The sequence below is a fragment of the Nothoprocta perdicaria genome, unplaced genomic scaffold (assembly GCF_003342845.1).
Source record: "Nothoprocta perdicaria isolate Ctin4 unplaced genomic scaffold, notPer1 scaffold_61, whole genome shotgun sequence".
NCBI lineage: Eukaryota > Metazoa > Chordata > Aves > Tinamiformes > Tinamidae > Nothoprocta > Nothoprocta perdicaria.
In genome coordinates, this window is record NW_020455877.1 from 585,877 (window position 1) to 874,234 (window position 288,358).

General features: G+C 36.7%; 3 protein-coding genes across 3 annotated transcripts in view; 1 reads left to right on the forward strand and 2 right to left on the reverse strand.

Moving 5' to 3' along the window:
- The first annotated feature begins 4,376 nt into the window (after positions 1 to 4,376).
- On the forward strand, positions 4,377 to 68,720 carry ACSS3 (acyl-CoA synthetase short chain family member 3). The gene is made up of 15 exons (XM_026049717.1): positions 4,377 to 4,433; positions 13,528 to 13,721; positions 20,082 to 20,216; positions 20,476 to 20,616; positions 22,629 to 22,709; positions 22,807 to 22,902; positions 34,303 to 34,454; positions 40,123 to 40,226; positions 54,160 to 54,255; positions 57,340 to 57,403; positions 64,274 to 64,355; positions 65,305 to 65,427; positions 67,624 to 67,723; positions 67,806 to 67,981; positions 68,273 to 68,720. Exons 2-15 carry the CDS (start codon positions 13,554 to 13,556, stop codon positions 68,342 to 68,344), a joined length of 1,590 nt encoding a protein of 529 aa, XP_025905502.1. The 5' UTR covers positions 4,377 to 4,433; positions 13,528 to 13,553; the 3' UTR covers positions 68,345 to 68,720.
- Positions 68,721 to 73,194: 4,474 nt separating this feature from the next.
- Positions 73,195 to 191,126, reverse strand: PPFIA2 (PTPRF interacting protein alpha 2). The gene is made up of 30 exons (XM_026049711.1): positions 191,025 to 191,126; positions 185,058 to 185,222; positions 174,943 to 175,017; positions 149,662 to 149,778; positions 136,871 to 137,092; positions 135,400 to 135,546; positions 133,405 to 133,539; positions 126,653 to 126,739; positions 126,146 to 126,229; positions 125,681 to 125,812; positions 124,636 to 124,698; positions 121,106 to 121,197; positions 119,282 to 119,417; positions 118,573 to 118,793; positions 115,581 to 115,818; positions 112,807 to 112,836; positions 111,741 to 111,871; positions 111,093 to 111,247; positions 106,971 to 107,064; positions 93,722 to 93,803; positions 89,299 to 89,499; positions 87,057 to 87,119; positions 85,364 to 85,393; positions 83,753 to 83,928; positions 82,787 to 82,884; positions 80,571 to 80,746; positions 80,407 to 80,475; positions 79,327 to 79,486; positions 77,828 to 77,920; positions 73,195 to 74,631 (listed from the first exon to the last, which is right to left on the reverse strand). The coding sequence occupies exons 2-29, from the start codon at positions 185,166 to 185,168 to the stop codon at positions 77,862 to 77,864; spliced, it is 3,384 nt and encodes a 1,127-aa protein (XP_025905496.1). The 5' UTR covers positions 185,169 to 185,222; positions 191,025 to 191,126; the 3' UTR covers positions 73,195 to 74,631; positions 77,828 to 77,861.
- A 20,149-nt stretch (positions 191,127 to 211,275) lies between these two features.
- The window catches only part of LOC112956227 (liprin-alpha-2-like), a 154,888-nt gene continuing 77,805 nt past the window's right edge, over positions 211,276 to 288,358 (reverse strand). The window contains exons 3-4 of the mRNA XM_026049726.1: positions 217,705 to 217,795; positions 211,276 to 211,394 (exon numbers count right to left, since the gene is read on the reverse strand). Coding sequence (XP_025905511.1) covers positions 211,276 to 211,394; positions 217,705 to 217,795 — 210 coding nt within the window. The remainder of the gene's footprint in view (positions 211,395 to 217,704; positions 217,796 to 288,358) is intronic.

A 288,358-nucleotide genomic window follows, 5' to 3' on the forward strand; every position in this document is an offset into this window, starting at 1 on the left:
GACCTTCCYGAAGGCGACTTGGCTGCCAAGGTTTTGTGCTGAACCCTGGCACCCTCCTTTTGTCACCTGCACGCCAAGATTTCAGTGTATTACCAAGAGCAAGCCAATAGGAGGAAAACTCCAGGTAGACAGGGTTCATCTTTGCTGCATTGAGAGCCCGAGTGGTTTTCATATGTATTTTTTAAAATTTAAGAATACCAGTCTCAAAATACAGTGCAAAATCTGAGTTGTTCTCACACGTGCTGGAATGAAGAGCTACAGAGCCGGGATGGAGGAGGTGCCTTTGTTGGTGGTGGCCGGAGATGACTGCCCAGCGGCTCCAGCAGCTCCGTCGCCTTAAGCCGAACCTTAAAGATCATAAACCTGTCTAAGCCAGCGGCACTGTCAGGCATCTCTGTGGGGATCACTGAGACCACCCGTGGTCCACGGACCTTGACTTCCAACCTCATGGCGCTATTTAAGGAGGACTCCTAGGATGTTACCTTAAACAGCTAAGCCAGAGCAATACAAAGGTATCTAGGTATCTAGATACAAAGGTATCTTTCTTTTTTTTTTTTTCTTTTTTTTTTTTTTTTTGGCTAAACAGAGCTTGTCAAACAATGTTGTAATGTTAATAAACAATGTTGTTTCGTTAATAGAACACTAATCTAGAGCACCTAGTGTTTTCTGGCCTGAAAGTATACAAAGATGTAAGTCTCTAAAGTCTCATCATTAGGTCCTAATTATTGTTTCTGTTTCAAGTATCTGTTGCTCAGTTGTAGATAACAGAGCATTAAGTAGCTCAAATTCAATTAATCCTCTTTAAGGTTGTAATGAATAACTTTTTTTTAAGTCTAAATTTAATTTTAAATTCCTAGTGATGATGGTACCAATGTACCAGTATTGAATGCCGTTGAAATCAGAGCTGAAAGCAAGCATGTGCTAGGCAGGCCAAACCTATAGATAAACCCTTTGAGGAAAAGCCTAAGTACGAGACTGAGGGTATGAGAGGGTCTTTCAGATGACACAAAACGGCAGGGCCTGAGCACAGAACTGCAGACAAGCCCAGGCTGACAAATAAAGCAGAGTTCACTGGTGTGACCAGGTGTAGATGGGGCTCTGGGTCTGCTTCCAAAACTTTCCCTTGGAAGCCATTTCTGGAGACATTTAAAAATAYTGCTAATAAATTCAAGTATGTGCTGCTAGAGGTAGTGTAAGTCTCCTCAATCTTTCAGAGGTGTTTTGTTAATTGAGCAGTCATTGATTTTATCTATCTCTGGTCCTGGTTGCCAAACCTGGGAACATAAACTTTYCATGCATTTTTTTGATCCAATTTACTTCAGTTGAAGATGCCTAGAAAGGGGCAGGTAGCTTTTAGACATCAGGAAGAAAACTCCTTTTAATATTAAAAGTAGTGCTACAGTTTGAACAGATTGTTTGGGGATCTTGCAGAATTCCCATTAGAAAGGTTAGGAGATGGGAGAAATACCTTCCCTCCTGACTGATGCAGGAGAGGGCAGTTGTGCAAGAGCTGTTTTTCTGGGATTCTAAGACCTAGCATGATACAAAATCACCTTTGAACTTCTAGGAATGTTGCACTGGCTGCTATACAGGTGGTACCCAAACTTAGAAACATGTGGCTGGATCAGTTAGATTTAAATAGGTAATATTGCAGTGGCTTTGTCTAGCACTGTTTGGCTGTGTTTTTGCTGCAACAAGACAGGCTGAATAATGAGATGATTTCAGGGAGATTTGTACCTGGCCTGCCTGACATGGCAAGGGTCTCAAACGCCTTGCAGTTAAGATGGAATACTTTATTTTACTGCTTTGCTTGCTTCATTACTAGCAAGTGGGCTGTTGTCCCATCCCCCAAATTCTGGGTGTAGTAAATAAAAAAAAAATCCAAGTTGTAGGTGGCAAATGTTTATTCCTCCAGGGGGGAAAAAAAAAAACACACCAGAAGGATAGATAGAGTTCAGCAGAATATTGGTTTAAAACTCTGCTCTGGAGATAGTTACTTTGATATTATATCGATTTTTAAGTTCTACTGTGATTATGGCAGGAGGACCTGTGCTATTTTCTTCCACAACAGCATTAGTGAACAGTGATAGAGCTCTTTGCACAGTGCTACTGAACTGAATCCAGGTTTTCTTTTGTATTTAAATGCTATTGTTTTTTCTTTTTATTTTTTCCATGTGCTCTGTTTGTTGAGTGTTCTTGCCKTTTGATTTCTCAGCGTTAATGACATAGCCCGAAGCAGCAATCCTTAGACTTGGATTGAGTTCATAAGCCTCATTGAGATAAATATTTGGTTAGCAACAGATTAGCATTTTAAAGCCCTGCTTATTATGGCAAGATTTACTGGCGGCTCTTATAAACATCCTGCTGATCCACCTGTGATCTTTCTGCAGTCTGCCTGAGTATTTCTCTCTCAGCTCTAGATTGAAGGCCTCTGTTTTAAACAGGACTGTGTTCTTAGTGTCCTTATTCCAGCTGGCTCCTGGTTTCGGTGGTTTGATGTATTATTTTTCCTTTTTTTTTTTTTTTTTTTTTCCTGCTCCCCAAACTAGGGCTCATTCAAGCAAGTGGTGGTTCCTTACAGGTTTTTATCTCTTTAGGAGTTGCCAGATGAACTGAAATTTGTCGAATCATGTGAGAGCTCTGCAAAGCCAGAGAGCTTTTGTTTCCCAGTTGGAATGCGCTATTTTAGGCTCTCCTTGTGTAACAATGAGCAAGTGAATGTCTTGCAGTTGTAGGCCCAGTAGGTGTCTTCTACTTTCTCTGCCAGCTGCAGTCACACATTTTTCATGTACTTTTTGGCATGCAATCRTTAAAAATTGATTGGGTAATATCGATCTTATATAGGTCATTGGGAGAAGCCAATGTGTGGTATTTTGAAGGTCCTTAGGAATTCATGCCTAGTAACCTAGCTATGACCGTCCCCTATGGCTTTGTTTGTACTACTCCGTTATGTTCTGATGCAAAAATCAATGGATGCTTTTAATCCTGCACAGCTTTTACAACAGTAATGCAGAATTTCACATGAGTGGGTGAAACAACTCACGGTCCTTTATTATTCACATGGTTTTCCTCTACAGGGAAGGGTTTGTAATGCCAAGTGTGCTTGTTGCTTTCCCTGTCTCCACCTCTCCTTAAGAGTGGCAATATAGAAGATTTACAATAAAAGCCTGRTGCACCCTGATCCTCCTAGCTGTTTTGGCCATTCTTTGACCACAGAGCCTATGCTATTATATCTTTGTGTAAGGGCATATGAGTAATATCTCAAATTTCACAATTTGGAGTTGTTTTTTACTAGACAGGAAAGAGGAAGAAAGAAATCTTCCCACTAGCTAGGAATGCGTCACTTTAAAGCTGTCTGCCCTTGTTTCCAGTTACATTAAAACACTACATTATCATTGTGAGCACCCCACAGAGTGCTGGAAAAATCTCAGCTGTATTTTTTCGTGAACGTTGCTGTATTTTGCTCAGGTAGAAGAGAAAAACAGAGGCAAAGGAGGCTGCCGGTTCGAGGAGTGAACTTGAATGTTTAGATTGTGTCATCTCTGAGTTGACAGAATCTTCAATCTTCGTTGTATCTGGTGCTTTTGTGTTTTCTTGAGGATTATGTTATATAAGTACTTTTTCCACAAAAAAAAAAAAAAAAGCTACAATAAAAATGAAAACCAAGTGTGTGAAATCCTTTTTAATTGAAAGATGAGCGTTTTCCGTAAATATCTGGCTGGTGAGGAAACTATGACTCACAGTACACAGGAATTTTGAAACATGGATATGAACCGTGGTAATGTCAAATGTKTGATGAAAGTCAGACAAATTTATAAGGTTTTATAGCGATTTGGGTTGGTTTCACTTAGCTACAGATGATTGTTTGACTGTTGCTGCCGAGAAATGAATAAGAATGTTCTAAGCTCTGACCTTTTTCTTCCTAAAATATGTGTGCATGTCGATACAAAGTATTCTGATAATGTATTTTCTTCATGTGAGATTATTTTATGTGAATATGTATTTTATTCACTGAAATCTTAATCTTAAAATTAGAATAGTTGATGCAAAATAAGTTAAATCAAGACCAAGTTTAGCAGGTTTTTAGTCAAGTCGACTAAGCTGCAGGATTTTACTAGTTTTGCTAATAGTSTTATTGCTGGGTTATGGAATGAAAAATGACTTTCTGAACTGACTACACTATTTTATGGACTATATACTTCAAATGAATGCTCTCACTCTTTATGAAAACTAGTTTTCCTAGTTTGGAAAGCTTTCTGTTATATATCCCATCCTAATTCTTTTTTAGGTTTGTAGATGGTGAGCTGAATATTTGTTACAATGCTGTRGACCGTCATGTTGAGAATGGACAAGGGGAACACACTGCCATCATTTATGACAGCCCTGTAACAAATACCAAAGAGAAAATAACATATAAGGAACTTCTTGAACAGGTAGGTTTGRAAATAACCCTCCATATGCTGTGTACAAATAAATATTGGACTCAGACTCATATTCTGCTTTAATGTATTTCAGTGCGCAAGATGCATTGCAGTTCATGAAACACACTGATGCAAATATACACGTAGTGCCTGGGGTTACGTGGAAATGCTTAAAATTTGCAAAGGGGTTTACAATGCAGAGGCTCAGTGTGTGAGGTTTTCTTTCACTGTGGTAGGAAAAGAGAAATCAACAGCTACAAAACCTGCCACATTTCTACTCTGCTCTTTTATAAGAAATAGAGGAAAAGGATAAAACAAAAAATTACCTCTCTTTTTTTGTGAACTTAACAACTCCAAAAGAGAGCTGAAAAGGTTGACTACAATGTGGTGTGCTGGAGCCAGAACAACTTTAGTAAGGGCTGTAAGAAATTAATAAACACCAAAAGTACCCAAATAATCATGTAATTATATTTGTGTACATGTATGCATGCATACACACAAGCACATGTATGAAATATTTATTTTATTTTAAAGAAAACATCATTTTATGTTAAATTATCTTCAGTGCTGCAGTACTTTGTGCTCTGCAGAAATTTTCTCTAAAGATTATTTGAAATGCATCCCCCATTTTGCTGTTTAAATTTCTTATTCCTATAAAATCTTCCTTAGTTTGTGGCTGTTGTTATCATCAAATGTATTAAATACTTTGGGGAATGGAAGATTTATATATAATGAAGAAGTTTGTACTAGTTGACTTGTACATTCTTTTCCCCATCTTTCTTACTCTAGCAAATCAGACCCAGTGAGAGAATTCATTGAATTTGTCTGTGGATATTTAGCAAAATTCATTTGGAAATCATTATAACTTTGCTGATAGCTGAGTTCTATCTAAGTATTGTTTTTAAACAATATTTTAAGTTTGTTATTTTCTTTATATTCRAAACATGATTGTGAAAGGCGGGAGCTGAGATTAGTTTTGGTCTGTGGAGGTTTCCTAGTTTACTCGTGTGGGATATATTTAATTTAGTTTATCTTTTCACTCTTAGAGACCAGATAACAAGTGTCTTCACAAAGAGATTTGCTGACAATGGGAAGGATGTGGGCGATATATTTTGTGTCCTGGAGCTTGTAGGGACTGGGGGAGATCCTGGAAAAGGTCCACCAAGCTGCTAGGATGTAGGTGAGCAAGTCGTTGCTTGTCCCTGCCAGCTTGCTCAGGATAATAGTTCTGTAAGATCCTTTCCATGCTTTGCATGTTCCTTGGGTTGGTAAATGTAGATCAGACATGACCTGATGCTGATGATGAATAGCTTCAGTGGTACTCTGGAGGTTCAGGAAGCTTCTGGCTGTCTTTCCAGCATTGGCTTCGTGTTTTGACATGATCTGACATTTGTGTGCAGGATCTAGCTTGGACTCCACACGTCTAATGAAGGTTTCATAGTCTGTCTGGTCAAAAAAACAATATTTGGATGAGGATATCTGGTCAGAGAGGCTGTCCCTTCAAAATATCTATACAAGCAAGAGAGAAGCATTTCAAGTGGTGAAATCCTTTTGGGCTTTTGGCAATACAAGAGGAATTTGTAGCTGGAATCAGTAGTAGCTGGGTGGGATAACTGTGGGGCGCCACATGGGAACATATGGAATTTTGTGTCTCATCTGCTCCAGGATCGAGGAGGTTGGGGTGAGGCAAGAAGATGCAAGTCCTGGGCTGAACATAATATGACCCCTTAGGGGCGTAGGGTGGCTTGAACTGTGTACTCAGCAGTCTGTAATTTTTAAGTTATCTCTATCCTTTTTATCTTGTCCTGCACTCCTTCCCTGGCTGAAAAGAAGCTAGTACATTTGCAGGATATTTCAGAATATACACATATGGAAAGCTCATCTGTGTACATTAAGAAGACATAAAGAAACACAATTAAGGGCTCCTGYAACTGAAGTTAAAACAAGCAAACCAAAAAACAAGCAGTCTTTCATTTTCATTGATARTCTGGAAGAAAATAAACCACAGACAAAAAGAAGCAAGTGGAAGTTTGAGGAGTGGGTGCTAAAGTAATAAATGTATTTCTAGTAACACGTCAGGAGGCTCTGAGATGACAATAGGGTTTGGATTCTCAGGTTTTGTTGTGTTGGGAAGTTGACTAGTGAGTGTTACTTGATTAGATTTTAACATACAGAAATTTTAACGAGACTGGAAATCGTTCTTTAGTCCCTCAGATGTTGAGTCACTGCGTTAAGGTCTGGGTTYCCTGAAAATACCATGCTTTCTATTTATATCCCTTTTTCAGTATGTAATTTTATGCTGTGAATTATACTGATAAGATTTGCAGTGGTGGATTATACTTTGAAGACACATCTGTTGTAGAAATCAAATCACCCCTGCACTTTGATCTGTGATGGAAAAAACAATGAACCAATTTAAAACAAGAAGGAAGTTTCCCATGGCTGGATGAGCAGTACTTTATCACTTTGTTCCTTTGTTTTATTTTCTTGTTTTTTTTTCCAATTTTCTGTTATTGCATTTGTAGAGGAAAACATTCACTCTTACAAACATGTCAGGGAGATGTTTTCTTAGTTAATGAGCACATAAAGATCAGATGCAGGACAGCAACCGATAGGATAGTGAGAGAGGAGGGTGAACTGTAGGTAGAATCAGCTTTTCTGAAATTAAGAAAGATGTGGTAAGCTAAAGAGGATTTGGAGTTGATAAACATCTGAAAAAAGGTAAGAAGGAAGAGGCATTAAGTTAAACTACCCTAATATACGTCACTGGTTAGAACCCTGAATTTTGCCTAGTTAAGAATGAATTAGTCGGAAAAAATGAGGCAAAATAAAGAGACATAAGATGTCATCTACAGATGTGTTCTGTGTAGGAGTCTAGGAGGATATGAAATTATTAGGGTTTTTTTTTTTTTAGTTTGGTGAAAATGAAAAAAGTATCTTTGGAAGAGTTAGAGTCTGGTTATTTCAAAAAAAAAAAAAAAAAAGAGAACTGAGGAAAAATGGAGTAGATTTATTTGGGGTAGCCAAAGGTTGAAAAAGAATGAGATGTAAGATTGGCAGTAATGAAAAGCAAAAGATTTTGAATAATATTAGATCTGAGCCAAGGAACATTTAGACTAAACATAAGATGAAGACACTGAGCTTAGGAGGAATAGGGGAGTTAACAAATTGCATCCAAGCTGTAGGTCTGGGAAAGAAAAAGAAGGATTTGCAAGTAATTAGCGATATCTCTTTTAACAGGCTTATTATGGAGACTGGATACATGAAATCATAATAACATTAGCATTTATGGCTTCGTTTTGCATCTGAAAATGAGTCTCTCTGCATAAAATATCTTTGGTAATTTGTGGTTGCTACGCTCTCGTTTGGCTTTTAAATTCAAAGGGCAGTTGTGTTATTTGTCTCAGCGAGGAATTGCGTGTTTGCTTTGGAAAGCAGCTCCTCACACGCATGCAGCTTAGAGGGAGAGCTCTGCAGAAGCAGCACCGTTACCCTTCTAAGTTATTCAAAGTCTATCCCCCCTTCTCCCACTTTATTTGCTTTTAACTCGTGTTTTTAACCCGTGTAAGAAACTCCTCGGTTACGAGAGGTGCTGTGACAGCTGCTGCCACTGCTGGTTGCCAGGGCTGCTTTGATCTGGGACAAATCCCTTGGAAAAGAAACCCCAAGCTCCTGGCTGTGCTGCCAGTGCGGGTACAAGGTGAGCCCTGTGGCTCGGGGCAGGCCCTCTCTTCCTGTGCTCATATCTGACTGTTCAATAAACCCCATTAGTGCAAGAACTAATATTTTAATACTAATATAACCCGTGTGTTATAGTGAAATACAAAATTATTTGTAAAATTTTATCCTTCAAGAGAAGGAGTTACATAAGCACCAGTGAAAGCAGGCCTTGACCAGTACGGCCAAGGCAATGTACATAATGATGTTTACACTGTAGGCTCTGTACTTTTGTTTTGGCATGTGCCGGGTTCTCTAAAACTGTCAAATTCTTCCCCAAAGCTCTTTTCCCTCTGTTCTCTCTTGCTTTCTTCTGGAAATCTCATCCATTGTGACTGAATATTTGATTCTCTTGTCAGCAGCCTAAAGTAAACTAAGCAGTAGGAAAATAAACACTAAGAAAAGTATTTTACTTTTAGTATTTTTTAAGCATTGCACAGGTTTTCAGGTCCAAGAGCTAGAATGATGCTGCAATTTTAAAGTTAAGCATCACTAAACTCTGTAAGCAATTGAGAGAAAGAGTGAAAGCTTTTGGATGGTCACTGTTCAACCTGTAGGAGACTTTTTGTTGTTGTTTTGGTGGAACTGGAGTAGAGGGATTGCAAGGCAGTCAACTTGTTCCTTAGCTTAAAATTTAAGTCTAAAATTAAGCTAGATAAAATATACATTATAGAAATATGGATTAAATATGGTAACTAATCTAATAGTGTTGAAAATCAGTGGCTTTAAAAGGTGCCCAATGAAACGAAGGCACTAGTTGGATGGCCTTGGAATGATGCAAATATTTTTGAAGTTTTCTGCTAGGTTTGTGCTGAGCACGAGTGCCACTAGTTGAAAGAGAAGCTAAAAAGCAGGTCTGGAAGTTAGCAGAGCAAACTGAGATTTTCAGCAGCGCCCTAGTGATGTACAGAGCGGGAAGGTCAGTTCGTTTGGGTCTTTGTGCAACAGCAGTCTCTTCACAATTGGAAAGTCTCGAGACTGTTCCAGTTGCTCGTAATGAAGTTTTATGTAGTGCATAAAATTGCATTATAAATTCCTTAATTAAATGCTGTTACAGATGGAGGCCTGCAAATGCAAAAAGTAGGACTTTGACAATTTTAAAACAGGATAGTCTTCCAAAATGTATTAATTGGGTATTTTTTTTTCCCTTTACTGATGCTTTTTATGAGTATGTAAGTGAGAATTATGGTATTGAATTGTTGCCACTGAAATGGGAATGTGTAGGTGTAAGCTTTGTGTGTGCCTCAGGAAATACTCTTTAATTCTATTAGTGAGAAGGCAGGATAAGATAAAGAAGGTGCAATTCTATTACAGATACTATTCAATTTGTGTGACATTAGCTAAATACAAAGATACTCAGAAGAAATAGGGATCTGTGACTTCTGTTCATTAAAAACAGATTTCTGGGTGTATTGAAAACGAGCAGCATTTTCCATTTTAGCACAAAGGTTGTTAGATAGGCAAACAAACATCAGTTTCTCTAGTTTGCTTCACTTACTAAAAATATCTAAAGAATTAGAGTGTTGCCAGCGGTTGTTACCTCTTGATAGTTTTTATATAAAAAAGAAGGATTCTTTTCTGTGGTTCTTCTCAATATCAGTGCACAGCTAACGTGTCGAATTCAGTGCCATAATAAATAACTTACGTGTGCAGTAACTAGAGAGGATTATTTAAAAACAGCCTCAACACACTCTTGGGTAAGGACGTGCTTCACGTTATAAAGGATGGACTAAGATGTAACTTTTTATGTAGAAATGTTTTTTTTCCATGCTTAAAAGCATCTTCTTCTGTATTGGCCACTGTCAGCTTGTATTTATGTGCCTGTCCCTCTTGCTCTTACCTCACGTGTGTGACTGAGGATTCATCCAGACTCTTCTGTTTCTGGCTGTCTCCCTGATTCTCTGTGCTCTACTCCACCTCGTTTCTTTTCCTTCTGCCTTGAAAAATGACCAGTTGCTTTGTAGCTAGAGACAGTCATTTTCTTTTGATACTGTTTTTCATTCTTTCTCAGAATTACCTTAGAATCAAAACTCGATTGCAGATGGAAAATCCTACTGAGACTGACAACCCAACGACTTGTCTGATCAAGCAATTTTATTTTAATAAAACCATATACTAGACTTTATATTTAATGCTGTCAACACTTTATATTTAGTGTTGTATAAAGGATGAGGCTAATCAGGACTTTATACAGAATGATGTCTTGGGTTTTCAGATTCCATGCAAAAGACTTCTACATCATGCCTTAAAAGTTGCAAAAGCAGCTGGAATTTGATCTTCCCTGGCTGGAGATGGTTGCACTGCATTATGGCAGCAGCAGCAGTGGTTACTGTAGCACGTAACGTGGAGCAGTAGAAGCAGAGGAGTGAACGACACAGCGCTGAAATCACTGCTGAAGCTTCTCGCGCTTCTGCTGCCCCTCGCACCTGCCCCAGGTGCTGCCAAGGGGAAGGTTTGTCTGCACCCGCCTCGTCCGGGCAGTGGGTGCAGTGGCTTTAACTTCATGTTGGACTGAAACGGGGCCAGGCTCATAGGTGTGATGGAACTGCTGTCACGTCCCAAGCCCTGGGGTGGCTGTCCCCAAGCTAGGAAGGGAAAGGCCCAGCCCCTGTTCCCTTCCACTAAATCTCTAGCTCTTCCTGAATCCACAGAACTTGTTTGTATGTGAAAACTGTTAATCATTCAACCTGGTAGGGTTCAAAATACCTCTTTTGAGCATCTAGTGGAATTTCTGCTTTAGTGTCCTCTAAAGTTATTCTGGTGTGGACCAAAACTTCTTAGTAAACCATTGGGGTAACTGTGTGATTTGTTTTGAAACTCCCCCACTTCTCCAAACCTGAACTGCTAATGCAAAGCTTGTGTTTGGTGGCAGGCTGAAATGCAGCTTCGCTTACAAGGGACTTGTAACTTAAGACCAGAACTTCAAAATGAAAGCATACCTCAGTTTCCTCTAATATGCTTGGTCCAAGGTGATGTAATTATTGGCAAAGTAATTTAATTAAGTGGTAAATGTATTAAAGCAATAAAGGAATCCTAAATTTTCAAGAAGAAAAAAGAAATGCAAAAAAGCATCACAAATATCATGCTGCAGGGAGCAAGGCAACTGTGAAAGATGGAGTGATAAAGAATGCTGTCTTAATGTAAGCCATAAATGACAATAACCTTCACCAAACTGGAAGTGTTCATGACTTTTAATAGTTTAATGGAATGTCCCTTTTTCTCCTTCCAGAAAGGATGATTGCTTGGGCAAAGTAAACCTGCTTCCTGATGTTCCACAGTCTTTCAAAGGGCTCCACCTGGAGAGGGTGTTTTATTGTGTATCGTGTGGTGCATGCACTCCCTGGCTGTCAGGAGGAAGAGGGGAGGGACATGAGGAAAATTACAGATACCCTTTGATTGGGTTATTGCCTTTGGTAACATTAGACTCTTCTGACTGAGGAGGTTAAGTGCAGACAAGTAATCGGTGTGCATGCATGGAAGACATGTGGTTCCTGCCTGCAGCGTGTATTCTGATGCAAATCCCTGTCCTTGATAGGTTTCAATAAAAATCACTTCAGGACACACTATTCTCTTCACTGTCTCTCGTCTACTTAATGTTAATGTTGTGCAGCCAAGCACTCAAGTTTGTTGATTACACACAAGCACTGGGGAAAAGCTTCTATTACCGAATTTCTAATTTTCATCTTTAAACAATCCCTTTTCCTTCACCAGACAAATGCTGCCTTTTTTATCTTCAATAACAATCCGTGGTCCTTCGTTGTGGTTAACTTTTAATTGCTTGCTACCCACAGTGCTACTGGATAGTGATGCTCATTAGATGCTGTTCTGGCTTCCTCTGCTCTCCTGTCAACAGGCTGCTCGAAAGTCTCACAAGCATCAAAGACGAAGTTTAGTCCCCTGGGTCCCCTTGAGGGCGAGGCGGTGCCATCTCGGTGTCCAAATCAGTTTGCAGAGTTTGAATGCTTTCATAATAGCAAGTACATGCAGGGCTTTTGAAAGCTGTGTAACTGTCTTTATTTACAGTTATTTGCATCAATCCTATCCAGAAATGGCTGTAGATGCCTCTGATACAGCTATGAATTCTAGTTGTGTGCATGTACAAGTCCCGCTTATTTGTGATAGTCTTGATGCCTGTCAGACTTTCCGAGACTAGTGGTAGACATTAACAGGTTTACATTTAACAGTATTTTCTACTGTTTAGCCTTGAGGTTTGATACAGGAGATGTAGCAAACAATTCAGCTGTGTACCTTGATTTCTGTTGAGCTGGGAGCTCGGGGTGGTCATGACTCTGCCTTATTAACGTGCTGTCTGTCTTGCAGCTCTGTCATTAACCTCTGATGCAAGCATTCCTGCTTGGGGCCTGTATTTCTGTACTATTAAATCCCTGGGCAGAAGTAAAGAAATACACTTAGTTTGATTGTGGATGAGCTGTGTATTTAATGGAAACACGGGTCAGATGCATTTGGAGCTTGTGGATGTTGCTGGGTCAGGTTGCAGTTAAGTCTGGACGTGTGGTCCCACTCAAGAGAGCAGCAGTGAGGTAATGCTGTTTTTTCTTCTTGTGTATATGTATTTGATAGAATTTTAAGGTTTTGAATTAGAATTACTCCAACTTTTCTTCAATATGAGCATACAAGAAAGCACTGCATGAATTACTGACTCTGCTCTTACCTGTCCAATTTCTGGAATGCCAGTCCTTTGCTGCCATGTCTGTCTTAAGGCCTCTATGGATCAAGAAAACGGGTGAGGGGAAGCTAGAGGACAAAAAGTTTCCTTAAATATATGTACGCCTTAAGTAAATGTACTCCTGTGAATTTGTATTAGCATTTGGTTAGGGTGCGAGATTTCTTGTTAGATACCAAGAGGTCTACAACCTTGCAGGACAGGAATTTTGAAAACTTACCTTGTGCATGGCTTTGTGTTTCAAATTTAGTTAATTAGGACAGAATTATGCTATGAAATACTCTCTTTATGTAAATTTTTGAAAAGTTAAAACGGAGAAATATCATCATCTGGTTAAAAGAGTGAAAAGTGTGAATGGTTAAATTTTCAATTTTCAATCTATTTTGAAAAATAAATTATAACACCTTTTTGTTATAATATGTAAAACAACTATAATGTATTTTCACTTTACAAAAAGAGGTATGTTTCAAATTTTTGTTTGTGTTTGCTTTGTTTGCTTTGCTGTGTTTGTTTTTTTTTTCTTTTTTTGGCTTTGTTTTGTTTTTATAAAAAGGAAATGGTCCTAAATGTATGGAATTTGGATTGCCTCATTCATCACCTTTCTGCACCTTACTGACTTGTCTCTTCAATGAATTGGTTCTGTTAATTGTGTAAAAACTATTTTTGTGGGGAAAGACTTTTAATATGTTCTGACCATTTTGTCAGTACAGGTCTCCAAGTTAGCTGATGTCATGGTGAAACATGGGGTGAAGAAAGGAGACCGTGTGGTCATCTACATGCCCATGATTCCACAGACAGTGTACTGTATGCTGGCTTGTGCAAGAATCGGAGCCATCCATAGCCTTATTTTTGGTGGATTTGCATCTAAAGAGCTTTCTGTTCGCATTGATCATGCAAAGGTAACAAATATCCTGAACAATGAAAATCATTCCAGTGTTCATTCGTGTGAACTAATGTCAAAGGATTTTTTAATTTTTTTTTGTTTTATTTTATTTTTTGTTTATCATAGAATTGTTAAGGTTGGAAGGGACTTATAGAGATCACATAGTGCAACCTGCCCTGCTCTGGCAGGGACACCTAGAGCACGTGGCACAGGATTGTGTCCAAGCAGGTTTTGAAGATCTCTGAACAAGGAGACTCCACAGCCTCTCTGGGCAGCCTGTTCCAGGGCTCTGTCACCCTCACTGTCAAGAAATTTTTCCTTAAGTTCTTGTGGAACTTTTGGTGCTTCAGTTTGTGGCCGTTTCCTCTAGTCCTATCCCTGCCCACCACTGAAAAGAGGCTGCCCCCCTCCTCCCCACTGCCTCCCTTGAGGTATTTATACACACTGATCAGGTCCCCCCTCAGCCTCCTCTTCTCCAGGCTGAACAGGCCCAGCTCTCTCAGCCTTTGCTGATGTTCCAGGCAGATGTTCCAGGCCTCTGATCATCCTGGTAGCCCTGCGCTGGACTCTCTCCAGCAGCTCCACATCCCTCTTGTCCTGGGGGGCCCAAAACTGTACACAGTACTCCAGATGTGGCCTTACCAGGGCTGTGTATAGGGGGACGATCACCTCCCTCGACCTGCTGGAGACGCTTTTCTTAATGCACCCCAGGATCCCGCTGGCCTTCTTGGCCACCAGGGCACACTGCTGCCTCATGGTCATCTTGTCATCCACCATGACCCCGATGTCCCTCTCTGCGGGGCTGCTCTCCAGAAGGTCAGTCCCCAGCCTGTGCTGCTGTCTGGGGTTATTCCTCCCCAAATGCAGGGCCCTGCACTTGCCCTTGTTGAACTTCATGAGATTTCTAACTGCTCAGTTGTCCAGTCTGTCCAGGTCCCTCTGGATGGCAGCACAGCCCTCAGGGCTATCAGCTACTCCTCCCAGTTTGGCATCATCGGCAAACTTGCTGAGGAAGCACTCCAGCCCTTCATCCAGGTCATTAATGAATAAGTTGAACAGGACCGGACCGAGAACTGACCCCTGGGGGACACCGCTAACTACAGGTCTCCAACTGGACTCAGTGCCACTGACCACCACCCTGTGAGCTCTGCCGTCCAGCCAGTCCTCAATCCGCTCACAGTCCACTCATCTATCCCAAACTTGCGGAGCTTGTCCAAGTTTCTTTTAGGATTTTTTTCCAGTGAGGATAATACTTCTCTTTATGTGGGAAGCAGTCCCAATTTGACAACAGTGTCCACTGTTGAAGTGTGAACAAAGTGCTGTTTTTATGCTGACAGGTAGTATTTTATAGCAGCCATTGAGATACAACTTCGAGCTTTTTAAAGAAGCTTGACTTTATCATGCTGCCTTTTGCTTAGAACATAGTTTATTTTCCCGTTTGTCAACCCTTTGCTCTCAAACCTTACCTTAAAATTAGCTTTTCACTCAGCATTTTCCTCAAGAATACAAAAATCTACATGGTCTACTTTAAGTCTTTATGTTTGCTTTATGTTTTTGCAAATTAAGTAGTAAGTTGTTCAGCTAGAGATCTACTTCAGCTAATTCATACATCAATCAAGGCAGCTAGTGAACCAATCGTGTAAAATAACTAGCACTGTAGAGAACACTGGTGATAGTTAAAAGTTTCCAAGTGTGTTTGTGAAACATTATTTAAGTCTTTGAAATAATGTTGCTTAAATAATACACTTAATAGTTTAACTGTGCTATGTGTAATCTGTGTGTGCAGATCAGCTAACCGTGCTCCTACCAGAAGTTTCTGTCCTTGTTTCCTTGTTTCCCATTAAGACCATGTTTACAAGCAGAGCAGAAGTTCTTGTCATGTTGCTCAGTCACCTGGATCATTCAGGCCATCTGTAGCAGCAGATCTCATTGCATGGCCTTGGTTAGACATGTAAGCTAAAAGCGGGACACGGAATGAAGTCTGCAAGATTTGAGAAAATCTCACTAAGATTTTTGCATGTGGAAGCACTCTTTATGTTCCTAACACTTGAATTTTCTGAATAGCTGTAAAAAAACAGTCCTTTTAAAAAGCTGTCAGTTTGAATGGTGTTCCTTCACTCCCATTCCTCCCTCAATATATATTTTAACAGGAGAGAAGCCAACAAAATGTCTCAGATGGTTTGTGGAATTGTGACATTGTGTGGGGGAACACTAGCAACAGCCTCCAAGCTTTTTGCCTCTTACCCTTTCCCTCATTTTCTAAACAAAATATAGAAATCACTTTTAACTCTCAAAATGTTTTGAATAGGGAAAAATAATGTGGAAAAAAAGCTGCTAAACTTTAAAAAAGGAAAATTGTTGTGGTACAAATAATCTACTGTATTTTTAGAACACTTTCCACATATTAACTAATTAATTACAGTGGACTTTTCTCATAGGGACAAAGGGAAACAGCAAAGTAATCATAATCTTTGCTTCACCCATGAAAACAGATAAAGTGATTTTACCCAAGGTCACCTGGCAGGTGTTTTGCACTGTTAGCTATAGAATACTACCTACAAGCCAAGAATTAAGTTCTAATTTACATCGCCATTTTTGTTTTATTTTTTTTTCTGGATGATTTTTGATTAATTTGATGTATGATGAAGGTGTTGGAAAAGAGGACAGGTACATTCTCAATGTAAATTTCAAGACTTGCCTTAATTTTGTAGCATTGTAAAACTTTCTTGATGAGTGAATTAACCTTACTGAGGTTATTTTAAAGACACAAGTATAAGTGCCTGTGATGAATGACATTCTGCTGAACTCAAAATGTAATTGAAGCTCTTGAAAAGAAACAGCCTTTTATTAGGCTTTTATGGGAGTTGATTTAGATGCTGCAGTACAGGACCTAATGCTGATAAGATTAGCTAGAAAGAGTTAAAGACTTTGGAATGGGGAGCTGGCTCTGAGACGCACTCTAGAAGAAAGGTCAGACTTTAAATTTCATTGGAATATCTAAGTGAAGGAAATAAGGAGCACCTTTTTTTGTGAGTATAGCAAGGTATATGTACTGCACCAGCTTGCCTTAATTTATCTTGAATTTTAAATAGCTCTGGGAATGCTGCAAAGTCCTGCAGTTGATAATTGTTAGTCTTGTCAGGTATTGGCAGTGCTATAGACGCTATAAGGTGAATTGCGATGAAGTGATACAAGATGCAAGGCATTTCCTGGCATCTCTCCTTTTGCACCAATTTGAGAATATATAGTTTGCAATAGCAAAACAACAGGTAATTCTGCAAAGCATTAACTGCCTTTTGAGAAATGAACGACACCTGTTCAAACACTTTTTCTCACCACATTGAGAATACTGAAAAGGATCCTTCAAAAACAATATGGTTATATGCATGTTTAATAGATGCTATGCTTACAACAGCCAACCTATCTTGTCTCCTTTGAGCATTATATGGCAATTCTGGAGGGTTTTTTAGATTCTAAAAAGTCTAGATATTGAGAAATAAAAGTAATGGAGTTCTTCAGAGGGCTGACTTTTGGAAACACTTTGGATTAAAGCAGTATTATGATTTGCAAGTGAACAGCCGTTCTTTGAAATGGAAAATGCATGAAACACCACAGTTTTTCAAAGCCATCTGTGATTATCTTCCATGGAGGACAGAAATGCTGTATTCTCCTCTCCTTCACAGTTGACAGATTTTGAGGTTTCAGCAAGGCATCCCTGGGGGAAAAAAAAAAAAAAGAGCTAATATTCTGTGATAGTTTATTCTGAATCAGACATGGCTCCTGCATGCAGACAGGGCTACAAAAGGTTAACTCTGCTTCCCATCCCAAGGTGAGGAGCCCTCTGCGTGATGAGGCAGCAAGGCCAGCAGCTGCAGCAGGGCGGTCACCTCGTTGGCGTGGACGAGGTGCCCTTTGCTTGTGAGGGAGCAGCAGCTACCTGTTTCCTTGAGAAAAAGGCAGTGGTTTAATATTCAGTGTCAGATAGCACAGAGATTTAAGGAGGTTCGATGGCAAGATGTGCTCAGACAGTTACCACGTGGAGGAAGGGGTCAGACAAAATTGTCAAACTGTCAAGGACGCTCCTGTTCAGAGCGGGCAGCCTTGCTTAGCAGACTCCTCCTCGGAGGAATCTGGGAGCAGCCGGATGCAGCCGTAGCCCTGGCTTGGTTAGTGCTTGCTGTCTGATGGATCATGTGCACAGTTGATGCGTGATGCAACTCATCAAAGTGTGCAGAGCTCTGGTGTTTCATTAGGCACTGGCCAAGGACCTGTGATGGGTTGGGAATCTCTTGATCTTGGCCTCCTCTGGGCGCCTCAAAGGCATCGCTGCTCAAGGCGGGTTGCACCTGCAGCTGAGAGCTCAGGGGCTCGGGCTAACCCCTTTTTGCGGCGTAAGTTGGCTGATTTGCAGTCATTTTTGCATTCTGGCTGTATTTGGGTGGGCACATGCTTAGTTAGTCCCTGCCTATGTGCTGGTTAGAGGGAGGTCAGCTTGGAGGGGCTGGAGGAGGATCTCAACGTGAGGGAAGGGAAGCACATCCTCACCACAGCGAGGCAGCCCTCTCTTGCATCGTCTCTAAACACTAGTCTTTTTTTTTCGTAATACATGTTTAGCTTATATTTTGAAGATTAGAAGACAATAGTGTTCTTTTTTGTTTGTATGGTACAATTCAGGTCCATTTGTTCAGAGCACTGTGGTCTACCTCACAAATAAACACATGTGGTAATAGGACATGGTCACAGAACTGCACAAAGGAATGTGGGAGCAGAGATGGAAGCAATGTTAGGAGGCAGAGAGGAAAAACACTGGAAAACAGCAGTTAAAACTAAAAATGATCCAGTGGGTTGCACGGAGTAGTCCATGATGCTTCCAGACAGTAACTGCCATTCAGGAAAGATTTCATCTTGGCCACCTCAGAATCGGTGTTTTCAGTCTTCCTTACTGCGTGTGAAGGATTTGGTGAGCAGAAGTGGCACCACTTGCAAATGACTGTAAACTTGGCATTGACAGCAGTCTTTCATTGTAACAATTAAATACAACAGTGTTAATGTCTTACATTAATTACAGTGTAATTTCAAGATAGCCTCCAGATGCATTTTCAGTTAAAGGTGCTGTATTGTATATTCTTTCATTAAAATCACTGTAGCAAAAAAAAAAAAAAAAGATAACAAATGCTGAAGTTTTGAAGCTCATCTGAAAAGCTGATCTTTATTTTGTATGCAAAATAATTAGCAAACTTCCCTGAATGGGAGATTTAGACTGCAAGAAAACAATTTAATGTGCTTTCTGTACAAAGTTTAATGCAGCCTTAACTGTGGCACTGTGGTTTGTGCCTCCCTAATGAGATTTATGCTAATGTATACAATTAGTAAACTAACTTGATTAGACTGTGAGGTGCACAAGATAAATGCATTCTTTCCAAAACTCAAAAAGCAAGAGATTTAGGCCTTGTTCTTCAATAGGAATGTCTCCTAACAGTTTATTTGTTCCTACCATTTATTTCCTGAAGTATTGCAAACAAATAAATACTACCAGATTTCAGTTTGTGATCTTGGGACTTCAGTTAAAACATTTTATATGCAACAAAGAAAGGTTTCCTGCCTTAGATTAGGGAGTTTTATATAAAGCTTTATTTTATGAAAAAAATGCATCTGCTGAATCTACATTTGGATATTATTCTATTATTATAAGTTATTCAATAAGAAATGGAACTACGGAAGTTTGGATTTGCATCCTGATTGTGCAGCCTTCATTGGGAAGACTGTAGTTTTACTTTCTTCATGGATGTTATGACCTCAGCTTATTCCTTTCTGATATTTCAAGTTTCTTCTCTCTCTGTTTGCTATCTTATTCCTCTTTATTTTTACCTTTTACCTAACTTGCTGTGTTTAGTTACAAGCTGAGAAAAAAAACAGAAGTGCTACAGAGAGTTCTGCAAGATGCCACCAGGCACAGGAGACAGGAAGAAGACCAAACAGAGCAGCTAATTCTTGCACTTTCTGAGTACAGAATACTGAATTCTGAGTACAGCTTTTCCTTTGTTGTACTAATATGAAGATGCATTTTTCTGTCTGTTCGGTGTTTTTCAGAAACTTTATATTATTGAATTGTTACTCAAAGTAGTTGAAAATGACTGAGGGCATCAAAAGGTGCAAGTGTGCTGCTGAACAGCAACCAGACCTATGAGCAGCAAGATCACAGAAGATTTGTTTCCTTAGAAATTGGTTCATATCAGTTTTCTACTTAGCTGGAAATAGATTTTATACATTGTGCTACGTTAATTGAATAATTTCATGGAAAAAATAGATTATAAGGTTTTTACAATATATGTAAATGTTACTTACGTATGTTAACAACCTAACTCATTTATTTTAGCCTAAACTTATTGTAACAGCAAGTTTTGGAGTAGAACCAAAAAGGAAGGTGGAATATATATCCCTTATGGAAGGAGCACTGGCAAGAGTACAGAACAAACCTGAGAAAGTTCTCATCTACAGGAGGCCTAACCTGGTGAGTGTACGAGGATTGTGCCTTATATTAACTTTCATGTACATGGTTCATGTACTTTCAATTTTCTCTTTTACAAGGAAAATAGATTTTGGTGTATGTGTTGTAGCTTGTTACCTATATGAATTTTATATTCATAAGATTTAAATAGTAAATAGAACTAATGCAACCAAGAGATTACAGAAAAGTGCATGTCTTTTGAACCACTTCTGTTTTCTTCCACATGCTTTATCTGAACACTTCTATGTTTTCCAATGGGCAGGGCCATGTTCCTCTTGTCCCAGGTCGTGATCTCGACTGGGAGGAAGAGCTTGCAAAAGCACAACCTTATGAATGTGTCTCTGTTCCTTCAGACCATCCACTTTATATTCTGTATACATCCGGAACAACAGGATTGCCCAAGGTAAAGGACTCTCTGTGGTCTAAGTGTCTTTGAACAACCCATTTGCAATACTACTTGAGAAAATATTTGCTTTAAAAGATGGAAAATGTTTGCCAGAGGTCACTGCTGTAAGTGATAATCCGAGTCAGAAATACTGTAACCTCATATGCTCACATTTCACTGTTTACTTCATTGTCTGAGAGTAAATGATATTTGTTTGTTTGAAGTGTAGGGACATAAAAATAAACTCCATATACTTTGAAATGCTTATACAATATACATGTTGAAGGTCAGTGGAGCATCTTTCATCCATGTACAGCTACATATCTGTGTATTTTCACCACTTGAGATGCGCGCAATTCGATCATTCAGTGGCAAGATTGGTCAATGTATCACTGCTGTGATAGCATTTATTGCTAAGCAGTCTTTCCTTGTTATTTACCTATTAGCTAATCTTTCCCTAGATGAGATGCTATGATTGAAATTACAGATTGAATGGAATTTCATATGCTTTAAAGGCTTGGGTTGTTGAACAGTTTTGACAATGTAATTCACATGAAAATGAACGTTCAGACTGAGTAAGGCTAGAACACTAGCATGGGGCATGCTTTGGAAATGATTGCTTTCAAATGCCACTTAGTCTTCATAATCTCATTTTCAAAGAATCTCAGTAGGCTGCATACGTTCCCGTCCCCCAAGGCCTTTGTGGTGGTGGTGTACAGCTGATCTTGTACCTTTTTCTGGTGTTCATTGGCCTCTGCTTTGCTCTCTTATGTCAGGAAATTTATCCCGGAAAAAAGGAAAGAAGTTAAAATACGTAAGAAAGTGATGAAAAGTTACCATCTTATCTAGCTTTCTTGATTCCTTAGGAGTGAAAATATCAAATGTCTTTCTCTTTTACTCTACAACTGTCTTAGACCTAGATTCTGAGTGAGTTAATGAATAAAACTTTTTTTTTTTTCCCTTTCAAAAGGAACTTGAGCAGAGACTAAGTTTGTTTAGAAACTGAGACTAACAAAGGCCGTCTGCTTTCTGAAATTCATGGAGCGCCAGTTAACTGTTCTCTGCTGTGGTCGACTCTGTTTAATGACGCAAGGAGAGGGGAGCCTGGCTAGCTCAGACACAGAGTCTGTTTTATAGATGTCTGCGCTCTAGACAGGAGTTTGGTCTGATGAATCTCATTTGACTTTCAGTTCAGGACATGACTTTCTGTGTTTCTTCTTTGCAAAACTGTTCTAGAAGGTGGTGACGTATATAAGGAACATGAAGATATTACAAAATAATATTTTTTACCTTTTTTATAAATTACAAATATTTTTTACAAATTTACAAATTACAGATTTTTTTTTGTAAAACTTTTACAGTGGTGATGTTCTAGAACCAGTTTTGGGCTTGCCAGTCTGCAAGATGCTGCTGCTGAAAATGTGTTTATTAATGTGATATTTTCTTTTTTAGTTTTCAAATCCCTCTTCTAGAATTGCTGTGCTTCAGTTTGCTCTCAGATATGTACTTCAGACCAGATACTAAACCTTTCAAATAGAGACACCTGGTCTAAGATGGTGGTCTGACGTTTTAGTCACTGCAGAAAGAGGGAGTAATTTATCCTACTTATTTGAGGCATTGACAACTTCCCCAGGTGCTTCTCTTTCCCCATTTTAAATACATTGAGAGAAAACAGTGAGTTTAAGAGAGATGCCTGGTGTTTAGATGGCTGAAGTTTCAGTGATGTAAATATTTATTTATTTATTTCACTTAGTATTTGTATATTCAGTTTTAATGAGAGAATTCTAGAGTTTGGTAGCTATGTTCTGAAAACTATTGTCGTCTAGAATTTTTTTCTCCTTTTTTGCAATTTCTTCAGTGGGAATATTAGCACAGGCATGTACCTGCAGGAATGAATCCTTGTCTTAAATGAGAAGCATTGGAATTACACAATTTTAAGTTTTTTTTCTGTTAAAAATCCAGGAGTTCCTTGAAGAAGGAGTTTTGTTGCCTCCTTTAGAAGATCTGAAATATTCAATTTCCTCTTTTAGGGTGTTGTCAGACCAACAGGCGGCTATGCAGTTATGCTGCACTGGACAATGTCAGCTGTATATGGACTCAAACCTGGTGAGGTAATCCCGTTTAAAGATCATTAAACTTTTTGGATCTTCTTTAAAAAAAAAAACAAAACAAACATAACACTATTCTCGTGTTCTTGTTTGGTTTTAGGTGTGGTGGGCAGCATCTGATTTAGGCTGGGTCGTTGGTCATTCCTACATTTGCTATGGGCCTCTTCTTCATGGGAACACTACAGTTTTGTATGAGGTAAATGTTTCCTATCGGCTTTGACATTTTTTGCACTAAGTGTGGTGTGGAATTAGGGCACTGCTGTTTTTGTGTTTTGTTTTCACGTTATTTCAAAATAAATTTACTTAGGGTGATACGTTACATGTGGCCTCTTCTGTTCTTTGTTCATGGTCCAAATCTGTCTTCTAAGCTACTGCTCCATGAGCAGCCAGACTGGTGTGTGAGGGAGTTGGCGAGTGCAGCGAGGCCACTCTGTAGCTTCCCTCTGCTCTGAGGACTGCAAAGGGGAGCAAAAGCTTTCTGTCCTGGATGATAAAACATCCTCCTTGATCAAGAGGCAGATGGTTTGTTGGGTGTAGCTGTGCCTGGTGTGTGGGGTGTAGCTCTCCAGGCCTACTGGTTTGTTTCACTGTTGGTGTTGGGGGAGAGGGGACTGTAGCTCTAAGCCTGTGTGAGGGGAAGATGTCATTAGGCAGCAGCTCCTGAATGGGTCTGGCGTGGTGGTCTGTGTCACAGGCCTCGAGCTGACAAGTTCTTACTGCATCTGTGCTGGAGGTAGTCAGGACAATGTGGCTGGAGGCAGAACTCTGGGGATCTCCTCTTCCCTCAAGCTACACAAGGTACCTGAAGCCAGGACTCAGAGGACAAGCAGGGGCTTAGCTCTTTCACATGGGGTGGAGAGGAGATTGATCCAGCCTGAGTGGCCTGCTGCCTCCTGATTTTGATGCTCAGAAAAGCAGTCACGCTGCCTTACATGGTTATTCCTTCAGAAGTTTATGTTCATTTTGTTACCACTTGTACAGCATTGTCTGAACCATCTTTATCCTTCAAGGAGTGAATCCAGTATCTGTCGTGACAGTGAAAGATACCCTTTATGTAAAAGCACCCATGTTAGCTCTTAGGCATGCTGAGGCTTGGTTGCTTGCATTCAACCTGGCTTTAGGAGTTCTGTGTGTATTCCGAATTCTTAAACCCTGTGCAGAGTGAAGCCCACATAGCAATCGTCATGACTTCTTTAATGTTCCTAAAGGTGGAAGTTGTTCTAGCTCTGCCCTCGCTGGGTAAGCAGCAGTAGCAGTAATTAGAAACATGGCTCATTAAGGGAAATCCTATGGTGATTCATAGGAGAATATACAAAAAATACAAATGTATAGTGAGTATATTGGATGCTGGGAGCATAAAAGAGCCTGTGAAGCAGCCTTTGATAGCATTTTGAATACAGCAATTGTTAAAGCACCATCTGTGCTTCTGAGCAGGAGAGTCGGCATGCCATGGTGGAAACATACTGTTTTGCAGAAGATCATAGGTGCAGAAAGTAGTTATTTGGTTGAAATTGCTCCATCTTTCTGCTGCCACAGCATACGGGCAAGAGTGACCGCACTGGAACAGAAACGAATTGTTCGTGTTTTTGGGAACAAGTGTTGACAGAAAATTCCTTTGGTGTTTGCCCATCCAGTTAGGATGGTGTTGCTTGAGACGTGCCCTGCTGTTATGAACTCATGCACCACTTGCTGCTCAGAAGTAGCTGGCCAGAATTGTGCCCGAGTTTTCAGAAAATGTATTTCTGAGCCCTGGAACTGCTGGAGAAGCGCGGACAGCTTAAATTAAGGTGGCGGTGCCTCCACAAGTATTTGGGTGCCATTGCATCAAATACCTCACGGCCTTGCAGCATCCTCTTTTTGATGTTAATGAGGGTCCTTTCACTGTGTGAGTAGTAAACTACTTAGCAAGATTTTTGCAAGCAGCAGCACTTTTTGAAGCAGGGCAAGAGTCTGCAAGTCAAGGAAAGCAACAGTAATTAAGGGCACATATATGTGATACTTGGAATCGAAACAGTTGGGCAGTTTTGAAATAAGACCTTGCCTTCTGGGCAAGAAGTTTTCTTGACATGCTTTTGCAAACAGAGAATGCTGAAAGCTTCTGGGGCAGCTTCCTGGTGGTGCCAGTGGTGTCAGGCTGCTGTGCCCTGCTTGGAACAGGGGAGAGGGACAGCATGGACTTACCGGAGAGCCTTCAGTCCAGGGAAGAGTCTGTAAACTTTCCCTCAGACAGCAGCCTCTGTTATAGCACTGAGTGTATCCAGTGCACTTGGTTTTGGTTTGGTGATCCCAGCTAAGTCTAGTCTAAAGCAAAGCACAAATCACTTCTAATGGAGATGTAAAGAGTGTCAGTGTGAAGTCATTTCGTTTACAGATCTGCTCCAGTTCACCTCACTGCTTGCTATATACACAAAGTCTGGGGCACCATATGTGCTCATTCATGTTTCATGGTGCTACTTGACTTGGTACTAACTTTATTTTTACCAGCACATATATTAAGAAGAAATCTAGTAATGTCTAATAGAGCAGCAGATAATTCCTGTCTGGATCGTGTGCATGTTGCTTTATGTACGATTGTGTTTATCATTTTCATAATGCATTTAAGGCAAATATTAAATAAACACACTGAGATATTTAAAAGCAAATCAAATTTTGAAGTCTTAAAAATGTGCTTTGAATTTAGTCTTTGTGGTTTTAGTGTTCTTCTTCTGTTCATTGAAGTGCTGTGGGTGGTGTATCAAGCAGTTCTATGAAACAGAATGAGATGTGGCCAGGATTTTTCTCTTTCACATCCCTTTGTGATAAGGTCTGAGTCAAATAACTTTGTTTTTGAGTTGTTAAACATAGGTTTGCTTTTCAGTAATCTCTCAAGAAAGCAGGTTTTCATAACAAGTTTTTATTAGGTATTGAAGTACACAAAATTATAACAATCATATATAAGTGTTTTTCCTAAGAATGTAAGAACTAAGGAAGCTTGGATACCTTGATATTCTCTTTCCTGGGGAAAAAAACTTAAGCAAATGGTTATTATTAACTTGAAGCACAATTTATCTTTTGCCCAGACCAAGATTCCCTGCTTACAGTATCAGTACCCAGTTTGGTAGCTTGCAGGGAATGCGCTATCAAGATCTCCAGTGCCATGAATATCTACAGTGTAACTATGGCAATAAAAATTAGCCATTCATTGAGAGTGTCTGGGTGTATGCTTAGCTCTTTCCTGAAGAGCCTGTGATGTGTTAATGTGTTTGCCTCTGTGAGTTGTGAGTACAGCTCACCAGTGTGGAACTGAGAGCTTCTGAGCCAATGACGAGTGTCAGCTGGTAGCAGGAGATGCCCAGGGTTTCAAACACACGACACAACTGTGCTAGAGCACATGGCAAAGTGCTTCTGTTGAACATTAGAAGGTAACCTGAGGACACAGCGAATTAAAAGTAACAAGAACTATTTTTTTTTTAAATGGAGGAAGGACGTCAGCAGCAGAAAGGGCAAGAAAAGAAAAGGCAGAATTCAAGAGGAACAGATAAGTGAATGAACGTGTTAAGTGCATGAGGTAGCTTTTCTTGTGCTATATATTAGTAAGTATATCTTCACATGGAAATGGAGCTACAGTAGTTTGATTCATATGTACATGTATGAATATGTACACCTAGATTTGTATACACAAAAATATCCAGAGAAGCTACCACTGTCAGACTGTGTATATGCTTGAGGTACAGTGACAGATTCATGATTCTTTGTAGTAAATTTTGTTCAACCGTCTTTTTTTGCCCTTATGCTCATCTCAGAGCTCATGTGTATCAGATCCTTTCTGTGTGTGGTTCATTTACACAACACAAACATGGACACATCTGTGAGAACTCCTAAAAGTTCGCTGAATGACTCTAGGACTGATTTTTAACATTTTGAGATGAGGCGCTTAGGCTCAGTTCACTGCTTCTGAAAAGGAGGAGATTACTCCAACACTCTTCTGTTGCTAATAAGTAATATATAAAAAAAAGTGACCTAATTGTTTCTTTCTTTACTGGGAAAAATATCTTTTTTAACACCATTGTGGCGACAGAACACTCTGAAGAAAGCCTTGGCTCTGGAAAATTAACTAGATTATTTGTGTTTTTGGCTGTAAAGTAGAAAGAGTGATGAAGAATAGTCTGTTAAATACAGGTCCCACAAAGCTCTCTGTCCTGCCATACTGTTAAAGGCTACATCATCTGAAAATCTTGTGAAAATTTTGGAAGTGCAATATCCTTAAGCAAAAAGAAACAGAAGACAAACAAACTCATTTGAGCTTGTCCCACTGTCTGGAAGTAAAGGCTTAACGGGATTTGTGGATCTGTATTTAAGTGCTGCCATGCTTTCCATCCATCTTGAATCTACATTCCTAGGAACATAAATGGTCAATATGAGTAATTGTGGTTAAACACTGGAGGGAAAAAGAGGATACGTAGTCCTAGGTCCATTCAGGTGTTGGGAATCCCAATTTGTGCAGCATTGGTGCCGCCAGTCAGGGCACGACGTGCTGCACAGGTTCATCTGGAGAGGTTTGCTGTCATTATGGTCTTAATGGCTCCTGGAGGATCTTGTTAGAAGTAAACAGTTGTATTAATCTTTTCTGTTGTCAAGGAAAATGATGTTCACATGAGAAAATGCAGCTTTACTTCAAGATGAAGACAAGGACAGGCAGGTGGCAAAATCTCTAGCGACAAATGGGAGCTGCCTACAGGCTCCTTCGTTGTGATTAGGCTGCTAAATTTATCCAAGCCAAGGATCACAAACTCCTCGATGTGCGATAGGATAGGATCTCTCTGCTCTCACTTCCATTCTTTTTAAGTACAGTACATACAAAGTAGTAAATTATTGACTGTTTTGACTAGGAATTTTGTAGACTAAATTCTAATTTATCTGCTGTGGTTTATATGAGTGTGAGTTATATCGGCATATGCAAGTGCACCTTCATAAAAGAAGTCGAAATGCTGTATGTATGTATGTATACCTATTAGTATAGAAATTTGTCTTTTTTTCCCCTCATATATTTAAGAAAGTTCCTTGCATTTCTCTATTTATTTAATTGTTTGCAGTTTTTGAATGATTTATTCAACAATTACATCCACTAGGTGAGAAGTATTGTTTTGATTTTTGTGGGGGACTTTAGATTCCTACCCTATGAATAACAGCATCTCTTTTTTAGGCATTATTATTAAAGAGATGTTAGGGGCAGTGAAAATATATATATTCTGAATGTGCTGATACTAAGTTTGTGAGTCCAGATGAAATTTGAAGAAGAAATAATTTAATTTTTTTTTTTTTAGGCTGATTTTATAGCTTGCACAATTAATTTAATGTTGGGTACATTTCAAACCCCATCTTCATCTCAATTTAATTTCCACATGCTCATGTAATTCTGCTGTGCTATTTTTAGTGCTTCAGCGGCTTCAGCGTTTCTGCAGATAATTAGAGAACGCCAGTTACAAGTGACTTTCATTAGGAAAATGAAAAAGAAAATAGAAAGAAATATAGAAATGACTAGCTCATATTCCTTTTCAGGTTTAATTCTGTTGTAAAAGAATTCCATTTCTTATTTTGCCTGGAATAAAGCAGTGATTTCCCACTGGATTCACAGAATTTTAAGGCCGGCAGGGACCATTGCGGTTGACCCTTATGACATGCTGCATAATACAGAGGAAAACCTTCTCCCTGTAGCAGAAATATACATTTATAGAATCAAATATCACATTAGCCTAGATATTAAATTATTGTAGTCTAATTAATGTTTAAACACCTAATAGATGTTAATTAGATTCTTCATTCCAAAGGGATTCAGTCTCTTCACCTCCACTCTAGTTCAGTAGAAGAGGAGAATACTGTGGGAAAAACTGCACTTTCCCAGAGATAAATGAAGGAAAAGAAATTGATAGTTTTATAGTAGCTATTCTTGACTACTAGTAAAGCGGTCACATAGTAGTTGTTTGTATTTTGCCAGAAGTAAATAAATTGGTATTTTGCCAGAAGTAAATAAATTGCTTAAATTAGTACTGCCTTGAAGCAGGTTTCATTCTAGCAGGTACAGAGTAAGACAGAAAAAACAGAGAAGGTGAACGGATCCATCAGTCTCTGTTGCATAGTCATCTTACAGCAGAGTTTTATGTTTATGTGGATATTTGGGGATCAGTATGGATGTTGCCATTATGTAAAAGTAACTTTGAATTGAGAATGTGTTTTTCTGGAAAATAAAAAGGGTAAAAAAAAATCTTTAACAACACATATTAAAGAAAAAGCGGAGTTATTATCTGGTTGTCTTTCATGTTTGGCTTGTCGTTTTGCTCTCTGTGGGGCCGTTACTCATCCATAGCAGTACATTTCCCATTTTTCTCTGTTGAGCCTTCAGACAGTGCTTATGACATCAGGGACTTCTTTTGAAGATTAAAAATAGGAAATGAAGGAAGGGATCTATACGCAAAGGGAGAACAATAATGTTTATGAAGGATAGCATATAATTATTTCTGTGTTCAGAAAACTGTCTTAATAGTGACTTCATAAATTGTAGTCAGAGTTTCCCCTTAAGGCAGCCATAATAGCAACAGCTGTAAGGTTTTGAGCTAAGATGTGTAGGGAAAAAACACATCCCCTGTGCCCACTACTGAGTATGAATGGGACTGATTTCTTCCCACTTTCCTTAAAGTGGTCTGTTTATTTTTAAATTACTTAGTAGGTGATAACATGTCATTTTAACAATTGCTATGGAAACAACGTGCTTTCAGTTTGCTCCTGCTATAACACTCTTGTTGTGAATGTGAAAACAGTAATAAATTTCTTTAAATACAGCATTTTTTTCCACCAATTTGTCCTAGATTGTTTTTCTTCAAGGACCAACTTCAGAAATAAGTAAGCGTCTTGAAGTCCAACTCCAGGACTTCAGGAGCTCCGGGATGTTTCTGCTGATGGCGTCCCAAACTGTAAACAACAGGACATCATGAAGAGAAAATTTAGTTTCCAGCTCTGGTGACAGGAAAGAAAAAAAAAAAAAAAAGGCATGATTGTAGTTGCTGCAGTACTTGGGATTTTGGATGGGAGCTCAGGTGAGGAAGGAGCTGCCTGTGCTAGTGTAGGTGGAGAAGAGGATGCCCGAGTAGCTCTGTGTCATCTTGGTTCTTAGCAGAGCTTTGGCAGCAGGGCCAGCAGCCGCAGAATTAACCCCTAAAGGATATTTCCTCTTGAATCCTGGTATCTGTTGCGGTGCCAGGCATTTTTGGTGCGGTGAGTTCTGCTTATAATATTCAATGTGCAGAGAATTACCTCTTAATTTTTCACTTGAGATCTCTAATCAAATGGCTTCTTGTTGTCAGGAGGCAGATAAAAAGGAAATTACTGAGCTGTTATTGATGCCTAATTGCTTATTTTATCATAGCTCCTCTTACATGTCTTTTTCACCTGTAATCCGTCCCTCTGGCTTTTGACTTTCCCCATAAGAGGATTTTTCATACTGTTGGTCATCCTTGCTGCCTGACTGTGAATCTTCTTTCATGATTGTGCATCATCCCTCAGTACACCTTGCCTGGTGTAGGGTGTGTTTGTAGTTAGTAGGTGTTCGAAAAACGTCGTGTTCAATCAACCTGGCTACTTCCAGAAAGCTGTTCCTGTCAGTCTGTCTTTCTGAGAGTCTCTGGGAAGTTTTTAAAAGGAAGACACTCTTCTACTTGAATTCTGCTAGCTCATATGAAAAGTGGCTGTTCCTACATTTTTTTTCTTAGTTGGGAGAGAAAAGTCTCTCTCTTTCCAACTTCCTTACCCTTGTTTACATACTCCAAGTTCATGCCAACAACAGACACTGCCAGTAATCTTTTTTTGATATATTTCCATCTACATTATTAATGCAGATGTTGAGTAGTATCAGGTCTTGAACTGATCCCGGCAGAAATCCAGGGAAGCATCCCATTTGCTAATATTCCTCAATAGACTCAGCAGTCTGCCAGCCTATTCTGAATCCAATTACCGTGTGCTTTATTTTTTATCATGCTAACTTTGTAAAAATCAGAATTGCAGGCGGTAATAAATCTCATATGGCTTTTTGCAGTGCTACTTAAAATTTCCACATGATGAACGAGAGCTCTCTTTGGCATTTTCATTTATAATTTTGAGGGGGCTCTGAAATGAGCCTGCCTTGTCTCATATTTGTTTATCTCAGGTTTTGTTTATGCATTTGATAAAATGCAAACACTTGCCAAGCATGGGAGAGGTTTTGTGCAGGGTCAGTGACAATATTTTATAGATAGGCCTGATTGTTTGTTTTTTCCTATGTGAAAAGCTTATCCTTTGGGGGATTTATCTCCAAAGAATTGTCGGTGGGATTTGCTGTCAGTGGGATTTGCTGCTCTTTTCCTTAAACCATTTGCTCTATTTGTGCAGTAGGGAGGGGGTTTATTGGTGTATGTAGGGGGCAGGTAGGGCTGTGCCTCCCACACCTGGCCTTGCGCATGGGCAGCGAATGCCAACTCCGGAAATTCGCAGGTGATTAAAAGCCATGGGCCATGTCCTTATTGGCAGATAACTATTTTCAGATTACTCCACAGTCCGTTTTTTTTTTTTCTTCTTTTTTTCTTTTTTTTTTTGTTTCCCCTCCAAAATGATTGCAAATGGTTCCATTTGGCTATGTAATTGGTTAATGAGAATTTTAGGAGAATTTGGAGATTCTCGCATTCTGAGACTATTTGTTTTAAGCTAGCGATGCGATGCTGAGCTACCAGCCAGATGGTTGCAGATCTGCAGGTGCAGTGAGCAGCTAATAGAGATGACATAAAGTTGAAAGAGCAGCTTTTCCAAGGGCCAGGAAGGGCTGAGATTGGAATGCTTGGGTGAATTCACAAACGCTGCCATGAATGACTCTGTGCAAAAGAGTTTACAGCCAGAGGCTGATGAAAGAGCTTCCTTTGGAAACTGCATTCCATGAGGGGATCCTGAGTGGAATAAGGTGCCTCAGTCGCATATGGAAACCTCAGACACCTTTTCCTTCCCTGTGTACAGGTGGTTTCCCCCCGGCGGGCTCAGGGTTGTGGCAGGAGCCCTGATCCTGCACTTCCTGCAGGGAATGCTGGAGGCAGCTTTAAGGTTTTGGGAATCCCTTGGCAGGGCTCAGATGACTGCTCTTTAGGGACTGTGATGTTTAGTTCCCAGGCAGCAGCTGATTTTCCACTCTTTTTGTTAATCTCCACGTGAAAGACATTCCTCCTCCTGCTTGGCTGCAGCAAATGGTTGCTTTTGACTCCCAAGTCCCCTCTGGAAGGAAAGTAGTCCCTACTTCCATATGCAGCAGAGGATGTGCATAGTGCTTGGGCAGTGATATAGGAGGAGGGGTGTTGTACACATGCTGGTCTGTTGGCGTCTATATGTGCACCTGCATGGGCACACGTGGACATCCAGGGTTGTGTGGGTGGAGGGGAGTTAGGCTGGTGCTGGTGGTCGGCTGAGCGACCTCGTTGCAAAAAAATACCTTGTTTGCTTTAAAGCGACGTTCTGGCCTTCAGGTCGCCAGCGGAGTGTAGTGGATCCAGTAGCAGAAGAGCAATGAAACAGCACCTGTCCAGCACACTTGGCTGGTATGAATTTGCAGTGTAATTTATCATCTATTATGTGAATCTGTTATATATATAATCCTTCTTGCCTGAGGACAAAAACTATTTGCTAGTTGCTGAAGATGGGAAACAAACTTGATTAGTATGTGTTTTCATAACATTTACTGTTTCGCTAGTGCCTTGTTACTGGTATGAAAATATTGCATTTAGCAAATTTGTCAAGTTATTCTCATGTTCCTCTTCCTTTTGCATCTTGGCAATGGAAAAGAATTACACAGATTTATGTATATTTTTTTCCACTGAACTGATCTGTCTATTGTATTGTTTGTTTTATTGCAATTCTTGCCCTGTGTTAGAGGAAAAAGTATTTTTTGTTTATTGAAAATTATCAGCACACATAAAAATTGCCAGTTATGAATTATAAGTTGTGCCTACAACTCTTTTGAATGTGATGGAAGACATGAATGCGAATGAGGTTTGTTAGGAAAGCCGTGCTCCAACTTTGCATTTGCAAAAGGATGACAGAGATACAGAAGAGTTTTGTGACCAGCGTAGTGCTATAAAGATGTTGACATTCACAAGAGTGAAACTTTCCGTGTATCTGTGGCTTCTTGCATAAAGCACTAGCAAGTTGTGTCAGTGCTTTGAAGAGCGTATGTCTCTCCTCATTTAGCTGCAGGCTCTGTCAAAGTTCATCTTCCTAGTGGGGCCTTTCTGACGAAAAGGTTATGAAATACCTGCAGAGATGTTAAAGCTCTTCTGCTTTAACATCTCTGATGCAGAGATGTTAAGGCAGATGTTAAAGCAGAAGAACTTTAACATCTCTGCATCACTTAAAAATAAGCGTATGTGGAGCAGTTTGTTCACTGAAGTAATTACATACAATAAAGAGTGTGATTATATAACCTTGTGCTACCTGCTTTTCACATTTGCAGCACAGCAGAAGATTATTTTTGATTATTTTTGATTATTATTACTTACCTTTGGATGGTGTGTCACATCTAATTACTTCTGTTTGCAGTCTCCCTGACTATTCCCTGTAGCTCAAGGCAGTGTTTAGTTTTTAAAGAAATAGTGGTGTGGTAGCACACTAAAACAGAAGAGGGTTTTGGCTTTTCTCCAGTCTTTATGTGCTGTAGTGCCACAGGGGAGCCACAAAGCCTGTTGTAAGCAGCTAGCTGGGAATTATTCCAGAACTGGGAAGGAAGGACTGAGTGAGCTGGGCCTGTTTACCCTGGAGAAGACTGAGAGGGAGTCTGATCAATAGGTACAAATACCTGAGGGGAGAATGTAGGGAGGAAGGGGCCAAGCTCTTCCCAGTGACAGGACAAGGAGAAATGGGTATAAGTGGAAACACAGGCAGTTCCATCTCCATGTGAGGAAGAACTTCTTCCCTGTGAGGGTGACAGAGCCCTGGCACAGGCTGCCCAGGGAGGCTGTGGAGTCTCCTTCTCTGGAGATCTTCCCAACCCGCCTGGATGCCGCCCTGTGCCCCGTGCTCTGGGGTGTCCCTGCTGGAGCAGGGGGTTGGCCTGGGTGATCTCTAGAGGTCCCTTCCAACCTCAACCGTTCTGGGATTCTGTGGTTCTGTGAAATCCATAGCTTACAAAGAGCTGGCACTACCCTAGGCCTGTGCATAAGGTAGGTAGCTGAAGCGCCACTGCGTCACGAAGATCCCAGTTCAGTAGGACTCTAAATGCTTTGCAGTGTTTCAAGGTAAAAGCACACATAGCCTTCTTTGCTGCCAGTGCAGCAGCAGCTCCTTGGGGCTCACTTTCCATATATCTCTCCATTTATCCTATTCTTTTCAGTAGCAGTTAGTCTGTGGTGTGTTCATGTGAGAGTTTGTGCCCAAAGCCTGTGAATTTATTTCTGTAACAAGTGAATACACTCAAGGTAACAAAAGCTTCTCTTAAGTCTTACTTGAAATTACTTCTGTTGCTGTGCTGCTGCTACTGTTAGTGTTCGTGCCTTGAACTGTCAAGGAATTATGAAGTATTTTTATCCTGTGACATTTTAAATTACTCTCTCCGTAGGGGAAGCCTGTGGGAACGCCAGATGCTGGTGCCTATTTCCGAGTGCTAGCGGAGCATGGAGTAGCTGCCGCCTTTACTTCTCCGACCGCAATTAGAGCAATCCGTCAGCAGGACCCGGAGGCAGCTTTGGGAAAGCAGTACTCTCTGACAAGGTGAACTGAGGACACCCGGGAAGCAGCTCCTTACAGAAACAGGCGGGATGAGCTAAGAATAGCCGAGTGCGTGGGGCTAAGCCCACCGCTGCGGAGCGGAACACAGGCAAATTCTTGACTATTGAGGTGCATTTGTGTGTGTTTGTGAGCCTAACATTGATAGTATGGAGGAGATGCAAGCGTAAGAAGATTATAACTCTAAAGTTAGGAATTCTTAGTGGGTTAGGATTGCTTGCTCAACCTTAATTTTACTCCACGGAGCATATACCCTATCGTGTAGTTTGGATTACAAGATTTGAAACCGCTTTTCCACATGACCTCCCATTTCACTGAGTGTACGGGATCTTCAGCGCTTGTTTAATCAGCAGCTAGTCAATGTTTTCTTCATCTCTGTTCTGTTCTGTTCAGTTTCTGACCCCATAACTTACTACTCACAGTTTATTCAAATCGTGCTCTGAAGACAGAACCGTTTACTATCTCATACCGTTTTTAAGGACTTTATCACTATACTATCTGCATGCTTCAAAAACATCACTGAGTTCATCCTCACAAATCCTCTGAGAGATGAGAGACTGGTATTATCCGTATTTTACAGCTGGAAAGCCAAGGCACAGAGAGATTAAGGTCAAAGTCTTCTATTAATTTTGAACACCCAGTCTGAGCCACTTAAGCACCAGTATTTCAGAGTTCTTGGGAGTTATATAGCACTTTATGTGGTCAAAATGATTCCCCTGCTGACTTCAGCTGCATCTGTGAGTGTTTTGTATTTCTACCAATCAGTCTTCAGAATCTCATGGCAGGCACTCAGAAAATGAAAAAAAAATCCATAGTTTTGAACCATCTCTGGAATTTTGGGCTTGAATAATTTGCTCAACAACAAGCAAGGACTGTGTCAGACTGTAGGCAGAATTCAGTCATAAGACTGTTTTTTGATCACAGTTGTTAAAAGACAGGGAAGATGCAAAGCTGTGTAGCTTAAGTAGGTCACAACTTTCTTATTTGCTCGGGAAAGTTTTATTCATCCATAAGTACAATATATTCCTGGGGTGTTCTCTGCAAGTTCTTCATTATTCTCTTTCTTCTGTTTTGAGTGTTATTGTCAGTCCTTTCTCCTCTTTGAAATGTGAGGCTAGCCCTTTTGAGACTGCAAAGCACTACTTTTCTGTGATGTTTGGTGACAAGGAAGTGATTCTTTGGTGTATCAGATGCTAGAAAACGTGATGGTTTTTGCTGAGCATTTTGTGGGCAATTACAAAAATGACTTAGTCCATTGTGAGGAGTATTCATTAACTGGAGACTTTGCTAACAAACAGTACCTGTTCTGTAAGTTGCCCCATTTTCTGGCAAAAATATGATTTCAGATACATAAGAATCCTCTAACTGAAGGTTCTCCAGACATCAAAAAATATTTAATCATTCTCTATTTAGTGCCTAATTAAACAGCTCCTCCATGTATAAATATGTTTGCCTCTTAAATCATTCAGCTTTGGGCTGAGTCATTCCTTGGTATCTGACATCTCCTGACTACATCTAGTGCAAAATTCAGTCTCCAGCAATTCTTGGATGGGCTTGAGTGGGTTTTAGATAAAATACATAATCTTTTTTCATCTATGGGTTAAAAAAAAAAACATAGGCCACTGACTGTTCCCTGTGTACTGGTTGTAACTGACTGTTACAGTTCTGTAAGGAAGGAATTCCTCAATAATATGCTCATGTTTGGAATCCTCATTCATCGTTTGATTGACTTTTTTTTTTATGATCTGGTTAGGGTCTGCATTTCCAAATGACTGACAGCTGACAGTTGGGAATGAAATTGGGCCACAACAGGTTAAATTGGACCATAAGTAATAGTTACTAGTTCCTCTACCGTAACAGAGTTGGCTCTATAGATCAGTTGCCAACTTTTAGTTCGCAGCTTAGTCACAAAGCTGCTGCACCTGATCAGGTGTTTCTGCAGCCTCTCAGGTGCAGTGCCTTCAGGAGTGAAGGTTCCAGAAAAACCCACCACAATCTCAATTAGAAGGTGAAAATCACACTGACCTGGTGCAGACACTGGCTCCCTGTTGTTGATAGAGTGCTGCAGTTCTTGTTATAGCTCTTTCACATTGATTGGAAGATGCTGTTGCAAATTATGTTGAGGGTTATGCAGCCATAGAGTAATTGATTTGAAGTGCAGTTTTAAAATACAGCAGTTTATGTATCTGTGTAAAGATACTGTGCTTTGCACAGTCTTAAGAGCTATCCAGTAGCTGAGAATTGAAATTTAGGACTGCAGCACAGTCCCTGTACTGCACGGGAAACATTGAATAGTGCACACGTGTAACACATATCAGTGTGCTTATTCCAGAAAGAAATATGAGACTACATTAAAGATGTGCAGAAATAATGAGTATGAAATAGATTAGATACTTCTGTTTTCTACCCTATCGCCCAGGAACAGGAGGACATAAAATCAAAGTAGCAAATTCGAAACCGACAGAAAGAAATACTTTGTCACGTAATTTGTAATCTGTCTTGCACACACTGCTGGAGAATGGGACTGAGAGTCAAGATATGGGAAAACTGAAGTACATTTTTTGCAGTTACCTTGTGCTCTATGCTGCTGTAGGTTGTTTCTGGCCATTCCTGCTGGACTCCTGAGCAGAGATCCTGTCTGGAGCCCCCTTCACCCACAGGATGTGAGTGGTCTGTCACTGCTGGTGTGTTCTCCCCCTCTTGACTCTGTCACACAGCCCTCCAATGCTTGGATCCTCTTGACTAAGGCAAAATTAATTCAGGCAGGAGAACAAGCAAAGAAACCAAAGAAAGAAAATTACTTAAAACATTTAAGATTTTTTTAAGGCTATTTTTCAAGTTTTAATATCCACAGTCTCTAGCTGCATTAAGAATTAATAAGAATTCCTTACCTTCAATTTATACTAAGAAGTACAAGTGAACTTTCCTCTTTGTTCTTTCAGAAACTAGCGTGAGGCAGACACAGCTTTTCTTGGTCAGGAAAAGCTGGCATGTGCATTCTAGAATTCAATTTTTTTTTAAAATAGTTTTATATTTGCTGAGATGGATCTGGCTGTGGTAGAGCATGGCAGAGCACATAATGGTGATCGTAACAAGGAATTTTGGAGAAATATTTTTAATCCCAGGGCCTGTTGCTGGGTGACTTTGAGCTTTATTCCTTAACTGGACATTCTGTCATCAAGGAAGCCTTTAGGGTTGACACAGTGCTGTGTTGGTTGAGTGTTTCTCTGTGGCTTGTCACTCAAAGAAGAAAGATTATTTCCTGGTGAACAGTCTTTCAGATATGGAACCTGGCTATGGGTTTCGTTATCACCTTCCCTTTACTCTCGGCCCTTTTGAGGTTTTAAATTGCCTGCCTGGGTGGAAGGGCAGTGCTGTCTGCAGGGTGTCATGTGCTGAGCAGGGAGGGCCTGGCAGAGGAGGGCTTGAGCACATCCTGGGGGTGCTGCCGAGGGAAGCGGGTTCTGCGCTCCGCAGTGATGGGGCATGTGTGCATGTGAGCTATGCAGTTACAGTTCAGATTATTCTTGGTGACAGGGTAGCCCCCGTTGGTTAAAAATAGGCATTGGTGCCACTTGTTGTGATGTGTTTCAGATTTCTGTGCCAGTCTTTCTAGGAAGAAGGTGCAATTTTCCACTCTGATTTTATTAAATGTAGAGGTTCGTATCGTTGACAATCAAAAATAGATTTTATGTCTTAATTTGCCCTTATAATTAAATTTAATTTTCCCAATGATGATTTTATGCTTTAAAATCTTGCTTAAATAGAAACACATGTATATGTTCAGAAAATAAGAAAGTCTCAAACTTTTATTCCTGATTTCCTTTTTCTGACATGCAGGATTGTCCCTTTCAAGTTGTTTCACAGTAAGTTCATCACTGTGTCTATAACTATCTTTTCAAAAGTAACTTCACGAATTCGAAGTATTGTAGTAGTCTTGGTATTTGTTGTTGCTGTAAGATCTTGAGTTTTGTGTTGTTTTCCTGCCTTTCCATACTATCGAAATGAGCCTATTTGGACTCTTAAAGGTAAAATACTCTCAAGTTACCTCTTGGTCTTTGAGCACCATAGAAGCCTAGGGAACTCATTCAGAGCAGATATTTTTTCTGGTAGTAGGGAGATGAATACCGTGTTTTGCTGCCTGTAGGAACGATGCAATCATAACACAGATCCTGAAGGTAGTGGCAGAGTATTGAATATCAATCCAGTGGTGCATCTGCACACAGCTGGTCATTTATTTTTATCTGTTCTTAGTGAATCAGAGTTTAAAGTTCTCAGATTCTACTTGAAAAGAATTTTTTATTTCTTTATTGGAGATATGTGGGCAAGATGGTAAATGATTCCTTCCCTGAATACCTTCTTGTTTGGTGAGGATGTCTGACCTGTGTCATGAGTATCCATGAATTTATATACAATAAAACAGGGTTTAAGTTACTCCTTAGAAAATTAGAAGTGCAAAAAGATCTACTGCAGATATGAGCTAAGGTAGAGTATGAGTGTGAGAAGATCAGAACCTTAGCAGTAACATAAAGTAAGTCTGGTTTCTAAATACTATTTAGATAATAAATAATATAGATAATACACAAGAATGCTGCAGTTTACATAAAAGACCAAAAATCCTAAACAGGGTGTAAAGTGAATTTTCAGTGTTTAATGAAGGATGATAAAGCATGACAAACATCTGATATATGTTGATGATATTAAAGACTGTGTGTGGGTTTAATACCCAGTTATAAGAGCACTATGTAATTTAATGGCACAAAAATCCAGATCGCATCTGTCAGTACTGCCAGAAGGTGCATCTTTTTCTGCCAAAATTGACTGCAGATTATCCAGGCGGTGTCGTCAGGGACCTGTAGTTGCTTAATGTTGTTCTGTTATCAATGGTATCTAATAGGTTTACAAGAAATCTCTCAGAATATGAAATATTCTGAAGAATTTCAGCTACTGTGTGTATGCTTTTGCTTGGCTTTCTCTGTAGATTGTACATTGTGTTTTGCTATATATATATATGTATAGACAAATGTGTGTATGTGTATGCATGCAAGTGTGTGTATGTGTGTATATATATATGCATGAATATATTTGTGTATGTATTTTTTCATATAGGTTCTACGTAGGAAAAAACTTCAGTCTTTGTTACTTGTTCACAAATTTCCAATTGTCTGTAAAAAAGATAACTAACGATTAGAAAAAATACTAACGTAAGTTTAAGGGAGTGTTATTGGCAGCTTCTTAGCTAGTTATACTGCAGGCATTTCCATAAAAAAGTTTTCTTATTTGTTTATTTCTTTATTGATCTTTTTTTTTCCTGTGATATCTCTTTCTGATGCCTTCTTTGATATTTGATACTAATACTCCGCTTAACTGATGTTCCTGTTCTTTTGTACAAGCTATTTAACTATTCTTTGCTTCTGCTGGCAAGAGAAAACTTCTATTACATGATGATTTAAGAAACCTCAATCAGGATTGCTAAGACTTTAACTGCTCCTCAGTAGGATGGGTAAGTACAAGGAGCAAGAGTCCTTCCGTCTCTTTTCTCTCCGTCTCATCTGGGACACAGAGCACAAAAGTTCACTGAGTTTGTTTTTTTCATGATGTTTTCCTTTTCTGATTCGGATCAAGATGTATACTTTTTTGTTGTCATTTAAAGGTTCAGAACATTATTTGTAGCTGGTGAGCACTGTGACGTGGACACACTAGAATGGTCAAAAAAAATCTTCAAGGTCCCTGTCTTAGACCACTGGTGGCAGACTGGTGAGTATTTGAAAATATGTTTGTGAAATGGGGTTAATGGGAAATGTTTTTCAGACCTCTATCCTGAATATGTGGGTAGTAGTGGTAGTTTAACGTGAAGTTCATTTAATTAGACAGGACTTTACTTAGATTGCAATGGAGAAAGCAAAGTACCAATTTATGTGTAATTGTGTCAAACATCCTATCTGAATTTGGTAATAAGGCTTGAGCAAATGTGTCTCCGTATATCTGCTAATTAGTTGACAGGTAGAGACCATACCTTCATCATGTCCACTTCCCTATGATCCCAAAGTCAGAAGGCAAGAACAGGTCTCAGTGATATGTACAGAAATGCGTTGTTAATGCAAAGTTAATGTGTTTATTCAGACCAGTCTGAAGTGTCAGGCAGGACTAAAGAAGCACCTGTGTGCAGCTGGATTCAGTCTGTGCCTTGAGAGACCTCTGAGAGCAGATGAGGAGCCCAGCTCTGGGGGCAGTGTGTTTTATATTCTTGATTTTATATTCGTGGCATACTCTTCGGCTAGACTATAGCAGGACTTAATGAGCTAGGGCTATTTCACAGGCAGTGTTAAGGGAGGTGATGATTTGATGAGAAGAATGACCCATTTTTATTTTTGAGCCTTTATTCTAGAAACGCCTATTATGCAGCATAAGCAAGGTGTTCGGTCTTGAGTTAAAAAAAAAATAAAAAATTAAAAGTACTGGAATCAAAGTCCCTACCAGGGAGACTGAATTTTAGGTGATGAAGAGGACAAGGGAAGGAAGAAGTGATTGTTTTAGTACAATACAAGCTAATCCACATTTAGAGTTTTAAAACTTTTTAAAAAGCTGCAGAGGAAAAAACTTCAGTCAGAAATAGAGAATGTGGAAAGCGAAAATAACACAGCTGAAATAAAGAAAGCACCATCCTAAAAGACAGAAGTCAGACACTGCTAATTGTAAATCGCTCTTAGGCTCCCTTGGTTTTCTACAAAAATTTACTAGTGAGGAGGCTCCTACCCCTTCAAACAACCACTGGAGCTGCTGGCTCCGTTTTGGTGTTAGCAGCTGTTAGGTAGATGGTGTTGAACTACAGAAATGATGCTATTGAATCATAAAAACATGTTGTAGTCTACCTCTCTCTGAAAGCAGGGCTGTTGTCAACAGTGAAATCTTTATGTGAGTGAGTGTGGAAATCCTCTACCAAATCCACAACTCCACTGAGTAACCTGTCCTAGTAACTGTGCTAGTACGAGAGTTTCTCCTGAAGTTCCATCTGAACCTCCCAAGTTGCAGGTTTTGGATGTTGTCTCTTGTTGGTCACATACCACCACCAAGGAGAGTCTGGCCCTCTTTGTAATGGTTCGTTGTTAGAAGGAAGTGACAAATAGAGATGCCCTTTTCACTGCTGGAGACAGCCCCTCTTTCCTTTGTTAGGAATAAATATGGAGAAGGTAGGATTTGCTAATATGCTGTTTGGTCCTTTAGGAAGCTTTTTGGAGATAAAATGGGAGATGGAGATAAGAAAGAGCATGTATTAGGTCAAAACTGTAAAGTGTTAAGTGTAGAATATCTTACAAAATAGATAACTGCATTTATCACTTCATATTAGAGATATTCATGGTTAGTGAGTGATGGCAGAGTAGAGGAGCCTGAGGCTCAGAAAGAAAAAGGGTTTCAACTGTTTCCAAAATAAAAAGTCACAGCTGAAAGCACAAACAAGACCGCTAGTCACATCTAACAAGACAGTCTGAGACAGTTATTTTGTGACATGTCATGTAGAGCTAATAAGTTTTTAAATGATTTTTTATAGCCAGTTCTAATTCAAAATAAAAATAGTGTATTTTAGGAAGTGTCTTTTATTGTAATTAAATTTTATCTGAGGCTCTAAACTGGTGTTTTGTTGTGCCCAAGATTCAAAGATACTGATTTACTTCTATATATAAATGTTTTTGACCTTTAGTTAATCTGGAAAGCTGTTCCTGTTCCCAGATTTCCTACTGGTATGTATTCTTCCAAAGCAGGAGCCCTGTAAAACTGAGGAACGATGACATTTAAATTTACCTGAATGCTGTAGGTCTTGTATAATTATGTCTTAGTCATTACTTCTTTCAGCTGAGGCTAAAACAATAGATGGAGGAGGGAAATCTAGTATCTGGGTAATTAGTATTTGCTGGGATGATTTCTATGGCCTTACATGTAACTGAGAGGAGGGAAGAGATCAGCTTTGTAGAGCTGAGGAACAACTGTGTTATTGTTTGCAGGCAGAAATGAGTATGAGGAAATAAAACACTGCAATGAAAAAGGATGATGCAAAAGAGAAAAGCAGAACGTAAAGCACTTTTTCGGGTTTCATAAGGTATATTCAAAGCTCTAGGTCCTTTTGCCTTATATTAAAACTTACACCTGGAAAACCTCCTAGATCACAACTTTGATTTCTGTCAATCTTCCTTCATAAGTAATGCACTTTTGTTTATTTATGTAGCAAACAGAGTAAGCATGTCTTGCAAGATGTGAGGATGTGGCCACAAGGTCAGTAAATGTCAAGCAGGAGTTGAGGACGTAAGGGCTGATAGGCACCTGCTGTCTTCGTCTTCTTCAGAGATGTGGCAGGAGATGAAGGAAGGACTTTCAAGTCTTGCTCACATGTATGCACAGGCAGGGGATAATCTTGTTTTGATTTTATGCAGGCGTTCACTTTTTCCATATTTATAGGAAAATGACACTTAGCCTTTAAATGGCAATTTTCATCTTCAAAGCGGTTGTGCAAATACAATCAATTTAATTCTTTTGATAACCCTGTGAAGCAAGTAAAGTGTATTCCAGTCCTGCAGATATTAAATTGAGGAAGAGAAGTGTCTGCCCCAAGCCATCCAGGAAGCTATTGCAAATTCATTGTTAGAAGACAGAGCTTTTCTTGCTCAGAGATGAGCCTTCTTGTCATACTTACATATGTTTTCTGATATTTTGTCTGGAGGGAAACAGAAAAGCACATTTTGAACCTTGTTCTATGTCCTTGTGCATAGGTGTGTTTTAAAGGAATGAAAATGTAGTTCTGTTTAAGTGTTCCAACTGAACATGTTACGGGGCACTCTGCCAAATGTATTTGAAATAACCTGAGCGACACTCAGGTCAGACCTGCTGTGTCAGATCCTTTGAAGAGGCCCCAGTCCACCAAGAGATGTGAGTTGGGGTTACTCTGTTTTGGATCTAGCTTTAGATTTTAGAAGAAAAAACATTAGCTACAGCAGTGAGGGCGCAAAGGGGTAATTGAAGCAAGAAGGCTGTGAAAGCCTGTGTTAAACATCCTCCTCTGCAATCATGTTACCTGCTCAGGATTTGGTAGTACAAAGAAGTAAAATGAAACTCTCCCACGTCTTTTCTGACAATTTTGAAAATTTAACAAATAACACTTCCGTTTCTTCATATTAAATATAAGAAACAATTTTTTTCTCTTGGTATTTCTAAAGAGAAATGTTTTTGAACTCGCTCTCTTAAGATTTAAGAAAATTCAACAGAGTTTTCAGAAACATCTGAAACTGCAAATTCAGTGAATGAAATATGAAGTGCAAAAAATACTAGTCAAAATACATTTTTCTGTGCAGTTTTGTGGCTGTGTCCTCTTTAAGCTGTAGGAATCTAAGTTTGGAGCCTGTGAGGGTGTAATTTCAGTTAGGGCTAATAACTGTGTTACTTCATTCCAAGTGTTGGGATAGAGCTACAAGCAGATTGTGCTCCTTTCCCGAGCTCCTGGAAACAAGCTCTCATTCCAGTTAGTTTCCAGTTAAAGATTCTCTGTCTGCAATAGGCGTTGGGATGAAGAATCACATTCTGCTTGGTAAGTTACAGCTGCTAAAAAAGTGGTTGTAGCGTGCGGAGTGCAGTCGGATCTTGTGCACTCTGTCACCGTGTGGTGAAATTCCCTGCTAGGAATTCCCGCAGCTCTGCAGCAGCATTAATTTACACTGTCACTTTAAAACTGTTCTTTTTTTCTCCGTATCTGTGTCTGATCCATGAACATGCGAATGCTATTTTGGGGTTATTTTTATTAGTACATGTCACTGGCATAATGCTGAATGGTAATCTCCCATTGGAGCCCTGGATATACAAGTGTGTTATTAGGATTGTAGAAACAAAAGACTCATCTCGGAGAATGCAGGGCAAAAAACGTGACTCTCAGTTAGGCAAAATCCCCGTTTTTCAGTGAGCCGAAATCCCCGATATTTCAATGAGCTCCTTCCTCCCACGCTCCCTTATGGGAAGAGTTTACGGACGCGGTCTCCATGCAGCAGCGTGATCTGCTCCCTGATCCTCGCTTCCGTTGCGTTGTCTTGGCAACGTTGCGCGGGATCTTGTGGGAGCGGCAGGGAGCCGGTCACTGCGGGGGGATTGGGTCGGCATCCTCTGGGGGGCGCCCTCCGCGGGGCGGCTCCCTACGGGAATTGCCTCCTCGGTGGCGGCTTCCGTCTCCCACCCGGCTGGATTCTGTGTTTGAGTCTCCGCACATCTGCTTTGCCCCCTTGGAAATGCCGCAGCCTGTGCGTGCTTAATCCATGGGCTCCTTCACAGGGTGAAAGTTGCGGAGCAAGAGACAGCAGAGCATGTAAACTAACCAAAGAGTAGCCATGTCATGATCAAAGAATCAATTCATGGAGATATATATGTATATTATTGTGTGTGTATGTATATGTGTGTGTGTATGTGCGTGTAAGATGCCAGAAATGCCCTTCTGGAATGTGGGAACTGGAATGGAAGAGCTGGAAGAGATGTAGAGGAAAAGGAGAGAAGTGGTCGCTGCCACGTCCCTGCCCAGGGGACCCCGCTCTGTCGGGTCAGGATGTGAACAAAGAGATGGCTGTAGCCAAAGTCTGAGGCTTTGTGATCAGGCCGGTCTGGACCTCAACAGCAAGTCAGTAGCACTGCATACGTTCATTCACTTTCAAGACCGAACACGACTTCAGACAGTGTTTTGCTTGTCACTGGAGGAGGGAGGTGGAAACAGATACAGAGATTTTTCTTATAGAGGCCACAGACAGAGATTGACCTCTCAGTGGCGTGTGGTTGTCCCATGCCAGTTGCTTCAGAGAAAAGAAGAACCAGTCTCGCCTGTGTTGTGCAGCCCATCTGTCTGGTCAACCTTTGTCAAAGTCGGAGAGCTCTTCCTGGTTCCTTCTGCTGGTGACTTTTGCTCTTTAGGTTGGCAGATTGCAATTTCTGCCTTTTAGAGGAGCCAGGCAGTTTCTTGAATGGAGCAAATGATGCCTCTGTCTCCCAATGCTTCAGTAATGTTAACCACTCAGATGTGGGGAAGGAGTTGGGAAACCCATCTCTCATCATCACAGGGGACCTAAATCCATATACATCCCAGAAGTGTTTTGCACTCTCAGCAACTTCACTCTCTGGGTACTCTGGGCGTTTCTATGGGCTGGTGAATATCAAAGCTAGGGAATTTTCCTAAATGAGAATTTATTCAGAAGTGTGATAAAACTGTACGCTTTGGAAAGCCCAGCTTGGAGCATGCAGCTACTAGGGAGGTAGCAAAGAGAATTAAGAATTGGAGACCATCAGTACTTAGAACAAGTCCTTTTATTTTGGTGCAGTGCTATTTCACAGAATGGTGGGAATCTTTATCAGTGCTTTCGCTAGCCAAGTTTAGCATCTCCGTTATATGTAATTCAAAAATGAGCCACTTTGCTTCCTTGATGGCCTTGCCCTCCTTAGTCTTTCAGGTTCATAGTCATCTATAGTCATCTTCCAAACCAGATTTTTGTGGGATTTCTTAAGCCTGCCTCCATGCGTAAGGGATTGTTATCCAGAAATTCAGGCTGCATCTGCTTAGCTGAGAAATGCTTTCTTACAGAAATTTCCTGTTTATCATTATATAATGCCTGATTGTTTGATAGACATCTAAAAATGTTTGCTTGGCTTATATATATACTCCACAAGATTTTTCTACTTGGAATGAATCATTAAAGTGTAAGTTTATGTTCTTTGGTGCTATTCAGCATCTGCCCCATTTCACCATCCCACCAGGCATGCCATATATTTTCTCCTCCAAAAATGTTTATTCCTTTAGGGTGATATCAGATGCACATTTCACGTGGCTACCAGTTCCCCAGAGCGTTTGGGGAAATGCCGCAGGCTGCAAAGATCTCACTAATTCAGTGATGGAAGAAGTGTTGTAGCTTGGAAAAAATAATGAATTGGATTTGTTTTTGGAAATGATTACAGTTTGAAAGAAAACACTTCTGCTGCTTAAGCTGTGGGGAAAATTCTCTCTGCCTCCTGGCTATTCTGTCCTTTTTCCACATACTGGTAAACACTTCGTCTGTGTTGATACCAATTCAGTACCAACTGTGCTGCAGCCATCCTGCCTCATTTATACCATCATTTTCTAACCTAGAGTTGATAGAAAGCATGCATTAAGCTTTTCTGCTCCCATTTGGCTTCAGCTTCTCAGTGCTTATTAATCTTAATCACTTTTGATTTTTCTTTCCACATGCAGCCAAGGGACACTCATTAATATGAATGAAGTATTGTAAGTGTTTTTCTCCGTTTTAAATTTTCATGTATGCAGTTTCGATGATTGAAAACAAAAGCACTGTAGAGCAACCTGAAGTTCTGGAGCCCATCCGTGGGCTGTTCTGGAGCCCATCCGTGGGCCGGAGAAGCAGGGAGAGCCCTTCCCGACCTGGCGTGCCCGGCACGCGCCGGGCAGCCTCAGCCGTGCCCAGGAGAGGGGCTGTGGCAGCAGCTCCTCTTGGGATGTGTGCGAACATGTTGCAGGTGGCTCATCCCCTTCTGGTTGCGTGGCAACTGCTTTCCCTGCGGCTCGCAGGATGAAGTCCTCGTTAGTGTAAAATAGATGGGTTTTCCTGATGGAAACCATTACTGATGGCTTGAGAACAGGAGGGCTAATGCTAAGCTGTATGGGGCTAGTGCATGCAAGCAGTAATCTCCTGCAAGGTTTAAGGCTGCCCGGTGAGGGTAGATGCAGGGAACAGGAGCTGCTAAAATGTTTAATCCTGATTCAGATACATTTTATTTGAGTTGTTCAGCAGTAATCTTACCTGTCTTTTCCATCTTGGCTGTATTAGGCTGCGTACAATATAAAACGATTCCCCCAAATGATTAAACAGTAAGTGGTTACCAGTGAGATGTGTAATTACTTTTTATAATCTCCATTTGTGTCTTGCTATCCGTTGTATGTCAGTTATGATGTTACGGTAGGAAGAAAATAAAAATCTGGAATGCGGTTGCAGCCTGAAAATATATTATAATTCAGTGCCTTGCTCAGCTTCATGCATCTTTAAATATGCCATCTGAAATCTTCAAAATATGACCAAAAAACATTCCTTCTCGTCCCTGATTATCTTGGTTGTCATTTTGCTAAAAGCAACTTACAGAATGTACATTATAAATTACCACTTGGAGGCAGAGGAGCCTGAATGCGTAAACCTCTGCTCTGTGAGTAGCCTGCCTTACTCAATGACTAAACTAATTTCCTTCCTTGTTACTGAAAGTGCACCACCCTTTAAGTAAACCAATTAGAGCTTTATTACAGTTATAGTTCTTTTGTTTATTGCGTAGATCTTATTTGGATGTGCTTTGAAGTCTTCAGAGACCTGGAGTGCATGTGTGCTTTAACACCACAAACACAGCACAGTTTGCAAATACCTTCCGTGTTTGGATAGGATTGTGAAAGGGAGATTTGGGGCGATCTTTATTTGTTGTGTTTGATTTAAATTTTATTCATTTAATCAATGGACTGAATTTTGCAATGGAGCTATTACACAACAACTATGTGGTCTTCACAGGTGAAAGGTTGATTCGTGGTAACAGATCTATTATGATTGCAAGTGCTTTGAAACAATAAGAAAATACTAAAATAATTGCTTGTATCTCATACAGTTTCAAAAAAAAGAGAATTTCTAAATACTTTAAGAAAATACATTATACACAAAATGGATTTTATTTTGAGAAACAAGCTTCGTATTTTCTGATATCTATGGTTTATCCTATGATTTTCCAATGATTCTGTACATTAATAAGAAAAAATAAAAATTCTGCTTCTGGGTAGCTTTATGCAGCTGTTGTTACATTAAAGTAACCAACCCATGTGTGGGAGGAAATACTTGTGACACTCTTCTAAATGAAACATACTGAGATTGACAGTGTATCTGGATGAAGTTTGGTGACCTGTCAGAGCTTATCTAAGTGCAGTCACTGCTGAGTGCTCAGCCTTCATCTCCCCCTCTCTGGGGCCCATCCTAGTAAATGCATGGGACGGCCAGGCGAGCAAGATCAGGGGATTAATTTGGACAAAAACTAAAAAATTCTTTTGGTAAAAGAATTAAATGGAATTTTCTGGCTAAATCAATTCCATGCAATCCCATGTAAAAGCATGGGCATCTTCATGCTGGGGAAAAGAAAGCTAGGAGCTCAGAGCCAAGGTGTGGAGTGATAATGAAGCCCTCCCTTTTTGGCAGCGATCTGCACAGATCTGCACTCTAATCAGACTGAGTCAACCATGAAACAACAGCCCGAGCTTCCAATTGTGCATTTTAATTACAATAACAGCCTTCTTCATATGATGAATAATGAAAATCAACATGGCTGTCCAGTATTTGCCCCTTTTGGCTGTTTTCTGTGGTATCTGATTTCAGAGCCTTAAGTACTTAATGTTTTTAATGTTTAATATAACAGAGGGATATATTAAGAATAGAGACAGGTGGAAGAAATGGTAATTACCATCACTGTTCACAAATTTGGCCACTATATCTAACCAATTCCTCAGAAAAACGAGCTGAAATGAAACCCAAAATGATATATGACAGTTTTCAAGGTTTCACTGTTAGCCAGCAAGGCCTTTTGGAATTTAGGGTGACAGGTTGTCTTTAATCTAATTGTGCTTAATGTGTGAATTGGATTTAATTTCACACTTGCTTTCTGACAGTTGATAAAACTGAATCAGAAGTTAGGAGTCGAAGTACTGCAGGTTCTTCAGTCACTGTTGTCTTCTCATGGTTTCTCTCATTTCTCTATTATTCTGTGCTGCAGTGCTAATGCACATATGTGCTAAATATGTAGAAAGAAGATGGGAATTTCAGTAAATGGGAGCTCTTCCAGTAAATTCTATTTCATTTGATGACAGGCCGAAGCAAAATGAAGAGGTAGTGAGTAAAATGGATGGGAATTTCATGATGCAATTATATATTTGAAAAGTAATTTTCACTAGCCTTTGCCCTGCAAAGGCAAAAATCTCTACATATCAACATGCACTAACACTGCAGTGTTTTTTTTGGCAAACTTTCAATTGTCAGCCCAGCATCACACATCATATTCTGTTGGGATCATCCAACCTCTTCCCTTCTGTTTCCTTTAATGCTCAGAGATAATCATCTGCAGATGTCACTTCCTTGTTGTAATGTTGATGAATAGTAAGGATCAGGCTATTTGTGGTTAATTACTCTGCACAAGCCAGGTGTAGTTGATATTTCCAGTCGATATGTTGATATGAGCACTTCATCATGTCTCGTGCGTCAGCCTGGAGCTGCGCAGAGAGTGTTGATCTCCTCGAGGGGAGAAGTAAAGAAAACATCGTGACAAAATTGCACAGCGGATATTTTTGAGGCCTTGCTGCACTGGAGTTTTTCCAAGACAGATGAGCACAAAGTGACAGAGGTGATAGGTGTGCAGCCTGCAACAGCTAGGCAGACTTGCTCAGTTTCTGATGATAAAGAACTGCTTGGCAACCTGACTTCTTTGCTCTGCAAAGCTGTAAGTGGGAGGATGAAGGAATTGAGGTACAAACACATTCCTTTACCTTGATTATTCAGACCCAACCTCCTCAGTACATGTTTTTTTTTCTGTGATGTCTGTTTCTGTGATTCATAGATTCGGTTTCATTATAAGGAAGCAGCATGCCTTGCTCTGATGGAGTTTTTGCATTTCAGAATTCATCTAGTATTGTGTTTTTCTGTTCCTGGGTGCACAAGTAGTTGTTGCCTTGCTGGGAAGATGTGTGCCCTTTTCCTTATTGCATTCTTTACTTCACCCTGTCCTCCAGAATTGAAATGAGCCCTGTGTGGCAGTGCATGTGCAAGGAGTCTGCACAGGGCATCATTCCTGTTGCGCAGACGGATGTGTTATCGGGCACTAAGCCTCCTCCCTCCCTAGAGACTCTCCTTCTCATTCTCTCTGTGCTCTCTCCTGCAATTCCTTTCATTTCCCTTGACCAAAACTGGCAGCTCTGATAGGAGAATGGTTCAAAATGGCACTGCCACAGTGAGAATTCATGGTTTGTATTTTTCTGCATACGATAATGTGTTAATTTATGACAATTGTTCCTTCTCCTCCTCTTCTGCTGCAGAGCAACTCCCAACCTCTTTTATGTATTTCAAGTGGAGACAAGTCATCTATCCCCTTTGCATCCTAATAAATTTGAAATAACCCAAGCTAAATGTAATATTATCACAAGAATACAGATTTTTTCCCCCCAGACACCTGTTGGAAAACGTATGACGTTTTAGCAGTATGCCAGTGCACAGCTCATGTTGAGGGACATTAGGCAGAGCATCAAGTTGTAATGCCCCAGGAATGTAAGTGGTACAGGACATTGTTCATCTATCAAGTTCTGATTTTTTTTTCAGAACTATTTATTTCAGAATTAAATTTGAATATTGAAGGGGTTAAACTTGAGGATTACGGTCACAGAACCTACTGTGCTATCACTCTGCTTTACATGGCAGAGCACACTTTCAAAAGTCAGGCAGATTGGTGGATAGAGCCATTCTGATAAATAAAATTCGAGATAAACTTTTATAGACTTGTATACTGCTGAGCAAGTGTTGTCTTTGCTTCTGAATCAGCAGTACTTTCTCTAACACAGTAATTACTTTCAGAAGTACGAATGCATTAAGGTGCCTGTCTCAAACTATTTGTTAACTGTGCAGTATAGCTCAATAATACTGAATCTCCTTAAAATCTTATTTCATTTGCATGCAGAGTGGTATAAACCAACAAAAAAAATCATACCTTTGAAATATGAGGGTGTTTTTTTTTTTAAATCAGCCCCTGTTCAGAATGCAGAAAACATAACCTAAGATGGTCTCTCATAAGATCAGTCTCATAAGTTTTTAGTCTCAGTACAAGTGCTCTCCTTTTTTCCTCAGAGGTATTTATCAGAGATATTATTCCATTATAAATCCAAGTGGATGTTGAATGTAATTATTGACTAATTGTGAAACACTGCTCTGCCAGTGAGAAACATTGCTTTTCTAAATAGCCATTTCATTGTCACATTATAAGTTGTTAATGAGAAGCAATTTTCTCATCCAGTTGTCCCAGAAAGCTTTCCAAAGCCGGAAGGTGAGCCAATCCCCTGCATAGTGTGGGCAAGGTTAGCTCCTTAAAGATCTGTAGAAGGGACTGAGTAGAAAACAAATCTACTGTTCTATACATTATGGTAAAAATATGCAAGTTCTTAAAGCCTTCAGTGCTGGGAACCCGTCCAGACCCCATCATGCAAGTGAAAGGGGTATCTGTTTGTTCCTGCTGAAACCTGATGAAGGGAGTAGGTGGGTTGCAGCGACCGTTTGACAAGTGATACTCTTTTCCAAGCTCTTGTTGCTTTTGCTTTCAAATTGGAGTCTCGTAACCAGCACATAGATCCTGACTTGAATTGTTAAGTCACCGCTCCTGACTGAAACCAGATGCTCTCATCCTAATCTGCTCTGCCTCTTGGACAGATAAAAAGGGCCGTGTAGTACTTGGACAGTCTCATCACTATTATTTTTTCTGTCATCTCCTGAACAGCAATGATTTCTTTTCAAGCAAGATTTTGAAATGAGTTTTACTTCCAAGTCAGGCTTTTCTCTTCCTTGATTAAAAAGTGTTATCATGGAAAAGGGTTGCTTTTTTTCTGATACATTCAGGTAATTAATATTGCAGTCCAGCATCTTGTTTGGAGAGTGAATGCCGAAGAACTGTACAGCAGAGATATGTGCTACCCTTTGACAGTGCTCCTTGCTTCCCTTTCCATGCAAGGGAATCTTTAGCATTCGGGAACTGTTAACCTAAAATATACCTGGGATTAAGCTTCTCTCTCTTAATTAATAACTGGTCCAAGAACTGCCAAGCAGATTTTTTTCACATGTATGAGAAGTCTGACTAACTTTCAGGAGTTGTACCTACAACCTAGCAATTAGAGTGATGGGTGATTGCAAAAATAACAGAAATCCACTGGTCATTGATAAGACAGCAGAATAAGTAGCTGCAATTACAAAGACCCTATTGCAAGTTTTAGGATTTGTGGTTGTGGTTTAGAGTAAATGGCCTTTTGTCTGGTCTTATTTGCTCTTAGCAAAAAAGGAGGAACAAGCACAGATAAATCAGTATGGAGGTGTTTCCTTTTCTGTTATTTATAATGTTTTTTGCAGTGTATCGAATAGCCAGTGAGTCCAAAATAATTTTCAGAGATGACACAAATCCTGAAACCGCCCCTCCAGCTGCTGTTGTCCTTTATTTTGCTTTTTTATTTTGAGACCTCTGCAATAAGGAATTTTCATTAAACTCCAAATCATACGTAATCTTAGTAGTAGACCAGGTTACCGTGATGCTCTGTTTCCTACTCATTTTTCTGACGGAATTGTCGTTTTGCAGAAATCTTCATTGGCAAAGGCAGTGCCTGTTCCTGTTGCTGCTGAAAATGACTTGGAGGGCCCAGGCGGGTCCCTGCGGGCTCGGCAGGGCAGGGTCTCGGCACTGACTTGGATGCGCAGGCGTTAAAGGAAGCCCCTTCCAAAACTGCCTCGATGGGACCCTCTGCCACGTGCTCTGGATGTCTCTGCTTTAGCAGGGGGTTGGACTAGGTGATCTCTAGATGTCCCTTCCAACCTCAGCCATTCTGTGGTTCCGTGATGCTGTGTGTCATCCAGCAGGTCCGAAGTGGGTCTTTGACATCAGTGGGACTCCCAGCCCTGCTTGCTTCCCGTGGGCTCCATGGAGGGAGCCCGAGTTCCTTACAGCAACTCTCCACTTTAGCTGTCTGCTGTTAGACGAGTGGATGTCTTCCACCCATCCAGAGAGAGGTTCACAAGGTTCAAAGGTGCAGAAGTTGGGACACATTTGTCTTTTGACCAAAAAAGAAAAAAAAAAAAGTACCTCTAAACTGTAGTGGATAATAAAGCTTAGTACTATTCATTAATTTCTGGTTGGCGAGGGAGATAAAAACAGCTGTTTCATGCTTGTGATAGTTTGCTTCCTATTCCTTACAGTAGTGCTTTTAAATTTATTTGGTCAGCATTGAAAATTTAGGTCTGACCTGTCTATGCTCACTGAGGCCTCCAGAATTATAAGGAAGTTATTTCTGACTTGTATGTATTATTTAAAGCCGACTTTGAGCCATGTCCTTCCTGACCAGCGTTACAGTAGAGATATGGCCAGTATCTATCGTTCAAAACTGTGAATGGGTAAAACTTTTCAACTGCAAAACAGAACACCTAATATTTTGACAGCACCTTACATTATAATGTAGTCAGTCAATAATGGATTTTTTTTCTAAAATTTGTTTGTCCCAAGGATATTGCCTCATGAAATACCCTTTAAAGACATCTGTTGCACACAGTATTTGTGTCATGGGTTTGATGCAGGCAGGAATCTTACTGGCCTGTGATAACATCTCGCCTGTAGCAGAGTAAGGCACCAACTGTAATGGAGAATGTTTTTATTTTTGTCTGTTTACTGTCAAATGGACTGTCAAAAGCAGCTCTGTGCAGAGCCCAGGTTTCTGTGATGAACTTATATTCTTCAGGTAATACTTGCGAAGCTCCTAAATTCTGACTCTTGTTGCTTGTCTGGGGATTTTCTTTTGATGCAAAACTTAGAACCAATAACTACTGAATGACACTAAGAACAGTCTTAACAGGCATGTTTGTGTTCTCTCTATAACCAGAGACTGGCTCTGCAATTACTGCTTCCTGCATTGGCTTGGGGAATTCTACATCGCCTCCCCCCGGGCAGGCAGGAAAGCCAGTCCCAGGATACAACGGTAAGGCTCTGTTAAATGTGCTCCTGGAAAATGAAATTACTTATGTTCTTGAGTAAGCACTCTTTAATTTACATACCTTATGAGAAAAATACATTATAGTCTTATTAACCAATTTTCCTCCTTCCTGTAGCAGGAAGTGCTGCCCTTTTTTGTGCATTGTGAGGTATGACTGTGCATAAGAAAAATAGAATTACACTCAATATGATTGATCAACTACTTTTATCTTTATTATGTTAAAGGACTAACACTTATTTCTGCAGTGTATTTAACAGATATGGAAAACCACAATGCTTTAGGGCCTTATCTACAATTGCACATATGTAATGTTAAATGAGAAGCAGCAGTAAAATTGTATGTTGGCAAATTAGGAAGAAAAATGTTAAAAACAATCATCAACAGGAGAGGGAATGATAACCAGACACATAATTGCAATAAATTGCACTTTTAGTGTGTTCTGTCATAGCTGTATTTTCAGAGCCAAAATAGTTGTGGTTTTGGCTCTGATGTAGTTGTCTACTTCTCAGTTTCAGAGACCCTCTGATTAGATTTTCTTTTGGTGCTACATATTTATATAAGAAGTATCCTGAAGTGCATAAAGAGAATTCTTACTAAAAACAGTCCTTGTCTTCAGAAATATGTCAAGTTATGCCAAGAGCTAAAAGGCAACCTGGCAAGGATAGAACCTTCTGTTTGAACCCATCTCACATTCCATTCCGTTTTTAAAATCAAGGCCATTTTGCCTTTATGTTCAGGTACATGGGCTTACATTTAAAAGAGCTGTTAAGCATGTGATCTATCAGCCCTTGGAAAGCATTTTAATTTCTAGCTGGGAGAAATGGTAGGCTATGAACCAGCAAGAAAAGTGAAAGCTCCCATTGTCTGGAAGGCATTTGAATGCAGAGGGTGCAGTCAGAGGACTGAGAACTCTGAAATATTTTCATACATGGGAATCCTGCTTTCAGCAGAGTTTTAGAGAGTTACTTGAGATCCAAAAAATAATTGCATTTTTCAAAGGTTAAGCCGTCTTCAGGAAGAGTTGTCACATCCTTTGACAGAAAGAACTTAACTGGCTTTTCTTCTAATGAATACGAGTAGAAATGAACTTTAAAGAAAATGATCATTTTCAGCAACTCTGGACTTCTGCACTTACAGTTACTGAATGAAGATGAGTAATAGGTTAAAAATGCACCGAAAGGAAACCATGATGTTTGTCCAGAGTTGTATTAAATAGGAAAAAGTGGAAGAATGTGACTGTATCACATATGCTATCAGATTGCAGATAGGCTTAGAAATGCATTTGTGAGTAAGAAAAGTATTTTAAACAAAGTCATATATAACATAGCAAGATTATTTGCAGTCATAATATTGCTGAAATAAACTGATTTCTTTAGTGATTTTTTTTAATACACATTATGAAAACAGTACTTAGCAATGAGGTAAATTGTCTTTAAGAATCAAGATACCGTGTTAATTTCTAGCTCTGTTACCTAAAGTGAAACACTTTATTGTGTTTTCCCTTTGAGATACTTATATCTTTTCCAAGTTAATTACCTTATGTCATTCACAAATTAAAGCAAATCCTGTGTATTGTGGACATTGAAATACAGCACTCACAAGAACAAATGCTAGAGTCACTACGTTACAAAAATAGTTCCAATAATCTGTTTAGAATTATGAGAAAAATAGGAAAAAATAGGAGAGTAGAAAGTTGTTGAAAGCTGAATGTGAGTGGGTCTGTTTCATTCTGTTCATTTACCATGTAAATTCTCCTTATCTAACTTGTCATATTCTTTTGTTATCTGTAGAGATATAAGAAAAAAAAATGTGTTCACAGATTGTATTGGGTTCATTCTTACTATACTTGCTGTTTTTCATGAAATTGTTTCTAAGCTCCTTTTGACTTCTTACATTTCCTATCCCAGTTATTCTGTCCAAGTTGCTGAATTCTAAAATGGCTCTGTGGACTCAGCTGTATCTGTGTGCTGAGCCATTGGCGTCAGCAAGTTCCTCAGTTACTTAAAAATTGCCATTCTGCCAGAAGGAAGTGGCCTCAGCCCGAAAGAGGAATTGCCCATTTCTTGGGCTCAATAGGACATGATTCTGCTCACAAGTTTTCTAGTAGGGCATTTGTCGTAAGTTTGTCTCTTTTCACCACTGCCCTTGAAACTTTAAAACAATATATGAGATTATTTGTAGTAATTTAAGGTGAGCTGAGCATTGCTTTCTTTGCTATGGCAAATTTTTTAAAAAATATTGTTAAATCCATATCAGCTTGGTCTGTTCCCTCCCTGTTTTTCCACGCTGTAGTCATTTAACTCTGCTTAATTCCATTTGTAACAGTCTAAGTCCGTGAGGTGACACTCTATTTAGGAGTAGCGTAGTTATTCTGTGATTCCTTCCCTATCCCCTAGATGACTTCCTTACTGTTCCAGGTGTTTTTTTTCCTCAAAAATTACATATTCCGTATCAAGATATGATCACTTCACTGAAGGTGGTGGTCAGGTCTGGATTCCACTCTGCTGTAGCTTTACCGTGCCCTGCAGCTCTGGGTAATTCCCAGATTACCTCTTTGTGCTGGACTAGAATAACTGTGCTCAGCTGGGGAACATCTTTCTTGGCCTAGTGAGAGCTTTTGATGAACAGGCACATTTATTTACTGCTAATAATATTTCTCACATGAATTAGGTCAGCTCCCAAGGATCTTAGCTGTAAGTTCTTAGTTGTGTTATTTTTTTGTCATATTTGTCATGTATTTGAAAGCCCTTTGTTATTTGGAAGATTAGATTTTGCAGTATGAAGATGTCTTTTTGTATTAGTTCTTTATTTCCCAGTCTGATTTTGTGCTATTTCTGCTTCCAAAGCGTAAGTATTATAAATTTAAGTCTTATTGTACTTATGTCTGAATATTAATAGGATCATGAGTCTATCCAGTTGGGTGCTCCAAAAGCTTTTAATTCATTTTGCTGCTTGGTGTATTCCAGTTCTTAGGGATGGCATAAGTGTGTATCCGTGGGGTAAAACATGGTCCTGCATCTAAAAATATGCTACTTACAGGGATTCTCTTCCTTTGTTGCTTTTTTACAGTGATGATTCTGAATGAAAATAAGGAACCAGTGAAGGCGAAAACTTTAGGAAATATTGTGGTAAAGTAAGCAAACTAACTGTCTTGTGTTTAAAAACTTGGTTTAAAAGATGGGTAGATGACTACCTTTTAACCAAAATTTATCTGTATAAGGGTAATGGAAGCAATGAGAACTGAATAGCATAGCTGTCTCTTACTAGTGTCAAATGATCAGAACTTATGTCCATTAATGTTGGAAAAATCTAGATGACATTGTGTGTGTAAATGACTGTGGACTACTTGTTTTCCCCCCTAAACTACAGCATAATTTACCATTTTCATAATTGCCAGCTGTTGACAAAAAAAAAAAAAAAAAAAAGCCTGTCGTGATTGATGAGCACGATATTAGATCATTTTCTTCGTCATTTTATCTTTCACTGTAGAGAAATGGTATAGCAGTGAAGATTCACATGCTTTAGCTTGGGGGCTTGCTGCTGCCTGCTCTTTCTTGGGGTCCTAATCCCAAGCGATGCACATCCTTACAGGGAGAGCACCTGTAAAAGCAGGAGGGTGTCTCTGCGTGTCACTGCTCAAGCGTAGCAACACTTGGGCAAACTGCAATGAAGAAAACATCCACCTCCCTCCAAGAAAAGAGAAAAATGCTCTGATGTAAATCCTGTAATTGACCACTGTAAGAATTGTTGGATGAGATACACAAGCTTCAGTATTCTTCTTGAAAGCATGCATTTCTTGACACATTTTCTTAGATAAAGGAGCCTCTGTAATCTGAACATTAGCTGCATTTTTTTCTTGTCTTACTTTACACTCTTTTTTTAGAGCCTTTTTCTAGGCTCTTTTTCCTTAGAGCCTCTCCTTATAGAAGTTGATAGATAGCTGTTACCCACAGCACACGCCAGGGTATTCCTGCCAGTGTATGCCCATGTATTCCAGATGTTTCACCGGATATTAGGTGATTAATTTTTGAACCAGATCCCTACATTGAGAGTTATACATTAGCTGTAATCTCCTCTGTTTTCAATCTCAGAAAATGCTTGAGCTCTGAACACATGCTGACTGCCAGCAAATACAAGTCCCCAAAGAAATAAAATAATTCAAAAGAAATTGTACATGCTGACTGCCATCAAATGCAAAAGTCCCCAAATAAATACAAAGAAATACAAAAACAATGATAATTAATCTTAAATTGATAAAATTTAAGAGACTAGAGGTACCTCAGATACATCATTCCTAGGGTAGAGGAATGAAAGGTGATGTACTGAAAGATGAACATTAACCTTTAGTGAAATTAAATTGTGTTAAAAGCCAAAACATTGGCCTAAATGTACTGATTTTGATCAGTTGCGCAAAGTTAAGCTTAGCTAAGGTTAGAGCTGAGGAGGTGGGAGCTTAGGAGCTCGTGACATACAGGCACTGGAGAAACACACTTTTTGAACAGGGGCTGTCTAGTTGCGTAGTGCTCGCTTGGGACTCCGAGTTGCCAAGGGCTGGAGGTTGTTTGCTCACCCGTGTTACTGGTCTAATGTAACTGGACTGCTGTGGAGATTAAGACAGTGTCACAGCGAGTTTTTGCTCTGTGTGACACAGATGTGTGTCCGTCCACAGGAGAGGAAGCCTCTGCTCTGATCCTGAGGATGCCCAGGCACAGGGAGTGTTGCCTGCCCTTCCCTGAGCCAACGCACCCGTCTGTGGTCACAGCTTTCCTGTGACACCCGTAGGATCGTGCTTTAATTCCGGGGTGGAGCATGAATGATTTAAATTGCTGTGCTAAAGACCACAAAAAAAGGTTTGCTGTGATCTAGGTCAGAATGAAGGGATACCCTTTGAAGCTCTTGCCTCTTGGCTGCTTAGCTATTGCTACAGTGAGGCTTAGGTTTGTAATCAGTGGGGAGAGAAAGGGGTTTTGAAAGAAAATTGATCTGAACTGTCTTAGTCATTCACCTAGGATGGGATAAACCAGCTCCCAGAGATGTTTATATCTCTCTCCTATCTGTAGGCGCTGGTATCTAAAACAAGATGCTTAACATTAGCTGCATGAAAGTTCAGTGAGATTGACCCCATCCTTAGTAGCTCTCTGCCAGATAAGCTAAATTATACCTAGCATCAGGTAATGCTGATAGAAATGTGCTTACATTTCTGTACCTTACTACTTGTATATTTATGTGTCTGCAAGTAGTGGATATTGTCACATCAGGAGATCTGTCTGGTGGTTGTCATCAAGCTCAAAGCCAGAATTTATCTTCCCTAACATTGTCCCTTTTTTAAACATTTCTTAAGGGATTCCAAATGTGTCAATGTATTAATTTTTGTTTCATTTTTTTTTTTTTTGCTGCAGCCAAATAGGTTTGGTGGAGAAAAGTGGGAGAATTTTCCAGTTTTTCACATTAGATAATATAGGAAGAGTAACAGCTCAAGCACACTTGTTACTTTATTTTTTCAGTATTTATTATAACATAGGTTCTGAAATAGTAGGGGCAGAATAAGAAATTAAACTATCCTTATAGTCAATATGGAATCAATTATTAGGTAGGTTAACCCTTCTCCCCTCCCTTTTTTTTCCTGGTATTAGCTTAAATTTTTGAGGCAAGAAGCCTCTGAAAATTTCTTCTACAGCTTTGTTGTCAAAAAAGGAAAGACTTCAGTGAGTTTTAGGGGGCAATTCTTTAACACTTCCAACATTTGAATCATTTGAATCTGTGGGTTGCTCAACAGACGTTTATGGGACTTATTCTAGTTCAGACAGTTCATTTGGTTCCAAGTTTAATTCTGGTAAGGGGCGATTTTGTGACACTTTCTAGGTGTTTTCTGGTCATAAAAGTCTGTGGCTGTTAGATAAAGCCGTTGCATTTTCTATCGTACACAGTACTCAGCCACTCTTTAACTGTGAGACTTTTGTTGGTGGGGACTTGTTTTCCTAACGCCCTCGAGCAAAGAAAGCTGTGCTCTCTTCGTTTCTTCAGCAGGTGCTTTATCCATCTTGTGCATGTATGGACCCCTTAAAAGCAGCTGGGATGATCTTTGTTATTAGTAGAGTTTATTTCTTACCCCAGGGTCCTCCCCAGGCGCGATGAAGGAAATGGGTTGTCAGAATAGGTTTCATTGTTACTCTCTGTGCATTTAGCAGCAGAATGGGATGCATCTCTTCAGGAAAAAAATAAAAAGAAAAAAGCAAAACAAACCCCACAGAGGTGTTTGCTTTATCTGCAGGATACTTGGGAGGGCTGAAAATGTTCTGCAGCGTTTCCTTGCGAGGAGAGTGGCCGCAGGCTGCCTGCGATCCAGGCTCTGCAGAAGTGGCGTGACGTCGCTCCTGGTTATTTTTAGCCCAGTCTGACTCCTGATGAAGACAGTTGGGGCTGCTGGAGGCCTGTGGTGCTTGCAGATATGCGATTTGAAATACCTGTGCTGGCAATGCACGTTTAAGCTTTCATTTTTATCCTTGCATTGCAGGAGGCAAAGCATTTAGAGAGGCGATTTTCACACTTACCTGCTCCAGCTCCTTGCCCTGCAGTAAAGTCTTTTCTGTATTCACCCACTCCTTCATCCCTGCTTTTCTCATGTATCCCTCATCTCTGCCCTCTGCAATGAATTCACAGTGACAAGAACTATGGCACAAGCTAATTTACCTGCACAGTCCCATAATATGTTTGACTTCAGAAGTGTCTCATGATAAAGTAAAAAAAAAAATACAGTGTCAAAATGTTTATGATGAAAGGTTCAAGGAAAATGAAGGCCGCTAGAGTTCGTGAGAGTGGCCTAGAATTAATCTACTTGTTTCTGAATTTCTTCTTTTTTGAGCTGCAATCCTTGACACGAAGGATAATTAGCTGAGAATTTATTCTGAAGGGAAAATGATAGCAACAATGACCTCCAATTTCCTCTTGCAAGAGCAGTCTGATTTAGTGACACGCTGGCATTCATCTGCCCCGAATCAAAACACATGTGTGTGTGCGCCGTCTGTGTTAGTGAGGAGAACATTCAAAGTTGTCTGCTCTCCTAAGGAATGTTAGCAGAGATTAAATCCCATTTACATTCCGGTGCAGTGGGAAACTCAGTTTTGCGCATGCACATTATAAAGGTTGCAACCTGTTATGTTTATTTTATGAAACAGGTGCGAGCACTGCCTCGTTAGCTGACCCTCTTCTGAATATACATCCACCACAGTAAGAATGTGCTGTATATTTGCCATATATTTGCCATATATTCATTCTAGCCAGAGGCCAATATCTACCAGTAAATTCCTCCCTAGAGCCTCTCCAGACTGTTCATAACCCCATGTTACAGTTCCTTTAGTGTTTGTGTGGTCATCTTTGTGCCCTAATAATGGAGTAGGCTGGGATAAGGATTGACAAATCCTTATCTCAATTGTACAGAATCACATAAATACTCAGTTCCATATCCAGAAGGAAGGGAGACACTGTGGTTATATCATACTGTGATTGTGAAGTGCCTTTGGAAGTTGGAGGGCGGGGGGGAAACTGTTAAATGCTAAGTTGCTTAAATTGATTTTAAGAATATTGACTGTATGAGAGTTTCTGCAGACCAGAATCATGCAATGACTGATAGAGAATGCTGTAAGAGTACAAAATATTTAAACATATTTTTGGCATCATTTTGTAAGGAATTGTTCATTATAAATTTATAGCCTTTAAAAATATATTTAGATCTTAACTTGGCAGATATCCGTTTGGGAGGGCCTTTGAGCACAAATATATAGCTGGTATTCTTTAATGGGGCAGATGTAGCCCATTCCCAGAAGTAAGCAGCCCATTCCCAGTTTCTCTCTCTGCAGTATTGTGTTGAAATCTTTATACAGTATTTACAGAGTAAATAGTTAGATGTTCAATAAAAAGACATTTAATATTGCTTATATGTGTAAAAAATTCAGTTTGTATTGTGTTTGCTACAGAGCTTGTTACAGAGAATAGTGGCTTGAAGCTACTTAATGAGTAATATGCACTCATTAAGATGCTCAGTAGAAATAGATGTTAATCAAGATAGCTTCAAGAGAGGAAAATGGAAGGAAAAAGATGTAATCTTTCTCGTTAGACCATAATACCTTAGCATCCCTTTGAAGAAAATAGGTGTTGTAGGATGTGATGAAGCAACATTTGGGTATTTTAATACCCAAGAGAGAGCAAAGCTTTTGTTTGTGCTTGTCCCCTTAGCTGGAGGAAAAGGAGGAGGGCAGGCAAGGGCAGTGCTTCTAGTCAGTAAAAGCAAGGGAGACTCTGTCCCAGCTCCAGAGAAGGGTAGCTAGAAAGACTGATAAGTTATAAATTGAAGTTAGCTGAGATACTAGAACATACCTGCTAGTGTCAGATAAATCCATGTAAGCTATATGATTATTTATAGAGTTTACTTAGCTTTTTCTTTTTTTTTTCTCCCTTTTTATTTTTCTAAATGTTTTCAACCTTGAAATGAGAAAGGGGGCCTGGATGGATGTGTTCTTTTGTTTTTTTTTTCCTTTGATTGTACACCATGTAATCCTGATATTTTGGCAAAATTCCACTACGTTTAGTAATATTATGGCAAGCTGAACTCCACCTTTATTAATTGTACCGGTTGCACTGGTTATTAGCACAATGCCCAGAAACACTGCAGACCATTGCAGAGCTTTAGAGAAATTATTACGGACTTTGTCCATATGAATTGTCCTGTCACTCTCATCATAAGGTGGTTTTAGACTGTTAAATAAATTGAAAGTACAAAATCTGCAATGCCTGTAGCTTGGGAATTGCGGTGCAATTAGCAACCAGGCAACAACCGTAGTTAGCTACCATTTTCTGCTATTTTCTCTGGAATCTGAGCAAGAGAGGGGTTTTAGATTTTGTTTTATGTGCTGCATATACAAAGAAACAGGTATCACTATCTTCTTCCCCCATCTGTGTGTCACCTGGTGCTTGCTCAGCTTGGAAGTGTTGAGCTGGACCGGTTGGGTCCCTTGGGGCGGGCAGCAGCCGAATGAAGCCAGCCTAGCTGGTGGCAATGGGGCTGCAGGGACCCGTAAGCGTTTCAGGGGATGTGATTTATAGGGTGTGCTGAGCTAAACCCCTTAGAAAAAGTAGCCCTGTTTATAGTTGTGTACTCCCCTAGAGCTGGATTAAGCATGGTCATGGATTTGAATCCTTACCAGGTGACATGGGCTTTTCTGCATTACTTAGACTGCTGGTCCTGTGTTTAGGTAAAAATATGATTTGTTTTCCCCCTTTATTTTTATGATTACAGTATTAGTAAGTGCATAGCACTGTACTGGTAACACCAGTTCTTGCGACTTGAACATCATAGGAGCCTTGTGACGAGTATCAGAGTTACTGCCCTGCACAGGGGGTTTTCCCTGCTGGTGATACTGCCCCTTGGGTATAGTAACAAATATCCAGTAAATATAGGAACATTGTCAGGGTACAGATTAACACATATCAGCTAAAGATTTGCAGATTCTTGTGACTGAAGGCATTTGAGTTATGTCTGTTTACAGAAACTGAGTATTTGTGTGCCTGGGTGAGTCAGTAGATATACATATAGATGTGTGTATCTGCACATATATATAGGGGTGTGTTAGAGAAGGAGCTATCTAATCATGAAAATATCAGAAATGCACACATTTCTGACATGCTCAGTTCTTATAAATATTGAAGGCTGAATGGTGGTGAGATATTTATGGCATGTCTTCTCTATAAATACTATTTTGTCAAAGGTGGGAGAACATATGTTATATTTAAGTTATCGACTGAATGCACTTCAGAGCTATGTGTGATCATAAGAAATATATGGTCATTTGGATCTGTTAATCTGTTCATTATTGAACCAAACTGTTTTCTGGCTGCATAGTCAGTGATTATTTATCTGAATATAAAATATGGATGTAGATGGTTAACTGCATTGTTATATCTGTTTCTAATGTGTTTCTAATTTCCCTCTGTTCTTTTTTGTTTGCAGGTTGCCTCTGCCTCCTGGAGCATTTTCAGGTCTTTGGGAAAATCCAGAAACATTCCAGAAGTTATATTTCCAAAAATTTCCAGTAAGAATTACAGAATTCGTTATATAAAATTATAGTATTCTGTGACTCTGAATGATGGTAGATTTAAATTGATTAAAATATTATCATATCTTATTTAAATGGGAGATATTTTAATGGGAGCTCTTTGATACATGATTTCTTAGAGATTTAAAAGCTTTTCATTCTTTTCTTCATACGCACTTTCAGCTTTTAGATATCTAGGCTTTTTTTCAGATAAGAAACTGAAGTAAACTTCAAGTTTTTGAACCTAAGTTTGTCTTCTATAGCTATGTCATTTGGTTCAATGAAACATACATGGCTTGCCACGACCTTAGAGTAGCATAGCTTCAAATACACTACTTCTGCTGACATGCATTTGTCCTAATTTAATGTCACACCAAAATATATGATTTTCTCTGGTATGTGTAAATATATAGGAGGACCCTTACTGAATGCAGTATGCTTCCTTTTCAAATAAACTATTCAGGGACTAACTTGTCCCTTTCCATGCAGAAAGAGATACTCTCGTATTGTGTAAATATCCAAAATAAAAGTACAAGAGTAAATTGATGAGGAAATTCTTTTCTTTGTATTAATGTGATGATGCTGGTATATGTCCAGCTTCAACAAATGGAAGTATCCTTACTCAATATCTGTCATTTTAACTTTCTCATTCTTCTTATGTAGTTTCAGGCAACATATTTCTCAAGGTCTCAGGGATCAAGGTAAATAGGGTGGAAGAAATCCAGCTTCATGTATTGTCTTCTGTTATATCTTCAAAGACTATAAAACCCTTCTGGAAAGGGAAGACCAAGATAAATTATGACATAAGAATGGTGAAAAATATTAAGAGGTCTCTTTTACAGGAACCAGTAACCAACTTCATTTGAGACGATCAGTTGGTTTCCAGGAATGATTGATGATCCTTGTAGTATTTCTGAATTTATTTTTTTGTTTACATTGTTTTTAGGGATACTATGATACTATGGATGCAGGTTATATGGATGAAGATGGCTATTTATATGTCCTGTCTCGAGCTGACGATGTGATCAATGTTGCAGGACACAGAATTTCAGCAGGTGCAATTGAAGAGGTGAGCATTGCCTGACAGTAAAATAGAAGAGTGAAAAATGAATAAAGCTGAATTCACAAAGACCAAAAGAAAAATCACAAAAAAGCTTCGTTCTGCTTTTCTTGATTGCATTTTATTATTATTCCTTCTACCAAGGTCCTTTGAGGACTTGAACTTAATTAGCAGTGAGCATTCATACCACAAGCTGATCAAGCAGACATGATTTCACAGAGGAAGGTAGAGCTAAAGGCACCATGGTAGGTTTACAGGAATGTTTCCACTGCTCTCATGTCTTATGCCCTTGGGAATGCATTATGATAAGGTAGGCAGTCTACCGAGGCTCAGTGTGTCAAGAAGTTGCACCAGCAATGGCTTAGAAGTACTTTGATTTCTAAAGCATAGTTTTAAGGTGTATTTTTGAAAGGGTTTGATTTTGGATTATTTTTTTCATGTAGACTCACATACACTCTTCTTCATGATTTGAAAAGTTTTTTCTCAGCTTCTGAAGAGCTCTTTTCTCTCATTCTTATTGTATAAGTAGGGGAACAACAAAAAAAACTTTGAAAAAAAATCTGACTGTTACATTGAAAATCATTAATGCAACTGGTTTGAAAGGTGAAAATAGTGAAGTTCTTAATAGTGTCTACATTCCATATCCTTGTTTGCTTGTCTCTCCAAAACTGCTGGAATTGCCACTTTCAGATTTCCCTGATGAGAGATCAATTGCTTATTCAGCGAATCCGGGAAAATATGTGATGAGCAAGTAGCAAGGGAAAAATGCACTTTTAAAACTCTGAATTTAACCTGTGTGTGATTTAACCTAAATCACAAGCTACTTTGTTGGTCATTTTTACTTAATAATATTTATAAGTATATTAAATAGTGTGCTTTACTGATAGAATTTTTTTAAATTAGAAAAGTTGAAAAAAAAAAAGAATAGAAAAAAATCACGATGAAAAATAGAGCTTTCCCCTGGGAAGAACTAAATATTCTAGAAGCTTGTCTGTTCTCCTTTTGAAAGAAAGGCTAAACAAACTGGAGTGTTGGTAAAATGCACACAGCAAATTGCTAGTTAAATGAGAGAGCTTTAACAAGAACACAAATAGCTCTTCAGGATGATCAGTAAATACAGCATTAGAGGCTCATTGAATTGCCTTTAATGAAGTGGCAGACACCGTGTTGCGGCAGTGCAGTATCTGCGTTTGCATCATAGCTACAAACTTAGCAAGTTTTCCTTAACATTTGGACTAAAAATTTCACCCTCATTATGTTCCAGTTAGTTTCTTTGGCTAAGGAACCATTAGTATCACTGGGGCTCCATCTTTACAGTGGTGCAGGAGGAGCTACTGTTTACTTTTCCAATCAGTGAATGTTGGCCATGGTGGGAACCTCAGGCTGTGCTGGTCTGTGCATCTCTGTTTTGTCCATATATCTGTGGTGACCATGTTTGTCTCAACTCTTGCTGAAAAGGAAAAAAAAAAACCAAAAGCAACAGATTATCCCATGTTTATCTGAAATCAAAGATTAGAAATTGATGCATTAACACTTTGGCTCCTGAGGTTTCCATCTGCTGCTGCAGTAGAAGATTTGAAGTTTATCCTTGTGCACAGCACAAATTCCATAAATGTCATTTCTTTCTCTTATTTTTAAGCCACTTTCAAATGTCTGCTGCTAATTTGTTGCTGTTCTTTTTGGCCTTGTCTTAAAAAATACGGTAATTTTAAACTCTTAACAGACCAATTTTGCATTGCACTTTAAGTAACGACCATGCTTAATGGCAACATATTGACCAGAAGCATTAATTACTGGAATTGTTGGATCTTTGTCACTACCAGGAGAAACCTCAGATGTTGCTTCTACAATACACTATTCCTAGGGAAAGTAGAATCCATTTTAACTTTTGGCTTTGTTGCTTTAAGTCATTGTAAGCATTGTAATATGACTGAATTCATTCACAGTGAAGTATATGTTGGGTACAGTTGGGTCTGCAAGTATTGATGAAATTGTGGATATAGGGTTACCACAGTGTGGTATTACCATTGTGGATGGAAAGCAAAAGGTGTAATGTAACTAAAATCCTAAGCTTTACCGACTAAGCAATTTTTGCTCTTAAAATGTAAGATTTTTTTAATGTGAATATTTGTAGAAGCTTTTCACTGATATGTATAAATTATTATTAGTTTCATTTAGTTGTTTTTATTTTATTCTCTCCCTCAGTGTGTTCTCTTCCATCATGCTGTGGCTGACTGTGCTGTTGTAGGCAAGGAGGATGCCTTGAAAGGGCACGTCCCGTTTGCACTGTGTGTGCTGAGGGAAGGTGAGAACCCGCTATTACTGATGCATTACTGAAACTTTTATAAGATCAGGGAAAGGTTAAAGCATTTGAAATTCTCCTTCAGGTGTAAAGACAGAAGAGAAGAAGATTTTGGAAGAAATTGTTGAGCAAGTTCGAAAAAACATTGGTCCAGTGGCAGCTTTCCAGAAGGGAGTGTTTGTGAAGCACTTGCCCAAAACGCGTTCGGGCAAGATCCCGCGTTCAGCGCTTTCTGCTCTGGTCAGCGGAAAGCCCTACAGCGTAAGTTGTAGATGTCTGTCTGTCTGTCTGAATTAAGCGCACATACAAAGTCTCAACACTATCTTTTTGATACTCTAGACCATTCTTAAAGTCCTCTTTGACGACAGGTAGCATATTGCATATACTGTATCTTACCCAGAAGATCTTCATGTACAGGACATCTCCAAATACCGTGTTCTCAGCTGAGCTTTTGAAAGCTAGAGTTAGAAGGTTCACTGGATTGCATTCTGTTTCATTACTCTTTGAAGGGTAGCAAACAACTATCACGTGCTTCTTTGTATTCCTTTTCAGATAACACCAACCATTGAAGATGCTAGTGTGTTTAAGCACATTGAAGAAGTGTTGAAGACAAATCGAATGTGAGAAGAGGTTAATAACAAACTTGCTGGTACTGGGATATACAAAGGGATTTCTGTTAAGAAAAAACACGTACTTGGAAAATTAGCAATGATTTTGGACTGACTTTTTTACTACAGAAAAGGCATTGTGTATAACATTGTCATAGCTAACAAAACATACTGAAGCATCTACATATTATCATTTTATGCTGAATATTAAGATTGCTAAGAATTGACAAGAGAATTCATGCATTTTTATAGCCTTAAATTAGAAGGATTCGTTACATCATTACAATATGATCTCTTGTGACCTTACATTTTAATCCATTATCATATAATGAGAACAATAACATGAATTTGGCTAAAACAGCTTACAAAAGATAAGTCAAAGTCTGAGGACAGCAATAAGTAGAAATTTTAACTTGAAAATTGTTGCAGCTATAAATTATTTTCACTTGTAAAATATGAGCTTTATCTTTTTTAAAAAGAGTAAAGTTATTTTTCTGGTTTTACTGATTTCTGCCAAGTCTGTCAGTTACAAATGAACTTCCTTCAATGATTTTCTGAAGTGCCTTTTTGTAGAATGTCTTATAGCTTTAAAAATCTGTGAAAACTGTTTTCACTAGTAACAGTGAATAAAAATCAATGTGAAATTGAAAGAAAAACACATTTACTCTTCGCATTTTTGCTGATTTTCTTGTTGTGTGTATCACTCTTACAAAAAGGATAACCAGGATTTTTTTGGAGGTTGACATAAGCAGATGCTTCAGACTTGCTGAGACACATATACTTAGCCAAGAAATTTAGCAAATACACATGCTAAGCAGACCATTCTGGAATTCACAGGCCTTTCCAAAATAGTGTGCAGGTTCTCAGAATATAAGCAGGTGGAGGATACACACTCTAAACACATTACTTCTCAAGCTGCATTTTAAACTAAGCTATAAATGAAAGGAGCTTTTTTAAAATGCATGTTTATAGAAATGTTTTAAAATAACAACAACTGCAAAGTTATCCAAACTCAGCATTACTTTCTACAGGTAGTAAAGGGAAGCGATAGGTGAATTCAAATGTCGGGATAAAGGAGAGGTTCCCTACATAGGCTAAGCAAGGTAGAAATGAACTCAGGACATATTTTACTGTTGCAGGGTATCCTCAGAAGACGGTATCTAGAACTACTGTTACTTTTTGGTTAGAGTGAAGGACTGTAGCACTGTTAAGTGACACAGTAGTATCAACAGCAGGTTGATATTGCAGCCAAATGGCAAAGGATAGATAGCTATTTAAAATAACCTGGTTCAGACTCCACCATGAGCCTGTGACCTTTTCTATACAGCTAGTAACTTCTACCAGTGACGTAGACAATAATAACAAAAAAAAAAAAAAAAGAACCAAATAGTCCATAAGGGTTTTTACTTACTACCCTAAACCACAGGGTTTTTACTTGGGACTATGTGCAGCTGAGCCAACTGTTGGATCAAGCCATACAGTCATATAACAGAATAGCGTGGTTTGACTCTGATTTTGGGCAAATAATTGCATGATAAGGTAGCCATCTTGCTCAGCTATTTAATGTGGCTGAAAGTCACAATCTGGACAAGGAGCAAAAATATTTAAAGACTAAGTGAAGGCTAATGTTGTTTTGTGGTAGATATACTAACTGATTAGTGATTTATATGTAGGAGTAATTTTGCTTCTCAGCAATGTCCTAATAACTGTGAAACGGTTAGGTAACTTGCAGCAGATGGATCAGGATTATTATTTTCTTCTGGATGGATTACTGAGATACTAAAGCTTTAACAGGAGGCCTGTGACACATAATGGAGTGTCCTGCAGCAGCTGAGGAGAGAATTTCAGTTACGAAACACTGCAACTTAGTGAAGTATGCTGGCCACGTGCAGGTCAGTAGAGTCATCTTGGTGTCATCACTGATAGTTCTTTAAAGTTAGCTGTAAAGTGACAGCTCCAAACAGTCAGCGTGATGATGGGCATCATCAGGAAGGGTATTGAGAGCAAAAAAACTAACCACCGTGGCTGTGCCCACGTTTTGAGTGTCGTGTGCCATTTTGGTCACTGCATCCCCAGGACGACACAGGGGAAGTAGATGATGTGTAGAAAAGAGGAGTTAAAGTGTTTTGGAGTAGCTGCCTTTTAAGGAGCAAATAAAAGGGCTAGAGCCTTTCTGATTTAAGGAGAGGAAGAGAGCAGGGCTAGGAGAAGAGAATAAACTTTGCAAAGTCTTGAAGGCCGTGGTAGGATGTGCAGAGCTGCTCTTCAGGCAATACAAGAAATAGGAGTCACTCAGTGCAGCTCATTAAAAGCAAGTTAGTCACTATAGGACATTTTGGACAAAAGTAGTTTTTAAGTTCAAAATAGGGGCAATGGGCTCATAATCAGATGCTAAAGAGCACATGCTTTTAACATGCTGGCTTGACCAGGTAGTGCATGGCTTGACTTACATTTTTAATCCAGTTGAGAATAAGCCCTGTGGAATATTGTGATACCATTAATATTCTTGTTACTATATGCTATTTTTAATTTGGCTGCAGCCTTTAAAAGAGGATAGAAATCTTACAGGCATATCTGTACTGAATTCCGTGCCTGTCTTCAGACAGTATTACCAAATGTTTTCTTTTTTCCATGAGAAAATACAAGTATCTTCAGCACAGAGAAGTTGTGGCACATTCATGAAGGGTATGATGTCTATTACTTGTAGGTGCAGTGAAAACATAGACATTAGTTTTTGGTACAGTTACCCCAGCTGGACCCACAGTGCTATAAACATATGCAGAAGGGGCAGGAGAGAAATGAATTAGTGCAAATACAAACCCTGTAGGAAAATACTAGAATAGGATAGAAGGGAGGTTAATTTGTTTCCTGGGCCTTGTATAGTTTTCCCACTGATATCTCATGTTTCTCCTCAATTTCCCTCACAGTAACATGAGGACTATTTTTTTTTTAAAGGAAAACAGGATAGAGTCTAGAACTTAGTATCTGACTTAAACAAAATAATTCCCAAATGTCCAGAAACCAACACTAGCAATGTAGGCACTAGCCTTTGGGAGGGGTTAGTTGCCCGTTATTGACAAGATATCACTCTGATTTTTTTGAAGACCTTCAGTAGTTAGCAGTTTTATTTAAAAGTGTTTCCATGACAAAAAAAAAAAAGTGTCTCCATGACATTTATTACTTCTTTTGGGCTTTCAGAGGAAGCCAGCGCATGTTAGATGGCTTTTGTGTGTGTGTGTGTGCGCGTTTAGGTAGAGATGGTTCCAGATCAAAAGTGAGTGAAGGAGAAAAGCAGAGTGGTCAGTGCGCTCAGCTAACGTGCAAAATGCATCACCACTCAGAAAATGCAGGCCAAAAAAACCCTGCAATGTTTAAAGCAGCAGCTGTTTAAAGCAGCAGTGCAGTACAGAAATATAGTTGTTTCATGGGCACTGTTTTTGTTTTTCCAGGGAGCCTTTTTCTGAAATTGCAGAATGATTATTCTTTTTTTTTCCCCATGATTGCAGAATTGTTTACAGCTTTATATTTGTGCCGACTTGGGAAAAGGAGGGGGAAATTTTTGCCATCGCTGGTGGGGAAGGGAGGAGCGATTTCTGTGCACAGTTCTGTTTGCTGCCCAGCAACCCGGTTGTTCAGTCCATGGAGAGCAATCATCTATAACAAGGGATAGGCGAACACTTCTTTAAATTCTGTTCTTTAGATAAAGCATGTGATTAGATTGGGAAAGGTTGGTGTGATAATTACTTCTTGTGTGCAAAAGAACCCGAACTGGCCAAGATTTAGCATAATCATAATTTCTAGATATAAAGAGTAGAGCTTTATCTTACAGGAGGGAGAGAGGGATGTATATGGAGATTTTTTAATTTTGGTGCTGGCCTTAGTCACAGTAATATTTTTATCTTTAAAATATATTTTTAATTTAATTTAAATTTAATTTAATGAGCTGTTTCTTTCCACTGGGGACATAATTTGGAGGTTCTGTACTCCAGGGGCAGTATGCCTACCACTTTATTCCCAAGACTTTGCACTTTCCTTACCCCAACACACCTCATTGCCCTTTGCCCCCTGAATGTGAGTGTGGGCTGTACTAATAAGGGCTGAGAAAAAAATCCTGGGGGGAAAAAAGTAGAACTGGGCTTTGCGAGGAGGGCGTGTGTTCGAATGACACTACAGCCACTGGAACTGGTGCTTGCGTTGCTTTACTTCGTGACATTCTGGGCTAAAGCCATCCAAAAGGGGGAGGGTTGGAGGAGGAGAAGAGAGAACATGAGCAACCTGGTTGGTTGGGCCCGAGGGCTCTACGTAAGAGCCTAAGAGCTGTGTCTGAACAGCCGTGTTCCTGTCAAAGCCACCGTGCTGTAGAATCATGGAATGCTTAAGGTTGGAAGGGACCTCAGAGGTCTAGTCCAAACCCCTGCACATGCAGGGACACCCAGAGCACGGGGCACAGGGCCACATCCAAGCGAGTTTTAAAGATCTCCAGAGAAGGAGACTCCACAACCTCTCTGGGCAGCCTGTTCCAGGGCTCTGTCACCCTCACAGTGAAGAAATTTTCCTTAAGTTCCTGTGGAACTTTTGGTGCTTCAGTTTGTGGCCGTTTCCTCTAGTCCTATCACTGTCCACCACTGAAAAGAGGCCGCCCCCTCCTCCTCACTGCCTCTCTTAAGAAGGTATTTATGAGATATAGACAAGAAGCAAGTACACAAAAGCAAGTTCAGTGCTCCCTCTCGTGGCATGTTACGACCAGTAAATTCATCATAATTCACACCCCTTAGTGGCAAAATGTGCTTATGCTCAGAGAAGCATGTGGCATCCAAACTACTTAATGCTACTACGCACCAAGCTTAATAGACTTATAAACACAAATAGCACTGAATTCTTTTTTTTATTGACGCTGGGGGAGAAAAATCTTTCACCATCCGATTGACTGAAATTTGCCAAATGAAAGGAGACAAAACAAATGTTTATGTACGTGCAAACATTGCTGATCAAACTGCTAAAAGAAATAACTAAAAGACAGGTCTTGAGCTAAGATCAAGCAGCAGAAAAATCGCAAATAGGTAAATGACTATTAAATAGGTCTTACTTTGAAACTTCCCATTTAAACAAAGAATAAACAACAATAACACCACCAAATAAAGCCACAGCAGGTAATAGTTGCTCTTCTAAACTTTTATACACTATATATTGATCGCTCTGTCTTTCAGTTATTTCCTCTGATAAAACTGACTTCTGTGAAGTCTCAGCAAGGCCATCTTGGCTAAAAGCATAACGTTAGACAGGAGCCTGTCTAATGCCCTGTTATAATGAAGAAATGGTGGGAGTTGGCTTCTCTTTTTCTTTCATCTTCTGTGTTGAATATGCTTGGAAACTTGAGAACTGGATTCTATGCAAACAGTAGCTTTTATTTTCCAATGCTGGCTGGTGACTGAAGATCCTGGAACTAAAAGGTGGCTCTTGGTAAAGCAAGAATCTTCTTGGTCCGCAAGTAACGTAGAAGAAAGTTTTTGTTTTGTATAAATCATGTTTTACTAAATTTTTTCTTTTCTTGTAAACAGTTCTGGATTTAGTTTGCTTTTTTGTTTTTTCAAAGAGGTGAGCCATCATGGTGATTCTCTATAGAGAGCTGACATTTCCATTTTGTCTGTAGAGGTCCATTTTGGCTCCAGTTCCAGGTTATGTCATTCTATTGTACATCATCAGAGGCAGGCGTTCAGCTTGAAATATTGACAGATTTCTTCAGTAAGAACGTGTTGAAGCTTCTAACTCTGCTAAACATATTCATTTGACTCTTACAATCCAAAAACTGTAAAAATGGTGGAATGGAAAGATACAAACAGTATTATTGACACTGTATTGTCAAATGTTTGCACTGAGACCCCATGTACCATAGATTTTATTTTTAAAAAATCATATTTATATCAATTTACATAAGACTTACACATTTTAAAAGAAATACATACACAGTAAATACGTAAATGTCTAGTATTTTACAATAAAACAGATGTAACGATGTAAGAATGAGTGGCTTCATTTGATAAAAGCTTTGGATGTGCACTACTGCCAAATTTCTGATGACAGAAATGCTGAGAGGAAAGGGGGAGGTTGTTTTTCTTTTAATAATTTAGTTTTTTTTTAAATTGTTTTAAACTAATCAATAATTGAAAAGAACATCATAGCTCTTTGTTTGATAAAATTTATGTGTTCTCTTCCCTATTACCCTGTTCTTGACGAGAGTTTTAATGCTCTTTTTCCTAAGTAGTGGTAGTGCACTTCAGGTAAGGTAGAAGAAAGAGATGACATCTAAAGGAAAAAAAATAAACATTAATTAGCAAGATTCTTTGATTCTCATCTGATCTAGGATGCAGTGACACCAACAGAAATATAGCAGTGAATAAGTTATTGCGTGTTTTACTAAAGCTTTAAGGGAGATAGTCATTTGCTGTTTAATTTTAGATTAGTCCCAAAAATGTATTAATAGATTTATATCTTTTATTAATATGTACAGATTCCTGACCTAGATAAAACAAACTCCTATGTATGATCACTTTACAGCTATTTCTTGGTTTGATTCAGCATTGGAGCTATGGTTTTCTGCATCTACAGACCTGTATTTGGCACAGGCTAAACGCATGTTTTAGTTGTATAGATCCTGTTAACAATTTTGTGTTTCTCCGTGTTCACTTGCCAGCCTACACCTTTATGACCCTGATGATTTCTTTGCTGTGGACAAGCTGCTCCAAGATCATCACGCACAGCTTTCTGGAAGTTGTCTTCTCCACTTTTCTTTACAAATCCTCTTTGGAGTCCTGCATTAATAAAGGACATACCTGCTTCTACCAAATTCCCTTTGAAGTTTCATTATTAGAAAATTGAAGCTGTTCTGGTGCTCCCTCCCCGTGGCCGTGAGACTCTCCTGACTTGATCTTCTCCTTTGGGGATGACTTGTCTTTCGTGAGTCGCAAATGTTTAGACAATGTTTAGACAAATCTGGGGATCTGCCTCCAGATGGTGGGAGCCGCCGTGGCACCAGGCCGACTGGTCTCACACGCTCTCTGATCAACTTCTCTGCACATTCAAATGGTCAGACACAGGCAGCCTTGATGCTAAATGTTAGGCCTTGAGAACATATTCAGACTGGGCCAAGTATGTTAATATACCTGTCTGGAGGTGCCAGGTCATGTTTTCTGCCCACCCTGATGGGCCTGTTTTCTCTGGAGAAGAGACGGCTCAGAGGGGATATGATTAACATGTATAAGTTCAGGAAGGGAGAATGCAGGGAGGAAGGGGACAAGCTGTTCTCACTGGTGGCCAGCGATAGGACGAGGGGTAATGGCCACAAGCTGAAGCATAAGAAGTTCCGTCTCCAGGTGAGGAGCAACTTCTTTACTGTGAGGGTGACAGAGCAGTGGAACAGGCTGCCCAGGGGGGTTGTGGAGTCTCCTACTCTGGAGGTCTTCAAAACCCACCCGGATGCCACCCTGTGCCACATGCTGTAGGCGTGCCTGCTTGAGCAGGAAGGTTGGACTAGATGATCTCTAGAGGTCCCTTCCAACCTTAAATATTCTGTGAATCTGTGAATCTGTGATTTCAATAACTGATTAGAGAACACCTACAGCGGAACTGGAAAGCAGATAATTTCATCCCTGTGTAACCCATCTGCAGCTCTGCTTTCGTTCTGTGCTTCCTGTGTCTGTTCCCATCTATTCTTCCCCAAAACTCCCTTGTACTGTTGTGTGTGGCAGCAAGTTCACCCAGCCAGCCCCTCTGTACTTAGTTAGGCTCAGGCCCATGTAAACAGAGCCACCAGAGTGCCACAGATGTTGGTCTGCTCTAGGCAAGGTTACAAGACCAGGCCTCCCAGAGGGAGGCTCAGAAGGGCTTACGTTTTATTTAATCTATCCAAATGAAAAATTAGTCTCTTTGCTTTCTGGATAACTAAGCTACCTGACATTTTGCAATTGCACTTAGAAACACTACCATGCTAGTTCATACCATCTCATTCCTTCTTTAAAAGGAGTAGGTGTTTCAGTCATCCTCATATGAGCCTTTGCACCTGAACACCTGAAATGCACCTGAACAACTTCAGTCTTGTCAAGACTGTTATCACCGGTGCCATAAACTGTTTCAAACAAGTTTAAATACCTTGCCTAACTGTGTATAAGCATCTTTTTGGTGAAAATACACAGTTTGTGTATACATACATTAAATATATACATATTTACATATATATTTATAATACCTATATAGGGCCGCTACACTTTTTTTTTTCAATTTGTTTTTATGAATTGAATACAGTGGGAGTTTATACAGTATATACAGTGCCAAAGGACATAGGATAATGCTGAAGGATAAGAGAAAGGAGAAGTGACTGCTACAAGTTTCTGTGCCCATTGGAAGCAATGAGTCATGCAGTCTCCTGAACAGCTATGAAGCAGTCTATATTTTCTACAGGTAGAATCTGCTGGTTCCTAAGTGCTTTTTGAACATGCCCAGAATTATTAAAATCTTAATGCCAATTGCAGCAGCAGCAATGCCTTTCCTACAGATCCTGGCATCTCTTGCCTAGAAATCAGCCAAAGAAGCACTTAGATGTTTGATGCCTGGTTAGGTTTTCGCGGTATCCAAATACACTTTCCATCTCCCCTATACTTCTCTGGAAAAAAAGCAATATGTGGAGAGGACAACTGTGTTCCTGAGAGGATAACAGCATGAAATGGGGCCATACTGATGGAAGCGCTCATCATGTCAGTACTTTTTTTTTGTCAGACTGATGATTTAGTATGCTGAGCAGTACGTTAACTGTATGCTAACAGTATTTTGTATGCTAAACAGTATTGTCCATAGAGCTCTGCCTGAAGGAAAACTGTGAGACTCATAGCAATAGTTAAGTGGGGAGACATTTATGCAGTTAGAGCTCTGGTACCAGCCTTGATCCAGGCTTGCATCCATCACCTTTCTTTGCCACTGGTCACTTTTGAGAAAAAAAATACAAGAATCTCTGTAAAAAATAATGTCCTAGATTGAGTCACAGCTCTCATTGCGTAAAAATAAATATCTAGGACAATAATTCCCTTTCAGTATATTTTACTTCTGTTTGCTTTTCTTGCTAGCTCAGGGTGGGACTATTTCAAGCTCTCAAAGTATTACCTATTGCAATTATCTCTTCCCAATTCTAGCTTTAAGTTTGAGAACATACAAAACATACTATGCTTGGTCAGCTGTCATCTGAGGAGAGTGGTCTGAAAAGAGTTGTCTCATCTTCTGAGGATGTGATTGTGGCTTGTCAGCAGAGAGACCCTGCTATGTGAGATGGGGAAAGAAGAGCTTTGCGCCTCCTGAACTGAGCTTGAGGCTGTGGTCTGGATGAAACGTGTTCCTCAGGGAATCCTAGTTGGGTCCTCAGCTCCATGGTGGCTCTCATTGAGCAGTGCCATAGGGCATTGGGTGCAGTGCACCATTACATACATCTTTAATAATCCCCCTTATGAATACTCACAACAATTCAGTGCTGGCTTCTTTGCTAGGCCTTGTCAGCATGAGTATGTGCGAACTGTCGAGCTGTCTAACCTCTGCAGTCGTGATGAAGCAACTGCGGATTGCAAACAGACACAAACAAACTCAAACCTCTTGAGAAACACGAAGGTAAAACACCCAGTCTATTTCCCACTGGCAGAATGGCCATTAGATTACACTGTGCCACTTGATAACATGATCAGGGCATGGTCAAGCTCTCAACTCATTCATACATTGTTTAGACAACCTCTAACAAGCAGTAAATATCCCCTGCTCCTCTGTGAAAATGGAAATGGTATCTTTTACTTCCTGGTATGGCCAGAAGACAAAATCAATATTTCTAAGGTTCTTAGATTAGTAATGCAAGCCATGGAAATACCTGGGGGACTGATATCTTCCTTTGTAAATGGAAATTGCCTTTAAATGGATTCTTCTTGTCTTTTGACTTTGTCATTGCCAAAAAAGTGCAAGACTAAAAGCAAAGTGTGCACATGAGTGGTGGAGGCAATGGATGATAGTAAGGCAGTCAGTCCAAGGGATAGTTTTAAGGTGAAAGACTGCAATGGGATTTAGGCAGCTATAATGCTACACCAAGGTCCTTACAAAATGTAAGAACTACCAACAGTTTATTAGATTTCTTTAAATAAGACAAGTCTATGAATAGATAAAGGTAACAATAGTTACATAGGAAATGAACAGCTGGTAGTACTTGAAACTTGTCGTAGTACTAGCCAATTTGTGTACCAGAACTTCCTGAGGACTTCAGATCGGCATATAGGCATGGTTTTAATGTTCATATATCCCAAGGAATAGTTGCAGTGGGTTTTGTCCCTTCTCTTATCACAATTTTTCATTTTACTTTTATTTTAATTATGACCTGATTGCTACTTGCTCAAACAAGTTAGTATGTCTTTTCAGAATTAAAAGATTTCAGGGAAAAATGAAGAATGGTATTCAGTAACTGAAATTCAGTGCTTGCTACCTGCACTACCTATCTGCTTAACTGTTAACAGCTTCAGTTGTTTGATATTCCAAGTTAAGATGGTTAGTCTGAAAGCCAAATAGGAAAATAAAGATGACAGACCACCTTCTAGGTTCATTCTCTAAAACAAAATCCATTTTCTAGGGAGGTTTATTAGCTGGAAAAAAATGCTCAGATGCCATCTGCAATGGCATGAAAGCCAGCAAATTAATTAATTCCTCTGTTTCTGAATGGCTCCTTAGCAGCCAGGAGGATGCAAAGACTAGATATTATTATTTTTTTTTTTAAATGAACCCTGACATTCTGAATTCAAGCTGAAAAAATTATGGCATGCCAGGTGAGTGCTTCTCAAGTTCGAGTTTCCCGAGCTTCACTCATGCTTGCACTGGTCAAATGAAGTCAGGCACTCTGTTGAGAGGCAGCCACACACTACACGTCAATGCAGCATGATAGAAGCCGCCTCCTTCTTTCGGATAGTAAGTGCAGAAATCGCTGCCTACCGTCCGTTGGCATCTTCCGTGACTGCCCTGATGTTGTGGTTAACCTGAATCCCGCGGGCAGCGTCTCCGAGGAGCCGGGCATCATGCTGATCCCATGCACCTCGCGCGGAGGGAACTGCCGTCGCCACGACGGGCCGCGTCTGAAGTTCTTGTCATCGCTCTGTCAAGGCACAGGTTTGCGTTTGATAAAGCAAAAGGAAATTTGGGATTAATTAGCCAGCTGCCTGCTGCCCCTCCTGCTATCACATTCATCTCACTGTGAATATCCTACTCTGTTTCCTTGCATCCAATAACTACTATGCATTTGAGACACTCTGGCAAAAGCAAATACTTTAGAAGTATTAAATAGTTGGGTGGAAAGCTTTACTTAAATCTCTTGCCTGATATAATAGGCAAGATTTACAGAGATTTTTAGTGCCAGCTAATTTGGACCTTCCTTCTCTTCCAAGTATAATTATAGAGAGTACCAGAGTGTGTTATTTTATTTGGAGCAAAACTTACATAAAGTGCTAACATGTACATGCACAGAAATTATCCCATATTTTGGGCTTTAAGTACTTAAGCCTTTTACTCCTCACATGCAGAAAACCAAGACTGGAACATTTTTTCACTGGACTCTTTCTTTAACATGAACATTTTCTATAAATGGATCTGAAATTCCCCATCTTGGATAATTAATTGCCCCATCCCAAATCAAATTGTTGTACAGCTTGATTATCTTTAAAGAAAAGAACAAACACAGACTTTCTCTATTTTATTTTTTTCCTTCTGCTCTAACAAATAGGCTACAGAGGCATTCCCCAACTTGCTCTAGCCCACTGGTTTCCATTCTTTCTGTGTGTGTCCTCTATAGAAAATGTTCATTTAAAGTAAGAACCCCAAATAATTTTGAAAAATAGTTTTGAATAAGCAATAATAAAGAGCTTACTTTGAAAACCCTGACTTTGGCATTTCTTATTTATTTTTTCAGCTGTAACTGCCTCTAATAACTTACGAATTAACATATCTTCATGCATTGCACTACATTTTTATAAATATTTTCCTGTGAGATTTTATAAATATTTAAACAAAATTAATTACTTCCTCAAGTCTTCTTTCAGTTCCTAGTGCTAAAAGGTTGTTGTATTCTCTCTCAAGGATCTGTCGTGCCTAGAGATACCAAAGGAAACAATTAAAATGATTGAGGATGAATAAAAAATGATTAATGTGTACAGATTAATGAGAAGTAGCATGAACGAACTTGCCTGGGTGTTTTGTGTTGGAATCTGTAATAATAAAGCTAAACTGCTGTAATCAAAGTTTTCATCAAGTGCTATAAGTGAACCATGTACACCACTTTCTAGGATATTATTTGCATATTCTCGTAGGCCAATAGCTTGTATCCAGCGTATGACTCGATCATTGCTCCATACCAGCACATCTGTAAGGAAATAACACAGGTTCAGTCTCCTGAGATCTGATAACTTGCAAATTGCACAAGTCCATGCATATAGCTGTGCATGCACTGGAGATGTCCCACTGCTTTAGTTTTTATATGAGGAATGATAGCAAGGTATAAAAGTAACTCAAATGGCTTCACTGTCTCTTATCATAATCTTAGGTGTGGGAGGATGTGAGAAATGTGATTTTATCCACTTTAATTTAAATGTTTATTCTAAACTACATATGTTTCTAGAGTAGAAAGGTGTTCCACAAGGCACCTGCAGAAGACAATTCCTCCCACTCTCTTGGATACTTGTTGCCCTTTTCTCTTTATCAAGCCAGTATCCTGCAGAGGAAGGTGTCTCATGCACCTTCCAGTGTCTCATTTAAGACACTGTGCTTAGAAAGTAAAGCAGAGAAAGAAACCCGAGAAAGCAGAGTGGTGCCATTACAGACACATATATTAAAAAGAAAAAAAAAAAAGACTAACTCGCAGGCGAGATTTTACAGCTTAACAGTGAAAGGGAGCAGAAGAAATATCATCTCTTTAAGGCTTCACCTGGGAGATTTGTCTCAAACATTTTGACAGTTGGGTCAGCACCTGCCATTTTACAACATGCCATTAAGCAAACTATGAATTCACTGAAAATGCAGAATTCATAGCAATTATTTTTACTTCTGAACGCTGGTCCAGCTTTTAAGGTCCATGCCAGTTATAAAGCTAAGGCAAAACAAAATGAGCTATGAAAGCTTTTTGGATGATCTGGCTATTAGGAAAAAACTCTGTATATAACCTTAAAAGAAAGTTACTTATCCTGACCTTCATACTTGTGACTAGAAAAAGTAATATAGTGTTTTGTATTGCTAAGTGGTCAGGGTGTTCCTGCTCAGGACATCATTGAGGTAATAGGGCTACTGTGGCTTCTCCTTGGGGCAGGCATGTTCCATCCTGGACCAAGAGCATCCCAGACTTTGGGGTCACACACTGTGGCAGCCAGGAATCACCAAGATAAAGCCCCACCAGGAACCATGTCTATCTGGTGGATGCGGAGAATGTGAAGGTTGGGAGAAGGCTGGTGGCCCACGTGGTAAGGAGGGTTAGCACTGGAGCTACATCAGAACCTGAGATCGATGCCCAGCTCCGCTACCGGGTCCCCAGGTGCACCTGGCCAAGCTGACTGACACTGGGGCCACCTCCATGTCCTTGCATCAGTATGTGCCATCAGATGCTGAACAGGCATGTATTTTCCTGGTAGCCACTCACTCCTCCTCTACAGTGCTCAGCTTTTTCAGCTCTTCCCATTAGCATTGCACTTGAGAAGCATTAGGTGCTGTCAAAGCTTGCTAAGCTTAAAGAAATCAGAGGATTCATTTCTGACAATGGGAGACAAACCCTTACGGTCACATATTAAAACCACCATACAGGGAGCTTCCAAGTGCCCTAGGGAGCTTTATACAGAAAAGGGAAGAACTCAGTAACCAGCTATGAAATCTTTCAATAAGCCCAATTCTGTTAAGAACTAACCTTTTAGATCAAAGCCTGACAGAGAGCAAAATATTAAACTGTAAACTCAAAGGAGTTGGTTTTTCTCCAACAGCTGCCTCAGTGGTCACCCTTCCAAGTAACTTTGACTGTAAAGCACATTTTTAAAATAAGAAATCAAAGGCAAAGATTGTTCAGAAGCAGAAAGGTGGGACCCCCGTCCTCAGATTTCCCATGTTGTTCCCAGCAAGTCCCACTGAGGATATTTGGCCTCCTATTTCTGAAACTGAAGAAGGCTGGGATGAGATCTGTTCCAGAATCCAATTTAGCAAATGGTACAGAGATCAAACCACCACTCAGAATTACAACCTCAATTTAGCAAAGTACTTAACTGTGTATAATTTGAGAAGTGTTTTTGTGTTCTTGGATGGACTTATGTAAGCTTTCCTTTAAGCACATGCCTAAATGCTTTGCTAAAATGGCATGACAAGGGGTTGATAGTGTGAAGTTTCAAAAGAAGAAACATTCCCAGTATTCATTCCCAGAAACTATCACCTTTTATTTCATGCTGACTCATTTCTCTTCGCTTTTCCAGTTCTTTTCTATCATAATTCAACCTCTTTAAACACATGATTCCATATTGCAAGCTTGTTCTGTTATTTAAAGAGAAACATTTATAGAGTTAATAAAAATAATTTTGAATATAGGAACATATTTAGGATGTATTTCCTGCATTTCACATGAGGTGCTTTATGGTGCTCATGTAGCAAATCTCAAGACACCTGGGGAGAGCATAACCATAAAAAGAGCTCCACAGACTTCAAAAATGAAATGGTCAAAACCCAATTGAAGATGTCTGAATACATGATCTAACATAAGAAACCCCAACATTAATTTTTTTTTCTGAATACAAAAGTCCACTCTTTCGAGACCATGGAAAAGTTTTGTCAAATCATACCTTACAAAGAAGTGTCAAATCAGACTGACAACCAATCAAACAACAACAAAAAACCCACCCACTTCTTGTCATACTACCGTAATTCCCCATAAAGTCTATCTGACTGTGTTTCCCTATTTCTAGTTTAGCTTACCAGCTATCTCCCTAGAAAACCTGACCAACTATCAATTTGCTTTTAGCCTTAACAGCTTTGGAGTGCGGCACACAACAGCACTTCATGAATGTGAGATGTCTGACCTTCAGGCCTACCAGCTTCTGACCCTTTAAAACCACTTAAGAAATTGTTACTACTTATGTACTGTCAAAGCTTTATGTATACATTAACAACTCTTTGCTCTGCATTTTGTGACTATAACAATTCGTAGTTATGAGAGACAAAACTGCAGTGCAGTAGTTGCTGTTTATGAAGGTTTCTGAACTTTTCTTGGGTCTGATTGCTGGCCCTTTCTGTGCAGCTGGCCAAGCACCAACACTAAAAATTAAGCACTTTTATTCTGGGCAGTACTGAGCACCACATGAGGCAAAGAGAAGTCTTTAAATGTGTAGTAGTCATGCAAACATACCGATGAAAGCTATCGACCATTTTTAAGTGCACACGCAGATCTTTCTTTGTCAGATGATCTAACATCCTCGCATCTACCAGGCACTCCATAAAATAACTGCGGTACTGAGGTAAGCCCAGACTGGGGAGCCATTCGTTACCTATCCATTCGTGGTTCATATCACCGTAAGCCAGGGTCTACAGAAAAAAAAAAGAGAAGGAAAATAATTCATTTTAATTGTTTAAGCCTCTATCATGAAATGAAAACAAAAGTATATGCTATGTGTGTTTCTAGTATTTTCTTTCTCATTTTAGGAAGTTTGAGTTCTGAGTTTTGTTCTGGTTGTGCATTATTTCATCATTTGAGTTGTAGACCACTGTAAGATATTTGTTACTAATAGCAACAGTTTTACTTAGCTATATTTTATTTTATGGCTTTGCAAAATGCTTAGAATTGTTGTAGTAAGAAGTTATAGTTTCAGACTGGAAACCTCCAAGAGACCTCCGACTCCAGGAGCACTTGTGCTAGGCTTCAGTTTGGAAACACAGACTTGACCTCAGTGAAGCAACTGGAGTTTGGGCCAGCCTTTAATGGGAGCTTTGATTTCCTCAGTGAGATCTAATGACTGGTGTCATTAATGCAATTCCTATTTATGCCTATTTATGAACCTGTAGTCCTTCTGAGACAAAGATTGAGACTGTAACTCAAAGCTAAGTGCATCAAGTGCAGATCTCAATAAATTACTTCTTCAAGGTAGCTGCAAGCCACACACTTCCAAGAAGCCAGTGTGCAGGTTAGTATCAGCCTGGCCTGATGTAAAAGTGCTTTCTCATCTTGGGTGCTGCCAAATGGAAGCAGGTTCCTGCACAAGACCTGATAGGGGGATCGGTTTCAGGCCTCCTTTCAAAGCTTAGTTGTGTCTATTTCTTTATCAGATGTTACTCCAAATGAAAAACAGAGAGCTAAAGTTAGGAGGGGAATTTGGCAATAAGTGGACTAGAAATAACCCCCTCAGCTCTAGTTCTTGTTGGACTTTAGAAGGGAAAAGTAATGCCCGAAGTAACAGGAATGAGACCATGTATGGTGAGAGGACTGCACATCCCAGGAGATGAATCCTGGGTACAGTATGCTCCTTACTCTGACTGATGCGGCTGGAAAATGCTTTCCATTGGCATCTGGGTAATTCCAGATTTCCTCATTATTTTAGAATATTTCTGCCCATGGAACTGCTTGGCTTCAATAATAAGATATTTGCAGCTATTTCCTTGGATCCTCTTTTCTAATTCCTTATAATTCCTGGAACAGTAACAAATCTTTAATGGATGGTCCTGTTCAATATAGGACTCTACTGAGGCCCTGCGAAAATCACGCTCTAGAGCAATTAGAGAATGATTTCATTACATTGTACAGCAATTTCCTTTTGGAAATATATTTGCAATCTCTTTGTGCCTCTTTGTGACTTACACAGCAAAGCTGTACAGAAATTGTTTTCTTTGTATTAGAACAACTATAAAATGTACCAATTATAAATCAATCCTTGAGCTAATGTTACCACACTAGACTCCTACTGATGCAAAGTGAACTGAGCTATCACTTGTTTTCTATTCGAAAAGTGATGTGAAAGGGTCATACCTGAGCCCAGCTGCCTTCTTCAGACTCTTTCTGTGTAATTGGCAGGAAGGGATCAGCAAAGCAGGCAAAAAAAGATAATAAGAAAGAGTTAAAAAGGAGATGCAGTTTTCATGCATATGGTCAGCTTAGAACAAATGAAAACACACAGGTAAAATGTGCCAATAAATATCTGAACTCGTGTTGGCGGCAATGCCCTGGACTAAATTACCTGAAGAATTACAAGTTAAGGTGAAAAACCTAGCTAGATTTGTCTTACTAAGGTTATGTGTTCTTCATAAGGTATAAAATCTTTATAGCTTGGTGAAACTTTACAGCATTGTCTCAATCTCTTTTTACAGTTTCCCAAAGAAAACAGTCATTTGTTTTCCAAAGCTGAGTATTAGAGAAGATTTGTTCGTTCTATTTAGATATTGTAACATGCACAATAAAAGCTGTGTTTTTGTGAGCAGATTGTAAAGGAAGGGACTTTTTATATGATCTTTTTTATAACAAAAATATATTGCTTTACTGGCCAGTTAACCAGGATCAGCTGTATTTCTGGTCAATTGAGTGTTGTTATATTGGTGTTTATCAACAATAATAAAATTCAAAACCAGCTTAGTTGTAAAAAAAATCATATGCACAAAAAAAAAAACAAAATAAAAAAGCATAGCAGTGACAATTTATTTTATGAATGTTTGTGAAGGTTAAAATGATAAGAAATCAGCCTTACATTAAAGATTAGGTTAAGCTCCTTTCTCCACGATTTATTGATCAGACTGACCATAAAGCTTTTGAAAATAGAGATAGGGTTTTCACACACACTGTGTATCTTCTTTTGTTGCTAGTGAATTGTTATGAAGAAATGAACTGCTAAACCAAAACTTAAAATAGCCTATGTTGCAAGGTAAAGTAAATAAATAACTGAAATTATTGACTAAGATCTATTACTGTGTGTATTTTGGTCCCTAATGAAGCAGGGAGAGATTTACCAAAAATACATAAATGACACACTCTGCATGTCCTAAATCAAAGAACAGAAATGCACTGGGATGGACATGGAAGACTCAGCTCTACTGAAAACATTGCTTTGTGATCATGGACACAGACTGCAGCATCAAAAGTTCTGCAGGAACTTAAGGGAAAACTTCTGGACAGTGAGGGTGCCAGAGCCCTGGCACAGGATGCCCAGAGAGGCTGTGGAGTCTCCTTCTCTGGAGATCTTCCAAACTCACTTGGATGTAGCCCTATGCCCCGTGCTCTACGTGATCCACTGTGTGCAGGGGGTTGGACTAGATGACCTCTAGAAGTCCCTTCCAAACTTAAGGATTCTGCGATTCTGTGATTATGCACCATTTTCAAGACTTTTCTTGAGTTGCTTTCTTTCTGTTTCATTAGAAACAGACGAACGGATATGTTGTACCTGCAACAACTGCAAGTTCCTTTCACACTGGCAGTGAAGCTGTAATGTACCATGACACTCCAGCACAGTACAGCTTTTAGGTTGCTAAAGGCTTTGTAGCTGCAACACAGCTTGTAGGGTCATCTGCAGAGAAATGACATTAACTGTCCTTGAAATTCAGTTCCTCTACTACTTCTGCCTTTCTAACTGCATGCTTGGGAAGGGGATATAGCATTGGTGGAAAAGCAGACACATCTCACTTCTAGCACCAAAAAAAACCCCAAACATTTAAATGAAATTGGAGAGACTAACCGTTTTAGCCGGAGCAGCGAGATTTTCCATTTCTTCGTGGGTCACCCAAACATTGCCTGAGGGCTATGAACAAGGCCCGCAGGAAGCAATCCGCAATAGGTAAGCAGTGGTAAAGAAGAAAGGCAGCACCACTGTAAGTTAACAGCGTATAGCATCACCGTCAGCACGGCACGGCCCGGCCTGCGCGCGTGGCAGCCGGAGGGAGCCTCTCGCCACGCGCCCTCGCGCGCTCTTCGTTAGGGGACTCCCCACACACATCGCACACGTTACTTCAACTAGCGCTCGTGGATGAAACATTTCATCTGGCAGAGTCCCGCCCACGAAGGAAAGAGCAAAAATCAAAAGTCAGGTTTCGGGCACAACCAGGAAATGAAACCTCTAGGTCATAACTCTGTCCATGAGGTTTCCTTTCCAAAAGGTTTTCAGGTCTAAATATTCTGCACACATCACACAACTGTACTGTGAGCTACAGGAACATTACTGCTCACAATGTATGTCAAGAGGAATCAAAAATGCCAAGAGAATTCATTGTAGAAAGACTTGTCCCCATCCTATTGTTTTCAATGGGATTATTGCTAGGATTGTGGGATAAGGAAGGGGGATGGAAGCCACTATGCCGATAGTGTGAAAGGTGTTGGGCAAAAGTGGCTTTTTGGACTCTTTTCAGAGCAAGAGGAAAGGCAGCAAGATTTGGAACTCAGAAACACACTTTTTACAGCAGTGTTGCTTCCTGCAGCCAGTTACTCAGGGTAGGACTCTGTACTTGGGGAGAGGGCAGAAGTGAAACAGAATTATTCCCAATATATAGTTTGGCTGCATTGATTTCTTATGTCACAAACATCAGCTCTCCTATGCTTTGAATCAAAAAAAAAAAAAAAAAAGGAAAAAGGAAATTTGTTATTTGTTTGGTAATTCATAATTGCATTGTGCATTGAGTTCATGATGCTTTACTTATTTAACTAAAATTATGTTTTGATTATGTTTTGGTTCACAGTATTACCATGATTATAAGAAATACAATGATTCTGTGAGGAGAAAATATCAGATGAATACTGTAATTTTTAAAAAACCTTAGAAGTGTGGCAATAGAATACTGGTCAACAGGAACAACGGATCTTAATTGCCCACCTTCTCAATTGCCTATGTATCTCAGTGATTCTGGATGAAATGCTGAAACCCCTTAAAAATGTTTCAACTCTACCTCCCACCAGAAGATTCTTTATAAATTCTGTGAAGGTTACTTATGAGAGGAAATGAGAAGATTATTATTATTATAATCTCAGCACTAGAAGTCTTAGCAAAACAACTTGAGCAGTAGTCTTCATTCTTCACCTCTTTGCTATATTTCTGACCAAGTCTTATTTTTCTCCTTATTTTGTATTTTTGTTTCAGAGTTTGCTGCCTCTTTCATAGCCACCCCTAGAGCCACCACCACCTGGCTCTCATGAATCTCCTCTTTCATTGCTTTCTTTTTCTCCCCAACATTTCCCCCCAGTTTTTCTTCACTGTCCAACAAAAAGTGCTTTCTGTTTATTACACACATTCTCACTCTTCTACAGTGTACTTTCTTATTCTTCTTTCCTCTTTCCTTTCAGACCTGTAACTCTGTGTTTCTCCTTCATTTTCTTTTCTCTCTGATGACATCCTCTCTCCTCTCCCCTCTCTGCTGAAGGCCTGGCCTCCACTGCTCCCTTCAAACTCTCCTCACTTTGATTTATTGCTGTTCTTGAAATGAGAAGCATGAAGAAACTAAAGTCAGATTCAGATTGGTGCAATTCGGACATGTGTACAAAACACGTGTAATGTTTTGAAAGGATGCAATAAAGGGGGCACATGAAACAGGTCTCAAGAGACCCGCGTTCCTACATGCTCTTTCTCTGTTGAAAAAAAAGGTTGAGTGAGAAACACAATTTGATTTCATTGGGAGAGATGACTTGAAGGAAGAGAAAGGCAAAAAATAAAAGCAAAATTACAAACAAGATGCTCAGTATTGATCATTTAGATAACATCAAGGTTAATCAAAAACACATCTGAAAAAGCAGAATATGTGCTAAAGAAAAAATATCAACGACCACCAATCAAGGCTGTGATGAGCAGGTACTTCTTGCCTCTACAGGACCACTCGCACTGATTTTGAAGTGGGTATTATCCCCAGCTATGAGTCGCTCTTGTGCTATAAGAGTCTTTCTGCAGACTCTCACAGAGGCAAGTAGGGAAGAAAAGTTAGCTGAACATGACTCACTGTTCTGGATGTTGGAGGTGCTGATGGACTCGTAAGAGATACCATCTCCTGGATTGCTAGGCGGAGTTTCAAGCGATGAAGAGGATTGCTGATCCCAATTTCTCTCTGAATCTCAGTATCAGACAAAGCCGACATAATAGCCCCGCTCTTGACGTTGGCGCGGCAGGCAGCGACGTACCAAGCTGGCATTCCTAGCCAGAGCTGTGGAGACAGGGAAGCCATCAGGCACGCTATCTTTCATGAAATCAGTCATCAAAGCACCTAGCAGGTTGAATAAGTATCATAATACACACAAATGAGAATGATTATTGTAATCTTTAAAAATATGACCTTTCTTCCAAGTCTTTGAAATTGTCATGACTTCATATGACCACTTTGCTTCTTTCATTGTGAACAGAAATTTAAAGCAAGGGATATTTTCAACCCTTCTTAGTCCTGTCCATTGCCATCACTCGGACTACTCCTTTCCTTGGCCCTTCATGAGCAAAGACTGACACACATCAGTCAGGCTGGAAAGTTGTTTGACAGTCTTACCACAGAGAGAAAACAACTAAGAAAACCACTATATAGGAACTTATTATATTTTTTTTTCCCCCTACTGTTGTGCTAAAATAGTTTTCTCTCTCTTTCCATGCTAGTCCCAGGCTGTCCATCTCAGGGTTTTTTTTTTTTTTTTTTTTTTTTTTTAAGAATAAATAAGCAGATGCCCAGACTAGCAAGACTTGGAGCCTTACTGCCAATCTCTATCTCACAGGACGTTATGCTCCAGCTAGAAATTCCTGCCACTAAAATGTGAGTGCAGCTACGTCACTTTTGGATTCAGTAGAGATATATTTGTCACTTCAGGCTTTTTCTTTCCTTATCCTAGCCTTAGCAGCTTAGGTTAATGACAGCACTTCCAGCAGCCTTGCCTGGCACCTACTCTCCATTAATTTTGCTAGGTTTCCTCTGCTTACTCATCATCATCATGCACTGCTTCATTCCTAAGACTGTGAGTGTCTATAGATCTTTTCTCCTGAAGGACATCATTTCCATAGTAGGGATACATACATGTGGGAGGTTTTTGTCACAGAATGAAATTCATCCTGCTGTAGAGAAAAGAAGGCTGAAGCAATGAATGCCACAGCCACTGAGATACTGGGGGATCACAGAATCACACAGACAGACAGACCTACTTAGGTGCTTAACTCTAGGGGACAGCTGACGAGCGTAAGGGTAAGATACCTTAAGAGAAGGGTAAGATACCTCTTTCTCGACAGCAGCCCTCACTTGCCCTCTTGTCTCAGAGCATATATGGATCATATGTACGAACTCAGCGAAGTCTCTGAGATCTCTATCTCCCTGTGCATCTCAAAAAGGCCACTCAAAATTAGCTGCTTACATGATTTTTAGATTTTATTCTTAAAAATGGCTTACTAAACATACATGATATCTTAGAAATTAAGCAAAATATGTCACCAGGAAATCAGGAAATCTGGAGTGCAAAGACGAACAGTTTTTTTATTGATTTCTAACAGGATAGTGAAATACTGAGCAGTCATTAACAAGTCTAAATCCTACATGGGGAATACTGGAAAATATTCATCATTTTTATGTCATACTAAGATGGAAATGTAGGACTACAAAATAGGTAATACAGGCTTTCCTATCCTGACCCCTGCTATATAAGAAAGCTTGAGGAACGACTGCACTCCGTTCAGAGAAGTTCTTCCCACTGGTGGGCTGAATGACTGCACTCCAACCCACCTTAGTTTGAACTTTAAAGGTACAATCCACCTCCACCTAACCGTACTGAAATAAAGTTACACACGGCTGGAACAGCCAAAAAATAAAAACAAAAATTACACAGATCACATCTATCTTTTTTAACAAAAGATCATGAGAAACAGATGTTTAGCTTTAAAATATACTTAATATCCTCACTTAATCCGATGTTAAATTCTTTCCCATGTGCACTTGAAAAGTAGGAAAGTTATTCACTCTTCTTATATCACTGAAGAAGTAGATTCAAATGTTTGCTGCTTGTTAGCTAAAATACTTCTTTAAGAAACATGTGTCTCTATCAGCTAAGGTTGGCAAAGCAGTCTTTGGGAAGAGGACATGTTCCTTGTTCTTGGCAGAGATCCACATGTCAGGAGCAATTTGCCAAAATTAGTTAGGTAAGTTCTCAGTACTCAGCAATGCCTATGCTGCATGCAGACGACCAGAATAAATGCTAAGGTAGGGAAGCCTGAAAAGCCCTGAAAAGTTTGGGAATGTCACAGAGGAATCATACTAAGTATTTTAACTTCATCTTTTTTGTTCTTTTCATGCTAATTTGGTTTTATATTCCAAGAACACACATTATGCTTTCCCCAAGAGAGCATGAAATGCACAGTGTCCATCTGCCAATTGTGTGCATCAACTCACTGCATAAATTCAGTACTTCTGCCCTTACAGCATTTTATCATCCATAAATCCAGGTATGCAACCTGCACGGAATACGTAACTATAACATAAACATCCTCATGGGCACTCCTGCGCTGCCCTCATCATATTTCCTGAGAAGTTCACATACACTAATTATTGTTTATGGACCCTCTCTCAGACCCTGGGAAGCATATCCTCTTTCACAGTAAAAAAAAAAAAAAAAATCCAGACAATCCATTTTGATTGTAGTAGTGACCATTCCTGATTAACACAAATCTGTCTCTCAGAGACTCTCAAAGTTATCTAAGAACAGTCATTCAGCAGCCAAGTCATTATACTTAATCCTTCTTATTAATAAAGTGTTTCTTTTCAAGAAAGGAAGATATAATCCTTTTTTTCCAAGGTAATATCCAAATGCTTTTCTGCATTTTCATTTCATCTTCATTAGGCACCTTCAAAAAGGACAACACAATACAAACATTTTGTAGGGTAATCTCTGAGCCAATCCAAAATTGTGTATGAAGACTAAACTGTGTCTGTCAGCAATGGGGAATAGTAGCTACTTTCAGAGAGATCTGAACATACTGATTAGTTTTCAGATGCTCTCTTAAAATGTGATGACTCATTCACATAGCTACAATAAGATGGTATGAGAAATACCTTGATTTTGCTACTTCAGCATTGAAGATAGCATTTTTTTGCGACTTTTGCTAAAGTTTTGGATTTTTTTAAGTAGGGAAAAAACAGCAAATTGGTGACATCCACAACAGTCATCAGAATATGTGGGACTATACATTCATAGTAAAGGCACTTCTTTTTAGAACCAGCAAAGAATTTGTAGTTGCATCAAGTTGATACTGCTTTGCCTTGTGAGAGAGGTTCTGTATAAAATACCTTCTCCTGCCAACCCCACAAAATCAGGATAAGCTGCTTCTTTATTTGTTCTTGGTTTGTTTTAATAGTCTCCACCTAAAACAACAGTTCATATTCTTTTTGACAATTATGGTGGATAGCTTTCCTGAATAAAATATCTGTGGACATATTCCTAAATCCATTCAGACTCACTGGGATGTAGAGGGTAGCTGAGGGAGAAAGAAGGAATTCAGAAAGGATTTAAGCAGGCTTCTCAGTAGAGAAAAAAAAGTGATTTTGCCTCCTTTTATCTTTAAGTTAGAATAGGAATGGAACATTAGGACTTAACTTTCTTTCCTGGTTCACATCCCTGTGAAATATTCAATCCCTGGGGATTGAAAAATAGCCATGAAAATGCCCCTCTCATTTGGCTATGGGATATGGGAGTCATTTATAATCCTTCTGGTTATAAATGGCTGGCTATACTCTATTTTGTATACTACACTTACCAGAGTTGGGGCTGAAAGTCCAGAACTTTTTTTTTAAACCTTCTCCTGACAACTATTTATTTTCTCTCAAAGTGGAACAGATGCAGTAGGTGAAATAAGGACAGACCATTCCCTGTGAACACAGGAGAGCCCCTGCAGCTAGATCAGATTTCAGAGATGAAAAATCTGCAGCATTCAAATCAAAGATATTTCCACATAGATTTCCCACATCCTGTGTGAAAGAGCCTAAAGGAACAGTTCTTTTGGATTTGAATGATATCTAAGTAAAAACATAAGGAGAAAGGGCTGATGATTAAGAGATGATAGAGTCACAAGTTCTTTAAATTCATTCAAAATTCTGAAGATGTAGGTACTGTGTTAACCTCAAATAAATTCAACCACAATTTTTACACACCATCCTACATACAACACAGGCTGTAGATTCCACAGACATATAGGGACTGAGAAATTACGAGATTTCTGAAATTGGGAGTTCAGTGGCAGCTTCAGCATAGGCCACATACTCACGATAACGAAACTTTTCCTTCTTGTCCCTGTCTCCCTGAAGTCCTGTGCCATTTTTGTCAGCTCTAGCCTCTGATTCATACTGTCCAGCACCCGTATGCTCTCAGTGCTCATGACTCAGGGTACAGGGGGAGAGGAGCAGCACTTACCTCCAGCCAGGCCACCACTGTGGGCCCATCCCACTGTGCGAAGGGCAAGCCCTTTCTCCGAGCTTCTTCCAGAAGTTCATGCCTAAAAATGGGTCAAAAAATATTCAGTGTGTACAGGTACATGTAGGATGATACACATCCTATCATGGCTTGCTGTTAAGGGTAACAACAACAAAGGAGTTGCCTTTTTTTCTAGTAACCTTTTTGTTTTAAAAGAGCTGTAAAAAATGAAGAAAACAACATATTCCTCATTCTGTGCCCAGTTGTTTTTGATCCCTCTTTCTTGCTTTGTTTTTGCATAAATAAAAGGAGTAGTTTCTCTCTGTCCTTACCTGAAGCAACAGGGCACTGGGATGCCCAAAATAAAAGGATCACGCAGATAATACAGACTATTGGACAGAGCCATGCAGAAAAATGAGGGATTCCTCCAGCTTAACTGTGCTTAGATACTGACCCATAAAGGCTTTATTTAGACAGAAACTGCCAAATCCTAAACCTGGGCTTGCCTTAGATATTAGGATGTAACAGGGTGTGAGAGGTCTTTGTGTTTGAAACACTTAATCCTGCTGGACTATCTATGCACAGTTCTGAGATCTCTGGAGTGCAAATATTCTGCATCTTAAATAAATCATCCATGGCTAATTAAGAGCTGGATGTAGCTTTATTATTTTGGTATGTGCTTTTTTTTTTTTTTAATTTGCTTATTAAAAAAGATAAAGTCATTTACTATATATGTGGTTCCCAAAGCTCAAAATACAATTTCAATACAGTAGAAATAAGTATTTGGTAAAGTTATGTATAGGTCGGTCAGCTAAACTACCAGGAAAATCCTCTGTATTAAATATGCTAGACAATTTGCCCAGATTAACAGACTGCAGCTGGAGTGCAAAACAGAAATAAAGAAGTCATTCTGGCAGTGTAGAATAAGCAATCCTTCCAAAGTCTTATTTTTTATTATTTAACAAAGTACTTCTAGCTGCCTCCTGCTGAGAGAAACACAAAAGATTGCTCTCAGCAGCAAGCAGTACTGAAAAACAAATTAGATGGGTACTATGCTAACGCAACATTAAAATTTGCTTACATTCCCTCATAACAAGAAACTCTTGGAATTATAGCTATAATTTTTGCTCCTTTATTGCTACAGCCGTTGTGAATCACAGATCCCATGGCAATGCTTTCCTGCACGTACACGCACTGCGCAGCCACGGCGGATAGGACTGATGGAGCCCTCTCACTTGCCGGACATGCTCCTATGGGGATTCATGCCCTGCTGAGGGGCGAGTCTGGGCGAGAATTTGTTTTCTGCAGAAAGTGGAACCCAAATAGCACTTCTGCATATTTATTTTAAATGCCTTGCTCTGCATATTGATAGAAAGACAGCTGTTGTAATGGCCATGTTTCTTCTATAGCAATACAAAATCTGAGTGCATGGATGTGTTACCTTCAGTAACTGATAGAGGTGTGGGAATCCCAAATTCCCAAAGAGAAAATCTGCTGAAGGCAGATGCAAGGCCACAGATGAGGCTGCCCAGCATAGCAGCACGATTCCTCTAAGGGGTGGGCTCACCAAGCTGTGTGTGGGTGTTTCTAGGGAGCTCCATGGGGCTTCTTACACTTGAGTCAGCCTGAAGCTCCGTTTGGAGACCCAACATAACTCGAGTGCTTCTCAAACAAATATAAGGAAAGAGCTTCTATTACTTTACAGATTGCCTGGCACCCAGAACTAATGCAAAATATAGCTCTGGTTATTGATTCTGACTGAAGAAAATTTGACTGGGCCAGAAAGGGTATGCTTTATATAAATGCTATGGTCAAAAGAATACAGTATGATAACCTACAATCCAAAGGTTTATGAAAAGTAGAAGAAAAAAGTGTTTTGGTTTCAAAATATATTTAATGTAATGCTAAACTTCATTACATACATCCACAGCATGCAGCAGCCATCCTAAGGCCTGTGCCTCAGTTAAGGCAGTGGAACGCAGGATTTTTATTTCCCTTAAAATATTTTATACTTTAGAACTTATATTTCCTTTCCATACAGTTTCATTTAAACACCTTTCTAATATTAAAGTTTATATAAATTATATTTTATTTTTATTAACAGTGTTCTCTAGATACTTTTTGAAGTGCAGCATTAAGTAAGTGCTTTACATAACCTGAACCTTCATTTCCTAAACCTGAAATTAAACCAGACTTTCTCCTTCTTGACCAAAAGAGAGACCTTTACTTGGTAGTCATAGCAAACTCTTATCTCATGAATAAGAACTAAAAACCACACCATTTCTACCAGAAAGGTCATGCTATGCAATAACTATGCAGTATTTGGTCATTACTGAAAATTGTCAGAATATGAATTTGATAATCTGAATATTTTAAAATAGATTTCAGGTATTTCAGAACAGTAAACAGGCACCTGCAACATTTTTCCTTATAAAGAAAGACAACTGATTAGAAGGAGAAGAAGAGATGAAAAGCACACATGAGAAGCAAAACAGAGCTCACTGCTCCCTGTTCCTTTCTCTACAAAGGCAAGGTTTAGTAAGGGAGAATATCATGTTACTGCTCTGTTAATTTGGAAGCTGCCTGACTGGGAAATGAGGGGAATATTGCTCTCCTAAGATTTTGTCAGGAAAGTACTTACTACATATTATAACGTGTCCACTTGCATTGGTAAGGAGGTAAGGAATTAAAATGTAATTATTTCCATGCTCGTGTAGTTTTTTAGTGAAAACAAGCTGATAAGGAAAATTTGACATTAATTAGGCTTTGCTCTAAATGGCATTATTTTGCAGATAAAGCTTTAAACAACTTACTGACACTGGACTGAATTCCAAATTAAAGTCATATTTTAAAGATAACATTATTATTTTTGCAGAAGAAAATCCTCTTCCTGAAGACTCTATGAGAATAACTGGAATTCACTATTTAAACTATGTCATTATTTATGTTCCTCACTTTGAGTCTGGTTTATCAAAGCAAGGAAATTTCATGAATGGCATCACTTAGCATTCATTCAAAATTTGAGAGATGTTTGTATTTATCTTTTCTTTTAGAGAGACTGCTTCAAAGTATTTTTATTTTTAGCATCATTATTTCCGAAGTAACAGCTTGGGACGTCCTATACCCATCATTCGAACACTCTGCACAGCGTTCAAACCAAGGCCAGACATTGCCATGATGATATCTGAATTTATACAATATTACAACACAAATCTTTATATTTCTGTCAACAAGATCATCTACCATGTTAGTTCTAGAACATGAAGAGTTCTCTGGAATGCAAATTATAACATTCTTAACTAAAATGTGAGATAAACTCAAAAGGAGGCATAGTGAAATCAAAGATCAAATCCTATTACCTGTAGGGTAAAAGCAGAATTAATTTAGAGCTTCTGGCTAGCAGATGATTTAGAATCTTACAAAATGGTTTTGATTCATAGATGTTTTCTCAGAAAGACAACAGAAGAAAGAGTAATACTTGGTAAAGGAAACTAGCAGACCCTCCATTATTATTACTTCTATTACTACCACTATGACTATTACTATAGTAAGCACTAAGATGTCTAATTTATAACCTAATTTTATACATGACTGGTTTCACAAAAGGTAGATAAAACATTCTTTATTTATTTGAGAAATTCTATGAATTAAAATCAGGAGTAAACACATTTGTGTCTCTCTGGTAGCGTGAGAGTCAGTACAGCATGTTCAAATATAACACACGCGCAAGAACCCCAAAATTTGGAAGAGAGTATTTCTAATAAACTAAGTTGGCTTTGGCTTTTTATTTTTGCTATTGTTTCTAATAGACTCATATCATCATATAATGTTGATTTAATCTAATCTAAAAACATCCAGCTAATGTGTAAAGACTGAACTAATTAAAATGGAGTAAGATACTATTTCAACTTTTGATCTTAAGTGACATGGCTTTTAAATCATGTAAAGTCATTGATCTTTCTCCTTTTTGATACTTGGTATAATATGGAGATTGGGAGAAAGCAGTAAAATTCTATCCTCATTTTCAAAAAATTTGCACATCCAACTTAAATAAATTTAAAGAGAAGAATAGCTTAAAAATGTTATTAGGCATAAATCAGGATACTAAAAATAAACATTTTTAAAATCAATAAACCAAGGAAGTACACTCTTAAACTTAGTATCATTCCAGATAATGTGGATAGGGAAAGCAAATTTAATAATGCTGCAATGATTCTATATAGGTGCACATTATAAGTGTATGCAAGCTGAAGGGCACTACTCATATTTCTGAATTAAGCTAAGCAAAGCATGTTCAGGAATGCTGAATAAGTAGGATAAATAAAGACCTGAGCTTTAAATTAGAGCTGCAGAGCTATTATTAAAAAAAAAAAAATAAATAGATGAAATAAACAGATGTCCAATACAAAATTTTGCAGTCTTGTTTGTACTCTACTACATGCATTGGAGACCCCTGAAATTTCCATATTGATTAAGCTTTATTAAATATGGTTTTGTAAAGTCATTTCATAATTATACATTTTAAATTAATATGATAACCCCCCTTTTTTTTTTTAGTTTTTCTGTTCTTAAAGGCTTTAGAGAGTTATAACTCGAACATACTTTAGAAATATTGTATGCATTAAATTTTCCTTTTGGAGTTCCAGAAAAAATTAGAGAAAAATAAACCCAATATTTTCATCGTAGATAAAGAAGAGATGCTAAGATTTAAAAGTCTTCTTTTAACTTGATACCAGATCAGCAAGTCTAAAACCCTCTAACAAAATAAATGAACTAGTGAAAAGAAAATAGTGAAGTTACATAGGCACAAATTAAAATACTATTGCACTACATGTGCAATACATGGGTTCACATGGGAAAAGGGATTTGCGTAACCTTGGATTTACTTCAACAGAATTTATGCCTACATACATCTGTGAATTTAGGTCTTTACTCTTAACAATTTCCTACTGTTTTTCCGATTCTCGGTTTCAAAAACACCCCCCAATGCCTTTATTAAAAAACAGAAATAATTGTCTCCAATTAGTTCAACCACTGTCTTAAGACTGAATTTGTATGTATTATTGTTGATTTTGTGCACACTTTTAAGCATTGCAAATAGTCTGAATATTAAGTCTTTGTTCTGGTTATTTTGCAGAGATTTGTTATTTTGCAGAGATTTGTATATACACATATAAAGTTCACAGAAAAAAAAAAAAAAGAAAAATAAAACATGGTGCTGAAAATGACCATGTTCAGCAGCCATGGTGCTTTAACTTACCCAGATATGCTTTTCATGAGATGAAGAGAGATGAATGGAAAAAAAAAAGCACACAAATGTTAATGAATATATGTCAGTCCATCAAAAAAAATCATGGTAGATAAAATAATAGCACTGTTATAAATATGGAAATATTTCTAATCTTTCTTTGACTTTTTTAAAGCAGTTACATGCTTTTATGAAAAATAAATGAATCTTTCATAATTACATTATCATTAGTGCTGGCTGTTTATCAGGCACTCAGCACAGCACACAACACATGCTTGTGCCAAAGATCTGCAAATATCATGAATATGGAAAATATTTTCAAATACAAGCATGTTGCCCAAATTTAAATAATTTCATAATGATTCTTGTGTAACACAAAATTCCTGAAAAATTCCCAAATAACTTTTTTTTCCACAAATTACCATAGAGACACTGTAAAAATGAGTGGACTATGAACCAAAATTTTCTTTTCAACATGCACTTTACCAGTCTTTCAGCAGGATATACTGGCATAACTATATGTGACCTAGACTTGTTTTTCTGAAATAAGCAGATATGTCATGCACATAGATGGTTAATTGCTGTGACTGTTACTCGTAGTATACTCTGCACAGGATGCCCATTTGAGCAGTCATTCTATCATTAGATTAGTAGCAATGCTAATGTGGCTAATGTGAGCGTTTGGGGCTCTAGGCGACCTACTGCTGCTATCAGCTTAGTTGCCAAAGTTTTTTTTGTAGGGGAAACCAGGATGACATCACTGATAATAAAATTTCTTCAGCATTCTTCAACATGAAAAAAAAAAAAAAAAAAAAAAAGAAAATTGTATGCCTGTTTTGGGCAAGCATGTGTTTGTGTGTGTGATGAGTAGAAAAGATGGGAGGAAAAGAGAATAAACAAGATACAGAAAAGTAGGTGGAAACAAATAGAAAGTACACTCAGAAAGTGTAGGAAAGAAAAGCAAAGGAAGGATAATGAAGGTAAGTAATTATACATAAAGAGCAAGGAAGCTATTCAAAAAACTACCAAATCTGATAAACATACTACTAGAACAGAACGTGCATATATGATTTTGGGGCAAAATCTCTTCATACTCATACTATTCTGAGCTACTGCAAAGACTAACTCAAACACCGTGGCTGGCCAGGCCCTTTGTTTTGACCAATCCAGGGTCTATCAAACCAGAACCCATTTCTTACATTGTCCTCCCAATCCTCTTTTGGATTTGGTGGGGAGGAATAAACACGGGAATTAACTGAAAATAACATTGTGGCAGTTCAATTCTGCCTGGGAATAATCCATATGACTTGAAGGCTGTTCTTGTTCCCTTTGGTACAGGAGCTGAGAACTGAGGAACATTCATGTTCTTCCTCACACTCAGAGTAAAAACATTCAGCAGAAAAAAAACGGATCTCTAAATTCTGGCTTTTATGTTTTCCTAAGACAGCTATTTTATTATGAGTTTTCTGAAGGAAGATAAGCATTTCCATTAGATTTACATTATACTGTTAAAGATATTTTTTCCCCTCTGCTGTTTTATCTGTTCTTCCCATAAACCCTAATTCTACATTTAATCTGATGGGATATTTATATCTGCAGGAGATCAGAGTTTAGGGAACAGTTGCATGTTTAAGAGTATATGCTTATATCTCAGATTGTAATAGATGGGCCCATATGTGTAGATAAAACAGGGATTGGGACTCTGTTCTATATTTATTTAAATAAAAAATTGTAACTAGTTGATTTACCTTATGCAGTCTGCGAAAAAAGAATAAAAAAAGAAATACAAAAAGAATAAAAAAAACCCTACAAAAATAAAAGGTATTATCAAAACCTTTTATTGACTAACTATTTCTAATAGTTAGTCTTTACGTAAGTGGAAAAATAAATTCAGTAAAGGAATGAGATTTGAAATCTCATCTTTATGTATGGCTCAAGGATCAGACCTTAGCCTAACCCAGAGAAAGTGATAGTGGATATTGCATAGCTCTCCTTCCTGAAGTGGAAGGAGAAAATAGTGAATAATAACTACTGAATACAGTTTTCTTTGCTAGAAAGGATGAATAATTGAAAAGAGCAGTCTGAAAACTACTAACTACATCAGCTAATTTCTCATAGATGAGGTAGGAAGAGAAGAAATTATATGCGGCAAATTAAAATTATTCTTAAAAGCTAGTGTAAGAAAATAAATCATGTACACTTAATGTAGTTTAAAGCATTAAGTATACAAGAATAATAGATGGAAAGCACAGGAAAAAGGACCTTAATTAATCAAATTGGATTCATTTTTTCCAAAATGTGTGTAATTAAGATAACCATTAGAAACATTTGTATATTACAAAGGACAGATTATTTGTAGTCACAAATATGCTATGTCAAATTCTAATTGCAGTTGCACATATAAAACCTATTCTAATTAAGGGCCATTGTGTGGAATGGGAATGAACAAAATCCTGACTACAATGTGCAAAATCTTAATTTCATAAGAAGGTCTATTAGGTCTATTATTAATAAGCCTGTTGATTGGGGGCCAAAACTTCAATTTTCTACAAGTAAATCTAAGAAGTAGTGTTCTGTTTATTTTAATTGTTTTAATTTAAATGCAGATTACTAAAACATGCAGCCTTATTTTTGTGATTTTTTCCCTTTATCATATCCTAACAGTTGGAAAAAAATATAAATTAAAACATACAAAAGAAGGACTTAAGCACTATTAAGAATTCACTAAAGGCAATATCCTTCTTTTTCTATGTAAAAAAGGAAATAAACTGATTTAGTACCACATTCTCTTTTGTTAATACAGAAGTTACTTATTCTTGATAGCTACATTACTGTAGTCAGCTGAGATTTACTGGTCTGATAATTTTCTGAGGTTAATTATAAGGCCATAATCTCTAGGATTTTCTTTTCACAGAGGAATTTTTTATACCAGAACTAGACAGCTCTTGGTCCTACTGTGCTGTATGTATGTGTGTTCTCTGGCATGATAAGCCTTTTTTGAAACTGATTGCAGGGAGGAAGTTATAGCTTGCAAACACAGTCCGTGCCCCTGGAGTAAATCTGCCCCAAAAAGGTTCATAGGATAGATAGATTTTTTTTTTTTTTTAAATTTCCTTGGAAAATGTAAAAATCACATTTTACGCTTAATTTGAGAATATGAAATCAAATGATTTATTGTAATTTTAATGATTTATTACACAGATCAAGAAAATCAATAAATTCTTATTCAGAGTTAAATCAAATCAAAGTGGGAGAAAAAAGAAAGCTGGAAGCTCTGCTCTCGACTCATGCTACCTTGGCCAGATAACTAAGAATGTCATTACAGCAAAGTGCAGTGAATTTGAGGCCTATGAAGTAAGTGAAGATTGCCATTCTAACAGTCATATTAATAAATCTTGGAATTTATCAGCTTTTTAAGATCCCACTAATGGGATCTAGTTCAGGGCTGGCTGATTTATATGTAAGATTTTGCATAGGGAAATAATTTGTATTTAGGATTTGCTTAGGAAGTGAGAGCATAAACTGAATTCAAGGTGTATTAGCAACATGCACAAGGTCAGATTCACCTCTATGTGGCAATCAAGTGCTTGCACTTGAATGTCTCTCAAACCTTGCCTTATGGAGGTGCTTTGCCAGAATGAAATAAATAGACCTTTCCTTCACTTGTTGCTAACAAGTAAAAAGAAGTAATAAGAAGCCTTATTACTTGTAGCTCAAAAAAAAAAAAAAAAAAAAAAAAGAAAAAAACAAGGCTAATGTTGTGCATAACCAGGACAATGTATGCAGAGCCACTGAGAAATTACGGCTGGAGCCCTTGACTGAAAAATTAGGAATAAGAAATCAGGCCTCCATATTTAGCATGAAGAAAAAAAATATTAAGAGAAAAGCTTCATTCTTCATTTCTATGAGGGGTGTTTTCAGGAGATCAAACTCAAACAAAATGAAATTTATAATTTAATCAATAGCAAATCAATAGCAAATTCACTTAGAAACTGGCATGAATGTAATGACTATATACAGAATATCACAGCTGCTAATGCTTTTAGACCTGAACTCTCTTTGCTTGAAAGAAATAGATATGGGACAAGCTGCTTCTGAGAGTTAGGCAAAAGGCAGAAGACACTACGCCCATACACTAACAGTTTTTGTATATGACAACTGAGGTGGAATATAAATGTTAGCTTAAATAATAGTGATGTAGTGCATTAATCTACCTCAACATCATTTATTTCTATCAAATAAAAAATAACACTATTCTTCCTATTTTTAAATTAAGGCTAAATTGGAAGACTATTATCCCATAAATCAGTAGTAGAACAAGAGAACACTCCGAATATCCTTGGCATTGAATTTCACTTTCTATTTCATTTTCAGTTTACAAATAGTTTATTTAGAGAGTTTTAACTTTAACCAGAATTATCATATATTTGTTGTCTGAGAGTAAACACCTACAGGTAGCTCAGGTAAAATACATCCATATTTTAGGATAATTTCAGCAATCTGACGGGGTCTAATTTAAAAATTCCAACCAACTCCTTAAATTTCTCTTGGATATCCTTAGAAAAATACTTGTGACTACTGCCTAGTTAGTTACTTATCATTGAGACAAATTGATGATTACATTTTAATGGTGTCTGAGTAGTCAATTCAGATTGAAAGAAATCTACTAAGTAGCACCCTCTAAGCAAGAGACAGTTAATGATACCACACTCACTGGAAAGGGATTTAACTCCAAAAGCATCATAATCTCTCAGGAAAGTTTTCAGGGTGAAATGTATTATTCAGCAGTCTATTCTATGCATAGAAACTACACTAAAACATTACAACATGCTGCAATGTGTTTACAACTCCTCAAGCCAAGAACAGGAGCACGACAAATGCTTGCAGCTTGGGAGCAGGTGGCAAGGACACCTATGGCACTACTGGTACCTCCTGGCTGCAGCAACTGACAACTGGATGCATCCTGCCTCTTCATCTCTAGGGCCTTGTAGTGAGGTCCAAAACATCAAAAATGCCAAATCAGAAATTAAAAATCTCAGCATTTTAAAATATATATTTTATTAATTTAATTCAACAGAAAGAAATACCACAGAAAATGTTAATGGGAATTTGTCCTATATTAACTTTATTCAATTTTTAATTTATTAACTCAAAGTTAATTGCAAATACTGGTGAATTAAGCCTCATATGACCTCTACAAAGCTAAAGAGTATTCTGAAAATGCTATGATCACCATGATGAATCACACCTTTATTCTCAGGCCAAGTGGAGAATCTTTGCTTTCCTGCACAAAAACTATGGTTTCCTATCACTGAGCTGAAAGAGAAGTTCACTGAGCTGTTAACAGGACTGAAAGCCAATTGATTTGACTTATATAAAAGAAGACAGTGGTGAAACACAAGTGTGGTACGTCGTATTATTCTTCACTTTTGGAAGTGGAAAGGACTATCCTTCTCATGGACCTGGTTCTTTTGGAAATTTATGTCCTAATTTAACCTAGCCAAAGTGAGGTGAGGTGCTTTGCTCTCTCAAGTTCAGGGATCATCCTTGCTGTCTCTGCAGGGTTTGTAGGACCCATTATGGAATTAAGTGCTTAAACCTAAATGTTACTGATATGCCACGAGATAGTGTTTTTCTTATTAGCTTTTATAAAGATGTGACTTTAAATCCCTAATGTTACATGCTGTAATACTGTCTCATTGGAATTAAATCAGCAATTTTACAGATATTTGAAATATCTGCATCTAGAGGGAGCTATGAATCATGAAGTGACAGCAAAAATGAATCCGACTTTCTGAGACAAACTTTTCATTTAAATGACATTCTGGACACTTTTCTCTTAATATTTCCAAGGCATGACATGCAAATGCATGACTGCATTTTTCACAGGGAAATGTCAATTCTGCCCTATTGACAGTTTGGCACCCTAATGATTGCCATAATTCATCAGATCCCTCATATATGTCTCCAACTCCAAATACTTCATTTTTCTCATATTACAGCTCTGCTACAACTATATGTGAACTGAGCTCATTTGCTTTTCTCTAAAGGGAACTACCGATGTAATTACTTCCATTATAGTAAATTCAGAGGAATTTTGAAAGCCATCATAAGGATTCCAAAGTAAGAGCCAGGAAGACAGACAAACCTGAAGTTATGAGAGAAAAAAGAACCCACGAACCTTCATGAGAAAGGTAAATAACATAGAGTCAGGATAAATACTGTACAGTTCTAGCTAGCTGAATGGTCCTACCCACAACGGATAGATTCCTTGGTGTAGACAGTACACAGTACTGTATAGATAGTACACAGTATAGAAAAGAATGATTTATTTCATAAGGAATCAAGAAGACAACACAAGAGTAAAGAAGAAAGATTTGTAAAGAAGACAGTGTGGAAAAGCCTCACTGGGTGAGATTATAGAAAGCTGTAGTAGCAGATTACCTGAACACCAACTATTTTCAGACAAAAACCTTGGTAGGTTTTGTCATGTAGGTAGTAGATACTCTGTACAGTCTAGTTTTATCTTACCCAGTGCTACCATAAGAGATGCAATGTTGTATAAGCTGAATAAATATGTCCCTTCACAATGGTTTCAGTTGTGGTGCCTTCAGCCCTCAGAACTGAAAGATAAAATAGGGACTGCAAAAAAATGTTGCTGAAGATTCAGTGGTATCTTTATGAATTACTGTGGCAGTGACAGTGCTGTGGTACTGCCAGTTTTCCAGAATTTAGTAAAAAAGTGTAGTAATGTACATCATCCACTTTCCTCATCTTTAAATGAATGACAGATTTAGAGATAAAAAATGCAGACAAGAGTCATCAATTAGAATATCTTGATGAACATTTATCTGAGTTTTTTTAATTGAATTTAAAGTGTTTCTCCCCTCTGAGTTAGCAAAACAACTGCTTTTCTATCTTTAATTGCTAAATTATCAATTATTTAAACTGGATATATATTTTTACATTAACCAGATGTGCATGCTTTAAGATATATTTCATTTGGAGCTTGAAACATAGTAGTTAAAATATTCTACATACAAATCTATTTAGAAGCTGAATGATATTCCTGGATTCTTCTGATTAGAATTGCTGATTCTCTTGAAACCTTGCAAAAGAACACTAAATGAAAGAGACTTGAAAACATTGCAAATTTTAAAAATGGGGCTTTCAGAATCCAAATGGTAGTGCTAAAGTTAGCGATTATGGATGAAAAACAAAGCTATTTGTTTACAGAATGAATTTTCAAAGTCATCTTTTAAATACCATCTTTTTTTTCTCTAACAGCCTCTTATTACACTGAGCTGTGATACTGCCAAGAGAATTCTTTTGTGTTTGTAGCTTTTTATTATTATTTTTATTTTTATTTTTTAAACAGTTTGCCTTAGCAGCTGCTATGACTCAGTGCAATGGTTTTACAAGCTGTTGCAGCAGAGCCAGCATTAAATGATTATATAATTTATCTGAATACAAAGCTAGGTTGTCATTTACAGACAGGCAAAAGAGAAAGTTAAGCTGCTAGGGCTTATGTTGCTTTTGACTTCTGCAGTCAGAAATAATCACGCATTCAATGGAGAATGCAAACCATCTTTCCATTTTTAAAAATTTCTGAACAACACATGCAGTGAGTCACTAGGATACCTTTTTTTCTCTGCCTACTTAGTTTTTTAAACTGTGGTTATCACAGAATTAATTACTGTGTGAAAAAAAAAAAAACCCGTCTCTTTCTCTTAAACTTATGTTCTTTTGCAAATGAAACAAAATTGTACCATTGACAAAAAAATAATTATTCCTCCTATACTTAGGAATATCTGTTCTCCTATATGCAACTTTAAATTAAACACTTGAATGTTGATTCTAAAAAAAACAAACAACAAAGTAAATGACAAGCTGTCATACTAAATGGCCATGCTCCTCATTACATGCCTGCATAAACCCACCACACAAATGAAACACAAATTGCGTGTGAGCCAATGAAAGCCCCATGAAGAAGGCACTCACTTTTTCTTCAGCCGTCGGTCCTTTTCTGCTTGTGTTCCAAGCTTGCCTAATCCCAGCGATTCTTGTGCTGCTGCTTCTGTTTCCATATAACCTCCTGTGGTGGAACAGGGAAAAGGAAAAAAAAAAAAATTCACCATATTTCCCAATATTTCTTTCCCTGATGTTCCCCTCCTCAACCCTCTAGTGATCCCCTGTTCCCTTTTTTTTTTCCAACATTGTGTATGTTTTCTCCGTAAGACCCTAAGGCTGATACTGGTGAACAAACACAGGAGTAAATATGTCTGAATTCTTGCAAGGAAATTACATTTCCTACATTAAAAGCACTGGTGTAGAGGGGCTAATGGTTTCCTCCATGTGTTTTTCACACACAGGTGAGGAAAACATCCCAATTTTCTCCACTGCTTGTTATCCAGGGCCTCCTATGGCTGCAGCCCAAGCAAGCAGTGCTCAATTACAACACTCACATTTTTTATTCTTAGTTGGGAAACACACAGATGAAAGTGCCTTCCAAAGAACTGTCTGATCTCTATTGATATGATACAGCATCGTCTAATGCCTTTAGCCTAAAGTCTTTAGTTTGCTCTCAGAGAAAGGCTTTGATGTGGTTATCCCTGCAGACTCAGAGATGACACAACAAATCTGTCAGAGTGAAGAAGAGCATCTCGTGTCCTTAAGTCCCCTAATTCCTGCAAAAGCCATGGGAGCTGGAGGGCCACTGCCAAGCCATTGGCCTGGAATCACTAGGGATGCCTACAATGAGCAAGGACACCTGCCCCAAAATAAATCCACACTGCAAACAAAGCACAGGCCGGGTTTGGATCAAGGTTATGTCAGTGATGGTGACTTGCTTGGTGCTGCAGTGTAAAGATGTTGTTATGCAGGAGGTGCCCGGTTTTCTATTTCAATTTATCAACTGTAAGGATACCCCAGGTGTAAACTTTATCACATACTAAAATGCCACCCCAGACTTTTACAAATCATTTTTACACGTACACGGGTCAAGTTACATACAAAGCTGCTGATGCACCATTTTTATGGCATTAATTAAATAAAAAGACTATTTTAAAACTCTGTAGTTTTATTGCTATTGTAGTCTAGACAGAATTTTTCTCTAATAAAGAAGATATTATGTCTACAAGTATCATGTGAACTACAAAAACAAATGCATATTTCACTTCCTTTTGAAAGTTTTACAAGATTATCACATCAAAGGCCTCATGTTGAACCTGGAGCAAATTTGTAGCTCACCAAAGTGCTTTATCAACACCTCACTCAGACCTTTTATGGGAGCAGCTCCTGGTATTTCAAATCTAGTACCTAGCATCAAATCTAGTACGAGTGTAGCATAATGAAGGATTTTTGCAGATTGGGAAATATTTTCAGCAAAAGGGACTTCCCCACAAAGCAAACACATCTGGGCCATTTCAGTAACCTATGACACCTTATGCTGAATCTGTGTATTATGCCTGACGGTATCTCAGACATGCAGACAAGTGTGATAAATGTTTCCCAACAAGCTGACCTTTCCTTGCACCATCTAGATCCGCTTGTCTGTGCAGGCCTAAAACTACCCGTAGCACATTTATTTTCTGGCCTAGATATATTTTAAAAACAACATATAGAGAATATATAAATGTTCAGCGTAATAATCTCAAAATGAGAGATGTCTGTGTAAACTTAAAAATCAAACAAATAATAATTAAAAGAAACTGTGAAGACTCTAGGAAACTTTTATCTGATGTTTAAAAACAAACAACCAAATAAAACTTAAAACTATGTATTTGATTTTGAATAATAACACAAATGACTGAACAGAGGTGATATAAATAGCAAATTATAAAATAATGAAAATATAGCAAGTTTAGCAGTTGAAAATGAACAATTTCTAAGTTATATAGATAGTGCAGAGCAAGAAATTATTTTGTACTATACTCTGGCTCTGTGGAAGTTAGTGATAAAATTTTGGATGTTCCAATATTACTTCATAAATAAGATTGGGACTGATGGAATTTTAGAAATATTACAGTATTAGTTAAAGAAATATTATATGTACTTACAATGTATATCATTCATGTATTGAGACAAATACATGCTATACTGAAATGAACTTTTAAAGTGCTCCTTTTAACTTAAATGTGTGCGTGTACAAATATGCACACAATAAGAAAATAAAATTAATGTTGTATCTGAGCCTCCAAATGATCACTTTAGTATTTAATATTTTATTGAAGAAAAGGTATTTTCCATATATGAAAATATAACACTGAGCATTTAAGTATGTATATATATTAAATCAGAATAAAAACATTTAAAGCATGATATTAAATAAGATTCTTCAAATGATTTTAAATTTAACTTATGAAAACATCCTACAATTGATCTTTAGGACTATGCAGCACAGTGATGACAATTACTATCTACAGTTCTGTGATATAGTATCTTACTATAAATAGAATTATTTATAATATATCCTTCAAAGAATTTTTCTGAGTTGTCTTTAAAGTGCTATTTCTGAATGGAAATTTCTCCTCTATATTTATTCATATATGTTCTTGGTATATTAAGAGGAGAAAAAGCTGTATAATTCATCTCCTCAACAACTTCTCTTAATTTCTCAAAATATTTTACTTCTAATTTGGTCAATAGTATTTTTTGTATATTTGTTAAACTAGCTTATATAAGCAAAATGCATATTATTCTGATATCTTTTGCTATTGAGCCAAAGGATAGATGCTAAAAACATTTCATTTAATTGCAAATCTTCACTAATATCTGCTTGTAATTTCATGAGTTAGTGTTGGGAATTATAAATGGGCCTTATCCAATTATACATTTGTCTTAGTAATCATGTTGGATATTATTGCAAAATGAATCTACTATAAGGTTACATTGCTCCTGAGACAATCTTTACAGGTGTTATTTTATTTTTTTTCCATATTGCAAGGAACTGCAGAGAAGACCAAAGCACTTATTACATCTCTGTTCTTTACATGCCCAAATTACTGTGAATTCATAAATTATTATGCATAATTCTTCCATATCAATAAAATTGGTTTTATGAAATGTAAATATGAATTAATAACCCAGTCTAAAGTTATAAAATTCTCAATCAGTGCAGATGGCAACATGCAGGTTTGAGTGACCCATTTAATAGATTCTGAAATATATTAAGCCATGAAGATGATTGAATAAATCAGTTTTATTCTCCCCATAGTAAGAGAAAGAAAAAGAATTTAAATTAAGATAAGATTTCTTTTTTCAAGGATACAAGGTTCTCACAGGCAAAGGGGAGAAAAGCTGGCTGGAGTGTAAAAGGAGAACGCTCAGCATCTTGGTATTTATTAAGACCCTAATATCATCTTATTTCATGCTACAGAATATTATTTTTGGGCTTTTTAGCTGTAATAAGGATAAATAATACTAAATTAGTTCCTTTATTTTTTGGTTTACATAACTTAAATATTTGTAATTTTTTTAAACTTTTAAAAATTATTCACTGATGTTATGTGGCCACCTTGGCTTAGTCCCTATCAAATTTGTATTATGTGACATCACTGTGAATAGGAAAGAACTACTACTCTCATTTTTAATGACAGGGAAAAAAGGTGACATGAGGCCAGAGTATCAAATCTTGAACTACTTTTGTTTGGCTGTTCTTGTTATTTGGTCATTATATTTCTATATTATCTATGTTCTACAGAATATACTATATATACAGAATATAGATAATATAATATTCTATAGAATATATTCTTATTTCTATGTCCTAGAGGATACATCTTCTCAATGATGTGTAAAGAGTATTCTCATCATTTTGTATTCTGATTATTTGAGAGTACCCGGTTAACACTTTTATCCTAATGCAAGATGGCATTGAAGCAGTAGGCTCACTGAAGTGGGTGATTCCGGTAATTTGTGTCAGAAGTCTCTTTTCATTTATGTTCTACTCTTATCACACTTCTGACAAACAAAATTATTGGTAACAGTAAAATTTAATGGGAAAGTTCTGCCAGCGTAAAGAAAATAATAAGCTATTTGAAAAACCAAAAAGAAGCATAATTAAAAATGAAAAATAAATGATCGTGAAATGGTGACCTTGACTTGGTACCACTAATTCCTTACTGAGCTGTCCAAGACGAGCCTTCTCTTTTTTACCGAACAGACGTCCTATTGAAGACTTGATTCCTTTCTTCTTGGGAGCTTTGTGGAGTGAGTCCTGGCTGCTACTCACACTGCCAAGACCAATGCTCTCTGGTTCCAATGAAGCAGGCAAACTACTACAAAATGATAATAAAAAGGTAGAATATATAACACATTATCATTTACAGATGATTTTATTTTCTGAGCAGCTCTCTCCCTGCAACTAGAATAATTCAGCATATTTCCTCCTTTAGTGATTTAACAAAACATAGTCCATGAGGCTGACAGAATCTTGGTGAGAGAGGCTGGAAATAAAAAAAAAACATTTTTAATTTGCTATAAAGCGATCAGTTTTTATCACTTCTTATCAAATCCGTTTTTATCACTAGTTTTGATCACTTCTAGTAGTAATATTGTACATTAAAACAAAATTATCTAGCATATTTTAGCACCAACAAATATTCCCTGAGTCACAAGAGACAAAATAAAAGTTTACCTATGGTAAAAACAATAGTTGATAAAAACATGAAGAAACCAGGGTATTTTGAGGGTGTTAAACAACAGCATGATTTGAAAAGGATAAAATGTGATAAAACTGTGAAGAGCTGATTCGTGCTACAAACACCTTACCTTCTGGCATCATTGTGATAAGAAGAAGGAAGGGTATGAGTCATTCTGATAGCTCTGGGTGTTGGAGGAGGAGAAGTTTCACATTTGATGGTGGCTTTATCTTCACGCCCATCTTCTTCGACTACTGCAATCTGTGGGGAAAGATGCATCATTGAAAGTCTACTAGCTTTTCAAGAATTTTTCAACACGTGTCTCAAGAATTTGTCAAGTGAACCAAGACATGTATGGATTCAAGTACAATTTTCAGAGCAAACTGCAAGGGTTCGTGTTTTTAAAAAAGGCTTTTGGGAAAGAGCAAAAATTGACCAAACATGGCAGGTTAAAGTACATATTTGAAAAAAAAAAATTGCATTGAAGAAGAAAATCTTTCCTTTTATGCAAAACAGTTTGATCCAGTAAAAGTCTACACATGAGAATAACTTCATGCATGAGCAGGCATATTGCATTAAACAGGATTATTCATGTAAACAAAGTTTCTTGAGGGATGTAAGGGAGAAGGGAAATACATACATAAACAAGATCACTCTGTGCATAGGCTGTTAATAGAATGATCAGAGTGCTTGAAAATAACCATTTTTTTTAACAAAAAGGAGTTTGTCACAGTTTATAATGATTTGTCTTAAATACAGTTTCCCCTTATCTAGAGATAAATTGCACATTCAATGACAACTATGTAAGAAGCACCAGAAGATTGCAAGCAATCTGCCTGGTTCCTCCATCAATAAGAATGGCCAAAATATATTGAAAGTAATTCCTATGTGCCCATACTTTGTTTTTAACTGTATTCCTCTAAGTTTGTGCTAGTAAAGCTGGTACTCAACTCTGTCTCTGAAGGACCCTCATTCTTGGATTAGCTGTGACTCTTTCAAGCCTTTTTGAGGTAAGATTAAAATGATCATGTTTAGGGATCGAATAAAAAAGAAAGGAGTGGATGCAATAGGTGGCAAGGAACACAATTATCTGAACAGCACTGAAGAAGTTCAGAGTACTGAACATGGAAGCACATGGAAGATTATATTAAAAAGGCTCTTTTAAACTTTTTAAACTTAAAAAAAAAGTATCATACCTTTCTTCGATGTTTCCTTAAGTCACTTGGCTTAGATTGGTAACAAGCAGCAACAACAGAAGAAGAACGATTAGTAAATCTTTTTTGAACAGAGACATCAAAATGCCTCATGTTCTTCCTTCTTTTGACATATAGAGGAAGGAAATTGAGATTTCATTCATTTAATTCTTTGCATGGTAATATATTGAATATAAACATGTGTCACAACACAAGATGCCCTGACAAATATCCCATTCTCTGAATGCAGTTACTGCTTCTAAACTTGTAATTGCCTCCATTTTCACATATATAATGAAGAATAGGACATTTCAAACATATGGTATCCCTTTTTATAATTGGAGTCTTCATTATAAATCCTCCCACTACCCCCTCCTTCAATAATATAATTTTTTGCAATTTTATCTAATATTATAAACTTATCTATATTTCATCAAGTATAAATGCAAAATGTCACCAACAAACACCATGCCAGGAAAAAGGGCATTTCTCTCCCATTTTCCTCTTTCTTAATGTCTTTGATATTTTCAGTCAATGGATACAGATATATCCATCTTCGGCATTATCTCACAGTAGAAGGCTGCCAGAATATACCTCATTCCATTTATATACCCTTTCCATTTATATTTTTGGCAATCTCACTCATTTAAATAAGCCAAAGAAAGTGCAGAATTTATTTACTGCACAGACCTGGGCTGTGGAAACTCTTCATATTGTTGGTTTTCAGCCACCCTCTGCAGCATCATTTGGCAATTTTGGGCTCTAGAGACTATGGATTTCTTCTCAGCTCAATGTTCCTGTTTGGAGGACCTCTGATTGATAGCCTGTTGTGTCCATCCCCAGCCAGTAAGGATAAGGAAACACTCAAGCTCTGCTAAAGCAACCCAGGGGCAGAAGCATCCTGAAATGATCCATGTAGTTGCTAGTGAGGATGAGTGGGGCTGTGGCCGCGCTGCTGAGTTTGCAGCAGGTCACTGATTCTGTAGCTTATGGTGCATCAAGAATTTGATGGCAGCTTATGCAGATCTAACTACCTGAGATTTAACGGAGCTAGAGCTTGATACCAGGGAGGCCATGGCAACATGACATACAGAGCTTATACTGTTATTTTGTATTTTAATGTGATGAACCTACTGACTCAAAGTTACTGTGTCCATGTCAAGGCAACCAGGTGGCACCGGTCTCTGCTGCAAGGCTGGCTACCCGTTGCCATTTAGCAACAGCCGAGTCACTTGATTTAAATGATTGGTTAAACGGAGCCAGGCAGTTCAAGCAGTGACACCATGTCCACCTGCACACCTGTCTCCTACTCAACTCTCTGCATCACCAAAGGTTTTGGGTCTGCTGTTTGGCAGAGGAGACCAGAGGGAAATGCAGAACGGTGGTCATTAAGGAAGGAACAATCATGAGCCTGGACCTCAACTTCTGTTTGGAGACTTCTGTCCTTAGTTCCCTGGGAGGCAGAAAACACCATCCTAAACTGGAATAAACAGAGGTAGCTCAGCTAGCTGCCAGCAGAAGGGCTAGGAAGGAGACCTCAGATGGTTCCTGCATCAGCTACATGATAGTAGACAAATGTCCTGATTCCCAGTTGAGCAGGAGCCAACTGAATAATGTACAGCTGGGCTCCACTCTCAGCAGCTCTTAGCAATGATGTTCTTGGTGACGAGAGTTAATTCCTCCTTCCAGACTGAGATAGAAACTCACGTCTTCTCTGTTGAACACCTCCAACAGGGGACATTGGTTTCCACTGGGACACAGTGCTGTTGCGTCCCAGGGATGGACCACAGGAGGAATTTGATGATGCTCAGATCTAATTTTATTATAAAAATAGCAAATAAAAATGGGGTCACAGATGTTTCTATTCTGCTCACAGTATATGAGAGTTCAGCACAGTGAACTGCTTTAATTCTCTCCCAGGGCTTAAAGGGGATGAATTTGCTCAGTCTCTAAACTGTGGTTTCTACCCCACACTGCACTCTGTGCCTGCACCCTTAAGATTATTGGAGCTGGACATCTTGAAAATGTTGATATGTGTCACCTTCACTTAACTGCTGTGCTGCTCTGTTTTTCTATGACTACAACTTAATTTTTCTCTAAACAACTGTCCAAAACAATCTTGTTCCAGAATATGCTTTCAAAGCTACAGTTTTGTTAGAATGGTTCTGCATCCTGATTTGGTGACTCAGTACTTATGTACACTATTCATAATGTTGAAAGATACAAATTAAATGGGTTACTGGAAAACAAAATACCTATTTCAAGAGCTTGATATACTCTCGTGAAGAATATATACAAGGGGCTCTAAGTAGAAAATAAATCCATGAGAAAATTCCTATTAGAGGAAAAAGAAATCAAATTGTCAGATATGTGAAGGAGAAGGTTTTTAAAGCAATGTCTACTAGACTTTTCCTGGAGAGATTTGAACTCGCTAAGGCACAGAGTCTATTAACTAATAATTGCATCATTTTAAAGTTCCTCACTTTTGAAAAAAAATCACATATTAATTGATTACAGTCCTTCCAATGACCAGCGCTAATTCCACTATCAGTGTAATGACGGATCTTGATCATCAGATCAAGAAGCCCAGGTGGATCAAACAAAATAACAAAAAAGAAAAGTCTTCAAACATGTACATATTCTGGGGAACAACTATCTGTACCTACAATGAAGAGGTGGACAAACAAGGAGAAAGGCAAGCAATTCATACAGTGAAATGAGCAAATATTTCATACTAAAAACATCACACCCAACATTTGCCTCACAGAGTTTCTTACCAGCGTCATGACCCCCATTCTGTCCATCTCTCTGGCTGGACTGCGAGGAGTGAGCTTGGGAGTTGAGTGTCCACTGGGAGGAGATGAGCTTGCCAGTGACGATGCTGTCACTGAGCCAGTAATGGATGTTCCTTGGTGGACTCTGGCTAGATTTAAGCCTTCCAGGCTCACACTGGCCACTCTGTTCTCTATTTCTTCAGCACGCAGTTCTGTTGATTCTTTTTCTTCTTGAATTAACCTTGTAAAATAAAAGATGAATGTATTTTCATCTAGGTCAATGTTAACGGGTTAAAAGTATTCCCAGATTCTGAAAGCAAACTGTCATTTTTTATACTTTTCACATACTTGCACAAATTCACATTGATACACACAATATATATTTATGCAGAGGTTTTGTGTCCTGGTCACAAAATTAATTTTGTGAATTGATTCCCAAATAATATTGAAAAAGATATCTTAAGTCATCAGAATTATTATTATTTTTGTTTCCTCTGGCCTCAAAATCTGTTCACAGAATTTGCCCAACAACAAGACCTCATATATGAGATTTCAGGAAGATTAGTTCTTTGTGAAGAACCAAGGACAGGGGAGCAGTATTTAACAATCCGATTTATAATAGGAAATTAATTCCAATCTTAAGTTGGCTTCATCTGCTCTTCTGTTGCCAAAGCATGAACACAAATTTAAACTCAAATGAAAATAGGCCTTTAAGAAGGGAATTGAAGTTAATCTGTATTAATAAAACAAGAGAACACGTAAATCAACTTGTCTGTTTCATCCCCCCAAATGATGAAAAAAAAATCCAAAGTTGCTTTTAAGTCAAAGCTTTTAAGTAATTTTGATTAAAATAGATCTCTTTTTGGACACAAATGTAATGTTCGTAAACATATATAGACTCAATAGGATGCTTCCCCTGGGGTCTTTAATTTTGTTTTTTTTTTAATTGCAATTGTACTTATAATGATAACATAGACAGTCTATTTATTTTATCCTTTGTCCATAAATCTATGTCAGGAGGAGTCTTTTGAGGGGATAGGAGGAGAGAATATGAGAGATGAAAGCAAAATGGGATTTTGAAACCTGGAGAGACAAATTGTGAGCCCAGCTTTCTGGAATGAAATGAGGAAACATATAATAAATGAAGCCATAATATGTTGAAAATAGACACCTGCAAATTCCCATGCTGTGATATGTTTTCCTCCCTAAAAGTCATTTCAAAATTTCTATAAAATGCTTACAGTACTTTCTGAAATGAGATGTGGTAGGAACTCAAAGGCAAATCATAATTTGACAGGGATTTCTTTTTTCATTTTAGTAATCTAAATTCTACATCATCTTCTGTAATAAGACAGTTCTAAGGGAAAATACATTTTAATCTCTTTTGATATATCCAATCATTTGATAAAGTGTTCATCTAGAAAAAAGATCAAGAAAATATGAAATGCAATAACATTGGGGAGGACATTCTTGTTGAACTATTCTTCATGAAATGTATCTATTAAAAAAAAAAAACCACAAAATTAGTTACCTAATCATTAAGAGTGATGGTAAGAAACAACAACAACAAAAAAACTCACTATACTTCAGTATAAGATGATCAGCAGGGGAAATAATAATAAACTTTCCTTAATTGACCTGAAGGGAAAATGACTATAAATGATATCTTCTTTTTGTGCTTCTGCTTTTATGACATAAAACAACACCTACTATCTAAATCACAATCCTTTGCTCATTAAAAGAATGATCTGTATCAGTACAGTACAAATAGTATCCCAACCTATTGTCTGCTGATACAATTCACTTACCTGTGTGTATTTAAAGTACAAAATATCTGTGTTACATGCTTAACTGTAAAGCTGTCAAACAATACAAATATACTGTTGAATCTATAATATCCCGAATGTATCACAGTGCTGACTTTTCCGTAATAAAAGAAAATATAAAAGGAAAATCTCTTTTATATATACCAGAAATATATCATTTTAAAGAGATTTTCCCTCCCAATAAGAACATTTCCATTATACTTTCTATCTTGACAGCTGTAATTAATCCTACCTAAATCAAATGAAGAAATTCTCACAATATTGAAAAATCAAAATACTAATTATCTAACAAAAAGATTTTTCCCTGGAAAAGTTATATAAGCTCAGTACACTGCAATAGAGTTCTCCCTGTAAAGTTGGCTTGCTCAAAGAAAGACTGAGAAACCAGTAAAAGGTAATCTGGTTTTGATGTTTTTTTTTCCTACATTCTTTTTGACTACAATAATCACCAGAGAGTTGGTGATCAGGCTACTGATGCATTAGCAACATCCCTTTCATCTCCTTCTTAAGGAGCAGAAGCCAAGGAAAGGATGTTCTTGAAACATTATGTTTTTAAACTACATTTCCTGAAAAACATTTAAGAATTTTTTAAGCGTAAAGTACAGCTTCAATTGGAAAAATCCCTTAATTAAAACAATATCACTATATTCTCTATTATTCCATTAAATCTGCATAGATACTAGCAAAATACAGTAATTTCACTATTTCCAAACTCCCAACTTGGAGCATGAAAAGGTCATACTCTCTGATTTCATCTAAATCTTAGAAAAAGTGGCTTATCTGAGATATAATATAGGAGTAATTGCCAGAAAAAAAGCAGGAAAGCACTGAAATATTTCAGACTGGAGGTCATTAGTGAGAAAGCAGAGTTACACAGAATACAGAAATAGATCTTGAAAGGCAGAAAGATAGAGATCTGTCAAATCTTCCCTGCGTTTCTCTAACATATTTCCTTTGAATTGACCAACATTTCTTTATGTGAGATAAAGAATTTTCTAAGCCATATGTTTAGAAATTGAAGAAACCATTTTTGTTTTCTCACAAAAAATAGTCAGAAAACAGACATGTTTCCAGTCCTTTGAATATATGACAGGTTTTCAGATAGTACCTGAACATTAAGGTTAAAGCTCTAATCAAGAAGCACATCCAAGCTGGTTCAAGTTACATACCTGATTTCTTTATTGATAGCATCTAGCTGCTCCTGAAGCATCATGGCCAAAGTCTGGGCATCCGAATGGCCACTCGGTGACAGAAGGTCCATGGAGCTAAAAAGTGTTTCTCTATCATCATCATCAATATCAGACATTTCGGTGTCGCTTTCAAATGGATGGCTGCTCAAAACTCCTATCTGCTGAGTCCTATTCCACTCATGATCTCCAAGGGATTTTACCTAGTAGGAATTAGGAAGTGAATAAGGCTTAGTCCATGAAGAATCATTTCAAAATAAAACAGCAAAGGAGATCAACTAACATTTAAAGGTCCTTATTCAATGATTAATTTTCCATTAACACTTGTAATATTGTTGCAAAAATGCTTTTGTTTTAGCATTGCAGATGGTATTAGGTGTTTTCACATAATTTCTAATGTTGTGTTAAATTAACTAAAAGAGAAATTTGCAATAATGTCTTTTCTAGAAAAGACAGATAGGAAAATATGTTTGAACTTTAATATCTGAACTTAAATCTTCTCTGCCTTTGTTTTAGTACAACACCAATCTTTTCTAAGTATGTAGGGGGAAAGCAAAATAAAACAAAACAAACACGTTGCTGTTTGTATTTAATATACTTTTTTCTGTAAAAAAGATCACAATCTGAAAGTTCAACAGTCTAAAATATATGGCCTTATTAAGGAATATTTGAAATGAAATTGGTGATTAACCTTTGGTTCGTCTCTGCGTACTCCCATCCGGCCCCTTCTAGGTCGCCTTATCACTTTCGTTGATCGATAGTCGGGCTGGCTATCAACCAGGGAGCCCACAGAATACCGCAGCTCTGCTGATGTGTCAAGATGAGGCCTAGAACAGAGCCAAAGCAAGAGATTGAAAGCGTAATAGTAATGGTAATAACAGTAATAATCCGCTGACCTTCAGTTTAGAAACACAATATTTTATTTTTTTTAAGTTCTTTTTTAAGCAAACTAGCATGTCTCACAGACTAAATGATGAAAATATCACTCTTAAAAACTTTTAAAAATAATATATTGAAATCATCTTATGAGAAAATTAAGGCAGTAAAAAACTATAATTTTTTGAAATGAAGGCCTTGCCTAATAGAAGTTCTGATCCAAAACTTTTACATGGAAAAAACAAGCAGAGTTCAAGTTAACACAATGAGCCATACTAACCGTTGAATCTACTATCCTATGGATTTTCCTTCCATTACTTTCCTGAATAAATATTCCTGAGGTTACGATAAAGATGTTACATGCTCAGGAATAAGAATATCTATCTATACAAAATTCTGTCTGTAAAGCTCTGCTCCACATTATGAATATGAACTGCCCTGAGATATTTAGTGCAGGTTATGGATGGATTATGTATATATGTAATGATGCTTTCAAGATAATAAGCTTGAGAAAAAGTACCTAAAAGTTTTCAAAGAAAAATACATTTACAGCATGAGTGTAGTTTTGAAATGAACAGCAAGAAAAATGAATTCTACTCCTGAAAGATTCTGAAATAATGTTGGATGACTCTGAATTTTTTCTATGGTGTTGGTAGGTATTGGGATGATGTGGTGAGCATGTGCTTGCTGGCTTTGGCACATCTTTTCTTGACTGTAGACACTGTTCTCCGGTTTTTCATGCCCTGGATCAAACAACAGCTGCAAAAATTCCTCTCAGAAACATCCCACCTATGAGTGTTCAGAGAAATCAGAAGAGAATGGCTCTGTGCACCATTGGAGCAGTCAATCCCAGCAGTGGAGACCTGCCCAATATCTAGATCTTAATATATAGTCCATCTCCACAGAAATATATGAATAATGTGTTTAGGTACATGATTATAGTAGCACACAACTATAGTAGAAAAAAAAAGAAATATAACTAATACGATATTGATAGACAACTAAGAATATATGTGTCTATAGAAACTCCAAAAATATGCTCATGTCGTTCAAGGAGGACAAGGAAGAATGTTCAAGCTCTACACACAGATGAGCTCCTGTGTTAGGTCTCCCTGAGAGAGTTGCAGTGGAGAAAAGTGGACTACCTACTAAAACTATCCTATTAGTAATCAGATTTAATTCCCATTTTAATAATAACACCGATAGGAGAACAAAGCCTTTCTACTTGACATTTAAGGATCTATAAGAACATAAAATGCAGTTTAAAGCTGAATTAGATTTTTTTTTAAATTCAGGGGAAAAATGTTTACAATGCGCTATAGACAACTTGCATGGTTCTTAGCCACGTTAATAATTACTTTGAAAAACAAACTAGAAAGAAAAAAGGGAAACGAGAGAGTTTTTATTCTTAAACACTTCTCACCCTTTAAAGAGAATGCAACCCAGGAAAAGGATGGCTTTAGTCTTAAACATAAAAGCTAAAAGCCAAAAGTAACAGTAACAATCATAGCACAAATGTTATATTTTTAAAGAAATACATGATTATTTTTATGTGAAGTCTGAATACATTCTTGTTAGGCCTTTCTATTTATGTTCTCTTGCCATTCAAAGCTGGGAAATATTTGTCTTTAAATACTACCTTGACAATGAGGGTTCAATTAAAGAACCAGCCCTCAATTTCATCTGGTCCAGTTCGGATCTGAGTTTCTCAATTTCTTCTGCGAGTCTTTCCTGCAAATGAGAAAAATAAGATATACTTACTTTAGATACAATATTAACTTACTTTATGAGGTATTAACGTCATAGAGCTAAACAAATACAATAAGATACCTTGAATATAAGCCTAAATATAATTTTAAAAAAAGAACTTAGTGATCTCGTTATTGCTTTTAGAGTATATGTATTAAGAGCAGATAGCAAGAGGGATAGCCCTCTTTCCTATTTTTTTCCACTAGAATGGAAATTTTTTCCACAGAAAGAATGACAGGACAGGTATATGCTTGAAATATTTCATCTTTTGGCAGTGTCTGGAAAAGAAGAACCAAAAACCCCTAAAAGCAATAAGTGCTAAACCTAAAAGCACCAAATAACTGAAGATACAAAGCAAACAATATTTACTTTGGAAAGGATATAATAGAAGCATTTGTAATAACAATGAAGCTATTATGAAAATGGAATGACCAATAATTGTATTTTACCACTCCTCCTTCTGCCTCACAAAACAGTAGAACATTGACAAATGTCAAAAATATTCCTAAAGCCTGCTAGCACTAATCAAGGGTAAAACCTGAGTGATTTGTCTTTCATTTGTCACAATTCAGGAAAGCATAATCAAACTTAGGATGAAGAATCTTTTCTCTCTTTTTTTTTTTTTTTTTTAATTCTTTTATGCCATGTATCTGCCTTTGTCCCACAAAGGCCAGTTCCTAGTCTTTCCCTCTGTGAAAATGTATATGCACAAATATATGTATGTCCAACATTGAAAGTTGGCTTCACTTTGAGATTGTCACACTTCTGCCTCTATATGTGTGCAAGACGTCTATGATCTCGTGGTGGTCAGTGGTATAAAACTACCATTAGTGAAGGACAGCAAGCAACACTGTATGAACGATGCTACTGGTGCCAGCCAAGGGATTGCTAGATTTTTGTCCACTGTACTGGGATTTAGATACCTCTGCTACAGACATCTAAATGCAGACCAGAGCTTAAATTTAATCTCAAGGGGCATGCAAATCTAACTGTGAGGGTCCTTGAGAGACAATTATTTGTACTTGAACATCAAACAGGCCAGGGCCTGGACACTAGTGTGTAATTAAGCTGTTAAGTAATTGCACAGCAATTGCTAGCCCTGATTTGTGCACTAACATCACTCTCCATGCCAGGCACAACATAGGGAAGAGCCTGTGATATGCCATTTGCCTCTGGACCTCTTTGTTATAGGCTCAGTTCTAGAGACAACGACATTCTTAAGGTCTTGTTGAACTGTAGCTTTACTACTTGAAAGTTGATGAATCTCTTACAGAATCGTACAAATTATTATTACCTACCAGTAAAATAAAAAGTACAGGAAAAAGGACTAAGGTCCTTTAAACTAGTGTTTAAAATATTTAGGATTTTGAAATATTAAGATGGAAAAGTATCTCCACTAAAGCAGTTTTATGCTTATTAATTCGTATTGCAGTATTTCTTTGTTGAATGGAAGCATTAAGGTTAATTTCATGGACATTGTACTGTAACATTTGCAAGTTACTTAGTGATTGTTAGTAATTGGTGACGTGTTCATTCATTTGAATTTGCTTAATTGGTTTCCCCATCAAAGTGCAATAAATAAACTCTTTGAAATGTTTTATGCAGAAGTCCTGTGATCATACATAGCTGGTTCCTTGTGAGGATAACTTCTCCATTAAACATACACACCTCTAGCTGAGGTTTGCTAATGAGAGTGTATTTATCACACTTCTAATTGTTCTTTCCACGCTTAAGCAATAACCAATAAATAAAATACATAAAGTAAAATTTCAAAACATCTTTGCAAAAAGCACTTCCAATAAATATGCATTCTTTATATTGGATAATCTATCTATGTCAAGAGTGTTATGAACATCCCAGGCAGAAACCAAACTGAAAAAGAATTAGCCACTGTATTCATTTCCACTGTAACACTATTAAAACAATAAAGTTACTTTGGAAATAACTCTGGAAAAATAAAGTAGTTAAAAAGACAGAAACAGAAACTATAACTTGCTTTTAGATTCACTTTCAGCAAAATGATAGAAGGTTTTGATTCAATAGATATGGCTTTAGAAATATCCATCCTGTTGCCTAACTTGATGGTGTAGTATAATTCTGATTTTGCCACAGAAGATGCATCTTATAACAATAATAATAGAGGTGGAATATGTTATTTATTTAAAGCACGATATAGTAAATATTACAAAGTGTCACCTTCTCCAACATTTATAATGCGATAGAAAATATTTTAATTATTCTGTAATAGTGGGGGAATAGTAAGGAATTGTCTTGCTGTTCAGAACATTATAATAACACTGACAAGTGTTATTTTGCAAGTCTCAGTCTCTTTTTCTATGCCTAATGCATAGAAACTTATGCATAGAAAGAATAAAGGACGGTGAAAAGACTGCATTTATGCAGAGAAGTGGAATAGCTACTTCGGCATACTTAGGAATGAGTAAGGAACAGAGTAAACTACACCATGAAAAGGAATTTACTACATGCATATCTATATGAGAAGTCAATCTAGAAGAATTACTGCAGTTTATATCCCCTTAAACTGTGCTCTAAACTGCTTATCTGGCTTCACAAAGAAAATATACAGCAGCCAGGAACCCAAACAATTGCAAGAGCTCCTTTTTGGGGCTTTAATTAGAATCTCTCTCTTCCTTTCTACAAGCCACCAAATGAGGATGAAAATAACAATTGATTTCCATACATATACCTTCTTTCTATTTTTTCCTTAATGGATCTGGTTTAGGATGTAATTGTATTCTTTCCTAGTATTAAAAGGCACTACGCTTTCAGCATTCCATACAGTTTCTTTTACATGAATTCAATACATTACAAAAACACTTCCTCTACGAATCTGAAGGTAGATATATTCGTGTGCCCTACTGCCCACGAGGCAAATACAACTTGGAAAAAAACCCCAAACACTTGGATTTCAAATAAATATTTATAATTAACCTGACTGCTTCACTAAGCAGTCTTAAGAGTTAATCTGCAATGAACTAAGAAAGATCATTTTCAGTTCTGTTTAGCATAACATCACTGCACCTGTTAAGAAGAATTGCATCAAACCCAGCAATTATATTCTTCACTACAAAAGTGCAACCAGTTATGCGTACATCTCTGTAAAGCAAGATTGCTTTCAGAATTGAAAATGATAGAACAAAAAATCCAGAGCAAGTAAAATCAATATGAATTTTAGTTTTGATTTCCTGAGGATAGCCTTTGAGCCATAAACCAAGCTGGGAAAACTCGTTAGAAATCCCCAATGACTAACAGAAACATTTGGGTAATTAAAGAAATTATCAGTAATAACAGGAATATTTTACATGACAGCTGAGGAATCATATATTCTGAATATATTTACCTAAATAATAAATATATAAAATTCGGAAAAACAGAAAAAATAGAAGTATTTTATAGTACCTTGTCATGTAAAGACTCTTCCAGGTTCTTCCTGAAACTTTCAGATTCTTGAATTAAAACATTCTAGGAAATAAAAAGAAAATTAAAATATAGATACAACAGGAAAAAAATAAAGAAGCATTAAATATCAGATACCATCATATACATGCAGCCCCCACACTCAAGCTGAGAAGATAAGTTAAAAAAATCAGCCTTGTTAATCATTGTACTTAAAATATTTTAATGGTTCAATTTGAGCCCACATTAAATGGGAATACTAAAAAAAAAATGCAAGAAATATGCAAGAAATATGCAAGAAATATGCAAGAAAAATTCTTTCAAGATTAGGAAATTTTTTTTTTTAAAACACATCTATTTCTCCCAAATTCTTCTTTTTTACTGGTATATTTTGCTTTGTAAAACATTTTGCTTTGATGGTATGACTTGGAAGTATATCCTCTGACAGATCCTGAAATATCCTTCTGAAAGATTTTCCTCAGATCAAACTAGAGGTGCATAAATGGAAGAGGAAGGGATTAAGGAAATGATGGATAAAAAGGTCTTATGATTTTAATTTTACAGGCACAGTGTGTCTTACAGAAAGCTAACACATCATGGAAAGCCAGTAGATATCATGGAAGTGGTTCCTTCTCCTGTGGGGAGAGTATTTCAAACTTATTGTACACAGCAAGGAGCTAAAATTATCGGGCTGAAATACTGGATTGAGAGAACATCTGCAACGCTGCCATCCTCAGTACTAATTCCCTTTTGCTCGCTGTTTCAGATCATTCCGGATATTTACTGGACTGGTGATTTACACACTCTGCCTCCCTCCTTCCACTGACCAAAGAAGGGCTAACTCCTCAGCACATCCACTGCACATTAGACCTGGAAGGATTCTTGAGTGTGCATCTGAGTTAAGATTTGAATGTATAAACAAAACCACTTTTGTGGCAGCATTTGTGGTGTAAAGAGTTAGTATGATGTGCATTTGTATAAAATAAAACATGTGCTCTTGCGGAGATTGTTAGTTTAGCTGAAGCTCATCCTGCTCTTTGCATGTTACCTTTTCCTCGAGCGCTGCCATCCTCTCTTTTAAATGTAGCTGCAGACGTTCATTGGATTCTGTCAAAAGTCTGTCTACAGTATCTGATAGTCTTTTGTTGTGCTCCTCATTCATCTTTTCTCTTTGCCTTGCCTTTAATATAGGATAGAAGGGACAGATTGGTAGGGGTCAAAGATAACCACTACAGACTTGTGTTTTTAAAAGGCAAAAGCTTTATGGTAATTGAACACATTTAAAGAAATTCCACAAGAAATTTAGTTACGCATTCACTTTTCTACCAGCAGAATACTCACAGACCTGCAATTAGATGTAAATTACTATATTAAGTCGGTTAAATAAAATGGGAAAATGCTGCTACGATTGCTACAAAGCATTTACTAGTCAATAGATTTATGTGCTGCAGGTTATAATGTAGTACTATATCAATAAATAAAAACTTGCAGAAATTATCTGTATTAAACATACTCTTTGAAGTTCCTGATTCTTCTCTTCAAGTTGAGCTTCTAAATGTCGCATACGTTCTTCAATATTTCCATGTCTTTCTTCTGCCTGTAAGAAAAATAGAGAAACTCTTTGTAATTTAAATGGCTTTGAAGGTCTTAATCTCAGTAAAGTTTAAACAAAACATAAAGCAAGCTACTACTAACTGCAAACTCAGTTTTCAGAAAAGAAACTTCATTTAAACAGGCAGCTGAACAGCATTGCTTGAAATGTGTCAGCTACAAAGGCCTGTTACATCCAAGCATCAGCAAAACATTGGAGTTATTTATGAGCAATGAAATCAGCCAAATGTAACATGCAGACTGTGCATGGTTTGAACACAAACCTGCTGTTGTAAAATTGTAAGCTCCTGAAGCACTGAACTGCACGATGGTTGATTATCAATTAAAACAAAAAAAAAGTTAAAAAAAAAATGAAAACAAATCAGATGGATTCTATTTAGCAATAGAAAGTAAAGTCCAGTAGGACTACCTTCCTACGTATGGAGATCATTTCTTGTAGTTTAGCTTCCATAACATATTGATAATCATCAGATGAGGTAGAAGAGGTTGGATCAGACTAACAAGTCAAGGAAAAGGAGAGGGACAAAATTGAAAAATCAGAACTAAAGACACTGACACTGAACAGAACACAGCACAGAATGCTTAAAAGAAAAGTGTGACTGAAAATTTAATACTTTTAACTGACAGATTTTTATGTGGAATAAACTACACTGATACTTGGTGGTTATGATGCAGTTGATGTGGGTAAACTGAAAAATAATGAAATGCTAAAAAAAGCTATCGATCTACACATGAAGTTTGAGGTTAGTGATGACTGGCTGATGACAGATTACTACAAAGTGAAATCAAAGCAATTCTATCTAAGAGAGTCTAATGTTATTTGAAATTATGGCAACTAAACACCAGATTATGATTCTACAAGGCCAACATCAGAAAGTCCTTTATAATTTTTCCACCGTTTTCTAGGAATGAAAGCAATGCATAAACACTAAATCAATGGATTTGTCAATTATAGAACTGTGCAATGTTATGGTCTAGTCCCTAACTTCTAGAAAACCAAAAGAACATCAAAAGAAACATGGCTCAATTTCCAGTATTCCATTGTAGAATACACTACAGAAGCTCTTTTATCCAAATAAATAATTTAGTTTTTATCCCTTTGAAAGGATCCACCCTGGTGGATCCTTTCTGCAAGATCAGGGTGATCAGATAAAAGAAGAACCTATAAACAGAAATTCATTAATAGGAACAAAAAGTCATCACTGAATATAGAAATGGTAATACATCCAAAGATTCATTACTACTTCTGACAAAAGCTGACCTTAATTAGGTCTTCTGTAGCAAAAGATGAACATCCATGTTAATGTCATATTAAACAAGTCTGTGTTATCATCAAAAATGAAAAAAAAAAATAGAAGAAGGGGGAATGCTATGTTGAATTTGCTGCTATGGAAACGGAAATATGTATAAAGAAAATAGAAAGTGCAACCGATGCCTTTGAGTTGTGAGCCTGGGCTTGTTGAACGTCTTTTCATTCTTTCAAATTTGCCCTCTGTCAGAGAGAGATCCTGAACTCTTAATCTTCAGATGAGCAAACCCCAATAAACACTACTTTTGAAATTTTATTCTTTAGTGAGATTGCTGTCTACTATTGATTTATCAAAATATTAATTAGGAATAGAGATTAAAAGTAAATCCATCTGTACAACACAATTCCAAATCACACGTAACTTAAACTTAGAAATATTATCAGGCCTCAAATATTAGAAAACAAAACTATGACATGCAGTTTTATAAATCTAAACTGCAGCTGCTGTTATGTAGACATACATAAGAAACTCCTGTCTTGTACAAATGCAAGCATTATGCTTAACGTCAAAGGCCACTAACACTTATGCTTTTCAAATTAAGTATATTCAAATTCAAATAATTCAGAAATGGAAAGAGAACAGTCAGTATAATTTCTAACTAAGCTCATTTGATAAGTGCAGTTACTGATTCTTGTTTCTGATCACGAAAGAGGCCTGTTGTGATCCATTTGGACTTAGTACCTGAAATTTCTGTGTATTAGTCACAATTTAGACCTGTGATGATCACTTTACCTCATTCTAACTTTGAGTTTTGCATATTAGCTTGTTTTCACATTCACATGATATCTCACTGCTTCTTCTCTCCAATCAGATAAATAGGATATAGGATTGAAAAAAACATCTGTTTCTGGAACTGCAGAAACAAGGAGCTTGTGCTGGAGAAGGACTAAGGAAGAAACATTTTATTTATTTATTTATTTAATTTACTTAACGTATATTCTTTTTAATTGTAAAATAATCAGATTATTTTCATTTTGAGATGTCAAACAATTAAGCACAGTTGCATGTCTGCATGTCTGGCAGAAGTGTGTAACCAGAATTACAACTTAGGACGTTAATGTCTCCGAGGAATTTTAATCATCAAGTTTGAAGATCTCTTCATAAGACCTGGGAGCCTGCATGGACAGCTATGGACTCTGAGGCTCATTACCAAAAGCTGAGTTTCATCTGTACTACTTTGCTGAGATAAAATTGCTTAATAACTTTCTAAGGGGAACTAGTGTGACTCTAGTACTGGTAGACCTCACCCTAGGCTCTCTTTAATATAAGATGTGTGTGACAGTTTTCTCTTACTCTGTATAGAAGGATTAACAGGACACATTCTGTGGTACTCAGCAAGTAGCATTCAAAGCATTTTGCTAGTATATTCAGTTATAAATAGATTTGCAATATTGTGCATCTTAGACTGGATAAGAAATATGTGGATAAGAACTAACAATGTCTAACTCCCTCTGAGATACCAGCATGACTCTTAATGCTCACTTTGCACTTTATATGCTATGAAATGGGAAAGAAATAACCAGTATAAGCCAGTAATAGAGAGGAAAAATACTTGCTTTCATAGAATACCAAAGCTGTTCTAACCCTGTTAAAACTCTGCTTCTGCTCCTGCTGCTAATGCGCCCACCACAAAAAGTGTTGCTTTCACATCATCTGTTACTGTTGGCACTGCACATTTTCTAGGTCTTTGTATCTTGGATGAAAAAAAAAAAAAAACAATTTCAATCATTCTGATGCAGAAAGCCCTGTACAGTGCAGGTGTCATCCAGGTGTCATCCTTTTTTCTTTCTCCTACTGAGCTGTAGGAACAAATGTAAGATTTTCTAATGGCACAAGCTGATTTAGACTGTTAGGAGACCTTGACTTTTGAACACCTGCTGTCTCCAGATTTTCTGTTCTCTTCCACTCATTCTTTTGTCTCCCTCTTGAATTAGTGAGCTACCTAAGAATAACACAATATGCTATGGAACTATGCAAGGTGCCATTTGAAGGTGATCATGGTGACTGAGCCACAACAGCTCATAGAGTTGTCAACTACTGATGATATATTCACTTCTAGCCCATTGCAAATATGAAACAAGACATGGTGGCTTAGATCACTCCTTCTTCTTACACCCAACCTTCTAGCTACCAGATATCCACCCATTCTCACCCCTCCTCTTTTAGCGGCTACTTTCCACACCTGTAAAGCCTAGCCAGCAATTCCCTCCATTTGGCACCTTCCTCTCACCCCTTCTTTCACTTCATCCTCCCACCAAGACAAATATCTTCTGTGGAAAGAGGGATGGTTTGACGGTAAGATATTGTAAACAGGAGGCATTTCTTGTGTTTCCCTCCTCACAGAAGAATTTATCTTTTTCTTCCCAGCAGAAAATTAATCAACACTCTTCCGTGGTGAATATATATGTTCTTCCTTCTTTCTTCTAATTCTTCTCAGAGAGGTTTCTGACTTACATACCAAATCCCTTCTTGTCTCCTTTCACTGCTGTTACTTCTTCCCAACTTAATGGAAACCAGATCCCCACAAAACAAGCACACCTCACTTGCCTCCAATTTTTACATCATTTTTCTTCACCTTTAAAATTCACTAAACATGTTACTGTGCTAAATGTGTTTTTCTATGACTTTGGTATATGACTGCTGCCTCAGTTTCCTCTTCCCCTTCTCAGTGTTTTCTTAATGCAGCCAATAAAACACTGCAGTTCTGTTGATCTGTGTGCTAGAATGATGACATAAGATGCTGAAGGCAGTCTTGTGAGTGGAGGAGTGAGGAGTGAAGGTGCAACTCAGCTGCACAAGAACCAAGAGGAGAGTGACTTCTGGTGGGAGTGACTGAATGGAAGTAGGTAGATGCACTAGACTATTTCCTAGCTGCATGGAAGGGGGAAGCATATTCGTCAGACTATCCATCCAGAGATGCTGAATGTTCCAATGTCTGTCTCTTCTGAGGAAAATAAGTACCTTATACAATATAAAAAGGTTGAGCTACCAACTGCCTCTTCTCCAGGGCAGGCAAGCAAATCACACCATGAGAGTGGGTACAAGGTGGCTCAATGAATCATGGCAGTCTAGATCCCGGGATACATGCCGAGAGCTGCACTACTTGTCATGACCAGACAAAATGCCAGTGCAATGGCCAGGCAGGACAGCACAGTACATGGGATCATGCTGTTCCAGGTTAGTCTGCTGCAGGTTGACTAACCCTCCCCTTGCTCACCCAATGGTCAGAACACAGTGAAAACAAAGCCAAAGAAAAGATCAAATGATTCAGGTAAATATATGGGTACTTATCTGAGTTCACTGTATAATCCAAACTTTTGGAAGTTCACTCCTTATGAACTAGTTTGGGCATGGAAAAGTAGCAAAAGACATTCACTAGCCCATAGAAAATAAGAAATTTAACTCAAGTTTTAAAAATTGACACAGAAGAAGGATTTTGCACTAACCCTTCTTTTGCAGGATCTCAACCCAGGGATTTTATGAGAACGAATATAAGTTGAATGCAGGATTGTAACATGCATATTTTCAACTTAAGAAAAAAAAATACCACATTCAAATCCAAAACACAGTTATTCTGCTCTATATGCATATGCAGATAATTGCTTTTTTACTCACAGCAAAGCAGTCATGGCTTCCAGTTATCCCATACCACTTTCCTTTAATAAGCATGTAAAATATATTAGGCTCAACTCACCTTTACTTTCATATCACTGTAACACCCTTAATCTCAGTGAATCCACTATCATTGAGGTAGTATAAAATAAAGGAGAATCAAAAAATTGGGATCATTTTCAGTGAAAAGAATCTTGCTGATTCAGGGGACTCATCTTTTACTACCTAGTACACATAAACATTGACCACAGCTTATGTAGGCAGATTTAAGTTAGTCCAAAGACAGCTAGTTTGAGTAGTATCCACAGAGCACAGAGTACTGGCATAAAGCTCAACACTGTCAAAATTATTTCAGCGTTACTCAGCTTCTTGGGCAGTTTTTTGAGTTTTCATAGGGTAGCTAGCCCGTTAACATCATCCCAAGCAGCTAAATCTGGGCTACTCAAACAAGCTGAAGCAACTGCAGCGTAGTAGTCACTGCTTCCAGGCTACATTTACATTATCCATGAAAGATACGGGACTTCAACTTTCAGCTTGCATTTGTTTCTTCAGCTTTCTGTGTAATCAGAGAGAAATGGACAGAACTGACATTACAGTCTGAGTGACTTCTCAGGCTTTCCGTCTCGGCAAAAAGACTTTGATGAAGTCCATCAAAGTGAAATGGGGTGGTGTGTCAGCTCTGTTCACTGTTCTCCAACCATATTGAGCGAAACAATGTAAGAAGACAAACAGAGATGTGTACTGGAGATTATGGCCACAGTAACAGCAATATCTCTGTGTAGTCTGCATAGTTGGAGTGGGACTTCTTCTTTCAGTGCTTGTAATTAATATATGTTCAAGAAAAAAATTCAATTGCAAGAAAAGACATGCTGGAGACTGCAAAATACTTACTGGTGCCTAATTGCTGCAGAAATTATTCAGGAAAAGTCCTCTTAAAGTAGAAAACAATATTTTTAAGCTACTAAGGACATTAAAATATGTGATTAATTGTTGATTGAGAAAAAGAAAAAAAAAAAAGAAAACATTAAGTTGCCAAGGGATGCTCTTATGGGCATCTTGGTTTTTATTAAAATGCAGTAATGTATATTTGGTATTTCATGTAGCTCTCTCTATGTTGATTCTTCTTTTTTCCACCATTTCCAGTCTGCCTTTCAGATTCCCACCCATTCACACAAACCTAAAGTGGACAGCACAAAATCTTGATTACTGAATGAAACCCAAAGCCTCTCTTTCTAGTTAACTAAATTACATAAAAATCAGGCTTTATTAATGAGCCAATTAGCACTTAAGTCTTCTGTATAAGCAGAAAAACATGAGAATTACAGAAAAAGAAAAAATCTATTAAATATAAAAATGTCTAGGAATATAAATAGCCAGAAATATTCCTTGGCAATAGAGAAAATATATATGATAGATAAATCAGAACGATATATAATACTCTCTCAAACACATTTTTAATTTTTGCCTGATGGGAAATTAGGAGGAAAGAAAAATGTAACCATCTATCTTAATGAAGTTGATACTGCCTGAAATTGGTTTTAACTACATGCATATCTGAAAGTATACAGAGGCCAAATATGATAACCACACTACTGAAAATTTGTTCTCAGCTTTGTATTTTTCTGCAAGAAAGCTACCAGATAACAAGCTGCTATCAGAAAAAAAACACACTTTTTGTAATCCTCATAGTGTTTCACATCTGTCTTTGTGATTACACAGTAGAAAGAATGATTAAAACAAGCCTCCTAAGTATGTACTGCAAGTATGCAGAGCAAATCGTCTTCAATTGCCTTGCAAAAATGATCCCAGCTACCATTAAGATTTGGCTTTATAGTATTTGGGGGGATGAAAATAATTGTTGTTTCATAAGCATGATGCATGAAAATATTAAAGAGCACTATAACTCACCTCCCCTCACCTCCCTCTCCATTTCCTTAAGTGGAATACCCATAAATCAAAATCCTCCTGGGTTAATTAATATTTTGAAAATCTGTGGCTCCTTTATTGTAGGTTAACTTACAAATAGCTATTTAACCTGTGGCCAAAAGGGCAGGAATTACAAGCACATTGCTGAGAACATCTCCAGGTAATTCAGACTTGTGGTACATACTTAGCAGGAAGCGTTTTCTCCATTTCGAGTCAGCTTGAGAGCACGTTATTTTTGCCTTTGAAGGGAGGAGGACTCTGGGTGCCGGTCGCAGCCAGGACTCTGAAATTAACCTATTTCTCAGGCCAGTACCTTGGTGAGGGCCGCGATCCTCTGCGCCAGCTCGGCCTCCACTTCGGGCAGCGTTTCAGCCTTCCGCATAGTCTGCTGCAGCTTCTGCTCCGCCAGCTCCAGGCGCTCTTGCAGCTGCCTGTTCTTGTCCTCCAACTGAAGGCCAAAGATAGAAAGATGCAGAATTAAGATTTTCCTTCCTTAGCTATCAAAGGAGCAATCGAGACGACTACAGGCATAGGTGTTTCCCATCCTGAAAGCAGTGGGGCAGGCAGCTGTGCTAATGTGAGAGCTCAGCATCGTATGTGGGCCAAGAAAAGGTGGCGTAAAATAGCTCCAGTGAAGATCAACAAAAAGCTCCTTGCTTTTTACATGCTCTTTAGATAAACAGAATGAAAATATTGCTGCTGGTAAAACAAGAATTTTTACATGTCTAACATGGAAATATATAGGGACTAAATTGAGCAAAGAGGAACAATTCTAAAAGAATAAATTGCCAGCAAATTTTCTGAACAAACTGCTAAATGCAATTTTTCTGAACAACTGCCAACAACATATTAAGTGATGTTAAATCTAACAATTGTTGCTCAGCTAATTCATTCACTACCATATCCTGGTTGAAGAGACACTGTTGTGAGCCTATAATTAGACCTCATTTTACATCAGTAAAATTGCTTAATCTTTAATACTCACCAAAGAAAAGTAGGACTTCAAAATCTTTGGATAACTGAAGTATCTTCTGGCCTAATGAGATGTACTACCTGACTAAAAATTCATAGATGGCTTAGTGTTACCCACTCCCCTGTTCCCTCCATGTAATAAAAGCCATAATGAAAGAGGAGTGTGCTTTTAGATTGTTTTGTTTTAATCCTTCAAAAGCATTAAAAGTGCTTTTTGTATTGCAATATCACAAATGAACTTTAGGTATTTCTTCTATGTACTCTAAGACTAGCTCTATTTAATCACTGTTTTGAGTAGGTAGTTCGTGACAACGCAGAATGACTCACGATGGGAGCAAGAAAACCTTTACAGAGAGCTGCAGCTACATTTTTTTTCTTTTTTTTTCTATTGATTAAAGATGCACCTTAAAATAGTCCAAACAATTTGGAATAAATCAGAGAGGTTCTGTTCTGATGTTTTAATTTTGCTAAACATGTGTATATACAAAGGCATGTGTGTAAATGTATCTGCATACAATTATATAAACAGGTTATCAGATCAAACAAACCTATTTCCCAGGTAGCATTTTATTTTGCTTGAAGTCATGATAGGTGGAAAAGAATAAAGTCATTGATACTGAGAAAGAGGAGCAATTCCATCTCTTACAGTTTGAGAAAGAGGAGCAATTTTACCTTTTACAGTTTAAATAATATTCACTTCATATTAGCTTTCAGTTCGCACCATATTCCTGAAATTTTAGACAATGTTTTTCTGTTCACTTTACAATAGAGCTTTTGGAGTCACCCTGGAGACAAAGTGCCATGAGAGAAAACTGCATAATAAGTTTATAGTCTTTTATAAAGGTATTCATAGATCGTTTCATTGTTTCTGTAAAGTCTTTTTTATGGACTATTAATGCTTGAAGTCATTATGATCTTTTTTACACAAATTCTGGTCATTCCTGAGGAAGAGACTTTTTTTTCACATTTATATCTTTCTATTCTGAATCTGTTTATAAAATACATATATATAAATATATATAAAATACATATATATATATATATAAAGAAAGCATTATATCAGAAACCTTTCACTTAGGAGATAAGCTGATGTGCATTTATGCAAGACTGTTAGAAATCACAGTCATTTAATGGTGTTGAATATGCATGTTAATTTTGTGTTCATAGTTACAGTATGTGATATGAAGCTTAGAGATGCTCAACAACTTAATTTTCTACGTGCAAGTTGTCCATTGATGTAAAACAAGCAGCCTGGCCTCCCTCCTGTAGATTCGACCCCTTTTTGTGTGTTAGTTTTCGTGCTGTATGAAGAAAGTGACTGAATCAAATACTGAACCTGACGCAGGATGGCTTCCTTGTTTGCCAGTTCATTTTCCAGCTTATCGTTCATGTCATGTATGGAGGTGGATTCTCTCTGTGCACTGAGGTAGCGCTTCTCCAGTGTAGTGATTCTTTCTTCCATATCTTCTTTTTGTGCCATTGCCTAACATTAAAAAAAGTTAAATTACAATGTCACATAGTTTTATACCAGTTTATTTTTTATGCTAACAGTAGAGAGGGATGTAAAGTACACATAGCAGTAATATTTCTGTTTTAAACAGAATTTATTCTCTTTAAGATTTCTTACAAGGAGATACTTGTGGTCACTATTTTAATAGTGTCTAAATATTTCTCTGTGAAGCAAACATAACCCCAGTTCACATTAATTTATCTCCTTTTTAAAGGAGGGCAAACTTGATCAGAATATTTTATAATCACATAATAATATAAATATCACAGTGCAGTAATATGGGAAATTTTGTGCCAAAGTATATGTAACAGGCAGCAGATAACATGTCTGAAATTGCAGGAAAATAAATGACCAAATGTTAGATATATAACATATGTTATACGGGCAACATATCCATATGTCATGGATATATATATTTAATATTCTGTAATATTCTATAATATTGGCCCAATGAAGACAATAACTTTAACTTACATTATTCATTGATAATGAACTAGATATTCCACTTCAATTACTTTTATTGAAAGCAGAAAGTTTGTTAGATTTAAACTACTGCATTTTAAAAGAACTTACATGTTGGCACATAGTCTTTCACAATGAAAATATTTACATATGAGCACATCTTGCCATATGTGTTGTGTTATATTATGAAAGCAGTGATGTTGATATAAGTAAGATTTAAGTGAGAAACCATGAATAAATAAATTGATTCCAATAGCTAGTCCCAAGATAATATTTTCCATATTGCTGAATAAAAGAGATTACATAAATAATAACTACTTGCTTAATTCTTTTTTTTTTCTGACATACACATCATTTTATTTGCATTGAGAAAGATGCATTTTCTGCATCTTTTGTGGCCCCACAAAAAAATACAGAAAGGCACCTACAGCTTTATAAATGCATTTACAGGCAGATTTTGTAGTGATAATAAATTTTTATTTAAAAATTATCAACTAACCAGTGTCTCTGCTAGACTTCACTATAAATATGTGAAATGGCTGAAAATTAGGAACTACACTGATAATACTAAATAACAGAGGATAGAGCTTCCTCATATTATTATTATTATTATACAAATTTGCTCTTAATGATGTTTTCTTATAGATTTCTACATTTTCTTACAGATTTCTAATACTATTTTTAGTGTCAATTTTGGGCTTCCTGTGTCCAAGGACTGTTCCCATGTCAGTGCCAGACTTCTGCTTCCCATCTTTATTGACCCTGATCAATTTATATCAAATATGAAAGAACCAATTGCCAAGGAGTATGAGGTGGAATGTGATGAACCCCTTACCTCTCTAATGTCTCTCTGGTATTTACTGTTCATTTCTTCAGTTTTAATGAGCTCCTTTCGGGCAGTCTCTGCTTCCTGCTCTACCTCTCCCACCCGGGATGACAGTGCAGCCAGACGTTCCTTCATTTGTGCCATTTCATAGTTTTGCTTTTCAAGCAGCTCCTGAAGTTCCACGACTTGACTGGTATCATCATTTGAGTCTATAGAGCCGTTTGACAGGCGCTGTTAACAGAAAAGCGATATTATTATTATTGTTGTCCTTTAATGTAGACTATCTGTCTAAAGAATATCTAAACCAAAAATTATTCCAAAAATTACAGGACCAATGAGGAGAAAGAAAAACAAAACACACACAATAACTATATATAAGGCAGATGTAATTATGAAAAAAGAGACTAATATTCCAAGGATTTCAATATATTATGTCACATAGAGAAGGAAATGTTGGCATTAACAGCAGAATGCTATACAAGAACAGCATTAGTTCAACATTATAGCCATTCAATACAAACTGCAACAATACTACTACTAAAAAGCACCAAACAGCATATATGTACCTTAGCTAAACTAATACACCACTTAAACTTACTCAAAGTCCTTCTCACTTGCAAATTAGGCCACACTGCAGACAGGAAATAACACTTTAATAAATCGTAATTCGTGGTACCAGAAAAGAGTCTAGTCAATGTACTGGTTAAACCTACATTAGAAACAAGTTCAGCTAATGCACTCTGTATACTACTGAAAACACTCAAATGAATAATTATAACGAAATAAAAACATAAAACAGGACACCTGAATTTCAAATATGATTCCAAGAATACAATTCATATTGCATACAAATGATTCAGAAATCATTTATATTTTTCTACAAAAACAATAATAATAAAAAAGAATATTAAAGTGTATTCACTAGGGTGACTTGCTGGGAATTCTTTATCAATGTAGATAGTCACATTAAACTTTTTGGCATATATTTAGTTATTTCATGCTAAAACAAAACAAAAAAATGGGGTGATTTGGTTCTGAACTATAACATGGAATGACAAAAATCAAAGTCAAAACTGTCATTTGCTTAATTAGAGGCAATTTTATCATGTTAGAGTTATATAGAGTTTATTCTCATAAATGTATGCAGCAAAGTATTTCACTGTAACTATTATTTTACATAAATTTCTGACCTCAAAGTACATCAGACAAGAATATTGTTCATAAAGTGTCCCTGTTGTGTTTCAGATGGCTGGGGGTATAGCAACATATACATGAAATATGCCTAGGGAGAGTCTAGATGAAAAGCAGCACTAGTAGTGCTTTTGTATTATCATTGCCAAAATAGATCTATACTTAAATCTACGGTCAAATTCAAAGAACACTATTTTGTTCAATGGTTCTAACAGCATTATTTCCCAAATCAGATATAAAAAGAACCCTGATCAGGACTACCAGCACCTCTCTGGATCACTGAATAAACTTACTTTACTGTAAAAATTCGTTTCATCAAATAACTCAGCTCTAAAATTGCTTTTGCTACACTGCTTAATTATATTATCTGGATATTTTTTCTTAGTTGCTGAACCAACACTGATCTACTTAAAGGTCCAATACTACAAGGGCAAAGGCATTTAAAAATCTTAGGTACATTAGGTTTGTTATCTGGATAGTGTTGTTATTCTACTTGAAAAAATCCAATGCAAAAGCTGTGATCACATGTGTAAATAAAATAGTATTCAAACAAGATAAAATATGTTAACCATAATACTTTATTCCACTGTGTAAATAAAAAGATTTGTCTGAAGTTTATGACTACTATGTGTCTTACGGCTTTAACCACATATAGTAATTTTAGTAGTTTTGACAGATGGACAAATGCTAGCAGGTGTTTAGATGGCCTACAATTCTCTAAACAGCAGTCCATGAATTGCAACTAAGTTAGAGTAAAGCAAGTATCATATATGAAAATCAGTAATGTGATTATGTACTCCATATGCTATAAACATTTGGAAACAGCAGCCTTGGGTATCTAGGAGGTGTATGCTCATTGGCATCAGAAATACAGCTTTCTGTTAACCAAACTTTTATGTCTAAAGAGATTAATAAATAGAAATATATAGGTTTTTTTTTAATTAAGATATAGGATTTCTTTGCTTCCTGATTCCTAAGATTTATGCAAAGAGAGATAAAAACATATTCATAATTAATCCATCACCAATAAACAAATACTATGATTGCCAATTATGCATAAATGCATTTTGATTTATGCACATAAACATGCCTCTTAATTATTTGAATAACTTTTGGGGCAAACTGATTAATCTCACCAGCTGTTCACTTTTGTTTTAGACTATTCCTGTATTCATATATACAGCTGGTTGATGGAAAATTCTTTAGAAAGACAGGGAAAAAAATATCCTATCATTTTTTTTTCATTTGCTTCTTCCCTTGTGCAAGAGGATGCATAGGGCATTTTTGAGAAAAATATAGGATAGGATAAAAACATTTTAGCAAAGATAAGGAGTTTATGAGAACAAAAGATAGAACTGAAAATTCATTTCTACTGCTGAAAGACACCACAAGTGTAGTCTGAGGACAGAAGGAAATTGAAAGTTGACTTAGGCAGAACAATGCAGATAGAAAAGCAGATACTCTGCTCAGAGTAGTTTGGCCAAATGACAGAAGCAAGAGAGACAAATAATGATCTAGTTTCTACCCAAAGCCAGTTGCATAAGGCACAGACTGCATCAAGAAAGAAACCGGCTAACCCAAAACATTTGCATGCATATTTTAAATTCTGAAAGGTTACTTCTCATGATTGTTCTTTTTTTTTTTTTTTTTTTTACAGTGCATGAAAGAACCTCAAGCTGATGTCACGTAACACAGGAAAATGTTAGCAGAGTTGAAAGAAGAAGATGGAATGAAGTGTGTTCAGTTCTTGACAATACTTCATTTTTATTATGGTCTTGATACATGCGATATTTCTACAGCTGATCATCTACAGAATAAGGGGAGAGGCACAACCTTTTTGCACAATGGTTTTGTGAAGCTTAACACATTCAAGGGGTATTAAAAGGCAAAAAGAAAAAAGGCACACACAGCCTTTAATTCTGAGAATGAAGCACAAAATATACAGATATATGTATATATGTATAAATATTTTTCATTATATGGCTTTACAGCACTACACACCTAAAGAGAAACAGCTATAATTATGTAGAATCAATTTAAATCCACAAAGACAAGTTATGGTGTTGACAGAGAAATCACATCCTATACAAAGTATTCCAGAGGTACCAATGTTTCATAAAGAAAGCCTTTTTTGTTGCCCAATATTATTAACATAATTTAGTTGTGATACAAGCGAGGAGGAGAAACAGAGCCTAGGTGAAAGAATTATCAGGTAAATCAGATGGCAGTGACGGTATTTAACTACAACAGAGGAAGCATACCACAGAGCAAAACAAAGTTCAAAAATATCCTGTGGGACTGAATGTCTTGGAGGGTAATAGGGATTAAATTAAAAAAAAAAAGTCTGGAAAAAAAAAATCTTTGATTTGCCTACGGTCTGTGGAAATGGAGGAGAAAAATAGATGCTCCCTACTGCTGAACAGTATGAAAGGGAAACCTGCATTCCTGATAACAGATTTTCTTTCTTTTGAGACCAAACAAGCACAGCAGCAAGGCAATCTGCTACTTGTATAGAAGGGTCAGCAGAGAAAAGGGCAGTGAATTGGATCATTACATATAACAATAACCACCCCCTCCTAGACCACTCCTCTCTGTTAAAAAGAAAAGGAAGGGAGGGAGGGGAGGGAAAGGGGAAGGGGAAAGGGAAGAGGAAGAGGATAGCAAGGGAAGGCAAGGGAAGGGAAGGGACAGTGGTTTATTAGTAGTCAAACAAACAAGGGTAAAAGGAAGATGAGGAAAAAAGTGTAAAATAAGACCAGCATGAATAATATAAACTTTTTCATGCATTTCATATTGCCCTTCCAATTCAATCCATTAATAATCATACTGAAGTCAAAGTGAGAACTAGGTGTGTTCTCTTAAGTGATTTTTTTTAAAGTCTACAGCATTTTATTAGCAAATTAAGAGTAAAATTGTTGTGGGCTATTAAATGCAAAGGACTTTTTTATTAAAAATAAGAAGACATTTTTTCACAGTATATTTCTTGACAAGCAGTAAAAATCTAACATGAAGTTGGCCTTCCAAAGTTTTGCCCATAGTGTGTTTTGATTGCTACCTGTGCGAGGTTTTATTTGCCATTAACTGATTATTGTAATGATTATTGTGCAACATTTCCTTTTGTTATTTATTTTGCTAGTATGAAGTTAGAAAGGAAAGCAACGATCTAAAAGATACAAGAACATAAAAGGACCAAGGTCTCCAAAGGACCTACATAAAAAAAGTAGGAAGCTGTATTCAAGCTCAGGTTCAACATTGAATTGTTTTCAGAAAACATCACAAACAGAATATTCAGAAAAGGCTAAAACACAAAAGAATGCTTTCTAAATATCAGAACAGTATTGCTACAGTAGCTCAAAGAGACTTTCCTTTGGTCTGCCTCCGGGTATGACATAGTGTCACATCTGCCATGAACCTATGACTGTAACATTCATGGTGACTGGACTGCAAGATTCTCCTTGTGCCCATGTTCTAGGATGACATCTCAAGTCATTTAGCAATAGTGCTTTGTGAGACCCTTCTCTCTACTAAAGTAGGTGCTAGATGCTACTCTATAACATGTAGGTGAAATTGTGGTCAAATGTTACAAGAACTACTGATACGGCAGGCAAGATATGAAAGTCTTCCTATACGGCATATGCAATATATAGAATTTCCATAGTTTAAATCATTTCCCAAATACTTTGGACATAATTACACAAACAACAGCTGTAGCAATATTCAGACTTAAGCTATGTTTAGACTCTAGTAAGACTAAGATAACTTCTGTGAAAAATATTCACGTAGAAAATTCATTAGCTATGGGAGCCACGGAGACATTCCTTGTGACTTAGAAAAGGGAGCTATGAAGGCCAGATCTTTAGGGGAGAGATGGAAGCTGTATATATTTCCCAGGTAAAATAGAAGTTAATGAATTCTGTTCTATTGAACTATTAACAGGGAAATCAAATAACCAGAGGATGCCAAGTTAGACACATCACTCAGTCTTACAAAAGTAAGTCCAGTGCTGCAAGAAGTAATGTTTACTGATGTTGTTTGAGACGTAAGAAGTCAGTAGTAATAGTGATCAGAAGTTTCTTTTTACTATAGTGTTTCCATCCTTAGTTAAAAAAAAGTTTAGAAAACTATAAATAATATAACTCATATATATAGCTCAATGATAACACAATTACAAGTGTATGAAATAAAGACAAAAAAGCTAATTTCTTGAAAAGTTAGAGATCTAACTGAGAAGACTGTTGATTAAATGTGTAAATAAGTAAAAGTTTCCCAGTATCATTAAACCCCTATATGATCTCACACAGAGACATACACACTACTACTGAGCATCACAACATACGCTAAAGAGCTGCCCAAAGATGTTTTTAGAGATAATGTTGTGCCCTGCTATAGACACTGCTTGGATTCTTGAAGCCTCTCAAGCCCCACTACCACCTTCTGCCACTTTTTCCTTTCACTCTGAAAACCTTTACTTATCTTCCCTTTGTGTGCCAAGCCATCAGCCTCCATTAAGGCTCCTTCAGCATATACTTCTTTAATTAGGTTAACCAAGATTAATTCATAAAAGGATGCTTCGAAAATCAGAAATATATCTGCACTGCTTGGAAACTAATCCTGATTAACAAATGCAGCTTGTGTGCAAAGTGTATTTATCTCTCTAAATCAGAAGGTGAATTCTTTGGGAAAAGGATCACATCTCCCAGTGTTTCTTATACATTATGCATAATGAACGCACTCAATAAACTACCAAACAAACTCTCTGCAAACTCTCTCCCTCTACATTACAAACAACCTTTAATTTGTCCTCTTTTAAACTATTCCTCCACAGGTAAGCTCTGAATGTCTCGACTTCACACCATTATCATACATGCTGCCAGTTTAAATAACTTACCCCATAGTAAAAGATGATATAAATCAACAACTAAAAGGAAAACCTGCAAGCTTTTTTCTTTTCAACTGGCTATTCAAAGTGACCAGGAGAGAAGCAAAACTGATTATGAGTCAAGCCCAAAACCTGAACAGATTTTGCTCTGAAAGATCCCTATAACTTTTATTACATTATTTTCTCTGAACATTTTAGTCCACTCTGAGTTTGCTTTGGTAAAACACATCCTTACTCTTACCAGTAACCATAGACAGTGACTACAATTGCTGTCAATGTTTTAAATGATTTTAGTATTTATAAACTTCTGGAGTTTTGATTTAATAAATAGAATTATTATAGTGTCCTGGCTAAGAAGAAAGAAATGTGATTCTTAAATAACTGGAATATGACTGCCTTAGGCATGTTATAAGGTAGTATAATACCAGCTGTGTAATAAATGTAAAAAGTGATTTTAAATGGCTATGGGTTCCTCTTAAAATACAGAAGACAAAAAGGTCTTACTTGCCCCTGTACTGATATACATAGATGTTTTCATGAGCTTACAACAGTACATTTTATTACTCTGTGGGGAAGGGATCAATTTTGCTGGTAAAACTGCCCTTTGTACGGGTCGGACAAGTGGGTAATATGTGTTTAAAAGGTAATATCACAAAGATACTTAAAGAGCATAGACTAGTACCACTATGAATGTAGGAAGATGCCCTTTATCAGCAGGTTACAGGTATCATAGCAGCATATAAATTCTTAAAAAATAAAAATTGCATCGCACCAGTATTTACAAGTTGCAGTTATAAATGTCAGCAATTAAGTTTAAAGGTAAAAATAGAACATTTCCAAAGAAAAACATTTTGATTTAATACTGTACTGAAATGCTAACTTTTATGCCTTCAGTGTAATGGAAATCCACACTGAAGTGCTTTATCAAGCAAAAGGTCTTTTATGCATATAGGACGTCTACAAAGATAAAAATGGTCATTCCCCAGACCTATTAATCTCTGAGAAAATTCCATTAACTTCAAAAGCATGATAGCAATGTTTTGTTATGTGTTTGCATTAAGAGATGAAGCATGGAATTTACTCTGGGATGCTCTCTTATGCAAGCCAGAAATAGGTAATAAATTCTGAAACACTGAGGAATGAAAGCGGTGCTTTCATCGCAGACATTTAAAGCATACAGACCTGGGAAAATTAAATGTTTTTCAAAGCAACCTCAGTCCTTCCCAAACTGTATATGAACATTTCTGAAAACATTCAATTTTACTCAGAGCATCCAATTTCCATGGCTTGGACAAAAGTTGAAATAAGTATTGGTAAGAAATAACTACTTCATTTGAAAACAAAATTCTAAGTGTTTTATTTTGGGGAGTCCAGGAAGCACCACTTTAAAGGAAAACAACTGGTAGAAAGAAATGAGAACCCTGCACTTACTGCTATGAACACCTGAGATTCATTCTTAATTCCCCAGTTAGATGATGCATGAGATTCAGCCAAAGACTCAGGCTAAGTTTGTCTTTAAATGTACTAATTACCATTGTAGTAAAGAGAAGGTGATATCTGGGGTATCTTGATGAACTTTTTTTTGAAATTGAAAGGAAGTTTTTGAAAAAAGTATTTCCTTCCTCCAACCTGACACAATCATTGACTGGATATAGTGAAGATGAGCAACAAATAAAAGAAGAAAATATGTTTTCCTCGAATAATATATTACTTCTAGGTATACTTCTAGGTACTTTTGTATTTCTTTGTATATATCCTTTTCAATATAGTAATTCATCATGAAAACAAGCTAATTGGTGATAGAGCAAAATTTTATAAAATTGTACTTTTTATAATGGTAATGTAGTATTAAATATATATTTGTATATATCTATATGTATAAAATATATCATTTCTTGTGGAATTTTTCACTAAGTGATTAGTCATTCATAATGTTTATAACATGGGCAATAAGACTGTTCAAAGTAATTTCAGCTATGATAGGAAAAAATTGTTTCAGATATAGTTAAAGTTACAGACAAAATGAAATTGTCCTATAGGAGTAATCTAGAATATTTGTTTTGATGAAGTTTCTCTAAAACATCTCACTCACACATCTCTGGAACTGAGAAGAAAAAAGATTAGTTGAATGATTGGAATGTCCATAATTTCTTTATTTTCATTTTCTTTAAATCTTATGAATTTAAATGTAAAACTATTTTTTAAAAAGTGGCAAAAAATGACTATGTCTGAGGGATTCTATATATTCTTGGATTCTTAGAAATCAACACAGTCATATATTTCTTTCTCTTATTCATTATTTGTCTTTGTTCCTTTTTTTTTTTTACAATTAGAATAATATTTGTGTTTTCTCAATATTTTAAACTTCTCTTCATCCTTGCTGTATGTGAATTGCCCATCTAGTTGTCAGAGAGGGATGTATGTCATCATTGTTCACAAGCTTTACCCTAAACAGATTTTCTTCATATCTGATGGTACACTTTATGTATTTTAAGATATATGTATATTATTCTGTTTCCTTTAGTCTTTTTTTCTTTATGCTTTAAGCTTAATTTTTGAAAATCCTTCTCGCTTCTGAGTTAGGAAGCTTAGCAACAAGGACTGATGAGAACATCAGAAGTCTGTACTCCCAAAGCTTCATTGTTACTTTTTCACAGAATCACAGAATGGTTGAGGTAAAGATTCTCATCTCTACCTCGTCTAATCTAACCCCCTGCTCCAGCAGGGACACCCAGAGCACAGGGCACAGGGTGACATCCAGGCGGGTTGGGAAGATCTCCAGAGAAGGAGACTCCACAGCCTCCCTGGGCAGCCTGTGCCAGGGCTCCGTCACCCTCACAGGAAAGAAGTTCTTCCTCACGTGCAGATGGAACTGCCTGTGTTTCAACTTATACCCATTGCCCCTTGTCCTGTCACTGGCCACCAATGAGAAGAGCTCGGCTGCTTCCTCTCTACAGTCTCCCTTCATGAACCTCCCACTAGTGTTGGTTTATTAGTGCCTGTGCTCACAGGCATAAGTAATTTGAAGGTGGCAGACAAACTTGGCAATCCTTTACTAACATCTTGCACTCGGATCCCTCAGAGGCACGTCAGCTGCAATAGACCCTACTCTTGTTGTCACCACAGGTTCATTGGCCATCGCTCACTACTGACAGCTTCAGAGAAAGGAAAATATTGGTATTGAGAAGAGGTGGACACAGGCTACTGCCCTGCTGAAGGACAAGCTCTTTCTCCACTGCCTGTGCCACAGCAGAGCCTCATACACGGCCATCCTCTTGCTTTTAACACCCCTGCACGCATCCTTTAATGGCAATCTGATGATCATTAATATTTCTTGACTTCCCGATAGTTTTACCAGCCAGGACTTTATTCAGTTGGAATACCTGATTTCCTTGCTTTCACTTGTGGTGAAACCAGGCCTCCATCCTTATAGATCAAGTGAAGGGTCTGGATGGATGCAAGTGGTATCTGACGCCCACAAATCAAGATAGAAGAATATCTGATAGATAGGGTTACATCTTCATTCCTGTGATATGTGATCTTTGCAAAGTTTCTTCAAAATATTTTCCAAAATTCTCCAAAAACTCTTCTGCATCCTGTCTGCAAGACTCTACATTTGCTAACTTTCAAATTTCTCGTGCCTATCTTTTCAGAGCAGAAATGTTAACATATCGGTCAAGGTCCCTGCTACAGACCATTTGTTATCTTACCTGTTCACTTAGCTGGCATCCACCTGCCCATGGAAACAACCTACAGTGCAACCTGAAGTCTGTTTCAGGCACACAAAATGCCAGAGCCAAGAGTCCTCCTGAAGGATGGATAATTTCTGTATTGGATTCCTTACTATTCTCCTATGTCAGCTGTCTTACCACATTTCAAATATTGTGAAACCACATTGAAAAGTCATTTACTTCTTCTCTCTGTATTTTTCCTTTGGTTTTACCAAGCAATAAGTATTCCTAGTTAGTATTTCCCATTAATTGCATTTTGCCTTATTTTCTTTTTGAGAAGTTTCATTTATACTTGATAATGAGTCTCCATTTACAATTATTCCCTGTCACAATTAATAAGGTTTTTATCCTTTAAAGATTAACTAGCTTGCTTGATCATAATAATACTTTTAAAAAATATCACTATGTATTAAGCCACCGTTTTATATAAATCAACTTACAGTACAGTAGAACAGCATCCTTTTAAATCACATTTGTAGTCTCATAAAAGTATACATCAGAATCTTCTTTTCCAGAAGATTTCATTTCAGAATTCTTTGATTGTGAGTTTGGGGAATTTGAGGGTTTTCCTGTAGCATTTTCACAATTTTGTTAGTATCAGTGTAGATAAATAGGCTAATGCAACTGTGGACATATTCTAATTATTGCCACAAAATTATTTTTTTCCTGGAGATTTATCATTTTTACAAGATTTGTTAAATAGAAAATTAATAGTCCAAAAAAGTTCTCAGATGGTTCTATTAATCCACTTGAGAAGAAATATTTTTAAAATATTTAACTTTTTTTATACCTTTTTCTAACCACTGAAGTGATACAAGACTCTTCTTTGTTGCTGCAAAATACAGTTATATTATCTTCTTTTTCCAAGAGTATAGTAATGATTTTGTATTGAGACTATAATATGAGCTCATGTTAAATTTGAGACTGAGCTAAACTTTTGTATTGAGACTATAATATGAGCTCATGTTAAATTTGAGACTGAGCTAAACTTCAGCAAACAATTCAAGTTCATACACCTTCCAGATATGACTCTCTCTTACTGTAGGCAACTTTTTCTTTAAAGATCCTCTAATGATGCTCCCGTATACAGGCACAGGAGAGCCTGTTCTGGGTTTCTGAGTAAGCACCATTTCTGTGCCTACATGGATTTTACCATGTCTGTATCTCCTAGAAAGCCCCAAATGGTAGGTGTGCTCGGTGACTTCCCGAATACCTGAAGGTATTGCTAATATTGTGACTCGCACAGAGAAACCAAAAATGCAAGGTTTGCTCCGACTGACCAAAACTGACCTCTGACCATAGGATATTACAGACAAGGGGGCGAATCAACAGATTGTAAATTATTAACTCTATCCCCACAGCTGAAGTTGATTTTCCAACTTTAGCTGTGGGTACAGAGATGGAGGAAAATAAGCTACGACCTGATAATTTAAAGTCAAGTTAAAGCTTATAATATGTAAATATTATCGACTGAAACATATAATAAAGCCAAGTTCTTCTTCACGAACTAAGAGGGAATGGATAATGGCCACTGAGATAAAGTAAAAGGCTAGAAAGCAGCCAATAGAGAGGACCTAAACTGAAAATCACTGGATTCCATACAGCTATAGCCTTCTGTGAAGTCCTTATCCTGTATGCTTCCATTATTATATGGAACAAAACTAGTAAGCTTACACAAGTTTACTAATTCAGCTTAACAAGACCAAGTTAAATAGTTTTGATCAGGAAGCATGGAAGTTTTCTAGACCTAATTTTTGAGAAACATTCAATTCTTCTTAGTAATGTATTATTTTGACTCTTCATGCTTGTTTCATTTATGTTGAAATATTCAGACTTCTTAAAAGGCTTATGAACACTTACTTCTGCTCATTAATAATGAACCAAATGGCTCAGAGTGAAAGACATGGCTAGCAAAGAAAGTGGAAAATCAGAGAATTTTGACTAAGCAGTGTGGCTCTATTTAAAAAAATAAGTGGGCTGTTCACTGCTTTAACAGAATTTCACAGATGTGTCAAGAAGAAAGATTTCACAAGGAAGAAAATAGCTGAGCAGTATTTATTTACAGTATTTGAACTACATGGATTACTTAAAGAAAAATACACATACACAGTAAACCACAAAATATAAAATTAAAGCTTGAAGTGTAAGTACATTCTTGTAAATTGGATTGCATGTAAAATAAATAGGTAATGATCAATGTTATTTGTTTTACTTTTTTTTAAAAAAAGTTTTAAGTATGATTAATGCCACTGCCCATCACATGCCATTAGGCAAAAATGCACAATTAGAGATCCAAGCAGCAGCTCTATTCATGTCACAGCCAGCCAAATGTTACATTACGCTTGCATCTTAATTTAATAATTGTGAAGAAGAGAGATAGGAGATGCAGCCTGATTTTCTCTGTCTATAGAACCAAAACTTTAAGGCAAACCTTGTTTCTATACCAGATGGTCTCCACTTTTTCTCTTCTTACAGCCTCAAGTGGCAAATACTGTAAGTTTTAAGCTGTTTAATTTCGGAGAAATGCTAAGCAAAATATTTTTTCCTCAGTAAGGACATAAATGCGCAACAACTCTTTTGCTAACACAGAGAGAAATGCCTTTGACAAGTCTTTAGGTCTCTGTCATTTCCTTACAGACTGTTTTGGCAGGACTTTTGGAATATATTCCTCTTGGCATATATGTGCTGTTGCACCTTGCTGTTCTGTCTGCAGCATATACGGACAACTCAGCAGGACACATTGCCTTCAACTGTAGCTTTGTGCTCAAATTCCATGGAAAGTTTGCTATAATCTATGACTCTAACTCAATACCACTGCAGTATCCAATCTGTGACTAAGGACCAAGGCCATTTCAACAAGTTTTTTTTTCTGATATTGGTTTGGTTAGGTGGACAATCTTCTAAAGGGAAGCCACAGAAAATGGTCACATTAAAAAAATCACGTATGTGATTCCTTACCATATTAATCATGCGAGTTAATGAAAATTAATATGTTATACCTTTTCATGAACCTTTTGCCCTGGCTCCATTCCTTCAATATGCTCTGACTCAGCAGGCCCTTCACCAACTGCCATTTTCCTCTGAATGTGTGCATTTTGTTCACGCAAAGCCACAATCTGCGAAAGAAAGAAAGTACATGGTCAATATACCCCAAACACCCAGAAAGTACTGAACAAGTAAATTTTAAAATCCATTGAGGTTTTGATCCAATACTACATTTCTTGTAGCATTTGCAAGGTGATGCTTATACATACAGAAATTTTAAAAATAAACCGTATGTAAATATATATATTTATATTTATATTAATATATAAATAAATAAGGACCATTAAGAATATATTGGAATCAAAAATGATTGGAGATTCTTTTTAAGATTTATGTTCTACCCTTAATTTATGCTGGGGCAAGAGTACTTAGGCACTGATTTCATAACACTACTTCACTACAGGACAAGATAAATTATTTTGTGTAAAGCAGATGAGATATCAAGCCAGTATAACATGAAAACTGGGCCAAAAGCCTATGAAGTAAAAGCAAGTGATGTATGGTAGAGTGTTAGCTTTATTACAATTTCCTGTTTGTTGCTAACCTATTTTAGTGTGTTTTTGTTAATAAAAACAACTACAGAAAAATTCTCAGTGTCTTTTCATTGACAATTTTGTATTAATTGAAAACAACTTTTTAATTCATTGGTAACAGTATTCAAATAAGTTATGAAGAAGAACTTCTTTGCTGTAAGGGTGACAGAGCCCTGGAACAGGATGCTTAGAGAGGTTGTGGAGTCTCTTTCTTTGGAGATCTTCAAAAACCACCTGGATGCCGCCATGTGCCCCGTGCTCTGGGTATCCCTGCTGGAGCACGGGGGTTGGACTAGATGATCTTTAGAGGTCATTTGCAGTCTCAACCGTTCTATGATTCTGTGACTTCTCTGCTAGCTTGTAGATTGCTCTTCAATGATACACAGTGTAGAAAGCTTTAGGTGCTAAAAGACTTTTTCATAGTGTAGCATGGCAAATTAGAATATATGTCCAAGATAAAACTCAGTCATTTTAGTAGATTGCGTAGCTAGAAGTGTCTGTACCAATCTTTTTTATTATATACTTCTATACTAAACTATATATATATAAATATATAAAGTATATACTATACTACATATAGAGTATATATACTATACTACATATAGAGTATATATTTCTATATTTAATAATATAATAATTTATACATTTAAATACAATAAGTGGTCTATCAATATATTGGGAAACTTGATGCATATTTAAAGGCTTCTATTATTGCATTATGGCTGCATAAATTCTGAGTTAGAAAACCGTTTTCACTGTCCTGTCCTAGAAGACAAAACTCAAGGGTTGAGAGACAAGAGCTAAGGCAGTACTACTTGCTAAACATGTAGAGTAGGATTTCTAATGACTTTAAACAGTGAATAGTTAAAAAATGTATGTTAAAATATATTTAACTTGATCTGAATAATCTAACTCTAAAAAAGATTTTCAATTGTGTTTTTTAATTTATGCTGGAATTCTGGTTATAAAGACCAATGGAATGAGCTCTGGCCAGCCTCTGAGATCTCACAGATGCACCATTTTTTAAAATAACTGTTGCTTAATATAAATGTGAAAATGTTTTTGATGTGAGTTAGGCAGATTCACTGCTCACTAAATTCCAAGTTTCAGCTCTTGCTACATTGGTGACTCCCACTGATTTCAGAGCCAAGACTGAGAGGGAAGGCAAAATTCCACCCAAAGCAATTACATGATAATTTAAAAGAATGGGGATTAAAACTGAGACAACTTGCATCTTCTTGGGATATACAGATACACTGTGTTTTTGCTAAGAGATACAGAACACAATCTCCATTATCTCATTAGCACAGATTTTGTTTCCTACATAGTAATCAATAATTTAATAACTTTTTTTTTCTGACTAGCTTCACTCACTTTTTTTTTTTTTTTTTTTTTTTTGTGCGATTTAAGTAGTTTTTAAATCTAAAATAGTAATTCCCAGGAAGCAAATCAAACAGTAACAAAACAATTTCAACTCTGTCACATCTTAGAAGTATCCTCCCTGGGGTAGTCGTCAGATAACAGTCATCAGCTGTGTAAAGCCAAACAGGAAATTTGCATTCAGATCTGATTCTATTATTGATTTAATGAATAAATAGTCATTAACACCTTTATGCAATAGTACCTTTGTTCTTGAGCAATTACAGGTGACACAGTTTATTCTAATATTCTCCAAAGTTTTGAGCTGCACTTAACCAGGAAAAAAATAGAACAAAGCAAATTAAGAACTGGCATAGACTATCCTCTCACTCATCCTATGACATCTGAAGGGTACTGCAGTCCACTGCCTTAGAAAGGGATATGTTTCACTCTGTCTACATAGCAGATATCCAAAGCTGGGTGAAATCTGGTGGTAAGAAACTCCAAAGACTGTGTATAGAGGTACACTGCCAAATACACACAGGATGGTAAAAGAAACTACTGTCCTGACATGATATTAGTTTCCTATTTTACTTTATACAGAAAAGTGATTCATGCAAGTATTTCCTAGTAAGGCAGGGAACTAACCCTTGAGATTTGCCACTTTTAAAATTATTTCAAGTATATCTCTAAGAGATTATCTGTCAGTATCACTAGTCACTCTCTGTAAGATACTTCAGTAGAGTATAAATAGTGATTTGCCCTACAGAATAAGTTGTATCTGCAAAGGAGTTTAGGGAAGATGCATCCAGTTTTAAAATTTAGCCACTTCCCTATGTTGATATCAAGGACAACTCCTATCGCTAATAAATCGATTGGGAAAGGACAGGGAAATACCAATGAAAAGTAAATATTCAAAAACTGTATGTGAAAAGTCTAGAGTACTGTATATTACCATTAAGTAATAGGTCTACTAGGAGAAAGGTGCAATGATCAGTTCAGCAAACTGGATTCCAAGATCCCAAAGACCATAACCAATTCTACATTTCTATGTGCTTTGCAATGTTAGAAGTTTAAATAAGTTTCTAATGATGTAATACAAAATAACGTGCATCTGTTATTTTACACTGAGAATATCACAGTAAATGGAGTTCCACTTTCATTCTCATCAAATACTCACCCATGAAGAAAGAAAGAAAGAAAGAAAGAAAGAAAGAAAGAAAGAAAGAAAGAAAGAAAGAACACAAGAGAGTAAGACTTGTTTTTCTTATCAATTGTCAGCTGTCAAATCTGTATCAGGAGACCAGATCAAGGTTATGATTGCAATGGACCCTGCAGACACTATAGAGATAATGAATTTCTTGTTACACCTGGGTTTTGCTGTCTCTTTCATGTACGTTTTAATAACAAACACATAAAACTACTCTCACTAACCAAACCCAACTATCTGACTTGAAATGTCTATTGTAACATATGTCTACTGACATGCTAATTAACCATATAAGGTAATTACTGTTCATATAATTCCTAGTGGTTTTCACAAAGGAAATATTCTTGAGGGCGAAATCATATCAACTGAAAAGAAAAAGCTGAAAAGAAAAGCTCCAAAGATGAAAAAAAGGTAAATTTTTTTTTAAAAAGTGCATAAATACTATATATTGCAAAATTATTCACAACTAGAAATAACTTTCAAGTGCGAGTGAAATTACTAATTTTTGATCTATTTTAGTAATTTAGTAATCAATGTATCTTTTTCCTCATCATCTTCTGAAAAACTGTTTGAAAATGTGAACCTCAAACAATTAGATTCTTTTCCCAAATTACTGCTGCAGACATTATTTTCTATTTAGGAAATAATCTCTTGTCATGCTTTTGATCTGGATCAGCTACACATTTCAATGCAACTCTAATCTGGTGTGTGTGTGTAAAATCTCAGAGTTGGTAGTCTCTCCAAAGCTAAGTCTAAAGACAGCTTTCTAAAGCTACCTTCAGAGTTGAAACTTGTAAAGAAACAAGTCTAAATTCCTCTCTCTGTTAACCTTGTCAAGTGCAGTCAAGTGAACTGAAAAGTCACAGGTGCACTCTGATTATTCTTTTTTTTTTTTTTTCCTAATTGAGAAAGATAAAACAAGTATTACATTTAAGAAGACAGAAATGCAGAGAATTCTTCTTTTCTAACTGGGCTTGGCTGACTTTTTTTGTCTTCATCACACAAAAATATCCCTGGACTTAAAGAAACATTCTCTAATGTTGCTCTCTTTTCACAAGTATATACAAGTTTATACAAGTATATACAAGTCTTCAGTGCTCTTCTCATCTTTGAAAAGAGTATTTGCAATTGAAAAGGACTCATTTCCTAACACTGAAACATTAATGAACTTACATTTATTTGGAGTCTGTCTTCTACATTTCATAGAAGCAATCTGTGCAACTATTCTGAACATATGATTAAAAACTTCTGCCTTTCTGTTTCACCTGTAAGATCTTTTCTTATTTTTTTCTTTTTCAACTTTCATAGGGCCCAACTTTCTTAATTATACTTTGCTAAATATCCCAACTACATCACTAGTATAAATTATCTCTAAAATCTTAACAGGCTTCTGTCCATTTTCTATAAGTGTCACTGAATCATATATGTATACATATTTATATAAGATTCAAGAATTTAGATTCAAAACTAAAACTGTTCATTCTCAATACTGTCTAAATCTAAATCACATGCCTATACACTTCAAAAAAAAAAAAATCTGAATTCAGGCCTTACAGGAATACTGATTTCAATTTTTAAAACACACTGTGGAACAGGCTATCACTACAAAAGCTAGGGCTGTTGTGAGGCAGTACATGGTATGTTACAGAACCACACACATCAGTCATGTTTGTGTAAAAGGTGACACAACAGGAAAAGAGCAGTCTCAGAAAAATACAGAACTGGGGAGCAACAGTTCACTGTGTGATAAACAATCTGAGTAACAGCAAAAGCAGGATGTTGATATATACAAATAAACCAAATAATTCACACTGCAGTACTAAGAACTTTCTAACTGTTAAGGAGAACCACAAAGGAAAATCTGCATGCACAGACAAAAAAGGGAACATTTGCATTAGGTTCACTGGAAAAAATACAAAAATAAAATAGAGAGCACAGATCATACACGAAGATGCAACAGATTTACACTATCAAATCTCTCACACAGAACAAGATGATGTAGGAAAAAACATTTCCAACCACATACATTTACTTATGTCATTTCCCGAACTAATTAATTTAGAAATACTTGAGAGGTGAGAGATCAGAAAAAATTTCTGAACCTATAAAATCCTGAATGCTAGGGTACATCTGCTGCTGAAATGCCTCTTCGTTACCACATTATAAGTTTAAGCACTGGTTACTAGCTTTATTATGAATGCAGAATATATTTCCCTATCACAGGAATGAAAAAGAAAACAAGCCAGTACGTCAAGAAATTCTGACCACATCAACATACTCACAGGTTTCTATACTTTTTTATTAAGGGTTATCCACTCTAGATCCATTTTTTTTTTTTTTTAATGCACTCAGTAGTCTGTGCAGTCACTCAGAATTCTTACTTACATTTACAGAATTTCAGTCTTGTCACTCCTGTAAACATACCTTGAACATCTACGGTCAAACTTTTATTAGGTTTCATATGAAGCCTAACCGGACCACTGCCAGACTCACCCAGTGAAACAGCATTCTTGAACTCTTTTTGCTCAGAGCTTTTTGCTCTGTATTTAGGGATTTTATTTTTTATTCTCTTTGGTGAAAATGTGCTAAGAAAAAGATTACTAGAAATTTTCAACCAGATATATAAGTACAAAATTGGATTAATTTCTCATTTTCTTGGTTAAATTAGTTTAAATACAGTAAGAAAGGAGCACATAAGCTGCAAAGCACCAAGAAATTTGTTAGATATGCACTAGATGTGAGTATAAAGAGGCTAGAAAATATTTTTCTGTTTGAATTGAATATTAAGTTGAAATTTCTCCAGGTTGCTTTGAAAGAACTAAGTGTATTCCTTTTTCTTTTATGAATCACAATAATTTTTGGCCCACAGGTAGCATGGATAATGTTAGAAGGCTGGAATGACAACTTTAGAAAAGAATTATTCTGCAGTCGAAAGCTCAAGGCTCAGAGGTAGGAAGCGCATTTCTGGTGGTGTTAGCTGATAAGACTTCGGGAGAATCAGAGAGGACTGATCAGGAGGAGAGCAGATAAAATAACCCTCTTGTCTGTGGTCTTTTCCTGTAGGTGTTCTGACAATCTCAGGGCAAAGCTGTTCTATAAGCACAAGGTTCTTAATGCCTAATGCATATCAGGGATAGAAATCCAAGTACTTTGCCTACCCTAAATAGTTTTCTCTGGTTGAAATCTTGCCTCCTGAGATCTTGTTCCTGGAACTCCTGTTTTGTAAACAGAGAGTACTCCACATCTGAACCCAGAAAAGAACAAAATCTACTTAGTACAAAAATGCCCAGATTTAGCCTTTTGTGTATTATATCATCCATTGATTTAAGGCAGAACAGCAATAGCTGAGCTGAAAAGCTTCAATTTCTCTGGCTTTCACAAAGTAAGATAACTGAAAAGTCAGATCATTGAATCATTGGTTAAAGTGGTTATCTAATTCCTTCTACAAACTTCCTAAAGAGAAACATCTTAAGCAAGGCAGTCACTTGTTCTGAAATTGCTAGGATGAGTGGCATACACATTTTTCCCCTAAAGTGAGGAGAAAACTTAGGCAATTATCTTAAACTAGATGTCCCCACAGTGAAGAGTAAATGTAGGTGAAACAAATTCCCTCAAGGGACTGATGAAATTGCAGAAATGAATCGCAAGTAAAAAGCAAGTCTGTTGTATGGGACTATTTGTTAACCTGTCCTACCCACCTCTAAGGTAAGGTGTGGAAAACTGTTCCAGCAGCAATATGCATGCTTTCTTTGTTGCCGAGCATATAAAAGTACATGGGAAAAATAATCAAGAGAGTTAGTTATATGATTTTAAAGTATATGGTCTCTGTGTAGGCAAAAGAGAATGATATTCTAATTAGTTGAATAATTAGTTTCTCTATTGACTTTTCCTTTTTTTTTTTGCAATTTAAATTGTATATAAAACTATTCATCAATAAACTATTTCAATGCAGTTAAAACAGTCATCTTGATTTGATTTTTATCCATTGAGTATATGCTTGCAATGTACAGTGATATAAACAAATCAATGTACAAATGTACAGCATTTCTATTTATAGATTTTTTTATCTAAAAATTCAAAATAGTAGGTATTCTGGGGGCTTAATTATTTCATTTTTCTCTTTTGAAATTATATTATGATCCTTAAGTTTTAAAAACATTTGAATATAATGTTTGGTTGTTAACACGGGCTCTAAACACACACATATATATACATAGTATTCAACAAGCTTCTAAAAACAGTAAGGACCTAGAGCACTTCAAGAATATAAGGTATTAGAAGAAGACAATTATTTTAAGCTCTTGAAAAATCCTTAGCCAATTTTTTATAAAGTTCCCCTGCCTTAAACCACTAGACTTGTTTCTTTGATCTTTCAGCATTTAAACAGAAGCTAGCCAAATAAACTCACTGATTTCCCATTTTGTGCTTTGCTAGAGCTGACAGATCTGTAAGGCTTTTCTTTTCCTTTTTAAATCTCTTCTCGACAGGAAGGTGCTTCTTCTCAGATAGATACCATCCTAAACCAAGTTTCCTGTGAATATATTGTGTCACTTTTGCATCCTGCTCTTCTTTACATATGTGCTTCAGGGAGCAGAGAAACTGGCTACTTGCATATCCTCCCACATTATTCTATCATAAGAATTAAATAGGGTTAAAGATTTGATTTCTATCTACTGAAAACATAACTCAGACTTCAGTTTCACCTTCTGATTTTGTATTTAATTTTGATGAGGATAGCTTGCGTGAAGCTTTAATCAATGTCTATCATTTTATATGGTAATAATGAAGTTTTGGCCCAGAGAATAAAGGATGTTGGAAGACTGAGGTAATTTCCTTCTGCTTCGATAGAGATTTAATTTCTGTTTCATAAACGTAAGCATTATATTTCTTTCAATAGAGTCTTTCAGAAGCCACTGTTCAGGGAAGTAAAGTTCAATTTAAACAATGTGGCTGCAATTGTTTCAGTTCTGTAATTAATTTATCTCTCTATATATTTAATTGTAATACTTGAAATGCAGTTTTTCAATATTTCTATATGTACATTTTAAAGGCATTATAAAAGTAACCAGCATCTTGTGTTATCAGGATACTTTATTAACAATACACTACAAATCTTTCATTCTTCAGTGCAAAAATAACATGGCATAGGATGCAAAGGCTTTGCATGAAAAACAAATGAATCCTTTTATGAATCTGAGATAAAAATAAGCATCAGAAAGAGGTATTTTTTCATGGGGAGAAAGAACATTTAAAATTAATCTAAGATAATTATGTGAGATTTTATGTGCTCCTCAGGGCAAGTTTAGAAAGCAGGCAGCTAATGCAGTGGGGGGTCACCTAAATTTTAGGAACAGGACTTAAGTAAATACTTCAGATACACCAAAATCTTTTAGTTATATTTCTCCTTGAGTAAAAAGTAATCATTTAATAATCCTACTCAGAAAAAGAAGTTCAATACTCAATTAGAATCCCACCAGATAGTTTTAGCAGCTTAATCCTACTCAGAAAAAGAAGTTCAATACTCAATTAGAATCCCACCAGATAGTTTTAGCAGCTTAGTTGAGCTGTTGCAGATGTAGCTGCAGCAGTTTAAGACATTTGTGCATCCATTCTCTCAGCCTGAGTTTATCAGCAAAATATGAGAAGCAGGAGTAAGTGCCCAGCGGCTCCTGTTCACAAGTTTGTGCTTCAGCACAGGCTTCAGATAAGATGCAGGACTGGGAATTGGGGTAGCCCAGGCACAGAAATGAGCTTCCTGCTGAGTTATAATTCCCCAAATTGACTTCTAAAATGCTGTTGTACTTTTTGCTTTTTAGCTGAAGGGAACAGTTCCTGAGAGATAATATTTGATCTCTCTACCCTGAGAGATTATATTTGGTTGTAAAGCTGTACATATCTATCACCTATAAATGTATTTCTATAGCAGTATTTGCCATGACACCAAATTCCTTACAGTCTCTAATCCATTTGCCTTCACAACTCTCTTAATTCTAACAAGGGGAAACTTAAACTCAGTCGGTCTAGATTCTCAAATAACTGAGAGCTATTAATAATATAATAACAACCCAGTGTTTAGGGGAGTTTGGGAAATAAACTCCTTTAAAGACTGAGGCTAAGTGGCTATTTGAAAAGTACAGAGAAATTCTGTTGCAAAGTGGGGGCTTAAAATTCCTTGGGAAATTGCTCCACTCCACCAAATTTGTGTAAAACACAAACCAAAGGCACAACAAATTGTCACAGCAGTGTCTGAGAGTTTTTCATCACTGCTTTTCTGCTTAGGCCCTTTTCTGTCCCATTCGTATGTAACCACTTACAGCCTAATGCTTGCCAAATTATAGCAATTCCAGTATGCTGCAGCATACATTCACCCAAGTAGTTTTTTTTTTTTTTTTTCACATATTCACATCACTGAATAAGTCACTGATAAATTTATGCAACAGGCTGCTCAATAAAGACAAAAAAAGATCTATATGTAGCCCTTATAAAGGTATGGTTTAGCAGTAGCCAAACTAATATAAAAGATTTGAATGGAAAGCTTTTTATATAGCATAAGGACAATGTTTTGTTTGTTAATTTGTTCTGTATCTTTTGGAGTGAGCAATTTTGCCTAAAGATTAATACATATTTAAGAAGCCTAATTTCTAGCATTTCTAGAATTTAAGCATATTCCAGCTAATTTCAACCATGCCTAAAACATGCATACACAAAGAACTGGGAAGAAAAAGCTGCATTATTTAATGAGCGCTGCACATGTACTTTATGATGGGTTACTTGCCCTGGAATGTGAAAGGAAACAGACTGGAAAGGCAGAAATATGGCATAGCTACAGAGTATTTCCTGAAACCCAACCATAACTCTTACAGCCCAGGAAGAGGCCATCTAGCGCTGACAACCACTCTCCTAGCCAAAGCTCAGAGACTGGAAATTAAAATAAACTAATTTGCTGGAAGAGCTACATAAAGGTGCTATGGGAGATCTGCCAGCTGGATACCGAGTGAGATGATGCCAGGGTGCTGAGGTATGGAAAGAATCAGCAGAGCCCGGAGGAAACGGTGCAGGACCAGGGCCAAGGCAGGTCTGCCTCCAGGCCTGAGCAACCACCAAGGCTCTGTCAGGTCTCTGTTGAGACACTTCCACTGTTCATCTTTTGGCAAAGGGAAGCATCCATTGTACTAAAGAAACCACTTCTAAATTAATCATACTGTTATCACTCCCAGTCTCCCAGAGGAAATCTCTGGTATCAAGTGCCAAGCTACAGGTTTTGACAGGCCGGTGTAACCACAGGCCTGAGAGGACAGTAGTGGGATCGCAGGCTGGCCCCATAAGAAGCAGAGATACCAAGCGAGTGCTAAGTGCACATGTGGAACACTGCTGTGGAATCAGAAGCATGGCAGAAAATTGATAATGTTTTTGCAAAACTATTTTTTCTAATAACAGAGAAGCTAAAGCAATAATTGTGTTTAGTATCTGCCTGTTTATGGCCTTTGGCCACACAGCTTTAATGGATTCTGGGGTATCCCTACAGTTCAGAAAATGTGTCCACCTGCAGTCACCAGAACTGAGACAAGGGAGCCTTCTCTTCAACCACAGCAATCCCTCTCCTTCTTAAATACAGCTCTCCAGGCCCTTTTCCAAGGAGTAAAATAATTCAAGCCTCTAAGTTTGTTGCATAAGGTTGATGATGTAATAAACACGTTTGTTCACTAAGGCTATCGAAGGATTTTGTTGAAGTAACCACATCTTGTTAATGATCCACGAGATGTTAACCAACCATGAATAGGCTTTGCTTGCATAGAAACAAGTTTGCGAGACCAAGAGATTATGTACCTAGATAGGGACCAAGAGATAGCCAACTATTTTGCATACAATGGGATGAAACAGAGGGCACTGAGGAAGGCTTATCTGCCTTCCTCCAAAACGACCATCAGAAGGCAGATAACGACCACCTAGAAACAGCCGGTGCAAGCACATTCCGACTGAGCAACATCAACAACACAYAGCGCAGACTCAACGGAACCTTCGGAAAAAACACCAAAGGTGGGACCTGGATTCAATATAAATACCAAGACTTTGGGGACTTGGTTGGGGTCTGAGAGTGACTGCCTCCAGGCCGCCCCAGCGCTGTCACCCTTTGTATCCAGCTTACTTTAATAAAATGTAGATGAGAAATTGGCTCGCCTCATCTATAACAGATGAGATGTTTTGGAAGGGTCAGTCTTAAAAATAAGCCTATCATCCAACACATCTTCTTTGTAAATCACTGAGAGACATCATAACAAAGTGCTTCTGCTCACTTTTCCTTCCCTCATAACTTGCTTTTTTTTCTTTTTCTTTTTTTTTTTTTTCCAAGGAGGTAAACATAAATGTTAAGGCAACATCATTATTATTATTGTTATTATTACAGCAGACCAGCAAGTATATAATTATACTAAATCCAATCTAGCTAATAGAGTCTTTTAAAACAAAAGATAAAAATTAATCTTTCTGGCCATGATTTTAATGCGGAAATCCCTTTGTTTTTCTCTTCTGCATTGCCGTTTCTAAGCGCTGCATACAGAGTTATATCTAAATGTGCAAATATCGACATAAAGCTTTATTTTCACAATAGGTAGGAGTTAAAACAACAATGGACTGCACAGCACTGTAAGAAACATTAGCAGCATTTTGAGAGAACAAAGGAAAAGAAGCAAACACCTTTTCAGATTGCAAAAATGCTTTGAAGGGGGAGATGAAGCCTTCAATATGAACAATGCCCTTCAGGATCACTTTGGGGGAAGAAAAATTTAGATATTTTTTAACTCAGCAGTTTGTTTCCTTTCCTCTTCAATGGCTTACCACAAAAATATCATACAAAATCGAAGTTGGGCTTTTGTACTGCTTTGGAGACTCACTTTTAAAATTAGTGATCATTTCTAACTAACAAACCCAGACAGGATTATTTCATATTTTCCTTGATTCAAGTGTTCTTTCTTGCTAATAAACTAGTGAACTTTCTGGAAACTTATTTGAACTTAACAGCCCTTCAAAATGTGTTCTTATTTCTCAAGGAGAATACTACTTTTTCCAACAAAAACATTTATCAGTTATGAGTAATAAGTATTTTCAACATTTGCACATCATACATTATTCTCTTCCTTTCTTTGTGAGCTTGTTGGCCTGTTATTAATATTGCTATTCAGCTTTCAGTGCTTTGGAGAAGCACTCATTAAGGTGAAATCATCCTCATGAGGGAGTCTTCGTAACTCTTAGAGATCAGATAGTCATCTCCAAGACCTAATGAAAACAAACCTTGTGTGTTCATGCTACATATAGTTTAAATAAACAGAAATTGAAATAGAATCTACCTATATATCCCTACTTTGTAATGGTTGAGAAGTGTTGCCTTACCTTACCACTTTCAGGAAACTCACATTTTCTTGTTAACAAAGCAAGGGACTTTCAGATTTAGAGCAACATTTTCCAAGCTGATCAAGGGAGTATTGTAAAAGATGGCTGGGCGTCTTTAGGGTATCTTTAGCTTGTGTCAAAGAAGGAGACAGGATGATGAGCTCCAGCTCTTGGCTACAATTTGTTCCTGGTTTAAGTAAGCTGTTATCTTCTCTATTTTGTGTTCTGTCAAATAAAGCTAAATCATCTTATTCTGCTGCATCTAGTAAAATTTGATCATCCTGTTCTTAAAATTTTGGTGTAGGCATTGCCCTCTGAAAGCATCTTGTGTGATGGCTGGCACTGCTTCTACATCACTGAAATGCAAGATGAATGACAACGTGCAGCAAAAACTGGATATGGCTCAGAACATGCATCTAGAGATGCTAAGAACAAAAGTTTCACTGGCTGGTAAAAATAGGCACAAATAGAGTTAAAATATTAACCCTATATTAAAAATAATATTAATTAACCTTTAATTAACCCTTAATATTAAAATATTAACCCTATTTGTTGTTCTTTCATTGCTAGTTATTTCTTCTAAGCTTGAATGCATATTTCAACTTTCTAGTGTAAAAACTACTGCACAATAAAGCCCATCTCTGTTTTATCAGCATTAATACACTGCTAGCTTCCACTTGTGAGGAGGCGCCTGTGGTCCAGGGCAGCCCAGGGCTATGGGCACAAAGGGACATTGGACACAGATCCTGCTGTCTGCCCCATCACTCCACTAATGAACCCTGAGTTCTTCCTAATGCTGAGTGCGGCATTTCAATCTCACCTTTACACAACGTAATAATACACTTGGATTTTAGATAGGTAATAGGGTAAAAGAGCTGTGTTACTCTCCTGCTATTTGTTATGAATACTGAAGCAAATTAAATGTTATTGGATAAAGAACAGTTCTGTGTTATTAGATGGAGCCCAGAGCATGCACCATTTATTTCTACAAAATACTGGCAACATTTTGTATATGGAATAGAAATCATTTGTAGCAATTGTGCAGCTACAATAATTTAAAAAAAGAACTCTCAGAATTCTTCCCAGAAGCTTCATTTTTTTTCGGTTCATTTTCTTCAGAAACCCTTACTCAAGCAAGCAAAAATGTGCTGATTTTAATCTTTTGCAAAAAATTGTACATAGAAATATGACAGAGGGAAGGAACTGTCTTGAACAGAAAATCACAATGGAAAAAATATATAACAAATATCAACTGCACAGGTACAACATGGTGCAAATTTGACATTCATTGAATAATTTCTTTTTTCACCAAAACTGGTAAAAAAAACCCCTTCTTTCATAGCTAGTGTACCAAAGATATTTATAATGTAGCCAAGACAGGCTACAGAAGCTTAGTAGCAGAAAGAAGCATTTCCAGCTGGCCAGCCACAGCTGAGGTGGATTTGGCAGAAACATACACATGTATTTTATATATATAGCCATTATGTATATTTATAATCCATGTATATGGATATTATGTATATGTTTATACACATAACATGTGTTTATACACATTTATAAACATATACACGTGTTTTTAATAGCCAGAGCACTGAACAAACAGAACAAAAATGATGTACCTCTAGGGCTGCATGCAGCTGTTCTTAGTATACAGGCATTTAATTGACCACTGCTAACACTTAAAGTAAACATTTCCACTCTGATTAAAATGAATTATTTAACTAATTGTGCCAAAAATCCATTTTTTTCTCTTTGATTATATTAATACATTTCCCTCTCAGTAAAATCATTCTTTTCCAAAGTGAAATTTTAGATGCTTTCTCTGCATATTGTAATCCACAGCCTTTGAGAGTTTTTATATTTATTTTAGCTGGCTATACTTTTTAAGATAACTGACTACTCTGCATGTCTATCCACAGTTTTAGTTGATTTTTCAATATACTATATCTGTATTAGAATCTGTGTTATTGATAATATAATACATGGAAATAGAGCAGCTAGGATATGAGTAAAAAATCAGAAAGGAAATGAACCTCATGGGAAAGCTACAATTAAAGAATATCAAAACTCTGATCTGCATGCACAAAGGGAAGAAATCCAAATTTGAATCTTCTAATTCACAGTGTGCTCAAATCAAAGCACACTGGAGAATATTAAAGTCTATTTATTCAAAATATTAAACCAAGTATTAAATCTTATTTAATATTAGTCAAAATGTTAATATTTTAAAATGCCATTCCTATTAGGATCATATTTTCCTCTTTTTTTTTTTTCCAATGAAAATCAAAGATAAAGTTCTTATTGATTTCATTTTCATATTTTTAAATGATAAAGAATATTGTTCATAAGTAGAATTTCTAAAAAAATATTTTTATTATAAGATGACTGCAGAAATGAATGCAGCATGACACCAACAGCTATTTACTAAACTTTCCAGGTGAGATGTCAAACAAGCCGGACCATTTCTCAACATTTGATTTGAGATTCAGCAGAATGTATCTAATTTTGCTCCATCAAATCCCAAATATTTTTTAAACATTCCTTGATACTGAATAAAATTATTTTTGTATTTATTTCTGTCAAAGACATATGAGAACCTGTTTGCAGTAAAATATTTTTTTTTAATTGCTAACTTAGAACAGTGCCAATATGACTAAATCTTCAGCAAAGTATTTACCAGGATACGTCTATCCTTTGCATTTGCCAATTCTCTGGTCCTGTTTCTTTTACAATTATTTTAACACTAAGCTGTTTTTTAGCATTAACAGAGCAGTAGCAAAATGCAAGTCATTTCCGCAGTACTGCCTATTAGTAGCAAATGTGGAATCCTTTTGTCGCTTTTGTAGACTCTTGCTTTGCCTATTCAAAGAAGATGATCAATATCGACCCTTGAGAGGCAAATTACTCTTCAATCTTGTTATTTCTGAAGCTGTTCAAGGACCATCTGCTTTAACCATCTCTTAGACCTACTAGGGCACTGGTGGGTTATGGTGATCTAATATGAAAATACACATGACATATTTTCTGGTTCATATATTAATAAGAATGCTGATTAACAATTATGAAACCTATCTGAACCTGAAAGCTGGCCTCATTCATTTACTGATGTCATTACATTACATATTTGTTCAAATGCATATAAGGCCTATATATATGATAAAAACTAGCTATGCAAGTAATGGACATAAAACTTAATACTGTGATCTTGTTATCCTATTTAACATCTTGTTTGAGAGTTAGTAGATGTAAATATGTAAAGATGTAAATAGACAATGTAATGTTTGCATACATAGAATGATGTAGTCATGCCAAAGAAACACAATAAATAATAAAGCAATATATTGTTTCAGAGGGTAAAAATATAAGTGCATGTTTTACTTAATCATTAAGATGAGCCCCCCAAAATATCACTAAGGAAATAAAATCAACAAGACTGTTTCTTAAAGTGAAATTATCTCGAACCTCATGAATATTTGTAAATTGTCAAATGACCCAAAAGCTGATATGGACAAAAAGATAATCAAAGATGTTCTTAAACCTGAATTTATACATTCAAAGAGTGATAGAATGGCATACATTTATGAATCTCTAAATAACAGAGCAAACAAAAGTGACACCTTCTTTCTGGTATCTCATAAAAAGGCAATCTGTGCAAAAGTAGACATTAATAATGTTCACTAATTTTCTTTACATACGTAATAGGTAATAGTGAGTTCTATGGACAAACCAGCTGAGTACAATTAAATATATGGTATTTTTTCTTTGATAAATAATTTAGGCATTTTCTAAAATAAGCTTGTGAAACCAGGGCCTCTATAAGATCATCTCCATTGATTAGGAAGCTCCCTAATCAAGCTGCCAAATGGATGATGTTAAATGTAATTTGAAAATGAACCAGTGTGTAATCTCACGCTGATTATGAATCCATAAGCAAGTCATATATGAACAACCTGCAAGTTTTGTTACTCTGCAGTTTCCATGTGTGTAGGTGAGCTACTGTGAAATACCCTTAGCCATCCATCTGCTCCTGCCTCTCTTGTGTTCTCCTTGAGGCTCTCTGGTTGTTATCCCATATCTGCTTCTTTCTTTCTTTTATCTGCTTTGGATGGGGAATGAAAGAAGTCCACCGAACATGTATTAGCCAATTATGAGATTTCCTACTGTGTTTTCCAGAACAAAGTAGGGCAGATATCAGAAGATCCCTTAATCATTAAGACATGTTCTTCGGCCTCACACATCTGTGTTATATACTGATATATTTATCTGCTGTGGTGCAGAAATGTCAGCATATCTCATAGCCCCTGCTAACTGACCAAGGAAAAGCATTGTACAGATTCCAGAAGTAACTCCTCTAACCCAATATTGTGAGATCCAGAAAACTGAAATTTTCCAAATTCTCTGAATTTTTGCAGTAGCGGCATGTAATGAGCGTGAACACTAGCTTCTACTACCATCCAGACTGAGAACCTAGCAGGGAGTGATGTTGTTCCCTCCTGGCTCCAGCCTCTGCCTTCCTTCATAGAAAAAGCAGGCATGGATTAGGGTAAGGGCATGGATGCAGGGACTTCCTCAACATGGAGTTACAGTGTGACAGGTTTACTAGGATTCAGGCTGTGTATTGCTGTGCAATGGCAGGTTGCACACCTGGGTCACCACTGCCACAGCCACTGGCTGCCAAAAGCAGCATTTGCACAATTCTGATATGATTTTCTAACATTGCTTAGGATTGGGATGATTGTGTCTTTGAATTCTGTTAGGTCTTCCTACTTTTCACCCTACTTTTCCTTTTGTGGGAGCACTAACCTAATAGTTCAATTCAATTAAACCTCGGTATTTGTAGGGGCAAGGACAATCAGAGAGCACCAGTTCAGATGACTTCTGTGAGTGATATTCACTGAGCTATTTGGACCCTAGAAGAAGGTTAAATGGTGACTGGCACATGTATTGTTCAGGCTACTATGCTTACTTTGTTTTACAGTTAGATTTTCTGTTCCCCAGGTGTGTGAGCAATGGACACTAAAAGTGTGCACAATAATAGTTGTAGAGCAGGAAGATTTTATTTTGTCTGTCCAAGAGAGTGGAGGCCTGGTCCTTTATTGGAGTCCAGCAACACTGTAGTAACGCAATAATTATCTTAGTAAAAATATTCAGAGAAAAAGCATTAAAATATAAAGGTGAAGATGGAATACATTACTCCTAAATGTAACAATAAATATTTATGCCTCTGCAGTGCTTTAAATTGGAATTCAGATTAGGATATATTTTGCTATGCAAGCATTAAGACAATTTCATCCTAAAGAAAAAAATGTGAAAACCCAGGCAGCTGGCATTATAAAAATGAGAATACAGAAATTGAAAAGTAACAGATTTCCCAGTTACTTGTCTTTACCAGTTGTGTCAAAAAGTAAGAAAGAAAGAGAGAGAGAGAGAGAGAGAGAGAGAGAGAGAGAGAGAGAGAGAGAGAGAGATGACAGACTAAAAAATTTCCATCATTTATTTAACTATAATCAAGTGGCAGGAATTATTTTAAAGGAGAGATATAAAGAAATGTTATTCAAACTTTTCGAATACACTGGTAAGAAAATACTGCAGGTTTTAGTAAAAAAAAATTGTGAAGGAAGACAGAAAGTGGAAGAATTCGTGTGTAAGACTGAAAAGCTTGACATGACAGAAAAATTCTACGTCAGTGGTAGTAAAAGGTACTAAAAGAAGAGAGATACTCTTTTCTTCCAGAGAGGGCAAATAAGAAACTCATTAGAATGAGCAGATGGAATATGTAGTCAGAGCAACATTGTAGAAAATTGCAAATTCTTGCAAGAAAGTCCAAATTAGTTGCTATTAGTTGCTATTAGTTGCTATGCAATAATGAATTTGATATATACTACATTTGTTCCAAAAAAAAAAAAAAAAAAAAAAAAAAAAGGGCAAAATAACGCTGTTTTTTTTTGCATTTGAGTGATGGTACCTAATTTGCTTTCATATTGAAGCACTGCATCCAATAATTTATTTTTAAAATCCACATAACGGAAAAACATACTGTATTAGATTATGGTCATTTTGATTAAATTACTAGTTTCTAAGACTGGAAGGAAATAGGGAATTTTTAATGTACAGGCATGATTTATTCAGAGACAAAATAAAGCATTAAATTATCAACGTTCCTTATCATGAAGGACCAAATTTTTATTAAGGTGAATGTTTCTATCAGACTGAAAACAAAGTGGGTTTGAAGAGATTGAAAAATAGATTTCAAGCACCTAGTTTTCCATAGTAACTTGCTCTGATATGTATTTAAACAGTTGCTTCACAGGTAAACAGCATGTTTGTAGGAACAGTAAAGAAGACTTAGCAAGGCTTCCTTTTTTCCATAGCTTTTTGTTCTTTGACATGTTTCTTTAAGCATTGTCTTGCAAAACTTCGATTTTCTTTTGTTAAGAAGTGCAATTAATGGTTCCACTTGAAAGAAAAGGTTTGCTTATAGCACTTCAAGTATAAGGTATGTGTGGTTATTGATTCCTAGGTGTGTACAATAGTAGAAAATTGAGAGGTGTAATAGATCTCCTGCTGTTTTGTGAATAATAGCAATGAAACTAAAGTCTTCAAAGATGGAACTATGACATTATGACTCAGACTAGTCAAAAAAAACCTTTGTACAAAATCCATTAAAAAATGTCACGTGTACATACAATGGGATAGAAATATTAGACGTGACCCAAAGTTTTAAGAAAATATAATTATTGCAATGGAGAGGTTTAGTTGCTTTAATCTATCATTTCAATTGCAGAATCTGATTCCTTCCTGAATAGCAATAACATCTTAGAGCAACCTTAGTTGATTCATATTTGGGATCTTTCAATATTTGGAAAACAAAAATAGATATATGTAGTAATTCCCTGCATGACACCATATTGAAAATCACAGAGTATACAAATATATATGAGTTACCAAGCCCTGATAGTAAATATTTTATTAGAAGGTTACTAATCACATTAAATACCTGAAAAAATAAAAAGCCTCTCCCTTCAGCTCTCCAAGAAGCTCCTCACAAACACAGGAGAACAAACCATGCTTTCATTCTGTTAATCACAGTTCCTACAAACCATTTTCTTCTAAAGACTTCATAAGAAGCATTCAAATTAGAAGAAAAGGCAACGCATCGACCATGCTATCACTATCTTAAAATTTGTTACCAGTGGCCACACACTAAACAGAGGAGTAACGGAACACAGCATTTCTAGATCTCAGTTGAAAATACTATAATGTATGTGGGCAGCTATAAAATATTGTTTTTTAAATCATTTTGGCAAAAAAAGCAGAGGTGGTGAAAAATCTGCTTTTTCTGTATATTCTGTATATTCTGTATATTCTGTATATTCTGTATATTACTGGCTTTTCAACAGTACTCTGAGGTCAACACATAAATGGGTCTAAATAATGAAGGAAAGTTAAAAAAGGAGAAATTAAATCTTCAAGCACTTTCTAAAATCAAGGTTATTGAATTACAATACCAAAATATGCACCGAACAGATATCTTCAAGCCCTGTATAAAGTGCTTTTCTTATTTTTGTACTCAGAATTGTTGGTTAAGCTTTCTATGTGGTAGGAATTTATGAAAATAATATTGAGAAACAGTGTCTTTGCAAATTAAGTAATGATGTTAGCCTCTATTATGGCAATGGAAAATAATGCTGTTTCTTAAATGACTTTCTGAGAATGGCAAACAGTTCAAGCTCTTTCATTCTTCTCAAAATAGAAATTTCTGAAAAATTTCAGACCTATTCTCATTAGGCCTTAGTAACAAATGTTTCTAATGGCAAATACACTGAGTGTGTGTTTGCCATTTGAAGTTTGAAGTTTTTCCTCTGAGAATTCAAGTTAGAATTAATTAATAAAATGAATAGTTAAAACAACTGTTTATTTCTTGTGCTCCTTTCTCTCTGACTATGTTAAAAATTAGGCAGTGGAAGATGTAGTGCCAACGTAGTAATTTTCAGCTTTCAGCTGCCAGGCCCCAGATCACCATTCAAATGTGTAGAGACAAAAATCAATATTTTGGGACAAAAAGTATATGAAATATACACAAAAAGAAATCATTGTTTTATGTCATTACTACATTGAAAGCTTAAGTGCAAAAATTACTTTTTATAGCCTGAACCAGATAGCTAGAAGATGGTCCGGGTTAAAAGCAAAATGAAAAGCAATTGCATACAAAATATAGGACTACATTTCAAATTGAGGTATTATTTTTATTATGTGCAACTTTGCAGAAAAGATACAACCCTACAAAATTAAATAGACATGCAACCAGACTATAAAATTTTCTCTATAGTTAGACCTCTATAAAGCTTCAAGATAGGAAATAATGAACAATTTTAATGTGGAAGAAAGTCCACAAAGCAATAATGTTCACTCAAACTGTTCTGAGAAAATAAGGTAAAACGATGGTAGACCATAGATTAAGACTATTTCAGATTTTTCACCAAAAGTTTTTTATTATACATTTAAAGTCAATAGAGATGGGTAAAAACATCTAATCTGGCTTTCTTCCGAAAAGCCACTGGATTTCATCTGGTTTCATCCAGAGATTTGCAATCAAGTTTTGAATTTGAGATTGATGAAATTCTGTGTCTACTATATGTTCAACAAAAGCAAATGCTATTTTTCTCAGAAAACTATTGCTTTGATAACATTTTTACCCCCAAAAACTCTTTCAGGCTGTATTTATGTACAAAAATCAAAGCCATCAAGAAATGACTATAAATAATAGCTTATAAAGTAATAGCCGAGCTGAAATTATAACAGCTAGCTTTAAAAGTGTACTTTCACATGCAGCAGCTCTGAGTAAAATGAACAATTCATAGTTGAATAAAGTTTTATTTTGAACTAAGTTTAGAAGAAATTGAATTTTATGGAGCACTTCAGAAGCAGTAATGATACTGCAATCATGTCTATGACAGCCTTCAGGGTCAGAAACAAAATTCTCTTCAATGGCTAAATGTATCTCTATTATTTACTCGTTTCTTGGCTTGATCTTCTACAAATAAAGCAATCAGCGTGGTATATGTAAGTTCTTTGGTGACTAAGTGGCTACTTATTCTGAAGTCTCTGGTACTGGAAATAAAGCACCACAAACCTTCCTTTCTTCTAAATGATGTAAATCATTCATGGATGATTTTATGGATTCTATACAAAAATTAGGTAAAGGATACTCTGATGAATAACTAACTTGCCATCAATTAGAAAGAAACCCACTGTCCAAAGAAGAGAATGCAAGCAGAAAAATTTCTGCCAAAATTCCTACAATCTCCCTAATAGCACTGCAAGTTAAATTTATCCCCAAAACTATGTATAAAATCTGTAGAGGCATGTGGAAATTGCAACAGAGATGTTTTCAAAGTTTGCTTGACTGTTTAAAGTATTATCTATGGCTTAGCTAACATAGACAATATAGTGCTTTTACCATTTGCAAACAGTATTGGCATTTTCAATAAATGCTGAAGAATGTTGCAGTAGAGTGATATATTAACTAAACCCAGTAATTTCTCTAATTTCATATTCTACACAGTCCATTGTTTTCAGAATTCCTAAAGTATATCTTTGTGATAATAAATATAATTGCAGGTTTGCTTTCCATGCCACTGTTTCCACAAATGAGGAAATATGGAAAAGTCAGTATGTTAACCAGAAACAAAAAGAGGGTCTTGGAATGCCACTTATCATATCAATCTTAATAACACAGGAAGATTTTACAAAGGCTGGATAATATGATTAAGGAGGATGGGAGAAAATTTGTGTCCAAAACAGAATACTCTGCAAAATGGCTTAGATTCAGTATAGTATTAACTATGCATAAAGCTTTATTTGGAGCATAAACATTGGGGAAAAGCTCTAAAGATCATATTTGGGGTTTTTTTTTGAGAGAGAGACTTCTGAGAAACAATGAGATCTGTTGATGGAAATCATAACTAATGTCATGTAGGACTACACGTTGCAACATTTAAAAGCAGCACCATGTGCTATGGTATTGCCATTCTATATTCTAGGTATTTATATAAACTGCTGGAGTTTCTTAACCATTTCTTACAACAAAAATAATATCATTTTTCTAATAGTAAAGAAAGCCGGTGTGTAACTCTACCTAGTTTCTTAGACTTGTTTACAGCTATCAAAGACAGAAGCCTTCTAGCCTGTTGCTAGGACTTCATTTTTTAAGGAACCAGGGGCACTCTGAACTTATTATTTCACTCACAGTGTCTCTTCTTAGGGACTTCCACAGAGGAACTTCATCTAACTGGTAGCTCTAGCATCTTCCAAACATCCAGATGCTTAAAAGTCCCTTCTACTGCCATTAATTGCAACAAAATAAAATACAAAGTCAAAAACATTTTCCTACAATACAGCATACACTTAAATAAATGTCAATCATTTCTTTAATTAGAGAGATGATTTAATTATAGAAAGCCCACTTTGCATCTCCCCCCTATGACTAGAAGCCGACTGTCTGATATTGGTAGAACCAGATGATTGCTTCTTCTGTCTGATTAAGAGACCTAAATTTAGCTCTCTGTGCATTCGGTATCTAAATCTGTTGTGAGAGTCACTTGCCTAACACACACAGGAGCACCTAGTATCATTTTTGTGATGGAGATATTCCTTCCCAACTCTTGCTCCAGACAGATGTAAAATTTGCGTCATATCTGGCAGCCCTGGCAGATTAAGTGCCAGGTTATGTCCCTGACTGGATTAACTAGAACTCCACAGACTGCAACAGATTTTTTGACATCTGGCTCACATGTAGACGCCTGCATCTAAGTGCCTATTTTTGAACTGAATTCCATGCTCTGTAAAATCAAGTATAATGTGTATTGTTTGTAAACGTGTTTTAATAAGAAGCAGATGTACTGAATTAGTATCATTTCTTCAGCCTGGTACATCTTAAAATCAAGACTTTACTTTCAGTATGACAGTAATCATAACAGGGGAACACTAATCCTCCAAAACTGTTTTAAAACCTGTGTTAAATTAAAGGATTCCATTGATAATTTGATGCATATTTTATATTGCCGCTTATAGAGGGAGCTGAATTTTTTAAATATTGCAAATTGCAAATATATATTTTTAATTACACAAAATCAAAGTAATTTCAAAACATTCATTTGGAAAGGAGACATGCTATAGATTCATTTTTTTTAATAGAAACTATTGTTTTCGAAGAATCAAAACATCAATGAATTATTTGGTGGACATTACTGTTTTTGAAAAGTTCAGCTGAATCAACAAGTGTGACAGTTAACATATCATTATACAGGTTGTATGAGAACTGCAGACCAAGATTCTTCTCTATTACCATTATGCAGTTACATATAAAGCTGCTATATAAGTGAAGTTCTCCCAACAGATCAAACAGCACATCTCAATCTCTCCTGCAATTTAAACCAAACATTACTCTTCCCTTTCAAATAGAAAGGGCTTCATGGATTGCTCTCAGCAACTGTAGCTGTAATTTTCACATCTTTGTAATATAATATGCTACAAAGGTTGTTAAATAAGATCTTATTCATACTTTAATAATGGAAAGTTGTACTCTATATAACCATATCTATCTATCCATCTATCTATCTAAAATGTAAGTTTGTTTCCATTACTTAATGGATCATAATGGATCATAAATTTCTGCTGTGTCTTATTGCGGCTCTGGGAGGACTTGAATGAACACTCAAAAGCGAGGTGCTTCAGAGAAATGTGCTACCTTAACCAACACATCTCTACTAAGCTTTTATTCCTGAATCTGGTATTTGTTATATGCCTAATCATGTTAATCAGGCGACCAATTTACTCTCATCATTTTATGTTTATATATAATCGTGAATATGTGGCATACTGCTAGAATCAGCGTGATTTTCAGTTTATGCCTTAAGGCTGAATAAAATGACACCAGCAAATGCACGTAACCCCAAATAGCTTTCATGCAGTTCTCAAGCTCTTCTAATTTTTTTCTTTTAAGAAGTGTAAGAAGCACACATCAGACAGCATTCTCCAAATGGTAAAATTTCACAGCATGATGGGGGTGGTAAAGTGAGCAAGCTCCATTAAATATATTATCAGACCTAAGACTGGCCTTCTCTAGGGTATAAAATTCCCTTTCATGTATGTGCATACTTATGCTGTAATACAAGGTGTGTCGTTGTGTCTCCTTTCGAACATGTGAGATGATGAGAAAAGATTGCAAACTACCTTGTAAGAAAAGAAATTTCTCTTCTAAGTTCAAAAGAGTTATCTACCACCACAGTTTATCATGACACACTGCAGTTAAAAGGGAAGAGACAAACCTGAATTTCAAAGTAAGTCAGACATAATCTTTGCCCTACACTGTTTTAAAATATCAGTGTCAACATATATGTATATATATGTTTTATCTCATTTTACAGTTATATGAAATCTCAAGTTCTCAAATTTCTTACAGTGTCTAATGTTTTGTTGTTTCACTGTTTTTTCATGTCCAATACAAAAATGGAAAACTGTCTTGGATTTTGGTTTGTGCCCTGTAGAAGAATGGAATAAATTAAGAACCAGAAAGCTATATTATTCTGACAACCACCTTAAACAAGCCTTGTTCAGCAGCTTACTCAGAATGTAATTTATGGAGTTTTTTTTTTTTGTGATGATTTAAAGAAAAGTAATGGGGAACATGTGGGACAATGCTAGAGAAATTGCATCTCAAAAGGGGAGAAAGTGTTTTATGTTACCTCCTGGTTAGCAGCAGCTAGTTCTTCTTCCAGTGCAGAGACTCTTTCTAAAGAAACCCTCAGTCGTTCCCTTACCTAGAAGAAAAATCAAAATATGTGCAGTAAAATAATTTCTATTAGTCTTTAAAATTTATATATCTGCCATATGCACTATAGTACAAGCTGCTGGTTTGTTTGCAGGCATGCAAGGTGTGTCCATTCATTGAGACATACTGGCTAGTAAAGGCTTAAACCTAACTCTAAGAATAATTAACCCACAAAAATAAGTGTCAAACCATAAATCCCATGCTGATCTTTCACAGGTTGAGTATAATCCTAGGCGATATACAGTAAGTGCAAGTATCCTAAAACCACATTCCGCAATGAAACGTTGTTCACAAGCATATTTTTATGAAAGATATGGAAAAAATTGTCTGCAAGTATGTTAAGTCCACTGCATGGGAGATAACTACTCTGCACATATGAAGTGAATTTACCAAATTAATTGAAAAAATAACCTTCACAATTGCCTCTAGCCGTATATGTTAAAGATTCTTCATAACATCATGCAGATTGCTTTGCTTTTGCTTTTGCAAAGACATAAACAAGTTACATTTTCTCAGCCGGAGGAGCGCTGTGTTTGTACCAGTTTCATAGAAGACTTACTCTTTTCTAAGAAAGTCTGTGAGGCACCCTCTAAAAGAACTAAAATTAAATACTTCTGAAGACATATTTACTATTTTTGGGCACCCTAGCTGAGAGTTAGTGCATGTAACTTTAGATAATCTAAATTAACAGCACAATCACTAGGGTCCCAATATAATCCAGCAGCAAATCAGACCTAAAGTGACCTAAAGTGCTATGTGGAGAGCTGTATCTCTGTTTTCCAACTCTATAGGGATCCTATGACAACTCTTCCCCACCCTACACAGCTTCATGGGGCACGTCAAATAAAATGACCTACAACCTTGCTAATCTACTTACACTCAGACAATATTTATCTATTCTCACAACAACCTTACTGTGATAGTCATGTCCTAGCTGATGATGTAACCTTTAGAGCAACGCTTGTTAATATATTTTATTAGATCAACAGACATAGCTGGAAAATAGAAGAAATCAAAAATCAAGCTTTCATGTACAAAGAAACATTGTATATTCTTCAAGTATGTAGAACTGTTTGCAGACTCTTGACAAACAGGGAAGACACCTGAAAATATGTGCATGCCCTAGAGCCATTATCCATTTTCCAGTGATATCTCTTGGTCTAATAAATGATATTATGTTTCCTTATAAGCTCTATTTTCCCTTAATACTGAAGAAGTGAAATTTTGCAAATATGTTGTGACACATACTCCTTACATCCTCCAAATGGGTTACACTTTAATTGATAAAAATTACGTATTAACAAAAGTGTAGCATAACATGTACACAGATTTTATCCTATTTCATCATTTTAAAATGAAGTAAATTTAAACAGCAAATACATTTTCAGGAAACAAATACTACTAAAAATGCATATTTATTTTATACTTTAATTATTGTTTATGCAGTACTTTGAGTTTTAGGCCATATTTACACACTTAAGGTTTAGTCAAGTGATGAAAAATTTAAAATGTATTTTGTATCGTCAGTAAATTATTTAAACGCTCTCATTATCTATAGTATATCCTAAACAAGCTTGCTAAACTCAAGAGAGCTGAAATCATGAGTGACGGTTGCTCAATGGAGAAAAACAAAAATGAATTGAAGATTTTCAAAATAGACAAACTAACATTAAGATTTTCCCAAGACTAAAAAGTATCTTAATTTTTAATTCAGTTTTTGATTTATTAATTTCCCTTTATCCTTTCATCGCTACAAGACTGAACATATGAACTGCTAATGTACTATAGATGCACTCAGAGCCTAAGTGGACACTTCCTATAGGGTACCAATATGTAATAATAGCTGAGATGCAGTTATCACCTGTGCCTGCGTCTCACCTGATGCAAACGAATAGTTTAAACCATCTTGAAGTTTGACAGTGATTGCTCTTCTCTGACAACTGTAAGAGTGAAAGTCACTACATATTTTAATGACTGTCTAAATTGTTTCCCTTCACCAGAACAACAGAGTTCAGTTATAATACTTGAGGGAACCCAAAACATGCCACATAAATCCTTGATTTCTGTGAAAGCCTATAATCATAAGCTTCACTTTTCAAAATCAGCTAAGTGATAAAAATCGAATACTAATAATGCTTCAAATTTACAATAGTGCAGAATTTTTCATCACCATCATTTATTTAAATGTTTATTTAAATATTTATTTAAGTTTTTAATAGGCAATCCTAATACATTCAAATTGCTTAGAACTAATTTGAAAAGCTCTGATTTTTAATTTTGATTTTGTAATCCCCGTTGAATTAGATTTTTCACAAAATCTTTCATACAAAATATATAAGGAGTCAACTCTTCTATCTACAGGTGAAAAAATGTAGTAGCTGAGAAAGTATTTCTTTAATTGCCTTTTCTGTTTTGAAAGGTAGAATCATTTTTCCAGTTCTCTCAGCTTCCAAGGGCTATTTGATGAACTTTTTCACTCTTCAAGCAAAGGAAATGTCCTAGGCAGTGTGATCCATTACAGAGCTCTCATATCTTTACTGTCTCATACTGTCTCTCATATCTTTACTCTTCCCATGCTCTTTGCCTTCCCTAATTCCTCTGTAGATCATAAAGCTCTACAGATTCCTTCTGCATCTTGCTTTTCTTCCAACTAGTGTTTCTGCCATTCACTAGCTCTCCACCAGTTCTTAAGTCCATGTCCTACCAGTGAAACCAGTCCTCCAGAAAGCTGATTTCAGCTGGCAGCAGCAATTATTTAACAGAAATCTTAAATTACTTTTAAAAATACATAGAAAAATGACAGCTACATTTTTGGTTTCAGTTCTCAAGGTTTTAAGCAGAGCTGAGAGACAAATTGTGGAAAAAAATCTTAAGATAGAAGCCCAAATGGCTGAAATTCATGAACATGGCTGAACATGGGTGAGTTCATAATTTTATTTAAAATTTCTTAAAGTTTGCTGAGATTTTCACATATGCAAAGTGATTATAAATGAGAATGCATGTTTTAAAAACACATTTTATAAATTCTAAGGCTTGCATCACTTTGAATATTGCCAGAATTCACAAATCATCAGGAGAACACTAGTGAAGAACTCACAGCTTCCCTACGACCTGGATCCAGAAATTTATTCTTCAGCTTTATAACAGGTGGCACTGTAGAACTGATTCTGAGTAGGTTTAATATGGATATATTAAAGCCTGGTCTCAGGAATAACATGAAGCTGTTTCAAGGAAAATTTATGAGGGACATGTTTTTTGCATGACACTAAAAACATGGGTAGGGAATTAACATCATTATTCTGAATATCAAGATACTCTAATTAAATCCAAGGTTTCATTCTTGGCCAATTGCCAGTAATAACATGGAGCACTATCAGTGCAAAAAAAAGAGTGACTCTTGGAAATTTTCCCTTCCCTTCCAATTCTTCCTTTGTATGCACACAGTTAATGCATTGCCTTTTTTTTCCGCAGCTAGCCAAAGTTGCAATCTGATGGCCCTTTACATCACCTGGATTTCAGATTTGTGAAAGCAACTGAAAGCAGCTCTGCCTTGCCACAGAAAACTCCTTTTGACTCTTATTTGACTAGTGAACAACTAATTTAGGTTCACATTCACCATGGTGCCACTGGAAGTGTCACAGCTAATACTCCCTGTTCAACCACATTGCAATGTGGTTGGTGACTTCAGGGGAAATCACTGATTCTACCAGTGAGAGTGGTGCTTTTATTTGAAGGAGAAATCCGCTCTGGTTTACTGATCAGAGATCATATTGCTGTAAATAGCATTAAAATTGAAATGGTAACTTTATTTCTTATGCTACTGTAAATTTCTTTTTCTGTCTTTTTTTTCACAATAGACTTGAGGAAAAACACAGAAGTTGAATAAAGGTTTTAGGCTTGGTCATTCACATTCGACAAAAGACTTCAGAACTGAGAATGCAAGTGGGATACTGATGTATGCAGTATACACACTTTGTAGAAAGATTTAACTGTGAGCTGTATTTACCCGATAGTAACTGTAGTAATGCCCACTTGAGTGCTGTAAGTCATAATGAATTACTTTTGAATCTAAATATGGGATGACAGCCAAAGGCTGTGTAAAGATATAAACAAATGCACTGCAATTAATTTTGTATTGAATTCTGTTTTCTAATTGATGTTAAGTAAACAAAACAAACAGAACTATCCTAATTTCTGATAGTCAGGAAAGACTGTTCTTCAGATCACCATCATGTTAAGAGACAAAGGACTGCAAATTTTGCTTATCATTTTATTTTTCATATGCTGGTAATATTTGACATTGCTTTCTCCTTTCTGAATTCAAAGACACTAAATGAGTAAATATGTTGTGTTTTTTAGCACTCAGAATAATTTGCTACCTAGATTTCCGATGGTACTTCAACAATATATTTCAGGGCTTTACTAAATAAAGTTTAATGAAGTTAAGTAAGAATAATCAGATGGCATCTGATCCACCAGGACATGGTGTAATATGGAATTTTAAAGGCCAGAGTTCTGTTATGTTGACATAGATAGAGCAAGAAATGTTTGCTCTCTCTCTCTTTCTAGGTGTATCCAACACATGTATCCAGATGACCGGATTCCATTGGCTTTTAAGTGCATCCATATTATCCTGAAATGTTGCATATTTTCTCAGGTTAGCAGTGCTGCTAGTGCAAGATATCACCCATCTTTCCCTGTCTCCTAGCAACTGCCTCTCACTTTTTTCTTTGCTGTCAAATTCTTTCTTCTTTCTCTCCAGATACTCAGCCCACAAGAGCTTTCAAAAACACTTGTACATGCCAGAATTGAAGTGCTTTTTCATGAATAATCTAGTGAATAAAATCTCTCTTAGTTACCTGCTTATGAATAAAAATGATAGTGATAATGTTAACGTGAATTAGTTGCTTTTGTTTGTGAGAACAGTTAGGTAAGAGAATCAGAACCTCAGCTAGAAGGCTAAAATTTGAGAGCTGCTTTCATCTATAAAGATCAACTGGAATATTTTCTTTAACAAATTGACCATGAGAGGATTTCGAGGAGAAGTTGCTTAAAATGGTTTCTTTTTAAATGCCCCTTTTAAAAGCTGAACCAAAAATTTAACATAAAGTAGAAAAAAATAAAGGAAAAGATACATGTGCAGACAGATATTAGAAGGCTAATAAAGCTATAGATAAGTATAAATAAAATTACCCTTTCTTTCCCCAATTTTTCTTCTTCCTGCATTGTATATGAGGAAAGTATATTTCCAGATCCATTCTATGCTAGGTGTCTAAACAAACCATGTAGTTAATCTGAGCTTTGATATTCAGTACTGATGATGTCTAGTAAACTCTCTCTTCATTTGCTATAAATATATATTCCTCAGTATCCTATAGGGCTGTTTTACATTATTTGTGCATCTATTTATTGCATAAAATAAAACAGATCATCTACTTAGCAGCCCAAAGAGAAGCCTTGTTACAAGACATAACCTTGTTGCAAACCTTGTATGTAAAGAAGCATAGGATGTATAGTTAACATAAAAAAAAAAAAAAAAAAAAAAAAAAAAAAAAAAAAAAAGCCAAGATTCCTTTTCAGTGAAAAATTACTTAAAATATGTTTTATTAAGTACCCTGGCTATTCTAGGACTTTGTCTTTCTATATTAACTGAGGATATTTTACACCTTAGAGTACCACGAAAACCTAGAACTGGCAGCAGAATTGCCATTTCTAGAACGTTAAGATTTACTAATTTTAGCAGTGTTAAATACAAAAACGTGTTCAAAATACATATAATACAGTGAAACACTGAAATAATTACCAAGTCATGCTTGCTTTGATTAATGCAATCATAGCCTTGGTTTCCTTATGCTAGTCTTCCTTCAGATGAAAGCTAAAGGCAAAAAGCATAGATCTCCTGAAACATCTAAAGAGGCAAGAGCCTTCTTGAAAGGCTATTCTTGAAAGTTAAAGCATCGCTTCTGATACGTCTGATAGGTTTCTGTTGAAACAGGCATCCTCAGAATGAAGAACTGTGAGTATATGTTCTACTTTCCATCTTGCACACAGTTTTGTATTTTTCATTGCATTATGTTATAGTAATTTTTTTTCTTTTGAGTTATTACACTGTATACACAGTTACCCTTTAATCATCAGTCAATATCTGTATTACAGCCTATTACAACCCCTTAAAATGTTTATCTAAGGAAGAGAGAACATGAAAGAAGAGACTAAAAATGAAATTTTGTGTTTAGGAAGACTGTAAGCACCCACCCGGGATTTTTGTAAGGATCCTAAGGCTAATATTCTTATGAAAATATCCTGTTACACTTTTTCAAGGGTTTAATGGCTAGGTTATTGATTTCAATGTCAACATTGCAATGTTGTCTGTGAAGAAAACAATAAATAAGGGTTTCCAATACTAATTCACAAATGGCCAGAATACATTTTCTGTGCACATCTGACAGCTTTCTTTACTTATCCTGCAAAATCCGAATTCATTTTAGCGCCCATTTTCTGATGAGGAAGATTTTCCTTCCTGCGACAATAAAGAAAATATATTGTTTCATGTGTCATATGAGGTATCATACCACTTGCCTTAGTGTTTACTGGCCAAGTCTGTCCTCAGGCCTTCCAGATCCCTGAGCCATCAGCGAAAATTGAAGCATTACCACAGCAGAGGAAAGTAAATCAGACATATACACAAGTCTAAGGAATCACTAGTTGTATGGAAGGGTGCTGAGAAACTCGGTCAATGTCTTAGAGAAGCCTTTCTCGTCTTTGACAGGTGATGGCAGTAAGGGGAGGTTCCAGGTGATTTGGGAAAAGTAAATATATCCATCATCAAGAAAGGCAGGAAAAAGGATCCAGGGAATTGTAGGCTGGTCAGTGCTAGGAAGCTCATGGAAATTACCTTCCTACTGGAAGCCATTTCCAGGCACATAAAGGACCGAAGGTGATTGGGAACAGGCAGCATAGATTTGCCAAAGACAAATGGCATCTATGAGATGACATGCTTCATGGATGAGGAGGGAGCAGTGGGATTGCTGCTTATTTTGGCTGCAATATCTTCTATTTATCACTACTGAGAAACTGGTGAAATACGGGTTGAATAAATGGATTATAAAGAGGGCTGGACTCACAGCCCCAGAGATTTGTGACCAAATGACACAAAATCCAATTGGCATCTTATCAAAAGTGGTGCTTCTTAGGAATTGATACAGAGATTGATATTTTATTATGTATTTATTAATGACATTGATGACGGCATAGAGTGCACTCTCAGCAAATTTGTGGTCTATATGAAATTAAGCAGAATTGTCAATATGTTGGAGGTAGAGTTCCTATTCTGTGTGACCTTGATGGGCTGGAAAAATGGGCTGACAGAAACCTCCAGAAGGAAACAGAGATAAGGCATGTTCTTTGGGTTGACTGGGGATAAGGCACCTTTGCAGATAGGAGCTTTGTTGGAGGCCTACCAAGGGGGTCACACGTGTCATATGAGGACTGGTTGAAAAACTGTGAACTGTGAACTGTTCAGGCTCAAGAAGGGTAAAGCACATGGAAATTTTATTGTTCTCCACAATCACCTAATAGGAGAGGAGAGGAGAAGATGGAGCAAGATTCTTTCTGGAGATACACAGTGGTAGGTCAAGACAGAGCAGCTGCAAGTCCCTAGAAGGGAAATTCCAAGTTTGTATTAAGAAAGAAAAATAACCATGAGGATAGAAAAATACTGGAGTAGGCTTTCTCCTTAGGGATATTCAGAACTTGAATGGACAAAGTCTTGAACAACCTGAAATTGTTGAATCTCAACATCTGGCATCTTTGGCCAGATGTCCTCCAACAGGCCCAACCTAAATTATTGTGCTATTTTCTGAATAACTTTAACCAGTTTTCATAGATGGAATTACATCTCATTTCTGAAGGCAATAAACCACATCTAAAATATTGCGGTAAAATTTTTCTGTCAAAGAGGGTACAGAACGGATGACTCATATACCATAAAAATTTATTACAACATTTGGGTGTCTGCAATTCTTCTTACTTCCATCATTTTTCAGTAAAAATCCTGATAATGCTGACAATATATGACATAATGTAGAAGGACTATATCATCAGGTATGCAGATGATCTACAAAACATCTTGTTTCTGGTCTTTCTAATGAGAAATATTATATTATTAATATATAATTTTATACATGATTTGTATGTGAAAATAATGGGCCCTAATTTAAAACAAATTAGTTTAAAATCATTTAGTAAATTGTTCCCTCAGTTACTCTTGGAATGTTTTATAATGAAAGAATAAGTTAAGTAAGTTAAAATTACACAGATTTTCTGCTAATATTTCTTAAGGCTAATTTTTCTACATTGATAATTAATGTTACCACTGGGACAGAGATCCTGTATGTACATATGATGTTTAACTGTATATATGCCAAAATTTTTAAATAAGCTTATTACTGATTCTAATCTGATAACTAAAAAAAAAGAAAATATAATTTTAAGAAATGTAGGTGGAAATATTATATTTAGTTGCACTCTGTTTCTGCATGGCAATTTTTAGCCTGAGAGGTTGCACAGTAGAATAAAACCTTTGCAAAAGAATACATCCCAAAAGCATATTACTGCTGCATAATCAGAATCAATTTAAAGATTAATTCTCATAATTTCTTACATTTATCCAACAAATAGTCTAAAAATATAAAACATGAGAGCTCCCTATTCTTTATAGTTTTATCTTATAGTTTTTATAGTCTTCATAATATTGAATAAAAGATCAAATATAAAACCACAAACTCTATTAATCTTCGTAAAATAATAACATTTTTATAATATAAGAATTTTAATATTATAGGAATTTGCAAGAGACAATGGCATCCAAAACCTTATAAAACTGAACTGTTGATAGCAGTAATAAGTCACTACATCCTTTTTTAAACATCCTTTAAGTAAGCTTTCATGCTGAATAAGTAAATAGTACACATTCACTTACACGTAAACACAAAATGTAAGTTCAGACTTGTCATTTCTTAAAGTTACTTAAATTCATTTAACCTTGAATCTGATAGTTAAATCCTTCAAAACCATAATCTACACTAACTCTATTAGCAATGAAAAATTAATACTATTATAAAACTGCAACTACCTTATTCATAAATCTTTTTTTTTTATAGTAACAGCTTCTTAAACATATACTTTCTGAGTATATTTCTGAAATAGAAAAGTTAAATGTATTACCATGAGACCACTGAGCTAGTTCTATGCAGCGCAGGTCAGCTGTGTAGTGCACAGCTCCAGATGTTGTGGTGTGCAGGACATCTCTCCTGTGAGTTTTACTCACATCAAGCAGTCTTTACAGCCCTCAACACATGGAAAACACAGTGCAAAGAATCCCTCAGATAGCACAACTGGATGCAGTAAACATGTTTCTCATCTAGGTTCTGCAAACCGTCCATTACTGCTGCTAACGAAGGATTACACTAATTTTAGGTTACTATTCTCTTTCGGGAAACAATGTGCTTATGTAGTAAGTGCTGAAAAATCTCTGAAACTTAGGAGGTTTTCCTCTAAAAGCAATATTTCCATATTTTGTAAAATTTTGAAGAGGGAAGTTATGAAGTTGGGAACACTATCTCATTCTGACTTTTAACTCTCAGTATGTGGATAAGATATTGAAATTTGAAATATCTATATTTTCTCGGTAATAACTTCCTTAGAAAGGAATGATATAGCAGAGACAATAAACCCCATGGTCTCATGTTAAATAAGAGAAGTGTTTCTTCTGGTAGAGGTGAGGCTTACATGAAACTGTTTAGCAACAGTCAGTACTATTGGCTACAAATGATAGCTATAGCGAAATTAAGTGTATTAATTAGAGCTATTGGTCCTGCTCTCTTAAGGATTTCTTTGGCTGTATCTAACTACTATAAGTACAGGACACATCGCAAAAAGGAAATTAACAATGCTATTGCTCTGTTGCATCATGAGGCACACAAAATCAACTGTAAGAGTATATTTTGTAAGCTTTTTTCCATACTGTACCTTTTCATCCAAAGCCTTGTGGTGCTCAAACAGAGATTTCAGAGCTTTGAGGACCTCAACTTCACTGGAAACCCCTGAGGGAGACTGTGCTTGCCGCTTCACCACTGTCATCCTCAGCGACCTTTCGTGTCTTGAGACAAGGCACTCCAAATGCTCCAGTAACAGCTATTGGATTTAATATAGAAGGTTATTAATTTGAGTGTACCTAAATATCATGGAAAACCTAACTACAAAGTAACAGTACCAAACAGCAATGCCCTTGGCAACCTTGCTATGGAAGAGATTGCTGGAACTGCTGCCAACATTTCATGATTCTAAATCAGACGGAATAAGTAGAAAAAATATGCAATATAGTCATCATTTCATTTGAAATTCTGCTATGAGAACAATGACAACAAAAACATTCAGTACAGAGTCACTATTTAACTAATATATACTTACTATATTATGTCATAGTAATTGATTAGCATTAACAGCTAAATAAACAAAATCAGTCTAAATCATTATGTAAAAATGCTAAAGTAGTTTATAATTTATTCTGCCTACCTGCAATACATTTTTAATTTATACTGAAAGTCAATTAACATTGGATGTGAAAATAAACAGAAAATTTAATTAAAATTTTAAAAGAGTAGGTATTCTAAATGCCACAGCTTATGGTGTTTTCACTGGTATGTTCTGTAATGTCTCTGTTGTATTACAAACAAGATGGAAGACAAAAAGGGCCATAAGTAGCATTTTTAAGACAATTCTAAGTAACACTTCATTTGTGACAATAAATTTTCATATAAGTAATATAAGCTATAAGTAGCTTAAGAAAATACTGAAATAATATATTAGAATATATTAGATAATATATTAGAATATATAGAATATATTAGAAAAGACACCATTTATCTATAGTTTTATACGTCCATCATTGTTGTTCTTAGTGTCTGAACATACTTGAGCATTGGTTAGCGGTAAGGTTAATGCAGAGCAGCTAAACTCATGAATTACAGAGCACGACAAATGTATTGCAATAACAATGCACAGTTATATCTGAATCATTGAACCAGAAATTTAAAAGTTCCATAGACAATTATTTATCATGGCTTGATATGGTTCTTAATATAGATATTATAAGAGAAGACATATATTTATCTTTAATGCACAGTTATTCTCAGCCACATAAAGATATATGTTGATACATGAATTAAAACTCATGGAAGAGCAAACCCAGACTATAATCACATTGTAATTGCAATACACAGCTATTATGCTAGGAATGACTTGGGCATAAGGTTATCTATGCTTCAGTCATGGTCCCTATATCTGGACTTGCACCCGGTTATTAGTTTACAATAATTCTATTATTCAGGAAAAAAAAAAGTGAACATGTATGCAACAAATGTTAATACATTAAGAATTGTTATGAGTCCATGCGGCTGAAGAAAGGAAGAATGTATTTTTGTCATTTTTGAATTCAAATAATGGCCCAAATTTATCAAGAGCAAATAAGCATGAAGACGCATGAGCTTTGTCATCTGTTCCCTGTAGGATTGAAAGCAGATGTTGAAGGAATTTTAATAATTCGAGGCAGGCTAAATCAACAGGCAGATTTGAAGTGGCATGTTCATGACAGAGGCATCAGGAAGTTGTTACTGGAATTTCTGAATTAGGATCTACATTCATTCATCTTACTGTCTTTTTCTAGGCCACAGAGAAAAACATATTTAAAAGTCTGCATATATTTCCCAGTAGATATTAAATAAATCTTCAAGCATAAAAGATTGTATCGCCTATATGACTGGAAAGAGAAAGATGAGCTAACATCACAGCTACTTGTTAATATGCCATGCTTTTTCTTATTGTTCCTGTTCACCCACACTACTTGGATAATGCTTCATTTTTCTGAAAATTATCTCTGAAGAACAAATTCTTCCTTTATTGTCAATGCTACGATTGCTCAAGAAGGCATGATGACAGAATTTTCTGGCTAATAGCAATGTTTTATTTTTGCCTTTCAACAAGAGTCAAAAATTGGGGGAAGCCCTATTAACTGATCCTGCACTCCCAGTGCTACGTTATTCCTTGATGTGCTCAGAGAGAAGAGTAATACACATGCTTGAACATTCAACTTCGACTGAGCACCTGACGTCAAATCCTTGGTCCCTACTCTACAGAAATGTTACTAATAATTTACCCTTCTTTACCTCAATTATAGTTGTATTAAAAAGGGAAATAGATCATCCCTGCATCTCTGGGAATGTTAAATCTAACTACATTTACAGAACCGTGTTCAGCTACTACAGTGTTTGGAAGGGACATAAAAATACACAAAATTGACATTGAAGATACTGCTGTGTCCAGGCAACATTTAAGTTAAACACCTGAAAGAAATCACAATATCTGCCTTATGAACATGTTGAGGACTTTCTTCTTCCTGAATTACTATCCCAAACACTTGTGAGAAGATCACCACAAGATATCCTACCAAAATGATATTGTAGAAATGTTAGTATTTGATTTATATTACAAAAATTTGTTAGGAACAGCATTAGTATTTTTGCATGCTGCAGTTAAACACTGGCTTTAGCAAACAGCATGTGCTGCTGAGCATTTTCCACTCCCTTGCACTGTGTTAAACTGCTCCAGACACAGAGCACTTCCAGGGCCAGGCAGGATGCAGAGAAAAGACGATAAAGATCAAGAGCAGCAAGCTGCACAGAATCACCCAGCCATGAGAGCCTGGTCATTACCAGGCTTTTCCCACTGCCAAACAAGCTTGCCAATGAACTATGAAATAATCTGACAACCATATTTACTTTTATGCTGAGCCAATTTTAGGATCCCCAGCATGAATTGCTAATAATTGTGTCTTAGCTAAATGGAATGAAGGTTTCCAGAGCTCTGGACTCTTCATGAGCACAAGGAGGTATTTAAAAAACAACAGTTAAAATCTAAACATTTCTCTAGTATTCAGTTTGTGAATGAATGTTAATAAGGGCAAAATCCACAAGCAAAAAAAAAAAAAAAAACAACATACACAGCTTCCTATATTTCTCAAAGCACTTTTGCAAGTGATTGATTTCTGTGAAATAAAAATACAAAGTTAAATATAGTAAGTAAACTACACATGTATTGGTTAGCAGTGTTTGACAACCACTGTCTTATTGTCTATCATCATCACCACCTTGACACATTTTTGCCTTTGAAAAATGAAAGACGTTAAAAACATCCCTTTTTAGGAGTCATGACTCAGTAAGTTGAAATTAGTGAAACTTATCAGTGCAATTTTGTGCTATTACAGGATCTGGGTTTTAATTAATGTAAAATATATTTATCTGCAAACAAAATCTTGTAAAAATATTTTGCAAAAAAAAATCATAACAGGGCAATAAAAGGAGGAAGTATAGAATCAGGAGAGGATGATGGAGAGAAGAGGCATACCATAGCAAATATAGGGAGAAAATATAGAAGAAAATGGGTTTTGTGAAATGAGTCAGGATTAGCTTAAGGGATTCTCGAGGGACACAGGACAATGTATGAAAAAGAAAATGCTCTTTCCAGGCCCAGCTTAAAAATTTTTACCAGCACAGGTAAAACTGAATTTGTCTTCATTTTATGTTTAGAGCACACACTGTTCAGTGAACCTCCATCTCTGGATGCAAACAAAGGCTCCATGATAAATAAATAGATACAACATTATAGATTCCTCCCCCAAACCAATCATAGGTTTTTCTGCAGCATTTATACAACAGTGATAGAAGCCAATTTGCACCAATGATAATCTGTGGTAACCTTAAACAGTTAGAAGCAAGAAATTTAAAGTTACATAATAATTGCAGTTCATGTCCTGTGTATGCCTATTTGTACATGCAAGGCAGAAGAGAAAGCAGTAGGAACCCAAAATCTGAATGAAAAAAAATGTATCTAAAGTAAAAGTAGAAAAGGTAATAATTAGGATAATGATATAAAGTGATAGCAATAAAGATTTTCATTAGAATACCTAATATAAATGTAATAGCTCATATAGTATCTGAAAATACAGGTACTTAATATTCTGTTTAATAATCTGCTATTACTTGTATATATGATAAATGTTCTTGAAAGAAAGAACACAGGACTACAAAAGATAGATCATAATACTGGGGCAAAAGTTATATAATTTTAATGTAAATCTGTATGTAAATTATTCAGTAATTTACATTAATAAATGAAGGATTTTGCCTTTATAGAATTTTAGGATAGTGTCCTTTTTACGAGTCTGCTCTTTTAGACTGTAGGAACTCATATAATCATGTTAAATAAAGAAAACAAAGTGCCTTATTTAGTTTCAATAACTCTAAAAAAAAATGTAATCAAAATGATCCCTAAGAAAATGAGCGAAAAAGGCATAGAAACTATAATTTCAAATATATTCTTTAGGTATTGTAATAGAATAAAATGGTAATTTAGTTATAAAATTTAAGTATAAAATTATGGTGTATGAATGTTATGAAACTGCCGAGCCTAACTGAAGAAGTTTCATAGACCATTAACTAATGAAGTGTGACATTAAAAGGTGAATAAAATTGAATCTCTGTTAGCTATGTTCCCTTTAAGTACTTCAGCTACTGTGGTGTTGAGTAAGTGTCCACACTGTTTTTATTACTGCTGTTTTACTCATGAACATTGGGTTTCATCTTTCCTGTTTCTAAAAATGTTTGAAGTAGGATATTTCAGCACAGTTTAAAATAACATTTTAAGCTATATACAAGATGTATACGGAGGTGTTCATTGTTCTCTTTTTTGTTGAAAAAAAAAGCAAACAAAAAAAAAAACCAAATTATCTATCCAAGTATTTTGAACTTGTAAAGTATCAAGTAGGTAGAAAGACAGTTTCACCTCTCTGTAAGAATTCATGCCATATATTCTACTTTAAATTTCTAAAGTCTATGGCACCTTGACTTTCTATCTGGGCAGATGGAAGTAGAGGCAAAGGCACCCCTTTCAGATCTTGTCATGTACATGCTAGATTTTCTTCAGAAAGCAGATTAGCTAACTGCAGAATGACGTTATTTGAGCAATTCGAAGTTGCTATGAGTTTAGTGGGAGAAGGAAAACAGAAATAATTACTCAGATCATTGAAAAAAGGAAATACGCATATGAAAAAACACTTGGTGGCCAGACTCTCTGAGATCTATTTTTATATCCATCTCCAGACCAACACTTGTCTGAACTGGGACCACTTCCTATCTATTTTTTACCTTTTTTCACAGCCCATAGTGCCTCTTCTGTTCTCTCTTACTCCTTCGTCACTTCTGCCTTTGCCCAGGCACCTCTACATGTAATTTATTTTATTCTGAAAACAATTCTGCCTACAGAAGGCATTTTCAAACGGCATCATCACAGATTCTTGTTCCCAAACACAATAGCATCTTTTGATCAAAGTATAACACAGCAAATTTAAAGATGAAATCTTGTCCTCGCTCAGCTCAAAGGCAAATAATGTTGAATTCAGGGATCACAGTGGCTGCATCTAGACTAACCAGCAGACTCACTGGGATTCACCCTGCACACCTTGCACCTCCTTCATAAAAAAATAAATGGAAGATGAGTTGTTTGCAACCTGACTTCTGACTTGATAAGAAAAGAAAATATGTGCAGGCTCTTTATGCAAACCTTGGTGTGCTAGAGGGTCTTCATTAGCCCCTCATTTTAGAAACCACTTAAATTGAATGTACTTACTGCTTTACATATAAAATCTGCTATTTTATCTGCGAATATACCTTGCGAGAATTACTACTCACTTTCCTATAGGAGTGCAGTATGGTAAATACATATTAGGACTTAGCTGCTTACAAGTCTGATGTACTTACTGAAAGGTCAGGATTTGGTCGTCATTACTATTTAGTCAAAAGAAGTCCTAAATATAGAGATATAAGTATATTCCTTCTGCTTTATACATACATGAAATCCATAAAATTTCTTCTATATACTTACTCTTGTGTTGTTTCTTTCAGCTTTCAGTTCTGAAATCTCCTCCTCTTTTTCAAGTAGTTGTTCCCTACATGCATTTAATTCTTTTGTCAGTGCAGCAAATTCCTAAGAAAAAGATTAAATATGAAGTTAGTCAAGCATTAGCACTGAAACAACTGGATCTATATGTATTCTAGAGGATTTAAAATGTATTTTAAAATCATCAACACAAGTAAGAGAGATACCATAGTTCACATGTAGCAAGGTTCAGTGCAACATGTCCTCTTAGCAAGCTATCCTGCCCCTCCATAAGGCAGCTACAACATCACGGTATAGCAGAAAAAAAAGGTAAGGAATATGTAGATCAACCTCTTTTTAATAAAGAAATAAAAATAAATAATAGGTGCATTGTGAATGTTAGTATACTGAACTATTTTACTTGCTATTTTAATTAATTTATTAAAATTTTAAAATGATTGCTAAATTTTATTAAAATATTAAAGTCTATCTAGGCATTATATTTAAAGGTTGTGATAATGTCACAGCAATATCTATATTTGTTATTTTGTAATGAGTTCTCTACAAAATGAGCACATAAAGTGAAGCAGGATTTAAAGTTACTTGCTCTCTTATGTTTTACAGCTGCAATTTTTTTTTTAAACTGATCTTTCAGTCGTCAAACTTTCTGTTACAAGGTCCTGATTTTATTGCTCTGTTGTTCTTCAAATGATACACATAAGGGTTTGACTGCACAAATAGCAGACAGATTTTTGGTTCATTACAGTAGGAAAAAATTTTATATTCATATAGTATATAAATATTATATTATAATATAATATATAATTATTATATTATTCATATAATAATATAAATTCATATATGTTTACTTTTGAGAAGCATAGCATGTATTAAACAGCACTGGTTTATTTTATCCACTATAGGAAAAGTTGCTCTCTCTCTCATGAAAATAGTGATACAAAGGACAAAGGCTTCAAAATTTCTGATCATGTCTCAAGGAAAAACACACCTAGACACCTAGATGAGGAACACTGACACTTTACAAAGATATATATAAATATAGTATATATATACACACATATATGTATATTAGTTTGATCAAAATGTAGCCCTTCAGAGCACTTATAAGCAGTCAGAATTAAGTTGAAGATATCCTTAATTCCCCGTCTAGGTGTCCTGTCTCCCCGCAAGTTGCTGTAAACAACTTTTATACAAATTGTCGTGCTGTCCAGGCCTAACATAGAAATCTGGATGACAGAATCTCACTGGATTTCACTTTACAGATTAACTATAAATATATGAGCCATTTAATGATGTTTTGTGCAATACCTCCTAGTCAGTCATTTCATTTTATAGCCCAAAAATCAAGAATTTGTAAGACCACACAGCACACTCTAATATCATATCCTTTCAATTATTTCACAGAATCACAGAATCAGTTATACATAAATTTAAAAAAATCTCCTGTCACTTTTCAAAAGTATTAGCAAAACTTTTGCCTATACATCTCATCCATGATTCAGAAACTCTCAATAGTATTATTGTGCTTGGAATTTCACTTATAAAACTTCTGTACTTCAGGCTATAAATAATGTTACACACCAAATCAAAATACCGTATTTAATAGTAAGTCAGCAATCTCTGGTTGGATTCGATGAGACCTTTAAAACAGGAAAACACATGCACACATATTCTTTTTTTGTATCTTCCTGAAGATAAAGTTTATAGCTCTACAGGGTGGTTGTGCACTGCAGTTTACAGGGGTTTATAGTTCTTTCAAAATCTCTTAAACTTTCTGGATAATAACACTGGTATTATACTATAACATTTATTATTTTCTTTATCTCCATATAATACTTTCAGTTGGCTATAAAGAGACTTTTGATATACGGTTGGCCATCCATGTGGGTGATGGTTGGTGAGGACAACAAGTATCATCTGGTGACCGATAGTTCCTGTAACTAACTGCAGTAAGGCAAAAGCAGACAGATAACATACTTTGTTTGCTTTGTTTGGAAGTGGAGAAAGCCAAAAGCTTCTCAAATTTTATATTCTTTGGTGGGCCAAGGCAAGCTCATTGCACCAGTGCAGTTCCCAGTGCTTTAGTCAATACTTTCTCAAATGACTAGGTAATAGAAACTTGTTGAGCAGCATGGAACTTATTCTTAGGGAAATTTTCTTTGCTCATTACCTTAATTATACCTTTGCTTGTTAATAAATCATTTCTCAGACGTCGGCACCTAGAAGGTCCCCTGCACTATCTGCTCTGTCTCTAAATATCTTAGGCTTATATTCATAGCAACCATTAGTCTCCAGTTTGGCTGAGCTAAATGTATCCTGTATCTTGGAACTTTCTAGGTGATTCACTTACTCAGAGCCTCCACGTCTTTTAATTATTCACTTGCTGCTGTGCTCTGAAATCTCCCCATGGGCCTGACACACAGGCAGTCCTGGCAGTTGCCTCTTCCCGGAGCTCAAGTGGCCAAATCACGCTTTTCACCTAAGGTATTACAGAAGGCCCCATTGTCAGCAGACTTCTTTGGATTGAAAGGTGACAAAGGGAGATTATTTTCTTGGTGTATATACCCTAAGACTCCACAGAGAAAGTCTCCACAGTATGACTGAATTTCCCCTGGAGCTTTACAACTGATTATGTGCCATGTCTACTGACAAATTAATAGCGGTTAAAACCTCATAAATTTCTTTTCAATCCATTGCTTTCAAAAGCTACAGCTAAGACTAATTTTAAATACACCCTTTCACTCTAAGACATCCCTGCACTATGACTGTGTAATACTCTAAAGAGCATCTTTCTCCCACAGGCTCGAAGCAAAGTAAAACATATTTCTGTTTTACCCAGTTAGGTAATCACATGTGATGATAATGACCTCTGCTCTTGCAAATACCTCCTATATCTACAGGACACAAGGGAATACTGTCAGCTGGAATTACTGTTTGCAGCAGAAATCTTGCATGGTCAGTCATACTTTGGGAGCCCCGAAGGTAGTATCTGTTGCACAACTAACATGATTTGACTGGCACAACTGTACTCTTAAAGATTATTTACAAGTATATACAAGCTATAAAGCCAATTAAGAAATGTGTAGGAATAAAAAAGGTATGAAAATTAATAGACTGTTTTTATACTATACTGTGATACCAGGACACTAACACAATTTCTTTCATAATGACAGAAGACTTTTTTTACCATCTGAATCAACAGGGTTTTGCAGCCTATCCTATCTGCCTTTTCTCTTCTATTCTTAATGCTTGGGATGTAACGCTTGCTCTGCCTAAAAAGCAGCTGATTGAATCACAGTTCTTCATTCACCTTGGATGAATCTATGAAGAGGGGGCAGAAGCCTTAAAAACAAGCAGAACAAGCAGAGAGGACTGTGTGACCTTACAAACATTAAGGTGCCTCTGGTGAAGAAGCTGAGGTAGAGTTGGAGAAGGGGGGAAGGCCACTGGCAGCGGAGACATCACTACATATTCACAGGCACACATTTATATATGACAAAACATCACCACATTTTTTTGGATGTAGCTCACAGTTTATTTTCTTACTACAGAAGACCAATAGAAATATTGCTTCATTCTACTTACGTTGAATACAGAAGTTCAATTTTTGGATTGAGTGTCAATCTTGTGAAATGTTTGGTGTTACATTTCTGCTCAAAATTACTGGGATAGGAACAGTTCATCTGCACATAGGAGTTTCAGGTTGCAAAACATTGGCCCTAAAATATCATATTGTAACAAAAACCAGGTTAAGAAAAAAAGGAAATCTCATTTGGATATTGGGACTAAAATTTTAGTCTTTCCAAACTCAAAATGAGTCGCTTTCTGAAGAGTCTCTGAGAGCTGTTCTGTTGAAAATACTATATGCATTTGCAATATGATGTTGTTAGACTGGAGAGTTGCCTGTACCTCTTCATCAATAAATAAGTTGGGTCTGCCTTTCACAAGCAGCAGGTTTTCTCTTTACCCCACAAGAAACTGCCAATATTAGTAAATTATATTAAAAAGTATATACATATAATTTGATTGTGGTCTCTAATTTGAACAAATAGTTACATAAAATTTGACTCACACCATGTTCTCAGATATGAAATAAGGTGCTTTCTTTGGGTGGGATCTTTCTGACATTGCCAGGGAATTACCCATGTAGGTTTGGGTTATTTATTGCCTTGCAGGATACCTAGCATGTGGAAAGTGTGATTAAATGTGACAATGTGAGAGTTCATGAATCCAGAGCAAATAAAAGAGCATGAAAATTCTGTTACGTAAGAGAAAAAGCTAACTCAGTAACCCAGTGGACTTATGACCCCACACTTGGCAGTCTTTTTTTCTTTCTTTTTTTTTTTTTTTTCAGAAATGTGGAAAGTAATTGAAATTCTGAGATATACAGACATTCACCTAAACATCAGCCTTCAGCAATACTCCTTGAAACAGACAGAAAATGGAAACCTATCAGAGACTGAAAGTCAATGTTAACTTATCTACAAATATGAAGACTCCTAATACATTGATTCAATAGAAAATGGTAAAAGTGGAAAACTGTGATATATATTATCCACAGAAAAGCAATCCCTTCTTTACTTCCTTCATTGAATCTACATCAGATTTTGAACAAGCCTTACAAATATTTGTAAAAAATATTTGGAAAAGAAAATGCTTCCAGAAGACAACAGGAAAGAATGATAAGGGAGAACTAAGCATTATATTATATAAAATGAACATCCTGAATGAGCTTAGATATATATTTTGGTTTAATTTTGTGGCACGAGTAGCTTAGTTATTTTATGAAAAGTCTTCTGATTTTAATAGCTGTATCATGTTTTGTTAATTATTTTTGAAGAGAAATTGTCAATTCATACTGTATGTCAAAAGCCAACAAGAAGAAACTTTACATGCTACCTAAGACTCTTTCTGTATTTGTCACCCACACACATACACACACACAATTATGCAAATCTCTTATATCAACACTGGCCTGGCTGCATGACGAGCATGTCAGATGGTTCCTCATTCGGTTTGAGGGACTACAGTGACCACTGATATCACTCTTTCCAGAAATGAGATGGCTTATCTCACCAGCATGCTTTCTTCTTACAGTACAACCTGCACTGAAGCTCACAGTCTAACTGAAGAAGCAGTTCCAGTGAGACTGACAATATCTGAGACAAGATGAACTTCAAGAGCCTATCGCTATTTTAATAAATTCACTATATCTCCGAAGGTGGTCATTTCTGAACAACAAAATGGTTTCCAGCTACTGCTATTTGATAAGGCATATTTGCAATCAAAGATGAAAAGAATGAAGGAGAAAGAATATATTTCAAGAGAGTGTGTAAAGGAAATAAAAACCCTATGAAAGATGCTTATCTTCTTTTGATAACTGCCAACTGTATAACCGGTTATCACACAAGGCTTTTGACTCCTTTTGCTCTTTGGCTCTCTGCGCTGACCCCCATGATCAGGATCTCGAGTAACAGTCCAGCCAATGCAGATGATGGCAGTTCAAGGTAGAGTATTTCCTAAGGAGTCATCAACAACTGCTGCAGATGGTGGTGACCCCTTTTTTTTGGGCCCACAGCATAATACTTTTAGATTAAATTAAAAGCAATAGGGAGAGCAGTAGTCAGGACTCAGGGTGGATTTTACAGCAAAGGTATTTCTTTAACAACATAGCTTGGCTTTGTTTACTGCAATGATTTTCTTCCCTAGAACAACTCCTGGAAGAAACCTGATCCTACACACAGGAGATATGAACACAGATCTCCCATGTTTTTTTTTTTAACTATAGAGAAATAACATTATTAATTTTATTCACATGTTTTTGGAAACATTGCTACAAGGTAGTACAGTTGCAAGTAATTACCCAACTTTCTAACTTTCTAATTAGCACTAAACAGCAGAATCCAAATCCGTGTTCCTCATTTCATTATGGTTCAAATTAGCCTAAAAAAAGATCTTGTAAAAACTTAAAGTTTATATAAAACACATAAAAGGTGTTCTAACTCATTTTTACCTCCTAACAATTTTAAAGAAAAAAAAAGTGCTTTTCTTGGAGCACTTAATGGACCCTTTAATGGGTCCATTAAATCTGAAAACTACGTGCTTATCTCAATACTTCTTCTTAGGACATGTAAACTCATCTACTATAAGTAATGAATTTTAACTTTTGATAGCTGAGTTACAGTCAAGAAAAAGAGTTGCATGAATGAGACTCTTACTATGACATACATTATCTGCAGAAGGCTCCACTAGCTCGGAAGAGCCTCCACCAGCTTCAAAAACAGGGAGAAAAGTTGACACTTCTATTTGCTGTCAGTGTGACTGCTGAATCAGGAATGCAGGCTGCAGTTCCAGCAATTTTCTCTGCTGCGCAATACTTTTAAACAAATTGCAACTGATACTTGTTGCATAGTGACCACTACAGGAAGCCAGTGCTTCCTGGAGAATGACAGCCCAGTGGGTAATTGCTTTGGGGAGATAATCCCAGGCTTCATCATCATATTAACAGCAGAACAGAAGGAGTAAGGAAAAAATAACAAGGTATTATAGGACACAGCTTCTTCTTTTTGTTTTCCTTGAAATTTCATATTCTCTCTAAGGTTTTCAGATTATGAGAGCAGATGTGAGCTTCACAAAACTTAAAAATGAAAAAAATTGTCATCATCAGTGCCTAGCTAAAAAGGCTTGCAAAGGACTTGACAGCCTCCACCTACAATAAAGTAAATGTTAAAGGTTATAAAACTATAGCCTACAGTTTTCATGCTATTTTTGACTGTAACAATGTGGCAATCATACTAAACTATACAGTTGTTCCTCTCAATTTATGAGCAAGAATGTTATGAACAAGTTTATTTTTTCCTAAAGAGTAGCAAATGGAAAAGTTAAAGTTCTCTAGTTTTGCAGTTGTTTGTTAACCAGATTGGTTCAATTTAAAATTGTTATCACAGGGAGGCACAGCATTCTCTGCTACTTCGAAAATAACAACACTTAGGTCTTAAGTGCTTTGCTCCAGACTGATAGGAATACTGATGCACAGAGGGTCTGTAACTGAATTAATCAGCTGTTGGATTATTACTGAAATGAGATGGGGAAAAAAAGCTCACCACCCATAAAGCATTTCTAAATATAATAAAGCAGAATTTGTAATCAAGGTGTGGGACTTTTAAAGAGCTCATAATAATGCGGATACTGTAGGGTGAAAAAATAGGCTGGCTTACAATGAACTATAATTATATTTCAAGATATTCTAGAATACAAGCCAGAATCTATTTTGTAGAAGCATTACCCACAGCAAACACCATGATACCATACTTTCCAGAAGCAGGATGAAAATTGCTGGTAGCTGGGCCTGCAGTGAATTTCCATTCAAGTCACATTATTGAATTGTGAAAGTGAGTGAGCTATATAACCAAGGAAATGTGGCATCAACTTTTTTTTTTTCTTTAAAGAATAATAAATGCCTTTGTTTCACTAATATTAGTATTCACTTCTAAAAATATACAAGTACTTTGCAGATATTTGGTAGATATTAAAGGACTGGAAAAGCGCATTTTCTTATATCCAAGTGATATCCTTCACATAAGAGATATTTTACAACAGTATGTCTTGATTGATTAAATACTGTACTTCAGCAAACCTGAGGACAGTTTACTACTCTGCTATTAGAAATAAATCGTCTATACAATAAAGATAAATGGCAAAAATGGTCAAAATATACAGACTCTGACTACTTTATACAATAATTCTATATGGCCTGTAGACAAAGTAAAATTGGATTAATTTTATTCTAATTGTATTTTTCCAGATGTTTGAATAACAAATACGTGAAATGGCCAAAGAGAAGTACCATAAGCAATGAATAAACTTCATTACTTTGCTATAAGATGACAGTGTCCAATTCCCAGTACAGTTTTATTTTATGCCTATCATTCTACAGGTTTTTTTTTTTTTTTGAAATGAAAATAAGCACGAAATTATAGAAGAAATCTATCACAAAATATTGAAGCACTTTACAGACTGTACGATGGTTTCAACACATATACATGTGCATATAACTCTCATTAAAAGGCAGATTGAGGTCAGTACATGGCCCTGAGAAATAACCTAAAATAAATCCTGACACAGAGGATATATGAAGGGTGACTGTAAGATGCATAACATACTAGAGTAAACAGAATAGCCTTTGTCTGATAATGTGGGTAAGGAATGTACAGCTTATTTTGGTATCAATTCCAATTTACAAGTCTGTGATTTTTAGCATGCCTGACTCTGTTTTCAAACTCTCTCCTTTGCTAGCTTCGACTTCTTTCTTTGAGCAGCATCTTTTTATTTTCTTTCTTGCAACCTTGACAAAATACAGCACGACTGTTCATTTTTCTCCATTTTGTGGAGCACATACGGTTCTGACACTGGTATCTTTGCCTTCTTCCTTAGTATTTTCAGTGGGTATCCACGGTCACTAATTCAACTATTAATAACATCACAGTGGAATTTTAAGACTTCAATAGAGAAAACAATATAATTTCTGCAGATTTCTGAAGATGGTCTCCATTAAGGACATGATGAATTAGTAATTACTACCTCGTCATTGTACTGAGGAGATATATACACACACACACACACACACACACACACACACAAAATATTTTTTATATATATATATTTATATATATATATTTCCATATATATTTACAAATACTTAGGGATGCCAAAAACCCTGAATTAAGAAATGGGGTCTTCTGCATCAGAAATAGTACAACCACTAAAAAAGGTGAGACTAACCTCTATGCCTTACATATTAAAGAAATAGGAATAAAATATATCTTACAATGAAGCTATCATTCAGACATTGGCAGTGTCAATCTATATCCTGTCACCCTTTATGAAAGAATTCTAAAGTTTTTTAAAAAACAAACAAGGTAATGGAAGAGGTTTATTGATTTTGAAAATGTAGTGAGTAAACCTATTTTTTCTCTATTTTTGTTAAGAAGGTCCTCAGATTTTTAATGAGAATTAGCAAAAATATTTATTATCCTAAATGATTCCATTCATTTCAAAATAGCAGAAAATAATAAAAGCAAATCTGCACACTACAAAAATATGGACACTAAATAGGAATTTTAATGAAAAGATATCTTTGCTTATGGTCATTGATGTCCTGTCCTCATGAAGGGAAATAATAATTTATAAATTGTATCTTCCATACACATAGCACTCAATGGATATAAGAAATCATTCAATATATGAGAAAAAATACTGCTTATCAAGAGCTCTGCAGGACCCTGGTGATTGCATTCAGTAAATTAGAAATTTACATCAAAATAAGGCCCCATTAGCTACAAATTTTCATGCTGTCCAATAGACAGGTGGCAACTCCCCTTTTTAGAAATTATATTTAGAATATTTTATTACAAGCACACATCATATGGCTAAAGTCTGGAATGTTTTCTCTTCCTGAAGTTCCTTTGGACACCTAATATTCACCACTTCCCCATTGCAGAAGCAGTTTGGCTTGAGTGAAGTGTAATCTTGCCTTTGAAAACTAAATCAGGGGATTTGCTAACCTGGATTTAGCATCTAAATGCTAGTCACACTTCAAACAGGCCCAGCTGCCTTTGAGGTGCTGGAGTGCACACTCTTTCTGCTTGAAGTTCATTATCCTGCAACACAGATATCAATCAAATACTACATCTGTCTCATTATCCCCAAGTACCAAATTAAACATAGAACTTCAAGACAGTACATACATAATGACTTTGAGCTTTCCTGCTCAGGCGACCTCAGTTTAGGTTTGGAAATCACAGCTATCATGTATGTTTTCCAAGAACCATAAAAAAAAAGATAGAGGAAATAAAATTTACTTATCTAAGGTAACATTTAGTGAAATACAAGCCTCACAATACTCATTAAGACATTTGTGCAGACTACTAAATCCTTTCACCAGTTATGTTTTAATTTCATGACTTCATTGCTTCATGGCTTAGACTATATTTTAACCTTTCTTTCTCACTCTGAATTTACAGTGGTTAACTAAGAACATGGAAAGACGCTTTTTTTTTTTTCGGTATAGAGTTCAGTTAGGATTTGTATTTCTGCAACCCAGCCTATCCCTTAAGGTTCCAAAATAACAATGATAAAAAAGCTAGCTAAAAAAGCTCATAAAAAGCTAGCTTAAAAAGCTGATAAAAAAGTATGCAAGAGTACATTTTAAATATGTATATTTTCCTTGAGTATGTTCCTTTACAGGATATTTCCAAAAACAAAACTCTTGTAAAAATGACAAACATCCAAAAGCAAGCACTACAAATCCAACAGAAATGCAAACAGCTGTTTGTGAATATACTCTTAATTGTCAGCTGTGGTTAAATGCATTAGTTCTACAACCTCATAAGTCTTCCTAAATTCGTTTCTTTAACTGTTCTACTAACTTGCAATATTGTTAAATGAGACAACATCCTATCTTTATTAAATTGGATGTTCAAATTTCTGACAGCAACCACAAGGCAGAAACAACAATATGTAGTTAGACATGCTAAAGCCTATGGTCCTATTGCAGCTTACAGCCAGCCCTTCTAAACTGTTTGGATATATTCTCCTTCTTCTACACTTGTACCCCTCTTCAAGTAGATGTGAAAAAAACTAATTGAATGAAAAAAAGCTTAAAGAATTTGACTTGTAAACCTGTCAGTCCCTATGACTGAAGCAACCTGACCCATCAATTCTTTGAGGCCAACTCATAATTTGAAACCATATTAATTTAGGAGGTAAATTTTTAGCTGAGCATAAAAAGAAGCACAGTTAGACTGTATGAGTTCATGGGCACAGACTTTCCCTGTGAGCTCTTTCCTCTATCTCCAGTTGAGATGACGAACTGTGGTTTGGGATATAGCCATCACATACTAATTTGAAAAAAAAAAATGGAATATTTCTCTTTCGGTAGATATCTAGACTAGCACTTTCTTACTGGCATTGTTTAACAAAGTCTGTGGAGAGGAGGTTGAAGATGTGACATTTCCAGGCATAAGGAATGAATCAGAACATGACCCAAGAGATTACTGTTACATGCCAATGTCCTCAGCCCAGTCACTTGTGAAAACTAACCAAGAAGTGGCTGTGAACTCAGTCTCTGGATCCACCTTCAGCTCTCTCCCAGGTCCTGGAGCTGTTCCACAGACAGTCTGCAGGGAGATTGGCAAAATCCCTGGTTGTGTGTGAAGGCACTTACTGTTTTAGAAAGGCAATGCCTTGGTGTTGTATGTGCTGGTCAGTGCACCATGTCCATGCCTGCATCTGAAGAATTAACTTTTCCCAACTGGATGGGTAGAAAGTCTGGAAGCAGACATATGTACTCCAATCCACCTGAAAACCATCTTAAAGGCAAGCTGCCTGCACTATATTTAGTGAAACATTTAACATATTAATTTACATATTAATTTATTAAAAGCCTTGATGATAACTATGCAGGCAGACATCTATTTTGACACTACTCAAATGGAAGAAAATCAGCACAAATGCAGAACCCAAGGTGGCACTTCAATGCATCTCCTTTCATTCTTATATCCTGACTCAAAATTGGTTTTCAATGAACTGGAAAGCTGTGTATACATTTAAAATTTCCATTTCCAGCCTGTAGTTATTCAAATTTTTTATTACCAAGATTGTGAATAAACCATTGAGCTACAATATAAGCTGATATAATATCTTAAAGTGAAAAAAGTATGAATGTAATTTAAATTATACATTAATAAATCAATATATTTTAATACAGGAGAGAGTAAAAGGAGATGTAAGAGAGGTTCCTTCCTTAAATTTTTGAAAGTTACTTTTCAAAGTAACTGAGTTGCCAAAAGTAGCAGTAACAATATTTCAGTGCTCAGCATCAGCTTTAGACCTTTCAGGGAAAAAAGGGAAGGGAAATGGAAGGGAAGAGAAGGGAAATGGAAGGGAAGGAGAGCGAGGAAGGGGAAGGGAAGGGAAGGGAAGGGAAGGGAAGGGAAGGGAAGGGAAGGGAAGGGAAGGGAAGGGAAGGGAAACATCTTTTTCTTTTTTTTTTTCATTATATGCACATAAACATACCAAGCCTGTACCTGCTGAAACAGAAATTCTTGAAAAAAATCTGCCTCTCTTACAATGCTGAGCTTTTCATAAAGTTACATGCTCTGTTTTGCCTCAGGACCCCTATTCAATTTGATTTGCTGTTATTAAATGAATTATGTTGATATTTAAATAACTTTATTTGCTTGTTATTAGATAGATATGTGCATCCAATATTTACTAGAAACAAAAAATCATTCCATAACAAGTTTTACATATTTTTTAGGTAGAAATAAGATGTTTTCAGCTTTATCTCTAATGGTGTTTTCTGTAATAACTAGATAGCTTTTCATAGACACCTTTTTAAAGCATTCAAAAAACAATCTTTGTTTTGTGCTTGTAAATTAATTATGGAGTAAGCAGGATGGAGATCTTCAAAACCCGCTTGGACGTAGTCCTGTGCCACATGTTCTAGGTGACCTTGTGTGTGCAGGGAGGTTGGACTGGAGGATATGTAAAGATCCCTTCTGGCCTTAAGGACTCTAGGATTCTAGGATTCACCTTTCCTGTGTACAGCATATTTCAGTATTAATGTTTTTCTATTGATGAAATTGGCCTATCGTAATTTCTAGGTTACAGAGGAGTTGATCAAAAAGGTCAATTTGACAAACTTCTCTTTTATTATATAACTGTGGCCAAAACTCTTCTTTGTACTTGTTACAGAAAGAGGTAATGCATCTGCAAACAGCGTTTTTTTTTTTTATTATTATTATTTGCTTTTGTTCTGCTGAAAATATGTGCTAAATTTGCTACACCACTTGCTCAAAAAACTCAGTAGTTGGAAATTCAATCGCTCTCATGAATTTCTTCACTTCTTGGAAACCAATTTTATGTATGGAAAATGTTAATTTAGATGAGGATCTACTGAAAGGGCAGTCCATGTTACTTCATTATGGACACAGAGTTTGAAAGCATCTGAATAAAACTATTGGTCTGAGGGTGTGTAAGGGTACACATTTCCAGGAGTCCCAACTGCAGTGTCAAGCCTCTATACAGCAATAACATAAGAATGAGTCAGATGCAAAGCTTTTCACATGAATTGAATTTCTTTCCAGATGAAACACGTTTCTATGGCAGTCATGTCAGAAATGATTCCCCATGGCTTAATAGAGTCAGGCAGAAATGCCTCTAGCCCCTACTGCACTATTTTCAATCAAGTAAAAACCCATGCTAGATCCAGATGACAGATGCACACCATCAGCCCTTTCCTCTAACAGACTTCTTAAAACAGCAAGACTAAGCAGGTCTGTAAGTCACTCTAGTGCAGGAAATCTGGCCAAAGCAGATCCCCAAAGCGCCTTAATATTTTGGCATCTCTTAGTTTCAAGAGCCTTCTGAATCTTGATGCCTCTTAAATCCTATGGGTACCCCCTTCACCAAGGTTGGAATTATCTGTTCATGGGATCATCTATCCTGACTTAGAAGTCTGATTTCAGATGGCTTCTCTCAAAGTCAATCAGGTTTAGAAGTCTAAGCCAGTAAACTTCTTTTCAAGGAAAAAGCATTAATTAAACTATCAAAAAAATCATAAAGAGAGCCAGCATTTTCATCTCTACTGAAAATATAATAATTAAACTTAAGTACATTACTACATGCATACAGCATTTTGGAATTGTTACCATCTGTAACCATCAGTAATTCTGTACTGTACTATCATCACTGGTACTGGCGATGGTATCACTGGTATTCCAGTACTGTAATACCATCAGTATTGTAATACATATATCCACCTTCTCATTAAGGCCAAAGATACTCAACATAGTCACTGGCAGACCCAATGAAAGTTACCTAACTTTTCCTTTGCTCATTATGATATAAACTTCCTACACAAAACAATTTTATATTAAATCACTATCATTAATTTGTATTACCAATATACTGAGAAACTCTGCATGGAGACATAGTGTTTCATTATACTGTATGGTATGAAAGCACAAAATAATATTGTTTCTCTACAAATCTAAGGATCAAAAAAAAGAGGCAATAAATTGTGAGGGACAGCTCAAAGATAATGTGACAACATGGCAGAAAATTGACTTTGGCTACATACTGCATAATCAATTTTTTTGATAAATCATCAGAAACAAGAAAGATTGACATCACACCACCTGGGCTGACAAACAAAGAGCGATCCCTGGAATTGTGTATGTTTCGTGCACATACAGGAGCACTAAGACACACATGAATCTGTATTGAGTGTGTGTTCTCAAAGCTTTTATCACTGATTCTTCTTCCCAGGACCAGCACTTTACTACCTTTTGGCATAAGCTGGCTTGTCAGTTGAAAGTTTCCTTTCTCATATTTATGTAGAAACAATGCCATGAGTTTAAATAGAAGATAAGCATTGCCTTTTTTCCTGATTCACAAGATTGCTCCTGATTCCTGGTTCATTTCCTTTTAGTAAAATGACTGGCCCTGAAACCTCATTTAATTGCAATCAGAAAAGCAAACAACAGAAGAATGGTAGAGGTCTGTAGGGTAATTTAAATGTAAGGGTATTAAAACCAAAATATGAAAACAATAACTAATGGTTTTAGAAGTGAAGAAAAAAGAGATTCCTAGAATGAGAAACTTCACAAGAAGGAAGTAACCTCAAGATTTCAGTAATACTTTGCAATGGAATGATAGAATGATAGAATTATGTTGATTAAAAAAAAGAAATGTGTGTACTATTTAAGTAAAATAATACTGCACAAAAATAGCAATGAAGAACATATAAAACCTATATTATTAAAGGAATATGGCTTCCAGACAAGAGAATTAACAAACGTCCATTTGTGCTGATGAAGATTGGGCAACAGCAGTACATTCTTCTACAGCCCACCAAAGCTCCAAGAAAGCTTGATTTCAAGGGCAGAGGCAAAATGTGAGTCTGGCTGAACCTATGCTATCTATACTCCCATAGCCAGCAAAATAAAACGGCTGCTGCCAAATTGCACAGCGGCTTTACTATCCCTGGCTCCCACCAACTTCCAAACCTAACGTGGGGATTGCTTTGGGTGAGAGCCAGCTGGCTTGGGAATAATTTGTTTTGAAACCTTTTTAACAGCTCCCTGCTATGAACGATCAAGCTCCGGGCTGCAGGGAATATCCTGTTGTGTAACCATAGCTTAGACTCAAGGGTATCCTTCACCACTGCAGTAGGCTGGTGCTATGGAAAAATAATCTGCAGATGGATTTAGGTCTAAAGGTGTCTTGCAGAGGCAACCTTCCCATGACTTTCTTTCCCTGCCTGTGCCAGGAGCTCCTGGGAGGGCTTGGCCAAGCACCGCTCACACTCTTCAAGTGGCTTTGCCCAGGCCAAGTAGAGATCATGTGTAAGAGGAGAGAAACCACATTTCCTATGCTCACATCTGCAGGCTGCCTGAGCTTGTGGGCTGTGTCACACAGAGACATAGTCAGAAGAAGAGCTTAATCTCCAATGTAACTCCAGAGAGAAAAGTAAAAACACAGAGTTCACCAGAGTTGTCACATCTTAAAAAAAGAAAAAAAAAAAAAAAGAAAAAAAATCCCCGCAACCTGTCTTTCTTCCTCAGACACACTAGTAAATGAATAACCATAGAAATGTCTCATTTTTGTGGGAGATCTATTGCTCTTTAAGAAAAGACCAGAAGTGGACAGGTTGATATGCTTTTTATGTTATAATTAGAAGATAGGTGACTAGCTAAATGATAAAGAAATGGGTCATGTATTTACAGTCCACGTAAGGGAGGTAGAACACAAAGCTGTCCCTAAAACCTGTCTCCATCTCTGCAAGGCTTGTTTTCTTGGCAGAGGAAACTGGAGCTGTTGCATGTGGAAACTGCCCAAGTCCACACCACCTGGATGGATGGATGGATGGATGGATGGATGGATGGATGGATGGATGGATGGATGGATGGTCCTGGAGATGGAATTTAGATGAAATCTTCACACTGTACCACTTTAACAGCTGAGATGTGCACTCAACATAGTGTTAGGAACAGATGAATGAGAATGTTATGTTTTTTTGTGAGCAGGAGGCTGTAAAGATCTCTGCTCCAATGGATGAAAACAGTAAAATTGGATTTAGGAAGGAGGTATTTTCCTACAGTAGCTCCTAGGGACAAAATATAGTTCTTACATTTGAGCAATAAGTCTGTGTCCACTGGCTAATTCATGAATCGACTTGTTATCACTTTCAGTCTTTCCCTAACTTTAGAGGAAAGAAAAGGATCTAACATGGAGGAACCGTGACTGTAAAATTCAGTTTGATACACAATATGTCATATAGGCCACATTATGTATCTCAGTTTAGAAGTACTAAAGAAGTCATAAAGATGTCATGACTTCTTATTCCTATTCTTATTCTTTATCTGCCTTGGATTTGGATTCTGAGTTGAAATAATAGAGAAGTGTGTTACAAAAATAAGGAAAGACTAATGGCGTGACAGCATAGCCTGGTGTCAGACTTGGAGGCTACCTTCCAGGTGCAGTACATATCACTTATGACAAATTGTATTATTTTAAATAGTTATATCAGATACTGATTAACTTGATTTAATAGTAAAGAATACATCTCAAGAATCTTGTGAGAAGACCGTGTTTAGGCAATAGTTACGAATCAAAATTGATCCCAGATTGCTTATAAAGATAAATATTGAGGTTTATCTAACATTTTGAAATCAATTGAGCTGAGGAAAAGTGGTTAATTCTTTATCATTTTTTCATCTTTTTGCATAAGATATATCAGTGATCCTATTTATGGAACAAATACTTTGAAAGTTGAGGTATTAGGAAATTTGAGGATGATATTTGAAAAACAAAACTAATTTAAACACTGTAATTGTTCCTAATAAAATTTCAATAATTATACTTGCATTAAAAATGCTGAAAATAAATAGAAACAAAAATCTGAAATGGATTTTTTTTTCTTTCCATCTTTTCCATAAAGCTTGCAACAACTTAAACAGTTTTCTCTTTAATCCCGAGTACAAGAATAATAAAGCCAAGAACTTAGTCAATATACATTACAATCAAGAAATTAGGGTAGCGAAATTTGTTAATTATTTATCTGAAGAATTATACCTACATAGAAAACATACATTCAAGAAAAGGGAGGAAAAAAAAGTAAATTAGTCTAGCAGAACTGCTTTGCTTATAGAATTTGCCATTAGTTTTCCTTGTTTGCCACTAGTAGCCCTGTTTCTCTCTATTATTACAGAATAGAGAATTTTATTATACTCTTTAGAAATAACTAAGAGAAATATCTAGGATTAGAGGATGCCTTTTAGGAACTATCTTCATAAAGCTCCTTTCTGCTCATTTGCCTTAAATATATGTTTCGTGATATTTCTGTTTCATTTTTAAATATTTCCCTTATTTCAAATAATCTATTTCTTTACAATTTCCCTCTATAATTATGCCTTACTATCTAAAATGCAAAACAGAGAATAATGGAATAAGAAGCTAGCAGTTTGGCATCGCTTGCTTATAGGATGTGTAAACAAAGGACAGACATGAATAGATACAATGTACATATTTTACATACATATAAATAATCAGATAACAAATTACAATCATATAACAAATAACTGATGGAGGATGAGCTTGTGTAAATTATTTTTGTTTTTTCTTTATTTACCTATTTTACAATTTCATAACAACTTAATCAGAAAAAGAAAGGAGTTGCAAAACTTACTGGATCACTATCCAGGTAAGATTTTATAGACTTACTAGATACAAATGAAAAAATCAATGGTGCAATTCAAAGGCCAGGGGAAAATCAAACTGTTAAGATCATGATCCTCCTTTTAACTTGTAAATATGAACTAATTCACCCTGCAGCAGCATTAGAATGTAAATGTAACAGGAGAGTTGCTCTTAATGAGTTTATTTTAATGATCCATCATGATGACTCATGGTTCCTCAGATGAAGTAAGCTAATATACTGTATTTGAGATATGTGGTTTAGAGTTGTAGTACAGACTTTTCCTTGTCATTTCCTTGGGAAAATTTCACAAAATCAGGTTTTTGTCCTTTCATTACTGTAATATTTAATGATTATTGTATAAAGCATTTATGCATTTCCATGCCAATGACTTCCTTGAGGCACTGAGAGCATAAACATAATCTTTGGTGCAAGCTTTTTCCTCTGTTCTGTCACTTGTAATATTGGTATGCTTTCCAATTATTTCTAACTCCAGTCTGCTGTAAGCATTAAACAAGTGCATAAGTAACGCTGACCTTTAAAATAATTTCTTTTATTTCTTAGGGCATGTTTGTTTCTTCTTAGCAAACAGCTATTAGAAATTTTTAAAAAAACAGAACTATTGGCTGGGGAAACAACCCACCCAATATTTCCATCTCACCACTCCCAATGGAATCGGCATGTATGTATATATAAATACAATAAAAAAAAGTTCTTTTGGAAGAGTATAAGCATATGGCAGCATTAGCATCAGGGCTTTCTATGCAAGTGCCTCTTGCACTCAAGTTAGTTTTATACGACACTTTTCTATTTCTTCCATTGGTTTTCACTGAAACTTCTGAGAGGGCAACTCTCTTTTTCTTTTGTGCTCACTCAGCTTCAGAACCTGAAAAATCTTTCCTATCAAAAGAGACATAGGTCTGTGAAAAGTGCTGGCAGCGAGAGGAAGAGTCCCACACTCATGCCACAGCCATGCCACAGTGGTGAGAGACACCAGGGAAAGAGACACCAAGCTCATAGTATTCTATGATAACTGGAGTGGGGGATGGAGGGAGAAGAGTGAATTTCTTTACCTTGACTTTAGTTAGACTTTTGACGTTCTCCAGTAACATCTTCATTGGCAAGCTGATGACGTGCAGGCTAGATAAGCTGTCTGTGAAGTGGAATGAAAACTGACTGAACGGCTGGGTTAAGCAGGCATGTGATCAGTGGCATGAAGTCCAGCTGGAGCCTAGTCACTAGAGGTGATACTGCTCAACTGGCCCCAGGGTCCAGTTCTGCTTAACATTTTCATTAATGCCTGGGATAATGGAACAGTACACACACTCAGCTTTGCAGATGATACAAAACAAGTTATATAAACTGGAGTAGCCAATACACAAGATGGTTGTGCTACCATTCAGAGGGACCTCAACAGGCCGGAGAAATGGGCACAGAAGAAACTCAATAGATGTGAATTCATGCACATGAGGAGGAATAATCCCAAGCACCAGTACATGCTGAGTGGCTGGAAAGCAGCTTGGCTGAGAAGGCCCTCGTTTTTTTGCTGGACAATAAGGTGAACATGAGTTGGCAATGTTCCCTCACAGCAAATAGTACCAGTAACCTGAGATGCATTGGGCAGAGAACTGCGTTCCCCTCTACTCAGAGCAGGGCTAGTGAGACTGCATCTGGAGTTCTGTGATCAGCTGTGGGTTCTCTCATATGAGAGACATAGAGCTATTGCAATGAGTCCACTAAAGGGCTACTAAGTTGATTATGGAACTGGAGGATTTCTCAAACGACAGAAAGGTAAGGAGAGCTGAGGGAGTTCAGGCTGAATCCATGAACCCTGGAGAAGGTTCATGGGGATCTTATCCATCCTCAAAAATATTGTATAGAAGGGTGTAAAGACAAAAGAGACAGGTAACCAGTGACAGGACAAGAGGCCACAAACTGAAACATAGAAAATTTCATCTCAATATAAGAAAGCACTTTTTTACTGTTAGGGTGGTTGAACAAAGGAAGAGGTTGCTGAGACAGGTAGTAGAGTCTCCATCCTTGCAGAAGCTCGAAACTTATCTGGACATGACCTTGGGTAATGTGTTCTGGTTGACCCAGTTTGAAGAGAAGATTGAACTATTTTAACTGACATTTTAACTGTTACACATAGAAATGCGAGAAAAATCACATATAGGCTACACACGTAGATGTGTGAATCTGACTCATTCAACCATCTTATTATTATTATTAAGTAATAATAATTAATTTCCCAATTTTCCTTTCGCAATTGCAAATCTCTCCAATCAGGGGAACATCATTTCCCAGGTGCTGTTGCAAAGCTGGGTAGGGTTTGCAAGGCGGTGCTGGGCACACAGCAGGGTCAGCACGAGTTCGTGCTGACACTCACTTAAGGACTTTGCCGATGCTAACACGTATCTTCACCATTGACCCATTTCCCCTGTTGCAGCAGGTCATCTCTTTCTACCCTAGGTTTTAGGGCACTTGGCCTGGTTGGCAAGACAGCAGCTCTGCTAGTTTGCTACCTCCGCCTCTTGGAGCAGAGGAAGGAATACTGAGCTGCACAGGGGGATCTGCTGGCCCCACGATGGCAACTGTGAGATGAAGGGAAGAGATTAGTTACACTCTCAAAGTAAAGGACTTCACAGGCTATGTATTTGGACCAAGTACTAACTAAACTTGCTCTCCTGATAGTAAGTTTATTTGCTAGTGAGTTAGTCCATTGAGAGACTTTGAAGTTGGTGTTTGGATAAAAGCTTGAGAAAAGAAACTTGCCTACAGTTTCTTTTCCTCAAGGAAAAAATAACAGTGCCAACTGGGTCACAAAATTTAAAGTATCAGGAAGGCCTTGTTTTGATCACATAAAAAGAGGCTGAAGCTTTAAGAGGTAACTATTTGGTAAATCCCTGAATCCTAGGAAGGCTAAAAGAAGAGCTGAAAGAGTCGAGCTGAAAGCTCAGGAAGCTTTTAGAGCTCCCAGAGAAAAGCTGGAGATGGAATGGGAGAGCTCTCTCATTTAGAGCAAGCTGTTTATTTTATGATTTCCTATTTTATTTATCTTTTTTTTTTTTGTGGATTTCTGGTACATCAATCTACAGTGATTTTCAAGCTAAATAAGATCTGTTTCAATATTCAAGGTTTTAATAGTGAAAATTTGAATCACAGTCACAGCACACAAAAAATCTTCATTCACCCATACATACATTGTGAGAAATTCTGGCAAGGACACACATTTAAATATCATTTCACCCTCTCTCATACAACCTTTACTACCTGACCCAGACAGTAAGTTTAAGCAACCTTGCTTTTCTGCTCTTCACATGAAAACAGCCACCTGCCAACTGCCATAGAACAAGTTTTGCTTAATGTTTCCCTAAAAGTTGTCTCAAAGCTCTCTGTTTGTATATTTTTTTCAAAAGAGGCAGAAAAACATTTTTAAACTTGATTTCTGCACTCTCAACTTACCGCCTCTATCTAAAGTATTCTAATCGTCTATGAAGTTGTAGGTACTAAGAACTTAATCCCTTTCTTTTTTTATTAAATAAATCTGGTTTTGGTTAATGCTTTAATTTATAAAGTTACAAAGTTCTTTTTTAATGCAGATGTACATTCTGCTACTTAGGGTTATAGGATTAGAAAGAAAAAATGTTTTACAGAAAAAAAACCATAATTACTAATATGTGCTCCTATCTCCTTCTTCATTTTGCTGGGTACATTTTTACTGTGGACCTTAAGGAGCTGTGAAAGAAAGGGGTATCAATGTCCCTGTTTTGGAGAGACTGAAGGTCATGCAGCGACAGCAACTGTATCTGCTTGCAAAATTTCCTCTTTGGTCTGACCATTAACTTGTGTGTGCCACACCACAAACTTGTGTGGCAACACTCCTCCTGATGCAGCCAGGATCCCATTGGCCTTCTTGGCCACGAGGGCACTGCTGCCTCATGGCTAACCTGGTGTCAACCAGGACTCCCAGGTCCCTCTCCATGGAGCTGCTTTCCAGCAGGTCAACCCCTAATCTGTACTGGTGCCTGGGGTTATTCCTGCCCAGGTCCAGCGCCTTGCACTTGTCCTTGTTGAACCTCATGAGATTCCTCTCTGCCCAACACTCCAGCCTGTGTAGGTCCCTATCTAGGTCCACTCCACTTAGTTTGAAAACATCCACAAACTTGTTCAGGGTACACGCAGTGCCTTCATCCAAGTCACTGATGAACAAGTTGAACAGCACTGGGCCTAGTACTGACACCTGGGGAAGCCATTGGCCCCAGGCCTCCAACTAGACTGAATATATCAATGTCTGATGTTCATTCAGGGATGTGAGAACTCATGTAAACCTTGAGTACATTTACTGAAATTAATTTTTCTGTCTTCTTAACGAGAAAGGGTTTCATTTTAAAAGATACTGCTGCTGTATCAAGCCACCAGTTTAAAGGCCAATCTATAAAATCTGTATCTATATTAGATGGGCAAGAGTTCGGATATCTTCCATGAAAGACAGTAAATCTGGCAGTAAAGTGCCTTTTATTATTTCATGAAAAGAAAGAGAAGGGCACAAGCTGTAAGAGCGTATTACTCGTGTCTATAATAATACCAGTTTCTCACTCAGCTTCTCTCATGTAAGGAATTTATACTAATGAGAAATCTAAGCACCTCTAAAACAGATTTTAGATCTGAGATTAAGAGCTAGATAAGCCAAATCAAAAATACTGTGTTTCTATTTGACTAAGTAACTGATTTTTAGAAAACTGCATGCAATCAATTAATGCTATGTAATTATAATGCTGAACCAGTGCAATCTGAACTGACTGGAGATATGCTTCTGACAGCAATTTTCAATGAAAAACAGGAGAGCAAAAAGAGTCACAGCCTCAAAAATAAACAATTAAATAAAAATGCATGTTTAGAGCTCTCCTTTTCCCAAAAGACAGAAATACACAGTACATCCAGGAAAATAGAGAATATTTTAGAATAATTTAGCCCAATAACTGAAAATTCATCCTGCAGGCAAACAGAGATTCAACTGTAGATCCAACAAACTTAATGCCACTTATTAAAACTTTGAGGTCTAAATGGTTCATGCAGTTAATTACGGGTTTTGGATTCAATGGAATAAAATAAGTGGTTTAATTAATTTGCTTTCTCCAATACAAAAACTGTATTAAATTGTTACTTTCATGTATTTCTTCTACTTAGTGTAAGAACAATCAGTCATAACAGAAAGGTTTACATGTGACAAAGTTGAAGGGCCTGGGTTTTATTCAGTAAGGAATGGCAATCTGAATAATTGTAATCATCAGGGAACTAGAGGACTTAGGAACCAATAAAACAATTTGCAACCTGCTTCACACTTTCATTCACATTGGTACCTTGCTGCTCAATTTTTGTCTCAGTAATAATATTTCCCAAAACAAAAGCTGGATCTGCTTTTGCAACTGGTGTAAGGCCTTAAAAGGTGAATCTCCTTTTGCCTCAAAGAGAAGAGAAGCGTGCAAAGCAGAACTCTCTTCTCTTCCCATCCTATCCCAGAGCAGCTGGAGGAAGGCAGATGTGCAAGTTTCTCCTCTCCACCTTTGCCACAGGCTTTATGCAGATGGATGCATTTGCTGGACAGGATTATATTTTGCTCCAAAAAGGATTATTTTGGATCTGACATGACTTTTGATTATTATTAACTCTAAAATCCAAAATAAAGCTGATGAAATTAAAAAAGAAACTTGCAGAATTCAAGTTGAAAAACATTATCAGCATGAGATGAACTCTTTTCCTTGAGAGTTCTTGGAAGTGTGAAATAGAGCAAACACTGTGGCTCTTTGTTGGTCTATTGTAAAAAGGAATTCTCTCAAAGATTGATGCTGACGGAAATTATTTTCCTATGGAGCAAATCTTCAGAAAATGTTATCAGAAAAATTATAGTTTACATCCACTCAGCCTGAAGAAACCAACTAAATGTGTAACTAAAGACAGAATAACAGAGTGCTTAGGTAAGTGTAAGTAGGAAGGGTCAAAATAATACAGGTTTTGCAAAGGAAGATATCATGACTTCCTAAACTTCTAAAAGGGTTTTGCAAATTTAATCATATGTTAGTGAAAGAAAAAAATAGGGAATATACAACATGTTAATAATGTATAAGAAGTTAATAACTTTTTGAAATGAGATTGGTAATAAATGGATGTTGGAAAAAAGCCTGAACACAAAAAACATATTTTGTTCTAGACATAAACAGTTATAGTTAATTAATACAGATAATTGATAATCATTTCCCTAACCATTTAGACATGGCATTCCATTAATTGTTAATGACTACAAATTAGTATAGCTAATGTTATATCTCAAAACTGTTACATGCAAGTCTAATGAGTTACAAGTGTGAAGCTTATGAAGTCCTGAGGTTGAATGTGTGCATTTTTGTGTTTTTTTTTTTTTTTTGTTTGCTTGTTTCAGCTGAAGAACTCTTCTTCAGTCAAATCTGATATGACTTTCTGAAGGACAATGCTGAGAGATCAAATCTGTTTTTTTTCTGGGAAGAAAATGAGTGGTATCTTTCTGTCTTAAATTGAGGACTCAGTGATATATGTAAAGGATAGCATTTGAAATGTGTAGCAGTTTCATTAGAAAATCTGCATTTGTTAAAGCATGAATTAACGGGATTCACTCTTTCCCTAACTGCTATAACAAGCAGCTTTTACTAGTTTTTGGATAATTGGAGATAATGTTTTCACTCTTGGTTATTACTTTTATTTTATTTTACACGTTCTGCTGATTTTGGAGGAAAAAAAATCACAAATCACCATTCTAACTAATTGAGGGACTAGGTTCACACAAAGAGTAATATGATAATATTGAGCGAGTGTTACAAACTGGAGAACAGGAAGAAGGTCTTCTGTTAGCCGAGGATCACACAATCAAGTACACGTTACAAAAATTGAGGGAAGATCTTATTGCTTCTATTCTATGATTTTTTCATGATTAAATTCAAGATTGGATCTGATACATCCCCTGATTTGCTAGTAACATTACTTCTTTACAGGTTAAAAACTGTTGTTGAAGAAAAAAGCTACTGCTGTGTTTCCTCTGCTGAAATGTCTACAAACATTAGTATTTTTCCGGGTGCAAGTGTTGCCATGGATTCCAGCTGTTCACATGCCTGAAGCTACTTGCTAAGATGGCCAAGGCTTAAAAGACAGCTCATTGCACAATTCATTGTATACATCTGTTTTCCACATTCAGAGGTCGAATTCCGAATTTGTAATGGTTAGCCACAAGAAATGATCTTGAAGGTTAAGAAATGATTACTTGATGTAGTAGGATATTTAAAAATATGAAAGTACAGTGTTTTATTTTTTCTCTTGGAAAAAAGTCTTATTCTCTCATTTCTTTTTAGGTTAGCATCTAGTTTCTCTCCAGAAAATTGCAGACCATGAGGTAGAACTACTACTTTTAAATTCTCTCACATGAGACATGAGTCATAAAACTCTTCTATATGTATATTAAGGTAAATCTAAAAAATAAAAGTCATAACTGTGCCTATTTTGTATCAAAACTAAGAGGTGCAAGGGAATAATAAGATGAACTAAATCTTAAGAGTTAAGAATTGGGTTTCTTGTGTCTATTAATACAACAAGAATCTAAAGGCTCCTGACCACTTGAAAATGACTTTGGGTACAAGTAATTAACAACAATAAAAACACGTTTCACACCTGTGATTAAGCTATGTTATCTTCTCCCGGGAAGAAGCTAAGCAGTAGCTTTAAATAGGAGAGGATTTATTTTTAGTGTGTGCACACTAATAGTGAAATCTAACTTTATACTTAAAGAAACCCTGAAGATTTTTTTTTTACTTTGTGGAAAGGTTACAGAGGAAAATAATAAAATCTAGTCTGTTAGTAAATGCAAGATTTTTCACTGTCATCAAAACAGGAGTTATGGTTTTCCTTATTTCAATTTTGGAAATGGTCTTTGAACATCTGAACTAAGCTGCTCATCAAACTGTTTTGATTTTATTTTATGATTTGCAGAAAGGAAGGACAGACTAATATTAAATCACATTAATTTTACTCTTAGCTATTAGTAATTGTAAGCATATTGCACTTGTGCCTCAATCATATCTCTTAGGAAACTGAGGTGATGAAAATGTTTATCCAGAAATTCTCCTGCCTCTTCTCCTATGAACATAATAATCTTTATCCAGAAAATGTTAGGGTAGAAAAATAAATTATTAAACACATTACATGACAATAAACTATTTCTGAGTAATTCAGCACCAAAGTCTGTTCTCAATAGTACATCCCAAATTGCCATTACTGTTTCCCCATTAATGTATTGAATTCATTTTTGGTCCAATGATTTTGCATTTTATCAACTGTATTACTAAAGAAAAGATAAATGACCTATTATACTACAAGTGAATAAATAGCTTCTTTTATTAACAAAATAGATTTCTTATCCTCTTTCCTCAGCTGTAATGACTCCTCCCTTCTGCCATTTCAAGTCATGGCTTACATTTGTTTAAGCAAGAAAAATGAAATTACCTTTCTTCCAAATTTAGCGTAACACATCTTTACTTTGAAATTCAATTTAGAACGAAGTTAACTAGAATAAATATAACCTCTCATTGCTTTCTTCATTTTGCCTGTTACTGTTTTATTGATATCAACTGACAGGAGCACTGAGCTGGGAGGGAAGCAAGGTAAACTCAGCTTAGCATTGTCTTTGTTTAGCAGAGACATCAAATCACACAGAAGAAGTAACAGCAATATAGCATTTTGATAGGCTGAGACCTCACTTGTAGTACAATATTCAGTAACCCTGAAATATATAATACGAAGTAACCTCAGGATGCACAAATTTCTGTGGGCAACAAAATATCAAATTCAATATCAAATAATGAGGCTTTGCATTTAAATTACACAAAAATCCAAGATACGTAGAACATACATTGGGGCAGGATATGGTCCTTTGAATGTTATTCTCAATGCTCGTACCAGCAGCAACCGTCATCTGAAAAAAGGGGGCAACAGAGAGTCTGCTGAATGGAACAGAAGTTTGCAATGTGCTACAGCATATTTAAATTACACCATGCTAAGAAGATGAACGCTCTTAATTACCATTCGAGCAAGCTGAAGTGTCTTGCTTAATTCACCTAAGACACAGCACTGCTGTGTGCAGTTAAAAAGCTGGAAGTTCACTCAGCTTCCTGGAGAATATGTTTTAGCATTAAAGGCCGTTTTGTTATCACTGCCATTTCTTTCTACAGAGCCCAACCTAGAACCTATTCTAGTTTAGCAAGACCATGGCTGGTAGACCATCTGGTCAGCTGACATTTCTTTAGATCTTAGTATTTACTTCAGAGGAAATTAAGAGTAGGAATTTTAAAAACATTTTAGGCCTAAGCCGTGCTTTTTCAACCCTCCAATTTAATCTGTCCTGTCTGCCAATTCATCAAACCAGTCCTATACTGAACCTCTAAATGATTTTTCCCATGCTGAAAGCATAAGGATCATGCTAATTATAGTTAAGCTTCATCATGTCTCAAAGTAGACATTGAACTAAGCTTTATTTTTGATCTATATACCACCCCATTTAGTAAAAATGGGGTTCAGAACCAACAAAAAGACAGTATCTTCTCATTCTAGTATTTCTATTAGTAGAATCAAATATTTGAAAAAAAATACAGCATATTGAAAGATGTGTTTTATAATGACTTTTCCATTGCTATTTATAGGCTTAACCTCATGACTTGTGCAATAACCAGCGTATGCACATTTTCAGTGTATTTAATAGCAGCCACAGGCATATATGCATCTTCATCTAGGCACTAATCATATATTGACAATATACTTCACACTGCAATTTGTAATAATTTTTACATATTGGAAAGAATTTTAACTTTCAGTGTTTTAGGGGACAATTAGGCCATGAACGGCAGTAAGGAGCAAATCTTGATTTTTAAGCAAAACTTTCCATATGCCCATTCTTGGAAGTTTTTAACTTAATGATGTCAAACTTCCCTTCTTTCAATTCACATTCTTAATTTCTTTAAAACATTTTAATGATGATTTTATATTGTTTTTATGGGTAATTTCATTTGATATAATGTAGCTACTTTTGAATGAACTTCTCGATGAAAAGCAGCTTCACAGTCAGTTCAATGGATCATGGCTAGGTAAAATTTTAATACCATTATTGCTGCAGAATTTTATAACAAAACCAGCCCACATTATGTCAGCATGACACCGTTTTAAATAAACAATATTTCAGCATAAGAAAATACACACATTATACACTTTCTCTATTCATGATATTGTTCTGAAACATCTCTCTGTTTAGTTCAAAACTTAATAAATTTTCAGTGTTTTCACACTCATACCTACTAGAGAAAGAATCACTGAAGCAAATGCAATTGGATTAAAATGTAAATTCTTTATGTATTTTTTTCACATTTTTTCATTTTTACAGTATTGCATGTATGATAATGCTTTCCAACAATTTTTGTTTGGTTTTTGCATGAAAAGCTGTTTTTTTACTGTATACTTTTGACTGCTGCATAGACCCTCTCTTTATTAATCTGGTGTCCATCCCTATTCTAATAGCATTAGTCTTATCTTTAAGCAAATTTTTCAAATTATTCTTTAACCCTTTTTTACCTCTCTTCCCTCTTGGACAAGTACTTTTTATAAACCAAAGGTCTGATGAAAAGTTTAAAATGAGCAGTGCTCAGTTCTAGCAAATGATAGATCTAAGGTGTTGCATTTTTGGACTCTTTGGGGCCAGTATAGGCAACTTAACCTGAGTGGAAATGAGAGATCCCTGATCTTTCAGTGTTTTCAAGGCATTTCCTTCTAGCCATGGTAATTTTATGGACTCACAGTAGCTAAAAAAACAGGTTTAATAGAGTAAATAACAATAATTATATCTGTATTGTTCTTTTAAATTGCTTGTTTTTGAAATATATGTGCCACATAATATTTATTATTGTGATATGAAGATTTTACAGGCAATCATTTGAGCTACACTGCATAACTCATTTATGGATTTTGTAATTAATGAAGCAATTCCCATCTCATGCATGTCGATTAGAATATGTATTCCTTTCAAGAATGAATTTAATATAATAGCATCTTTTTAGAATTTTGTCACCTTAGTAATTATAACCTATTATAATTAATATTCATGGTGCTTTCTATTATGGTTCTACTATTTCCTCTCTGGGATAAAAAAGGATTAGCAGTAAAGTTTATCAGAAGGGACAGCATGATCAGCTGGGAGAGGAAAGTCCAAAAATGAAGGTCTAGAACATGCAGGTATGGCTTGGGATGAGCTCTCCAGATAATACTTTGAACCACACACAGAGGAATAGATTCTCCTGCTGTATCCTAACTAATACCATGAAATGTTTCTATGTTCCTTCTTTTCTCTTTTCTTGATTTCACATAAGGGAAGCCTCATGTGAGGCTATGGTGCATCTGACACCATTCTCTGCAATGCAAAAGGGAAAAAAGCATCCTCTGCACAACAGCCCTCTAGGTAAACTGCCCCTTGCTGGAATTTCCAAGACTGCATCCAATTGTAACTAATACTAATGAACCCCACAGGCCTCAAAGAGGCCTAGACTTCCCAGGTCAGTGGGAATGGTGCCAGTAGATCTAATACTGCTAATTCAAGTAGCCTGAATAAAACAAAAATAAAGCGTAGTATTAGCTAATTCTGTAAACCTGTCAAAAATAGCTGAAAATTCAATAAGTCTATCATAGCCACAGTGTCTAATGTGAGTGTTCCCGAGATTACACCATGGAACAACAGTGCTTTTTCCTCTGATCAGGTATACCTGTTTACCATCCCTGATGTTATTTTTCATGGCACTTCCAATTGAGTTTGTTGTTCAGATAAGCTAAAACAAAACACAATCTAGGTTTTGATAGACTGAAGAAACCAATTGAGAGTCTTCCTCAATTCTTTGACCTTTTTATTAACTTAGGTATTGGATATTTGGGACCTACTTACTGGAATGCTACTCATAATCTTTTTGGAGATAAAAAGAGATCTTAGGTATCTTACTCTATTTTAAATTTTACTCACTCAAATGAAACTAGGCAAAATCTAAAAAGAGCTATTTATTCCACTCAAGCGTATGTGTCATTTCGGTGAAGCAGCTTACTCAGGCCATGCTTACAAAACCATCTGACCAGTCTCCAAGGCAAAATTCCCCAAAGGAGCAGATCCGTTACTAATTTTAGAGCTGTTCTGATAGAAGGGTATGTTCTTGTTTACATCACTGGAGGAAAACAAAAAGATCCCTTCCACAATACATAAGGGATAACAACTCAAGAAATTTGTTTCAGAGTGAAATTCACTACTAATTCTCACTGAAAGTCAGAAAATTCCGTAGAAAGATCCCTGCCACAATCCCAGACCACTCACACTAGGAAATTAGGTTCAGCTAAATGTAACTTGAAAGAATAAGAAAATAAGGACGATCCTATGTAGCATTTCATGCACCTAACATTACTACATTGCTACATCAGTTGGTAGCATCTTCACTTCAGCTCATGTTGAAAACAACTTAATTTACTTTTCCTGACAACAACATAGATAATACTAACTAGTATTATACTAACTAACCAACCAATTAATACTAACTTGTTCATTGTAACTCATCACTTTATGAATTTTTTTTTATTTCTATGCATTTGTGAATAGGAAAAAGTTGCACATAACCATGGAAGCATTCCTACACGCACACACATGTGCTGACTAACTAGAATCTCTAACTCTTTTTCTTTGAGTAATGGACTAGAAGCAATGCTACAAAGCAAATATTCTTCATTAAAACTGAAGATATTAATATAGTTAAAGCATATCATGGTGGCACGTTGCACCATAGATAAAGAAGACATCTGGGATGGTATGAATCTATTTATTCTACTAAGCTTAAAAAATCATCATGTGAATTCAGACACAAAACAGATTCTTGGATGCTATTCATACAGCTTGTTACTATAAGGATGCTATAATAATCTCAAAGGTAAATTAAAATTCACATTTACAAGCCGAACAGTTTTCTATAACAGTGATCCCACCGCTATGTGACCTGGTGTAACTTGGAGGCTTGAAGGAGAAAGCTGGACTAAATGACCTCCAGAAATCACTTCCAGCCTAGGTTATTCTTTGTTTCTTTAGTAGTAAATGGTATTTATAATTTTCCACATCAAAGCAGTACCTGATGTTTTTAATACACTGGACTGGGTATATATACAGAGAGAAGGACAGAGAATCCTTTATTAGAAGAAGGGGGAAATAAAGCAGGGTGGGAAGATACATCCCCTTACCCATTTATACCTATATAATTTAGATGACATTTTAATTATGAACATGGTTTTAAAGACACTTCTATGTTTGTCTGAGGCTTTAGGTGATTAAAATTATGTCTAGGTGAAAGACAAAGACTTACTGGCTGTCTAAATCTTCAACCTGCATCTGCTCAGACAGAGACAATGGCTACAGACCCAGTGAAGACCAAACTTGACAATAAATTTAATGCATTTGAATCTCTCCTGCTATTTTAAATGGTACATTTGGCTGTGTGAAGAACTTAATATTAATTTTGGAAAGTCATCCATCATGGGGCTTCTGCCTTAGTATACTAGGCATGTTTTAGTGAGAAGCCTCATATCTGTTGGATGTTGGACTCCTCATTGTAATCACAGATACCAAGCTTCAGTAATAGCTTATCCTTCATATTTAAAGAAGAGTTATTATAGCATTAATAGAAGAACTTCATGCTAATTTAAAGTCTCCTACATCTCTCTGGGATCTTCATACTGTTCTACCTCTTCAAGCCCTTGCCTGCTTTGTCATATTTGGGTTTTATACCATTTATGCTATGCTAGTTTATGAACTCATGGCGAATTCTCAATATACCAAACTATAAATGGAAAAACTTTAAATCCCAGTAAAAATAACATAAAACATATGAGGTAATGGGAAAAATCTCTCTCTTTAAAGAAAAAAAAAAAGTGGAAAACTATCATTTTACTTTTCTTCTGAAAGAAAAGGGATGACATCTTATTCCCCAAACTAAAATCCATGGTACAGGATGAGACTATCTTAGTAGGTAGCCATTTTTGAAAATTATCTGAGAAAGTACTGTATAAAGACCATTTTAAATAACATATGCTTCCTTACCTCTACCACCTCGCCACTTTGGTTTTAACCATTTTTTGAAATGTATCCACTACAAACAATGTGCTTCTTTATAACAATTTCCTCTGAGGCATATTAATGCCACATAGTGATAAAGATCAGTTTTTCTGATCTATTTTTATCTGTTTGTAGAAGAAAAAGAAATCTCCTCTGTGTTTTTAAAACTTCAGAGCCAGAGCTGGAATAAGTTGGAGGGAAAAAAAAGAAAACATAAAAAGACTCTCTGTGTTGCCTGATGACCCAAGAGGAATAAGGTTTTTGATTAAAACTCTGCCTATTCTAATTCCAGCAACAATTGATCTACTGAGATTATCAGCCTAAATCCTAGACCTCAAGAAAGGAATTTCAGAGTCTATTCCCTATTTTTATATAGGTTAAGAACCACTTTCACTATAACCTTACTCTACTAGCTCAGGAAATACGGCTAACGTGGCACTGATTTCTCTCAGTCTGTTGCCTAAGAGGTGCCCATAGACATCTCCATTTCTGTGATCTGCAGCACATCTCAGTAGAACTGTTTGTGGCTTGTTGTGTGTTTGCTGTTCTTGTGTGTTTAATGTATATTCTTCTGGAAAAGACACTGCAGAAAAATCACAGCTTGCTGTTGGAGCTGAAGGTGGGACTGGGATATGATGTTGCTAATTCCCAGGGGATTTAATGCTACTCTGCTGGGCCAGCTTCCAAGCAAGCTGGCTCTCTCCCTCTCTCTTTCACTGATGAATCTTCAAAATCCTGCAGATCCTGGATAGGTAGGGACCAACACATGAAAAAATTGTATCTTATAGTAATTATTATTAACGTAATTTATATTATAGCTTGACAACACAATTGCACTGTGCAAACAAAGCTCTCAGAATTTTATGTTGGCCAAGCAGAGTAGGTTTCATGTGCGTATATATAAATTTACATTGAGCTGCATGTACTATACACATTTTGCTGCATATGCCTAAGCCATATACTTTAGCAACAGTATTTTCTCATCCCATTATAGAAACCCCCTGGACTTTAAGATACCCCAAGCATTCCCAAATCAAACGAGAGGCACCGTTACATTTTTGATTTACACAGTTTCAGGAACGGAAGCTGCTTCTGGTGCTGCCAAGCAGCTGCAAAGACAAATTAATGAGACTTGGGTATTGTGCTGAGCTGTTCATAGCCCTTTGGGCAACAGCCAGATGCCAGGGACCAGGGCAGCTCCACACTAATGTCATCAGAGAAAGTGGGGAGCAGGGGCAGATGCAGGCGGTGAAGTCACCTTGCAAAGACAGCTCAAAGGTGACTGTTTCAGGGCAGAGAAGTTGGAGACCCTTCCACCCAAAATAACCAAGAAGCTATGAGTGAAGAAGAGGCAAAAGAGAAGCCTCCTTTCTATAATTTCTTCTTGAAAGAATAGGAAATGTACTCTGTTATATCGCTTATTAGAAAAGGGGACATTACTTGCATTAGCCCTCAGAAAGCTTGCTCTCTTGCATTGCATGCACCAGGGCATGGAAGTAACCTATGAACCCATAGAACTGCAAGAATTAAAACAACAACACTCACAAATACTAAAATAAAATACACCACAATAATAATAAAAATCTCAGTTTTACTAAATGCTGCACATTTTGTTCATGTGAACATAAACATTTACTCTGTTTAAAATTAATGCTCAGTTTCTTAAGTCAGCAAATCTCTGCACTTGCAAGAAACTGGAGTAATAAATATAGTAGATGATAAATCCAAGTGCAAACAGGATTGCTTAACAGCATGGTAGATTTCTGGAACTGAAATTTAATCTGTGTTACTATATGACGGTTATTATCTCTAAATTATTTTGTTGCAATTCTGGCAAGTCAATTTTATTCATAAAGGCACTTGGAAGAATTCTAATGGCAGAATTTCATTCATAAAAGTTTATATTAAACTATTCTAAACTATTCTATGTTTTTTATTAGTTATCCTCTAACTTAAACAGGATATCATTCTTCTAGGTATGGTCTATTTGAGTTGTTCTTACACAGTTACATTTTTATGCATTTAAATGTGACAGGATGGCAGTTGTTCCAGTTGGCAAAAATATATATATATTTATCTATGTACACACACACACATATATATGTATTTTTGCAATTACAAAAAAAAAAAAAAAAAAAAAAGAGGGCAAACAGTAGCTCTCAAACCAAATAGAAAATGTATCCTGCTTGAAGAATCAAATTGGGAGCAGATACTAAGATTTTACATTTCTAGAAGGTCACAAAGCATAAAGTTATGATTTTTCAGAAAGTGGTATACAGCCTCCACTATCCAGTCAGATCTACCAAATTCTGCCCTGACTTTGGCGGCACCAACAGATTTATCTGTCCTTGGTTGTTCAGCAGAATTTACTATTTTCATAAGCAAAGGGGAAAAACATGCACATTTAGGACATAACCAACCTATGCCAGCACCTCTTTTAAGATGAAGACCATATAAAATTACCTATTTTTCTCCATTAACTATAGCTTAAACGCTCCTTTCTACACCTGATGACTCTGCCAGGTAGGAGAGGGATATGACTGAGTCACTGCACTAGAGCTTGATGAAAAAACATTCCCCAGGAAAACACAGCCACATAAAGGAAATTCTAATTGTAAAGGAAAGACCTGGAACTGCTCCAGCTCTGCAGGTGGCAAGTGAATACCAGCAGACTGAGGAGAGTGTGGCCATAGGCATTAAAGGAGGACACTTATTAAAAAAAAAAAAAAAAAAAAAAAACCACTCTTTTAAGAACTCCTTTTAACCGTCATTTCTGACACCCAGGCTTACAGCTCACAGCTCAAGACTGCTGTGAGCTGAAATCCCAAACCCGAACTACTCCAATAAAAAAGATTTGAATTCTCTCCTTGGGATGTTCAATTAAAAACAATAATGAAAATAAGATCCTGCTCCTTTCTCACAGAATGGGGCATTATTTCAAAGTTACAGAGCTCATCTCAAGATGTAATATTCCCTTCAGTCTCTTTCAGTATAATTGTTCTCCAAATCAGATCAAATTTCCTAACCAAATATGTTAGGAGAGCTGTATCTTTTTAATGATAGTGGAAAGGAATGCTGAAAATCCAAATGTTTCTATATGACTAAGGCAGCTAAGTTCTTGTACCCCAGAGGAGTAGGATACTAGGAATAAAAAAAAAAAGGGATAAAGTCATTAAAACAGCCAGATACACCCATAAACACTCTTTCCTTTACTGGGGAACTAAAATTCCCTGAAGTTACAGCAGCAACAAAAACTCGCCCTAGGGGAGAAAGAGTTCCCAAATCTTACAGAAATTCTCTGTGCCTGGACATTCTGCCTAGCTAAGCACTAGGATGTTACAGTAATATAATGATCACATAAATTATCTATCTATCTATAAATATGTTCATATGAAAGAATGAAGATACCGAAAAATCTTAAATGCTAATTCAGAGGTGTACAATTGACTGATGACCAGGAAAATAATAGATCAAAAAAATAAAACATCACCAAACACACTGGAGGGGGCCAAACACACTGGAGTTGGGACTACAGCTGATGATAATCACCTGTAGCAAACTATAACCAAAGTGTTAGAGATATTTAGAGACAATCTTCAGGCAATTAGATGACTGAGGAATAAGTATAGTAAAACAAAAATAAAACTCAATAAAAAGCAGAAAACACTGCATTCCTAACAGTATTCTGTGATTTAACAGAAGCAAACTTATTCCAGGTTGGGACACATAGGATGAAACTAATTTCATCCAATATTAAATTATGCCTCCCAATTTTGTTTGGCTTTTAGCTGCAACTGAAGTTAAATTGTTGAATTTAAGGAAATCTTCTATTCCACATTTCCATGTAAGCCCACAGACGAAGTATGTTCCTTAATCATTATTAAGACACTGCAGAAGGCATTATAATTGCAAACATATGGATGACAGCAAATTTACCAAGAGAGAACCTTTTAGACCAATGGGAGGATTGTGACCTATGGAAAATGTAAAGTAACTCTCGTTAGCTTAAAATGACTCAAATAGATGTTTTCACTGCACTCTGAAACTCATTACCTTGTGCGTGCCACAGGCTAACAATGTGTGTGGACAATCATCAAGGCTTGACTAACTTGTGGTAGCTTCGCTGTGTCTCATCCTTCAGATGCATTTGATAGGAAATTTCAAAATCAAGTATGTTTTAATATTAAAAGAAATGTACTAAAAGCACTAGAAACTTTGTCTGCCTTTGGGAAGGGGAAGGAGGAAGGGGATCTTGCAGTTTCTGCCGGTGAAGGCTGCACCATGGGGACACTCAGAGTCCCAAAAGATGAGCAGAGAGAAGAAGTGGAAGCTGGACAAGGGAAAGTTACACTCCAAAGCCCTGAGCAGGCTTTTCCCAAGCAAGTTGCTACTGACTATCAAAGATAAAACATATTTTTAAAGCTGACAGTTCTATATAGGCCTGAATTTCGTAAAGAGCTTAAACCTGAGATTAGTCTTACCAGTACCAGTGTGAAGGGTTTAGTGCAATGAAATATCATATGTGGCTAAGAAGTATCTTTTGATACTAATAACTGATTTCAAAGCATATTCCTTTAATCATGCACATGATTGTGTACACAGAATAGGTGTTTTATTAGGATGATTCTTCAACACATTGATTTTGTACCACATCCACAGATACATACAGCTAGAAGACTTCAACATATAATTGTTTCATGACTGACTTTTTTTCTTTTCCACTTTGAATCATGGCACTAATCAAAGCAAAGCATTGTAACTTTTGAATCAGAAACATGGATTAAAACTGCAGCAGTAGTCTTGGAAAACATGCTCAGAAAAAAAAAAAAATGATTACCAGCGGGATAACATTCAGTCAATATTTTATATTGCAGTTTAAATGGGGAAAATATTGACTAAGCAACACTTTAAATATAATAAATTGTCTTTCAACAATATCAAAAAAGCACATCTATGAAAAATGTTACCATATGTATACTAATTTTCTCTGCAGACAATGGCTTGGCATATGCACTTGTGTGCATCAAAGGAATACATGATTAGCACTGGCAGAAGCCATGGTTAATAATACATGAGTCAGACATGTGGCGGTTCTAATCATTAACACAACATTTGCTGTGGAACAAAGACGCACACGGTAGCTTAATGAGTGTATTCATTTTGATAGTCTTAGGTAAGAGTGCATGATACACAGAACTAACAGAAATACTGTGTTTTTCTAGCTCAGGATCCCACTCTTTATGCACACCTGTGCCTCTTCCCATGCAATGTTGACTTTAGGGATTTTACACATCCAGACTTATCAACTATAATGATGTGATTAATGATAAGTGCCCACATGGGAAAACTTATTTTCTAAATATTTTGCATCTCTGTGTGATAGCTAATAATTAAATAATGGGAACACAATGAGAGAAATACCTGCAATGATATTTAAGGAAATCATGTCTATGATTTCATATTATTCTGTTTTATCCATTTTTAATGCAGCTACGGCCTTTGCAGAATCTATTCTTTTAGAAGCATTAAAAAAAAAAAAGTGCAGCGATACTGAGAATAAAACATTATACCTGTATATCAGCTCAAGAGATTTTATGAATCATTACAGCATTTGACTTCGTGTCTTCTTCAGTTCCACAGGTCTACAGTTTTGGTTTGGTTCTGCTGCTAATACTCAGGAGTTGTGACACATTTAAAATCCTGTTAGCCTGTATTTAAAAATAAAACTATGCAAGTGACATTCCAGTAGGAGACTCTGGTTAGCAGGGAACGTTAATGCTGCCTCTCCTCTTTGGTCATCCTCCTAGTATACCTGCTTCTCTCCATCTTAATGAATATTTAAGACCATTTCAAACACAAGACTGAGATCCCCATGACAATGCGTGGTATAGCTAAAAGATACATTATAGGAAAGCAACCCATGTCAAATTTAGTCTCTGCCATATTCAAAACATGGATATGAAATCTGCTGCCTTTCAGACAAATGTCCACAGAATTGTGCTCAAAAATATTTGGAACCCTCCTTTTAATCTCTTCTCTTTGGAATTTTTCCCTGCAGAATAACTCCACAAGACAGAATGACTTTTGAACCTGCCTAGGATACTTCCCCAGTAACTTCAAAGCTGGATTTTCACCCTTGCACTGCTTGGTTGTTACTGGTTACCACATGATGTCTTGGGGAATAGATCAGCCACAACTTAGCAGATAGCCTGGTTACTGGTACCATATTCTAGAAGACTGAAATAGAGAGATGAAATCTCTATCTTTGCAAGCATAGAAGGAATCTATATCCTGGGTATAAGCCAATAACATACGTAAAAGAGCACATCATATATTCCTTAGTTTGCTTGATTTGCTTAAGTAAACATCCAGCTTTGTAATGAAATGTCTTTTTTTTTCCTCTGACAAAATTAATAATATAAAAAACTAATACTTGTACTTCCAGCTCAGAGTGGAATGATTATTCTCTTCTACATTTCTGTTGAGCTGCTGGACATCATAAATTACCCTCTCTATTACAGTAATTCTGAGCTGATCGTACTGCAGAGATGGGCTTATTGTGAAGTCCAGAACAAATGAAGACTCCTTCCTTGCACCATCCTGGAATTAAAATTAAGCCTTTTTGGTTTTCTAGTTTATGTGAACTTCATCAATGTATCTTCATATTTGAATGTCTCAACATATATTCCCAACAAGATCAGATACAGAAACAGTGCTGCAACAGGAGCTTTTAATGAAAAACTAGCTCTTATGCATGGTTAGATTGGTTACTCCTCAATTTTATGTTGGCAGGTTTTAAAGGATGAGTGTCAATGAATTGATTAGGGTGCTTCTGTAGGTATCTATTTTTAAGCCCATCAGAGAGGCTCAGTGTTAAACATGTGATGGAAAAAATATTAGTCAGAGGAAAGCAGATGGGTAGCTATTTTTTCTTTCAAAGTATTTACACATTGCAGAAATTTGATTAACACTCACAGTGTAAAAATACCCTGCTTACACAGAGCAGTATTCTTCAGCAGTTTTTGCAGAGGAAATTTTAATCTCTTCATCACTAGGTAGTGTAGTAATACTATGTGCTGGTGAAGGCTCAAAGACAGGCAAAATCATCAGGCCAACTGCTTCCAAGTATGGGAACTGAGCACTTGAACTACACTGAAGAAGAAAATGCAGGTTGCAAAGTTTCAAAACCTACGTTTACCTATGAAAAGCTCCCAGGAACACTGAACTTCCATGAAGAAATTGGCTTCAGGGCTTCCAAAAATTTTCCTTTTAAGATGTGATACTCTTGAAAGCTTGAGAAGCCGTAAGGAAAACTAGACCTAATGGGTCTGTTTGTTGGAGGATCATTAATGCAAAATAGATGGAGGAAAACAAAAACAATCAACCCCCCCACACACATTACGTTACACCTGTGTTCTAGCTTTCCTTCAACTTGATGTGACTGATCTTTACACTGTGAGCTCTTTGTAGCCCACAGTATCTGTCTACCCTTCCTGGAATAACACATTTTTAATCAGACTTTCTAAGAAATATTATCAATATTGAGGAATGCCTATACTACACAGAGCATGAAATAGTCCCACTGTTTAAATGGACGCTGAATTTCTGAAAAGTAGAAAACTGTCATAATGAGGAAAGTACAAGTTATTCTTTACAGATATTATAGTTAGCTCTAGCTCTTCCTGGGAAGTATAGATTTAAAATGAAAGCTAAAAAATGAAAGCATGCGGGGATGGATTAAAACAGGATCCTGTGGATTAGTGCTCTGTAAAATCATGAGACCAAAGCAGAGCAGCAGGCAGCATTTCTGAACACTGCTGATTACTGTTGGCCAACTGCCCATTTTAGAAAGCTTCACTTCTGTATTTCTGCAGGAGTTAAAGAACTGGAAAGCTAAAGAATGTGCCTAGACAGCTGCTAAAAAAGGAAAAGGCTATTGTATGAGTGCCCGGCTTGGAAATAAGAGTTTCTGCCACTAAAAATATATTGATCTGTAGTCTTTGGACAGCTAGGATGAGTCTGAAAATGAATACCAAACGGTGTCACACTACTTCAGAGCACACACTCACACATACAAAAGACTTAATTTAAAAATTTAAAAAATGTGTGAGAGGTTTGGGTTCTGATTTCAAAATTTCTAATTTCGTGGGCATTCTTCTCTTCCCAAATTGTATAACTAATGTGTGTTACATATATATGATATACCTGGTATATTTTGTAGGATCTCTGGGCTTTCAGTCCAGAAAAGTTGTATTCTACCTTGCTTTATAAGTTAAACCCAAAATATTATGTCCAGAATTCCACTGCAACAGTTTTATAAACATTAAGAGATTATTGTTAAAACAACAGTTATATCTAGAGAGGGTAACAGTTGCTTAGTTTTGTCCTATTTCCACAGGTTTGTGACAAAACACTATCACTATCATTTTCTTCATTTTTTTATCTGCCCGAAGTCGTTGACTGGTGACATAGCAGTCCAGCTTCTTCTCAAACACTTTAAGTCATTTTGCCCTGGTACAACTTAAACATGTTCACAAGGTATCACATGCATAATGAGTACCACACACGTTACTACTCATTGCATTTCATATTCTCCTGTGAGGTCTAAAAGCCATTTGTCATAGTCTGACAAATAGAGCATCCGGCCCACCTCCCATTATGCCATCCTCACTGCCTGCTACCTGTCCTAAATTTGGGGATTTAGATACCTCACAATAAGCTGCCTAATCTATCTTGTATTTATAATATGCTCTGAGGCCATCTTCTTACAGAGTCTGTGTACAGCACCCAGACACAAACCAAGTATGTGCCATACTACCATTTAGGTGGTATAATACAACCTAAATAACAGTCAAGGGGAGTTAAAATGTAAATATCACATGCTCTCTGACTACTTGTTTGCATTGCTTTCTGCACATTACAAGCTTCCACCTTCCATCCAAATGGCAATCATTTTTAAAACACGCATTGCTAGCTATTTAGACTTTTTGCAGTGCATGACTGGGAAGTACACTTTGGCCAGCGGTCTGATGAACTGATAAGAAAGTATTCATAGGTCTTATCCACAGCCTATGTTTGGTGCAGGGATACCTATCTATCTATCTATCTATCTATCTATCTATCTATCTATCTATCTATCTATCTGTCTGTCTGTCTGTCTGTCTGTCTATCTATCCATCCATCCATCCCTCCAAAGAAAACATCTCTGAAATAATCTTTACTGTGAAGGGCTGAGGTTTCTCTTGTTTGAACACAAGCAGCAAAACAAAAATTGCATGTACAGCAAAATGATGGTCATTAATACTCCACTGAATAGCCCCCATGCAAATCCCAGCTGTAAATATAGGTTAAGTCTTTATATTGTTAAAAGAGTATCTTCTTAAGCACATATTAGAATTCTGTGCACATCTGCTTGACTAACGTAAAACCTCGTCCATATGTTGTTAGGCAAATTTTTAACAGAACAACTTTATTGTGGAATTAAGTGAAACAGGCATACTTTAATAACAGAGCAACAGGATATAAGCCATTTTTAATTGAGCAGGGCTACTAGCAGCCTACTTAACCCTCTTATGTTTAGAGGAAAATGATATAGATTTAGATTTGATATTTAATAACAATCTATTTCCAAGCCATCCTGCTTTTGTAATGATTTGAGTCTTTCAATTCCGTCAGATTTTCAAGAGATAAGCTACTAATGAAGATTATTTTATATCTCTACTTTGTTTCAACACAGAAATAAGTAAGTAAATAGAAATATAGTTACAGGACTTCCCAAGGAAAATCTTCCTTAGATTTAAGTTTTTGTAATCCACTTTTATGTTGGTATTAATGCAGTCAACAATTTAAGCATTAAAAAAAGAAGTATGCTGCACATGCAGTTCTGTTTCAGCTTTTCTATAAAATCAGTATGCAGTTAGAAAAGCAAATATAAAATTCAGCTTTATATTTACAGTTTTTGTGTTTTACAGTGAAATTTCTTGTGGTGAAAATTGAGTTGTGAAAATTTTAGTGGTGAAAATTGAGCAATACTGATCTTTCTAGAGATTTTTGAAAAATCTAACAATTGGAGATATAAAAGCCCTCCATAAATAATTTAACATCAATTGTAAAGCCTGTAAAGCCTGAAAATCACTCATGTCATTTAAGGTCTGCAGAGCAAAATATATCCATATGTATACATATGTGTAATGAAATAGTCTTAAATGTATTCAGTTTTCCTAAGTATGATATTGCTGATTAAAAGCGAAAGATATTTTAAGTTACTTATTTTTTTCTTAAAATTAAAATACTTAAAATATTCAAAATAAATGCCAGATTGGGCCCTTTTCTGCAGAACTAGCTTCTGAAAAACATACATGGAATAGAAAAAATAAAAAAAATCTATTCACAAAAAGTTGATACAAAGATTATCATTAAAAATTACTTCATATCAACTCTAGTATGAAAAAAATGCAGCAAAGGCAATGTATTTTTTATCTACTGCATTTCCTTACTTAAGTTGAAAGTAGATTCTCAGGGTGCCAGAAATGGCTATTTCTGTCTTGGTCAATACCAGCAATTAACATTTTGGAATCAGAATAGAGTTAATGATAATGGTGATTATATGCCAACTGGAATATATTCCTCCTCCCTTCCCTTGAGTCCTGCTTCTATTAGAATGCTACAGGACAGTGGAAAAAAAAGCAGAAAGAAGTGTTGTGACGTGTGAGTATGTGACTCACGATATGCACAAAAGGCAGAACAACTGAGTAAGAAGGTGCCATTTATACACAGCTCCTGTAAAATGCAGAGATGCTTCAAAATTATTTTGAATTATAACTGTAAAAATAATTCCACTTCAGAATTGTGGGGGTGGTAGTCTAAACTTAGCTTCCTCCCTCAGGGACATGCAGCAATACTCCCCTCTTATTCGGTGTTATAAATGTTCAAGCACCCAATGAAATCTGTATGTTGAAACAAGGTTTTTGTTAAATCCCTGGGTCTTTCTCTACTTGGTACCCGACAGCATCGTTTAGGAGTCATGGTGGTGACAGGGCATTATGAAGCTGAATCTGTTTTTAGGACTGTCTTATTCCATCTGCATTAATGTGGGTTTTATATTCCCTGGTTAAGGAGCTGTGTTGTACCTCTCTGGATCCCATCCCCAGCTGCAGGAGCCTAGATTTGGAGAACTAGAGGAAGTAATGCTGTAAAAGTAGTTACTCTTGTTTTTTACTATATGTGAGTAGATTAGATAGCTAACCTTCAGATCTTTTAAAAAAAAGAAAAGCCTCTTGTGGAAAAGTTTATTTCCAAATTATCACATTTAACACTTCATGTGTATTATGAATAGTACTAGCAAATGATTATATTTTTCTCTAATCATTCTGTAGTCATTGTTTGAAGCTGCAGCAGGAGCCACTGAACTCATGTTGTACCTTTAACCTCATTTAACATATAACTCAATACTCAGTTACATCTACTGCTATGAGTGTATTTGAACAAGAGCCTGCTTTTATCTATGACAAATGCTTAACACAAAAATGTGTAAAAATGACTTTCTGAAAATTAACTATATGCTACAGACAGCAATCATAAGTGCATTGAGAAGAAAAATAAGAGGAAGCAAGATGTGCAAGTAACAGCAGAGCCAAATTCTGGCTGCTTAATGCCCATCTCCATACAGCTGGTACAGGGTGCCCACTCGCCCATCTGACTCAAGCCAGATATATCCATCTGGGCAACACAATCTGTATATACAAACAAGACTCCTCTAGCAGAAGAGGATGTGTCATATCTGTTCTATTAATATTCTTATGGATATACCGTTTTAGTCTAGTCCTAATATTCAAGAGTCCTTCCCTCCTTCTCTTTTTTTTTTTTATTTTTTTTAATTTGCAGAATCACTCATGTAATTTAAATAAATTCTAATTCTGGCAAAGCTGAACAAAGTAGTAACGATGTAAGAAAGAATATGGAGGCCAAACTATGTTTCCTCAGGATAGTAACGACAGCTAGGAGGCCCGGTTAGCACTGAGCTTACATTTAAAGCTTGCACAAAACTTACAAAGCAAATAAATACACTCCTTGTACACAGCCCTCTAACCTAAGCACAAATAATTAGGCTACATTTTACCTTAAACCTTCTAGGAAGAAGCAGTATACACCTTTAGTTTGCTCACACTGTATCAACAAGCGGGAAGAAAAGAATGTTCATGCAACTATTACTTATTTATGTGCTTGCATACACTCCTTTAATAAACCTAATGCATACACGCTTGTTTTTTTCCCTATTTTTTTTCATTTCAGAATATATGTAAATACTAGGAAGGCCAATACTTTATTAACGATATTGACAATTGAAATAGAAGGAATGTTAAAATATTAGCCTAATGCTTAACTACGTAATAGTATCAAGATCAAAGAGAGGATGCAAATTCCTATCTGTCTTGATAGTTCAGCTATAGCAACAAACACTTCATTCCAGGTAATTTTAGCAACACATCATACATAAAACATAATTTGAAGAGTTTGACAGTGGGCTGGAGCCTATGATTGGAAAAGGAGGCTGTGTTCGATGAAGAAATATTAATAATATCCTAAATACAATTTTGCATTAGGAAAAAATGTAATCTCCATAATTAGGTCTAAAAATAAAATGTTTAGCATGCAAGCACTGAATTGTTGTAGAGCAGGATTTAATCAGGTAAGTGATGCCTGTGTAGTATATAAGCAATTAACTTGAATTTCAGTGCACAGGTACAGTTGCACCCATTCAGATTTCTCCAAGACAAACAAGGTCAAAAATCCTACAACCAAGGAATACAAGGAGGTTGCTAGAGAGCAGCCTGCACTGAAGCTGCACAACCTCTCATCACCACTGAGCAACAGCAGTTTAATAGAAATGTGTCAATCTACTACATAGGTACAGTGAGCACACCATACTACTCATAAAAATGTCAATCTCTTCTACAGGTAAGAGTGAACACACTCTCTTTCACAAAAACTTGTAGTACACAGACCCTAAAATAAGCAGTAAAATTATAATCACTTTATGCATGGGCAGAGAAAAGCCTACCCTTTACCTCTATACTAAAATAAATTTGGCCTATAATTTAACTGTACACATCTCTTAGAACTATGAGCTTATCTCAGAATATATTAAAAATACAATTTCAGGCAGCTTGTAATATTATGTAACCAGTGTAAATACTCTCTATATTAATAGATTAGGACAGAATTTACTGTGCCAAAGGGAATCAAATCTGACTTTGTGCTTACCTTTTACAAGTTTCCTTTGAAGTGATTACAGTGGAGTTCATTATTTAAAATCCAAATTTACAGAAATGCACAGCAGTAACATTATACAATAAGAGTTTTCAGATTAAAAAAATAGTTTGCATTCTGGCATTTAAAAAATATTGCTTGGTTCACAAGAAAGTTTGCCTGTGATTCCTAAGTACCAACATAAGCAATATTTACAAGGTTTTAGGTTTATAAAAATATTTTGCTGAGTTAATGAGATTCTATACATAGCTGTGACCAAGGAACTATGAAAGTAATATTCTATCATCTTAATATTGAAAACAAATTAGACTTCCAATACTGTAAAATAAAAATGAGCATATATAAACTTGCATATTTGGGATTGTATGGATTTGTTTTGATCTTGCTATAAATAGACAAATTTACAAACATGACAGTACATAATTAGTGAAAGGCTTTCCTTGAGTCTTTTAATTTTTAATTTTTTATCATTTAGAAACAAGATTTTTCTAAATTCTTTATTTTCTATATCCTCTGAATTGAAAATTTCCAATGTGAATTTTAACAAGGCAACACTCATGATTTTGCTTGATATCAAAGTACACCTATGAAAATTAATCATAAAACCAGAAAAGATTTATCAGTCTATCTTTCCTACATTAGAAAACATTGATATCTTATATAGGAACAAATAAACAATCTATTATATGAGGTAAAACAACAAACGGATTACACTATCATATTAATTATAGACCTGTAAATCTGAGTTAGGCAGGGAGATTATGTCATTATTTTTCTAAGAGCTGCCTAGAAGACTGTTCTCTTATTAATCTTTAGCCTCCAAGGAGATATGACAAGAAAAAAAATCCACGAAATTTGATGATCTGAGTTAACATAGAATATAAAAGCTATTAAAAGCTGTCTGTATCAGTGTATCCTAACCGAAAAAAGCTTCAAGTCAAGTAAATGAATTATTCATTTGCTGGTATGAGCTATGTGCTCTTTCTCAATGTAAATTATGCTCCGTAATTATTTTTAAATTTTAACGTGTATCATTCATACAGCTAATTATAAAGATGTTACAATTAAAATAATCAAAATTCCTGTACAATAGCCCAGAGGGCAACTGCAACCATACAATAAATCACAGAAGTTTAAATGTTCAAGAATCTATGTAGACTGGAAAGGGTCATAAACTTCAGAGAGTGATGGCATGCAAGGCTGTCAAAGATGAAATCAAAACGACAGGCTCACTGATTAACTTGGGGAATACTAAAGCTTCTTAACTGAGGTGTCAAGGTTGGAAACCCAACTATGCCTGGCAGACACGGAGAGGGTACATTTTTACAATGAGTAATTTAGAATAGAGTTGCAGAAGCAGCAGCAAGTTAACTTAAGTTTATGGGTCTTGAAAGGACTTCCTTGTCTTCCTTGTCTCGCCATATACACCTCTGGTACTTGCTGGACTCCTCTGTGAGATGATTCAACTGACAAAAGGGACAGAAATTATGTCCCAGGAAAGGGAGGTAGAAGCAGTAATTTCTGCTATGTCAGTAGTATAAATCACTCCAGCAAATGCTCTGGCAAGTGCAGAGAAGAAAGCAGAACCTTGAGGCCAAATGGAAGGAGGAAAAAAAAAAGGAAGAACACAACTTCCCTGTGGATGGCGGGCAACTATTTCAATGGTTAGGGGCTCTGACAGTCACGGTCTCAGATCAGGTGAGCCCTAACTTGGATCCATTTCTGGTTGCAAAACTTAAGGTCATATCATTCTCATACAGAAAAAAGTTCATGAGTGAATTAATTACAATTTATGATATCATGTTCAGGAAATTTTCTTTTTTTTTTCTCCTACTAAATACAAGGTTTATAATCACTAAAATGAAAGAGAAGAGTATGACGTCTCTGTACAGCATTAAATATTTATAGGAAAGGTCCTTTTACACCTTCAAAACCAAAACGTAACTCATGAGGGGTTCTCTATTTTTTGACCTATTTGTTGTATCATCTTACTGCTTTTGCAGTAAACATAAGCATAAACAGAGCTCTTCCCACCCCATTACCAGGTGCCCTTTGTTCCTCTGGAAGGATGGAAAAGTGAATCAACTAAATTGCAGTACAGCTTTGCATGGGAAATACTGCCAGGTCTGTGAGAGAGTATGAGACATTTTGCAGCTGCTCCTGAATTTGAGCTTCAGCTCTATCTGGCATGTCTTCTCTGGACTCTCAAACAGCTTCTGTGGGGTTTAATATACTTTGGGATTACACTGGTAATATTGAAAGGTCTACAAATCAGGAAGCAGATGTTTCTGTCCAGTACCAGTATGGATTTTTTTTTTTAAAAGCAATAAAGCAAAATTAGTGCACTTTGCAAAAAAAAAAAAAAAAAACCAGTCAGTGAAAACTACAGGAATATCCTTTCTTCTATATATTCTAATAATAGAAACCATCTTTCAAAGTCAACTGGTAACTTCTTTTGCCCCGCGACATGAAAAGCTGTAGCCAATTCACTTTCTCCCCAACCTATTAAAGCAATAATGTCATCCCATGAAGGTTTCACACACCAAGATGTGCATTTAGGTTTTAGAGGAAGAAAGATTGCTCAGTAAAAAATGAAAATAAATAAATAAATGGAACACCAATAGCTATGTGCTACTTTTTATTATTCTATTATCCAGTAGCACAGAACAGTACTGCCTGTTTTATTTGCCTGGACTAACATTACTCTCGCTATATATTTATAAAATGGATTATACACACACACACACACAGAAATATATAAATACATAAATCCATTGTACTTTTGTCCTTTATTTTGGTACTCAAAAGCAACAGGAATTAATAGCTCTGTGTAGGCAGCTCAGAGGTGCATCACTTCACAGTCGCATATTTGGTGTCTTTCCAGGACATACTGTTTCTCTAAGCTGGGGATGAAATCCAGCTGATAGAAGTTAATACCTATAACACGCATGATGATCCAGAGGAAGAACAGAGGCATAGTCATTCTCCTGATGTTCTCTAATTGCAATGCACTGATTAGAAATTAATTTCAGCAAAGAATGGAGCTCTCAGGTTGCTTTGGTTCATTGCTTCCTGAATTAAATACCTTTGAATACTTTTGTAATTTTTCTTTACTGATACTATCTATGAAGAATGAAAACCATTCTCTCCTCTATGAACACTGTAAAATAACAAGCTTGCCACAGACGCATTTAATGCTTTCGTTGGGAAGAATAAGTTTTTCTTACAGAAGTTTTGTGTGAATATAGAAAAACCTTAAGACAGAGCAGTGGTTTGTGTAACTTACAGTGTTCCTGGGCAGTTTGGGTTAGCTGTGCATTCACTGGATACCTGGAGAAAGTGCCATTAGAGGGCAGCCTTGGGTTTTCCCTGCCAATCTAAGTCGCTACACCAAATACACTGGGTAAATTCTGGGGGCTGATTCTGGATATTTCTCATAGGCTGTTAAAACAAACAAACAAACAGACAAACAAGCAAACAAAAACTTTCTATTTCTTTACAACTCCTTATAGCACTACAAAAAAACTCCCTAGTATATATGTTTCATGCAAGGAAAATATGTCCCTCCAGAACTGAGAGACAGAGACGTTCCTGAAAAAGTGATAATATCCATTTAGATATATATATTAACAATGGCCTATTATAATATGTCTTCTAATAAGACCTAAAATAGAATTGCAATAAGTTGCATATTACCAAAATTAGTGGTAAATTAGGATAATACTAATCTTACTAAAATATGAAATTCTTTTTATGATATGAACACAGAGCACTATCTTCGTGTTTATATTAGATGATTCAGCAGCATTTTTTTAATTACAATTTAGTAAGTTACCTAATGTTATATTATTATAAAGTTATATTACTTGCATAGTTGAGTATCATAATTAAATAGCAGCATTTCAAAGACATCAGGAAAAACTTTTCCTAATAAGGACAATAAGGTTCAAAGCAGTGCATTAAATTTCAGCTAGAAATGTGGAAAAATACTGTGCCTGCTTTTTTTTTTTTTCTGTAATTTTCTTCCTGATATTTCATAACTCCTGAACTCTGCATTTTCTTCAAATTAGTCAACTGAAGTCTATTTGTCTGAAGCATATGTCTGACCTTTTCAGCTATTTGGGAGTTGTTCAGTACAGTAATCTCCACCAGTTTAGTCAACTTAAAAAATCCCCACTGATCCCATCACATAAAAGGTTTACAGACTTGGAGCTTTGAATCTCCCTCACTGTCAGCAGCAAAAAGCTCATTCCAAGCATTCTTTCACGCTAGAGGAAGATAATCCCTTGTCAGAAATTAAAGATGGAGGTTTCCATTTCACGCAAACAAGGACAGGAACGTGCTAAAGTTCAACAAAACAAAACAAAATCAATGTCCCCGAAAGATTTCAGGCAGATTTTAGCTGGACAACAGGGATTCTGAAAGCACTGAGCTGCCTTAGACACAAAGATGCATGATGCAAATGTAGAGCAAGGCATAGCCGGCAGGCCACAATTTTCCTGAAAAAACATATGAAATAGTAATAACCCCATACAAGGTGGAGATACCCAGAGCTAAAGAATAAAAAGTATCATTTGTATTTCAGAACCGTGTTAGAAAATCTGTTAATGTCTCTAAGCATTCTGTTGCAGGTAAGGCACTCCATGTACTGGATCTAAAAAGATCTGGGCTTCCTTCCCTAAGATCAAGGTCCACCAGCCAACCTTTCTGTGCCCTGATGTTTCCTAATGTGATGGACACAAGCACGGCAGTTTCTGGGACTGCCTGGGTTTCTGGGACAGCCAGACAGCTCTTGAAGTGACAAACTTGTTACAGCACACCCAGCCTTGGTATTCTCTGACTACATGTTAGCATTGAGAATGAAACCACCATCTTTGATGGCCAGTCAGGCTTTACAAGAAAAATCATTGTAGGCAGGAGCCTACATAGGAACTGGTTGTTCCAAACATGACTGCCTTCTGCTCTGACCTAAATGAAAATGGGGGTCATTAGTAGCCCCTGTAGCCTCTGGAAAGACACAAAGACCCTCCAGAAGACACAAGTCTCTCCAGCGAAATCTCACACTTGACCAAGAGATGGGAGCTCTTGAATTTTCAGAAGAGTGAGTTCTATTGTTGAGATTTTTGTTGAGATGTACCTAAAGATCTTGACATAAAACTGGCCAAAGAAGCACTTTCAAAGAAAGAAAATGACATGAATTTTCAATTTGTATTTTAACATGGGGAAGAAAAAAACTGACTGGCAACCCATAACATCAATATCATCCAGGAAAGAGAAGTATCAGTCAATCCCCAAAGCATAAATACAGCACAGCAATCACAGAAGGAGTCAGTACAGAGAGGCCAGTCTTTCTTCAAGTAGCAGAACACCTTTCTTGGGCAAAGGGGATAGCTATCTTAAAAAAAAAAGAAACAAAACAAAAAACAAAAACAAGCAAACAAACAAAAACCTCAGGGTCCCTATATTTCTAACCATACGGAAACTGATTGCACCTGAGGAAAGAAAGGTAGTTGAGCTCATTCTTTAAAGCACATCTTTTCTGTTTGATTGAGACTACTTGTCTTCAATGCTGGGTGTTCTTAGACTCTATAGCAGTGTGGAGTGAACTATGAAGGTTTTTAACAAAGAATTGCATCTGACAGCTATTAAGCAAACCATTTCAGAAATACGAGAGAGAAATATTTGCAAGAATAGGACACATAAGAAAAGGTAGATTTCAACTGTGGATTTTACTTGTAATTTACTTTGTTTTTCCCAACTGTAGGACATTTTCATTTCCTTTATCTTTGGTATTTTATTAAAGCAAGAAATACAATACTACATTATTTGGATTTAAAATATCTAATCTTATTTTTTTATTTATCTAGTATTACTTTCAAAAGGTAATTTCATATTCCACCACATCATTTGTTTTAATATTTGTTTAAGATGTCTTATGTACTTCTGCCTTATTTTCTATATACAGAATTTCTATTCTTTGTTTCTCTTTTTGTGTACTGACAGTGACTTTAACTTGGATAGGTTGTCCATAATTTACATGAGGTCAATTAGATGAGTATCTCTGCTGTGTTTAGGATATTCTGTGTTTATCAAAAGTATTCTTGCTCCAAATGGCTTACTTCCAATAGCTTCTCCATAGGCTAGACTGCCCCCTTTTTTAATTATTATTTTTATAGGCTCCAACCTTCAAGTCTATGACCTTCCAAATTACTAGACCATATGCTTAATTTTAAGTACAAGAAATCTCATCAGCTTTAAAAGGGCATCACATTCAAGTAAGTTAAGGATGTCTAATACACTTTGAGGAACCTAGAGCTACAACTTTTACATTCTTCAACAAATCATTTCCATCACCTGTTCAATGAAAAGCAACTCCGGGAAAATGAACAGCAAATGTGGATGTCACTACATCATTATCCTGAGAAACACTTAAGCATTCTGTAGATAACTATTTCAGGAAAACTGAAAGCCACCAATATAGCACAGACATGAAAATAATTTTAATGTAGCTTCCAATCTCCCAAACTTGTAATTTGTCTTTTATTTTTTTCTGCTCCTTTTCCCTTGTCTTCATCTTCCTTTCCATCTTTTTCATTAGCATATTAAGATCAAATAAAACACTGCATGATGAAACTAAATTACTACGTCCATAAGGAATGTTCAAGTTAAATTAAGCAGCAGTGCATTAATAAACTGCTTTACACTTAGATTTCTCTTAACCACAGCTGCAACTGCTTGGGGTTGAGTAGGAACAAATACTTGTAGTGGGGTTGGACTAGATGATCTCCAGAGGTGCCTTCCAACCTAGGCCATTCCGTGATTCTTTGTATCAGAGTAAGTCTTACAGTCCTTGTGAACAATCAGATAAAAGTGTCTAGACTAAACAAAACTTTTAAAATCTGCTTGTATAGAGAAAACCAGTCAAGCATATTTTGAAGTCTTCAGTAGCATAAAATTTTAGCTCTGGCTCTCAAAAGAGTTGAATTTTACCCACAAGAATAAATGTTACCTTCACAATGTTTGGCTGCTTGGATGACTTCTAGAAAGTTTGGAAGTCCTGGCTGCAAGGTCTGGCTCTGCTGCCGCTCAGAGCCCCCACAGCCATCAGCCTCCCCCATACAGGGAGCTGCCAGGTGTGGTTTACAAATCACAGGGTGATTTACAAATTTGGTTTCTTCAGGTGACAGACTATACTAGTATTTTTTGGTAATTTTTAACATCTTTATTGACACAGTGAACAAATTCTACTTTTATGGGAGAGTAACACTTGAAAGTGAAATAAAGTACTTGTCTAATGACAAGTGTCTAAGTGTCTAATGACAAAAATTTCTATTTCATCTTAAAACAGGTTTTCTCCCTGTATTTTTAGCTTCCTGACTGACTGACTGACAAAAAAAAAAAAAAAAAAAAAAAGTCAGTCTTAACCTAAATTGAGCCCTTTCATCTTCTCCTTCAGTAAGCTACTTCTCTAACCCAACCCTCCGGGGTATCCCTGCATGGTGTCTTCAGATGTCTGCCTGAGCTGACAGACGTGCACCTACAGGTAGCACCTATCCCTCCTCTTCCAAAAGAAGCTGCACCCCTGACGGACTTCCTGGAGGTTGAACTTACTGGTGAATTCGTGGTGAAATTTCATTTGATTTCTAAGCTGCAAGCTTGGAACTTGGGAGATGTATTTAATGTTCCTCTCCACAGCCCTCTTCTCCCTCTTGTGGACCTTTCTCCTTCTCTCTACCTTTCTATTAAAATATTCTTTTTAAAAGAGTATTTATACATACTCTTTATGTATTTCTCTTCATGGTACATTAGTCTAATGTAGCAGAGCCCTCCTGGTTATTTCAGATGATAAGAACGCCAGGAGGAGGTTTGGGGTTGGGGTGGGGAGAGATAAGTATGCACTGCACCACTTAATTGAATTATGTTGGTATATAATGACTTATAAATATAAAAAGACAGATATTAGGGACAAAAAATTACTCTCAAAGGAAAAGGGACTTTCAAAGGCTGCATTTTTATAGAGCTTGAACTCCTAAAGCATGCCATTTATGTGATTTCCTCAAAGTTCTGTGGCAGTTCAGCTGGATCAAAGTAAAATTTAATAGTTCCAGGTCATATTTTAGGGCCTCCATCAGGGGCTGCAAGCCTCATTTTAATGTGAGGCCTTACAGGTGTCCATTTCTATTTCTATACAAAACAATGATTATGAGACAGTAATACAGTGGAACTAGAAATGGACAATCCTCTGAATTTAATGACCTTTTCAAAACTCAGTTTCAGAGAAATGGGAGCTAGAGAACTGATTACTTGAGGAGGATACTGTCACTTGGTGAAATAAATTAAGAGACTCTCTGAGCAAGGTTGAAGCTATAAAGGAAGAGATGTTTGGAGTAAGAGAAAAATAAATTGGTTGCTGAGAAAAGAATTTGGAGAATATGGGAAGAAAAAAAACATATTGTAAAGGAGACTGTCAAGAGATTCAGTGGGATGTAAAGGGAGAACGGATGTTGGATTTTTAAATTTCCAAGTTTCCAAGCCCAAAGCACTAACTGCTGTGATACAAAATGCACAATTCTCGTGTGGTTTTGGTTAAATTAGTATTTTCTTGTGCTAACAAACATCAGAGATAACTGATCTGAAGTATGAGCATTACTGCCGAACCTGCATCCGAGGGGCCAACCTGGAGCTGGGGCAGAGAGGAACAAACATTAGAGCCGTGGGGACACAAGGCAGGACTGCCTGGACCTCAGGGAGGTTGGGTTGCCGGGAAAGACACATCCGACAGGGCAGGGGCTGCAGCCCGTGCAGCCTAAGGGAGGCTCGATGGGCTCCAGGCGGGAAATCATAGAGTCAAACCCTGCAGCAGCTGCTGGGTGAATGTCCGGGTCAGTGCACTTCACTGAAACACCTCGGTTTTCAGATTTATTCACGAGGTTTACTGCAGCTCTGAGGTCTCAAAACTAGAAAGCTCAATTATATTTTTGTTACATAAGCAGATATGTTTGTTACACTGCAGCAGCCCCCTACTATCTGTGCAATATCACGCCAGCTGTAGAAATGATAACATTAACAGTGAAGAGCAAAAGAGGGAAGTCTGATCATGACAGATTATTTACTAATTTGCAAATGTCTCATATATATCTGCAAGAAACAAAGAAGCAAAACAAAACTACGTGCATCATGTATTTTAATGGCCTCTCTCCTTGAGAGCATGAACTAGAGATTTGTTTTGTGAAACATGAAGGTTCTTTGATGTTCTGATCTTGTAACCTTGATGTACTTTTCCATTATACAATAAACTACAGTCTGTCATCCATGCACAGAGCATCACAAGACTGAGATTTAATTATTCCTGCATATGAAGAGAATTTATTTAGAAGGTTTGCCTCTGGACACATTAAAAACTACTGATGGCTTTGATATAAGTTTCCTCTGAACAAGGAGGGAAAATTTGGGCCAAAAATGCTTTAACTGAAGTCATTAGTACTTGTAACTATATTAAAGATATATAAGTACTTATCTTTTTTGACAGGACTATATTTCAAGAACTAAAACATGCTCTATAAAGTCATAAGATTAATTAAACTTTTACTTTTAATTGGATGAACTCAGTATAAAGAGAAACACTTCAAGATCAAATTTTACAATCCTTTTCTTAATTGTTGTAATGGATCATCTAGAGAGTGCACAATAGAAAGTGAAGCAGACTAGAAAGTCTAGATGAATTCAAAAATGAAATTCAGGAACAATAAGCTGTTTCTCACATTTGCTTCAAGGAAAGAAAGAAGAAGAAAGTGTTACAATGAGAGTTACTTTATGGCACCAGGAGACAATGCCACTAATCTTTGCTAATGAGAATACACTGTAAACAAACATAGAAAAACAAAACAAACTATTATAAATAATCAATATACCCACCAGTGGAGTTGCCTGAATCAAACAAGTTGCTGACCAGGTCACAACATAGTGTCATCCGAGTTTGAGTTTACCCTGCCCTGGTTTTATATCAAAAGCAATTTATTTGATAAGCTGATAATACTTCCTAAAAACCCTGCATAACTATAAAAGGTTTCCTCAGAGCTGCAACTCTCAGCAAGAACAAGCACCTGGTAGTTTAAGCTTCACAAGAGTAAGTGGTAGCCAAGGCTGTCAGTTGGACCACAACAACGTGCGGGTCTGTGTTGGCTTAAGTAGGCCTACGGCAGGGTTATAACTAAATATGGCAGTGCTTTTAGCTTGAGTATCAGAAAAAGGTGAACATGTATATACCAGATCCTGGTTTAATTTATATTACTTCCCCAAAGGAAAATAATAATAAAAATTGATCCTTTACACTTTTACCCCCAATCCTGAAATTTGCTATGCATGAGACCACTACTAAATACATGTACTGTAAATTCAGTATTAGAAGCATTATGTGTAATTTTTCATTTCTAATCTCATTATTTCTGGTTATCCATGCTAATTATGTTTCTGGTTCTGTTAGCCATTTAGTATTAAGACACGCTTGTCATGTAATTGGACACTGCCAACTCCCTTAGGCCTACAGCAGACTTTGAATTCAATTCCTGTAGTAACAATATGACTGGATTTATTCATGTAATTCTGTCATTTAAACCAATCGCCCACCTTAATTATGATAAACCTACAAGGCATGATCTGCACACAGGAGATACCAAGCAAGCCTGACATCCCTCAGTTTATCCAGCTGCTTGACTATATATGTGCATATGAACATGATGCTCAAACATTCAGAGAATCATAGAATCCTTAAGGTTGGAAGGGGCCTTTAGAGATCATCCTGTCCAAATCCATTGCACACACAGGTCACCTACAACATGTGGCACAGGGCTGCGTCCAAATGGGTTTTGAAGATCTCCAGAGAAGGAGACTCCACAACCTTGCTTGGCAGCCTGTTCCAGGGCTCTGTCACCCTCATGGTCAAGAAATTTTTCCTTAAGTTCCTTTGGAACTTTTGGGGCTTCAGTTTGTGGCCGTTTCCTCTGGTCCTATCGCTGGCTACTACTGAAAAGAGGTAGTCAGCTACTACTGAAAAGAGGCTGTTACTGAAAAGAGGTAGCCAGGTAGCCAGAAAAAAATATTATCTGTTATACACTGATCAGATCCCCCCCCAGCCTTCTCTTCTCCAGGCTGAACAGGCCCAGCTCTATCAGCCTTTGCTCATAGGGCAGATGTTCCAGGCCCCTGATCATCCTCATAGCCCTGCACTGGACTCTCTCCAGCAGCTCCACATCCCTCTTGTACTGGGGAGCCCAGAACTGGACACAGTCTCCATCTGAGGCCTCACCAGGGCTGTGTATAGGGGGACGATCACCTCCCTTGACCTGCTGGAGACGCTTTTCTTAATGCACCCCAGGATCCCGTTGGCCTTCTTGGCCACCAGGGCACACTGCTGTCAACTTGTCGTCCACCATGACACCCACCATTCATTTTATTCACTAGGAATTATCTAAAGAAAAAAAAAATACTTCTGTTTCTAATATCACTTTTTCAGATTTCTTAACTAGTGATGGACTAAAACACAATGATAAAAGTCTGCAGTGAAGCAACGAATGTATAGGCAATGTATTCATGCAAGTAGCTTTGGAAACAGTACCATTTGCTGTCCGTGTGCATGGCATTCAGTCTGACTTTACCTATCTGAAATAAAATTTCCTTTCAATTTGTTACTGTACTTCTAAAAATCTAAAGTATCGTGTTAGGTAATTTTTTACCTAAAAAAAAAAAAAAAAAAAAAAAAAAAAAAAAAAATCCCAAATCATCCTGTATCGGTGAACCATGTTTTTTTCTAGATTTAGATACATATGATTCCTCCATTTTATTTGGTATGTCTTTCTGTACTTTGCTCTGAAAATTACCAGTAAAAATGTCCTTTTTAGCAGAAAGACACAAAGTGATTTCAAACAAACAAAAAAAACCAAGCAAACATACCCCTTTATATATATATTTATGTCATTCGTCATTCTATTCCTATGCTAGGTTTTGCTATTCTGTCTCAAGTTCTCAGAAAGAGCCTACCTTGAAATGAATTTCTGTTTCATTCTCTGTGCTCTGCTACAGGAAAATGGACAGTCAAACCAATAAGTCACAAACAAAATTAAGTTTCCATGGTGGTATTTCCTAAGAAATCTGCCACAGCACTTATTTACCAAGTGTGGGCAGAGACAGTCATTTTAAGTGGGATTAGTTGCACGAAAAATTTGAAAAGTGAAAACAAGCTATCAGTGATGAATGTATGAGGAGGCCTGCAATTTCTAAAATGTTTTTATAGACTTGAAGGATTGATAATGTCCTTTTACAGTCTTAATTACCTTCAGTTATCTTTGACCTTACAACCTGTCCATTAATAATAAATGGCATTAGTGTTGTAAATGACTAAAGCTATCACTTTGAGAAATAAGTACATTACAATCTTCAGTTTTTAAATTATGTTGCTATTATGAGGGGATTAAGTAAGAATGCTTCCTTAAGGGTTAATGACAGCAGGAGTAACCCATGCTTCTTCTATTGAGCCCATACTGGATTTTAAAATCTGATACAGCACAACTATTACACAAGTAATATAGATGAGATCAGAAATACTAAATTGAAATTTTAATAATCACTCTGTCTTGCTGGACTATAGTTTTCCACATCATTACATCTAATTTTTTTTTTTTGTTAAAAATATCAAAAAAAACCCACTCTTTGAGTTGTACTGGCCCAAACCTTCTAAGATGCTGCATGGTGTGAGATGTAGTTCATTGGTTGAACTATGGTAGAACATGATTATGGTATAATAAGGCAAGATGCCACATAATTAGGACCAGCAACATGACCTGCACTCACACTCCAATTTGCTTTATCATTTTGAATGAAGGTTACTTTTTAAACTAAATAACTGCATTTGAGATCCAAATGGGACAGTGTCCTTAGGCAGTCTCCATTCCAGGGGATTTGATCATACTAGACAATCTGATCTGTCTTCATCTAAGTGACACCTGCCTTATAGTTTATCTGCGAGGTAGGTTTGATAAAAGTCTTAGGCATATGATAAGCTTTGACTTCCAAGAAGAAATTTGCCAAATTGCTACAGCTGATTATCAGCAAAACTATAATCAACCTAGGTAAGAGTTTCAACAGAGTGATCCCACAGACAAGATTTTACTTGGAGAAGTCCTATCAGAAATACTACTTCATACATCAAATCACTTTTGGTTAATTGGAATAAAGAAACACTTCATTTTGTGTTTTTATTTATTATGTTTCAAAAGAAAGACCAACTATTTCCATAAACACAAGATGTAAATAACATTGTTAAGTCATTTTTCTCGTACACACAGAATATAGTGTATTATTAGAAAATATTGTTGAAAGAAAATCCACACGATCCTAAGCTTACCATTTCAAAGCCCAAAAGTGGCTTTCCAGGATGACTTCAATTCAAATGAAAGCTTTACTTCTCAAAAGTATAACAGAGACCAAGTCCAAAGCTTCTTTTTAAACTGAGGTAAGTGAGACAACATTAATGTCTGGATAGACAGGAGCACCATAACAACTGCATTTTTTTCTGGTCAGCTTGTGGAACTGTACTCAAAAATCTACAGGAGTTAATGGTGGGTTTTGCTTGGGTTTTTTTTTTTTTTTTTTTTCAAAAAATAGGTGTCTTCTTAGCAAATGGTGATGTAAGCTCAAAAGTGATACGGAGTTTATTCATGGGCAACTAGATGTTTCCAAGGTAATGTAACTAGTGTGTCTTGAAGGACGTTCTTCAGGTCTAACAGTGCAAAATAGCATGAACAGAAATCATTGCTGGTAGAGCAGGACTCAGTACATTGCTTAACACTTTACACGTCTAGTATTTATGTGCTGTATATTTCTCATACCATGGAGATTCCTTCTTGCAAGTCTTGCATTTCAGTCAGAATACATTTAATACAGAGGTCCACAGTGTACATTGACCTGTACATCCTTCCTAGAGATCACATCTTTTTTTTTCTTTTTTCTTTTCTTTCTTTCTCTCTTTTTTTTTTTTTTTTTTTGCAAGTCCCTTATTCAAAGGGCAAAGGAGAGGCAAAAAAGCAGCAGAGTTTCCTCCACTTCTCAGACCGCTGGCAATACAAATGAGTCAGCTCATGCACAGGAGGGATGCATAAAAGTATAGTAATTTGTGTGTAACAGATTGATGTTTCTAAAAAGAAAGGACATATGAGTAGGAAGGAAAAGATGGATAGAAGTGGCACAACTCTGCATCTGCAGCTCTTTATTTCAAAGAAGATTCTGTATTTAAAATTCAGAACAAAACCAATACAGGCAAAATTGAATCTGATTTTGATTAGGAAAATGTAGGAAATGTTTTTTAAGAATGCTGTCATCTTTCTAATCTCCTACAAGGTAAGTCATCCTGTGCAAAGCTAAGAGTCCAAATTTGGATCCTGTGTCAAGCTAAGCATCCAAATTTGAATTTAAACCAGTTTATTTAAAGCATCATCTTTCTCTCGTTCATCTTATGCCTGTTTAATTTTAATTTATCTATAACATAAATGTCTGGCAATAAAATTTTCTGCTAAGTATATAGCGCCAAAATACACCAATGGTTAAAAACTTCTCGACTTCCTATGTAAGACCTCATTTCAAAAGTTTCATTGAATAAGTCTGAAGATAATGTCTTTTTCCAAGAATTTTTACTCCAGAGAGGATATAAGGAGTGTAGTAGGGAAAATGAGTAAGGTGAATAGAGGAAGAGGAGTTCTGATTTTTTTTTTTTTTTTTTTTTTTTTTTTTTTTTGCTATTCCCCTGATAAAATCTTTATTGAAATTAGTGTTGTGTAAAGATTTAGACGATGAGTAACTGGTAAATTGGTTTTCCTTCCAAGAAAGATTTAAAGCACTCTAAAGATCTGAAGAAAACTGGTAAAATGAGCAAGAAAGATATCTAGCAAGCAAAAAATCTCATGGACTTGTCCATAGTCCTAGTCTGTTCTTCCTTTTATTATGAAATGAAGTTGGGATTTCTCCCTTCTTCCCCCTTTAGTTTAATGATCTGTTCTGCATTTATGGCATACAAAACAACAATTGTCATTTTGTGTCATTGATCCTGGATTACAAAGGTCCCCTAAGGAAAAGTTACTTAGTTGTTAAAGACAGGCTTCAAAGAATTAAAAAAAAAAAGACATCTGGAATCACTGCTAGATATTTCAGAGTCCTAATAAAATATGACAGAGGTTTGTAAATCCTTCATCTTGTGTGTACTTTATTCAATACTAGTTGAGGCAGTCATTCTCTCTCATATAAGAACATTATATTAATTTTTATTTCTTTTCCTATACAAAGGATGTCGTTATTGGCAGAATGGAGGGAGAGTCAATGAATTGTGGATCCATGTAGACTACTTGTTATTCCTTATTTCCAGACCCTAGCTTACACTTAGTCTCTTTTCCTTAGAAAATAAAAACTCTAGCTATTTTGCTTAACAATTCTAGCAATTTTCAATCACCAGTATTTTCTAAACAACAGTGAAAATGAAGTACAGAACACAGCTACTTGTTTATTGTAATTGCTTGCCTCCTTTATAATAAACAAGAAGTATATTGTCTTTCCTATCTTTATATTCATTTTGTAGTAAAATATGCCTCTGGATTGAAGCACTCAAAATTTTTTATTAAATGACAAGTTGGAATTGAAGAAATCCCATCAGTGCTTATAACTAGCCTATTTCCTGAAAATTTTAGCAAAATATATTCAATATTTTTGTTTAATAATGACCCAGTAGTAGTTACAGTTACTTTCAATAGTTACATCTGTGCTCACCAGCACAGTGCTGGCTTTTTATTTCACTAAGCAAAGAAAATTCTGAGTTGTTTCTCCACAGAAATAATGATCCACATGCCCTTTTTCATTACCAAAAGTATGTACCACTTGGCTCAGCAAAGGTGGAAAAAGTACTGTATAAACATTGCTACATAATGCTTTTCATAAAAGTCACTTACAAATAAACATAAATACATAGAAAAAAAAGTGTGAAAATTACATTCTTTGCACATTAAAATCCTATGAAGCAGTAACTAGGATACTAAATCAAAAGTAGCTTTATTACCTGATTGTCTTTTTTTCCCCTGTATTTTCTTAATAGCTTAATTAAAAATAGCCTGAAAAAAAATGTGGTTTTTGCACTTCTTGGACAATCCCTTAAATCAGCTGCAATTTCTGACCTAGGACTATAGATAACGTATTTAATTTGATACTCAAAACATTGTGCCACGGCAAGAGGAAATAATAAGGAACATTTCTAATACCTCCAGCCAATTGTATGTTTAGTGTTGTAGGAGCACTTGCATAATTATGGGGAGTTATGAGTTGTTATATTTGTGGATATCTGCAGCTATCTTCTATGATAGCAGATGTATCTCATATATTTTAAATATAGCTCCCTGGATACAATATGGTGATCAAAGTCTAGCATTTCTAGCAGTGACAGAGTTAACACTTCAAATTTTATAATTTAAAGATAAAAAGGTAATGACACCAGAATATAGCTGGAATATATAATAAAAAATATTAAAAATATATTAACAATATAAGAACTCATATATACTTATATATTTTAATGCATATCTGATGAAAATCTAGGACTAATATTTCACACAGTATTGAATCATGGAAAATACTGATATAGTTTGACATAAAATTTTATATTAAAAATGTTCAGAAGCTGTTGTAAGGAAGTCATTCATCTTATCTATTTCCTTCACGTTTGGAGAGGTATATTTCCATGTATAGTATTTCTGAATCAATACAGAGAGAACAAGTTCCATGGAAGAGGCAAAGCTTTGGGTGGTTCATAGTCTTTGAAAACCCTGACAATCTAAACACAACATTTATCAGTAATCTTCCTTCCAGAGGCAGAAAAGAGAATCACAGACTGCCCATTCTATGCAGCTGTGGAGGAGCTATCCTTGCTCTATAGGTGTGAAAACTCTATTATTCTATTATTATTATTATTATTTATTTATTTATTTATTTATTATTACTACAGCAGGACTTGAAATGGAAATGTTTTTTCAATCTCATAGAATTCAAGAATGTCAAACATTTCAAGCCTGTGAATGATCACCAAGTTTCTTAGAATATTTTGCCCTTTCCTAGAGTGTTTCATGCTTTCATCTCTTAAAAGGAAAAAGATCATATACAATAATTTATTTTTAAAGGAAATCAGCACATAGGCTGGGCAGAAGTAAGAAAAAAAGAGGAGGAATGTAAATAGCATTCATTGCATGCCCTCTTTTCACCTTTCTAAGCAATGAAAAAGACAAACAATAGCTGATAGGAGACAAGATTTCATTTGTGTACAATTAGTAAGCTGACATGCATAGATTTCCAAGTGATTTGCTAGAGGCTGCAATAAATACTGTTTTTGCAATCCTATGGCAAAAATCCTTCCACTTTAATACCTGCTTTGCAGGTAAAGATGATAATTTTGGTTCGGAGCCCAATTCTATTGTATTCAAGTTCTCCACAAAACAGCTGCCTTACATGTTTTCAAAATGACATTAAAGAAAGAGATGCACCCTGCACGTCTGGAACACATCTAGGTAAGGCCACCCATCAGTTTGTACAGAGCTTGTAAAATGGACTGATTAGAACAAACCTTCATCGCCAGCTCTACTGCTCTAAACACAGTTGATACAGTGACAGATTCCATTCAGTTTCTACCTGTTTTCAAGATGCTTGAGAGTACACATGAAAGTACATGGGAACTAAGGAGCGTCACAGCTACCGATGTCACTACACATCTGATGAATCCCTCCAACCAGTCTTGAAGAAGTGCTGCATGTTGAAAGCCAGGATTATTGCTTCACCTACAAAGACACCTTGCAGCTCTTTCTGGTCTTATAGAAGGTTTCAGACCGTACTGGTTTTAATTGAGGGAAGTTTGGGGCCAACTGATATTTGGAAAGTTAAAGTTCACAAAGCCTTCAAAACTCAGCTGCATTTCAGGTTCCCTCTGGAAACAGCCTTGGCTGTTTGGTACTGTAATGCCCTCGGTATCAAATACTCAACATGCATACGCAAATAAAAAAGAAAAAAAATGCATTCAGAGAAACTTACTTAAAATATGATTTGTTAAAAATCTTAATATATGTCAAAAAGACATGAAGAATGTCTTATCTTAATCCAAAGGATTACTAGGCCGCTGTTATCTCAGACTACGGATTTGCCTTGCAAAGCAGTTTATTCTGTGACAGTCACTGATCAGTTTCCTAGACAGTATCTCCTTAATTTCTTTACTAAGTAGTAGTCCCTAGACGCAGCAGAAGTCCTTAGGCTCCACATTTACACTTTCTTTACTAAACAGTCACTTTAGCATCCTCTTTCTAAAATTTATACTTTAACAACAGAGGTAATGCTCACTTAATCTATAATCAAATCACTCTATAATCAAATAGCTCCTTGTACGTTGTTGGTTTTTTCCATCAGAAATACTTTATGTCTCAGTCATAAAAATGAAAAAGTCCATTGTACATCATAGTTATCTGTCTAAATTATCTTACAAATCTGAGGTATATTCCTTAAACCAAGCAGAATTATTCTCTTTTACCTATAGTCAATCTCTGATGTCAAGATCAACATAGCATGTACAAAAAATGATTATTTCTTTACATGAATTCTCTAACTTATTAAATATCTCTATGACTCCTGTCCTTTAATAATGGTTCATATAAAGAATATCATATTACTGAGAGTGACCTCTTGATATGTAAACTTTGACTATAATTCAGTCCATTTTGCTCTTTCTTTTTTTTTTTTTGTCAGATAGGGATACATCAAACTTGTTTTGCATATTAAATAGACAGAAATTTCCTTCAGCAACATAAGAAACATAATTATATAAAAGTAAAAATATTACAGAGACAGTAGTCAAATTTGAAAGAGTAACAGTATTTTCAGATGTGCTCCTCAAAAAAAAATTGCACATCTGTTCTGAATAAAACTGTCCATCCCAGTCTTATCATGATGATATCAAAATAAGGGAATGTTGTTTATTTGAGCAGCAAAAAGATATTTTTCCCACATCACAGTCTAAATCATACCCTATAAAATTATGTCAGGCAAAAAATGATCTAATCACCACATCAAACCTTGCTATATTTTCACAATATTTTGATCAGATGACTGGAATATACATTTTCCAGATTCAGATTCACTCTCTTCTAAGTAAGTGTACAGTGATCACAGATACTAAGTGTTCATTGGGAATAATCTACTCAACTTTTAAAAATGTTAATTAGTGATGCAGGTTTAAAAAACGAACAAAAATGCATTTGAATTCCCTAAAACTTCGCAAATTGCAGATAAATTTGACTTGACCAAAAACACAGCACCTACAAAATCTAATACAATCACCCTTAATTGTCTTGAGAGTCTCAGAAACAGATACTTTTACAGTAGCTTATCTCTTTACATAGAAAAGAGTTTGGAATACTTGTGAGTATCGTTAGAAGTCCCATTAAGATTTTAAAATACAGTTCTAAAGACTAAGTGAAATGAACCTTGCACTGAAAGTGAATGGAGAACATTTTTATTGGAAATATGAAAGCTGAGGATCACCAAAACACTGACAAATTGGGGGAATCTATATTTTCCTTTGACTTCCAATACAAGTTTCTGAAAATAGAAAAAGAGGAAGTGTATCTTCTCATTGCAAAAACACATCTTGGTTGTGCTTGCTAGTATGTAAAAGTTTTACATACAGTGAAAATTATTACAGCTCTCACACATCACACACAAAGTTACATGTACCTATAAATAAAGTAATTAAGACAACAATTCTGCTATTTTTCTTTTGGTCAGATAAGTTCACAGTTGCCTGTTCTGAAGAACCTCAAACCTTAATTAAGGAAAAATCTCCAAAGGCTTTAATTAAATCCTGTCAGGAAGTAATATAACACTATTATTTGGAAGAAATTAAGCGGAAGAAAATAATGGGTTTGACTTTCCACTTTTACACTGGTTTCATGAAAACGTGAGGTGAAAAATCTGAGCTCACATGACTAATTTTCCCAAATAAGTAGAATGTATGGAATTAAAATATTTCTATTATTCCTTTAGTACCACCTAATCATACCATACCATAAAATCAGCTGTTATTTGAATGTATTTTCATGTTCAATGAACTGTTAAAAGAACTGTATCTGTATCAGAACTGCAAGTGTGATATATAAGAAGACTAAATGGAGATAAAGCAGTTAGTGTACTTGATGAGTGGGATTTAAATTTGAAAATATCTATATCATTTTGTGTGTGTGAGACAGAAATGCAATGCAATTTGTGATTTGAATCTCACATGTTGCAGCTGCCATAGGAAAGCTTCCAGCATATTCTTCCACCACACTATGACTGTTTCTCACTTAAGGTCCTCTAGACCAAAACGAATGATCATTGCCTCCTTGGTAGAGATCCTATCTTTAGTACAAACAATTCATGATTTTTTTTTTTTTCACGTCATAAGTCTTGGTGATCTAACTCCAGACCTCTTTCTTTTTTTTTTCTCATTTGATGAACAAAGAATTATCAGTGATCATTTCATATACACTGGCTTAACAAAAGTGAAAATATTTGGTCGTGACATATTATAGAGGTAATTATTAGACAGTACGCCTTACTCCCTTGTTATGGTTATGTCCAAGAGTGTCCAAGAGGTCTAAAGACACACATGCACACACAAATATTCACAAACACTCATGTTTATGTATAGTTTACATGTAAAGAAAAAGATACATCAGTGAAAAAGAAACTGTGTAAGTATTGCCTACTATAAGAAAGACTTCTCAAATGGATTTTCTGCAATTTGGAAGGTAAAGCATTGTCAAGATACAAATATTTCAGAATAACTGTCAGGAAAACTGTATCTTCTACAACTTCAACTTATGACATGCTCTAAGTACTACGTTATTTCTTATGATTTACCTTAAAATACAAAACAAATATTGTTCAAAAAGATGCGAACTCTTCTTTAGGTCATCTATATATTAAGGCGTATATGCATTAATATGTATTGCCATGGATCTAACATGATAGATCAGTGATAATGGAATCATCATGGAGTCGTGATAAAATGTTCTGCTGAGGCCAGTGGACTAGAGGAACACTAACTGCAAAATATTTTGCAATTCTCGTCCACTCCAGCATCACCTTAAGGGGTCTAATTCCATAAATCCCTCACACGATGTGTACTATATAGTCTCCTGTTGTGTCTGAGATGCTGCTATGGTGTTGGTGTAAGAGAAAAAAAAATGGAGCCAAAAATGGGAAACTACTGTGCTCAGGAGAAAATACTAATTTATTTTAAATAACGCTGCACTTATTTATTACAGAAAAACTGAATGTGAACTCTGTTACTGGACCAATGCAGATTTCTGAGTCAGTTGGCATCAAGTTTTAGAGGATCACTGGAAGATAAGATCACAGTTTTCAAGTTCCTTTTTTCTCAGAAGCTAGAATTAGCTCTCTGGTGAACAGTGAGAAGGCTGGGTCTCAGGACTGCCTTCAGATACCTCCTCAGGGGCAGAGCTCTGCAGAAATGAGTTTCCCCAGGGATCAAATATCTTGTATTAGGTAAGGTAGCTCTTGTCTTTCTGGTCACCAAAGACTTGCTGTGGCAGAGGGCAGCACTTGAAGTAAAGACATTCCGTTCTGCTGCATTCGCTATCTAAAATATATTCTGCATGTTATTCACTTTGTCACCCTTAAAGAAAACACACACAATACAAAGACATCTTACCATGGACTTCTATCTCATTTCCTTCCTACACAAAGGATGCGTGTAGGAATGCAAAGATAAATAATGACTTCTGAGAGAGGGAATAAAAAAGATGCTAGGCTGAGTACTAAATGTAATTACATAAAATGCAAAATTCAATTCAACTTCAAATAAAAACCATGACTGATGCTTCCAAAATTACTTTAATTAAGAGGGTAGCTATTCAAATACTTGTCAGTAATCCAACTCCAAGAAGCAATTCAAAGCATTACTGCTCCATAATGAAGCCATTACAGATTCCAATCATACCTCTATGAATTCTCATAAATCTCTTACAAATTACTCTACATATATAGAGAAACTTCGTATGTGTTTGAATGAACATTATGATTAAAAATAGAAGTCAAAAATAATGTTTCGTAAGGAGGGGATCTATTTAGAATGGACAGACCTCCGTATGGTTAACTTCTTTGGGTTTAGGCTTCCCTCTGACCTCGGTTTTATCTTGGGCCTTTGACTGATTTCTTGATTAAATACAACTTAAGAAAATAAACTAATTCTGATCATCTTTCTGATACTCTTCTGTATGTCATGCACATCCCACCACCTCTCTGGCTTTGACCAGCACCAAGAGTTGAAGGTGTGGTCAGCCATTCTATATATTGCAATGTCACCATACACACAGTATTGAAATATTCTATTTTAAAATAAATAAAAATCAGCTCTGCAATCTTTTATTAGGACTACCAGTAGAAATAATAGCTTTCATGAGAACAAGCATTCTTAGTCATTCAAAACTGTGTAATTCTTCCAAGTGAATAAATATAAACAGATCACTTTGAAGTAGAAATACTGAGACCACATTTTCCCCATTTGTTTATGTATTTGAGTGAATTACAATACCAACTCCAATACCATTACAATGTCAGCTGTCATTTTAAAGCAATCCTGATCTCATAATCCTCTATAAATATTGCCAAACCTAACTTCCAACCTTATATTGGTCTAGGCAACAGAAAGAAATATATATATATATCTTTTACTAAGAAGTTTAATATAGAAAATATGTGAATATTAATAAGTATCACATTCAAAAAGCAAAGACAAACTAAAAGCAAAATTGGAATGTTTGTATTTGCTTTTATCTTTCTATGACACAAACCAATGCATTTTATGGCTTGTCACTGATCATAGGTCCATTGAACATGCCAAGTATTTTGTGATGTCTGTCTTTAGCAGTTTTATTCTTTGCCTTAAGGCCGATGAATGAGAAAGAATAATTTGTTTCTGATGTATCATCCATCTCTGAACATCATTAATGTAAAATCCACATGAGGCTAAGTGCTACATGAAGAACAGGCAAGCAACAGCTGCTCTAGCCTCAGAATTTTATAATCTACATACAAAAAGACTATAAGAACAAAATGCTCTGTATAAAATAAAGTGGATAATGTGCTAGTTGATATATTAATTTTGTTTATTATTTTTTCTATGTTTGATGGTTTTTTTTTCTAGGTAAACTATATCCTCAGTAATTCTTAACCAGGAATGGATTTTTTTTTTTTTTTTTAACCTAATACTTCCAGCTCATGAAGGATGCCTGATATCCATAAGCTTATCAGTGCATGTCCAAGGTCCTATTCATGTTCCTAGAGTTGATTAATTCAGATTTCCAGACAGTAAAACCTACAGTGAGATAAGCTTTGAAGTTGAAGAATTATACATGCTAGTAAAAGCTAGAGAAGACTAAAATCTTTCAGACAGAATGTCCTCTTTTATTAAAACACCAAACCTGGGATGTCCTCTACTGTTGCCCCAACATGAAGTAAACTAATGAGTGGGAGATAATATAATATAAATATGAGAAAACTATTTGGATCATATTTGAAGTGGTCACTGAAATCAGGAAATTATTTACACTCTCTTCCCAGTCAGGTAAGGGAAAGTTTCAGTAGTATTGCATAGCAAGACAGATAACATCCATCCAAGGGAGAAATGTGCCATTCCATTAGATAACCATGACCATATAGACAGGATATTCAGTACACATCTATAGAGACACAATCTGTGCTCTGACAGCAGGCTGGGCCTGCTCCACTTTCTCTATTTTCCCTATGGACTACTTTCTAACCCATAATTTATTCCCTAAGTGTTTTGCTATGTACTCTTTCACCCTATACAGCTTGTGTGCAGTAAAGAGTTATTCAACCAGTAGCACATCAGCCTGAATTATTACCCCTAGTATTTTTAGTATTCTGGAAAATACTAATTCCTCCTTACATTTTATTTTTCCAGGTTCAGAATCTAACAGTGAAAGGACTTTGGTTCGGCCCTTGATACCTGGTTTCTAGCTATGAGTCAGCAACCTGACCATGAGCCGAATTAGGGAATGAACAAAGAGCTTCTCTTGCTATTCCTCCTGGTGGTCCACTGCTTGTGTTAGTTGTAGCAAAAGAAATGGCAGCTCTGCTCTAGAGCTTCTGGCACCTACAGGAAAGGTGCTTTCAGGCTCCTTAAACCACTGTGTCGCGAAGCAGAATGGGCAACACTCTGTTCCCTTGTTACCAATTCTACATGGGAAAGATGCCTGGACCTCTCTACAAGGTTACTCTCCAGCTTCAACACATGAGAGAAAGCTGTTCTGTGGACAAAATATGATATGCATGAGAGGCAAAAGTGAAAAATTACACATATAATGAATTTTTAGACTCAAAATCATGCAGCTGTATTTCTTTTTACATATATATCTTGAGGTTCTGTACTTTTTAGCTGTTCTAATACTGTATCAGATTTTTGAATTAAACAATTACTAAGTCTCTACAAATGAAAAACACCATAGACAGGGTCCTTCTGTGCTAGTTTATTTTCCTAGTTGTCCTGTGTGCGACTGTGTGCATACATTTTGTTTTTTGATTTGACTTTTGAGGGGAAAGATTACTTTTACTTATTTCCATTACCAAGTTCATGGTAATCAGCCTTATCTTAGAATCATAATCTTTCTCATTTCTTCCTCAAGCAACATACATTTCCACACACAGGAGGAAGCAGATACATCTATAGATGAAAATAGCCAGCAAATATTCAGTCACTCTTCCCAGTTTGCTGTATGCAGAGCAGCTGCTCCATAGAGTATCAATCATTTTACTGTCTGGTTGAGAAAAAAAAAAAATTAAAATATCGAAATGATATCAGTGCCATTGATTTTGAAGTAGAAAGAGGGTATTGGGGGTAGGGCGGCATGATTCCTGCTAAAAATCAGAAGCAGAAATTTAATAGCTTTTCAGAGATATTCCCTGTGTCATGGGTATGTACAGGATTATGGACAGTGAGTGCCTTGTCATGTCCTTGACAAGCTCTCATAACTGCAAATCATAATTCTCTGGTGCAAGAGAACCATACAAAAAAAACTTCAGGAGACAAAAATACTCTCTTGATACTTGACACATAGTACATTAAATAGCACATGGAGCCTATTGCAGTCACACACCCTCCTTTTTTTCTTTTCTTTTTATTTATTTATTTTATTTTTCCCCCCCACGGGTTAGACTATGTTCTCATTTTTGTATCAGCCTGAATATTTCTATTCCATTCCTGGAGTCAAAGAGTGACATTATCACTAACTAGGCAAAATGGTGCAACCTACTAGTTGCCAATATAAATGGACCTATTAAAAAAGCTCAGTCTGCTCCACTACACACACAAAAAAATAACAGCACTAGCAGAATTATCTTACTGAAAATTCATCTAGTATATGTTTAAGGTATAAAAATGCTTAAATATTTATCCTGCAAAATTTCTATTTGTTCTAATACAAAGAACACGTTAATCTGTTTTTACATAGCTTGAAATTAACGCTGCATTAACATGCCTTTGAGCTTGTTCTTCACAAAACAAGCCATGAAGTACCTATCACAAAGTGCTAAATCAGAATAAATAACACTTGCTATGAGTTGCAGTGTAAGAGCAGTCTTAACTGCCACTTGTCACTTACTTCTGAGCAAATAAGCCTTCAAGCACTAAATTCCTAAATTCTAAAATTATATAAAGCCCACTTCTATTGCTATAAATATTTCCACCCTATTTGCAAGGCAAATCACTTTATTATTGTCTCTTGCCTGTGACTCTTCCCAGATTTTTTAACTGGCTACAGGATAAAGCACTTGTCCAGCATTTCTATTCTCCATGATTCTTAGTAGGTCAGAAGTCACTGGAAACACCTCCCTGTCACCCCTGTAGCCACTGTAATGGTTTATATTCACTAACAGAGTTTTCAAGTTTTCTGAAGCCCACAACAACCCACATGATCTGTACCACAAGCTTTCTGCACCCAGAAAGAGTCATTCAGATGACTCTTATAGGCTCTTCTTTTATTTCATGTTTATGCTTCATCCTCTTGCACTTCTACATTATGTTTGTAAAAGAAATGTATGGTGCTAGTGCATTAAGCAAACTCAAGAAATATTTATTTAGGTAAAAGTAAGGGAGAACCCAGGTGGACCAGGCTGTGCCCATATAAATACTTGTTCTGCAGGTTATGTAAACCATGGTACCTTCTATACAGGTACAAGTACTGTATTCCTATAATACGAATAAAATAGAGCTATCACATATATATTTTACAAACACTTTTGTAGTGGTATGCGTGACCACAGCAATTGCAAGGTCAGTAACAAACCATCTTCTCCACCAAATATACACATATCTCAGGAGCCTGGAACTTCTGCAATGTTATTTTTAACACAAACTCAAAAGCTGCCATCTTTCATGTGAAATTGCATCTCCCCAAAACACGTGGGGCAACAAAATGCTCAAAGAGAAAAGTCAGAGCCTGCTGAGCAGTGGAGCACATACAGACCAACAGCTTCCTCTAAGCTTAAACACATGCTCACAAGTGCAATCAGAAATTTTAACAGGAAGCTTTCTGTTATAGAAGGGTTCTGGTTCATGTAACATTATCCATATAAGAAGATCCATTAATGAACTGTAGGACTAACTACTAAAAGGATAAGACAAGATAAAATACAACTTCACTTAAACTATTAATATAAGAAAATTAATCAACATTTATTATTCCATATAGACCAGGCTTTTTTTCACAAAATCACAAACTCACAGAAAGGTTGAGGTTGGAAGGGACCTCTAGAGATCATCCAGTCCAACCCCCTGCTCCAGCAGGGACACCCAGAGCACGGGGCACAGGGCGGCATCCAGGCGGCTTTGGAAGATCTCCAGAGAAGGAGACTCCACAGCCTCCCTGGGCAGCCTGTGCCAGGGCTCTGGCACCCTCACAGTGAAGAATTTCCTCCTCACATGGAAATGGAGCTGCCTGTGTTTCAACTCACACCCATTGCATCCTATCACTGGCCACCACTGAGCTCAAAGCACCTCTTATTCAGCTCAAAGCACCTTCTGAACCACAAGGCAGTATTTTGGTTTGCATTCTCTCATTTGCTGTTGTAATAGGAAACATTTTAGTTTTAAGAAAAAAAATAGTAAGCACTATCATAGAGATATGGACATTCTACATTCCCAGGTCGAATTCACACAAACGTTATTCATCAGCAGTGCATTTTTACAGTAATTGATAGTGTATTTGTGTTTTCATGTCATACAAATATGTTGGGATTTCTTGGTGGTTTCTGTAAAAAAAAAATCATTTTATTTTTTATACATCTCCCAATAATCAAGTAACATAAAATAAATGTTTTAACCTCCACTGAATTTAGAAAGGACCAGGCTGCCTTTTCACTGCCTGTTAGTGAAAATGTGCATAGTCCAGTTGTCGTAAAAGTTCATTTCCATAAATGCAGTATAAGTATAAAATGGACTGGAATTGCTTCAAAATATTTGAAAGTTTGTGTTTAACTTTCAGGGAAATAATTATGACATACTGCTAGTCTGAAAGCTCCAGATCCAGATCACCAGAGTTAGAAATACTGCTCACAGAAATGTTTTAGTGCAAATGCAAAGACACTGCAAAGGAAAACACTTTCAGCTGCCTTTTAAATTCTGTTGAAATAAGGATCACGTACAATGAGACAATGATTTGAGGGTTTAGAAGCTGTGCACATTAGTGTTTCTCTGTATTAGTGTAGACAACCAATTTAATAAAATTTATTACTAATAAAATTTATTGCATGGCAAACATCAGCATCAACTTAAATTGCTTTTAAGAGAAACTTGCAATGTTAAAGTTCATCTAAGTTGTGCCTTCATAAAATAACCAAGCATCCTTAATTTGTATATAGGTGTAAAAATTTGAATAAGATTTATTTTTTCAGTGCATGAATGTTTCCCATTTTCTAGCCAAGCACACAGTTAAAAATATGTCCTTTCTAAACCAGACTATTCACATGCACCATTACTTTATGCAAATACTCACTGAACACGGTAGAATACAAGATCAGCCAAAGAGCAAGGAAATGTTGCTATATTCGGACTGTAATCTTTACAACGTTCACAAAAGATAGATGCTCCCTGAGGGACTGTTGACAACTACTTTATTCACATAAAATAGTAAAAACACTAACTTTTTATGAAGCCTAAAACCAAAAAGGAAGAAAACCACTGCGTTCCTTTGCATAGTTGCCCAGATGTCTGCTAAGGTTGAGTGAAAAGCATAAGCAAATTGAGATGAAACATGGAGATACTGATGTACAGAGAACTATCTTTGAGCATTGCCTCAGTTCTTACATAAGTCAACCTTGATCACTGAAGTCCTTCCTTTCCTACAGTATATGTAGCTTCTTCATATAACCTCTTCTCACATAGCTTTCTATACTACGTGCTTTGTTCAAGCATATTCTAAGGATCGAGGCTTGATCTTGTTTTAATTATAACAGGTGATCCAGAAATTATATTAACCTAAATCAGGCTTTTAACACTTACAGAATTTCAGGACAGATTTCCTGAGCAGAGTAAAGTTATCAACAACTTCAGCGTCTCTACAGAGTCATGGATACCACTGTAATTTCCACACTGAATACCTTCCCTGAACACCATGTGACCAGGAGATAAAAAAAAAAAAAAAAANAAAAAAGATTGATGATAAACCACAACAATCTAGGAAGGAAGAGGATGCAAAATAATCATTTGTTCATCCTATGTTGCAAGTGAAAATGCCACTTTAAATATTGCAATTAGTTGTTGAGAAAATCCTTGTTAATTTAATCTGCTATAAATAAAGCATATCACGCAAAAAAGCTCTGAACTTGTCAATTTATGCAAGATTTCTAATGTTCTAATTTATGTCCATTTATTAACCAAATCAAAGTAGATAATAAAGCACACCGTTGATAGCATTCAATTAGCAGCTTAATAAATGTTTTCTACAAAAACTTTAACACAGATATCCACAAATTATGACTCTCCTTGTCCCATGGGCTCTCTCCTGGATGATTGCTATATGGGCATTCCGACTCCCTCGTCTGTAGAGGGTTCATTTTAAATCTTATTTCCTAGAAAAATCAGTGAAATGCCATCAGTAAACATAGGGCTCATGCATATGCTTTTATCTTTCTTTCTGCACACTTTTGTTGTCCAGAGAATTCATATGTTGTGGTTTTGAATCAATGAACAATTAATTCTGCAGTTTATTTGTGCTCCCCCATCAGTCAGAGTTCAGGCTCTCAGCTCATAATTTTGTCTTGTCTGAAAGCAAATACAGTTTGACATATAGGAACAGCAGAATAAGTAGGCAGGTGGGAGAATAGGTGAAAGCAGATTTAAAACACATCAAAATAAGAGTCATATCAAGTCTTTCTCTGCAATTATGACATTTGTAAACAAAGACTGAAGAAAGTCAAGAGAGGAGGAGCAGATAATACAGAAGTGAAGGAGTCAAAAGCTAGAAAATAAGGAAGGTCCTAAACGGTCAAAGCAAACACTGAAAAGTTGTTTTACATCTTTTTTTGTTTGTTTGTTTGTTTTTCACTGCACAGATGTAAATACATGAATATGAAAAAAAAGGAGTAAACAGAAACACAAGGTCATCACAGGAAAAGACAAGCATTCCCTGTTTTTTTTTGTTTTTATTTATTTACTTAAGATTAATTTCCAAGGTTGTTCAACTCTATATTGCTCACTTAAGCATTGAGAATGCAACAAGAAATTAAGTTGTATTTCCCCTTTGATTATGTCCTCTCAGCTTAAAAATCTGTGGAAGAAATATGTTTAGAAGAGAATTTTTCGCGTGTGGGTAATGTCTACAAAAACACAGAGATTACCTGTAATAGCAACACATGCTGTAAAAGACAATGTGCTTCACTCTTGGTGCTTTCTTTCATAAAATACCACGTAATGAAACAGTCAGTTTGGTATCACAAACAAACAGCCTGACTTTTCATATTTGGCACAGCCAGAAGGAATGCCGGGCACCACAAAGTGTGCTTAAGAGCACAGCGACGGTCAGCTGTATTGGGAGTATTGAGATGTCGGCGTGTGAGCAGATGCACCCGCGCTGCAGAGGACCAGCCCTGGGGCGCCCCTGGCCCCCAGCCCCTGCCGGGAGCAGCAGATCCTCCCCGTGAGCAGGACGCCCCCCTGCCTGCACAGCCCCAACCAGAGCTTGACATCTCCATGAGAAGGGCAGGGCAGCACAGCTAAAACAGTGCATGGAAAGGAGACCAAGATGAATTGCGTTCCTTGGACCCACTGAAGGGGAGGGGGCCTCTATTTTGTGGAAGAAGTTTGCCGTGCTTTTTATGGTCAACTTTAAATGCATTGCTCTTATTTGGTCTGGAAGCACGGACAGAATTTGTTAGACATTGAAGACATCACTCAGCAATAGCATACAGTAACCAAGAAGACAAAAATGGGAGATACCATCAGGAATGTGAAGATTATTTAAATCCTGTGCATCATGGGCTGAGCCGAGTGAGCTGTTGCCACTTCCAGGAGTGGCAGGTTTCAACAGTCACGCAGGGCCTGAGTGCAACGGTGAGGGGAGAAGGGGTGGCTGTTTTTACATGTTGAATCTTAATGTGGGATAGCATATTTTTCCACAGCCAAGGCACTGAGGATTCACTTAATTAAGTGCACTTGGAAAATGGTTAAAATTATAATGAATATGCACAACAGATTTAGATCCTGTAATAAATTTTTACTTTTAGCTAAGCACAAAAGATTATTTACTTGGACAAAGTGAAACTTGGCTTAGAACTGTAAACATCAAAAATCCAAACAATCGATTTGTCTTTTCCATCAATCAATTGCACATATATGGTCACAAGCTAATCAATCAAATTAAGCCTGGCTAGAGTGAAACTATATTCAGGATTAACATAAAAAAAAATCCAGACCGGTACAGCATATATAGTTTCCAAAATATTTTCTATATAAGCCTGGCATTTCTGATAATACCAAGGCAGTGTTTATGCAAACTAAATGGGAAGGCTCAGTGTGAGTCCAGCTACAAACTGTAGATCTAAAGAAACTCCGTGGTATTATTATTGGGAAAGAGAATCAACAATACAATCTTTGTCAATGCAATTTTATACTCATCTTTTAACATTCTTCATGCTGATAGAGGCAGTAAAGTCACCATAATAATACTGATTTCTTACATATTTTCTCCTTGATTTCTTGCATATTTTCTCCAATAAAAGCAAATGAGAGACGTAAACCTCTTCACTTATTAGCTCCTCTTCCTCCAAGTTTATCTGTATTTCGATCACCGAGCAAAAGCCCTTCCTCGAGCTGCACCGAAGTCCACTTACCTGGAAAGTATAAAACCGGGTGCCGTTGGGGGGATGCACTTTGGGGGAGGCAGCGACCGTGCTCATATCCGAGAATATCATTTCTGGTCACGGGCGCAGGACACTCCGCAGCGCGCGGCGGGCGCAGGGCGCGGGGCCGAGGGCACCGATAAATCCTGGGGTGCGGGCAGGGGGGCAGCGGAGCCGAACCCCCCGGCCATGGGGCGCAGAGCCGCGCTCCACCTGCGCGCGGGAAGCGCTCCCTGGCTCCGGCTCAGCTCCGCAACGGGCGCGACGAGGAGCAGGGAAGGGCGCCCGGGAGCGCGGGGCTGCGAGCGGCGGCGGCGCGCGGAGCCCGCGCGGAGGCTGGCCCCGCTCGGGAGCTGCCCATCTGCTCCGGTGCTAATCGCCTCCCCGCGCCACGGCCGCGCCAAGGGAGCCGGCCGAGCAGCCCGGGTAACCGGGACCTCCCCGGCTCGGCTCCACGCAGCTCAAGCAGGGACCGCTTCCGACTAACCCGAGCACGTCTCGCCCCCAGTGCCCCGCTGCACCGGGCAACGGGGACGATTTTAGCGTTTCGGGTGCCGACGCGCTCGCTTGCTTTGGATACGGCAACCTTTTGTTGCCGTTGCATGGAATTTCTTTAAAGAAAGGACTCATTCTATGAGGGCAAGGATGATATTTGCAAGCAGTTGTATCAAATAGTCAAAAAGCAACTGCAACATTTTTCCTTCATGTGCAGATCTTTTGAACCACGTGAAGGCATTGAACAATGTACTATTACAAAGAGCTTGATGCCTTTTAGCAAGAAAAACACAAGATCCATTTACTCAGATTGTAACATGGGGTTTCAGTAAAGGCTAGAAAATATAAAGAGTCTGGAAGATAAACTTTGAATGTTCTATGAAGCGGCTTGTGTTTATTTCATTGAGTTTAAAAGAGAAATAGACAAAAACCTAAAAAAAAATGATCAGTTGCTATGGTCCCTCTGTTATTTATTCTGCTGCATTATCTTCCTGCTTTTAGCAGCTGAAGATAAGATAGTTTCTAAAGTAAAATGACTGTGAGAGGGGTTGGGACATACCTAGAGATGTGTGAACAGCCAGTGTGAATCATATAGGAGAAGAGTACAGCACAAAAGAAAACATGTACCAAAAGCTAAAGAGAAAAAAAATCCTCTTAGCTCCAAGTCATTTCTAGTATTTTTTCTTGCAGTCATTCCAAAAGGATTATACATATATATGTACACATATATACATAATTACTAGGTATTGCTTATATAACACTTACTGATGCTAAGAAAACCTATTCCTCCTAACATTTTCCTGAGAACAAGATTTTAGATGATTACAGATTATGCTCCCCTCTTCGACTTCTCTTGCAGAATATCTAGATGCTGGTATTAGTGAAGGGGTCCCTCAGCTGGTCAAAGCAAAGATACAAGATCTTTTGTAATCCAAATAGAGAACTTTTTATTTTGGGCTGCTATTTTCCGCTTTCTAATCCACCTACCAAACATCTGTTAATTCCCTGTAGTGCAACGAGTAAACAGAATTTTTTCATGGACACTTAAGATCATTTCTCCTGAGAGACTATAGAAATGTGCCTGCTTGTTCCCTCATAAAGTCCATAATTTGATTAGAGGAGTTGATTTGAAGAGCTGATGTGCAAAATTCCTTGCACATTTATCCTATAGACAATTGCTTACTGTGCTAGATAACCTTACCCCTCAGTTTGAGCTTCTCCAGCATCAACTTATTTCTGTGAATGGTATCAGAAACTCAGCTTGGTGTTCACTGGAATTTGCTACACCCTAGTGTAGCTAGGACTTAAGAAAACTTGACAGTATTTTTAAGAAATAATCAATATCAGGTACTCTGGTGGTAGCATTCCACGATCATAAAACTCTTGTTGTACTTTAGCTTGTTACTTCCCTTTTCAATCATTAAAGATTAAAAATGTCCTTCTAGCTAGTTCATATTGATGCCATTGTCCAATACCTGCCTATTATTTTCTACTATTGAATGTTTTCCAAAATACCATCTCCCATCTTTTATCTGTCTCCTGGGCTTTCCTTCTTATGCTAAGGAATTTGCACTTTAAAAAGAAATCATATTTAATGTTCAAATAAACACATGCAGCTAATCTGTATAGATCTGGAGAAGAGACATAGCCACACTACGGTTGTCTGTCTCTCCACTGTTTTTTCTGTTTTTGATGTGTGTTAAAATGTTGCCAATCATGGCTATACATTTTCTTTCAGCTCACCGTCAATCAAGACAACAACAGATTCTTGCAGGACTCCCCTGGAATCATAATTTGAATGCAACATTCAAACTGTTTGAAAAGGTTTATGTAAAAAGGTTAAGAAAAAAAGAAACAAACCAAAACCAGGATGGATTAAATGAAATCAGCTTCCTTGCAGGAACGGGTCAGAATTTAGCAAATACAGAAAGCACGAGCCGATGACGTGTGGCTGAACGGGTGTGTTCAGAAGTACAGGAGCTGCAGCCACGTCTGTGGGACCACAAGTTGAAACCAGCTCTGCCGTGAGGAGCTGAATGCCAGACTTTTGCATCTTTTGCATTTTTATATCTTTCTCATATTGATGAAAGATAAGAAAAGAAAGCTCATATCCCTTAAGAATGTGATGTGGCAATTTATCTTCCACAGATGGCTCTAGCTCCAATTATTTTTGAATGTATTAGTTACTACGCTCTTAATCTATATTATACGTGCTGCACTGACTTTGCTACCTATCCCCAAACACCTCAGGGTGGTACATCTCTTTTATCAAACCACTGTTTTTTAACTACTGTTTTGATGTCAGCTACTATTTATACTGTACATACACAACACATACACATATATTTATTGGAGCATTTTGTGAAATGCTTAGGAAATTCAGCAAGGCTAATATAAAAACTTGTATCTCTGACTGTTGAAACAAGATGCACTTCATAATTGCCAAATGCAGTTGGCTTTTTAATAAGCTTGGGCTTCAGTGTTACAGTTCCTCTTCAGAATATGTAGAGCAATAGGAAAACAGATGTTTTGAGTTAAGATATAAATCACCAGGTTTTATTAAATTAGATGAGTAATTATCAAGAAACCTGGGCTTTATATGACATATCATTCTCATTTCTATCCTTATCAGAGCAGACCATGCTAAAGGAACAAGCCTTCCTCTCACAGCAGTGCAAGCAGGAGCCTCTCAGCACATTACGGAGCTTCTACATTTAAACTCTTACTGTACAGAGTCACAGGAACCCTACCAAGGTTTCCAAAATCTACAATATCATACCCGAATTCAAGTTTCTTTAAGATCTGCTTACTGACATAGACATTAATACAAAGGCAATGTCATATGAAATGTTACTCATCTGGCAAATGTTCTCTGAATTTCTTTGAACTGAAAACTGTTAATGTTTACATTTCTGGTCTCCATCTATAAGTGACTAAAGAGATGCTAATCCATACCACAGTTCAGACTAAAGATATTCAAATTGTGCATTAAATTGCATCAAATATGTTCACAAAGCCAGACATCTCACCTAATTGCTCTCCAAGGCCAAATTAATTTCCAACTTCTTTTATCTCATGTGAAGAAGTACTACAAGAAACGCATTATTGTATTTCCATGAAAGGAAGAAATGTTCCACAAAAACAGATTATCTGACAACTGAATATACTTTAAAGACGGTATAAAGGCATATACATCAAGTTGCAGAAAACTAACCTCTCCCAGCTTGTATGGCTCCCACAAGATGAACTGGGAGGGCGAATTAAGGAAAATGAAGTACAGCACAAGGAATTTTTTGCTTCCTTTCAGCTTTTGTGTATAAAGAGAAAATCCTTTTACAACAGAAGACTGATAGATCATCCTATCTCACTGATAAGGAAAGCCCATTTTTCATCCTGCAACAGTAATTTAGAATTGATTATCAACCTTTTCCATCATTGTTCTGTGTTGTTTTGTGGCCTGTGTATAGAAATACAAGCGCTTGTACAAGGAGTCGTGTCTCACATGGAAGTGCTTATAGCAAGCAAGCACGCACTGATGAGCCCTATTTTAACCTCGAATATAAGGATTTCTGCATCTTATGAAGACAAATGCACTGCAGAACAGAGTCTCCTCTGTTGGAGGCACAAGCAACTCATCGTGTCTGTGGTGGTGAAGGAGGCAGCGCTGCAGAACGGGTGTCTGTACTCGACATGGCAGCTCCCTTCGGAGCACAAGAGCAGTGACCACCGCTTTGAGAGCAAAGGCAGACCCAAAAGTAACTCCCTTGTGAAGCAGCACTGCTTTGTTCTGCTTGCAGGGACGTCCTGCCATGTGTTCCCATTATTTGGAAAAGCCACGCGGTCGGTGCCTTCTTTGATCCACCAGCTCCAAGCCTGCCCAGACAGTTCAGGTCTGTCCTAAGCGGCAAGCCTCAGAGTTCATTTTTCTGACACCAGCTATTTCTCTGCCATAAAAGGTCAATCACATTAAAATCATGGATTCAAATAGCTAAGTTTATGAATGAAGAAGCTAATCTGCAGTACATTTTCTACCACCTGCCAAGCATGCAGTTCATAATCAACAATTTTCCTTAACACCCACCAAGCTCTCACTACTGGATCTGTTTTTCCCCAACAGAACTGGACCTTTAGTCGTACATTCAAGATTGCATACAGAAACCTGTGAGGAAACGTAAACGAACCTCATAAAAACACTGCCATTATCTGCTTTTAAAATATGGATTGACAACAGTGTCTCACTGAGTGAATTTAAAGAGGAATCTGAATGGAAATATAACATTGGATACAGGGGAAAGTGTTGTGGATGTCGAGAGTAACCGAGAGAGGAAGGAATAAAGGATGGCAAAGTTGGGAGAATGTATAATGAAACAATGCAAAGAAAAACAAGCAGGGATGTGTCTCTGTTTCGCTAAGTAGCATCCACCTGATTTTAAAAGATATGTAGCTTTGTTTTTTCCACAACTCTTGGGCTTCAGCTGCCAAGAGCAGACACTAGGCTGAGGAGAGATACTATATTTAGCATGCATCCTGTGTCCTTGCCATTCATGCTTGATGCCAGGATTTCTATTTTGTACCATAACTAGATATTTCCTGAAAAAGTCCAGATAAAGATAAAACACAACAACTTGTAATGTAAAATCCTATCTCTGATTACATTTATGAGCATTTTTTTTCTAAAATTCCAGTCAAATCTAATTAACTCTTGGTGAACCAATACCAAAAAACTCAAAAAATATTTTCATCCCAGATGGTAGCAAAGAAGTAATGAAAACAGTCAGCTTGTTATTTCACTCTGCATCATATCACTTAGTTATCACTTCTACTATTTACATCCCTGAAGTTGTTTATATTGTAACGCTATACACAGTGGTAGCAGCATGGCAAAATAAGAGTTATTTCTTACCAACAAATGGAGAATCTAAATCATATGTATTATTGCAAAGGATCATAGTAGCTTAAGGATGATAGAAAGAGTTAAAAAGAAAAAAGAGAGACAATAATCCTCACCTATGTATCATCCTTCAATGAGGTTTTTGTTTTTAAATGAACATCTTATATTATGTGCCTATCATGAGTTTAAAAATAGAATAAGAGCCTAACTTGGAAAAACAAAAGAAGATACACATTTGAGATAAAGCATTAAAACTGTGTCTTAATAATAGATATTCTTTCTCTTCTGCTTTTCCTTCCTATAAAATATAATCTTCCATTCCTCACCCTAGAATTATTACTTTATTCAAAACAAGATACTGTTGTAAAAAAGATCATACGCAAAAAAAACCACCTATTCCACTATCTCTACATACACTGAGAAGCATCCTGTTCCTCAAGTATAAAAACTGCCTAGAGAGAAAACTACTAATGAAAACGAGTAGCAGAGTTATATCTATATCTGTCAGGAAAGCACAAGCTTTCCTGACAGATAAAAGCTGTCAGGAAAGCTTGTGCAAAGGCAATTGTCTTTGTCATTTATTTCTCTTCCTGCTCCATCTGGAAAATATCTGCTGTTTTAATGAGTGATGCAAGTTGCTAAACCAGTCCTTTGACTAAGAACTTCGGAAACTGAACCAAAAACTCAAATTCACAACAAATTAGTCTCATTTAAAGAATCTGAGATTCATTTGAGTAAAGAGTGCGACTCTCAATAAGCCTAAGAAAGCAAGTCTGCTTGTTTTTTTTGCTCAATTAAATTTCATAAAACTTTCCCTAGTATCAGTGATCATAGATCCATGGGTAGATACACGGAAGTGAACATAATCTGGAGAACCATGAATTTTCAGAGCAACCATAAAACAGCATAATTGAGCTTTCCTGCATATTGTGCAAGAAGCAGGATACTACTAATGTTCTAAGAAAATTCCCCAAAGTAGAATTACTTTAGTGGCTTTTCTGGCCTGAAGCCAGCTGCTTAGCTAAGTAGAGCAGCACTTTGGAATTTGATTGCAGCTATTGGAATCGGAAAAGGGACTATTAAGGAGAATAATTTCTCATTTCTGAGAGCAGCAATTAATTTGGGAGTTTAATTGAAGGCACTGCTCACCTCATTTTCAAGGATGCTCCGCCCTGAATAGCCACTGCAACCACTTCGTGCTGCTTGTGCCACTTGGAAAGCCGGATCCTGCTGCCGAACCCATTCGGCACCGACACCCGGGCTCACTGGCAGATTTGAAAATGTCAGAACTGTTGTGCCGGGCCTATTTACAAACCGTAGTCTTTTACAGATAATGCAGCATTCACATTTATAGTGAAAGGCAAGCAATCCAATCTTCCAATATATTTAAGTATGCATCACAAATCAGTAAAAACATATTAGCTTGGAAAGACCCCCTTTGCCATAGTACACGCTGCTATATTATTATACAGCCTTAAAAAAGGCAAGTGGCCATTGAAAAAAGCTGAGAGAACTTTCTAAAAGATCTTTTTCTTACATGCTTGTCCTTAACCTATTGATACCATTTTCCCTTTCGAAAGTGCAGTGAGAGTCTTTGTGTACTAATACTTTCTAAAATTGTTTTTCCTTCAACACAGACAAGATATGGGATGATAAGACAAGCATAGGCAATACTGTCCTGTGGGCAAATGGCTGTTCCAGCTCTTGATTCAGCAGGCTTTCATTTCTCTTTAAAAGCTATTATAAAAATACAGAATGATCCAGCAAATGCGTAGCTATTAAGTAGCAGCAACTATGGCATTTTTCTGGGGAGGAAATTATGGTAAATAAATACAGTTGGAAGATACTTTCTTAATGCTAGGAAGTACGAATTCAAATGAAACTAGATATTTCCAAGTTTTTATTTCTTTTGTAATTCAGACTTGGGTAATAACAGAATATTGTTCTGACACTTTTTAATGCTAATTTTCAATTATCCTATCTATATTTTCAGAAAAAAATGTGAAAGCAGAGCCGAAAGGCAACAATAATAAAAAAATCCTAACTTCTGGGCAGAGTTATTTTATAATACAAGCTTGCAAAAATACCTCCCAAAGGATTTTCTAGCCTTTCTGAGATTTTGCAACAGTCACTTCTGTTCTTTATTAATCATGTTTAAAAAGTACTTATAGGACATGGGAAAAAGTTGGTTTTTTTTTTCCACACTCAGCCTGGATGATACACAAAGGGAAGAATTTTGCCCTTCAACATTTATCATGCGTGTGACTAAGCAGCGTTATTCACGATTTATCTTGCCATGCACCCAAGAAGAGCCACACAATTATAAGCAGTGTTAAATATATACATTTTAAATATTATCCTGGCTTAATCAATCTACCTCTAGTTAGAAAATGGGAAAGAATACAGATCAATAGTTTTTTGAAAAAAAGACCTGCCAATATAAAGCAAAGAAAGAAGTGTTTCTTATGACTAATGCCTACAATATCAGGAAAAACAGCTACTTGACAAAAACACAGAAAGCTAGTCAAAGTTAAATACTGTGATACTCATACAATACTGCTTTCATCCTTGAACCAAAGTTTGTCACTTCTACATGGTGGCGGACGCCTTAGTCCCATAGTGGATTGTTCTGCAGTGATTCAGCTCATTATGAAAATGCTAAAAGTGAGAGGAGACAAGAGGCAGGAATGTGTTGTTCAGGTCCACAAAGATGGTAGATCATAGAAAGAGCTTCCTGAGCTGACCAAGACCCTCAGGAGGAGAGACGCCAAGTGGGCATGTGAGAAATTTGGGGCTGCTGTTGAGCCAGTGCTACAAACCCACACGGGATGCTCTTTGCCTATATATGTAGAACAGCTTTCCCACTTCTTTATCTTCAGAAAGCAATGGCAGAATCAACAACATCTTCTGAAGGTAGGATGTATCTTCCTCAATAAGCAATGTAGACAGAAGGGGCTCTACCAGCTATCACAAGCTCCCTTTAAAATCAATAAATAGAGGCACTTTCAAGGGGCACTGCTTCTGACCTGTTTTAGATGTCTATTTTAGTTGGAGATGAATCACACAACAGAAGTGGGAGGGAGTAAAGACAGAAGTGTCTACACTGTGGATATCTCAAGTTAGGTGCAGTGAATGCTACCCTAGGAGCCTAGGATTAACTAAACCTAAGAGAAATTTATGATTAAAAACAGCTATTCCTGTAACTATGTGAAACAAATATATGCACTACATTATTTCTGTACAGAAAACAGAACCAAAGACACCTGAAAGTGACTTTTTGTACTTTTCCCATAAAAGGTGATGTGAAAAACAACATCCACAGCAACAAATTCACAGTCACCTCCAGACACAGTATGCTGTTACAATCACATGCACAATTAACAGCCCAGACTAAAACGAAGACATGGAACATTATGGAACACAGAAAAATTAACTGCAAAATTGCTGACATTGTAAACACAGACATTGTGGCCAGTCATTTCCACAAATTTTAAATAATAGATCTATCTCAAGAGAGGCAGTTCCTAATTCTGAGTACACTATTTGTGCCAATTCCATGTTCTTTGCAGCAATAGATTTTTCTGACATTTTCTGAAATCTCTTTTCTTAGATTTTTTCCTTACACGATAGAAGTTTACAATATTGTGCTTAGAGTTTTGTTTTTGAATTTATATTCTTTAAGCTTTAAATTCTGATTAGAGGCAAGAGAGGCAATGTTTATTATTGTGCTCATATGATGGCATGGGAAACCCTTAAGGAATTAGAGAGCACATGAAATGAAGGTGTATCATGAAATATATGCATCAATGCCCAATGACATAGTAAAATCACAGTGTTTGTCATGAGTAGAAAATTTTCTTAACTGACCTGGATTAGGAAGATTTTTCACTAAAAAAAAAAGGCACAAGTCAACAACAGATCTAACTCACATTATTGACATAAAAGGTTAGCCCTTTTCCAAATCTAACATAGTACTTTTAATAAGGAAAGCTTACGGGAAATATATCCAGAGAAAAATTATACATAGAATGTTATTTGATTTATTTTATCAGTTTCAAATTTCATTTTTCAGCCTCACCCACTGGCCTTTAAAGAGAATAAATAGTTACATGTGGTATAGCTTCTCTAAAGCATTTATAGTATGCATAAATATGCCAGGGTTTATTTCTCATGTAACTCAACAGCAGTAAACTTTGTTCCCTCACTTCACTTAAGAACTAATTCTTATTGCTAATCATTTGTATTATATATTTCTAAATCTCTTGATAGCAGCTTACCATGGTAGAGTAAGTCTTGCTCCTTTTCAGCACACCCAGATGGAAATCAAAAGGAAACATTTTATCTAACTCCTACTCCCGTCCATTTAGAAGACACCAAACCTTCTAGTTGGCGGATGGAAATGGGTACTGAAATTGCAAGTAGCTAAAGTTTGGAAAGAATGAACAATGTTATAACTCAGAATAAACAGGTGGCATCTGAACAATACAGGCAAATGTAAATTGTTAATCTAAGATTTCAGACACTGACCAAGAGGGAAAATTCATTAAAAAAGGAGAATATTTTTCTATATTTGTTCTCTTGGTTTAATTGGAAAAAAACTATGATGACCATGGAAGTAGTCTGACAGACAAGAAAGATAGAACAGTTGGGCAAATAAATCATAGATGAGTCAACAATTTAAATAAAACTTGTGATTTTATTTTTTAAAAATTGCAAATGACTCATTTATCATTATCGCCCCGTAATTTTCCATTACATACACTCTGTCTCATAATATCTGAACAGATGAACTTCATTTCTCTTCAGGATAAACAAAATATTTTATTGCTTCATGTGTCTTTGAACTCTTCATATGTTAAATTAATCAGTGAACTCCTCCCTTGATTTATAAAAACCTTGAAAAATTCTTCCAAAATTCTATGATACAGTTTCTGCAAGAAATTCATCTAAAATATAGCATGGTAAATATTTATTACAGGAAAAAAAAAAAGAGTTGTGAAATGCTGAACACTTCGTTTCAATTAAAGATGACAAGTTAGATCAAGACTCATGGCTGAAAAATTATCTATTTTTATGAAGACTAAAACCAGTTTTTGATGCTATCTATAACTTTTAACATGTTTCATGCATCTCATTTCACAGATCTTCTCTCAACCACGTTAGGTGCTGGACTCCCTAGGCAAAGATCATCCCCTTCAGCAACAATATCCCAGCTGCTGCTGTGTTTCACTGCTCCTGTCCATCTCAGGACTAGCCTTCTGAGTCACTAAGACTAGCAATATGAAAAGGAAGAGATGGGCAAACACAGGCCAAGACAGCCAACAGAAAACATAGCAGAGTTGGCAGGGGCTGTGACACTAGTAGAGGGAAAAAGGAAACTGAATTAAATGTTCTTGTGAAAATCCCCTGCAACAGTTGTTGCAGCCAACTGGAATAGAAGAGTACCTAGGTAGGATAGTAAGTGCTATAGAATTGAAACAGGCTGTTCACGACCTGCTCAAGAGAAATAGTCTCTGGAATAGTCCTCTTTCCACAACACATCTACAACTGAATAGAAAAATTCTAATAGGTATGTGTGAAAAGTGTGCTAGAGTCGGAGCCAACAGATTACTACTATGCATGGCTGTGTTTTACTCTCCAGGATTACTTCCTACCTATGTTTAATTTACTGGCATATAAACATTTTAAGTCTCTTCAGAAGGTTTAATATTACGGTACATAAAACAAGACATTATGCATTGCCAGTCCTGCTGTTGGAACTTACCTGCTACTTAGGATAAAATTCAAAGGTAAGATACGAATTATCAGTATTTATCAACTGTTTCTAAACCTTCAACCAAGACAGAGTGGAGCAGACACGGTGTAGTACTGCACTTTTAACTGAAGGATGCAGCATTGTAATCAGAGATATACACCGGTACTACATAAATAGCTGGTAACTTCAGTTCATCCACTTATCACTGGCTGTAGATGGCAGCCAAGTCTTCAAGGCAATGCAAGCCATCTATGACAAATCTGGTGCAAGTTTATTGTCTAAAATTGCCGTAATTGTATCTCTGGAGCTCAGGGTGCACATAGTCTGCACTGAAGACTGAGAGAATGGGGAGGCATAAGTTATCAAACACACTCTTCATAAAGATGAACAGTATTTGGAAGACTCTACCCATTTGTTCTGAAACAATGTGTGAAAGATGACTTAAAGATTCAGATAGGATTTTATGACAAGCAGCAAACAAACCAAAATACCCAGATAGTTCTTCAACTAAGGCACAGTTAAACATGGAAAACATAACATAAAATACAAAAATGCAAAGGGAGAAAATCCAACAGAAAGGAATAAAACAATGTGTTATATTGGAGCTGGCAAAAGTATAGAAAACATTTTGTGTTAAAGCAAATATCTAGAAGTTAAAACGTCCAAATAATCTTCAAAAATAGAAGACAAAGTGGTAAAGGTTACAAAATTAAGAGATGAATATTTTTTCTCAGTAAAAGCGAAGATCTGTTTTCAAGGAGCACATAATAAAACCCAAGCAGAACAAGTACATAGACAACTGCACAACATTGCACAAGGTTTATTGCACGTGTCTTGTAATCAGACATCAGAACTGAGGTTAATGCAGAAACAGATTTGGTCAAAAGAAATATGTAATCTTAAAATATCTTGACGTTTTATTGAAGTTTCAGTATTAGATCAGGAGAAAACATCATAATTCACTCTGAAAAATATCTGATCTTTCACAAAACTTTTTTTTTGTAATGTAAATTACACAAGATTTATACACTAAGGCATCTGGTATAGCCAAGAAGGATCTTGTAATGAGTACAAATTCACAGCTAAGAAATAGTAATGGGCAGTCTTACTACAATATGGGGATTATATAGAACTATTAAAACATAAGAAAAAATAAAAAATGAAAAATATGTTGAAACATGAGAACTAAATAATAAATCAAATGAAATGATTGAAAAATACAGGAAAAAAAATCCAATAGGAGAATGTAATAACTGGATCATGGGAAAGTAAAAGTCCATCTTGGCTTTCAGGAAAGGTTGGCATGAGGGAACAAACACACACATGTTTTCTTTCCAATATTTTTTATCTTTTCCTGCATTATATTCTCAGCATTGTTGGTTAATTATGTGGTGGTATATCTTATCCAGGAAGATCCTTGATTTGGTAGGACAGATCTTTATGAAAATTTTCTGAACTGAATATATTTTCATAGTTTTATAACATTCCCTAGAATTCAGTAGAACAAACTATTTTGAACAATGACAGAGTTACTTGTTCTACAAAATATTCTATTTTCTCTCCATAGGATTTAAAAAATATTACTATGGTGCTCTGTGAATAAGGTTGCTCTGTGAATTGCTGAACACCTGGCTTTATATCTAATGTAATCCTGCTGAATGCCTACCCAAAAAGCTGTCTTTATCTGAGTATAGCACTTCAGTGATTCAAAGTCTCAGTTCATTTGCACAATGTGAGATGAGATTGTTTTGTATTTTCCAATATATACCAGTAATTTTGATTCAGAGGCATTGCCAAATTAAGGCCAAATGTGTCAGTTTTGCATCCACCCTGAGATACTTAACATGGAATTTTTCAGCCAAGGCCATTTTGTCATTCTGACTTGGGAGCATTTAACACTTCTGTGAAATTCAGAGGGTTTCAAGAATGAAGAATGAAGACCATGTGTCAAGCCCAGGTCATTATCATCTGTCTAGATTTATATTTTTGTGACTTGACCAAAATGGCTCAACTTGGCTGTAGCAGAGTCACTTGTCTTCAGAGCGAGATCCAAATGTTTTGGGCAGCAAACAAGCTTGTCCTTTTCCTGCTTGCTCTTCAGCCACATTCCACTGTCCTCACATTTGTAATCCATGGTGGAGCAGAGCCCAGGAGACAGCACCATCCTTCACTAAGTGTTCTTGAATTAATCACCAGAGCACAGATCGTATTGAATCATCTTGCAGATGGGAGTTCTACATAAAACTGCAGGCACCTTTGCTTGCATTCTTTTTTATTTAAGCTTCAATAATTATTTGCATTCTGCTTGTTTTCTAAATGATTTTACCCTTCAACAACATGCAGCTACAAGCAGATGACTCTGGAGAAGCAATTTTTAATTAAAACTTATTTTCTCCCCCTCCCCACTTTCATTTCAGATCATGACTGCTTGGAGGTATTCCTAACCACAGGCCATTTCCAATATGCTGAACTTCAATATTTGCTATCACCTTTTAGAGGAGCAAAGGGATTCTCAGCATCTAAGATAAGACAAAGCCCAAAGATATTTCCCTGGCAGTGAAGCCGTGTTAAATGAAGAGTGTTAGCTTACAAGTTCTTATTTTCTCACTGGTTATTCATTAGAAGGAATTCTAATCAGTGAACAGTTTTGCTGTAAAAATCTATACTAGAGGTATAAAGCACAAACTTTTGGGACAGTTACAATAGTATAGAACTTTTGACAGGACATTCATGATTTATGTTTTTCTGTGTTTCCTAAATCAGCTTTTAAAGCTAGAAAACAGATGTATTTATAATAATGCTGTTCATAATTCTTTGGAGGTTTAGGGCCAAACTTTGAATTCAGAGCACTAAATATTTTGGCCCATTATTTCATTTAAGGAAAGCGCAATTAATCACAATTTCTTTAAAATTCTTGCTGTCAGAACTACACTGGACCTCTTCCATCAGAATAGCTTGTTACAGCATTAGTATTTTTGTTTCATGTATTTGGTGGATTACACACAATGGGCATCTTCTGGTGTCTCCTGGGCATTGTCAATATGGTTATTTCCTGCTTTCTTCATGCCTTCTTCAGGATTGTGGTGAGCTGGCTTCTATTGAAAGAATTAACAAAATTTTGCTTAATTAAAAGCTGGCTGGGTGGAATCACATTTAATGTTTTGTTCTGAACATGGCAGAACACAGGAGCTGCGTCGATGGCTACTCAGTGATGCTACTCTCCACAGGAAGGTCCATGGTGCTGCAGCTCTGTGCAGCCCTTTCTGCTCTAGATTATGAAGCACCAGACCTGGAAACTACAGGGAAAAGCAGGTACTTTTACCTCCTTCCTCTGACTGGTACAGAAAATTCCACTGACCTAAACCTTGCAACACACATGTTGTGTTAGCACCCAAAGCTTATCTTAATTACTCGCGATAAACTACTGGACTCATCAAAACCAATGCTTTAGTATGTAAGTATATTACAAAACTGCTGCAAAGTTAAGACTGACTCACAGAACAATCTCAGTTGACGCATGATATAATTGAATTGCTATTGCTTTATTTGCCAAGTTATTCTAGGAAAAGAAGGTTTAAGATTGGAGGAGCAGGACATTTACCGTGAAATTGGACTACACACTGAGCAAGAGGTGGGTATAAGAGTGGAGAGGCGACACAATTACCATCACAGAAAAGATTGCAACTACCTTCCAAGTAAGACTAACGACTCTTGCACTAGGTTCTCCCTGCAATTTGGTGTGCAGTGCAGGCTTTAAAATTCGTCAGTAAGAAAAAGAAAACCAAATCAAAACACAGTAAACAGCAAGATCCTTGAAAGGAATTCACTTTATGTGAAAGACACAACCTTCCCACTGCCTTGTGGATGCTTCTAAAACAAAGGTAATTGTCCCCACAGGACTTGCCACTGCAAATGCAAAAACAACAAATGTGGCTACCCAACTATTCATGCAAAAATGATCCGTGAATCATGCTACCAAAGGTCACATCAGCGTGCATACTGGCTCTTAAACAGAAGCCTTAGTACAATATACTGCAAAAAGAAGGAAGAGACACTGCATGCTTCAAGACCTGACTTTGAAATACCTGTCATGTAGGTAATTTACTGCTGAATGCACAGGTTTAATGTCACCCTAATCTCTGTTTAGTACCATGGTTTTCCATATATAGTAAATAGGCAGTGAATACTATGAATGTGAGATTAGAAAGTAGCCCTTCAGTCACTAAGTAGGCTTTTCTTTAAGTATATGCATATCCTATTTAAAATGAAAGGCCTACTTTCTAATCTCAGTGAAGCAGGATGCAGCTAATGGACATTTACAAACATTCAGTATTACAGCACACGTGAATTAGGTGATTTCTAAGATATACAATGATGTATGTCACAAATGTAACACAGACTTAAGTCCTAAATCTTTAAAGCAAGAATAGCTGAATTGACACTGATGCTCTGTAGGCCTATTTTCATTTTAAAGAGGATAGAAGTGAAGATTTATGCGTGCAATTCATTTTATTCACTGAGCATCACGAGGAAAACAGATGTCTTCATAGCAAAATAAAACATCTTATGGAGGACTTAAACCTAAAGCTGCCATCAATGAACTATGAGCTATAGAGGCAGTTTGCCTCCCGCTGCATGCCCCTGTTCCCGGTTTCTGTGACACCCTGAATACTCAGGAAGGTAATGGGCGAGAGCGCGGCCCTCCGCGCTAACCTTTTCCACTGAGTGCCATCTAGTGACACCAAGGTAACGGCGGCGGAGAGACTTGGCCTCTGCCAGCCAGGCCCACTGCGAGCACAAGCCGGGCCGGCTGCAGCATTTCTGAGGATTCAGAATGGATTTGCGGCACCATCATCTTCCACGGTAGCTGAAGAGCCCTAAGGAAGCACTTTGAGATCACCACTAAATGAAAAGGAATGATCAAATTAAAAGGAACAGATGAAGACAGGCAATAATTCCGGGGACATGTTACTCTTCTCTTAGAGCAAGGGTAAAAGTTGGCAAAACCAGGCTGCTGCTTCATCTCTCATTTGCTACTCCCCTGCAAAGTACTTGCATCTTGGCAAGGAGGTTTATGAACGAGCTAAAATAGTGATGGACAGTTGTTGTGTAACACAGAATATGCAAGCCATAATCATCATTAGAGAAAAAGAGAAAAGCAGGAAAACAACCACAAAAATGTGTCCTGGACTCCCTGAATTAGCACAGCAGTTTTATATAAAAACTATAAAGGTTTTAACTCATTCACTGCTCTGCTACTGTTTAATGATCAGTTCAATGGAAAAGTGCTAAATACAAATGACACACAAACCCAAAATTTTCTGCAAGGCACAAAGATTATTAAAATCTCTCTTTTTTTTTTCTTTTTGTTACAAAGCTTGGCCTACATTTACACAGAATCCCAGAATGGTTGAGGTTGGAAGGGACCTCTAGGGATCATCTAGTTCAACACCCTGCTCCAGCAGGGACACCCAGAGCACGGGGCACCTCTCTGGGCAGCCTGTTCCAGGGCTCTGTCACCCTAACGATTTTCAGATTTTAGAAGCATTCTCCATTTTACACAAAATGCTTGAATTCATATATTTTAAAAGTTGTACTAAAAGCATTAAGTTTTGAAAAATATCTAGAGATCCAGTCCTGCAAATACACACAAAAGCTAACATCAGGGCCTCTAGTTTATATTTCAGTTAAAAGTATAAGATGAGCTTTCAAAATCACTGATTGTTAGGGGTACCAAATAGTTCTCAAGTAATTTTTCTTGGTTACTGGCTTGATTTCAGGATTCTGAATTCATTTCAACATCAGATAACAAATTCCAGACTTAGTGGAATGAGTTTGGAGGCTGACATGACTGGGACAAGAATTCTTATTTTTGAAAAATGTCTGCAGAACTGTACACATACATGCTTCTCTTTCATATTGGATTGTACAAAAAGCATAATTATGTTCCTTCACCAGAGGACATGACATGCATAGCAACAATGGTATAAAATGCCATGAGACAGAATTTTTCTCAGAATTGTCCCATAATAGGAGTATGTTTGAAAAATATTAACATTTTACTCACAGGTCTGGGCTTTTTTTATGTTGTTGTTTTTCGAGTGGAAGCTTTGAATCATGGAATAGCAAAGTATGGAGCCTCCACCATTTGTTGTTCTACAGAGTTAATTCAGGATATGTAGCTAGATTCTTTGTTATGCCTTAGGCGTATTTATTCAGATGGAAACATGGCAAAATGATGGATTGATGCTTTTTCTCCTTCTCTGCAAGTGGGCAGCAAAATACAAAGGACGTGACAAGGAAGCAAATGCTGGTAGGAGTCACCTGTTACGTGACTCGTGGGATCACAGGGATGTCGTGAGCACGACGCAGGTGGAGCGGCTGCCACAACCCTGCAGCAAACAAACAACAACCCCAACAGCACAATGCCCAGCACCACCACCACCATCCCATCAGGAATGGTACAAAAATGAAGCAGTGGAATTGCTGATGCTGTGAAATTTGTACTGATTACAGAGCTTTTGTAGAGTTCTGGCTGTTTCAGAGCAAAAAGGCATCAACTTGTACACAAAATTTGTGTGTATTCCAATTTATGTTATACCTCTAAAATATTACACAGAAAATGCGGACTGTCTAGAAAAGCTGAATCAAAGAAAAGGACTTGTGGATACAACTGGAAAGACAACAAATATCAGAACTAAGGATGATAAAAAACTCTCTATAGACAAGCAATGATTCCTGTCTATAGAGGCAAACACAGGCAAACCAAAGGTTACTGACTTGCAGCTCAGCAAAGGGAAGCAGCAGGGAGAGCACGTGCCACGGTTGCACCGAGCTATCCAAGCTAATGCAAAGTGTAACAGGGAAACTATGGTTTGCAGACTGAGATTTAATTTCAAGCAGCTGCTAACCTCATATTTTTGTTCCCCAAATAATAAGAAAAAAGCAACACCTTAATGCACACGGTGCCAAAACATGCCTGAAAATATATTCAGTTGTTAGCAAGGAAGTGTTTCCTTATGAGTGCATATATAAAAATGAAGTATTTCAAGTAGAATGGTTAAACACAGATTAACTTACATGTAATGGTTTTAATCAGCTCTCTGGATGGCTATGAATCCTGATTAAATACAGAATGCAAAGTCAGAATTTTGAAATGATTTTGACAATAAAGTGACAGTTAACAACTGATTCTCATATGAAGACACATCCTTCTTTCTCTTGCAATTAGAGTAATTTTACAAAGCCAGGATTATTACAGAAAGCAGAATTTCTTGCATTTGGAGAAGAAGCCAGAACGAGGGAACTTTTTTTGTAATTTCGTTTCAATAGGGTTTCTGTACACTCTGAAATCTCAACATTATGCAGACACAGCAGAATATATGAAATAAAAAATAGCACAACAAAACCGGCCTTCAAGCAGTCTTCAAAATAAGAAATCAGGATGCATGAGAAAAAAAAAAAGCCCTCAAGCAAAATAGAGACAAAATTACCCCACCTTTCTTCCATCCCCAATCTGTAACAGTTCCATTCGAGGCAGACGTATGTAGATGTGTGATCTCAGAGAGGCACCCATCACATATACTACTGAGGGAGGAAAAGCTGTTTCCAGCACTAAGAAACTTTTCACAAATCTTACATATGAATAGGGGTGAGTAAAGGCAATGACCTTCTTGAACTATGGAAAGGGCATGTAGACCTGTCTATAGATATATGTAGACCCATCTATAGATATATGTAGACCCATGTATCCTGTGCCACGTGCTCTAGGAGTCCCTCGCTGGAGCAGTGGAGTTGGACTAGATGATCTCTAGAGGTCCCTTCCTACCTTAACGATTCTGTGAATCTGTGATAGTATGTAAGCTACATTTATCCAAACTGGGTGAAATCATACACATAATTTGGAGCGCTAGTCTGCATTACTACATTGTATTGTCAACTGCAATGAGACTGAGATGATGAGATGGAAACATATCTTCATTTCTGTCCGTAAAATCATGAGAAGAGTCAGATCTATAAAAGGGATCTCTCAGGAAGTAGACAGGTGTTAACATATGGAATTGCATTAGATATTTGTTTCTGTAGCTTGTGGCCAATAGTTTATATAGCTGGACTTACATGTGCTGGCAAGTTTCCAAGCAACATAAAAGATACCACAGTCTCACCAAAACTTGCCAGCAGCAGCAAGGAAAAGGAAAGATATCACATGTTAGATTCATTAGAAATGTCAGTCAGTGCTAGAGAATTTATAACAGAAGGTGTAGAACTTACTGCTGTGAATTTTCACTTATAAAACAAAACAAACTAAAATTTAACTGGCTTTCAAGCTAGACAGTGATCATTTACAGTCATCTAAAGAAAATTTAAATTATTATATTAAAAAAAGAAAAAATCTAACATATGTGCAGGAAGCAGAATTTATCTCATAATAATATATATATAATAATATAATCTATCTCTAACTTAGAAAATAAAAAAAAAACCAAGAAACTCAATGACAACTACAAAAAAAGAACTATTGCAAAAGGATAATAAGGAGATTCTGTAAAATGTCTTGCATTTTCGCTGCAAGTAGCTATCCCTAAGCACGGCCAAGGGGCATACTGAACTTTACATCTCCAGTTTCCTCTACTAGCATTGGTGTTTTCCTGTCATACCTGGTCACACAGTCTCACGGACCTCTTGTGGGAGGATAACGGGCAGCTCGTGCTCATGCTGGTCTGTGTTCACTTGAGATGGACATTATGTTTTAATTTACCTTTTTAGACTAATGTACATGCCTGTACCTCCTCCCAAAATGCAGACAAAAGGGACTACCATGGCTGGCTACATTAGCCTCGCCTTTATTCAGTAGTAAGGACACGTTGCTTTCTAAAAACTATCTGACAGCTTCAGGATGCTGTCAGAAATAATGACTCCTTTAAAAACTTAACAGGTAATTCTCAGGAAATTTTATGCTTAAAGAGAGATTCGCGTATCAAAGTATGTGTTCTAGTTTGATGTCAAGGATGTATTAAACACACACTAATTGAAAATGAAAAGTGGTAATAATCAATAGCTGCACAGGAGGTCTAGGAGATTAAATGTGAATACAAAAATGATTTTTGTGTTTTTAAAGTCCACTCAGATAATGCCAAAAAGATTTACAAGTGTTGAAAATTACAGTCCCTTCAAGTTATATCCTCTTTAAACCCCATTTCCATGAAGAAAACATTGACAGCAAGGTAGTTACACACTGGAAACAGAGACATAAATATTTCATTGATTGAATCAAATTTGGGATTTATTCTATAGATAAATACATAGATCAACAGATAGATAGGTAGATATATGCACATATATACACACTTATATGTGTATGCATATATATATAACATCTGGATTTTGGATACTTGTGCAAATAAATACTTCCCGAAGGAGAATCTCTTCTGCTGTTAAGCGAGGGCAAGAGAAATCCTATGTTTATTTTTGA

Coding starts and splice junctions, on each gene's coding strand:
- PPFIA2 (XM_026049711.1), bottom strand. CDS start 185,168: ATGACAGTGGTGAAGCGGCAAGCACAGTCTCCCTCAGGGGTTTCCAGT. Junction 133,540..135,399: donor AGGAAGCCATCCTGCGTCAG/GTTCAGTATTTG, acceptor TTTGGCCTTCAG/TTGGAGGACAAGAACAGGCA. Junction 115,819..118,572: donor GCTATCAATAAAGAAATCAG/GTATGTAACTTG, acceptor TTATTTTACAAG/GTTAATTCAAGAAGAAAAAG.
- ACSS3 (XM_026049717.1), top strand. CDS start 13,554: ATGGTGAAACATGGGGTGAAGAAAGGAGACCGTGTGGTCATCTACATG. Junction 22,903..34,302: donor ACACTACAGTTTTGTATGAG/GTAAATGTTTCC, acceptor CTCTCTCCGTAG/GGGAAGCCTGTGGGAACGCC. Junction 40,227..54,159: donor AGACCACTGGTGGCAGACTG/GTGAGTATTTGA, acceptor CTCTATAACCAG/AGACTGGCTCTGCAATTACT.